Below are 284048 nucleotides of genomic sequence, written 5' to 3'. Positions count from 1 at the left end.
AAACCAATAACAACATCTCAGTGTGCTGGGGATTTTCCATAAACAAGAGTCAAAACAGACTGCAGATTTATCCAATACTTTAATCACCTCTTCTCTGTGCCAAGAGAAAGAAATCTTACAAAAACCTCCACCCAAACCCCAAAAATACAATGCAGACAAGTCCAAACCTTGCAGTTCCCCAAGGAGAAGGCAGGCTATTAAGACAAAAAACTTTTTTGTACACAGCAACACAGAACTGAAACCCTGAGACCTGATTAGGTAATTTTAGTCTCTGCTTCCATAGCCCATGGCATCATGAGTCACATATTGGTTTCACCTTGCCCAAGGAGGTGAATAGATCTGGCAGGAACTGCATCTTTGCGGTGCTCAGAACACTGTGCTCGGGCAGTGGGTCCTGCCCCCTCCTCTGCTGGTGCTGAGGTCCCTGAGCCAGCAGGATGGCTCCAGCAGGCAGGAGAAAGGGAGTGTGGTTGATGGTCCCAGAAACCCTGGCAACCCTGATCCCCTCTCTGGGGCAGGACTCTAGGACCAGCACATCTCCAGCTTGGCATCTTCTAGCATCTCACAAGCGATCAGAGCAGAGCTTGTCTTTCTGCTAGGCTGGGGGTGCCTTGGCTGGCTTTGCCTTAGCTTAGATGAGAGGCTTTCCTTCCCTTCCAGGGAAGGATGAAATGAGTTTCATAGGCTGGAGCAGCCGGAGTCTGTCACCCACACCCCTACAAGCTCTGGTTCCCCTTCCAGGCAAGCCTGACCCCAGACACCCCTCACCCCAGTCACGGCAGTGTCAGTGCACACTTGAGGTACCACCTTACCCTCTTCACACCATTAACAGCATCTCTTGCCAAGGCTTCTTGAAGAGGCATCTTTAGGGGCTCCTAGTTTTGGGAGGAGAGGTGAGGAACTTGTGTTATTTAGACATCTTGTAGCCATCCAGGGAACAACCTGATCTCCTTAAGCTGTCCAGAGCCTCTCCAGTAGACTCATCTGTAAAAGGACACTGAATTATTTGGGCTGGAAAGTCAAAAAGTGCTGCTGTGGTGGTCACAGCTCTCTGAGTGTGCTGCTGGCTATGAATAGCACTAGACATGGCTCGGACAGGAATTCAATCTCTGGAGCGGTCAGGGAAATACCTTCTTGTCATGCCTCCTCATCTGGGAAAAGGCCAGAGACAGTGTCACTTCTGTGTCGCCCCCGCCCTGTCCTTCAGCAGCTTGGCTGGGTCTAATCCAGGCTGGTGTTAGACACAGCTTTGTCCCACCACCCTGCTCGTGACAAAGACATCTGGCAGGTCTCTAGGGATAACTCCCTTACCCTGATACGCCCACAGATAGAGATCCCTGGGCTCCTGGTTTCTCCCTCCACTAGCTTCTCTGCAGTCCCTGTGGTAGACAGCCTGATGTGGTCTCTTTTCAAGAGCTTGCTCAGCTGGTCAGAAGGTCACAGTGCTGCATCTGAGGGCCAATGCCATCTGTGCAGCTCTATGGAGGAAGAAGGGTTCAGCGCCTCCCAGCAGTCTGGGACTTGAGTATGGCTTACGCCTGCCTAAAGGCTTTGCATTGCAGGGGATCTGATGTCTTTGCTCTGCTTGTGAATGGCACATGAGAAGAGGCAAAAATCTATCCTCAGGTTTCGATTGCTGGTCTCTGACTTTCTAAAACAAGGCGTTTCACTATGTGGGGGCATGGATGGGGCCACAGAACCAAGCAGTTCCGGCAAATGATGCTGCAGAGCAGCATCCACACATGCTGCGGCTTCATGTTTGGGGTGCTGGGGCTGAGCAGGGGCAGACAGGACATCAGGACGAGTCAGGAGCACAGGTCTTCAGCTTGGCCTTCAAGTAGGGCTGTAAGGGACATGCTGAGTGTGATGTACTGGCTGACAGATGGACACTGCCCTGCCCAGCCTGCTGAATGAAAGGAAGAAAATGCATTGAAACAAATCAGAAAGTGCCTGGTTGGACCAATGTATCTCGTTGTCTTTCTGTCCCGTGCTGAAGGTTCCTCAGAAGACTTCAGCTCAGGCATCCACATAAGAGACAAGTCTCTGAACTGGCCAGCACTCAATGACCAAAGGACTTCAGGAAACCTGGCCCGTGAGTCTGTCCTCTCCATAAGCCCAGCCCGGAGACAGCCGTGCCCTCAGACCATCACTCGCAGAGTGGCAGGCTTGCCACGCTGCTGGGCAGAGCTGCTCCGCTCCCATTAGCTCCCATTAGCTCCTGTCAGCTGCCACCAGTGAGATGCATCAAAGTGGGTGAGGGGGTGGCTGTGGGTGGGAGGAGAAGGGACAGCTGAGTCACCTCTCAGGATGGGTGTGAATGCTCCTGGTCCCTTCAGATATGTCACTGCCGAGATGAGATGCAAGGGCACAAATGCGCAACATCATCTCTGCTGGGATGAGTCATGAGTTGACTTTTTCAGTGCAGGCAGCAGCTCTTGGTATCACCAGTGCCTCTACAAGACATTTACCAACGCCTGGGACCCCTGAGGGCCTCAACAAGGTTCCCTCTCTCCTGCTTGCTTTTTTCTCTCTCTCCTGCCGCTGTGTATTTGGTCTCACAGAAAAGCAAGGAAGGCCAGCATCCAAGGATGCTGCTGGCTGTGGGTCGAAGGCTCTCAGATCCAGCCCTGGCACATAACAGCTGCTGTATCTGAGGAGGTGACGTGCTCCTCATGAGGCCCAGTCCTGGGGCCGAGCACTGGATCACTCCATGCAAACAAAAAGAAATATATTTGCTTCCCATTGAGAAATCGATTTTCATTGGCCTGAAGCGCTCTGCACCCCCTGCCTCTCAAGGCCACCTCTGTGGTCCCAGCCATGGTGGAAAGCGCAACCAGGCTGAAAGTGTCTGCTTGCTGGGGTGTCTTCTTGTCCAGGCATGGCAGCAGGAAAAGTATGCCTTTTGGGATTGGTGGGAAGTTCTTCCCATGCAAGGAATCACTGCAGACCCAGAGCCCTCATGTAGGGTCTTTACCAAAGGTCCCATCTCTTCTTCATCCCTCTTAACCCCCTGAGCATCCCCCCACAACCCTCAGCTCCTGTCCCTAAGCCATGGTCCACTCTGTTGATGTGGCAACTAAATACCCCTCCTTCTGGATGGCCAATGGGTAAGAAGCCAACCTCTCCCCAACTCTGTCATTCACCCCCTGGGTGACCTGGGCTCCTTTACACTTTTTCTGCTTCCAGACTGGGCACCTCTTCCTTCCTTGCACCCTGCGGTCCTTGGAGCAAAGACTGTGTTCGTACACACTAAGCAGAGCAGAGCCCAGACCACAGTAGTGGTTTCATCGTGACTTCAGTAGGACACGAATCTGGGCTCCTGCCACAAGAAGTAATAGGGCTCTTGGCAGATGTCAGCACTGTGGGGCTTCCAGCCCACTGCAAGGAGGGCTTTCAGTGCACCCACGGGCTCTGCGACCCCTTCCCCACCTGCCAGGGGTCTGTTTGCCTATGCTCAAGGCCAGCCTTGATGTGGGACAACCTTGTAACCTGGGATCAGACTGCTGGACAAACAGATAAGGCATGTGTGGAGCCTTCATGGAGCTTCCCCTGCTTTGCTCGGGACCTGCATTTATGCTTAGAACCTTGCCCTTGATCCTTGCCCTGCAGGTAAGCCTGTGCCCAGCCTTGTACCTGGCTGATTCTCACCTTGCCTTGCTGACTTGACTTTCTGGCTCCACCTTGGACCTGCCTCAGCACTGCAGACTAGTGTGGGAATCACTGGGCGCAGCCATGAATCTCTGCTCTTGCTCACAAAGCACAGGGCTGTGTCCTGTCGCTGAGGATATCCTCCTGCCTCTGCTGTCACCTTAGCTCCTTCCCTTGAGAGGCAGCCCACTCTTACCCCTCCCTGACAGTTATTATCCCTGCTTTACAGAATGAACATAATATAATCATTAAAGTATAGGCACATGGTGGCTGCATAAAGTTGCAACAGCTTTTACTTTTCCGTGCCAGCTGAAATGCAACTGCCACTCACCTCCCACCGCTCCGGGGAACTATTCAGAAGAACACAGGGCACGTCGTGGCCCACACTGCATTTACATGTCAAGGTTTCAGAAAGAAATTAGCTCTTCTTCCACATACAGCAGCTGAGAAGCAATTACTGCCTTTTCTTCTGCAATGGAGGCTTCCACTGTTGTGTTTCTTTCTGCACTAGCATCACACTGAGGGCACTGCACAGGGTCGTTTTCTGATGCCGGATGGTAACTCGCTAAGCTTCAATGGCCCTACACGGGTCTGAGCTCAGAGGCTTGAGGAGAATTGGGTTTCCTGGATGAGTTCTTGCTGAGACCTGACCTAAGGTACTGTGCTTCTGATTAGGTTTATTCCTATGAATTCAAGCTTGCAGAGATAGCAACAGCAAAGACACAGAGGGAACAACTTCTGTTCAGACTCCGCACCAAGTGCTCCCACCCTGAACTCACTCTTTCCCCTGCCTTCCAAACAAAAAACCAGCACCAGCTCTAGGATGCACGTTTTCCTTGTTAATCATGAAAGCACAGATTTGCCTTCCTCACTCTTGAACGAAGGGGTTGGGTGCCTGAGCAACCCCCAGGCATTATAAACATGGACCAATTGGACTCAGACTTGTCTGGAGGATGCATTAGCTGGATCCACTGACTCAGACAGGAGTAACTACTGGAGAAAAGGGAGCAAGTGCATGTGATCAGTGATCCCTCAAAATCTGTAAGCTTATGTCATTGGGTCCTTGGTCCATTAAAATGTCCTTCCCAAAAGACTCTGAGCCTGGCCTGAACTCCACAGTGTGTCTCCAGCGCCATTTTTAGTTCTCTTGTGTATTCATCATGTTAGCACTCACGATGAACAGCTTAATGCTTGGTGCAATAGCTTTGGCTGGTTCATCCTTCACCGACATCTGTTCTCCACACTCTCCCTAACAGCTTGAGGGGGACGGTGAGTTTTAGTGGTAGCACATGGCTGTGCAGAGAAATCCACATCCAGGGATGTGCTGGGTGTGATGGTGGAAAATCTCTGAAGCTCTCCTGAAGCACAGTGCCCCCATCCCATTGTGACATCCCTCTCAAATATCTCAGAGCTTAGGCTGAGCAGGATATCCAAACGTGAACACTAGGAGTAACCTTTATTTGAGACTATATTCCTGTCCCAGCCTGCTCTCCCCATCTTGCACGCTTTGCTGGGACACTGTCTCCTGCAACCAGAATCCCATCTGCCAGAGGAGGCACCCCAGTGGCACCTGGGGTGAAGCTGCGGGATGGAGCTGCTCTCATGTTTCCAATCCTCTCAGGAAATGAAGACACGTCTTAAAATATTTGGTTATTTTTAATAGTATAAAAGGTGTCAGCAGCTGTGCAGGATGTAAGAGCCAGAAAGGTGTGAAACTTCACTAGTGAACCCTACGGTGGGGCCTACAATATCTGCAGGGCCCTCTGTCCTCCTCCTTCTCTTCCCACCCTGCTGAACCTTTGCTGGCAGAGCAGGTCATGTTGGCATCTCCCTTATAGCTCTGCAGGTATAGCTGCTCACTGGTGGTTCTGCCTGTCCTTCCGTTTCACCTCCACAGAGATGTCTGTGAGGTCTTGGATAAAATGCTGAATCTAGGGTGGGGAAGAGAGATGGTGGAGCTCAGAGCAGGGATGGGAACAGGAGGCAGAGGGGACCTTGTTGGCCTTTTTGGAGGGCAAATTTCACCAACCAAACTGAGCAGGAGGATAAAGCATTTGCCTTGCTGGATCCACACCACCAGAATGGGCTTTCGTGGGTGAGTCTGAGTTCACGACAAGAGTGAATGAAACCAAACCTTAGCCAGGGGTTGATCTGCATCCCCTGCATCCCCAGCCCCAGGCTGCCTGGCTCCCACTCCTTCTGCCCCCACAGGGGCGCACACCCTGCTCCCCCTCCTCGGACAAGACAGGTTTGCCTGGTGTCCCTTGCCCATTCCCTGTGCCCAAGAGAGAGCCCAGGTGAAAAGGAAGGTCTCTGTTGGGCACATTGATTCCTCTGGTCTCTCCCCTCCCTGTGGGCAGCTGAGGGTCATTCCTGCTCCTCTTTTTGGGCAGGGAGAAGGGGTCTGGCTTGGCTCTACCATGCGCAGCTGTCTGTGGCTGTCATCCACTGGCACGTTCAGGTTTGCCTTCAGCTGCATGCTCGCACGCTCGAAGAGGTTGAGGATGGCCATCTTGATGGTTCCCAGCTTCAGGGTTTTCCTGGCGGTCGTGTTCTGGATGTTGGCCCAGTGAGTCTCCTGAGAGGAGAGGAAACATGCAGCATGGGGACATGCCCCAGCAAAGATGCTGCTTCAGCACTGGAGACCCTGGCTTGGAGAGCCTAACTTCCACACTCATCTGTTCTGCTAGGAAGAACCTGTCCTTGCCCAGGGCTGTGCTGGAGGTGGTTCAGCTTGGTGTGGTGGAAGCAGATCCAGGAACCACCACAGCGGCTCCTCACGCCTGGAACCTCCCCATCTCTCTGCCAGCTCCTGCAGTCCTCACTCTGGCGGGTCCTCCCCATTTGCACTCCCCACAGCAGGGCTGTCTGATACCCTGGGAGCAGCACATCCCACTGCCACCCTCCCAGGCCAGGTCCTTTCTGTCTTCGCCTGATGGGACCCAACTCCTGGAGCCTGGAGTATCCAACAGGGGAATTTGGCAAGGCCCCCTCAGGGTGATGCAAAGGGAGCAGAGGCCAGCAGAGCTGAGGGCATTTCTGTGCACTGAGCACTGGCTACACACTCTCGTGCCTCATTACAGCCCAGTTTACCACCAGTCTGGCCACTTTTGCACTGGTAAGGAGGGAGAGGAAGGTGTGAGCCCTGGTGGGCAGATGCTGTGCAAAGGATGAGAACAAATAATAAAAATCAGCAAAACCAACTTCACTCTGAGGCCTGAGCCAGGAACAGTGGAGAACATGGACATGCCACACTGAAGCCCCATTACAGGGATGATGCTGCAAGGAATGGTGAATGAAAATGAGGATGACGGGGCTAGACAAGCCCAACAGGCACGTGGTGGAGTTTGCTTGGGTTTTATGCCAGGGCAAACCTCCCCAAAGCCTGGTTAGCTGATCGCTTTTGACTATGAGTTCAAGCAAGAAGTGAAGGATCACAATGGCTTTGTGAGGGCCTTGTTTTAACCCCGATGCAACCTGCTCCAGGCATGGTCCGTCATTCTTCATTCTACAACCCCTTGGAGGAATGAAATTAGGCATCTCCTCCAATCAAAAAGGCTGCTACTGGCCCTTGCCATGACCCCATGGCTTAGGGATGCGCCATCAGCTGGTCTTGACACAGGCCAGGCCTTGGAGATCTTCCCCTGCCCGCCCCACGTTTCCTCACCCAGAGGAGGATGTCACTTTGAGCCTGGTCAAAGCGTAGTTGGAGCTGCACCAGCTCATTTTGGTACTGCAGGATCTCAGCTTCTTTCTCTACCATGTACTGGTCCAGGAGAACCTTGGCTTGCTCAGACATTTCCTTGTGGTCCCATTGTGACTGCAGCAGGTCCTTGTGCATCCTCACCAGCGTCTTGTAGCGCCAAATGACTTCCTGGATCTCCTCAAACTGCAGTACAGGGTTCCTGGTGTTAGTAATTCCCCTCCCCTCCCCCTCATCATGATCTCAAGGCTTGTGCTGTTTGGCCCCTGCCCTGACCAGGGGCAATACCTCCCCCAGCTGAAAGAACTTCCCTTCTTGACGAGACTATTGCCCCAGCTGGTTTGTGAGCATCACCACATTCCCTGTATGATGACGTCCCGCTGTGCCAGTCCCAGAGCTGTCACTGCCGTAAGCAAGGGGAGATATTGCAGCCAGGTAAGCAGTGCTCTGATGAAACACAAAGCTCAACTGCAACTGCCAGCACCGAGTCACCTGGACATGGGAGGGGAGCAGCTGGGACTGCAGGAGTATGAGCAATGCATGGAGTGATGGCTGTGCATCCTTGAGAGAGGGCACAGCTTTTTTTGACAACTGCCTGTGTTCCCATTCCTGGGAATATTTTCAGTTCTCCCAAACCATCAGCGTGACATGAAACAGTGACACAAAGGGGTACACATTCCCCTCAGCCTTGTGCTTTCCCCCCTTCTAACAGGTCTCTCTTGGTTTTCTCAAGCCTTCACCTCTTGCCCTGGTTCTCCTCCCCTAACTCTTGTCCTTGTGGCTCGCCTTGGTTACAGGGAATTTCTTCCCATCCCATCTGAGGTCTCTGAGTTTGACCAAGTTTTCCGATTTCCCTGGACTTGCCTTATCTCCTCTAGGTTTAACACCCATGTAAAGCCCTCCTCAAGGCTCTATGATCTGTCTCTCTCATGTCCAAACTCACCTGTGAGATCTTCACCACATCCTCCAGGTATTTGTTGAAGATGGAATACTTCTGCACTTTGTTGCAGAGTTTCTGGTGCTTATTTCTCAGGGCTTCCAGTTCCCTTTTAGCTCTCAAAAGCTCACTTTCCTTTTGCATCTTCCTCTCTCTCTCTTTGCTGGCTTTCTTCAGAGCTTGGATTCGCATATTATCATTTTCCTGGTGGTGTTTCCCCCACCAACACACACACACACACATGCACACACACACACAGAGGGAAAAGAAGGCAAGGGAAGATGGAGCTGGGTCACTCAATGGCACTGGGAGGAGATACCTTCACAGAGAAGAGACCAGTACTAGAGCACCCTTGGGAGCATTTTCACTCCCTGTTTAACAGGGCCCTTGCTCTTGCATTGACCCTTTGATCTCAGAGACAGGCACCTGGGATGGCACTCTGATTTTCAGACCTACTTGTACCTGGTCCTGGAAGACACCAGGGTGTCAACAGTGGGGACAGGCCGAGACCTTTTCTGTGGGATGTCTGGGGCCCTCAGGAGATCACACTGGTACATGACAGGCCCTACCAGGGCTTTTCACATCTGCGGTACAAAACCCTGTGCCCTGCCCGTCCTGGTCCTCACACCTCCAAGCTCAAGGGAGGCTTGGACAGAAGTGGCCCAAGACCATCTCCCCAGGGGAGGGGAGGAGGTGGTGGTGTGGCTCAGGGTCATGTCAGCCGAGCTGATCAGGGGCAGGTGTACCTTTAAAGTACTCCCAGATTTCTCCATGTAGGTTTTCAGCTGAGCCTCCTTGGCATGGAGGTCCCTCCAGCGGCAGGTTACGACTTTCATCCTCTCCCTGAAGGCCTGGCAGCACCAGGGAGAGTGTGACATGGCTGCCCACACCCAGAGCCAGTCACCTGCCCACAGCTGCCCTCCAAACCACCACGAGCCCTCCCAACCATGCCCCAGCACCCTCCCGTCTTTCTCACCTCTTCCTTCTCCTCCAGAGCTTTTTGCATCAGTTGAGCTTGTTTCTTCTTCTCCTGGAGGCGAATAAATGGAGACAGGGAGTCCTCCTCTGTCAGTTTGAGTTTTCTGCCACAGAAGTTTTCCTCGAGGTTACATACTGGGTCCCGTGCCTTGGCAGGGTGTTGGATTGCTCTGCCCCGCCACCCCACAGCGACTGTGTTCCCAGCCCTGGGTGGCGTGACGGGGCACAGCAACCCAACACTGTCTCAGATCCCATCTGACATCATGGCATCCCAACCCTCCCCAGTGGGGATCCCACTGACAGAGCAAGGGGGTTTTACAGGGAGGAACAGGGCTGCGGAAGGGAGGTACAAGAAGAGACTGAAGTGGTGGATGCAAGGGATGGGAGTTTGCCACGGTGGGGGAAGGAGGAGACAGGAGAAGAGGGTGAAGGGATGGAGGCAGGTGGAGAAGTCCCCTCACCTGAGCAAGGACAGGAGGTTCTGCCTGTACTGCATGCAGAAATAGGCTAACAGGTCTTCATCACCCATGGTGGCCATTGCTTCAGCCACCAGCAGGACCCGGACAGCCCAGGTCCTCCTGGCACTGCTCCTCTTCTAGGTCAGCCCAGGGGCTGCCCTGCAAGCCTGAGGCCTTGGTGGTGCGTGGGAGAGGCAGCTGGGCGGGGGTGAGCCCTGGGTGCCTCTGGCCTCCGCTTTCCCAGGACCTTCCTTGCCCGAGTCGTGCCTGTGGCCACCAGCTGTTGGTGGCCAGTTGGCGTGGAACAGTTGCCGGGGGCCGTTGAAAGATGCTCCGGCAGTTACTTGACAACTGAAGCAGGGCGATGGTCCCACGCTGGTGATGGGGACTGACCACTGTGTCCAGGACCAGGACTCTTCAGCACTAAAGGAAAGCTGAACAAACGCAGATTTCTCTCCCTTCACCTCATTTTCTCCAGTTCTTCATCTGTTAAAAATCAGCCCCTGTGTCCTGTGACGTCTGCTGTCTTGGGCAGGTATTTCAGCTCCCCGACATCCACATCCCAGTCTCAGAGCTCAGGGCAGGAGCTTGCTCCTTCTCTCTCAAAACACCAGATAGGAAGGCAGTTAAACTGAGGCACATCCCCAGGGATGCTTGATCCCATGGTTCCCTCTCTGTCTGGGACTGAGCTCTACCATTTGCTAAAAATGAAGTGATTTTTTAAAAGTTTGTTGTATTTTTTCTCCAGAACGAGGCATTTGAAAAAGGTCCGTTGCCCAAAATAAAGGGGTGGTATTCAGGGGCCAGGTGGGGAAAAACCTACAGATGATGGTGACCTTGGGATCTGCTCCTTCCACAGGAGGTTTCACCCTCTGATGTTTGCTTCTGTCAGTCTCTGGCTTCCTCGCTGGCTTAACATACAGGAGAATTTCTGTGAGCTACTGAAGCTGAAACACCCCTGGCTTGGAGGAAAAGGGTATGAGTCTCTGGGGGGAAAATCTTCATGTCTGTTACAACCCTGCCTTGCATCAGGGAAATTGTTTCCAGCAAATGTCACCCCTTGCTCATTATAAACCAGCAGGAGCTGGGAAAAGTCTGCCAGATCTGTCTGGCACTTTAAACCACAAGAAGATGTACGGCCCAGGAAGGGACCGTTTGTTATAAGAGAGGTGCTCCATTTAGAGATGAATGACCCAAGGAAAAGCACTGAATACACCTGGATTTTTTTACTGAGGTTCAAATCAGTCCCATCAGTGGCAGGTGACTTCCCCTCTGTCCATCCCGAGGTCATCATGGGGCTGTTCCCATCCCAACAGGTCAGGCAGATTAAACCTGGTTTTCCGGAGCAGTTTCTGGACCTTGGCAGGGGCAAGTCTTGCCTGGGAGTGGGACAAGTCTTACCTGTGAGCGGGGCTTATGCCTGCCTGCGAGGTGAGGGGGCTCAGCCCTTCAGCAGGCAGGGATCCTCTCTGGAACAGCCCTGCCCACCCTTGCATCCCCTGGGCTGGAGGGGCTGCTGGTCCCCAGCAGAGCACAGGAATCCACCAGTCGAGCAATGAGGAAGGTCTCGGCAAGTCTGAATTTCAAGTACTTGCTGCAGAGCCAGGAGTTGGGGCAGAGTCTGCGTGGGAAGCGATAGTGGCCTGCTCTTTCACACACGCAGAGCTGCGGAGCCGTGTGTGTCCTTGTCCTCCAGTGGCTGAACTGTGCTGTCTGCAACTAAAACCAACCCTACGGTTTTGGGGAGATAAGTCTGAGGCAGGTGCTGGGCACCAGGTTCAGCACTTCAAGCAGTTAAAGTTCATTATTGTTATGAATAATTGGAGACATACATTTCCAAGGGGAAGCACTGGCTGACTTTCCAGTCTGACTGAGAATTCCCCATTATATGACATTTTGTCACACAAATGACAGACGGGCTCCAGGGAGCAAGTGATGTCATCAGTCACCTTTCTGCTTGTTAGGCACGTATAACACCAAAGGGCTGCCCCTGCCCCTTTGGCTTCACGGTATTTCATTGTTCCTGAGGAGGTGCTGCCCTTCCGCAGCAAGGATAGAAAGCGCAGCCCGTAATGAAATCCCTGGGGTTTTACCTTCCCCCCTAGACAGCTGTAGGATTCTCGCTTTCCATGCTGAACGCTCTGAGCAAAGCTACTGCTGCCTGCAGGTTTATGAATGAAGGAGAAGTCACCACCAGGTTTTATTCTTACTGATCAGTAGAAGTTGTGGCAGAGTCCAAGGAAGGTCAATCAAAGCTTGTGTTGGGTTGATGGTTGGACTTGATGATCCTAGTGGTCTTTTCCAACCTTCATGATTCTATGATTCTAAGTGGAGGAGGGCTCCGGGGAGTTTTGGGGATCTCCAAGTACTCTTGTGCCCAGGGAAAGCCCCTTCCTCTGCATCCTTTTTGCCACGTGTTGGCAGCGGGGAGCTGCAGTGCCCACTGCCTTAGCACAGCAGAGCCAAGCTCAAATCGCTTGTGTTACTCTCAGCCTTTCTTGTGTAACATCCCACAGACCAGCCACTACCAGCGTTATCTCATGGATTCCCTCTGCTCCTGCCTCCTCCTCCCCTGTTTTGGCAGACAGCAGAGCTGCTCGGATTGGAGATCTTTGTGTCCCCCATCTGTACAGCACCTTGTGACATTCACTCCTTGTCATCACGACAATGCCATAACGACCAGCAAAAAATACTTGCAATGCAGAAAACATGTCTCATGCCATTGTCTGAGGCCAGGAGTCCCCAAAACTTTATTCAGGGGGGGTTACCTTCTGTGTGAGACAGCTGGCTGAGGACAGGACTGTAAGTCCAGAAGACGTTGTGTGAAATGCCCTGTCATTACCAGGGTACCAGTGACATCTACCAGGGTGCTGGGAAGGTGCTCTGGAGAGCAGCTCCCACGGACTGACCTTGAAGGGTTTCCCATGTAGCACAGGGGGCTGAACCTCTCCTGGGACATCCCCAGGAGAAGCCTGGACAGGGTGGCTGGGTCTGTCTGGGTACGTTACTGGGGATCCCTGGCCTGCCATTGTTTTCTGAGCTCAACCGCATTTGCACTGATGAAGCTTGTATCTGCGCATGGATTTCTGTGGTGGTCCCCAGCATGGCTGAGCTAGGGTATCAGTCATGGGTCCCCCCTGACAATGTATCTCTGGGCTTTTCCATGTTTTCAAGGACAATCCCTTCCACGTATTTCCCAACAGTCATCTCCAGCACACCCAGGCTCTGATGGAGCCCTTCGTGCTTGCATTGCCCAGCCACAGCTCTGCCCAGAACTGCTGTCTGCTCTGGAGAGGACACTCACCTCCAATGTCTGTATCAGAAAGATTAGTAAGGAATCAAAAGGGGAACAAATGCCAAACAGCCACTGTCCTGGGGACTTAGGGAGAACCTAAGCTAGGAAAGGTCATCTCAGCCCTTGTGGTTGGAGGGGAGGAGGAGAAGAAAGCAATGCTTGGAAGAGGAAGGTCTGGGAAGGAGGGAGAGGAAATGCTGTGATGGATGGAGAGGGAAAGACTTAGGTGACCAAGTGGGTCTGAAAACACACCTTGTGTGTGTTTTCCCCTGAAGGTGAAAACACTGCTGGCTTGCCTAGCAGGTACCCACCGTGCAGCACCAAGGCGCTCTGGGCATCCGCACCGACTCCCTTCTCTATCTTGTGGCACCCTCATCTCTGCAGGATGGGCAAACCCGGCCCATGAATCACCCAAACCCCTGTGCTCTCCTGGCTCTTGCCTACTCCGAAACCAAAATTCCCCGTCAGCAGACCTGCTTCCCAGAGGCCTGGACCCTCCTGGGCTGGCATCTGGTGGATGGGAAACGCTGAGCTGGGATCGATCCTCTGCCCAGCTGGAGGGAAGCCGAGCAGGGTGAGATCAGACCCTGCGTTTCACAGCGATGATGAAAGTGCTTGCAGACACCCTTTTTTTTTTTTTTTAATGTTCCTTATCACCATTTGCTGTTTTTATCCTCACATTGAGGTTTTATCTTTGACAAACATTTTCCTCCTCAATACACTATGCATTAAAAAAGAGTTTCTTCCTATTATGCTCTCCATAGCAACTGCATCAGCTTGCCATGAATAAATTACCTCTGACTTGACATCACTTATTAGAATATAGAAAATGCCATTTCTGAGTCATAGCTACCCAGGAGAAACCTTTTCTATTCATCCCTTAGGTACATCCCCCACCTTTTTACTCTTTGAAGGAAACTGCTTTTTTTTTCCTCTTTTAAATCGCCTCTGCTCTTGAAGCCCCTGGAGTTGAAGGCTGATGGAAAGCTCACAGACTCTCCCTCCTGGCTTTCAGAAGCTCCCAGCGCAGTACAAAACACCTTTGGTGATAACCAGTTCCTCTAAATCACATTGGGCTTTGTATTGGGATGATTTTGAATAGCCAAATCTCTTCCCAGCATCTTTCCCCAGCTCTTAAGTCCCCAGGGGACAGGCTTAAGGGAGAAGATGAGCTCCTATCCAGGGAGAACACGGTGCTGCGTCTTAGTTGGCACAGACAGCGTGGGGATGTTCATACACAGGATCTTCATTGAGTGCCCAGGGCTTTTTGGAGTTGAGGAGCAGTTCCCATGTGGAACCAGGACTGTCTGGAGCTGAGGAAAGGTCCCTGCCCCACTGCAGGGGTCTGTCCAGCCTGAGATACATCCCGGTTTGCCAAAGCACTCAAATTTTCTCTGGGACAGTGTGGCCATGGCCCAGGAGAGGGAGCACTTATTAAACAAGTGTGCAGTCCTGCCCTGTTTCCTTGCCCTGGGATAACTCCAGGCAGCCTTTCTGGTGGTGGGTCTGGCCCTTCTGCACAGCATATCCTTCCTCTGCCCTGTTCCTAGCCCCGCCTGCCCCGTCGATGTGAATGCAGTTGATGCTGATGGCAATGCAGGATGAATGTGCTGATGTGTAAGGGGGAAGGGGTGAGGGACCCTGAGTCACTGCTCGGTGCCCTCCACCCCACTCTGCTCCCCTGTTACCTTCCCTCTGAATCATCTGGCACAGCTGGATTTTGGCTTAATCCCCAGAAAGCCAAGGCTGTCGGAGATGCCCATCTCCTCTGAGAACCTCAGTGCCTCTTGGCCAGGTGGGTTCTGCTCTGTGGAGCAGATGTTTTCCCTCTCCTGGGGTTCCCTGACATGGATTTCGCCCAACATCTGTACCTGCACCCCAATCCAAAGGGCACCTCAGGGTGCACCTCCCACATTGTGGCTTGGGGCAGGAGGAGGCTCAGTCTTTGAGGCTGATGCAAGAAGCAGAAGGAGCTAAGAAGTGGTTTCCAAACACCAGACTCCCCACCTATTTGCAAACTAGCACACCCTTAAATGCACTTAGTCATTTCCAGGCACCTGAGAGACCGCATGGGCTAATGGGAAAGCACAGGGCAGCTCGGATCTGCTGCCAGAGAGCTGTGTGGCCACAGGAAAACCCTGCCTGCCTCTGCCTCTGCCTCTGCCATTCGGGTCAAAGCGAACTTTCTTGCCATGCAGCCTCTGCTTTCAATGTTAGCCCTGGCCCAGACCTGCCCTTGGGGCTCCTGCAGGGCAGCCACTGCCTATTGCTTTCTCCAAGTCCAGGTGACACGCTGAAGATGAGAATGAGTTGGGGGCACCCAACTTAACAGCATGGTGGTGTCATTTCAGGAAATTTCCCTGATACGTGAAGGTTTCACTGTTAGTCACTGTGTGTTTATATAGGGACTTCTAAAGCCTGACCTCCTGGAGTCATGGGATCTTGTAAGGCTCTTTAATCCCCATTAAACAGAGGTTTCCAGTTAAAGAACAACCCCCTGAAAACTCATAACCCCAAAGGCAAGCGCATAGGTAGTCAGGATGCAGTACTCTGTGTTCGAATTTTTGCCTAGTTTTTCTATTCTGTAAGACCTGAGTCCCACAAGCTCAGGGGTTAGCCACCCCCAACAGTGGTGGTTACACCATCAGTTTTGCGGTGCCTCCTGAAATCCCACTTCACTGTAGGCTTTGAGCAGAGCTGCCTGCTCTTCCTGCCTATGTCCGTGGGAGAGCTTGGTTTTGGCTTCCCTGGCTGCCACGGTGGGTTGCTGTGTGCATCAGGCTCCACTCTCAGGGCAGTAACTTGTCCAGTTTCTTCCTTGCAATAAGTTATCTCTGTTCTCACTTAGCTGGGTTGCAAAAAGGGAATAGACTGGTGAGCCCTCTAATGAAATAGGTGTGTAGGCTTAATTGGAAAGAGTTATTCCACACCTCCCTGCCATCCCTGGTGCTTCAGCTGCTCGTTCCCATGCTGGTGTGGTTCAGCCTGTTTAGAAGAAGGGTGCCTGTGCATGGCAGTGAAGCAAGGAGATAGTGAGTATGTGCTGCCAGCTCTCAGTGAAGAGAACAGCAGCTGGGATATTTGGGTGAATAAGAGAAAAAGGGAACACTCCTTCTGACTGGAGAAGATCAATTCAACACAGGTATCCAGGGATGTTTCCATTTAAGACCTCATTTGTTCAGCAAATATTTATAGCAAGTAAAAGAGATCAAAAAGGACAGTTTGCTCTTTCATGCACAGAGTGGTCCATGAATCAAAAAAGGGTGATGCAGCAGGAATAAGAAGCAAACTATGACTCAGTGTCCAGACATCCCCATGGCAGCAGCAATCACTGGACCGTGTTAAAATGGGCTGTGCAAAGCGGGGGATGAAATAGCTGGAGGAGGAGGGGTGGGTCTGCTTCCTGCCTTCAGATGCTGCCTATTCTCCAGCTTTGAGAGCTGGTCCCCAGGCCCACACATCTGGACACAAAAGCAAAGCAGCAGCAGACATTTATTTGTCTCAGGAATCATTTGCTGCTCCTATTTTACAGCCTAAACTGCTCAAAAAATGCATTCCCACCAGACGATAGTGAAGGCTCACAGGTCTGCCCCAAAGCAGGTGTAACTACCCCTTCCTAAGGGTTTCAGTTCGTGTTGGGATCTGGATTGTGTCTGCAAAGAGCGCATTTAGGGCTCATTATCCTAATTCATGGTAGACGTCTTGAATGGAGACGTCTCCATGGGTTAGGCATCCCAAACTGCCATTGTAGCTGGTGAGAGGGATAAGCACACCCAGGGCACAACATATCTGATCCCTTAAGGCTGAATGAACTTCTGGAAGCTCCTGCTTCTCTCCATGGACTATCCAGGGCACCTGCCATGGCCAGCTCACATAGACATCATCCAGTTTGGCCACCTTGAGCATCCTTGGCAGGCTCGGCAGCCCGTCACTTGGCCTGGGACCTGCTTAATCCCTGGATTGAGCCGGGTCCTGCAATCTCCCTGGGACTGACCTGTAAACAAGAGGTTTGAGGATGAGGAGAGGAATTCTGCCTGGCTGGAGCTGTGGGCTGTAGCGGGGAAGGATACCCTGATGGTGCGGGTGGACTTCATCACTAGCCTTGCTGGAGGCAGGCCACTACACGTGCCCAGGCATCAGTCCTTGCCTGACTTGTATTTTGGCTATAAGTTCTGCTAAGGATGTGAGAGTAGCCTTTCATGCTCCAGTTGGATATCCTCAGCCTTAAGAAAATGACCCCTCCCAAGAAGCCATCTGAAACCTTGTGTGCATGGAGCGGGTTGCTGGAGGCGACCGGCCCCTCAGTTCAGGCACTGCGGTTTAACGCAGGCCACTATCTCTGAACAGCCCTCAGTGAACTCCTGCAAGCTGCCCTAAGGCTGGCCTGCCTCCAGCTTAGTGTCATCTCCAGGAGCTGATGGAGACTTGGTCCTTGGTGGGAGCACTCAAGCTATGGGGCTGCAGACGTGGCACTAGCCCAGACAGTCAGAGTTCATACAATAATTACAGCAATGCAGTGTTTGCTGTACAAAAACCTCTAGGACCTCTCTCCTGGCTGGCTTTTAGCAATAGCTCTGTCACGACTCTGGATTTTCATCTGACAGGGACACCCATAAGCCCCAAACCATCTGAGTTCATCTTTTGTGGTGCAAATGATCTCAAACCATCCCAAAGCACCAAATGAACAGTTGTTCGCCAGGAAAGCTCTGACAAGCACAGCCAGCCTTGTGGCAACATCAGGAGGGCACTGGAGGCACCAAGGTGAAAGGGAAATGTGTCCTTTTTCGTGTCAGATGATTCATTTTTTCTTCTGGGATGAGGCAAGTCCTGGGATGTGGCACCAGTCCGAAGCTGTTCTCATACTGCCCAGCTGGGGACAGAGATGGTGACCTGATCCCCAAGGTGTGCCTGGGCAGAGCTGCAGCTCCAGAGAGCCCTGGCGTACATAAATCCCCCCAGCTCCAGCACTCAGCTGGTTTCCAGCACACCAGAGTTTTTTGGAGATAATGAGCTTCCTGCGCTCACATAAGTTGAAGCTGCCTCATCTGCCACGGCTTCTGGAAAGGTCTTGCACTCCCTTTCTTCCCCATCAAAGGAATGATTTCAGCTCCACAGGAGCTCAAATGCTCAGCAGGATAATTGCAAAGCTGGAGGTCTTCACTTCTCTTGGGATGGATTCAGCCTTTTGGTAACCAAGAGGAGTTCAAAGCCCTTTTCCAAGCACTCAGTCCTGGGTTAGTTCTTGCTCTTGGGCTTTGAAAATCCTCTTGCCAGGTCTGGTGGCACCAGACCCCACACATGACTCCACTGAGCCTGTCAGAGAAGACCTGGGCAGAGATGGCACAATGGTGGACACCAGGAAGATGGGAGAGGAGGAGAAACAGGATCCTGGTGTGGTCAGAGCCCACGGATCACAACAGAGGGATTTCTGTATGTCTTAGCTGTGACTGTGGCTCCTGAGGAGGACCAGACCTGAGAAATGTGAAGTCCCTGTGGGGAAGCTCAAATCAGCGAGGCCGAAGGGCATGGATCCAAGGCTGCTCACTGTGGCCATTCCAGCCCGCAGCTGGGGCAGAGCCTCCCAACCCTCAGTGCTGCAGCAAGGACCAGGCTCAGAAGTGAGGTCAGCTCTGGCCTTTGGCTTGAATCACATCGCCTAATCACAGAGGTGCCGGGCAGCATATTTCCACAAGCTGAGAGTCTCTGTTGCCGCTCCCAATCGCTGAGCAGAGAACATTTTTGTGCGCAACCGGGGCTTTTCTGGGTGCTGACACAGCAGGCATCATGATCAGCCGGCAATGCCATTTCCATGCTATTGCCTCATCCTTAGTTGCAGCCCAGCATAGGTCTGACTCCATCTCATCATGCAGGATATGAGCTCAGGGGAAGGCTGACGCAATGAGATGGGAGCTGCTTGCAGGCTGGGATCACCTCTGTGAGGGGGATGCTCATGTGTTTGTTACCCTCTGGGAGACCAGGCTTTTCACCATGAAGCCCTGCAACAGGGAAGAAGCCTCCTCAAGTCCTTTTCTACTGCTCTGTAGTGGTGCACCAGGTCCTTCCTTACTCCCACACATGAACAAACCCTGCTGAAATCATTGCCAAGTGAACAACAGGAAGATTTCAGGATTAGACCTGCCAAGGTCTAGATTTTCCCAGTTTTGTTTTGGGCACTTCAGACTCCTCTTTACCCTGTGACTCCCAGAGCACCCCCACACACCCTGGACCCGCTGCGGCTGTGCCGCTGTCCCCACGCTCTATTCATGCAGTTGATGCTTTCTCCAGACCTGCATTTCACAACTTGAGTGCTTGCAACCCCATAAAGCTCAAATCCGCTGATGTTACTTGTGCATTAGAGCCACACCATCTTAATCAGGAGGGAAAATACAGTCCAGAAATCCAGGGGAGAGCCCCAACAACCTCCTTGAACCACTCCTGCAGCCTGACAGTCACCCGGGGGGCTGGATTTTGATGAATGTGTTAAGCTGCCATAATCCATCCGTGCCTCCTGGAGACGCAGCCTGGTCCCTTGTCCCCAGCTGCTCATTCCCAGCCCTTCACACTCCCCCGTGCTGGCACAAGTGTTTGGGAAGCCCTGCCCTGGCTCAGTTCAGGGAACCACCTGCCTGGAAAACATGGCCAATGTCAAAGATCCATTCAAGAGCCCAGGGAGCACTTTTGTGGATGAAAACTTAAGCCCAGGAAAGGGAGGGTGTTTGAAAAGTGGGGCAGTGCGTGGAGAAGGGGAGGACATGGCTTGTCTCCAGGTGGCAGCACTTCACACTGATCGCACTAGCCTGAACAAGATCTCCCCCGAGGAGGGCTGATGCTGGGACTGCCGTCCCCTTTGGAGACACGGGGCGGCCCAAAGCCTTGATACACTTCATAGCATCACTTCCTCCTTTCCATCAGGCCATCGGTCCTGTGAAACGGGGGCATGAGGCTTATTTGGTGTGAACTGATTGTATTAGTGTCTATAAATCATTTAACAATCCACCACTATTCGGTCCGATATCACTCTGATGAGTCGTTGATAACCCCTCCCCTTTTTCTGGCTGGGTTTGTTCCTCCCTGCCCCGTCTTTCTGTTCTCTCCAGCACCCTCACGAGCTCTCCCAGACCCCCCAGCCTGAACACATCCCATGCATCTACATGCTCCTGTATCCCACCTCTCCTGTTCTGGCCTGTTTTCTCACCTCCCCTTTCATTAGCTATCTGGTCACATCTGGATTTTTATGAAGATTAAAGCTAAAAAAAGAAACCACCAAACTCCTCTACATTCCCTGCATCCTCCTCTGTTTGTTTTTCTCTCCTGCTGAGCAGTGAGCTGAAGCTCTTCTTCATCTACCTCCCTGCAGATGCTCTTCATCCTGCCTTAGTGCCCCTGCATGCAGCAGCCTTTGCTTTCCCATCAGCATCCCGTTCACTCGTGTTATCCCTCCAGGTTCAGCCTTGCTGATGTGCTCTTCTCTTCTATGCTCCAGTGTTCGAGGGCTTGTGCAGCCCTCCCGCTCCTCTCCTGGCAGGCCCTGTGTGTCTCTGTGCCGCAAACACTTCCCGTGGAGCTGAGATAGAGTCCTGCTCAGGAGCTACCAGCTTTCCTGCCATCCTTGCCCTCAGATCTCCTGCCAGGAAGGTCCCTGTGGGCTGATGCCTGCTTTTTTCATTGAAGTCCATCTCCCCCGGCTTTTGTCCTTGTGTTTTGAATCCTCATGTTCCAGCTGCACCACCCCTGAAATCTGCATTTGTGCCTTTTCCCTGGTTAACCCTTACTTGAAGCTGAAAATGAGTGAAGAGCTCTGATTTAAATGTGGCATCTCTTTGTTTTCCACCAAACCAAGCCTCAGCCACACACTCTCGGTCTCTGCAGGGCGCAGCACGTCTGGTACGAGGATGCAGGGCAGCCATGTGCCTCCAGCTCCTCGCCACACATCCAGAAAAATGAGGAGGTGATGCCATCCCCAGGCTCTGGGAAATATAGCAGAGGGTTTGAACAGCGAGAAAGAGATACGCAGCCAGGATGGTGGGCACCTGGAGGTGAGGAACCAGCACTGGTTTCCATGGCTGTTTCTCCATTGTACAGCCCTGGGCCTCAGCAACCCCCAGTAACTTGCACGCTCTCTGCAGAGCTGCCAGGTCTTCAGGAAGAGTGGCTGGTCTGCAGGGACACGCAGCTCCTCTTGCACCGGCTGCTCCAGGCTTGTGCCCTCCCAGCAGACACCGGTGTGTCACTGCAAGTCCCCAGAACCCTCCATAGGTGTGTGAGACTGTGCAGAGCCTCTGAGGACAGGTCTGGAGTTCAAGCTGCTAGGCTGCAGGCTGAGGCGTGACCTGGAGGACGTTGTCCTGCCCTGAGGATGTAGAGCGAAGGTGGGCTGATGCACTGTGGTCTATGGAGACCGGGGGAAACACGGCTGCCTAGGCTGAGCCAGAGGATGGGTTTTGCACACAGATCCGGGGTCTCAGAGCCCATCAGGGAAGGATGTGCCCCGGATTAGACAATTTGGATGTTTTTAATTGGTGTGGACAAGGCTCTGAGCCTGATGGATGAAGTTCAGCTGAGGGTGTCACTGGGCACAGGTGTCTCCACCTTCCTTTGATGGAGCTGAGGAAACTGTGGGCAGAGCAGGACGCTAGTTTGACATAGGGCTGCAGCCCCCCTGACACTTTCCTGTCCCCTTCCTTTCCTTCCTCCACTTCTGAAGTCCCCAGACCTTGCAGTCCCCACCCAGGGCCCTTGGCAGTGAGTTGGCCAGCCTGTCCCCCCTGGGATTTTGGGTGTCTGGGGCCAACCCTCTGAACAGGGCTGTTCTCCACAGGTACTGGGGGTCTCTTCCCTCTCCTCAGGCTTAGGCATCCTTTATCTCGGTCCCCTTTATCTTGAGGTCCTGAACCCATATTGGTAGGTGATTTCTCCAGTTGGCAGGTACGGCCAAAACTCCCACTACAATATCCCTTCGTAGGCTGTTAAAGACCCCACTGCAGTATTTAAAGGGGGAAGAACCTCCAGGGCAAGGGTGGTGTGGGTTTTTCCTCCTGTTTAAAGACATGTGGACCAGTCTTTTTCACAGAGCAAGTGTACAGCTGGAAGTCTATTAAGGCAGTTTTATGGGAGCTCACACTGAGCACTCAGATTAATTAGCTGGCAGTATTGCTAATGGTCTCTGCTGCAATGAGTTGCGCTGGGTAATGCACAGCTCCGAGAGCTTCAGGGAAGTGGGTCTGATGGCATGGTCCCTCCCCAGACGGGCTGTCTCCTCTTGCACAGATATAGCTGCTGCCTCCACCTGGAGAGCTGCAGACATATCTGTCCCTCCCAGGCTCTGCCAGGACCCTCCTGTTTGTCTCTCCTCCATCCCAACCATCTCTTGAGATGCCGCAGCAAGTGGCTCCAGCCCCCAAACAGTCTGGATGGACCTTCTCCGCTCGCTGGCCCTGCGGTGCCACCAGCAAGACTTCCAGGATGGTCCAAACTTGACTAGGACTTGGCTGGGGCAGAGGAGAAGTGGGGAGTGACCATTGTCTTTTGGTTTTCCCGTGCCTGTGCTGGACTGTGGGCTCGTGGCACTGGGATGTCACCATGGAGAGCCTGCGGGCAACAAAGAGCAGTGACTCTCCAAAAAGGGGACAGTGTCACCAAACAGCTAGCAGCCACCAAGCACTTCATACATCTTATTTGCTTCCCGTTCCCAGCCCAGGTTTCCATGGCTGCGACCAAGGACACAATCAGCTCCTGGAGTAAAAACTCGGCTGACTTAGTTTTAAGAGCATCGCTGGTCTGAGGTTCGCAGGCTGCTCCTTTCTTGCCTCCAGATTTACACTTGCCCTCCAGTTAGCAGAGCACCACTTCTCCCCAGGGACCACCTTCTCATCATAGAGGTATTTGGAAATAAGACAAGTTTCATTTGGGCCAACTGTTTCATGCTGCTGCCTTGGAAGGAAAGATGACAGAAAAGCTGAGAAAGCCCCAGAAGCAATGTTGCATGTCTGATGTTGGCTGGTGCACAGTCCCCCTTACGCTCCCTCCCCCTTGGGCCCCAAGCCCTGGGGCTCTGAAATGAGCAGTCCCCAGGCTCGCAGGGAGCAGGTGAAGGTGCCTGAGCCTGAAGCCTTAGGACAGGAGGGCAGGGAAGAAGGGATGCTCAGGAAGGGTGCCCGTCCCTGCTGAGCATCCCCCAGGTAGAGAGAAAAACTGCAGCGAGTCTTTGATGACCACCCTGGCAACTGGCAGACCCCCTGCCCATTGCCCTGGGATGCTGGATGAGTTTGTAGAGCTTTTCTGGGCTCTGTAGTGTGTTTCACACACTTAGCTCCAGCAGGGTTCAGAGTCCCATGAAGCTAGACTGCAAGGATGCAGGGCCTTTGCTGGCAACTGCCTCTGTGTTTGTGATTGCTACACACATAAATAAGCCAGGGGCCATGCTCAAAGCCCCTGGTCAGGGGCTCCTCACATCTCCTCGGCTCCTTCCCTCCTCAGCAACTCTCCACTGGGAGGATGGACGTGTCTGTGAGATGGAGCGCTTGAAATACTGCCCAAAACCAAAATGTTTCCCATGTTAGGGAGCCAAAAGGGGTGAAATAGACAGTGCTGTCCTGAGACCAGCCAGTTCTCAGTGCTAGTCCTGAGATGAATAAAAAAGGCCAAGGTGGGGGAGGAACCCAGCCTGGTTGGAGTGCTGGGGCCATGTGGATGAAGGTGGGCTGGGGGAGGCTAGAAGTGAGAACCAGAGCCCAGTCCACATCCAGTGTCCTGTCTCCCCCAGGCACATCCTCTCCATCACAGCCACTTGGTGCAGGAGCTGCTCCGGTCTGAGCTGGCCTGGGGACAGCGGGGACTGTGGTTCCCATCTCATGAATATAGCAAAGGGTGAGGCAGTAACCTGGCCACTGCCTGTGCTGGGGAAGGGCAAATAGGTCAGGTTGCACCAGGGGTACGTGAGGGTAGCAACAGGGGATGGATGTGCTTTAGCCCCTCCAGGGCTGCTGCCACCGCCCTGGAGGAGGGAGTGCCGTCCCCCTGCCACTGGGAGGACAGCAGGTGGGGATGTGCCTGCAACACCCCAAAGTCTTGCTCTGGGGTGGCATCTGAAGGCTGCAACAAGGAGCGTGGTGCTATATATACCCCTGGGTCACTTTATGCAGGTGCTTTTCTCCCACTGTGCTATCCTCCCACTGAGAGGGTCCCTGGGGAAGCCCTCCAGGCACCCGTGGAGGTGTCTGTGCTGCACAGGGAAGGAAGGAGTGCAAGGAGGTGCCATCACCCAGCTTCCAGAGAGTTCAGCATGTCCCCTGAATCACTGCAAGGAAATTCAAACTATGCACAGGGCACAAGAGTTCAGAACAAGCCCAAGTCCCCAGCCGGCCATAAAAGTCTATCTGAGATGAGGCAATGCAACAACTAAGCTTTCAGGCAAGCAATGGATCCCAAGGAGCACAGCAGCTCTTGGAGACTGCGTCAGCTTGCGCCAGTCTGGGGGCATCCCATGACGGATCTCTATAAGGTCCTTCATGGGAACTTCAGCTCCTGGGGTGGTGCAGGCAGCTTGAGATCCCTCTGCACCCCACAGTATCAGCTGGTCAAGGCTAGGCTAAAGCCAAGGGATGGGTGGGAGCCTGACCCTGAGCTGCAGAGCTCTGGAAGAGCCAGATGCTGAGATGCAGCCAGCATTTTCCCCTCCAGCCTTTACCAAGACCAGGGGGTACGGAGAGCCTTGGTCTGACACTGCCTGTATGTCCCTTTGCCTTTCAATCCACAGCATTGCCGGACGACCTATATATTCCCAGGGCACAGGGAGAGGGGTTGCCCAGGGAAAGTGTCCAGGGCAACACAAGCAGGGGAGCTGGCTGGAGTTGGCTTCGGGGCAGAGAACAGGCAGCACGAGGTGGCCCTGTGCTCCTCACCGTCCTGCTGCCTGCTGAGCAGTTTGCTCCCTGTCCTGCCTCTCCCTGCTGCCTCTCACCCCACCTTTCTTGCTGTTGAGAACCATTCTAGCTGCTCAGGATTGCTCCGGGCTTGGAGAATCTCCCTTCCCCTAAAACTGCGCAGTTGTGCGCAACCTGCAGCAGCAGGTGCAATGGGTGGAGCTGCACTGGCAGAGCCCCGATGCCGGGTCGGAGTCTTCCCCAGGGCCTGCCATCCTGATCCTCGTGGGAACTCCCTGCCACCCACCGATTCCCCTTCTTATTTACATACAGCTGCTCTAACAAATGGGCTTCCAGGGATGGAAGCCTCTGGCAACTTTTTGGAGTGAAAAAACATGTGAAAACCTGCCACGATGGGCTGCCTGCGAGGCAAACGCTTCTTCCTCCAAGGCTCATTCGCTCCCTGGCTCGCCACCCAGATCACCTGCAGCAGGAGAGAAGGCTCTGTCTCGGCCGCAGGAGCCCTGGGCTGGATGGTTGCTGATTGCCCCCCGCTCCTGGTGTAGCAAAGCTGTTCCCAGGGCTCCTGCCTGGCCACGGGCGCCAGAGTCTGGTGCACATTTGAAGCCAGAGCACAGCCTGAACATCACCATGGCCCACGGTGGACGAAGAGGCTCAGTTCTGCTCATTCATGGCTCAGCTGTTCCCATTGGGTCCCCTCTACCCTCCCATTTGTGCCTGTGTCCCCTCTGTGGGGTGAAGGCTCTCACAAGGAGCAAGAGGCAGTGCAAAGGGCTTGGCAGACCCCTGTTCCCAAGCTGAGGAGCAGGGATAGGCACTGGACCCCCGCAACCCAGCACGAGATCCCCCAAGCCTGCTGAATCCTTGAAGCAAGCCTGCAAAGCTGGCCAAGAAAGGACTTGCCCAGGAACGAAGGGCAGGTGAGTGCATTTCATGCCTCACCCTGCCTTTAAATGGAGAAGCGAGACCTGCCCAGTGCTGCTGCCTGTGGTTTCCTGGCAGCCGGCTCACACGCCGGGCTGCCTGCCTGCGGGCAGCACGGCTGGGCTCGCAGCTCACCCGGCGTGCGGCTCTGCAGGGCAGCCTTCAGCCGCCCGGAGGGCTGTGCACATACCAGGGTGGGACCTCGCACGCACAGAGGCTGCAGGAAAGCAAGCCAACCCCTTTCTGAGCACATGGGCTGCTGGGGTCCACCCGGGAGGTCAGAAGCAGGAATTCAGGAGAAGAATGTGTTTGTTGTTTGATTTGTCAGTAATACGTTCTGGGTTGCGGCTAAATTCTGTTTGCAACGTGCTGAGCCTGTTGCGAGAGTTGGGAGCAACCTGTGGATGGAGGCAGGCAGGCGAAAACCCACAGCGTGTTCCTGTCTCTCCTGGGCAAGGCAGCTGTGTGCCCCTTCTGCTTGGCAGTGCTGGTTCCCCCAGCTCGGAAGGGAATTGCTGCAGGGCCATGAAGTGGGACTGGGGCTGGACGCAGGAGCCCCAGGGCATGCAGTCCCAGCAGGTCCCCTTGCATGCTGGGGAACAGACCCACAGCAGGAGCAGAGCCCATTCCTACCCGAGACATCCCCACCCTGGGATGGGGGTGAAGCACACTGGAGCCTGAGCTCCTGAGATCACACTTCCAGCAAACACCCACTGGTTTTGGGAGCCCATCTGGAGGCACGGGAGCTCCCTTCGCAATTTTCAGAGGGTGCTGAGCCATAATATCTGCAAAACCAACCTGCTGGGGCTGGGATGCTGCACAGAGAGCCCCACCAATCCCAGGGGAGCGGGAGCAGGAGGAGCCAAAAGGCTAATATGTTTTTAAGTGGGGATGTCTTTTATAAGCCTGAATCAATGCTCTCATTCCCCCAGGGACCCCAATAGTGACATTTTCACGGCATGTTTTTTGGAAGGAGCCCAAGCAGCCAGGGGGTGGGATGCAGCACAAGGCGGGAAGGTGGCCGGGCTGCTGGGCTGGACCTGGTCATGTGCTGAGGAGGAGGACAGCCCTGCCCAGCCTTGTCCCCCAGCCAGGGGCACGTGGCACCACCCTCCCATTGCTGGTGCCCTGGTGGGACAGCCAGAGAGAACCACCCTCCCTTTGCTGCTAAGAGGCACCCCTGTGGGGCACGGAGCAGTCCTGTGCGGCCACGGCTTCATCACAGCACATCTCAGCCTCTCCGGGGCTGTGTGACATGATTGAGCGGGGTGGAGATGACCCAGGTTCACGGTGGGGCTGCTGCGTTCCTCCCTGCACAGCAGCCATGAGTCCAAGGAGGTTTGCAAGTAGCTCTGGGAGTTGGAGAGGGCAAGGGCTTCCCCCGGAACGAGAACTGTGCGTTTCTCCGAAGGAGTCGCCAGGGTGTCTTTTGCACAAGATCTGTTTTAGCCAAGCCACCCTGAATACAGACACCCACCAGGCCAGGAGACCTACCTCTGCTGGGACACTCAGCTGCCTACAGTCCCTGGTCTATTTTAGAGAGGGCTGGATATCCACACCCACTGGGCTCCCCAAGTTTGGATAGCCAGGCACAGCCAGGGCGTGCTGGCTGCACAGCCGCAGCAAGCTGAGGAGCAGCGTGGCTGCTGTCCCAGCTGCCCCCCCAACATTCCCCACCACAAATGGTGGGTTTGCTTTTGCAGCTGGCTTTTCTCAAGGGACACCCACTGTGGGGTGCTGGATCCCCACTCAGGGCAGCCCCAAGGCTCCTGCACCAGGTGTCTCCACACACCCTCTGCCCCATCATGCACAAAGTCTCCAGGGGAAAAGATTCAGGGAGCAGCCGCTTCTTAGAAGCTCTGTTCAGGGCCCCGTTACCCTCTTTCCTCGAGCTGCCAGACCTCTCGCAATAAATCAGAGGATTTTCCCAGCACAGCACTCCCACTGCCAGACCACAGCGCTCCGCTTGCGCTTTTGCTCTCATTCCCGATTACTTCCCTCCTGTTTGCTTCACTGTGGCCTTTGCTCTGGAGTTAACCCCCCTTTTTCTCGAGGATGCGTCAGCAGTGCTCTCTCAGAGCCCTGGCCCCCACATCTCCCATCACTGCGTGTGGGTTTGCATGGCTGAGGGTGGGAAATACAGGTGGGGGTCAAAGCCATGCCCACCGGCAAGGAGGCCTGGCTCTGAGTAAGCATTTTGAGGAACAGTAGCTAAATTGTCCCGTTTTGGCTTCAATCCCCATGAGTTTTTCAACTCCTCTGGTTTTGAGGCATTTGGGGCATCCTCCACCTCCAGCCCGGAGTGCCTGACAGTACCCGGACAGGGTGCTGGGGCTCTGCTCCCACCCCCATGCAGTGCTCCTCCAGGCAGGATGGCTGGCAGGCAGGGAGGGCTGGAGGTCGTTGAGGCTGTCCCACAGCTTGGTAGGCAAATGAACTATTTGGGGTACAATCCCTGCCCCCCTCCATCTTCACCCGTCCAGCATCAAAGCAGAGTTTGTAGCTCCACAGCTCCAGATGCACAGCACAGGTCCACAGCTGTCCTGGAGGCAGTGGGCTACCCCCTGATGGGAAGGAGCTGGGGGGGGGTGTCGGGGTCACCCCAGGACACGAAGGGACAGAGCAGTCTGTGCTGCAGCACCCCTGTCCTGCATCCCCGGCCAGGGTCCTGGATGCCCTGCAGAGACAGAGGACCACAAGGACAGGCTTCCTGGGGCTCATCCACAGCTTGAAACTGTCCACCAGGTACGCAACGTCCCTCCTCTGGCACTGCTGGAGGGGATTCACCCTCCGAGCCCTGTGTCCTCCTGGGGTCTAGAGGAACAAGGCACTGAGACACCTGGGTTCGCTGGTGACAAGCCAGCCTTCCCTGTGCCCCCCAGAGCAGCCTGGCCTGCTGGTTAGCTGCTCCTGGCTGGGGCTGGACAGGGCTGGCAGAGCATTTCTGCTCCATGCAGACTTTTTCACTTGTTCAGTCTGCAGGGAGGGAATTTACCGCCGCGTTTCAAGGATGGTAGGAAAAGAGTTCATTTGAAACAGTGCAGGTAGAAATCCTCACCGAGGGTGGCATCCTTACCCAGAAACTGCTCCGGCACTGCAGTGCATGAGACATCAGAGGAAATATTTGCTCCTGGCACATTGCATTAGGGAAAGTGTACAGGTCAGCCCAGGTGAGGATTTGGTCATGCCCAGACACTCCCTGCTCCAGAGGTTTGTCACTGGAGAGAGAAACCAAAGAGACTGGAATGGGGTCACTGTAGCTCAGGGAGCACAAGAAGAAATCTTGGAACCAAAAGCCCTCCATCAGCTCAGAGCCTACCGTGCCCCTCCAAAAGCCAAGCTTTGTTAGCAGCACAGCAGTGCAGATGAGAAAAGATGGTTGGCTCCAGCAGCTTCTCTGGAGCACAGCAGCTTTACAAAGCAAAGGCTGGCTGTGACGGCTCCACCAGCTGCGCTCTGCACTGACCAGGAGCCGTCCCCAGCATCTGCCGGAGTTTGTGATGAGAGGAGACAAAGAATCCACGACAGAAGGAAAACAATCTGCTGTCCAGGGTTCCTCCCACATCGGGGATGGGCTAGAGGCATCTCTTGGAACAGCATTTTGTTTTCATCCCCTGGGAAGAGCTCTGACACAGGGTGATAGAAACCAAAGCAGTCCTGAGTCCTGCACGGGTGGGTGGGAGCAGGCTCGTTGCTTGCTCTGCCCCAGCTCCATGCCAGCAAATAGGCATCATGCTCAGTAGAGGGGAGGGTTTGGCTCTCCCATCCCACGGACCATTAATAGCCCGTCTGGGGAGGTGGCTCGCATGTGCCCTGGGCTTGCACACCCTCTCCTCTTGCAGTGGGTCAGCTCAACCTGGACAGTCTGACCCCGATCCCACTGCACCAGCTGAAGTGTCCATGAGTGGATCTGGTAGCCCTTTCCCTTCCCCTGGGGCTGCAGGGTGCCTGCTCGTCAGCATTTCTGAGGTAGCTGACAAAAAAGGACCCCCCTCACCCTGCCTCATGCCTCTCCCTTGCTGCAGCTCTGCAATGTGAATAACGCCCAGGTGGCAACAGCCCAAGAAACTCAAGACACCTTGAGGGAGACAACGCGAGGGGCCCGTGTTGGTGGACACGGTGTTCAGCCCCTTCAGCAGAGAGGGGGAAATCCACCACAGGCTCCAAAGCAGCTTCAGCTTCTTGGAAAGATGGCATGATAGGAAAGGAAAAGGGGAGGTGAATAGGGAGTACTGGATTTTTTGCTATTAAATAGCAAAGCAAAGCAAAGCAGTCAGTGTTTCCATTCCACTCGGTGTCCTGCTCGGTTGGCCTGCTCGCTTTTCATCGTGAACTGGAATGAAGTTAGGACTTCTTTGCTGCAGGACTTCTCACACTTTTCCATTTAAAGTGTTGGGACTAATTGATGCTGAACTGGTTAAAAGCAAGCCATCCCTGATGCCCTTCCTCAGAGAAGGTGGTTTCTGAGTGGTATGTGCCATGGTCCCATCACGGTGCTCTGCATTCTTGTGGTTCCAAAGAGACTCCGCACATGTAACTGAGGAAGACTGGAGAGCATCAAGAGAGGGAATTAATTGTTTCCCTCTATATGGCACTTTTGCAGTAATTTCTGAATTAACTGTCCAGTTTTAGGGCCCCTGGTACAAGAACAACACTGACAAGCTGGAGAGAGCCCAGAGGCTCTGAGATAGTTAGGGACCTGGAGCACAGGACAGGAGGAGAGGCTGAGAAAGCTGGGTTTCTCCAGCCTGGAGAAGGTGAAGATGGGGGTCTGGTAGTCAGCTGTCTTCAAATCCCTAATGGGAGGGTATAAAGGCAACAGCAATGGTCACTTTTCAGAGGTGCACAGCGAAAGGACAAGTGGCAACAAACACAAATCACAAACAGGGCAAGTCTGATGACATCTAACAAATAATCCCCTTCTGCATGAGGGTGGCCAGACCCTGGAATAGGGACCCAGCGAAGCTGAGGGATCCCACAGTCTCAGCTAACCAATGTACATTGGCCCCACTCGGAGAAGGGGTTGGACCACAGACCTCCAGAGGTGCCTCTGAACCTCAGATCTTGTGTTTTGAGAGCTCCAGCCTTGCCTAGGGGAGCACTAAAAGGACTTGCCTCTCCTACTGACTTCCTTGGTCCGTGAACCTCCCAGAGGCCAGGACTTGCAGGTGGCACAGCAGGGAGTCCTCTCTGGGAGCTTCCCACCAACAGCCTTTGGGTGCAAGAGTCCAGACTGATGCCACCTCACCTGGAGATTTGGGCTGTGACTCGCTGGTTGTGTACCTGGCTGGTCACACCCACCGCTCCAGACCAGATCCTGGTCTTGAGACTAGAAAAACAGCTGAATTTGTTCACATGACTCATCCTAGAGAAAAGGGACCAGCAGCCCAGAGTCACATTTAGCAAAGTGTCCTTGATGCTGGGCTACAGCCAAGCCCTTCCTCAGTTTCCCAACAGCGTTGCCTTGTGCATTTACAGCTGCTCGTTGGTGTCTTTGCTGCACACTGGCTTCTTCTGGCAAAGAAAGGGAGAGGGTTTCCTCCCAGCCTTGCCAGGAGGTTATCCTCAAGACAGCAAAGGGGATAAACCTGGCTTTTATCTGCTTCCTAATCTCAGTCTTTAGTCAAAAGAGATGGCAACACTTGCCTCCAGGGGTCCAGGTCGTGGCGCACAGAGGGCTGTCAGACAGACAAGAAAAGGACAGAGACTCAACAACAGCGGGTGGTAAATATGGTCACATCCTCCCAATCTGCTCACATGTGGGATCTTCCTGCCTACCTGCAGAGCACCGCATCCTCCACAGGGCTGGCCGCCCTCCGCATGGCCCTGTCCCTCCCCGGGAGGGCTTGCGTCATGCTACAGGGCAGCCAAGCCTGCACCGGCCTTTGAGCTCGGCTTTACTCCCTGGAGGTGCAGCACCAGACTGGCTGCAGACAGGCACTAACCCCTGGAGAGGGTGAGGTGGTCACTGCCTGGACCTGTTCCCGCTCGCTGGAGGTGAGCTGCTGGCTGCGATTGCAGAAGCAAAGCCCGAATGCACAGATTCATGGTAGGAACAGCTTTCAGCCAGCAAATGGCTGTTTGCAGATGTAGAGAGACAGGAAACATCTGCATTGTCATAGCTGGCGGATCCTCCATAAACACAGGATACATTCATTAAACAGCCCATTTCCCTTCCCCGCCTGCCGCTAGGTACCAAGTCAGCCTTTGCTCAGGTGGGACGAGCAAAGCTCTGCAGGATCCCCTCCAACATTGCACCTTGGGGCCACGCGCACCTCGGCCAAGGGGGTCTGGCAGGGGGGCAGCTCCGTGGGACCAGCAACCTGCCATGCAGAGTGCGGGGATGCTGGGGCTCAGGGTGCTCCCCGCACCCCAACTCTTGGCCCTGGCACACCCAAAATTGGGCAAAGTTGGGCTCTGCAGCAGATGCATTGGATATTGATGCTGATGCACATTTTACTGAACACGTTGCGTTTCAGACTCTGCCTTTCCCCAGTATTCCTGTAAGCTCAGGTAATGGGTTAAAAGGACTTTTGAAGATACTGCTCATTTCAAGACAAAGCAAAGCTGATGCCTGCATCGAGCACAAGCCGAGCTGGCCTGTTGGTCACCCTGCCAGAGTGGTACCATCGCTTTGCATCCTCTGGGCTGGGTGTCCCCACCACAGCGCAGTCCCTGAGGATGCTCCAGATTTGAACTCCTGATCCTGACAGTCTGTCCACAGAGGAGCGATGCAGCAGGGGAGTGGCTGTGCTGCATGTGCTGTTCACCCTCTTCAGAGAAAAATGGAGGACTCTCAGTGCTAAACTAAACTAACCTTGAAAAATTCATGTCACAGCTGACTGCAGCAATTAGCTGCTTTTAATGAGCTGCTTCACCCAGGCTGATGTGTGAAGGTCCTGGAGGAAATCAGTATCTACAGCACATGCCCCTGACAACTGATGGCTGATGGGAACTGGCAGCCACCTCCCAGCTGCTTCCCAGTAAGGAGTTTCCACATTTGCGGCTCCAGTTTTCTGCACACAGGTTTATAAGGCCAAGTCCTCAGATGAAGGCTCCAGAGTCCAATGCTTTGCTGGTGTGACACTGATTTTCAAGAAAACAGGAAAGAGTAATTTTTTTAACAGATATTGGGGAAGGACAAAGCATGACAGCATTTTTTGTGCCAAATCCCCAGGAAAATAGCAAAGAAATAGTGCTGGAGCTGCAGCCTGATGCAGGGATGTTCAACAGCTCCCAGGCTCTGCTGTGGTGCTGAGAACATCTGAGGAGGGTCAGGCACCCAGCCAGGACCCAGCCCTGCAGGACCTGGGGCTGTGACCCTCCAGGGGACTTTGCCGGGGAAGGGGGGGTGTAGCCCTGCTGGGCCCCAGTGTGGGCTGGCTCGGAGCAGGCTCCCTGTGCTGCCACACACTCCGGCTGCTCCTGGCCCTTGGCTCCTGCTGAGGTGGATCAGCTTCCCTGGGACATCCCACACCACACTCTCCTGGGGCCTGTGCCCAGCTAGGAGAACCCCCTCTGCCATCAAGTCAAGCCTGTGTTGCTGAAACAAAGCTGCAGCCTTGATCCTGGCGGTATGGAGAGATACCAGCCACTGCTGGCTCTGTATGGAGAGGTCTGCAGAAGACATGCGCCCAGCTCTTTGCCCTTCTTCCCATCCCCGTGCCTCTGCTGTGCCCCAGCAAGAGGAGTGCAAAGCACATGCGTACGTTAGGGACTTGCAATGGTCTGGGATTGCTGGGGGATGTCAGGCTGCCCTGCCACCCCACCCCTGATGGGACATCACATCAGCAGGCTGCAAGCACCTCTGATGTTCCTCCTTCCTGCGAGGAGCTGGTGCCACAACATCGCCCTGTTTCAGGGAATTCGCAAGCCCGTGCAGCACCTGGCATCGCTCTGTGGTTAGTCTAAATCCACTTGCGGGCTGCAGAGCAGCTGAAACGGATGCTGGACCAGATGTCTGGCTCATCTTCCCCTGCTTGGGTCTGCAGTTCATTGCTCCCACACTGCATTTCCTTGCCTGCTCTATCTCTGCATCCCATCAGAGGCCCCCTGCTGCCCCCCTGAAGGCAGTCGCTATTTCCCGCTGCATCCCTTGGAAGCAGAGCTCCTCTGAATCAAATCCTACATGTCTCAGCTCTGGAGGGCTGCTGTCCCTGAGCCTAGTCCTAGTGTTCTGCTTTGGGGTCAAATGCGCAGCAGCGATGTTACTCAGGTGCCAGCGTGGCTCCAGGTGTGTCTCCGAGCTGCAAGATTTGCTTTCACAAAAACACTGTGTAATCCCAAACCTTGCATTTTGCTGTTTGCAGGTCCAGCTTAGAACCAAGTGATTTCTAGAGATGCCTCTGATTCTTGCCCTGGGTCTCCCTTCTCACTGTGGTTTAAAGTAAATATTAATAAATCTAATATGGATTTCTTTCAAGTGTAACCTCCTCTTGTGTATGCCCTTGATTTAGCACAAAGGCTCCCGATTTTCTGTTTTAAAAGTTATAACCCCGTAAAACGTCTCCTGTACCAACAGTTCAAAATAGATTAATATTTACTCATTAACCACTGGAAGAACACCAATGTTTTATTTTCTTTTCCCCAGTGCAGTTTGCTTAGCTCTGAGAAGTCCCTGCTCTGTGCTTGCACCCAAGATGGTGCATATGGAGTGTTTGAAACCCATCTATTTCTACCAGGCGCTCCATAAACGGTGGGTACGGCATGTGGCTAAGGTATTTAGACAAAGATTTCATGGTGAAAATGGCTTCATCCTGCAGCCTCCCTGGAGATGTCCATCCATGGGTATCAGGAGGTCTTTCCAGCGAAGCAGAGGACACAGCCCCAGGGCAAAAGAACACGTGTCAGGGAGAGCTTGTTCTAAAATCACCATGTAGCTGCCATCTATAAACTTGGCAGTAGTGCCATCAAAACCAGATTCCTCTGGCGTGGGGCAAGCGTGGCTGTAACTGAGCCTTGGAATCTGCTGCAGTGTCCAATTTTCATGCCAGAAGTGTCAGAGAAACAAGGAAAGCTGTGGCAGGATGTTGTATGTTTTTGCTGCGATTGAGCAAGCTGCATGAAAAAAATATCTGTGCAACGATTTGAACTGGACCAAGCCAGAATCCAGCCAGTTTGTTTTTCAAAAGCTTTGCCATTTCCTGGACAGTATCATTAAAGAGGGATTGAAGTGTTCAAAACCTACTCCAAATGTGGTAGATTTTGCAATGCTCCCTGAAGCTCTTTCTAAGTATGCACGTGCTTTGCAAGCCAAGTGCTCTGAAAGAGGACAAATCCTTCTAGGTTTGGCATTATTTGCTCAGATCTACTTTTCAAGAGTCGCTTACCCATCACACCACTTCCAGCACACGCCTGTTTGGTTCGAGCTACCTCAGGTGCTCGCAGTGGCTGAACCCACAGAGGATTTGTCTATGCAATGGGGAAGCCACGAAGGCTGGAGCACCCAGGTCTGAAAATTACTGTTATCTCTTGCAGAGCCCTGGAGACATCTCAGCTCCTGTGCGTTGGTAACCCCAGACCTACAGGTCTCCTTCTTCTGCCCTGAAATGCTCCCGGACTGGAAATGAGCGAGTCAAGTCTTGATCAAGACTTGGTCCAGCACATCTTCCCTGCAGTTTTGACTTGCCTTTAATCTAGGGAGGATCGTAGGCTGGTGGAGACCTGCTGGTGACACAGCCGAGTAGCCTATGCATGCACGCACATGAGGAAGGGCTCCTGAAAAACAATCCTTTCCCCACGTCCCCGTGGTGTTAGAGCCTGACCTAGGGGCTGGGGCCCCTCTCCGTGCCAGGCACCAGTGCTCTGGGCGGCGAAGCCGCCCTCCTCCCTCCTGGGGTTGCAGCACATCCCACCCCCGTGTGCAGAGCACTTTGACTCCTGCAGTCCCACCAGCCACGTTGCTCACAGCCCTACTGATCTCAAGGGCTTCCTGCCTGCGAAGAGTTCTCCTACGCTGCATTTCAGCTCATACCTGAAATAACCTGCACTATGTGATTTTTTTCCTTTTTTTAATGGCTTTTCAATGTCTGGCAACAGGGCTGAGCTCACACTGAAGACTTTCTCTTGATGGCAGCTCAAGTGTGGGCCTCTCCTTTCCCAAATTTTCTTGCAAGAATAAAACATTTTTGACATTGTCTCTGTTGAGGCTCGTAGGAAGTGGTCAGCATATCCTAGCTGACTAGAGGCAGCAAACAGGCAGAGAGAGAGCAGAATAGTTTAAGCCTCTGCGATAAAAGTGTCTTTTGCAAACATTTACAAAGCCATTCTCCCTTACTTAAGTTTTTTTTCTGGATCTTGTACCTTTATGCCATTAAAAAATAATAATTTGGGCCCTTTATCACAATAAATACGGATTTATTAATGATTTAAACTCTGAGGTCCTTGGGGCAGATCATATTTCCTACTCAGGGAGTTTAGGACCAGGAAAAGCCAATAAAGCCGTTTGTTTGACCTCCCATGTATGATCATTTTGGTCCTGTATTGATCTTGAAGCTTCTCTAATAGCTAAATCACACCCTCAGCAAGGTATTCAGAGGTGGGGACACCATGAGATGGAACATCTGTCCTTCCTCCAGCCAGTTGTGCTTTGCTTTAACCACCCAACTCTGTCCCCCCTTTCTACTGGGGCTTCAGCTTGCTCTGTTTCTCCCACGGGTGCCCTTCTCCAAGGCTCCTGCTGCCCCGTGACCCTGGGACAAGACCTGCCGCAACAGTTAGTGACATGGAGCTTGTTGTCATCAATGGTGCTGCCTTTGGGCACTGCCCCCAGCCCTTCGCCCTCCTCAGCCCAGCTGGAGGTATGAGGAGCACCCGGCCGGATGGGTGAGGCCCAGGGAGGTGGGTGCCTGCCTGGCGGCACCCCTGACCCAGCAGCTTGTGCCACCTCGACTGGTACAACAGGGAGACCTAGAGGTGAATCTTGGGTGAATTCCTCCCGCAGTAGATTTGCATCGTGCCAGAGACCCGCCAGCTCTGTCCCTCCACTGTGAATCGCTCCTGGACAGACTCTTTTTGCCCCAGGCTCTCCCACCTGCGTTGCTGTTGGGGTGGCCCCTCACTCAGGCACCTGAGACACCCTGCTCTAGTCTAGACAGCTCCAGCTATAAGCGCAAGTCAGTTTGCCCTGGGATTATCCAACAACATCAACCTCTTGACAGCCTGGATGTCCATGAGACCTCTTGTCCAGGCAGCTCCACGATGTGCTTCTCCCTCTTCACCGCAGGTCTGCCTTTCTGAAGGTCACCCCTGCCTGATCCAGCAGGATCTCACCTGCTTTGTGCATCTGTCTGGTCCAGGTCCCTGCTTTGTGGTGTGGGCTCCTGCTCTGACCATACCAGCGGAGGGACCAGGGCTGTGAAGGTCCTTGGCTCCTTGCAGAGGAGGACACCTTAGACCCAGCCAGGAGGAGAGCAGAGGGGACGGAAACAGGATCAGCAACCAGGCAAAGGTTTTGCTCCTGGGGCAGCAGAAGGATTCTGTGCTGTTTAATTCCCCTTGGGCTTGGGAGGCTGTGACCATTGCCGGGCTCTGCTGAAGCAGGTCTATCTCCAGAGATGGAGGAAAGCCTGGGGGAGGGTAACCCCTACCACCCCACAGACAGCTCCAGGGTCAGTGTCCCTGTCTGCCTCCACTGCCGCCGGTACGGGATGCAGCCTGCCGTCCTGGCCACCGCGGGTGCGGGCCCTGGCGCTGCGACAGCCCCAACAGCCGCAGCCAAGCCGCACGGCGAAAGTCACTCTGGAAAAGCAGCGCCAGGCTGCAGGTCCGCAGCAACCCATTAATCCATCCCTTAGGGAGATTCAAGTGGCATATCTGGAAGAAGGGAAGGCTCACAATGAGCTGCTGTAATGTCTGACACTGCAGAGACCGAAGGCAAAGAGGATGGGATGGGATGGGACGGGACGGGATGGGACGGGACGGGACGGGACAGGATGGGATGGGCTCTGCCCAGACACAGGAACAAGCCAAGGGCCTCTGGCTGTGCCTGCGTTACACAGCCTGGAGATAAGCCCCCTCTGGTATGCTGGCTCTGCTGAACCCTCCCCCCATGCATGTCCCATCAGCCGTCTCAGCCTTGATGCCTGCGGAGTCCCAAGCACATTCTTCAGAATTTAATCATACTAATGGGGGGCAGGTTCCCAGGGCAGCGAGGGAGTCTGGCAGGGAGAGGAGAGGAGAGGAGAGGAGAGGAGAGGCGAGGAGAGGAGAGGAGAGGAGAGGTGAGGAGAGGCGAGGAGAGGCGAGGAGAGGAGAGGCGAGGAGAGGAGAGGAGAGGCGAGGAGAGGAGAGGAGAGGAGAGGCGAGGAGAGGCGAGGAGAGGAGAGGAGAGGAGAGGAGAGGAAAAAGAGAAGATGACTGCTCTGGGAGCCAAAGAGCCAAACTGTTTTAGGCACTCTGCATGGCCTCGGTTGGGTTATTTATAAGGTCTGAGGTCAGGATCTCTGGATCGAACACACTCATTTCTGCTGCATGCGTTAACGGATCCAGGGCTCCAGGACCCTGAGATCAACTTCCAAATACAGCCTGCTCCCCAGAGGCACCAAGCTGCCCTGCCAGCCCGGGCTCACAACCTCCTGCTCGACAGGACTCATACACAAAGGAGCCTTGGAGGCAGCGCGGGATTAGACCAGCTCACAGGGCAGCAGGACAGGAGCCAGGACCTCGGCCCCAGCTGCCTTGTTCTCAGCACTGGCATGATCCTGCCCACAGGGGTGGAAATCCCATTCCCCAAATTATTTTCTCGATGGTTCCCTTCCCGGAGGAGCAGAAAGGAGATCCGCCATGCCTTCGACCCAGTTGGGACTTGGCCATTCGGCAAGGAGCAGCTATCCATCACCTCCCCTGCATGAAGGACTCTCGCTGCCCTCCGCTAAGCTAGGCTGCTGCAATCCGAGCCTGAAGGCGTCAGAGCTGGGGTCTGAACCAGCCTTCCCCAGCACCACCACCTCCAGGAGGATCCCCTTTGGCAAGCCCCGAACACACCAGGCAGCGAGATGCCCTGCTCCCACTCCCCTGGCCGTTTGCTCTGCCCAGGAAGGGGCAGGTGTGGGGTGAGATGAAGCAGAACACAAACACGGCTGGTGCTAATCAAAAGCTGATGTTGCACAGCCTGGCCAACAAACATTGCTGGGGATCTGTGGGAAAAATGGGATCACATGGCAATTCGCACTCCAGCTGCTGCCTTATCTCCTGGAAACGTTATCTCATGCAAACTAGAGCTGAAGCTATTTTATTTTCAGCTGAGTAAAAATGTGTCAGTTTTATATTTATATATTAGGCCACAATCCCATGGGAAATTAATTTGCCCAACAGCAGAAATTCTGTCATCGCACGCATCAGTCAGTCTGGGAATGGGGATCTCCAGACCAGGGCCCTGGAATCAGGGGGACAGCTTAAAACAATAACCTTGGGAGGGAGGATGCAGGAGACTGAGCAAACTACGAGAGCTCCTTCCCAACTGCATATGTATTTAGGGGGCATTTTATGGTTGAAATATAAATATAGAGCCAGAGGCTCGGCGTGACTCCCATCTCAGTGGGTTCCCCCATGGGGAGGAAGGGGCTCAGCCCACGCATGCTGTGGGATGGGGAGGGACTGCTCTGGCTGAGGCAGCCCCCACACTGCCCCCATCCCTGCAGCAGAAACCGGGCACGGGACTGTGGTCTGGATCCTGGACGGCGTCACACCCCCACCACTTGTGGCACGGCACCTCTGGGTGCCAGGGAGTGCCCTGGGGAGACCTCCAGCTGGGCACCCCCGGGTGCCTGGTGGTCCCAGGGGTGCAAGGCAGAAGAAGAGCCAAGCCCTCGCCTCTGCGAGGTGCTCTGGTGGGAACCCTGCCTGGCAGCCATTCACTGGGGCTGGGATGAGCCTGGCCCTAAAGCTTCCCTCCCCTGCAGTTGTCAGGCAGCACTGGGTGCAGAGCATCCCCCAGCCCACCAGCACCACCTCGGACTTCCAGCACCACGCTCGCACCAGGCTAGGGGATGGAAAGTGGTCCAGGGGCTGCTGAGACCATGCCCCTCCGAACCAGGGAGGCTGCGCTGGCTCGGCAGGCACGCGTCTGCCGCTCTCCAGCCCCGCTCCCTGCGCCCCGCAGGTCCCCAGGGGGTGACGCACATGTCCAGGGAGCCTGTCCAAGCCAGGGGGTGTGGAGCCCTGACCATGGAGCCGTCTCGTTGGACTTTGGCAGCCTGGACAGACGGTGCGATGGCTGCCAAGTCATGTGGAGGCGTTTGCTGCTCAGATGGGTATGTTTGTATAGAGGGAGCAGTGAGGCACGGAGGCCCCGGGGTGGCTGAGGAAATAGCCCAGGGGATGCACAGGGCATTTTAAATGGATTGTCCCTGGTTTTCCTTTTGAGGTGGGAAAGGAGGGAAGGGAAGGGAAGGGAAGGGAAGGGGAGGGAAGGGAAGGGAAGGGAAGGGAAGGGGAGGGAAGGGGAGGGAAGGGGAGGGAAGGGAAGGGAAGGGAAGGGAAGGGAAGGGAAGGGAAGGGAAGGGAAGGGAAGGGAAGGGAAGGGAAGGGAAGGGAAGGGAAGGGAAGGGAAGGGAAGGGAAGGGGAGGGAAGGGAAGGGGAGGGGAGGGAAGGGGACGGGAGGGGAGGGAAGGGGACGGGAGGGGAGGGAAGGGGAGGGAAGGGAAGGGGAGGGAAGGGGAGGGAAGGGGAGGGAAGGGGGGGGAGGGGGGGGGAAGGGAAGGGCAATGCTTGTGTCCCAGCAGTGGGTTCCCGAGCAGGGCTGGGAAGGGAACCCCACCACAGGGTTGCCATTTGCTGTGGTGCTGAGCAAGCAGTGAAGGACAACACAGAGCATCCCAGGCACAAGGAACTGCCTCATCCAGGAGCGGATAAGGCTCAGGCTGCAACTCAGAAGGTGTCTGTGCGGTGGTGGGCCAGGTCCTGGCAGTGCTGTGCCCCTGTGCCGGGGGCATCACACCCGCTTTGCTGTGATGGGCTGGGAACTTGGCAGAAGAAGGGAGCTCAGCAGGAGGAGGCAGTGGTCCAGAGGGGTGATGGGCAGGGCTGGATGGTGATGGGACACAGCAGCATTGCAGCTACGTGAGGTGCCCAGGAACACCCAGGGAAGGGACTGAGGCCCCAGATAGGTGGGGAGCTGCAAAACCAAAGGTGTGCTGCCACATCCCCAGACTGGAAAAGACAGGGGTGCCACTAGGTGCTGACAGGTCAGTTTTCTTTTTTTGGGAGACAGCCTCCAAAGTCCGCTGGGCAGCGGAGCTCCCTGGGACAGTCCGGAGAGCATTGGTCCCCCAGGCAGCACCCACGGCAGAGGGTCAGAGTTAAGGTTATTTGTGTCCCCAGTGGCCCAGGTAGCGATCCAGTGGATGGACCCTGCCTGTCCCTCAACTCATAGAGCCAGCACCAGCGCTGTGACAAAAATGAGAACGCACAGTATCCCACATCTCCCCAGATCCATGTCCCTGTGCCATAGCTTCCTCCGCAAGGTCTCTGCCTCCAAGCCGGGCCTGTTTTCCCCAAATTAAGCCCCATTTTTTCATTCAACAAGCCACCTCCAAGCTCAAGACATCCCTTCCTCAGCAGCCATGCAATCCCAGGTGCCTCAGTCACGCTCTCCATTCTGCTCTTCCCTTTTTAGCCATCCTGAAGCCCAAAATGCCCTCCAAAGAGAGGGTGACTTGTCCCACTCTTCACTGGGGGCTCCCACCCATACTCCAGCTGGGTCTTGGAGCTGGAGGTATGATACAGTCCCACTGGGATCAGCCAGTGGAGTGGGACGAAGACCCCATTGCCTTTGGGGGCACCTCTCACACAGCACTGTCACTGCCTTTCTGTGCTTCCCAGCTCTGCAAATAAGTTGCGCTTCTTTCTCCAAATCCACAGGCTTCCTTTAAGCCTCAAAATATTCCTGGGAGCTTTTATCCTTCCCTCTCTGCTCTGGCCATGCGGAGCATGTGGGCTGGGCTCGGGTGCTATTATCTAGCTGGTTGATAATGCAGGCGAGTCCCCCCAGGTTTAATGAATAAATCCAGCCTGCTTTCTCATGGAGACACTCCCACCATTGAAAGCACCCGGGCTGAGTTGGCAGCAGCCTGATTTATAGCTGAAAACACCAAGGCCACGCCAGCCTCTTTTCTCCCCTTACTTTTATTTTTAATAAGAGGAAAACTGGGGGCTAAAGGGGGATTGACACAGAGGGCGGCTGAGACAGGCAGATGCTCCTGCAAATAACAGGGCTTTGTGGGACCCAGAAGTTCCCGTTTCACATGGTAAATAGAGGCTGGCAGAAGCACGAGGCCAGAGGAGAGCTGGGAAGTGCGCTCCCGAGCACTCCAACGCTGACGTAAGAGCAGCCCCGGAGCTGGCTAGCTCACCACATACCTAATTTTCCCATATAAGGCCAAGGAGAGCAATAACTCTCCTGGCAAGCAGATCAATAAAAACAGATGGTGGGCTTACAATTAGAGATTAAGCACATACCGATCCAGAACAAACAGGCCATAAATCATACGTGAAGGAGGATATTTATAGTTTAGATCACATTTCTTAATTAATTCAAAATGGCCCAGAAAAGAAAATAATACAAAACTGCTCTTTTCTGCTTTGTTCCCGCCTTGCTTTTGCAAAGCTGCATTCTTTTCTCGGGGGGTGCAGGGGATGGGGCAGCCACAGGAAAGACGCCTGCGGGATGATCGAGCTCGGGCTGTTGGGGGAGGAAAGCGAGGGCTGAGGGTCTGGGAAAGAGCTGCGGAACAGGCAGTGAAGTAGGGCGAGTGCCTGGGGCTTGGCGGCATGCAGGGAGAGGGCCGGAGCACGGCCGAGCACCGGACTCCTCTGCACACCCCTGGGTTCATGGTACGCCTCCCCTCCCCAAGAACATCACCAGTGCCCTGTGCCCGGCGTGGGCTGGTGGGACTGGACAATGGACCTGCGGGGTGAAGATGCAGGGGCTGCCCGCATGCGGCAGCTCTGGGAGCATTTCCTCGGTGGGGAATGTTCCCAGGCCACGAGTCAGGATCTCCTGAAGGACAACACAATAGACTGTCCATTAGCACAAGCCCTGCTAACAGGGCATTTGACCTGTACAGCAACGGCCAAGCACGTTTTTCATGCAGAAATTACTGCACTAAATTAACTTGCTCTATAAAACGATAACAAGCTCCTCGCTCTTGAGGGGCTGCCAGGCTGGAGGCAAATACAATGTGACAGAGAGAAAATACCAGCCGAAACTGATTAGCTCTGAAAATATACTGGGCCTGAACTGTGGACGAAAGGCCCCAGGCTTTCCAAAGCACCTCTGTGGCTCCAGTCCAGACCTCTAGGATAGTCAGGAATTATTAATTTTAATGGGAACAACGTACCTAAGGCCCCATGGCACTCGAGACTTCAGGAAGCCCCATCCAACTGCAAGTCTTGCTCTGAACTCCTGAAATTATGTCAGGAGGATGGAGAAGTTTCCTCTTCGTTAACACAAAGGACCTCACCTGACTGTGGGAAGAGCTGCGCTGAGCAGAAGCTGGTACAGGGACAGCAGGCTGAGTGCTGCATAGCTCCTCTGTGTCCCGAGAGGGACGTCTCCCCTCCCTGCCTCTTCCTCCACCCTCTCTCCCAGCACACCCCCATCGTTCCAGCTCTTCTGCTCACCATATCCCACCAGCTGACCCCACAGCAAACTCTCCACATCGGTTGACAGGGTTAGTCTTCTGCTGCGTTCCTGATTTGAATCAGCCTGCAGAGGGATCTGGTGGGACCCCGTGCTGACCCACGCTGCCTTCAGCCACATCCCGAAGCCCCACTGAGTGGCAGAAGTCCCCAGGGCTCCTGGCAGCAGGATCCCAGCCTCATCCCCACCGCCTGCCCCCGGCCAGGTGGAGCAGGGCTGTGGGCACCCTGAGGACACGGTGCAGAGGGAGCAACTCTCACTCTGTCCCCGGCAATAGAGTAGAGACCCAGGACAGCCGTAAATATCATCCAAGCCCTCTGAAGCTTGTCCTTCCCACCCTGCTCTCTGGAGCAATGTCAAACAAGTGGGACACGAAAGGGATATTGCTTATCTGATGGAGCTGGAGATCGTCCAGGACAAGGAGCAAAGGAGGGACTCAAAGTGCAGCAGAGCAGAGAGCGCCCAACCATCTGCCAGCTGCCCCGGCATCACCAGCACCTCCCTCTCTCCCTTGGGAAACCGGGATAAGGGGGCTGTACTGGCCGCAGCAGAAAACAGTCACTCATTGACCAAAGGTGATTCGAGAAGACACCCTGACCCTGGAGGTCTGGTTCAGGGTGGGAATCCACATCTGTTCACATGAAGCAACCCCACTAGCACTGTCCAACCCGGGGACATCACAAGGGGTCGACCTCAGGGGACAAGCGGGCCCCTCTCCAGCAGAGCAGGTTGTGCAGAACAGATCCGAACATCTCAGCCCCATTTTAAGTCCCCTGCTGGCCAGGGCTATTTTTAAATCTCATTTGTAGCCTCTTCCCATGTTTTCCCACGTGCAAGGGCTGCTGGAGGAGCACCGTGCCTGTCCCCTGATGTGAACAATGGCTTTGCAGATTGCCCAGCACCACGCTATTTGTTGTCCTGCCACAGCTCTGCATTTTGTGGGTTTGTGTACGGGTTTGTAGACTCAAAAGTCATGAGAAGCAATCCCAGCCATGACGCACTTCTCGTGATAGCGATCGTGCAGACATTCACTGACAAGCAAGTCTAATCAGCATGCGAAATAGCTTGTTACATGCCCTCTATCATAACCAATCTGTTGACAACCTAGGCTCGCGTAATAAATCAGGGCTTCAGCTCATGAGGCTATAATAGCTCTCTGCAAACTGCTGCTGTGATGTTTATGGCAGCCCAGCTACTGTGTGGTGACATTCCAGACCTGCAGGAGTGGCAGGGTCAAGGCAGGCTGTGCATGAGCCATCGGGTGCCATCGAAGTGACTTCCTCACGGAGACACGTTTCAGCTCTGCACTGCACCTCAGAGGGCTGCACGGTGAAGAGACTCCAGAGCAGAGGTGGTAGAGGATCCCCAAAGCAGTGCTGGGGGCAGCCAAGATGCAAGAGCCAGGATCTTTCCTAGGACCCATTTAACTCACCAGCAAGGCTGTAACCCATGCACCACCTACTCCATGTGCTGGTATCACTTTCTGGGGCTTTCTTCCAGCAGAGATAAGGCCCATAATTGCCACCGTTGTGCTGATACAGACACCATTTACTGCTTGTAGGACAGTTGACCCCGACTGCCTTCAGCTCCCCCATCAGCTAGCCACCGTTGCACTCACCTCTCTCTCTCTCTCGCGCGCACACACACACACACACCTGCTCCAATGATTACCTTTGTGTATGAAATGCACCAAAAGATGCCCCTGTGTTTTTGCTGGATCGAGTTGGAACCAAATTTCCCCTTAAGACAACTCTTTGGGGGAAATGATTTAACTCTTTTTTTTGCTCCTACCAAACCTTTTATGTTTTTGCCCCCAACACCTTTTCATGCCCTGAACCATATTTTCATCATATCCATTCTTCTTTTCAAAGCAAAAGGTACATTGGGATCTTTTATGCAAAGCATTCACAAATGCTTAAACTGTCAGAGGAGATTCAAAGAAAGTTTTTGTAGCCTTGAAGCAAAAGCTGTCCCTAGTTGTGCTTGGTGCTGTGCTCTGCCCCAAAGAGCCTCTGCCAGAGGAAACAAGGAATACCATGGTGCATTTTATTACAGGATAGCAATGCCACAGAGGGTGCCCACAGTTTTGCTGGGTGTCACACTCTGCTGTGACCAGGCAGAAGCACCCTGGATGCAGCTGGATGGCAGGAGGGATGGACTGACGGATGGGCAGTGCCTGCCCAGGTCTTTGCAAGCCCACTGCCATCCCAGCCCCATCTTTACTGTCTGTGGAGGTGGCTAACTGCAGAGTGAGGAGCTGCCAGCAATCCCCTACAAGCAATATTTAGCAACGCCCAGCACTGGGGATGCAGACAAGGTGTGAAGCATCGTGGTTGTGTCTCCTACACCCCCAGAGCGACCCAGGCCCTGGTGATGCCTCAGCTCTGGACCTGCTCCCTGCAAGGAGGTGAACACCTCTCCTCCACAGAAGTCCCCTGCGCTGGCTTTCTCCCAAGCAAACTTTGCTCATGGACATGCCACCCATCCCATCTTCATTAGTCACAGCCTGTCTCCTCTGTTTTGGGCACCTGCTGTTCACAGGCTCAGCTGAACTTCCCCTGGGGACTTCTGGCAAGGAGAGGATGTCCTCTGGTCGGACAGCAGCTGTGGAGGGCTCGCGCTGGGACGGGTCCAGACCGCAGCGGAGGAACCACCGGCCCGCTGGGCAGTTGCATTGGTGTGAATGATGCTGCAAAGCCCACCTCCCTCCTGGCGCAGGCTGGCGCAGAGTTATTTACAGGCTGCGTTAATACGACGGACACCATGCCGTCCAACGCACAGGGATTAAACCAAAGACCTTCAAATGAACTGTGTGAAGCGCTGCGGAGGAAGGAGGGAGCCGGCCCTCCCTGCCAGGCTGCCAGGGCCCCGAGCTGCCCGTGGAGCTGGACACGCTCTGCGGCACCTTGTGCTGCCCCGTGCTCGTGTGTCAGCTCCAAGCAGACAGACAGGTATAACAAATATGTCCCAATCAACAGGAATCACAAGCTTGTCCATGTCCAACACGCTTGCAGTTGGTGGCTGTCCACTTGCTTCCGGGGAGCAGCAGCTCCTATCTGGCTGCTTTCATCTGGTATTAAATCACTCCAGGAATCCTCCTCTAGCAGTTAGTCAGCCTCCTCCTCCCTTCTGGAAAAAAAAGCTGTTTTGTCAGTAAATACGATAAAAATCTCCCCTTCATCTAGATTCAAGGGGAAGCTAATCAAAATATTTACACAATTCCTGTGATACTGCACTCACCAGGGTTTTTGTCGTGTCCTGATTGCAGCAGGTCCCCCTCGAGCATCGCCCCAGCCCAGAGGAGGAAATCCCAGGCTGGCCGCTGCAGCCCTGGTGCCCACAGGCATCTCTCATTGCCCCTGTGGCCACTTCCCCGGGCTCGCTGTCCCCATCCCGCCCACCCTACCAGCTGCAAGGAGCAATGCCTGTCCAGCAGCCGAAAGCCTTGCACATCCGCGGGAGCGGACCCGGGGAGTGCGTTCACTCACTCGTCTGGCTGGGCTGGAGCAATTAAAAGAAAAGCACGTTAAAACCTGCAGTTCTGCACAGAACTGGACAGGAGACAGCATCTCAGGTGAGCCCTGGCTACAGACTGTCCAGCCGAGCATGGGCAGCACGGGGCTGAGCTGCCCATGCATCTGCAGATCTGCTTTTGCACAGCCTAAAGCGTGAGGCTCCCTTGCCCTGCGGAGCCCCTGCCCATCCCGCTCAGGGTGTGTGGATACCCAGCAGCTGGCACCCGTCCTGGCAGATGTCGAAATTTTGCATTGCAGCGTCCCTTGGGCAGGCACATGGGCGTTTCTTCCATCTTTGTTCACACTGCAAGATGAGAGTGATGAAAAGAGCCACATCTAGGCCAGAGATGCTGACAGGCAGCGCTCCCCACGTCCCCGCTCATGAACACCACTCATTTAACAGCGAACCTCAGCCATATCGACCCTGGACTATCAGGTAGTGCCCAAGGGCACCCGCTTGTCCCCTCGAGGCCACCAGCCCTCCTGTGGTCCAGCAACTCTCTGTCCATCCTGCCTCATCCCACCATACCCAATGCCTGTCTGTCCATCCCACTTTGTCCCACCCAAACATCCAGCTGCTCCCACTAGTTGTGTTTGTTGCCAAAGACCTTCCTGGATGAAATGCCTGATCTGGTGGCCCCCTCCCCTCCTTGGTCATATTCTGGGTCACCATCTAGAGACGTGAACATGGGCTGCCTACAGCAACACCCTCCAGATGGACGTCATTGTCCCAGGTAGATATGACCAGAGATGTTTTCACGAAGCAAATCCTGACTGAGATCAGATCGAGAACTTGGTTTGCTTTCGTTGACAGTTCACACGCCCCCATGCCCTCCGCAGCATCAGGTCCAGACAATGCTCGTCAGCAGACGGGAGCTGCCTTCGTTGGTACCGGTGTGTGATTTCACCATGTGGGCTGCAGCCTGGCTCCTCATTTTGCATCCGTTCATGAAGCTGCGGTAATGAAGATTAGATGTTATGTTTCTATTTCCACCTTTCACTGCAATTTGCTTAAATGTATTAGCGCTGACGTGTGGCCCAGCCCCTGTTTGACCAGGTGAGCCACATCCGCTAGCAATGCATTTCATTTGCATCCTTAGTAGCTGTGGTGGATCTGGGAAGGCTGTTTTAGACATCTGAGAATAAGGACCTAGAAAAAGGTCATCTTTTTGTTTTGTTGGGTTTGGGTTTTTTCTTTTTTTTTAGGCAGTATAAAGAAACCTGTGCTACTTCGCTCTTGCAGATAAGCTTTTCCGGTGCCATTGTTAAAGGGTGTTTTGCTTGATGTACTCTATATTTGGCATATTCAATAAGCCCTAACATCCTTCCCTACCTCTATGTTCACTGGAGTCCAGTTTAAAATACTTCTGGCCTTTATCTTAGATTTTCCAGCGCTGAAGCAATACTATATGTCCTTTAGACCTTATTTTTGTCTTATGAATCACCAACCTTTAAACAAGATCCTACTGGGTATAAAGAGCCCCTGCTAAACAAAAAACAGTGCCGGGGTAATAACGTAGCAGCTCCCTGCAGTCTCGTCTCCAGCAGTAGCTCTGGCACTCGGTTTGCATCCTGCTGGAGTCTAGACGAGCGTTTTTGATCCAGCAGAGAAGTATTAGTTCAAGCTCTGGACTTTGCTCCTATGCACTTTTATCAATTGTTCTTGAAATGCATTTGAAACCACTAAATCTTCTCCTATTAACAGCCCACATGCAGATGGAAAAGGTATTTCTGCAGTCTTGTGAGGGCAGTTTGTCAAGCAGGTTTCACTAACATTGGCTTCCTGCAAATAAAGACATGAAATATTCGTGCTGTTTTCCCCTCTGGGGATTTCGGTGCTCCAGCACCAAGTTGGTCCCTGGGTCCGACCATGCAGTTGCAAGGATGGCTATCGGTGTCCTCCTGGGGTCTCACTGAATGACGGCTCCTGGAGGTGTTTGGCCCCACTTGCAGAAGAACAAAAGCATATCAAACGGCCGCGAGAAATTCCCACTGGGAAGTTAGAGGGGGTCCCAGATATCGGGGCCCAGAGGGTCTGTCGCGCACAGTAGGTCTTCGTGGCCCAGGAGGTGCCCCCCAGTCTTGTGTCCCTTTGCAGATTTAAGATAGTCTTATATCTCCTGGGAGTGAGATATGCTTAATGCACTTTGCAGGCAGGCTGAACCCCCCGCCGGTTGCACGTCTGTGATTCAAGCTGCTAGACGGGGGACGGGGCTCCCAGCACCACTCACACTCAAAGGTTTGTTGTATTCTTCTGTCATCAGAGGGGGCTGCTGCCATACCCTCAGCCTTATCTTTCACACCTTGTTGCAATAACTTCTCACTCAGGCACGTTACTTCCATTACAGATGATTTATTCTGTTGTCTTTGGTTTTTTGACTGAGCCTTAGTCCAGCAGGTCTGGTTGCTAAGAGTGGCCCAGACCCATGAATCATGTTCCTCTACTCTTTCCAACTCAAAACATCACCTGTATAAAATGAAATGCCCCAAACACCATTATAAATGGGTATATTTTTCTGTGCTACCCCCCAGTGCTGCCTACCACCCAAATGGCAGTGAGGTCAGTGTATCCTAAAGGAGAGCTCGCTGCATATAAGATCGCTCCTGTTTTTCCAAGCCTACCTGCCAGAGCCCGGCTAATGCACACAACGTAAAAATATTTGGCATGAGTCACCTCCCCCACAATTTTTCCCCTTGAAAGCAGTGGAAATATTCCTCCTACATATGTAGTGCGTTGGGTCTGGGTGTGAGTGGAGAGTTGTGTCAGCTGCTTTCCCGCGGTGATCACTGCACACCTCCACCCTCGCGTGGGTGTCTGGAGCAATGTGCTGCCTGGCCCTTCTCTTAGCCCTTCCTATGGGGACGGACTGGGGCACCGCTGGGCTCTTCTACCTGTTTGCACGGAGCTGGGTGTTTCTCTGGTCGGGGGAAGTTGTCTTCAAAATCCTCTACAGCTCTAGCCCTCCAGCTAGCAAATGTGCTGCTATGAAATCTTTGCTCCTAGCATTTTCTGCTTGCTTACACGTACTGTCCACCCTTACAATACTCTCAACTGTATATTTTCCAGTTTGTACCTTTGTGCTCAGACTGCTTGCCTCCTTGGTGAAGATGAGTATGGGATGCCAAGTCTAACGTCTCCCTCAAGCCTACGTGTGCGCTTTTCAGTTCACTGCTAATATCTGCTCCTGAAGCCACCCCGGCTGCTGCTTTGGGATCTAACTTAGAAAAAACGTATGTCCTGATTGCTTAGAGCCTTGTCCTCTTCACCACGGACAATGTTCCTATGAAGGATTTCCTGAGCTAGAGGAGCTGCTGCCTGTGCTGACACAGCCCTGAAAAGCAAGAGAGTCCAGAGTGACTCCCAGCCCCAGTCTGGTCTTCACCTCCTTGCATCTTCCACTTTAAAAGCATCTCCCCTGGTCTCAATTGCCTGCTGAGTGCAGGACACCAGAGGCTTCTCCAGTGGCTTTGTTGTTGGCTTTCAGTGAGTTACACAAAAGCCATTAAGAGCATCAAGTGCTAAAATCAGGCTGCTTCCACCTCTCCCCTCCCCTTGGTCTCTGTAACCTGCATATGCAAAGGGAAGCAGTGTTTAAACCCTCTGTCCACACTCACTGAGTTTCTCCTCCAGAGCTTTAACTGCTCTGCGCTTCCACTCCATAGATTTTCATAGCTCATTTTCTTCTGATCCCATGGGAGGCTCAGCAGCTTCCGAGCCCAGGGCTGCCACGGACGCCTCCTTTGGCCTGATGGCTCTTATCTGATGCATCAGCACAATGTAGGGAGCCTCTCCAGCAGCCCTGGGCACCCCCCACCGTGCAGTCCCACGTGCGTGGGCACCTCTCCACCACAACCACAGCAGGAGCAGCCTGGTAGTGCCCCAAGGCTCAGGTGTGCTGGCCTGGGGCTGGGTGAGACCCCAGACCTGTTGGGAGCTGCACCCCACCAGCTCTTGCCTGGAGACAGTGGTCACCAATGCAAACGTCCCTACAGCCTAACATCAGGGCCAGGCTGGCTCATCCAAAAACTCCTGGATACCCCACAACACTGTGGTCTGTCCCATCCACTCACCCAGCTCGGACCCAGCACCTCTGTGTCCCGTGGGCAGCGCCGCAGAGCAGAGGGTATCAGTGGCACAGCCGGACCTCACTCTGCACCTCTCAGGAGCACGGCGGATTGACTGGACCTCCCCCATCAGTACCTCTGCCCCTTGGCAGCAGCACAGCCACCAGCGGGGCTGCCCCCGCGAGCAGCCTCTGCTCCCAGAAATGCCCCACGCCGGGATCTGGCTGGGGCTCAGCACAGATTCCCAGACTAAAGCCTTCCCGCCTGGCGATGAAATTACCCATCAAAAAGCATGCAGCAGTGCTCCCACTGTCAGCCAGACGTCTGCCGTGGGCTGCAAAGGAAGGAGCTGGGAAAATAAACACATCTTCCTGCGCATGACCCCCACTGCTGGGAGGCTGCAGTCACTGAAACCAAACCTGTCCTCAAGGCTACAAGCAGAGCCAGCTCGACTCCTGGGCCATCAAATAAGCACGTGTCCCTGGTCAGCAGGTACCAGATTCACCTCCCGGGCAGGACTTTGAGGGCCACCGGCAGAACCTGCTTTGCCTAGTTTTGAACATACCTGAACAGGAGGTTGGGAAAGGATGGGGAGGGGCAGGACAGGGAGGGAGAAAGGAACTCCTGGGAAATCATGAGTTAGGATGGCTGGAAAATCACAGACCACGGGAAGACGACTGGGAGAAAGAGAAGAGAATGAAGGCAAAGGAGGTATAAGGTTTGGTCCACCGCTATGTGGACACCCCCTCCTGGGAAGGTCCAGGGCAAGGTAATGCCTGCCTTGGAACTGCTCCCAGCAGCACGGGGACCGCTCACACAGCCCCCCAGGGCCTTGGGGTCACTGTGCCCTGGAGCACCGTCACAGCAGCATCAGAGGGACGCTAGGTTTCATCAGAAAGGCTCAGACCCTGGTTCCATCTCCAGAGATGACCTGACCAGGATGTTCTTCGCCAGGATGCTGGAGAGGTGAGAGGGGGCTGAAAGCAGAGGGACAAAGACAGCACTGGGCAAACCCCAGAAATAGAGAGAAAAAAACACTTCCAAAAACCCACGTTCCCCACCAAAATAGGGTTGTTGATCTCATCCTGACATAGCCTTTAGACCCCAGCTCTGCCCAAAGGACACAGAGCCCCTAGAACCCAAGAAGGCCCATCACATCCCATGATGTCCTTTTGTTCAAGGAAGAGTTTCAGCTCCTGCAAGACACTAGTCGGCTCCTTCTTAATGTGTTACAACTTAACAAGCTTGGACAAAGCAGCTTCGAGTTTCCCCCTGGGGGGATTCAGCAAAAGCTGAGATTTATCACGTTCTGTGTGTAGCACTTCCCGGGGCCTGACTCCGGTCCTGTGTCGAGTGCTGGCTTGGAACGATGCAAAAAATGCCTCTCTCCCCCATGGTCGCTGGCCCGAGGGTGACTCACTGAGCAGGGGGAGGACCACAGCATTTCACAGGGGTTTTACCCCTTCATCCAAAACCACCAAAGCTCTGTGAAAATATTCATCACCCCTCCAAGGCAAGGAAATACCACTGCCATTTTAGAGAAGGAGAAAATGAGTCATGGGAGGGTGAGGTGACTTGTCCATGCTCATACTGGCACGGGTCCAGCCAGCCCTGCGATATGGGGAATACGGGGGACCCTCACTTCCAAGGTAGGAGATGAAATTTGAGGGTTTTGCCACAATTCCTAAAAGATTTCTGGTAACAGAGTAGTTCTAACGAGGCAGACAGCAATAATCCAATTGGGTTTTCAAGCCAGAGAGTTATCTGAAATCCCTGCCATCGCTTCCAGATATTTTTCTTGCTGATCCTGTACTTGTTTCAGAGCTCCCAGGATGCACCTGCGATGCACAGTGAAATGCACTAATTACTAACCTGGGACTGGTTATATTTGGGATCATGAATTTATGCTGCAGGGTCCTTTCAAGTTAACTGTAACAGCCTCGATTAATCCTTTATTTATGGAGAGCCAACCTGGGTGGAAACAAAGAGAGGGGAGGAGGAATCGGGATGCCTGGGTTCGGTTCTTTGCTCCTTAGCTCTGTCACTGACCCTAGGCATGACTTGGCAGAGGAGAGCAGGCCTGGTGGTGAAGATGTCAAATGAGATTCAGGAGATCTGCATCCAACTCCTGGCTTTGTTGCAGATTTCCTGGGTGGCTTCAGGTAAGATGCCTGCTTAAACCTAAACCTGCACAGCAGCATTTCCAGGATCGGGGTGATCTCTCTTATCAGGGGTGAGGCCAACGCTCTGCCTTCCTGGCACGAGGGCAAGCACATTTTGGCCATGCGAGGACAGAGAGCCTGTGGCTGTCTCAGAAGCCCTGCTGCCAAGCCCTCATGCCCAGCACAGATGCTCTTTGGTTGAGCATCCTGTGTCCAGCCATGGGAAGCAGAGCAGTGCTGAGCTGCTGGAGGTCTTCCAGGGCTACCACATATAGGGGACAATGCGGATATATGGTCACCTGGACTGGGCCATTCCCAGTGCCAAAGCAGTGGTTGTTACTGGTGAGAAGGTCTTGGTCCTCTCTGGCTGCACAACCACAGATCCGTGTGTGCACGGGAATTCCCCCAGTCCCAGGCTGTGTCAGAGCTACAATGTATGAGCAGATCAGCTAGCAGGCTCATCCCACATTAAAGCTCCTGCAAGTAAAACCAGAAAATACAGTTGTCTCGCCAGCAACCAGCAAGGAAACAGCCAAACCAGTCAAACTGGATAGAAACCAGTCAAGTAGCACTGCTCACCCCGGTTAGGCTGGGCTGAGAGCGAGGCAACGGGCAGGTTTAGGAAACACTCGTCAAGCTCCTTCTAGATGCCTCCATTTGCATGCCCAAAAGTCACTTTTGAAGGTATTGGCTACAGGCAAGGAGGGCGGTGTGTGACCCCTCGGTCCCGGCCGCAGCAGAACTGGCTGCAGCTCCTGGAGACATGGAAAGTTGAGGTTTCTCCAAGAGCTGCCACTGCTTGAGGTGGTGGTTGCTCCAGGATCTCAAAGGTGATGGAAGAGTGAGTTTGGCTTGTAGGACTGCAGGATAAGGAACAGCAGGAATCTCCTACCTGCTGGCCATGGACCGAGGGGCACATACAGACCCTTCTTACAGGAATGTTGGTGTCGATGTCATTACCCACAGGGCCTGTGAGCACCACTTGGCTAGTGGACCTCTTCCTTTTTTGGCAGAAGATGACTTGGCTTTAGTTATTTGCTTCTTCAGCTCCTCTGAGCTAAATTCTGCAATGCCAGCAATGCCACTGGAGCCAATCAGCCTAGATTGGAGGTGGCTCAGGGGTATGGGGAACTCAGAGATCCCCCTAAAAATGGATAGGATCTGCTGTTCACCACCTTATCTATTGCAAAAGCTGAGGGTCATCTGATAGAGCTAGGAGAAGCCAAACATAGGCCAAATGAAGGTGTGGTTCATCCCGTGAAGGCTGGTGGATCAGAGGAACTACTTGCCAAAGGCTGTGATGGCAAAAAGTTTTCACGGATTCAAGAAGACACCGAACAAGTGCCTGAAAAAGAGATCTGCTGAGATTTCCTAAACCAACAAACCACACCAGGCTCAGGAAATCTTGCACTTGAAAAGAAGTTGGAGGCTAAAGAGGTTGGAGGCTGGAGCTGGAGGTCTGCTTACCCTAATCTTACTCTTCCCTGGTCATTTATGCCCACTGTTTCCATTGGATTTCTGCTGAGGGCTGGGCGTCAGCTCCTCCAGAAACCATTAAATCCTCCTCTCCTCCCTAAAAGGGGTCTTCAGAAAGAAAATTATGGGATTATGGGGGATGACAAAGGGAGAAGTCACAAGATCAAACTGCTTAAACTGGGTTCCAGGGGTGGAGGGACCCCAAGCTAAGCAACCGCCAGAGTACCTACCGCCCTCAAAGGCGCTGCCTGGAGATGTGAGCGGGGAAGGATGGAGACAGACTGCTCAGCCAGTGGGATTGCCCTGCTGAGCTCCCTTCTCCTGCCTCTGGGGATGGCCAGCTTGGCCATGGCCAGGGAGGCAGAGAAGATGGTCCCACCATATTGTGGGAAGGTCTAGATAAAAAAAAAGAAAAATTATGGTCCCTCCAATGGGGAAGGTGTAAAGAGATCCACATCAGCCTGCACCCTCCACCATCACAATTAGAAACAGATATGAAGCCTTAATGACCGAGGATACCCATGAGCAAAGTCTGCAAAGTCCCCTGCAAGGGGAGACTGTACCAGCAACACGCAGTGGACATTGTAAAAAGAAATGACGAGCGCTCGTGGTGGGTGACTCTTGGTTGAAGGGCACTGAGGCACCCATCTGCCGACCTGACAGGGAGTCACGAGAGGTGTGCTGCCTCCCAGGAGCCAAGGGCCATGTTGGACACGTTCAAGAGTCATCTGGACAGGGTGCTGGGCCATCTTGTTTAGACTCTGCTCTTCCTAGAAAGATTGGACTAGATGATCCCCGAGGTCCCTTCCAACCTGCGATTCTGTGATTCTGTGATTCTGTGATCTCTGAGGTCCCTTCCAACCTGTGATTCTGTGTGATTCTGTGAAATAAAAAGATGAGAAGAGCTACCAAAACCTCAGCAAGAGGCTCTGGAGGAGCTGGGCCACTGCTGGGAACAAGAGATGGGCAAACCAGACATTTGGTCTGATTCAGTGTAGCCTTCAGGAGATAAAAATTACCTCACACCTTCTATCAGCAAAAACCAGATCTTGGAACTGACTTCTCTCAACTAAACACATGGCAAGATCATGTAAAAAAAATCCACCCAACCTTCGTGTGTCCTGCTGGGGAGGTGGGTGAGCAAGGAGCCCAGGTCAGGTGCCACCAGCAGTGTTCGCTGCCGGGCCGAGACGTGGGTGCCACCGAACGAACGAGCCCACTTCTCTGCTGCAGAGAGCCATGAAGAGCTGGGCAGAAAGCAGGCTCACCAGTAGTTGAGCAAACCACTGTGTCCTGCCCTGAGAGCCTCCTGCACGATGGCAGGGACCGCCGGCATGGTGTTTGCTGCAGTGCAGGTCTACAGATGTGGGTCTCCAAGCATCAGCCAAAATGGTGGGTGGGTGTTGGATGTGGACTCTTTCATCCCTAATTTATTTGTTTGGCTTGCTAGCGTGTGGCCGTGGCTAATGGGAACCACCCATGAAAACGGCTCCTTCCCCCTTTAATCTTTAGAGGGGCTACTCAAGAAACAGTGCTGTGGCCTGTAATATATTACAGAAAAAAAATGCACAGCTGGACACAATCAGCCCTGTGCAGCTGTCACGGCTGGGAAGCGGGACCCGCTCATCTCCGCTCCCTGTGCGGGAGCAGTGGGAAGGGATTTGGGACAGCAAAGATGCAGAAGAGGCAACTCTCAACCCTTGAGTTTGCAGAGCTTCCCCCGTACTGTCTGCCAGCCACGGGACAAGCAAATGCAGCCACAAAACCAAGTTTTAATCTTTTATTTCCCATTCAGCAGAAAATGAGGGCAAATGCCCCCAGTTTTAGCAAAAGAAACCCCCCTCCATTGTCTTTCCCATGAGACCTTTTCTCTCGCATCCGATACCCCACTGAGATGCAGGAGCTCAGCCTCCTTATCCAGCTCTAACCTGTCCCTCTTATGCTGGTGGCACTAGATGCTCTTCCAGCTCTTTGCAGGGTCCCACCACCGAGCTACCTGGTGTCCTTGGGGTTAGCAGGAAGGTGCAGGAGGCCAGTAGCATGCCGAGCATCTCATGATGCTAAGCCAGGAGGCTCTCAAAGGTCCACTGCAGGACATACACAGAGGTACATGGGACCCGAGCCAGGGGCTGGGTGGCTCAGGAGGCTTTCTGTTTCAAACTGAGGGATTATTTAACTTCTTGTTGAGCTTTTTACAAAAATCTGAAACCCAGAACATTTTCCGTAAAAAGAACCAAAGGAAAAACATTTGGGGACAAAACTATTTCCTGTGGAAAAGCTTTTGCTCTGCTCTGGAAATTGGAGACATGGCACAACTGGAGGGAACACGCCTGATGGGAATTAACTGGGCAAAGAGTGTAAGATGAAAATATCCACATCCAGGTGAAAATATTCACATCCAGGGATCCTCGCTTCACCTCTGTGGCAACGTCCACAAAGCAGACATCTTCCAGGCCAGTAAACGTGGGCAGCTGCAGGGGTCAGACCGGAGGGATGCTGGAGCGCACCATGCTCCCTCCGCGCACCTGGTGACTCGGACTCCGGGCTGCCAGAGCTGGGAAGGCTCAAGAGCCGGTTTCAAGGCCTGCATGTGAAATCAGCCCTGTTCAGTCACCTGTGGCTGGCCTGACAAGTCATTTACATTTCAGACTTAGCTGTAAAATGTGGAGAAGACCCATCGCAGCTGTAAACCAAGGCAGGGAACGCTGAGCCTCCAAGGTGGAGAAGGAGGAATGGCACGGGAGGGAAAGAGAATCATTGACAGCGACAGTGGGACTGTCAGACTGCTGAGAAATGTCTGCTCTGTGAAATCCTGCTGAAGCCTGGCCAGGAGAAGACCAATGGTCTCACCAGAGCACGAGAGGCTCCTGGCTGGAGACCCTGACCACCAGCTGAGAGCCTGGGCCGAGCTGAAGCCAGCTTGGCCAGGCAATGCCCCACGGTGCGTCCCATCCCAGGAGCCGAGCACAGCCTGGAGATCTCAGCTGGGGAGATGGGGTGTATGGTTCATGAACGACCAAGCAGGAGAAGGCTGGAGGTAGCTCCTGGCTGGTGGCCACTGTGATGCCAGGAGAGCTCAGAGGAGGCTCAGGCGTGGGGTATCCAGGACCCCCTCTTGCCATGGTGGCCTCACTAACCACAAGCATTCAAATAATCACCAGTTCAGAGTAAAAATAAACATGGGGTCTTTACTATCTGAGCCTTTCAGCTTCACCTGCTTCTCATTTTCTAGCTAGTTGGTTTCTGCAAAGGGCATTTTGTTGGAAGAAGGGAGAGACCAACCTCTTTCTCTGCGGTGCCCCTGCGGGGACTCGGGACTGTCGGTGTCACGGTCTCTCCTGCATGACCCTGGTGCTGTTGGTCAGCAGGGCCTGGGACTTTCACAGCCCAGGGTCTGCGTGAGGCCAAGGGTCATCTCAAGGTGGGGGCTGCCCACCTGGGAGCCCAGTCCCCAGGGCCAGGTGTGCACTGGGGCCGCATCTCAAGGAAGGCTTTTGGGGGCAGGAGAAGGGGGTGTGGACAGTAAAAGGCACCACAAACACCTGGTCCTGGGCAAGGGCATCAGCTGGGATGCTTCTGAGGCTGGGCAGAGCTCAGCCTGCCCGCAGGCAGCACTTCGAGCAAACCCTGTCCCCCCCCGGTCCGAGCTGTCTCCCAGCCTGTTCAGGGCCGTTGGCCATCTGCAGAGAGCCCGCACAGGGCTTTACGGGGCTGCCAGCAGGCGGTGGTGGCAACGGTGAGGTGCGAAGCTGCACCTGCTCCTCCTTCTCACACGCTCCTCCGCTCCCGTGCAGCGGCTGCGCGTCTCCTGGGTGGGTCTTGTACAGAACCGCTGGGTCTGCGCATCGACACCCCCTCCTCCTCGCCTGCGACCCTCCAGCACATCCTCAGCAAGGATCGTCCCCCAGCAGGTCAGGGGAAGCGGAGCTGCAGGCAGGGCTGCCTGCGTTGCCAGCGCAGGGGCGGCTGCTCAGGCTTGCCAAGCGCCGTTTATCTCCAGCAGCTCCCTCAAAGGCGAAGCGATGCCGGGCTGATAGGAAACCGCTGAGCAAGCAGGGGCAGGGCGCGGGGCAGGTAACGCCGCGCCGTGACTCAGCCCTGGGCTCAGTCCCATTGATTTCCCACCCAGGCAGCCCAGCTGAGCGCAGGACAGCTACTCCTGAATTGGGATAAGGGTAGGACTCGGCCGTGCGGTCCCGTCCCGGGGATGAAATGCAGTTTGGCTCCCATGCCAACGGGGTGGCCTTCCCCACTGCCACCGCTTGTACCACTCCGCATCCTCCACGGCCCACGGGCGCTGAGCCAGCAAGGAGCCGCCGGCCCCTCTCCTGCCCGCGCCAGGACTGGAGCTGAACCACACTGTAAAACACACACATGGGTATCCGCCTTTAAGGGCCTTTCAGGTTTCTACCCTCTACCCACTTGCCCTGCAGTTATTATCAGGAACCACAACTTCAAGCAACAGAGGCCAGATTTTCAGCTGGTGTAAAGCGACATCCCTCAGAGCCACCTCCAGAGCTGCGCTGCTTTATACCCGCTCACCACGTGGCCCCTCGACTGGTACTTCTGGCGGGCAGAAGAGCTCTGCACCACAGCTCAGCAGCTTGGAAATATTTAAGGGACTTCTTCAGCGCTGGGAAGGAAAGAGCTGAAGGCTGGGAGTCGGTCTGGCAGGCGGCTGGGGAAAGGCACAGGCGATGCAGGATTGTCCTCCTGCCAAGCAGTTCCCAGAAGGCGCAGGCTGCCGACGTGGGAGAGCCCACAGCCATGGGACGAGAGGTCGCAGCGCTGGGTGGGGAGCTGAAGGACGCTTGGATGCATTTCAGGTCTGCATCCCACCAAGCTGCAGAGCACACACGTGTGAGAGGGAGAGATTTCTGACTAAAGCCAGCCTTTTCAATGCTACCTCAGCCTGGGATATCAGATGAGTTCGAACAGAAATAGAGAGCCGACACTCTTGAGGCTGCTTTGGCAGGCGTAACAAATATATACGTTACATGCAAAAATGGTATTAAGCTGGAGTTATGGGGAGCTCAGATATCAGTAGTTCGGAGTGAATAATATTACAAGGTCATTGCTATTAACCTAAACCCAAATGTTATAAATCCAGGAAATTCAGAACTGAGGTTAACCATCAGGGAATTTTAGGCACGTCAGGAATGCAGAGATCAGGCACAAAACACCTGTAGCGAAACCAGGGAGGGGAGAAATGAAACACATCTTTAAAAGCGGGTTGCATCTAATCCAGCCACAACGGGTGTATCGTTCCTCTGTGTCACTGTGGAGCAGAGAAAGCATCTCCAGCAAAGCAGAGAGGGGGGGGGGGATATGATGGTGAATTAACAAATACATTTGCACACAGCTCCTGCGCATGGTTTTGTGTGGTCCAGCCTGCCCGCACATGTTCCTCCCACTACACATGCAGGTTTTGGTTATTCTTAAGCAGGAGTGAGGATGTTGTAGAGAACCAGAGACCCAGGGGACTGAAAAAGAGATGAAATATTACACTTTGCGCCTATGAAGGAAAAGGCTGAAAATGTAAACAACTTGTCTGAGCTGGCAGAGAGCGGAGGTGGATGCTCTGGGTCACAGAGTGGCCAGAGCGGCAGCGGGAGGACCACCCTGCTAGGATCAAACCATGTGGCTTCAGACCAGCCAGATCCGTGCCCTTTTCCACACACTTTTCAGCCAGGGATGCTGCCCGGCACGGGGACAAGTGTTTCTGCCACAGGGACGCATTTGGTCGCAGCAGCGTTGACAAAGTGGGGACCGGCCCGGTAGAAGCCAGCAGGAACTGGGGCCAGGCAGCCTGTGTTGGAGAGACTGGAGAAGTAGGATGGGGCTGGCTGGACGCAGGAGCTGCCGCCAGGACGCAGCCACGGGCCCTGCACTCACGGGGCAGAGGGAGCATGTGGGCTTGCAGCCAGGCTTACGTCCAGCCTCCAGGAGCATGGGGCAAGCAATCAGGTTGGGGTGGGAAAGCGAGGCTCTGCTGCTGGACTTCTGCTGAGCTGCTTATTGGGGGGGATTAGGAACTCGCATCAGTACCCCCAGCAGTGATGCCAGGAGCAAAGGGCTCTGTCCAGACCGAAGATGCGACATCAGCCCTCTCAGAAGGGCAGCTCCCCAACGGCAGTGGGGAAGCGCCAGCCAGCAGCACGCTTGCAAAGGGGCTTTGCTCAAGGACACCAGCCCGCTTCCAGCTGTCACCTGCTGTTTGCATCCAGTCGTTGCATCCCAGAAAGCCTTCGGACTTGCAATTAATCCCTGGTGACAGTTCGCTCCCTGGATGTACAAGTGTTAACCCCTCCGGTGCTGGTGGCACTGTGCTGGCTCAGCAGGTGGGTGGGTGCAGAAGGGTTAAGTCGGCAGAGCCACAGTTAATCAGATTGGAATCCAGTTTAATAGCAGGTTGCCTGTGATCCTTGATGCCTGCTCTTACAAAGTGATGGAAAATGACAAATATTTATCCCTGCTCTGGCAGCAGCCCTTTATCTTCCCACACCGTCATCAGGCTTTTCCAGCCCGCTTTTGGGAGGGAAGAGTGTAAGCAGATACTATATAAGGGTAAAAGCTGGTTTGGGCAGCTGTCAGCTTTTGCATTTGCAGCATTCCTGGGAGGAGAGGCTGGGGGAGGAGGTGTGAGACACCAAGGTATCTCATGGACACCCAGGTGCTGCCAAACAGGCTTCCTGGGGTCCCCACTGCCTGGGAGGAGGAGGTGCCTGGTCCAGGGAGAACAGCAGCATGGGCACCTTCGCTGGGGCACAAAAACAAGGGAATTACGTGCTCGCCTGCTTAGGGAGATATGCATGGATGCTGTGTTAGGTGTGGGATAACCTGCAGCTACCCTTGAGCTAAGGAAAGTTTTTCTCGCTGTTGCGCAGAGATGTGGAGCAGCGAATTGTGTGGCTGCATTGCCCTCACACCCCCCGCACCGGCTGCGCTGGCAGCACGCGGGCAGGCAGGGAAAAATGCCTTCGGGAAGGCACAGGCAGGGAAAAGCAAGGCAGGCAAGAGCTGCAGCAGCCACACAAGTGTGTGCTGCTTCAGATACAGTGACATTGTGACCGTCTTTACGCCCCATCTCCCGGAGCCCCGTGATTGCCAGTGCATCCCACCCCTGTGGTGCTGAGCCGGGGAGCCCTGATTTCGAGGCGGGGGCCAAGTGGGAACTGAGAGTGCTGCCATTCCCCAGGTCTCCCAGAAATCAGCCTGCTTTCTCCCCAGCTGCCCAAAACTCAGGTGGTTGAGGGGCCATGCTCTGACGCCTCTGCAAAGCAGCTGCCCTCCACCCTGCTCCTGGCGCTGCTTGCTGGGGACACGGATGGGTGCAGTGAGCTGCCGTGCTGCTGACGGAGGCTCTCCGGGGCAGCCAGTCAGGCTGGGTTATACCAATCCCACACGTGCAGCCCAGGCAGGGGGTGTCCAAGCAGACCTAGCTTGGGGGGCTGCTGGAAACCCCTCTTCTGCAGCACTTTTAGCTGCCTCCTTTGAAAAACCTGGGCTGGGAGCATGGAGCTGTGAAACCATCTTCTGCAGAATAGGACCTGCCCAGCCACAGCCAGTTTGTGGCTACGCCAGGCTTTCCAGAAAAGGGTTGTTTCCCCCCTCAAAAACCCAAAAGAAATACACAAGAGGATTTGAAATCTCTTCCTCCACCAGATGCCTTCAAGTAAGCACATTTTTAAATATCGGAAATAAATATATTGCATTCTGCCTCCCAGGCTTCGAGGGGTCCTTTGGCTACGAGAGAGCTCATCAGCCTTCCGCCGTGTATGGATTACCTTGCTACTGTGGGTTGCAGTATTACCCTGAAAGGTTTCGTCTCCCAGACATCCTGCAATATCTTAACTCCCGACAAGCACTGCCTTTCTTTCCTCCTCAGCGCTTGGGGTTTGGGCAGCTGCCAGCGTCCTCTTTAAACGTTACCAGAAGGGCTGGCAGGAGTTCAGCCCTAACTCATTACAGGTCCCGCGTACGTTCGGCCAGGGGTGAGGGCTGGCCTCTTTTGGGACCCTGACAGAAAATTAAAATTGAGATGGGAGGAGGGAGAGGAAAGAGCCCTATGGAAAAATAAAATTCCTGACAAGGATGTGTATATTAAAACCCCACATTGGCTGCATCTCCTGTTGCAAATCGATAGCCCCGTCCCCTGCAGCATGGATTGCCGCCGTTGAAAACAGCTCCGGTAATTGCACAGACGTGCTCATGACATGGTTATACCATGTGTGCTCAAGCTCGAGATGGTGGGGGCTTCATGCACCCTGAAATAGTGGCTTTGCTCCCCCCCAGGGCAACCCCATCCCCCCCCAGCTAATGCACCAGAGCTAAGAGTGTCCCCTGGGTGTGGTGGCCCCGGTATTTGTCACTGGCGGCTCCTCATTTCCCTGCTGCATGGCTGAAATTAGGGGATTTCCTTCAACTTGAAGATCTGCTCACCTCTTCTGTTTCATCTCCTTTGGAGTTCTTTGGCCATGCAAAGCCATCACTGCTAAGTACTGTTTAAACACAGCCCCCGTATGAGCACTCCCCCTCTACGCTTATATCCACGTGATTTTACATTGAAATATCCCTTGAAAATTACAACTAAGAAATAATAAATAAATAAACTGATGACAAAAATTTGAGCTACTAAAAGAGACAGGGGTTCATTTCAGCCTTTTTAAATCCCAGGGTGTAAATACACATGGAGGAAGGAAGTCTCTGTTAAATATTCAGCACCAAGATCCTTCAGCCAAGGTGGGGGAGGCTGCAGTGGCTGCGTCTTCAGATCACCTTATGTTCATTTGCTAAATAAGTTCATTAAACTGATGCAACTGGGCTATGTGGACTCTCTTCAGTCAGGTTGCGGATGGTGAAGGTGGTTGCAACCGCTCCTGCGCTGATATGTGAACACCTGCACCAGGAGCTGCACCTGATTAACTGAACCCAACAGGGTTCATACTTCAGCAAGGGGAGACCTTCCTACGGTGCCTTCCAGCAAAGTCAAAGACGACCAAGGTTGACATCCAGGATAATTAATAGCCTGGTTGTTTGTTTATAAACAACCTTTTCAGATGCTCAGACCAATCTCATCCATCTTAAACACATGAGAAAAGGCACAAGTCCAATTGCAAACAAAATCATTGACTCATTTGCAAATCACCTTTATCTTCATCCTAAAGCTTTACTGAGCATCGTCACTCTGGTGCTCAGCCCTCCTCTGTGTCTGCGAGCTGGGAGCAATTACTGAGGAGTAATTAGTTATTCCTAAGTTTGTCCCTGGTTTTTCCATGCCCCTGACATGGGCTGCGCTCACACCAAGGTGGGAAACGGGAACGCTGCCTGCATGGGAGCAATTGATCACGGGAAGGGGGCAATGATCAGAGGAACAGTGAGGTGACCATGGGAACAGGGTAATGCTCATGAGAGTGGAGAGATCACAGAATCCCAGACTGGCAGGGTTGGAAGGGCCCTCTGGAGCACATCCCATCCCACCCCTGCTGGAGCAGGCACCCCCAGAGCAGGGGCACAGGACCGCGTCCAGGCGGGGTGTGAATGTCTCCAGGGAAGGGACCCCACAGCCTCTCTGGGCAGCCTGTGCCCCTGCTCTGGCACCCGCACGGGAAAGGAGTTTTTCCTCATATTCAGGTGGAACTTGCTGTGCTCCAACTTGTGCCCATCGCCCCTTGGCCTGTTGGAAGTATCCTGCTTATCCTGATGCTCTGCCCTTTCAGCCCCTGATGTCACACAGTAGGAGCAGTATTCTTGTACTTCTGGGAGCCATTTTTGTGGTACCCAAGAGCTTCAACTTCTGCGTGGTGGTTGTCTCCCACCCTTCCCGTGCAGCACCCACATTTTCCACCCACAGAGCTCAGAACATCACCATTCACGGGTTGTGAACAAGCAATGGATGTATTTTTAAAAGTCATCCCATGGCTGAGTTGTCCCTGTTGGGATCGGTGAGTCCCTTCTGCGCTCTGCTCCAGCCCTTTGCAGATGCTGAGATTGCCTGCGGGGAGTAGGGGAGGCTGAAACCTTCCCCACCCGGCCTGGGCACGCTGCTTCAGGTCCCTGCCTGCCAGCTGGGGACACCTTCACCACGTAGTCCCTCTGCCCCATCGTTCCTTGGGGGCCGCGGCTGGGGGACAAGCTACACCAGCACAGCACGGTGCCTGGAGGGCACTAGATGCTGCTGGTAGGATCCCAGTACTCAGGCCAGCACCAGTGCCACAAATGCGTGAGCACCCTGACCTGAACGGGGATTTGCAAGCTTGTTTTCTCTTTGGCATCGAGGAAAGCATTGACGACCATAGGACAACGGAGCTGGGCTCCACAGCGCTAATGTGCCATGTGGGCTGTGCCAGGGGTTAACTGCTCCTCACCCTGCTCATCCTTACCCACCCGAGGGAGTTTGTTTACTGGGACAGAGCAGAGATTGATCCCCCATCCCCCCTCCCCAGCCCAGGGAAGGGGTTGGCATATGAGTTACAAACTCAACGACCAGCTGATAGCTGCGTATTGGCTTGCTAATTAAACTAGCAGGGTTCAGTCAATCATTAAATTGGACTGTATTAAATAGAATTAGATGGTGGCTGTGGGCTAACACCCCAGGGCGAGCCCGGCTGCCAGGGCCCTGGTGGGCACTCCCTGCGCAGTGTGCCCCGGCATGCTGCGATGTGGGTGTGATAGGAGGATCACTGGCTGCTTCCCCTCACAGAAACATCCCCCAGGAATAATTTACCTCCCATCCCATATGCACTGACTCTGCTGCTGGGTTTTCAGGGGAAAGGGTTTCTCCAGCTGGCTCTTAACCAGTGTCAGGAAGCTGGTGTCCATGAGGCCTGACCTTCCTGCTTTGGGTCAAAGATAAATAGCCACGGAGGAGGCTTCTGAAGACCAACCGACTCCTTAGAATGTAATACAATAAAACAAGCTATGTGTGATAGCTAATAAGGGGAGGAGACCACCCTCCTCCCTTCTGGGCATACTTTCATGCCCCTTGCACAGAGGCGAACTGGACTAGGGCAAAGATCCTTCATGCCTGTGAGACCAAGAAGTGATGTAAAGGGTGAGCCGCAGCAGAAGAGACATATCCTACACTCACTGAGTCTGTCACAGTCTCTGCTGGACACAGGAGGGTGACAGCGGCTGGGACACGTTCCTCTGCCCCTGCCTCTCTGCTGGCCTGAGCTGGGAAGCGACTGGGACATGCCCGAGGCAGGCAGCAGGTCCAGCCTGGACTGTACCTCCCGTTCCACAGCAGAAGCTGTGTTTTGTACCCTGGGAGAAACACTTGTACAACCGTGGTGAAAACCTCCAGGCAAAAACCTCGAGGCCAACCTTATGGGACAGAAAAGCCACCAATGAGCCCCAGAGCAGTGGCTGAAACGTGGCCGTGCTGGAGCTGCTGAGCGGGATGAGCGGCTCCCCAGCCTGCCAGGCTCAGACACGTTTATGCCCTGGCGTTTGGGCCCACTGATGGACAACTGGACGGGCTCCCGCCAGCCCGACTGGCAAGAGTTATTTATTCAAAGACCAGAGAGGGGCTGTGGTGCCAGGCTCTCATGAGCAGGCAGCAGCTATAAAAAGCCCCACAATTGCCTTCCAAGCTGGTGATTCAATAACAAAATGCAAAAGTAATATTAAAGCTGCCTGCTGTGCCAACTGCTGGCTGTCTGCAGCAATAAAAATGCCGTAAATCAGCTCCAATTAAAGACTGCACAGAGTCTAACAGGAGGTTACAGCTGAAGACAGGAAAATCCCCGGTACGCTGAAATCGCCGGGGCAAACCCTGCACACCATTGGTTGCCACTTGCAGGGGACTGGAAATGTTTGGAGGGTGCAGTGCTGCAGCCTGGCCTTGCAGATGCTCACTTTTGAAGTATGGGAGGCTTTTACAGGATTAGGAGAGCTGGCAGTACCTGTGCCCCGTGTTCAAACACGAGGCAGGGCTCGGGAATGCTTTTCTGTGGTTTTCTAAGCAGACACAAGCTCTCGGGGTCAGGTCTGAAGAAACAGAAGTTGCTGCTAGCCCTGAGACTGCTGGCAGTCTGGTGGGACCTGCTGGTGCGCTTGGGCATGTCCATGCCTTCCTCAGGTGGACCCTGAAGAGCTTACACCTTCTCACAAGGCAGGGAGACATCCCAATTGCATTGTTTGTCTTTAAAAAGGGGCACCAGGCTCCCAAGGCACTCAAGCAACCACCAACTCTCGGCTCTTGGTGGAAGGTTTCTCCCCTGTGGTCTGTTGGATGCCATCCTCAGCTCAGTTTTTGGCCATTTGCTCCTCGGAGCGGGCCCTGAAGGGTTTTTCTCCTCCATGGCACATTAGGGCATCCAAAGAGCCCCCAAGGGCAGGTGGGAGGCAAGCATGCTGAGCTGGGATGCGCAAGGACAGGTTTGGTTTCCAGCGCGGGTCCCATCCCGTTCCAGCAGCACGGCCCGTGGGCTGCGGGATGTCTGGGGCAACCCTGGCCCAAGTGTCCCCTCAGTGCTCAGCGTCCCCCCGACCCTGGCAGGGCCCCGGCACATCCCCCAGCCCTGCAGGGAATGGCCAGCTCTGCTGTGCCTTTGCTCCTTGGCCAAGGGGCACAGCCAGAGCTTCCACTGAGGGCGCTGGATATGCACTGGTGGAAACTTTTCAGCACTGTTTCTTCTTTGCTGATCCTTTAATTGGGTGAAAACCAGATGGTTTTAATTAAATCTCTGCCAGAAAGGAGCTATTGGTCTCGGATGGAGGTTCTAGCCCAAGAGGAACCTTGGGTGGAGCATCACCCACATGAAGAAAGGCTGAGCGACTTGGTTTGGGGTCCAATATGTTGATCATACAGAAAATTTTTTTTAAAACATAGCTTGCTATCTTAGAGAAGACATTTTGAAAATACAAAATGATCTCTGGAGAAAATGGTTTTAAACTAAAGTAATGGTTTTAATGGTAATGGTTTTAAACTAAAGGATGGTAGATTTAGACTCAATATAAGGAAAAATGTTTTTACAATGAGGGTGGTGAGATACTGGCCCAGTTGCCCAGAGAGGTGGTCGATGCCCCGTCCCTGGAAACATCCAAGGCCAGGCTGGACGGGGCTCTGAGCAACCTGACCTGGTAAGCATGTCCCTGCTCACTGCAGGAGGTTGGACCTGATGGCCTCTAAAGGTCCCTCCCAACCTTCTATGATTCTAGGAAGGATTTGGCCCTTCAGCCTGGCCAAGGGCCACTGTGGGGCAGCAAGAAATGGGCTGCCCCCTGCCCACTCCCCAGCCACCACGAGAGCTCAGCGCTCCCACTCTGGGGTGTTGGTGCAGTGAGCTTTTTCAGAGGCAGCCCCTCCAGCACACGGCCAGCCCAAACCCTGGACCGTGGAGGGGACCAGTGTTCCTTGGCATCGCTTTTGTATACAACAAATCTGAAAAAACACCCTGCTGGGTTTGCCCAGCTATAAACGGGGTATTTATTTCAAATCAGAAAACATTCTGTGATCCCTGGAAGTGTGGGCAGAGGGGAAGGAAAACGATGGGATAAATAGGGTTTCCAGCCAGGGTGGGTGCTGTACTGATGGACGAGCCCTGCCTACAGGCCATGGAGATGGGGCATGAAAGAGCAGGCTACAAATAAATGCCACATCTGAAATGTGAGGAGGGGAACCTTTCTCATCGGGAGAGGCATGCGTGACGTGCTCATCCTGCTGGCATCCAAGCACCTAATCTTGCAGTTGTGCTGAGTAAAGGCCGGTTCTGGACGAGGCAGAGATCCCCTGGGAAATGTGCCCTTTGCAAGTGGCTCCACCGGAAACCTCCACTGTTACCTTTCATTTTTGTTTTAAGTCTGCAAAATCCTACCTAGGTTGAACTAGATGATCTTCTGAGGTCCAGTCCAGCCTGAATTACCCTCTGATCCTACGGTGCCTAAGAAATCTTTTTTTCTGGCCTTTCTACTATATAATGGATAAATCCTTTTCCCTCCAAAACAGTACTGGCAAGCGAGAAGTGCTTCTGCAATGTGAACTGGTGTAACTGGGGTGAGAATTCGGCCCGGTGACTTGCAAGCTCCCAGCCAGCCAGAAGTAAAAGGGCAGTTCCCCAAACCTGCCGCACGCGGTTTTCCCGAGGATGATTTCCGATTTCAGGGTGTGGTGAGCGAGGCGGGGGAGGATAGATCTCGCAGACAAGTTCCTGCTTCGAGGGGGAAAGGGAGTTTCAGATTTCTGGCTGAATGAGGCCTCCTTTTCCTTGAGGGAAGAAAAATGCATGCCAAAGCCTTGCGTGGAGGGAGGAAGGCATGGTTGCGAAAATCCTGCTCTACCTTCCCAGCCTCTGCTCCTTCCCAGTGTGATGGATGGAGGAAGGGGGAAGGAGGAGAAAAAGCAAGGAGCGGGTGAGCACGGGTCCCTGTGCGAGTCTGGATCTCGCTCCCAGCGTGATTGCAGCAGCATGATCTGAGATGGATCTCATGCCAGGTCCTCCGCTTCAGCCCGTCATGTTCGAAGAGGCTTGAGATTTTCTACGGAGTTTGTTGGCTTCCAGCACAACCTGTTAGCAAACGGCTGTGTGGTTGTTGGAGGCTTGCTTGGAGCGAACGCAAGTCTTTCTCTCTGCTGCTCAGATCTTGACTCATTTGCTGCAGAGGTGGCTATTTTTGCTGATCTGACATCAGGTTCACAGCAGCCTGTCCGACCAACTATTGTGTAACCCCTTTTGTGAGTAAGAAGCAGACTTTCCATTCCTGATTTAGCTAACTTTTTAAACTATCCAGGACTAAAATATATGATGGGTGAGACAATGAAGCTCATATTTGGTGCTGATCCTGCACGGCGCCCTGAAGAACACCTCCTGTTTCAGAACGTTTCCTATTGACATATGAGATAAAATAAACGGCGCGGTCCTGGAGGACAGCATGCTTCAAGAAATAAGTGTAACCTCATCTTACTGTAATTTATTACATCTCGGAAAGCTTTGAAACTCAAGCATTAAGCATGAGGCTTGAATTTCCAATTCCTTTCAAGCTTCTCCCATAGAAATGTTTATTATAAAGTAATTTTATTGTGGAATAATTTTTCTTTTATTCCTACACTTCTCTGTGTTTTGATCCCATGCAACAAAGCAGCCAGGTTTTACATGAGCAATACTGCCTTTTCCTCACACCTTCCTTCTGAAGGTGTCAAAGCACATTATACATCAAACGTGATCTCACCTGTGAAACGGCAAACGGGCATAACCAAGTCTCTTCCCTTTGCAGGGTGAGTGAGGGCAGGGAAGGAAGGTGGCTGCCCAAAGCCACAGCGAGTCAGGATCTGAACTGGAAAACAATCCCCATGGATTTTATTCGTGTCCCCTTGTCACCGCTAAGCACAGACCATGTCTGTGCATATGGAACTCCTGCATTTCAATATTTAATTCTAAACCCTGGCTCAGTATCGTTCAGTACTTGAGAAAAAAATTGACCCAGAAAGATGTTAGACGCCCTGCTTTGCAGAGACGTGGGCCTCCTGGGGGAGGCCAGACCTGGGTCTGTAAGTCCTGGAGATGTGCCCAAAACCTGCTGCAGTCAGAAAGCAGGGAGGGAGGACGCCAGTCTCTGCAGGAAGCAAAGGTGTCAAATAATCAAGGAATGAGGGTTGTTTGGCTTATTTGTGGATGCTGGTAGGGACATGGAACGGAACACACAGCTGTTGGATGTCAGTTATGTGTTTTTCCCTTGCAGAAGCTCATTCTGCCCAGCAATGTCCACAGCAGACCAAGGATGGAGGCGCACATCGCCCAGTATGGACATTAGCTTTCCCATACGTGCCACCACTAGTAAGACCTCTAAATTAGAAATGATTGGAGCATTTTTTGCCTAAATCCTTCACATTGTTTTAAAAATCTCAAGCACTGCTTTAAGCCTAAGTGGTTCTTATTTACCTGCTTGGGTTCCAGCTCTGGCAACACCCACAGGATACACTTTGCCTTAAGCACAAGCATGCCCTAGTAGCAACGGTATCATTAGCCTTCTGTTTAAATGTAGGGAACCAATTTTAGGATTAGGGACCAGCTGAGTTTCTATTTCAAATAAAAATCCCTTACAAAAGATGTTTCTTTCTGTCCTTTCCAGTCTCCTGGGGAAGATAAAAAGATCATCTTTCCCTCCATGGGTTAAAGACATTCAGTGGATTTGGGGAATTCCTTCCTAACACTGGCCTGGATAAAAATAATTGCGTGATAAAAATACTAACTCAGTGCTATAACCCTGACACGCTCCACGTGGCATCTACGGGATCCTCAAAGATTTTCCAGGGAAATCATTTTCTAAATGAAACTAAAGTCTTCAGCCAGCTTGTCTCTAGAATGACGTTTTCTGTGTGATATTTCTGTTTTTCTTTTAAAAGACACTGAATGCCTAAAAATGGCAGTTTTGTGACTGAAGCCCGAAGCAGCATGACTTGGAGGTGCTGACCTGGGGCATGAGGGTGTCGGGGTTTGGGTGCTGCACCATCCCGAGGCCAGAGCCGCGCCGAGGGGTGACCGTAACTGCAGCAGGATGCTGCTCCCTGGGCATGTGGTTTTTCCAAAAGAAGGAAAATGCTCAGCAGGCTGCTCTGTCGCAAAGACCTGGCGCTGCCGAGGGGCTGGCATCATTCCGTTGACGCCGGCCGAGCATCTCGTGGAGACCTGTTGGCTGAGTGAGGAAAAACTGTAAATCCTGGGAGATGCAGCACGCTGGATACCTGTATTTAAGGAACCCAAAGTCCACGTGGTGTTGGCCTCACTCTGCTGCCTACGGCAGCTTGCCACGCAGCTCAGCCGTCCCAGCCCCGGGAGTGGCAGTCCTTGCAAAGCGAAAAACAGCTGGGGAGTAACCAGTTCAGCCTTTTGGCTTTCATCTACCTGCGTTTGCGAGTCAACACCCTTATTTTTCAGTGAAACAGGATGTACGAGACCTCCCACTGAAATGGTAATTAAGAGGAAGACTTTCATATAAATCCAAGTGCCAGGAATTACGCGTGAACTGATTTGTGTGCAGAGATGAGCAGAGACGACTGAATGATTTCCAGCTCCGTGCCAAGAGCCTGGCTCCCCATGGTTTGCCTTATTGCCTCCCTTTCTGAGCCGAGCAACCGGTCCAGAAACGCTAAGTTGTATTGAAATGGCAAATGCTGCTTTGAAACACTTCCATTTGTACAGGTAGTCCATAGAAAGTCCTGCTTCCTAAGCATGGGGGAAATGGGAGGCACCCTCACTCGTATCCCCAGGTGCTGCCTGACACCCCCTGCCCTTCCTGGGACCCCCGCTACAGCTTTGCCCCCCGCCAGGCTCCATGCTCCTTCCTGCCATTTCTCTCTGCTTCTCACTACGCTCATCGACTTGGGTCAGAAGGATCTGACACAAATTCCTTCCACCAAAACCGCTCTAATTCCTGAGCCACTCGCATTTGCATTCAGTCTGGGCAGAGAAACAAAACCCGTAGCTCCGGCAATGGGAACCCTGGACGCTTTTAGCTACCTGATCACACGCAGGGCTGGAGCGAGCCATGGTTGCGGCGAGAGGTTGAACATACCACGAGTGATCCCTGACAAGCTTTCTGAGCCAGGGAGAGAAACACGGGAGAGATTTTGCAAAAAAAGAGAGAAGACCATTGCCATGGTGAAGGTCCCCATCTCGAATCCCCAAGCAGCGGCGCACCAGTGCACGAAGGCTGGCAGCCCCCCGAGGTGTAATGCCTGAAACCCACTCGGCACCGACTTTCAAAGCCCACGTGAGCCCACGAGACTCTCACAGACGCTGCGAACGGCTTTTTTTCCCATGCTGCAGCCTCCTGCCTATCTGCCTCATCCAGAAAAGGTGCTGGCAAACAGGGGAGGGCTCCAAAAAGCCTCAGGATTATGTTTAAGGAAGGGGAAAATCGCAGATCTGAGCATGCGCTTGGCCAACCTGAGGCAGAGGAGGCCGGGGCTGCTCGGTGGGCCGAAGGGCCGCCATGCAGGAGCAGGCTTTGCTGAGGGGGGATGCTGACCCCGCACGGGGATGCCGGACTGGATCACGGGGGCTGGGAGAGCACACCAGGCTTGCAGCGAGGGCTGGGTTTTTATTTTTAATCGTCAGGGCAATCGTCCCCGGGAGCAACGACCGAGGGCTGCGGTAGTTTCTAGAAGTTCAGAAATGGGGTCTGGGTGGCTCTGCCGTCCCGCCCGCGGCTGTGGTGACCGCCACCACCGCCGGGCAGCGCTGAGGGAGCTGAGGCGGCCCCGCGCCCCTCGGGCGGGCAGGGCCCGCGCCCAGCGCCCGCGGACGGGCTCCCCGTTATCTCTCCCGCCGGTGGGAGCCTGCCCCGGGGCCTGAAAATGCCTTTTATCGACCCAAAATACAGGGGCGGCGCGGGGGGGGGGGGGGGGAGGGGAGTGTGGGTGGCTGAGGGGAAAGCGCGCGCCCGCCCCGCGCTGCAGCACCGCGCGCACCGCCCGCTGCAGCGCCGGGCACGCGCCGCGCCCCGCGCCGGGCGTGCTGCAGCGCGGCGGAGCCCGTCCCGACAGGCGTGGCGGGCGCCCAGTGAGAGGAGAGCTGCGTGCCGACAGGCGGGCGGGGCCTGCCAATGAGCGCTGAGGAGGCGGGGCGAAACGGAGAGGCGGGGTTTGGAGGGTAGCGTGTGGAGGTTGCTATGGCCGTGGCTGGAGAGCGGCCGCACCGCGGACCAATGGGCGAGCGCGCGGCGGCGGAGGGACGTGGCCGTCGCCCAATGGAAGTGCGGCGGTCGGCGGCAGCGGGGCGGGGCTGGCGGCGGCGGCGAGCGGGGGGCGGAGGGCTCGGTGTGGCGCTAAAGGAGCGCGGCGGGAGGGGGGCGGAGCGGCGCGGGTGCTGAGGAGCCGGGCGAGCGGGGCGAGCTCCGGGGCACGGCGGCGGCCGGGCGCTATACAGGTGAGGCAGCGGGGCCCGGCGGCGGCCCCCGGCTCCGCGGGGCGGAGGGGGGGAGTGGGCTCGGCGGGGGCGCGCGGCCGGGCCCGCCCGCGGTGGGGGTGGGGCGGGGGCGGCGGGCCCGGCACACAAAGACCCCCTTGTGCGGACCGCGCCGCCCGCCCGCGCCGCCGCGTCCCCCCCGCCGCATCGCTGAGGGGAAGGTGGCCATTTTATCCCTCTCTTGCAGCCTCCGGGAGGGGCGGCGGCTGGGCGGGGGGCGCCGGGAGGGGAGGGGAGGGGGCCCCGCCGGGCCGAGCGGCCCCGGCCGCCTCCTTTGTCCGCCGGGGCGGCGGCGGGGCCCGCGGCCCGGCGAGGGGGGCTCGGCGGCGCGAGGGCGGGCGGGCAGCATCAGCCCTGGGCGCTCGGGGGCGGCGCGGCTCCTGCGGCTCCTCGGGCTGCCCCTGTCCTTGAAAATGCCCGGGCTGCGCCGAGGGATGCCACTCCCCGCCGCCGCCGGGGCTCCCCGCGCCCCCCTTTTGTGTAGCGGAGCGGAACGGGGAGCGTGCGGAAGGGTTTTTCTGGTTTGGTTTTTTTCTTTTTTTTCCTTTTTCCCACTAGTCGCTTTTTGGGAGTGCTGGATTCCTGCATGATAAATGTGCTCATTTGTGTATTTCATTTGAATGCTATTGTTAACAGAGGAGCTTGGGTAGAGTAAGCTGCAACTTGCTTTGCTTCTGCAGAGGGTCTTTTATGATGGGCCCTGTGGAATCAAAAGCCGAAGCGGAAAAATGACCCTGACACTGGCTGTGATCCCCTGATGATAGGTGTGTTCCTCAGGAACTGGTATAAACTCAGTCCATGCATTCATGTGAGTCTTCAGCCTTTAATCCCCCTGGGGAACAATACCGATGAGTTTTGTCATACGAGTTTTATCTGACCTTTAGGTTTTACTACATCTTGATGCACACAGCTGAGAGAGCTTATCATAAATGCGTTTGGCTGTCTGTCACACTTGGCCAGGGAGCTTGCAGGGGCCTGACACCGAGGTGCACTTGCACACGGGGGCAGCGATGGTGTTCCAGGTCTCTTTTGGCACTTCAGCTGGGTTGTGGCACAGCGGAGACAAACAGCTATCTGAATGGGGATTGAAGGCTCGGATATTAAATCTGTGGGCTTCTTGAGCTAACTGTAGCATACGTTGACTAATTTATTTGTTCTCCTGGCTGAGGAGTCCAGCTATCACTTAAGGTGTCCCCTCAGTGATTCCCTCTCACTTCACTGAATTTTTCTCTCAGAGGCTCTTCTAAAATACTTTAAATGTTGAGTCATTGCCTCTTGATTTGAATTAAGCAGTCAGTAGAAAACGGTCTGCTCCTCAAACCTCTGAAGGGTTCAATGACTTCATGCTTACTCTACATTAAAGTTGGGCAACGTAACAGATGTCCGTGCCGTAGATGGAGATGCAACTATTGTATTTAATTACAAGTTCTTCTGAGGCTGGGTGTGTTGCAGGACCTCTTCCATCAGGGTGCATACAGTAGGACGAAAGATGACAAATGCAGTTTGCGAAACCTTCTTTGCTTTTGAAGCTAGCCTTTAGGTTACCTGCTGGAAGAGGCTACCATTAGCTAATGCAGCATTCTTCAGCAGAAAAGATCTAGTGTGTGAAAAGACAAGATATTGAATGACCTGAGTACTGGGTGTCAGGCTTGACCTCGTTGCTCCTCAGGCAGTTACAGATGAAACTGCTAGCTCCAGGAATCCTGGATGAGACAGTATTATTAACTAGGGATGTGGTGGCCCCTCTTTGATAGAAGCAAATAGGTAAAATAAGCATGCAGGTGCTCTTGTCAGCAGTTTTTCTTTCCCTTTCAAATCACCTATGACTCCGTAGGAAAGTCTGACAGCAGTCCTTGCTACGTCTTGAGCCTCAAGGTAAACTTGAGATCTGGAGACATTTTTCTAGACTATGGTAATGTCAGCGCTCATGACTGAGGAAGCTGGCTGTAGAAATGCAGTGTCTTACGTTTTTCATGAAGAATATGAGCAAGGTTTAGCTAGCTTAATGGCTTGCAGAAGCCCCAAGTGTCTCAAGTTCATGTCTGTAGTTGAAAATCCACATTTTGAAACATATTCTCGCTGCCTTCTGGTTACTGTAGTTAGCTATCCACTGAACATCTTTTATATTTTTGTATCTTTTTTTACTGGTCAATTGAAATTGAGTTTCCTGGCAAGCTTTTGTGAAATTTGCTGCTCTTCCTTATTTAAGGACAGAAGATGGATGCATATGTCTTTCTGCTTGTAGTTCTCACATTGATTGTGATATCTCTTCATAGTTGGTGCACAATTAAAAACAGTTTATATAGAGTTTGCTGTACTGGGTCTGCGATTATACTTGACAGGTCACTTTAGCTTTTATACAACAGTTGGTTTATTCAGAGGGCTGCTGTGTGAACAGGGGTGCTCAGTTGTATAGCAACTTCTTTAGACCATGGAAGAAATTAACATTGTTTCATCATCAAGAGAAGACACACGTATTAGTGATAGATCATTTAATTGATGTGCCGTAGCTCCATCTATTTGTTAACCAAGAATATGGTATGTTAAATACTTTTTGCCTTTTTTTCCTCTCCAATTTACAGGGTAACTGATAGTGGACACCTTCACTTCCTACAATGGCACAGAGATCTGGACAGGAAGATCCGGAGAGATACCTCTTTGTAGACAGGGCTGTAATCTACAACCCTGCCACCCAGGCTGATTGGACTGCTAAAAAGTTGGTCTGGATTCCTTCAGAGCGCCATGGTTTTGAGGCAGCCAGCATCAAGGAGGAAAAAGGGGATGAAGTGTTGGTCGAACTGGCAGAGAATGGAAAGAAGGCACTAGTCAATAAAGATGATATTCAGAAGATGAATCCTCCCAAGTTCTCGAAAGTGGAAGACATGGCAGAATTAACCTGTTTAAATGAAGCCTCTGTATTGCATAACTTAAAGGATCGGTATTACTCTGGGCTCATCTATGTAAGTACTAATTATTAGATTCATTGTGGGTGCTAATTCAGCCAAACTTATCTGATTCCCTTTCCTTTACTTACCTGAAATGTAGGAAGCAGGTCTTGACTTTGATCTCGATAGTCTAAATACTTTGTGTCCCTAGCATTTAGATTAGGCCAGGGTCATTTTTCCGCACTGTGTATAGGTCAAGAACTCTGTTGTCATAAAACAAATAATAAAAATTCTCCTGTGGAAATAATTCTGCAAGCATCTTTCAAAAATAGAATGCTAAATGGCAACTCTGGGTGCTTAGCTCATGCCGCTTGTTAGAGCGCTTGCCTCAGACATGCTTAACTGATACAGTGAATAGTATCAAATGGCTTGTTTGAGCTGACGAGAGATTACAAAACCTAACTTTGCTGAATTACTGTTGTTTAATTGCTCATATGAATAAGCCTATATCTTGCTTTAACTTGCTGCACGTTAAAAATGATAATGAGAGCCTATGCTATTATTTAAAAGCTGAAGTTGGAGAGTGCTAGGAATGCAAAATGTCTTTTTGGAATCTAATATCAACTTAGTGGGCCAGGAAAGAATGTGTTCAAGTGCTTAAAATAAACCAATAAGATAAAGCTTTCTTTTTTTCCAGTGGTCTTGAGGCACTAATTGGGAACATCTGGCTTATCACCCTCTTTCTATAGAGTTAGAAATCACAACGCCATTGATGCTGCTTTTGACCCCGTTCCCTCCTTGAACAATATTAAATGAGTGTCTGTGGCGTACAGTTAAGAGGAGCTCCTTGTCTCTTGGCAAACTGATTGCATAGTGACTTGTTGAGTCACAGTGTCGTTGAGAGCTGCAAGTAGACTTTCTATCTTAAAAGAAACTGGAACATCTGCTTAAATGCTTGGCTCATTTTAATAAACACTTGTTCTAAAGCTTAAATCTATTTTGTTTAGTTCCGCTACTTAGTTGGCTCACTTTCCCTTCTGTCTAGGCATTCACGGGCTACCTTTTTTGCTTGGCCCTTGTTAATATTTAGACTTATTAAAAATTGTATGCAACTTCAAAATGTTTGTGTTTGTGCTTCCTTGTCAGTTTCCTGTGTGGGTTTTTGGCTTTTACTTTTCCAAGGCCTTGCACTGAGACCCTTATGGCAGAGCTCAGCAAAAAGTACTTCTGGAATGATTCCTGCAAGCTTATAAGTAAACTAATTGCATAATTAGGAAGGACCGGATTGAAAATTAGAAGTAAACAAGTTGATAGGTCAAAAGTTTTCAGTGTATGTATCAATCATAATGCTAGTTGTTAAGAAATTCATTGCAATTATTATAACCATGTTTCATTATGAAGGTTAAAAGCTGAAGGCATTAAAGGTCAAAGCAAGCTCTAGTCCAAGGACTCTGTAGAGTAAACATAGCCACAAGTGCTTCTGGAGGATGGTATTGAGAACCTGTCACTCTTCTATATACACAGATGATACAGGACTGTTACTTTGGGTGGCTGACAAATTAAAAAAACTCTGCTTTGTGAAAGGCTGGCATATTGTATAGATGGAGTTAAGTGACATCCTACAGGTGACTTGCCTCTTTTTTTTTTTCCCCCTCTTGCTCCGCCTTCCCCAAAAGGTGTTTTCTGCTTTCATTCTTTAACTGTTGCAGCAGACTCTAAAACTTGGCTCCTGGCGCTGCGATGCTGCTGTTGCACTGGAGGATTACTGCATCGGTATATTACTAATGACCTCCCCTGCCCTCGAGCTGGAAGAATTTGGTTGGGATCAAGAAGCTAATGGGTCTGTTGGCCTTCACTGGAGGCCTGAGTTACAGGAACATTGCTGGAGGATGCTACCGTTACCAAGAATAATGTTGCTATGCAGCTGTAATAATGGCTTCTTGTTTGAAATTAAAACTTAGCTTATGTTTTGAAGGGAGGGGAAAAAGCAGTTGTGAGTGCTGTTAGGGCAGAGGCTGAGCATTGGCAAAGATCGACAGGCCACAGAGAGAAACTTCATCAAGAGCATGAGCTGGTGGGGTTTTTGGTGCGGTTCTGGTAGGGATCTCTGCTGGGGATCCCTAAAGTTCTTGAATGTGGCACTAGCCTTGCTCCTGCTGACAGCACAGCCTGGAGCCATCGCACTACTGGCCTAACCTGCTGACATTTGCTTGGCGTGAAGGAAAGAACCATGGTTAACTGAGCTGGTGAAGGGAATTATGGTGGTTTGGCCATGACAAGGGTCAGTTAAAGGTCTGTTTTGATTTCTAGATAGTGCTCTTGTAATAACCAAACAGAAATCGTGCATTTTGGTGTTGGTCTCAAGTAGTTAAGATGGAGGTGGTGAGTCTGTTTTGGTGTCCTGTAATTCACAAGAGGCAGCATACAGTGTTGCCTTTCTAGGAAGTCGAAGATGAAAGACTGTCAACTGAAGTAGATACATGTTTGCTTTCCATCCCTAGAAGGGAAGCAAACAAGCTGAGGGACTTGGTCAGGGGGTCTAGTCATCGGTCTATAATCTACCCCTTCAAGATGACACTGCTGGAGGAACAGTGAGGGCTGACTAAAGCGATGCCCCTCGGCATGACCTGGGCAGTGATGCTCATCTCATCAAGAAGAATTTCAAGTAACATCTAAGTAGGGATGGTGAGGAATTTCTGGAACCTCTAGCATTTCTGATGTCTGCCAAGTGGCATGATCTTGGCCTCTCGGTTGCATTACTACTGTGCTCTGGGAGATGAACACAAATGGAGAATTTGGAAGACCCATGGCTTGTAAAAGCATGATGTCAGTCCTTGGAGCTGTCTTTATTTCTGGTCTGTTCATGACTGCACAGAAGATGAAAGGTAGCAGTTCTTGTACAGGTCCTGCTGGGAAGAGTGGTGGGAGTGTAAACTACGATCCCAGTTTTGCTTTGGGAATGAAATAACTTCACTTCTTGCTCCACTTTTAACATCACCTGTTCCATTTCTTGACACAAAATTTATTTTGAGTATAACTGAAGAATATATTAAAAAAAATTCTTTCTCAGAGAAGCTGTACTATCTTTGCAGAGCCTTTTGAAGGACACTATGCATATATATATTTTCACCCCTGAGCATGGGGTAAATCTACCATCATGACTTCTTGCACTTTTCTCCTTAACCCGTCAATGACTAAGCATGATCCTGAAGAATCTGAGTCCCTGAGACAATCTCTGCTCACGTTTGAGGCTTGATTTTCATCAAGTGCAAGTGTTGGTTCTGTGAAGGTGTAGCCATCTGCAGCAGGGTTTTTCTCATTACTTCTACCTTTGGTAGGAGTTACCACTCTTCCATGTGTTTCATACCTGAATCTTTTCAAATTTTGTGCTTTTCTAGGGATATCAACATTTCTTATGGTGGGGATGTATCACTTGAGTCACTAATACTCTAAATTGACCTCTCATGTCCTGCTGCAGCGGCAGGTTCTCGTGGGTTTTGGTTACCTTACATGCTTGTTAACTGTCAATTCTTCAGCTTCATATAAAACTTTCCTGTTCTGCCTGCTCTGCTTTAGAGTGGCCAGCTTTAAAACTAGCTTCAGTCTGTATTTAGTAATATTCTTCATAGCTGTAGATCAGAAACTGGAGGTAGCTCATTTTAAGGGTATCCAGGAGGAATACCCAGAGGTGTAGAAAGTCCTTTTAATGTTTGGAATAGACATGAGTTTGCTCAGACTGGTTTTGTGGTGGTTCCTGAATATCCTTATAGCACGATGAACTGAGTTTCAGATATCATTCTGGGGGCATTGCTTTAAGAAAGGAGTCTAGTTGTCAGAGGTTTTGGGTCACCAAGGTCTGCAGACTGCGTGAAGAAATATCTTTATTTTTATAAGACCTGCATGTAAAATGCCACTGTGAAGGCTTCTGTATATCTGCCACTACTATTTTGGTTTCTGCTTACGTCATGTCAGCAAAATATGGTTTCATGGGGAGGGAATCTTTGAAATGGCCAATGAAATGGAGACATCCACCAAAAAGAGTAGATATTAGGGGTCCATCAGCCTTGTATGCCGCGAAGTTCCCAAGACCACGGTTGCTTTAGTACTTTGTGATAAGCTGTGATGGGCAAGATTTCTGCTCTAGTAATTCTCTTTGTCACTGCTTCATGAAGTCTGGGGTTTCTCATGAACCCTCTTCCATACTCTTTGTGGTCCAATATGGTATCTGAACATAGGAAATCATTGACTTCAATTTTTAAACTGCTCTGCTGATAGCTGTAAGGTTCAGGTGCAGTTTTGTTTGTGACATCAGTTTGCCTTTGGGAGTGTGTGTGAAGCCCAGCTGGAGAAGTAACTTCGGCTGTTGAGCTATAGGTGTCTCCTTCAGCTGGAGTCCTGGGAAAGGGAGACACTTGAAATAGGTCTCTGGTTTTGGTGGGACAGGATGGGTGTGGTGGGGGTGATACACAAGGCAGAGGATTTAGTCTGAAAATAAAGTGCTGGGGGAACAGATGCCATACTTGACAGTATGGAGGGGAGAGATACTTGGGTGCTTTGATGGAGAGCTACGGCTCAGGTTTGAAAGCTGTAAAGGAGTTTCTGGTGTAGGAAGAAGTGTGTGTATTCTCCAACTTGATCTCTTTGCCCTTCAACAGCGTATTAGCTCAGCTTATATATAGGCATGTCAGTTATGTTCAAAATTAGGCTTCTACTCAAAGTTTACTACCCAAATTGACTCATAGGGCTGATCTGAAGGAAAGAACTGTGTCAGTATTTTTTTGAAGTGTTTAAGTTGTTTTTTACCATTTTGTTTTCTCTGTACCTGGAAGAGAGTGGCTAGTTAGTGTGCAGTTTGAGTCCTTTTCTTTCACTTCAGAGCAAGATGATTTGTGTTTTTTGAAGTCTGAATGTAAATTTTGAGATACGCTATACTATTCTAGAACTGCAAAAAGCAAAGTAGTCAGGAAGGTTCCTGATCACTCTAAGGAATGTTTCAGTGCTTTGTGAGGCAGCATTCTGGATATTATTTTCTTATTACTTTGAATTTCTTTTAGTATATTAAAAGCATTTTAGTTAATCAAAATACATCTAGCTGCATAGATTGGAAATGTAAATACCTCATTTCTACTTAAATGGAAAGCAACTTGTTCTTGATATTGCAGGCACTGGCTGGAATTGGAATGAATAAGCTAATGACTGTTAAGACTTTCAAGTCAGGGCTAGGTGACACTTTTTCCAGCCATTTAAAGCTCTGCTTTTGTGTCAGTACTTAGTTTGACAAAGACCCTTCCATTTCCCTTTTAAGGCATATTTAAAATGTTTATATGTTCCTACATACTGCATTGATGAATAACAAAACACAACTGTATGCTCATCTTGTTAACAGAAATATTATAACCACAATGGGTTTCTCCCTAAGTGCACTAGCAAACGCTAACAGAATGGATCCTGTAGAGGTTTGACACACCTTACTGATGTTCCAGAAAAGTGTTACATCTGAGTTGCAGATGGCTGTGCTTTATTGGCCTGACTGGTAAGGGCAGACTAATATCAGAGATGTTCCTGGATAAATAGTATGTTGTCTGCTCAATGGGTCTTTGAATGTTGAAATTTATCTTTTATAGCTGAAAAAAGGTATTGTCAGAAGTTCCCATTCCCATACCCAGTGCAGTAAGATGGAATGAAAGAATTGCTCACTCAAACATAGGGTGTAACTAAGCTACAGTAAAAACTAGGATATTAAAAATCCATTGGGCTTTATAAATATCTAATTAAAAAAATGTTGGCGTTGCCACATCTGTTCTAGTCCCAGTTCTCCTGGAGGAAGTCCGTTGCCCACAGCTGATTATGTGTAGGTTACTTGTACCCCCATAAATCATTGCAATTACTACTTAACTGCTTCCTGACCTCATTCAGTCAAAAGGATTAAAATTAATAGAATTTCTCAAACGCTTGACTTCTGTTAACCCATGTCAGTATCCAGATGGCCTCTTGCTTTGGTGTGACTGTCCATGGGATGTTCCCTGGTCCTGTCGGTTGCTGGTGAGCCCCTGACCTACGCTTGGGTGCTCACCTAGAACATTCCAGGTGGGGACACATGGCATAAGACGTCTGCATGCTGTGGATAAGGTCAAATTAGAGGTGACTGGTTTTGCTGTTCCTTGAGGAAGGACAAAAAGATGGTGAAGCACCCTTGAGGAGGGTGAGATTCAACTTCAAAGTCCTCCAAACTCTAATGAACTGTGCGTTATCTTCCCCACCCACTCCTCCACTTCTTTAGCAAAGACTTTTTCAAAAGGGTCGGGAACTGTTTATGTAAGGCTGAGAGCTCCTGGAACCTTGCTGCAAATTATTGCTCTCTGTATATAGGCCTACTGGGTTTTCTTTCTACCGGTAAAGAAGAAAACATACTTACTATTGTGCAATTAAAAATACTTCAGCAGATATTTTCTGATAATTACAAGTATTACCTCTGTAATTGGTCTGCAGCCCTGTGCTGCTTTCCTTTTTTTAATGTATTTTCCATTTCATTGGGGCAGAAGAGGGGAAAGAATGAGAAATATGCTGTAGTCCTCAGTTCCAGAGCCTGCTGTGGGTGGAAGCTCTTACAAAACTGCACTTGAGCTGTCTATAAGCTGTTTCTTCTCTTAAGCTGCTGCCTCCTGTGAGGCCAGCGTGTAACCTAGAACAATCTGTGTTGTTATATAAGCTTCTGTGTTCTAATTGCTTTAACTTTCTTGCTGGTCCAGTTGGGAATGTTTCACATCAATACCAGTCTTCGATACTCAGTAAAAGAACCTCCTAAAAAAACTCCATTGAGTTTTTACTTAATTTCATCTTTTCTTTAACACAGTCCAGTCACTGGATCTAGTACCTAATATATGGCAGAAGAAATGCTGGGGTTCAAATTATAAGGGCTGCTTTGACACAAGAACTTGTTTTTAAATTATCTCTGATTTTTGGAAGATTCATAAATGTGACCAAGATGAGAGAGTTCTGTGTAGGGTTTTAATTTATTAGAAATGTCTGAGGGATTTAAGGGAGGTGAATCAATGCCCTCCCTGCCCTCGTGCAAGCAGAGGTATGAAAAACTGCATGTTCTTGTCAACTATTGTGTTTTTAGAAAAAAGGTAGCTTAGCAGCCTGAAAAGGTGCAATAATTTGGATTATGGACTCATGTTGAAGCGCTCAGCAGAATGCAGTGTGCTGCACAGCACCCCTTCAAGCTGTATGCCTGCATCAGAGCTCACGGGAAGCCCGTTGGAAGCTGCCTGTAGAGCAGTCAAGCTCCAACATGCTGCTATACAGGAACCTTGAGAAAGGATATTAATACTTTTCTGGCCCTGGCACAACCTGCGATCATGTTTTACCTCTTAGCAGTTGCTGTGGCTGAAGCAGTCGTGCTGTCTGAGTGGCTGTGGCACAGAGCCTGTCTGTCTCCGTGGTGGTGAGCTGACTGAGCCGGAGCGTAACCTGCACTGCTGATCTCATGTTGGGCTTTCTGTCTTTAAACATGTAACCTGAAGGCTATAAATGTGAAAATACAGTACTAGTGCACCTCCTCTCTTCAGTGCTAGCTGTAGAGAACATCCATAGATAAGTCTGCTGAAGTTGGGCTGTGCTTTTTCTTTAATAGCTTGTGTATGTGATGTGCTCCTTCCCTTCCTCATTCGCTTCATGCACAGCTTTTACTCTTCAGTTGCCCTGAATAAGTTAGTGGCTGTCGTCCCCCAGCCTCTGTCTGGCTGAGGGACGAGCTCAAACCTTGAGCTGAGGTTCCCATTACCCTGCAGGGGGTTCCTCACCCTGTTGGCACCCTTGACTCCAACTTCTTGGGTGCTTACAGGACTTACTGTTTTTTTTATCTAGCAGTTTGAGCTTGTACGGCGATGTCTGGGAGAAGTTCTGGGTTCCAGTCTTGACTGTGCCCTGGCCAAGGAGCATGGCCTTGGGGTGGTGGTGCGGGCACTGCTGTGGTGCTGGGGCAGCTGCGTGGGCCCTCTGCCGCTGCCCCGAGGGGAGGTGGGGCTGTGGGCGGGGGGTGGGTACCTTCTGTGCAGAGCAGAGAGTGTGTTCCACCGCAGGCCACAGCCTTGCTTTCCTCCCCTTTGAGACTGAAGAGCTGCCTGCCCTTCTTCTAAGGCTTGAATTTAAGATTGGATAACTGCCTCATATAGGGGGGAAAAGGGGAGTGCATGAGAAAACTGTGTCAAACTCAGAGGGCTTGATAGGTCTTGGAGTGTGAATGGTGGGTCCGTAACCTCAGGAAGTGAAACCAAACAAGAAAATGCTTTGATGATGCAATTGATAAATCTAGAGAATGTGCTCTACCCAACTGGTATATGGGATACTGCCTAAAACTAGCTTTCTAGGCTAGAAACTGCTGGTTTATATTTCAGGTAACAATAGGAGATGTCTAATGCTAAACTTCAGCTTAATTATTTATGTAGTAATAGAGTAAATCTGTCACTTCCTATATTTGAAGAAATAGAGAAATGTTGAGCCTGGGTACTAAGGTGAGGCAAACTGATCGCTACAAACTCTGCAAATTTACCCCCATCTTGCTAGCGTGCTCTGAAGTGATGCTTTAAAGAGGCCTTTTGATGTTGCAGCAGGAGAAACCAACTTAAGTCATAACAGCATATTCCTGATGCAAGAACTGTAAAGCTGAGCTATTAATCTAAGGAATCGTACAAGCCTTTTGACACTAATACCGGCGTTTGTGTCTACGCAGTGAAGGTTTGATGTGGTTTTAAGGGAAGACAGGCCATGAAAACCTTTCTTGCTCTGGAGCCCATGCTCCAAATTTAAAGCCTAAATTCCCACGTGCTTTCACCTGGAAACAATGTGCGCTCTGTTTGCCAGTAGTTCGCTTACATATACCTTTTTCTCGGGTTGCTTACTGCGAGGAATATAATGTAGTTTTCAGATAGGCCAGTGCCAAGAACCTGAACTCTGCAGTCTGGGATAGCTTACCAAAATCCAAATTACTAAATGATATGCTACTGGATAAAGGCTTGTAAGCATCTGGAAACATTCAAACTCTACAATTAGTGTGCTGAAGGAGAGTTTGTATAACAAGCCTCTGTCAGAGCACTGCTTTACTATTTGTCTCTGGAGCCTTGCCTAGAGACTGTGCATTCCAACATGCCTTATTGCTGTTGTTTGATATTGTCTATATCCTGTTCCTCGGTAAAGCAGAGAGGTGTGTGTTTCAGGCAATTAGCTTGTTTGCAGCTGATCACGTGCTCTCAAGGTAAATAAGCATCCTTGCTTGCCTTTATATTCTTAATGTATGTACCTACTTCTGTCAGCTGAGAAACTAATGAAACTTGGATCTTCATCCAGACTGGCTAGTTACTGCAGGTCTTCAGCCCTTAATCCGAACTGTAATTCAGATCTGACGGTCTCGGCAAAGTCTGTGTGCTGCAGAACAGAGAGGAGATGCAGGGCATCGCTCTGCCCCTTCAGCGTGCCTGAAAGCTCTGGGCATCTTTAACGGTTACATGGTGGCATTCATTAAGGAGGGTGTCCATCTGTAAGGCAGGTGTGCAAGTATTCCTGCTAGTTCTGTCTATGGCTGATCACCAAGAAGCTTTTCAAGGTGTGTAAAACAATCTCAGCCTACTTTTGATGTCTTCAATTTCCATGCAGAAAGCCTATACTTCCAACCTGCTGTCTTAGAGTAATATACTGGTATTGTTTTATACAGCTGTTTTATAACTGCAAGTCTGACTTTTGTACCATTTACCTCTCTCCCAATTAAATTTGACTCAATAAAAGCATCCGTTCTGTGTTTGTGCCTACCGAGCCACTAAAACAACCCACCAATATGTTCATACTTTGCTTTCTGCGACAGATGGGGGTCAGGAGACTTGGGAGCCTTGTGGGAGAACTAGGTTCCATCTTCCTTTGAATAAATTAAGGCTGTACAGTGTGGTGATGCTTTGAAGAAAGTGAGATGAATTTTTTTAACTCTGCAGGGAAGCTGCAGGAGTGTTAACTGAGTGACAAACGAGTAGGAAATCAAGGTGTTGGAGGTTGAGATGCTGCATGTGAAGAGCTATGTCATGACACAGGGATAAAAGCCTCTTCTTTAGGTTTAGTTTCCCATAAATGAACCCCAGCACTAGTGAAAAAGAATTTTGTGCTTCATAACTTCTAAATTGGCCCTGTTCAATATAGAGCCTCTTAAATTAATGCTTTTTGTTTACCCAGGACACTTGCTGGCCTTTCTCTAGATTGGCTAGGTTATGTTGGCATCTAGCTGGACTTTGTGTATTCTGATCGTTCCAGGTTCACTGATGCATCCAGTTACTGCATCGGGAGATAGTCTAGAAAGACTTCCAGGTTGGGTATCCTCAACAGAGGGCTGAAGGATTAAGTTTGTTTTTTATAAATTATTAATTCTTTAGGTAGCTAAATAGTAATAACACTTACTCTGTGATTGTGGGGGGGGAATTAAAATATGCCAAAGCAACTGGGGAGAGGTGGGAAGGATAATCTTCAAATAGCTGTTATTATCCTAGCACTTAAGATATATGATTTTTTCTTTATACTTACCAGATCAGGTTATTTGTCTGGGGAAGGGCAGTGATACTGGGGTGGGGAAAACAATTTTCCTTTGAAGATAAAAGGAGCAAAACAACTGATAAGTTTTAGATGAATTTGCGGAGAAACAGGTGTTGCTCTTGAAAGAGGGTGGCTGTAATACAGGTATTATATGCAGCAATACCCTTACAGCTTAGCCATTAGTCGCCATGTTGAGAGTTCCTGTCCACAGTAAGATACAGAACAGCAGCCCACAGAGACAAATTGCAAGTCTCTGAAACTGGGTGGGTGAAAAACAAACCATGGCTCAGAAGTGCTGCTGGATGAGAGTCCAGGATCACCCTGGAGGGAAGCGGTCTGCTGGCTCCAGCAACTGTTCACGCCGTTACACTGGTCAGAGGGTGTGCTGGGACAGATCTGGAAATGGACTTTGGCTGTGTGAATTCTTTTGCTCATTACTAGCTCTCATCTGCAGTCAGCCAGAAACAGTTTTTTTTTTTTTTATTAGATGTGGCTGTAGCAGAGAAACACAGCATAGGTGCTGCTCAGTGATTTCTGAGCTGCTTGTCATACAGTGGGCTTGGTGAACACGTGCCTTTCTTCTAGCTATCCTTGTCTGAAGACTAGAATGGAAATCAGGCTTGTGGTAATTCTTGATGCCTTCATGTCACCCGTAGTAATTGTAGATGAGATGGGTGACCTCAGCTGAGCATGATGGGGAGGACGGCTGGCTAGGAACATAGATCCAGTATTTATCAGTTAATTGGCTCCTTGCTCAGTTGTACCACGCTATTAAAACAACTGTCCTGCCTTCCCTCCCCCCACAGTGTCACTAGTGGCCATGAATGGGTTTGGTCAGGGAAATGATTCTACTACCAACCAATTCTTTTTGAGATTTTTCTTCAGTAGTATCCAGCCAAGTAAGTTACTGCAAGGGCACTGATGCTGGCAGGAGGGACAGCAGTAGGAACAGGAGGCTGGGGAGGACCTGCCTGCTTGCCAACAGCCCCATGCTTACATTGAGTTAATGACTGATAAGTTGTTCTTTATGCTTGGGTCAGTTGACCTGATAACATCTGTTTCCTTTCTCTTGAGAAATAAATTACCTTATTACCAAAGATGTTTGGCTGGGTAAGGCACTGCAGGTGCCTATCGTCCAGCAGATCTGACCAAAGCGGAGATATTATTTTCCTATAAGAACATACAGCGTCCTTATGTCAGGACATCTGGCATACAACCAAGTTCTTTCTTTACTGATGGTGCTCCTGATTCAATTCAGAGATCATCTTCTGTCTGTCTCTTCAGAATCCCTTGTAGGTGTAGAAAGAACAAGGTACCTCTTCCTCTGAAGAAAATCTTTTATATATTAAAAAAGCAGATCAGTAGTTTCAGCTACTCTGTTCATAAAAATGTACCAGCAATATTTTTTAAATGGACAAATGTTGTAAGAATCATGAGCTACCTGCTCAGTACTGTGGGCTCTCAGCAGCTGTTAACGCTGTCTGCTTACTGTCTCCATTCCTTCCCTCCTCTCAGCCTGCAAAGGTAAGAAACACAGGTTTCCTGACATTCAGAAAGATACTGCCCATTTCTGTCAAAATGGGGTCTCTTCCTGTGCTATTAAAGGTGTGAGTAATATTAAAGACCAAAAAGAATACACTTTCAAAGCCTGCGATGAAAAAAAGTTGAATAGAGAGATTTTGCTTTCTTAAAAACCATCAGTTTAGGTTGATTCTGAAAAGGCAAGAGCCACCCGGCTGCCTTGGTTCAGGGAAACACCATGGATTAGCTCTTTTTTGCATGATGCAAAGCTGTCTGTCTGTGAGCTTAACCTTTGATCCCTAGTAAGGCCCATACAGCCAGGCCGGGCTCATCTGTCCCTCCCAGATAACAGAGTGTGAGCGGCTGACTGTATGAATTGTCCTTCCCTATATATTTATATAACTTCCTTATATGTAACTTCTATGGAGCAGAGATTGAACTGTTCTGAAGTAGTCTTTGATACTTCAGTCACAGGGAAATGTGGACCTGTACGTATCGTTTGCAATGCGTACTCAATTTTGTAAAATTTCAGACGTGTTTTGACTAAACGGAAATGCCTCAGTAAGGGTCATTGAAATAAGGAAGGTAAAATTTGTGCTTGAGTTTCTTGATGTTATAGTAGTCCTGGTAACTTCTGTTCAGTATCAGCTCTAAAAGCAGGCTATGAAATGCCTGCAGTGCCAGCTGCCTGCCTATCCATCAGCTAGGGTGGGACAGTGGAGGGAATGACTTCTCTAGGAAGAGACTGCTTTGGGATTGGGAAAGGCTGACGAGCAGGAAAAGCATACAGATATGAGAAAATAGTAGGATAGTAGAAATAGTGGTGGTTGGAAATAGGCTTTTTTCTTATCAAAATCTCAAATACTCTAGTAAATAATTATCAGTTCCTTCAAAAATGAAAAAAATAACTTTGCACATTTTACTGAAGGAGTTGAACGTAAAAAGATGTCCATAAATCCTGTAACTTGGCAAATGGAAGAGAGCTTTATTTGTGGGAAAGAGGTGCTCTGCTTCATATTTATTCACATTTATTATCTTTAAATTGCTTTTTATGCAGGTAATTAAGGAGTCTTTTAAGGGAACTAGAAACTAATAATTTGAATGTAAAATGTACTTTGAGTTGCTTAATAAAAAGGACCTCAATTTTGTTCATAGGTAAATATAGAACCTGTAAAAAAGGTTTTCTCTATGGCTCTATTTCAATACTGCTTACTAACAGAAATGTTTCTCTTTTTTTGTTTAAGACCTATTCAGGGCTGTTCTGCGTAGTTATAAATCCTTACAAGAACCTCCCGATTTATTCAGAAAACATTATCGAGATGTACAGAGGAAAGAAGCGCCATGAGATGCCACCGCACATTTATGCAATATCTGAATCTGCATATAGATGCATGCTACAAGGTAAGAATTAGTTACATGTTACTTAACGGTTAGTTAACAACTCTTTGTAGTGTTCCTAAAACTCTGGAGCTTCGTTGTGCAGCTTTATAGTAATTTATAACATGACCAGAACTTTCTCCAGTACTTAGAAGGGGGAGCAAGGTTTCTTATCTAGAACCTTAGACTTTCAGAATAAAAATAACCTGGAGACTGACCCCTGTTGGCATACTTGTCTGACCTTCTGAGGCACAGAAGCAAACTAAGATGACTAGGAAGTGTACTGCGCCAGCTGGTGGCACTGGAAGTTGTAGTAGAAATACTCTCTTCTTAAAAAAAGAGATAAGATTCATGTTAAAAGACGTTCGTGCACTGGCTTTGAATGAAGGAAGAATGAAAGTGTGATTGAAAAGTGAAAGCTAAAGTATGTTACTGATTTGTCTCTCTGATTCTATAAAAATGTTGGTGTTTTGGCAGCTGACAAATAATCTGAAGTGACAATGAAACAGTAGGATGTTTGAGTTCAAAAAGAGGTCAGGGGAATGATTAACCTTGAAGGTTTTGGTTTTTTAAAATTTTTTTTCCTCCAAACCAGTATAGGGCATGTATAGTATAGGGACTAGAGAAGAAGTTTATGGTGGGCACGTGCTTTGAATTTTGGCTTTAAGGCTGTGCTGGACAAATATGAAAACTGTGAAGCTGGCATTCTATAAATATGTTGAAATAAACAGATGCTGTTGAACTGGATGCTGTTGTGGTTGGAAAGCTGCCTGGTGGAGAAGGCCCTGGCGGTGCTGGCTGACAGCCGGCTGGGCATGAGCCAGCAGTGCCCAGGTGGCCAAGGAGGCCACCAGCCCCCGGGCTTGTGTCAGCACTGGTGTGGCCAGCAGGAGCCGGGCAGGGATGGGGCCCCTGTGCTCGGCCCTGGGGAGGCCCCACCTCGAATGCTGGGCTCAGGTTTGGGCCCCTCGGGACAAGAAGGGCCTTGAGGGGCTGGAGCGTGTCCAGAGAAGGGCAGCGGGGCTGGGGCAGGGTCTGGAGCACAAGTGTGCTGGGGGGCGGCTGAGGGGGCTGGGGGGGTTTAGCCTGGAGAAGAGGGGGCTGAGGGGAGCCCTTCTCGCTCTCTGCAGCTGCCTGAGAGGGGCTGGAGTGAGGGGGGGGTCGGTCTCTGCTCCCAAGTCACCAGTAACAGGACGAGAGGGAACGGCCTCAGGCTGCGTCAGGGGAGGTTTAGGTTGGATATTAGGGAAAATGTCTTCCCTGCGAGAGTGGTCGGGCCCTGGCACAGGCTGCCCAGAGAGGTGGGGGAGTCACCATCCCTGGGGGTGATCAAAAACCCTGTAGACGTGTCAATTCAGGGCATGGTTTAGGAGGCCTGGGGGTGTTGGATTGATGATTGGACTTGATGATCTTAGAGGTCTTTTCCAACCTTAATGATTCCATGATTCTAGTAAAATTGTGCTTTTGACGTAGCATGTTGGAAAGACATACTATCCAATATTGGTTCATATTTAGGTGGCTGTTCTACTGATCTGGAAAGAGGACCATGTTGTATCTGGAAAAGTGTGTGTAGTGAAGGGGCAGGTCTGAAGAACTTACCGTGTTTTCTGCTGTAGACCTGGTATAGATGTGCTGGAAGTTGATTATAAGCTATTTGACCTAGTTCACATAAACTAAGAAAACACTGTTTCTACTACCAGGTTAACCAACTGTTTAAATGTAAATCTTTAAAAAAAAAGACATTTCCTGTCTTTAAATAAACTGCTGTAAGTCTTTCTTCAGTTGCGCTTTTGTCTTTAGGGCTGCTTAATAATAAACTACAGGTTGCTGGATTGCTGAGTGCTCTTTCACCCCAGAAGAAACTATGCTATTGCCACTGAGTGGGGTGATGCAGGGGCAAGCAATGGAAGAAAAGCAAATTGGGGCCACCAAGAGTTGTCACACCTTCCAATGGGTAGTAGGGGCTCTGTTTTTGTGTGTTGTTATGAAAGAAAAACTGTGGCCTCTTTACCAGAACAGCAGCCTCTAACAGCTTGGATCGGAGGGTCCCTAATAAGAAGTATATGTGAAAGAATGGAGTAAACCTCCTTTTAAGGAGTTTATTCCTAGCAGTCTCAAGAGGTCTGTGGGTAAGGGCTTCCCACTCTAAAAGCACAATATCTTTTAAAATTATCTCAAACTTTTGAAAAGTTCTTGAGACAAGTGTCCTCTAATAAAGTAAGTCAATGTCAGGAGTTATCAGACTTCAGGTGCTCTATATACTTGTTCACGTACCATGCCAGTACTGATTTAGATCTCTGGAGATCTTGCTACATGTACAAATTTTACTATTTTTGGAAGATGAAATTAAAATTTTCACATGATGGTTTATGTTTGGTTACAGTCTTGTTTTCTTTCTGTACTGATATATGGAGGCTTATATTTTGAATCAAATCTCTGTTTGTGTCTTTCTGTGCTTGCTTTCTTTTTTTATATTGATTTTTTTGAATTCCTTTCATTTGGAAGAATGAAGTCATAGATTGGAGTAAGAATAGATTAAACTATACAAGAGGGTCAGTTTATTAAGGAATAACTTAAAATCTTAACTAAATCTGTGTTTCCAGTGCCCTTCCCCTGTACGGAGCGACTCCCTGTTTATTTCAGCAAGTGACTGCAATCAGCCAGTCAACTTTATGTGGATGGTTAGCCTTCACAACTGCATTGACAAGGAGAAATAAAAACTCCAGAACAGGCGTTAGCAGTTTTGTGCTTGGCAAATATTTTACTAAGCAAACTGTTCTTGCCTGATTGGGTTGGATCACAGGAGGAGACCTCCAGAAGAAAACAGTGCTGCTCCTGAATTTATAATGGACTCATGGAGCTGTTTACAGACACTACTTTCCGTAGGGGGAAGGTGGTGTACAGACTTCTTTTGGAGGTATGCTTGCCTGAAGTATGAGACTCGCGGCTATTTGTATTGATTTTATACAATCACCCTGGCTTTACATAGCCTTGTGACACAGGGATTGGTCATGATGAGAATGGCTAGTGAGTATTTGTCTAAAGCGGGCAAGTGGAGAAGTCTGGTCCTTGCTCTGCTCAGTGCTGGTCCCTCTCTGCTTCCAGAGCCTCTAGATGGGACCTGAGGCAGAGAGATGAAGAGTCACGTCAGGGAACTGAATTCAAGTCTCCATATAGATAAAACTTGCAGTTACAACAGCTGAGGTTTTCTAGTCATTCGGTCATCAAATAATACTTAACAGTAGGAGATTATTACAACATTGAACTTATTTTCTGGTTATCAGTGATTATCTGGTTATCACAAGGTCAGCTACTGAGTGTGCATCGAATTCGGTAGGGAAAGCTAGGTTTTCCCCCCTAGACAGGGATTTAACGTAATGCCCAAAATGGCCTTAATCTTGTAACTGTGGCTTATGTTTTGCTAGGCTTTGTCTTACACGCTTTGTTTCATCAGTTTATCAGAAACTTTTGGCTAGTAGAAATAGGTCTCTAACCAAGCACTACTTTATTAATCAGTGCTTCAGATTAAGTCATCAGAGGCCTCTGCTACCATTTATTTGCAGCATGATCCTTGACCAAAATGCTTTTGCTGATAAGTTACTGACAGACAGTTATAACTATAAAACCGTTCTTCTACAGTTCGTGTCGTGTTTGTGCACGTAGTTGCTTTGGGAGGCAGAGATAGGATGGTAGGGAGTGGGGTAGGGAAGATTAGTTTTTCCAGGATTATTGCATATTCATAGATTTCAGTTGATATGAATGACTTTTGTTTCCAGTATTTGACACCTAGTGTTTGGTTTCAATTTCACGTTTGAATCCTAGTAATCACAGGAATGCAATTCCTTTGGATAATATGGCCATACCCTTACAGAAATACTTCAGCCACTGATTTACATCAATGAAAGTGGTTGGCTGTATTTTTCTGGCCTGTTCAGTGGTAATTTGTTCAGTATAATCATGTTTACTTTCCTTGTAGCTAATCACAAACTACTGATTTCTAGGTGTTAGATGTATTTATGCTGATTAACAGGATACCTGGACCTGAGCCGTGACTCTGAACAACCTGGTTCCTTAAAATGCAGTTTTTCTGTGCTGGCAACTGGGTACAGGGAGTAAACTGTTGTTCAGTATTGTAATGCTTTCATGCCTTTAATGCAGAACATGGATGCTTAGAGATCAAGTTTTTGTTGATCTGAAGTTGTGTGCTTAAAATAATATTTACGTTTAAACAACAAATCCTAGATTTCTGTTCTAGATTATGAAATCCAAAGCTTTTTTGGTCAGCATAAACAACTGATGCATATGCACCTTGATAGTTATTCCTTGTCTTAAACGTAGCTGGAAACACTCCATTTTGTTAACTGACGATAGAATCGGAGCACTGCACTTCGCAGTGCTCTCTGTTAGGAAGAGGTTGGATGGAAGCATTGCTGACTGCCAGTCATCAAACTGCTTCTCTATTCTTGTCCCCTGGAAGAATTTCCTGTTTAGGAGGACCTTCAGCCCTGCAGCCGTCACAGGTCAGCTCTCATTGTGCCCTTTAGCAGGGAGGACATGGGGCTGAAAATCTATTTCAGTGCTTGGAAAACATGGAGCACAAAGGGGTGGAGGGGAAGGGCTGTAAAACAGAACGTGTTCAAAGAAGGCCAGTTTGCTGTCTTGGAGAGGGAATAGTGTTCTCCAGAGAGATGTACTGAATTGGTGTAAGCTGTCAGAAGAAAGAGGGAGTTGAACAAGAGAATGATTTTTCAATGGCTGAGTGTTGCAGCTGAACAGTTCGGTGGTGGTGCAGTGTGGTGCGCTAGGGATTCGAGAGACAAGTTTTGCAAGGGAAAGCAAATGTCTTTGATTGCTTGATCTAAGTGTTGCCTTTTCTGCAAGACTTGTAGTAAAGATTGAGCGTGAACACAGTCTTATTGAAACCAAGCAAGACCTGGGGTGTGTTCTGGTTATGATAGTCAGGATTTCTCTTCAGGAAAAGGCTCATTACCTAGTGCCTTGACCTCAGAAGATAATAGCATGCAATTCAGCTTTACATACTGGATTTCCCCTGTCTCTCCCCTAGTAATTATTTTTCAAAGTAGTGTGGTAGTAGGGTAAGTGTTACTTCACAGGTGGTTTAGTGGATTTCTCCTGTGCTTTCTCTTCATTTTCCTAATGTTATGTTGAAGCAGTATATGCACATAACCCAGGGGCTTCTAGGCGCATTGAAACTGTGTAGCCCTGAACAGAAATGGAATGCATGAATGCATAGGGTTGGAGTGTTTCACAATAGAACGCTATGCTGAGCTTTTCACGGCTGCTGGGCGGTTGACATGGTCATAAGGAATTGGGATCCTAATCCCTGTGACAACATTGACCTTAATTCTGTTTGGTAATACAATTTGCAAGACTTGCTAGTGTTCTTCTGTACTCCTAAAAGTTATAGGCAGTAAGAAGAAAACATTTTGACAGGGACTAACATTTTCTTTAAGAAAACGAGTTCTGTAAGTCTAATAGCTCATCTGTGACTTTATTTTACTAGCAAGGGAGACTTGACTGTGTGAAAGCAGCACTAATGTAAATTTTTCTCTGGTGCCTTTACCATACTTGGCTTTCTCTTCTCCCTGCTCCCTTCCTATTCTCCCACTGTATTTCTAGAGGAAGTATGGCATTGTTTTATTGTGCCTCGTTATTCATTGACACTTAAAAGATCTTTGGAACAAATATTTAGGAAAACTTGTTTGCTTTTTGTTGCCAAAGACCAGCTTGCCTACTAATATTACTCTTGTATAATTATGCTTAGTCTCTCCTTTTTATCCTGTTTCCCTGAGGACATCTTGATGAGCACTAAATTAGCACTGATATTTTAGGACTGCCTTTAATCCTGTTGCAGAGAAGGTTTATCGGAAAGAGTGTAATGCGTGAAGCGAACAGTTGGTGTTGGAGAAGCCAGTACGGCCTACAGATGCAATACTTCTCTTAAAATCATCATATTGATCTAGATTTTCTTAGTTAATCTTGATGTAAGGCCTACTTTTGGGCACTTCCTCCCCACCCCCCACCAAAGATACAGAAGAAAGAACCGAAACTCAAATATGACAACTTTTTTCTTTAAAGGTCTATTAAATCTTCAAATGGAAGAGGAAAAAATTTCTCTGAGACTAAAAAGCCTGGGAGTGATGACTGGCATTCTCTGTTATGTGAGGCGTGCATAGAACCCCTTATATGTGCAATTAATATTGCACTTAATTCATTGCATCTTGACTTACTGAAAAATTGCCCAAAGCTTTTCAACTAGTTACAAAGTGCAGGATGGCAATCAAAGCACAACTAGCAGCCTGGTATGTGCAGTGTGAAGGGTTTATAGGTCTCTCTATTGTTACACTGATTTCTGTGTTTTTACTTTGTCCGATCAGGTTGGTGAGGAATATCAATACTTAGGTGACAATAACATTAACATCAGGATTGGTTTCTATCACATTCCCACTGGTATATACAGTGGTCTTAATGGTCAAGTGGAGAGAGATTCTTGAAGCAAGAAATTAAATAGAAAAAAAACCTGAAATCCATCATGCTGAAACTGGCTTCCGCCTCATTATTTTTGATTTTGAGGTAAAATGAGAAATGCTCCTGTCAGCTAAACCTATTGTGCAATATCACATCTCCTTCCCCTCGCTCTTCCGTTCTGTCTTTTGGTATTAAATCTGTGTGCTTCGGTGACTGCGAAGTTATTTTCATGATTTAAATTATCGGGCCTTGCTGGACCATCTCTGAATGACATCAGTTACTTACTGAATAAACTCAACTGAACTTGGTTCCTGGAACTAGATTACAGTATACCATCATGTCTTTTCCAACAGTAACAAAAAAGTTAAGAAAAAGTTTTAGTGCTTTAGGAACTGTTGTCACAAGCACTCATCTTTGTCTTTGTATCCATGGTCTTCACTGGTGTTCAACCTCAAGGTTACAAGCTTAATTAGGCATGATGATATTTACAGTAAACGACTCTTTTTCTTAAGGCTTAGTTGCTTAGAAGTGTTACTTGAAGTGGTTGACTTAAATTTTTTTGCGTAACTTCAAGAAGTAACTTTCTTACATTCAAAAATGAGCCCAGAATGACAATTGTTAACCAAAGAATTTGTAGTTTCTTTGGTTCCTTGGCTGTTTTCTCCCCACTTCTGAACTGTTGCGGCATATTTGCCAGTTCCATGGGGCTCTTTGGTTGATATTCTGACCAACTGATGATGATTTCAATTTTAAAACTTGCTATGCAAGCTGGCCTCATAATTGAATTGTGACTGTGCTAGCCTACAGACAGGAATTCAAGGCTAAGTGCATCCAACTTATGAAATCATTCATGAGATGAATCATTTTGTGCGTATTACTCAGCCAGCACCTGCTTCTACTCTGAAGCTTTAGTTTAATTTAAACTCCATTTATTTCTAGGTAGTTGTGAAATGGATAATTCACTTCTGCATGGCTTCAGCCTTCAGATGACACGCATCAAGACATTATTGCTTGTGTGACAAAAATTTAAATGTATTCTAATCCCGACAGCACGTTGCACTGTAACAGCACTGCTAGGTGTTGCGTGCTTTGCACAATAACTGCTTTTTGTCAGTTGTGCCTGCATTCCTCTGGGGCATTGAACCAAGAGTTTAGCTATGCTATAACTACTATGATAGCAATTGCAGTAGCTTCTTTTTCCTCCCCTTCCTCTCTACTGACATTTCTTTGTTATAGTCTGGCAAGGAAGCAACAAGAAGTAGGAGCAATTTTTATTGCTTAGCAAGTGGAGAGAAGCAGTGAGGGGCTGGTGGTGTTTTGCTCCTCCCCTTCAATAACCCAAGGCTCATCACTGGCACAATTGCTAATTTATATCTTGGGGTATATCTAGCTTCCTTTCACTTATCCATACTTGGATGCATTCAGGTATTTGGCTGCTTAGGGACTACTGACAGACTTTGTGTACCTTCCTCAGTGATTCAGAGTTGCAAGGTGCTGTGCACCTCTAGGATGCTGTTTCATAAAGCAAGGCGAATAAAAAAGCTTGTGGCTTTCTGAATACTCCAGGGCATTAAAACTCTTTATTCTGGGCTTCTTCAGAGTGATGGTAAAGCTGGTGAAACATGCAGTTATGTCTTTCGATGTGGGCCTGCTATGAAGTCGCTCAGGGAAGTTCTCAGGCTGGGAACATTCCTTTGAGGAGGACATCAAGGAATCTCAAACTGAAGGATTAGTAAATAGAAAAATGATGGTAGCAAATTGCACGAACCAGATTCCTAAGCTCGGAGACGGAATGGCTGACTGACGGTGCTGCACGTGACCATTTTGGCACGAGACGTTTGGTACCAAAGCACCCAGATGTTAGCTACTGGGTGCTGTCTCTTTGAGATTCCTTTTCAGATCTGGGAATTTGAAGAGCAGTATGCTCATGATCAGTGCCAAACATGTTGGTAGAAACTGTTCCAAAGTATAAAACTAGCCTTTTCAGGAACGTACATATGCATATAATCATATATAAGGCTCCATATGGCTTTTTAAGAGCCTCGCAAATGCATTGATCTGTGGGTGAATCTGTACGAATAAGGGATGGCTCTCTGAGATGACCTATGTGGCTTTCCAAAAGTAGTTTGATAATGATCATAACCAGAGGCTCTTAAGTGACTGCGGTATGAGGAAAGAGCTTCATATACGTAAAGAACTGGTTAAAGATGGGCTGATCTTGTTTGGTTTCTGCTTTTACTGTTTGGCAGGGTTACTGCTATGGAACTTGCACTTGTGTTCATGCTTCTTGTTTATAAACTTCTTGTCTGGAAAAGGGAAGAGGTGGTGAGGGGATGCTTGGCTTATACTGTGATTCAGGGTAGCAAAAATGAGAGCCCGGTGTGAAAAGCTGCACCTCAGAGTGTATAGGAGGCTAAAATAGTGTGGGAGAGTGCTGCTGTCAAGTGGCACATGTGGGGCGTACTGGGGGAATGAACCTGAGTGGGGCTGGAGCTGCTACTGCTCGAGTAGGAGCTGTAGGGGATGAAGCCGATCCGTGGAAATCTAAATTCAGTGTTCAGCAACGGTTATAAATCAGGGAATGCAGGGAGTAACTGGGAAAGGAACCAGGAAACACTTTTGCCATAGACTTGTAATACATTTTATCTTCAATGCTTTGTGCAGCTCTGGCCTTTCCCTGCTTTGGGTAAAGAGGAAGTATGACAGGAAAACATTCAAAGAACAATTGAAATTATCAACACTGCATTCTTCATAGAAATAATTCAGGTCAGATAACAGAAGTCTAAATCTGCAGTGGCACAGGGAGAGGGAATAGTGATCCTCCTCCCCCCCTTCCTACTCAAGAACAAAGGGTCATTACCTGAAATTCACAAGTGACATGTTCAAAACAACAAAAAGTAATTTTTTTTTTAACAGCATGGCTAAGCTGTGGTAGGCCGTGCCTCAGGATATAGTGGGTGCTGAAAGCCCATGCTCGTCCAAATAGCAGTTTGAGGAATTAATGAAGTTTGAGGATGATGGATCAGGAAATTGCAGAATTTGCTGGCTACTGGTAAAGTGTTCTGGAGAATCATCCTCGCCTCCTAATTTTGGGTCCTTGCCTTTCTGCTCTTGGGGCGTGTGCTACTGATTCTGACTGTATGTGGTTTATCGTGCTATATCAGTAGGTTTACTTTGTAACCTGATATATAAGTGCTTGTGGATTAAATGGTAATAGTCCATGTCTTTGTAAGGCTGGAGGGTGGTAGAACGTGGTTGGGATAGCGTGTGCCTCACTGGGCAGCACGTGGGAGCGGGAGGAGGGCAGGAGTCTGCCGCAACTGGCTTTTGAGAGGCTGATGGGGCTGTGGGAAACTGCAGCTAGTTTATTATGACTGCACGGAGCTCAATGAGTCTCTTTTGGGGTGTTTTCTGTAAGTGTTGTTTCTTATTACACTGAAGAGTTAAACTGGCCTAGAAGAGGCAACTGGTAAAATGTCACTGTCTCTCTTTTTAAAGTGGTAGTTGTTCATGGCTACATTCAGCATCTGAAATGAATCAGATTTAGAAGACGAGGTTAAGTGTGTGTTCTCCCCACAAAACTGCAGGAGAATGTCGCCTTTAGTACAGGAATGAACTCACAGTGCTTACTGGGTCAAAAATTCCTACAATAGTAGTCATCGTCTTTCTCATATCCTTGTTTTTCACATCCCTTTCATATTGAAGACTAAGGCTGGAAGAAGGGTGATGTTAGGTGCTGAAAGTGGGTGGAGGGAAGTTGTAGTTGGTGGGAGATGCTCCTTCTGTTCCCTCCTGCCCTCCATAGGGGGATATTACACCCCTGCCCCTTAGGGTAATATACACTCAATTTTTAGATGGAAACAGTGTTAAGCTACGTAGGAGAAAACCCCACCAATCAGAGCCATTTTGTAAACAATGATTTTAATTATGATTTCTGATAGGGAAGGATTACTTTAATAGCCTCACTGTATCTGCTGACAATCAGGTGAATGCTAGTGCTTTGTACTTCATCAACAAATGTTTGCATCAGGTCTGTGTGTTCAAGGGAGGGAGAGAAGAGGATTTTAAGCCTTTCCCCCCCCAGGAAATAGCATGAGAAATATACGATGCTCGTGTTTAGAAGAATGGCAAAGGGGAGAAGAAAATGTTTGTGTGCGTGTGAGTAAAAGCTCTTTTGACCTTCATTTCCTTAAGGTCAATGCCTTTCTTCCAAAGGAATGGAGATTTGAATATACCCATGAATTTTCCTTTGAAAGCTGAGGGACGGATTTTATTGTGCAATTTCAAATTGTTGTGCTGAAATAGAGTTTCTTGGGAACTCAGTGGCGATTCAGACACAAGAGGGTATGGAAAGTGTAGTGTTTGTCCTCTGAATAATTGAACTTCTTTAGAAACTATTCAGAATCAAACCTAAAGGAAACCTGTGTTTAAAATATAAGAAAGTAGCATTAACTTGGGTCCTTTGAGGACAGGATGTTAATGTTTGAATGGTCTCGCTTAACCTGAGGTATCCATTCCCCCTCACCTCCCCAGTCTTAACTGTAGACAAGTGTTTATCTCGAATATTGCACAGCACATAGAGTTGGCTGTGCTGTGCCTCTCCACGCTTGCAGGGTAGCCTCAGCACTTTGGCATGTAAAGTGGTGGAAGCTCCTGAGCTTTTGTCTGATGAGAAACATCTCATGAGAACCGTAACAGTGTTCTCCCAGGGAAGTGTTTTAGAACTTCCTGTGGTATTCAGTGACTGGAGAAAGTAATAACTCGACTGCACTGCTGAAGAAGAGTATAAGAAGTCTATAGAGCAAATCTGGGACTTAAAGTATTTTCAGCTAAACATACTCATCAAAAGGCTTGTTATGGGTTGTAGAAAATATCCATCAGGAAAATGCTTGACTGTTTAGCCCAGCTATTGCTAGGCCATGTGTTAAAATCATTGGGGTGTGCATGGCGTGGCTGACCTTCCTGGGCGTGGGGTGATGTGCTCGGTGAGCTGTGTCCTGTCCTATGTGTCACTGAGAACAAAAAGCCAAACCGCTGACCGTGTTGTGTTGAAGTTAGAAAGCCTAGCTATGAACTGTTATCATACTTGCTATCTTTCCAAACTTGTGGAGTGCAGGCATAATGAAACAACCTAGGAGAGCCCACTAGAGTAAAAGTTGTTTCACAGCCAGTGTTGTGAAGTGGTTTGTGCTTGCTTGTTTGTTTGGGAAGGAGAAGAGCAAAAGTTAAAAGAGTGAGCTTGAATGGCAGATATTACAGTTAAAGGACCTCCTTGAATCATTGTTTGTCGACAGTGTAACCATTGTCTGGGCAAAATTGTACTACATAGGAAACAGAACAACTTAAGCAGGGTTGATGGAGAATAGAAACCACTGCTATGCTGAATACTCTACAGTCTAAATAAACCTCCACCGGGCTGTGGCTTGCTGCCTACTAATCTTAGCAGCGTGCAAATAAAAACTGAAAAGTAAGCATAGGGATGGCCTGCCTAGAAGGTTTTAAGAGCAGCTTGTTTTTACTGGGAAAGCTCTTTGGGAGCCACAAACCAGGAAGGCTGAGAACTGCTCATCTCTGTCATTTGAAGAACAATAAGCATAAGTGAGTGAGTCCTCGCAGCTCTAGCTGGAGCAGTTTAAGAAAGTTGCTGCCTTCTGGATTGTTGCTGCCCGTCAGCTAAGTTGCATTAAACGCTTGTGTGAGAACCAGTCATTGGCTTTGGCGGTAAATAAGTCACATAAGTCATCGTAGCTGGCCCCACTGGCTCGATGGTGTGGTGCATCAGGAGCACTCTCACGGTCAAAGTTGTCTCCCTCTTCATGCATCAGCTGTTTGTACATCTCGGCCGCTGCTTACAGCATGGATCAGCCCTTGGGACATGGCGGTTTTCTCTGGTCTTTCTCCAGACTGAAGGCTGGCTTGTATTCTCCTCTCACGTCCTGAACTACAGCAGTCACCTGTTTCAACAGGCTAAGTAAATTTGGTATTACGGGATAGATTGGGGGTGTTTGCATGTCTTGTTATAAATCCATACCTATTTGAATGAATTTGTTAGGGGAAGGAGTATGTTCCCTATTAACTTCTGCTCAAAAATGTAGCAACGCTTTTAATTTCTAAGTTAGACTTAGTAAAGCTTCTCTTAATGATAGTTAATAAAGGTAGTGAAAGACTGCCAGCAAAAACATAAACTGTGTTTGAGCTTCTTCAAATTTAATGAGGACTAAAAAAAATTCAAATTCTATCTGGTATGTAATGGAGAAGCTACCCACAGTTTCATTAAGTGGGCAGGACGTAGACTAACAGCTATTTGTTTTCTCCTTTTATGCTGATCCAGCCCTGGCTAGCAACTCCAAAAACAAATGTCACAATTTTCTTCAGGAATTTGGGTAATTTCAAGCTAATGTTGCAAATACCTAACTCGTGACTTCTAAAGTAGCCTCAGTTTGTAGCTTGCCTTATTCTTCCAGGGTTTGATGATGCTGTGTTACGTTAGCCACTCACGCTATGTCTGCGCTCGAGCGCTTGTGCAGTAGCTTGAGCTCTCTGGGGTGAGTGGGCGAATAACGAGTGTGGTCACGAAGTCTGCTGTAGACATGCAAGAAATACTTGTATTCACTGTCAACAAGTTGCAGGGTAAACCATGACTGAGGTTTGATTGACCTCTGCTGTGCTTCATTTGATAATAATTAACGTACTTACCCGTCAGTCAGCAAGCAAAACTGAAGTAGGGCTGTTGGAATCTATCTCAGATCTTTTAGGGTAAGGGATAGAACCATGCTTTTTTTTTTGTTAAAGCTTTTGTATTTTAACTTCACAAATAGTGGGAACACCTATAGAGCGTCTACATCAATGCTCCCACCCTACAATGAAGGGGTGCTATCTCAGCCCTTCACTAAAAACTTGGAGGTACCTTGGAGCAATTAGGTGAGGTACACAAAAGAGGCAGGAGTGAAATACTCATCTGTCAAACGTGGTTTGTGGCAGTTCAGCTGGACAGCTTTCTCATATAGGCTGGTTTCTAGGTGGGGGACATAGAGTAGACACTGTCTGTGTCTTGTATTGTGCTATATGGGAAATACTAGGTAAACAAAGTGGGGAATTGGTAATTGATTTAAAACAGCACTGTTGTATTTGCCTTTGAAGTGGACGTTAGCAGGCTGGAGGGAGAGTTGTGCTGTAATTCTTCATGGGTTGGTGTCTGAGCCAGCATTGGGGCTTTCAGTGTTACATGGAAAAAGTGTCTGAGCACTGATGAAGCAAAACTGATAAGATTTAGAATAATAATATTTAAAAGCACTGGATACCCATGAGGAATGGAGTGCCCCTGAATTTGATCCTTTTAGTATAAATTAGTGTTTCATGTTCTAGGACAAAGAATGAGAATTTTCTGTAAGTTCATTGCTTGACTATTTCAAAGAAATAAGACTTGGATGTAAAAACTGACCAACAGATGAAGCAGCTGATGATGACAAGGCAAGAAGGAAAAGATAAATGTGGTTTCGAGGTACCTCCAGAGACATGGCTTCCCATTAAAGAGTGCCAGTGTCCTTGATCACTTCTGACCTCCAGAGTTTCCTTCCAGCTTTAAGGAGGACTGTGCAATGACCCTACTCACCTTTCTTGAAGATACGTGTGATGCCTCCATCCTTTTAGTCACTTGAAACCTCCCAAAGAGGGTAACCTGACAAAGATCTTGTCCAGCTCCTTTAGCATTGGTGGATGTATCACATCAGATGCTTTGGGCATGTGTAGGTTCAGCTTCCTTAAATAGTCAGTACTGGCTTGATTAAACTTAAGTATAATAACTTGAAATGTCAGCTTTATAGTGTTAGCAAATTATATGCTTTCTGAAAAGTTCACCTCAATGTTTAATGAGCTACTGTTGGCAAAATACCGACTGTATTCCTGTAAACTGCCCTTGTCTTTTTGTGAAGTTGCAGAATGTACATTGAAGAGTGAATGACTAAGCTGTATGTAGCAAAGATTATTGCACAACTAAAGGTAGAGGTGAAATATAGGATAAACAGTGCTCTTGCATAAATTTCATTGTGTGTCGGGAGTACTTGGTCTGCAGTAAGGTAGGTGCTCAGCAAATAAACTTGTGCCTGTCAGTCTTCCTGTTACGCTTGTTAGAGATGTTTGTTGCAAGTCACTTCATAGTGTGAAGTGTTTGATAGTTTATGGAGTAACTAGGCAACATTTTAAAGGCAAACACAAAATATAAAGGCATGCTTCATCCTTGTAACCAGATCTCTTTCCCTGCTTATCAGTCCAGCAGGACATAGTTTAAAGAAAAGAAATTAAAAAAAAAAAGTTATTCAGAGCTTAGAATCGAAGGATGGCAGATCGTCAGGCCACCTGCGTACTTTCTAATGCCATGTAGCATTTATGACCCAATCGTGTGAGCGCTCCAGCAAAATCTGTGCTGATGGGAAGGTCTCCTTCCTCCAGGCAGTGACCCATTTTCACAAAACTTGTCAGGAATTCAATTTTTAAATGTCCTTGAATAGACTTGATATTTGAGCCTGTTCACCTACAGCAGAGGGCAAATACAAACAGAGCTTCCAAGCCTGACATCCACAACAAACAAGGCTATTGACCAGGGAACCAAGCGTTTCTTGGTTTATGGGCTGTGGCACCTGAGTATTAAATATTGTCTAAAAATAAACAAGAACCCTCCGTTCCCCCTACACCACTGCCTTTTCTTGGAAAGACAATTACTCCCATTTGAGAAGTATCAGAGCAGTTGCCCTCTTCCACCCAGCAGAAACATTAACTGTTTTGGTTATGCTGGCTATGGAAATGAGGCTGGCGTTTTATGACCGCTGAATAGGTATGTCATGCTCTGGAGAAATAAAAGAAAGGCTATGTCAAAATGAATGATCCGCACAAGTCTTGTGCTTGGTTTTTAGGAAGGACAACCCTTGATATACCTGCAAATAAGAACTGTTTCCCCCTCCGTGATCTCCTGCTGGTTGATGGCTGGATGTGCAGTAGCCCATAGCTTTTTTTCAGTCTAACTCAGGGTGGCGGGTTAATACTCACATACCTCCATTTCCACTGTTGTTCTAGAATTAACCTTTTTACCATGGCACACTTATTTCATGTTCTTACCTAAAGGCTGAATGCAAAAGTGAAAGTACGTATAGGAAGGGTGGGGGGATTGCAAGGCAGTTAATGGTTGTATGAAAGTTACTGTTCGACAAGAATTGTAGTTGTTGTCGAAGTAATCAGAAATATCTTAAATCTGAAAGCAAGTAATACATCTGTGGAATTGTTTTCATTGTGTATTTGTGTTTAGCTTAAAAAAGGCTTTCTAGCTGAGCAGTTCACTGTGCGGGATAGCTCCGAATAGCTTCTTCCATTCAGAGTCAAACCATGAGGTATAACAGCAGATCTGGGCTTTTGCAATACTTAAAATCTCAATATAGTAAAGGGCAATGGGAGCAAAGACAGTTGGAGAGGGTGGGCGTCCGTTCACTTGTAACCTCTGTTCTGTGATAAAACTTCTGTCCTTCCAATGCTCCTGCCTTTCACTTTCAGTAGGAAACTTGAAGACAGATTTTTCCTTTTCTGTTTGACTATCTTGTATCAATTTATGAATGACTATAGTGTGACCAAAGCAGAACTACATCATGCTTTTAAGAAAAGCTGCTTTGTTAAAATACAGTAATTCTTTTGTAGACAGACTCTCTAGCTTTGAGCTACAACTTCTCAGAGCATCCTGCCTGAACCAATTACCCAACAAATGTGTTTAATGTACATCTGGAACCTTCCCGAGTTAACAGGGGGTTTGTTAGGTCTAGTTTGTTAGTTAGGAGGGGAAAAAATCCTTCCATAGTTTGGAGAGAGAAGGGCTGTGGAGTAAAACGTTTTGTATTCTGACAGTCAAAACTCCATGCACTTCATTATATATACATAGTAAGGTAAACCTCAGGATCTATTCTTACTGGATTTTCAAACATTAAAACGTGGCAACACTTTTGCAGCTGAGCAGCAGGTTCGTTTGAGGAGCTGCCAGCTGCTGTCCCCAGAGCACGTTCCTCTGGGGGAGACGAGCAAAATAGGTTTAAGAGAGTGTAGGGAAAAAAAGGCTTTCAGAGCTGTAATTCTTCTGGTCCTTCTTGTATACTGGTAATTCTCCTTGGCCTCTCTTCAAAGTGTCTGTGCCGTTCAGTGCTGTATGACTGGGTTTCCCTAACGTGGCTGCTGCTTCTTGCATCAGTAAGACATCTTTCAGTTCTGCGGTAGTAGGTGTTAAATGCAGCAGCTGACTCTTGCCTTGAGGTGTGAGGGTCAGGCTTCCTTTGCATGGAAGCAAAAGGAGGAGGAGAGCAAGGGTGAAAGAAATGCTTCGATGCCTGATACTTCCAGATGCTAAATATAAAGCTTGATACAGCGTAAGCCGATCTAACGATTAGCCACTGCCAAAAGAGTAAGACCCACTCTTGTTGTTCGTTGATCCATCTCCCTTTTGCTGGCTACTTTTTTTCTTTCCCCTTTTATATATTTTGATAGAATTAGTTTTCTGCTAGTGACTCCCTGATCGGCTCCTGGTAGGTGGAGGTGGCTCAAGGGAGGCAGGGTGAATGTATGCTGGGTGTGGAGGAGGTGGCACCTGCTGGCAGCAGCAACCTGGCTGGGAACGGTCTGCATCTCACCTGAGCTGGGGAGGGGGCGTCTGAGGTAGCTTTAGGGTGGCCAGAGCGTGGGTGGCTGGTACAGGAGGTGGTCCTCTCGCGTTCGTACACTAATTCCAGCATTCGCCTGGCTGTGTTACAAACTGGATCAGGGAGCTGATCTGGTTGAAAACGAAATTTTGTTAGTTCTATCAGCTACTCGAACTAGCATCACGTGCATCTGCATAGTCGGCTGCTGGTTCAAAGGCAGGAGTGGGATGGTGAAACTGGGCAGCTCAAGTTGAATTACAGCAGTGGGGAACTTCAGCCTAAGGCTAGTGTCAGGTTGTGTTGCCTTTGTGCTTCCAAATTCTTCCATTCAAAAGGATGTACTAGTCTACAGAAAGCTTATTTTATAAGCAGAAAACAAAAATTTGTTTTTGTTCATAGACTATGCATCATTTGGAAACTTTGTTTTTAAATTAGGAATATCATAGTAACCCTTCTCTGTGCTACTTGAATGTCACAGTCCTCAGTGTAGTTTGAAGGCCTTGAGATACATTTAAATCCAAGCTGTGTATCTCTAAAGTGAAGTGATAGATTCCAGTGGGACTTTTGGATTGGTTTAAAACCAAAGGGTTGGTCTTATGATGTAGCTTGAACTGAGAGCTTGGTCCTCTTATTTTGCCTCCTCCTACCACATACTTGTCCTCATGTTCATCTGACTGAGTTAAATTGACTTACTGAGTGCCTTTGATTAGTGAGCTTCTTTAACCTATGATCAGACAAGCATGAGAGTCTGCTCGGAGGACAGAAACTGCTGCTGGTACAGCAGAAATGTGCTAGACCTTTCCCTAAGAGACTGGAAGTTGTTAGTTTGGCTCAGCCTTACAATGAAACTGTGTGGGGTTATATGGGAGTAACTTGAAAGATATTTATGCTGATAGCAAAAGTTGTGATCTAAGTTGTCTTATAGGTGCTTTCCCCCCTAAATTGTCTACTTTTGTGCTCAAAATGTAATGAACCTGTTGTGACTCTGTCCAGAGCATCGACCATTCCAGACTAATACACCCTCTCACCCTTTGTGTGGCGTAGCAGAGGCAACTAATGTCAAATTTTCTAATGCTATTCATCAGAGTAATCTATCTGTATTTCCTATTTCAGTTGCTCTATAAGTTGGAGATGAGGATTGTCCACTATCTTGTTCTGCTTTTCACTGCTGCAATTTGCTTATAAATCCCAAGGGATTTTGCTGAATTGGTCTAATCTTTATATATTCCTACAAATCTGTTTCCTAGTGACGTTATCTCATGAAGGCTTTGCTAGAGAGATGTTTTTGGTCTGTTTTTAAGAATCACAAGACCCATGTAGAAATTTCAGTGTTTTCCAAATACTCTTAGGTTTCCATGAGCAACCACCACAAAGCACTGGCTTTAATAAAAAATTACAACTAAAACTTTTGCAAAGGATGGCAGATTATTTTTAAGGCTTAGGCATGTTCTCTGTCATAAAGAAAAAAAAAGTCTGTCTTGTGGGCTGCCTGCTGCCCTTCAGGTTGGAGCTGGGTCACAGAGAATCACACAGGGATTTTTGGGAGTATTATTGAGGTGCATGTCCAAGGATGAGAAGTTTAGTGTTTCTTTCCTGCCCCAGATAACCGGTCTGGCAAAAGTGCTGGATAAGGGCTCAGTTCTTTCAGAAGGCAGGCTCACAGGCTCAAGACTGCAGATAAATTGTGTTATGTGGGGGAAGAGAAAAATCAAAATAATTAAGCCATAAATACCTTTTCTGTATCAGTACTTTTGTCAGAACCTGTTTCAGAATGAGTCTGGAGAGGTCAGCTCTTTTTCTTGGGCCAAAAGACATCTGGCATTTGACAATGCATGAAGCAGTGTCCTCAGCCTTCAAGCTGTAATTCTGTTAGTTGAGTGCGAGGTGCCAGAACAGGCAATTAGCACAAGTAAGTGATCAGAAGGCAGAACTCAAGGCTTGTGTTGTCTTACTGCCACTTTCCTGGTTTGTGAGGTTCAGAGCCCAGATGGGCATAGAACGATGGACTTGGAGTAACATACTTGGGTACCTGATGACTTCTTCATAAGGTCTGTGTCAGTTTGGGCTCCTGGCCATAGAAGATAAAGAAAGCTCTGCTGCACTTGCTGGAGCTTCCGGCAGTGACAAATACGGCTGTCTGGACTTGTAAACTTTTTCTAGGACTAATTGGGTAAGAAAATTCATTTATACAGTGTCTTGCATGCTGTGGAACACTAGCTTAGCGTGGTAAATCGACAGGTAAAACATGTCATGATACAAAGCGTTGACAAGTGCACATTGCTTTCAGATAAACTGATTTTTGATTTCAAGGCAAATGTTACCTGTGTTCTTCAGTTTATCACTTCTTAAAAACTTAAGAGCTATAGTTTAGAGGGGACTGTATTTTTTTGACGAAGTGGCCTAGTTACTGTGACAAAATTAGAGAGGAGTTATTCTTGGGAAGTGAGAAAGGGGGAAATCCAGTTGTCACTTCAGAAAATGTCTCAATAAATATTAGATCTAGGCACTCATGCTACCAACTTGGCATTCATTCAGCAATTTATTCTAAAAGAACAGATGATTTGTACTGTCCTACGTTCGCTGGTGTGCGGAGCTGCCCGTGAGGCGCACAGTCACTGTTAGCTACCCCGGGAACAGGTCAGGGTCAGAAGGCTGTGCTTTTTTCCAGTTTATGCTGACAACGGGGCATACAGTCCGTGCGCCTGCTGCAGTTCTGGGGTTTGTCTCCTGCTGGTACCAAGAAAGTTATTTCTGATAGGACTTGCAAGACCAGCTGCTGTATATTAAAACCAGAAGAACAAAAACTTTTTTAGAGTGTTCTCTTAATGTTTCTGTTGTCATCCTCCCACTGCTTTTGCGTGCTCTTGGCTTTTATTTCTTGGAGTCACAGGCTGCCCCCTTCCTTTTCTTGATGTGTCCATGCAGGCGTTGCTCCGCATCATACAGATGTAGGAAATGATCTGGTACTGTCCCTGCAGCCTTGGCAGGAGTGGCACCAACTTTTTGAATCATATTTTCTTTTCCCACTTTTAATACTCTAATATTCTGCTCTCCTGCTACAATTGTTCTGTTCTGCTTGTTACCCTAGAGGCAGGATTTCTGGCTCTAACGTCTGCAGGACACAGATGGTCCCAGGGGTGCAGCATTTGGTTTGGGCTCCTGGTGAAGTGCAGCCCAATGCAGTTTGTCTGCCTGATGGGCAAGAGGATCGCTGGTATTTCTTACCAGTTTTGAACAAGATAGTACAAGGACTTCAAAGTACAACCTTTTGCATGTATTTAACATTTTTCAGTCAGAAAGCATGTAATTTTCTGTCACGCTTGGTGTTAAATTGTAGTCTAGGACTTGCCAGTGGTGCAGTCCACAAGCCTCTGGTTCAGCCAGCTGTGGCAATGCTCAGTAGCATCTGTCTCCTTTGAAAGACTTCGTGGCTTCAAACTTTCTATTCATAAACTAATTGAAATAGCAATATTTTGTGGAGACCTGGCCTTTTTTAGCTGGTTTGCTTGCTTAGATGCGTTGTGTCTGCGTGAACACCCCTTTTGATCTGGGATAAATTGGAGCTGCTATGTAGAAAGGGGACCTCGGGTCTCCCTTTCGCCAGCGCAGGTGTTTGTACAGTCGTGCAGTGTAGAAGGGCCCTGATCCAGCTCAACACAAATCAGACCAAGAAGCAGTTTGTCAGGCAGCTTTTCTGCTCCCCCCTTGGCTGTGCTACATGGATGACATGAGCGCTGGCACAGCTGGAGGAAGGCGACAGGACACGATTGTCCCTTCAGCTGCAGCCTCTCTCTGTTTTGGCTGCGTACCCCAGTCGCCAGGTTCCCTGGCAGCCTGCGCTGATCTAAATCCAGGCGCCCGTCTCTGCCTGAGCGGCCGTCCTGCCTAGCTGTGCTGAAGCTTGTATTTCTGCCGCTGTGCGGCAAGCCTGCTCAGGGAGCTGGTGCGGCTCAACACGACCTGGCTTTGTGTCCGGGTTGTCCATCGGGCAGCGTGATGGGGGGAAACACAGCTCGCTGCTGGATTTTTAATTTTTTTTTCACATGTTACTTAGCTAAAGTTGAAATTCTGCTTCAATACTAACTGTTATTCAACAGCACTATGAACTCTGCTCGTTACGTAGGTAGGATGACTGGTTTCACACTGTCAGCAAAACTCAGCAGTGACTTGCAACTCCGTTTAACAATAGCTTTTCTGGACCCATTTAGCAACAATGTGAAATATTGCTCCCATTATTCTGCTTATCAGAAATGCTAATAAGTATATTGAGGTTGTATATACGGACATAGATCTGTTTCAGATCTGTTAAGCATGTGGGGAAGTTGCCTTGTAGCAACTGAAGCTGTCTGTTCATCCTGCTGGTGTTGAACTCTGTGTCCCAGAAGGAATAATGATCATCACAAGGCAATTGCTCCCTCTTCTGTGGTCCCTCAGAGCCTTGTGTTCAAGGAGAAGATGCAGAGAGTGGCAGGGAGTCTAAAGTCTAACATGGAGTCCTGAGCTTTATGCTTGCACAAAATAAGGCTTGGTTTCATTTATTAAAATGTAATCCATTACAAATTACCGATCAGAAGAGAGAACCTGTCTGAGGTTCCGAGCTTGCAGGAGGTGATTGTGTTCTCTTGGAGCTAGTGACAAAGAGTTGAGGTGTAAAGCAAGGCCTTTGTGATGCAGATTTATGAAAAAGATGTTGAACTCATTGAAAACCCTGGCTCAAACAGAGGGTGGAGAACACCTTTAACTGAAATGTTTTACTCTTTTGCAGGGATATTCGAATGTTTTGATAATATGATTTTTAATATAGAGTGTATGATGTTGAAATATATTCTGTAAAGATCCTGTAATTATGAACTACCTCTCGCAGGCTATAACTGACCTTCAGGCGTTCTTTTCAAAGGTCATGAGTGCGGCAGTGGGTGTCACAAGTGCTGAGCCACACCATATTGTGGAGTTCGGCTCTGTTCACTGTTTCCCTGGATGTCTTTTTGACAAGTCTTTAATGAATAAGCTAAATTATGGAGGCAGTTTAGGGTCATGTGTTCATTTAAAAAAGGGAGCTGGGGGGAAGCTGTAGAGTAAAGCACTTCTTTGCTGGAGATGTTAGTGCTGTTTCCAAGTGTCTGGTCATCAGTATTGTGTACTTGAAACTTTTTTCCTCCTTGCTTAATACTTAAGATTTTAAATAATTTGATTAATCTGTGAAATGGTACATACAGAGTAAAAGTTATTGGGGCAGCTTTGTCTGAAAGTATGGTTTAAAAGATTACTGTGGATTGCTATTAAATTTAACGAATTTTGGCTTTATTATATAAAATAGCAGAACTTTTAGGATTGTCTAAGCTGTTGTTTGAGAGGGGTGTGTGTGAACTAGGATGTTTAAAGGATATTATTAAAATTCCTTGAGAGTGTCCTTAGAATTCTTCAGCTGAAAAGCTGAATTTTTAAAAATATTAATTTAAAAGAAACTCTATTGCAAATTACCGGACAGTGTAAACAAACTATAACCCTGTTTGTTCTTGTTTTGCAGACCGTGAGGACCAATCAATTCTCTGCACGTAAGTGAACGCTTTTCTCTTGGGCATTTTTGGAAATCTGTGTTGTGAAAGGGGTCTTTTGACTACTACAGCTGTACCAAACTTTGTCTTTAATCTTGACAGGCAGTGACTAATGCTTAAAGGTGTAGCATGAAGTGATATTTAATGTGGGGATATATTATTTTAATACTGTAATTCACCTTACTGAAAGTTTTACGGGCGTGTGCCATTTAAGAAATATAGTCTAAAAATGTCAGTCAAGAGATCTGAATCAGAAACAAAAAGCTTTAAAAAGTGTACATCTGTCTGAAATGCTGTGCTGTAACTACTCGGTGTGTAGCGCCCGAGGGGGACGTGAATCAAAAGTTGGTCTAGAAACCCTGCTGAGCAACAGCTTAGCTTTGGATCTGCTTTAGACGGGAGAACTCTGAACAAGTTGACACTAAGGTTTCCTTTTGCTTCCTCTGTGTGTACCTGAGTTTGCCCCACCCAGGAGCAAACTTCTGGCTTCAGCTTAAATTTCTCTGGGGTCTGGAAATGCAACGGTGGGGTAGTTGGAAGGGTACAAATGTGCTTCCAGGCTTATGACGCTACTGAGGTGATCTATCTTTGGGCTGCGGTTAAAAGGGGTGATCCAGTTTCCTTTCCTCTCCCACACAGGCGGTGTGTTTCTGCAGCCTCTCATGCTAGCACTGGGGCTTGGCAGCCACCATAAACTAGTTCAGGGAGCGAAGCTGGCAGAAAACCGACCTTGCCACAAATGATGCTTTTCAGCAGTTTAGTTCTCTGGGCTTGCACTCTGTGGGCTCAGAGGAGAACTAGCCTCAAGCAGGAGGTACGAACAAGCAGGAGGGGAACTGTCCCTGTTGGTGGGAGCGTGGGGGTTAGGATGGCTCATCTGTGTTGTGGAACCACACCTTGGATCCATTCTGAAACTGCTTGCAGTTGGCAGTCTTGGGTATAACTTAACATACTCAATTATCTGAGGGAGAGAGGGGAGATAGGGTAGCTTGCATGCCTCTGACTGGTTATGTGATCAGTTGACCATACTGTGTGCCAGTGCATATCAGCTGCATTGAGGCCATAGTTTGTGAGGATGCCTGCTTCCTGAAATAGCTCGATGGTTAGATTAATTGCTGGAAAGAGACCTGGGTTCAGTTTCCTTCCTTGCATGAAAGGATTCAAATCTTCATCTCTTGCTTCCTATGGAAGTGCCTTAACTATCAGATTCTCTCCAAGACCGAAGGTGGACCCTTTCAAGCCGTGCTCTTTTGAACTATGGATACTATGAATATAAGATTCATGGGGCCCAAGGACACAGAAGCAAATACAGTTCTATAGCTGAGATAAAAGTTGATACGGTTAACACAGGCTTGTCTAGCTCTGGTTCCTACTCTTAGGTAGGACTCTTGTTTTCATGTGATGACTACCTCATGTGCAATGTACAAAACAGCCCTCAAAGCAGGGATGGGATCCCAGAGCTAAAAGAAATGCTTTGTTCTGGTGTGTTTGTGGATCCTTCGACAGTATGTGCTTGCCCCAGGTGAATTTTTTTGAAGTAGCTTCATGTTTTATGCCTATGCATGAACCTTACACTCCTTTACCTGGTCAGCCGAGACCACAAAGGATGGAATGGCAGTGCTACAGGATTTAGTGAATGTCTGATCTGTTCTTTTGCAAATTGGAAAGCCTTTAAGCTCTCTTGCCTTCGATTTTGTTATTACCTCACCTGTAAGGTTACTGTAAGCTTTTGATCCTTCTGTACTGAATAGGCAATTGAACCGTGGTGTATATCCGGTACAGCACACTTCAGCAGGAAATGCCTGGACCTTGTGACAGCTCCACATCCTGGTTAGGCAGTTGACAAACTGCTTTCCATAAATCCATTTCCAGACAGAATCTTTCTTCCAGGTGGTGAGGGGTGCGGAATGGACACACGTCCTTACAATCAGACCTCAGGTGAATGCGACCATCCACTACTGAAGTCTGGGGCTGCTCTGAGTGCAGTCCTAATGTTAAGACCCTCAGAGATGGCCCTCTGTTGGACATGTAGAATGTTTGGTGACAAATCTACTACTCCATGTAAAATTTCAAAGCTGGTGCTAAGAAGCAGTGAATAGCACACCTCTGAAGGATTTTAACACTGTCCTGAAATCATATCACAAAACTAAGTGTCGAAGTACCCTGACACTGGACAAGTTTTGCTACCTTTAATTCAGTGTCTTGGTTGTACCAGTGTTAAAGGCTACACTTAACAGAAGTGTGGTGGAGTCTTAATAAAGCTGAGTTTGAGCAACAGATTCCAGGCTCTATTGGCTGTCTTGCCTCTTTAACTTGCGTTTCTTCCTGAAGTACTTACATAGCAACATAAAGGAAAACCAGGTTAAACAGATCAATGTCCCTGAATGTGGTTTACAAGGAAATACAGATTTCCTTAGTAATGTGGACAGATCTGTGGCCTCGGAATTATGAAAGGTAAGGAGTCATGTCTCCAAACTGGGCTTACAGGACTGAAGACCATCCAGTCTAGGTCTTAAATTTTGAGAATATGAAGATACGTGAGGTGATAGATGCTAGGATCCAAGGCGTTTCTGTTGCCTTGAAGTTGAACACCAAGGTTCCACTATAGCCCGGGAGACCTTATTAACGCTGTCTAATCATCAGCACCATTTAGATCCTGACCATAAAAAAGGAGAGTAGGGCTTACCAGACTGCTGTTCAGGTTAATAAACACTTCTCTTAAACTAGGTTTGTCTTGGGCTGTTTTTCAGCTCTGTGTCCAGTTCAGAGAGAAGTGCCATCAAACCCATTTGCACTCCCCAGTGTGTATCTTTTGAACAAATAAACTACAAGGGCAGCTGTCTGCTGTGGTACTGTCCCTAATGTGGTTTCCCCCATGGGCTTCATGGGACAGCTGTATTCTTTTGTCAGGTTTGTATTATTGACTCTACTTGACATCTGGCTGGATGGGATATTAAATCCTCTTCATGAATAGGACAAGGCCATGGCAAACTCCCTTGTGTAGCAGGCTGAAAGGAAGTCTCATGTTTTGGTCAAGAGCGGCCTAGTGTCCAGGACTTCTGTTGCATTGCTGATCCTGTGGTGAAAAGGTGACCTGTGTGTGTTTCCCTTCCACGCCACTGGTTTTACAGGTCTTAATCTAAGGCAGGACTAAATAAGGTGGAAGGAGTGTCTTAACCGCACTGGAGGCAGTTTCAGAAAGTCCTTTGGCAGTTCATAAAAGGCTTGAGACATCTCCTCATCCCAAACTTGTTGTCTCAGGACCTGGATCATCTGATTGACCCTGATCTTTAGTAGAGCTGAAAGTCCTCAGAATACTTTTTCTTCTCTCCAGTAGGAGTGTTTCAAGCTAGCTACCGAGAAAGAAAACATCCCTTGACTTGTGTGCTTAGATGAGTGGACAGTTGTGGTGTCCCTGTCATTTTCCTGTCTCCAACTCTCTTGACCGTAATTGTCCTTGTGTCCATCTGGAGATGAGTCTCTCCCATTGCTTGATGGTCTGTCTCGTTAACATCTTCACCTGTCTCTCCCTCCCTCTAGTTGATCAAGTTTCCTTGTTTTTTTTGCCTTCCATAGCCTTTAGAGCAGGAGACCAGGTCAGCTCTTCAGTAATATTATCTGAATTTCCTCCATGGCTCAACCATGACCTCCTGGGTCTACTCAAATCCAAAAGGGAAGCATACCAGAGATGGAGAAGTGGAGGATTATCTGCCAAGAGCTACAAGGGCATTGCCAGAGCGTGCAGAGATGCAGTTAGAAAAGCAAAAGCCCAGCTCGAATTGAAACTAGCTGTAGATGTGAAAAATAAAAGGTTTCTTCAGACATGTCAACCATAAGCAGAAAAAGAAGGAAAACATAGGCCCACTGTTAAACGGAAAAGGAGAGTCAATCACCAATGATGCTGAAAAGGCAGAGGTCCTCAACACCTTCTTCACCTCTGTCTTTACCAACACTGTTGGGTCCCAGGCTTTGGGAACAAAATTGCTGGTTGATCCAAACACCGACCCACCATCAGTGAAGGAAGAGTTAGTATATGAATTGCTTGACCCCTACAAATCAATGGGCCCTGGCTATATCTACCCAAGGGTGTTGAGAGAGCTGGCTGACTTCACTGCAAGGCCACTCTCCATGATCTTCGAGAAATCATGGAGAATGGGGGATGTCCCAGAGGACTGGAGGAAGGCAAACGTTACCCCTATCTACCAGAAAGGCTTAAGGGAGGATCTGGGTAACTATAGGCCCATCAGCCTTACTTCAATCCCTGGGAAAGTTATGGAACGAATCCTCCTGAGGGCTATCACAAGTCAAATGAAGCATGTGATTTTGGGAAAAGCCAACACGGCTTCACTAAATGCAGGTCATGCTTGACAAACCTGGTGGCCTTCTATGACAAAGTGACTTGCCTGGTTGACATGGGGCAGGCAGTGGACATTGTCCACCTGGACTTCTCCAAGTCCTTTGGTATGCTCCCCTTCAGCCTCCTCCTGGAGAAATTAATGCGTTATGGCCTAGACAAGTGGTCTGTGCAGTGGGTGGGGAACTGGCTGACAGGCTGCACCCAAAGGGTGGTGGTAAATAGCTAATTTTCCAAGTGATGACCTGTCACACGTGGAGGCCCCCAGGGATCCATATTGGGCCCAATGTTATTCAACATCTTTATAAGTGATCTGGATAACGGGATGAAATGTAGCCTGATGAAGTTTGCAGATGACACCAAGTTGAGTGGGGAAGTAGCCATTCCAGAAGGGAGAGCTGCTCTGCAGGGAGATCTGGATAGGCTGGAAGAGTGGGCCAACAAGAAACTTAGGAAGTTCAAGGAGAAGTGTAAGGTCTTGCACCTGGGAAAACATAATCCAGGAGTGCAGCCCAGACTGGGATCCACCTGGCTGGAGAGCAGCTCTGTGGAAAGGGACCTGGGGGTCCTGGTGGGCAGGAAGCTCAACAGGAGCGAACAGTGGCTGCTGTGGCCAAGAAGGCCAACAGGATGCTGGGCTGCATCAAAAAGGGCATCGCCAGCAGAGAGAAAGAAGTCATCATCCCGCTCTACTCAGCGCTTGTCGTGCCACACCTGGAGTCCTGTGTCCAGTTCTGGTCCCCGCTGTACAAAAAGGATGTGGCCAGGCTGGAAGGGGCCCAGAGAAGGGCCACCAGGATGATCAGAGGACTGGGAAGCTGCTGTACAAGGCTAGGCTGGGAGAGCTGGGTTTGTTCAGCCTTGAGAAAAGGAGGCTCAGAGGGGATCTCATCACCGTGTACCAGTACTTACGGGGCAGCTACAAAGAAGATGGAGACTCCCTTTTTACACGGAGTCCCATGGAGAGGACAAGGGTGATGGACACAAGTTGCTCTTGGGGAGATTCCGGTTGGACACGAGAGGGAAATTTTTCACAGTGAGGACAGTCACCATTGGAATAATCTCCCCAGGGAAGGGGTTGGCTCGGCCACGTTGGGCACCTTCAAGAGTCGTCTGGACAGGGTGCTGGGCCATCTTGTCTAGGCTGTGCTCTGCCTAGAAAGGTTGGGCTAGATGGTCCCTGAGGTCCCTTCCAACCTGGGATTCTGTGACACCTCACAGCTCTCTGGATCCAGCCCCTTTTTGTTTTCCTCACAGTCAGGAGTGCTGCTCTCAAGGGCGTACTTAAATGTAAGATCGGTGCTATCTCAAGCCTTTGGGTTTGGTTTCGGTTCTTCCTCTTCAAAAAATCCCTGCATTTTTTCCAGACGCCTTCCTTTGTTTAGTTCTAACTTAGCGAATGTCCAATCCATTCATACTTCCCTTGAAAAACCTTTAAACTCTCTTGTTCTCAATTTTGTCATTACCTTATCTGCAAGAGGACCTTAACCTTTTGATCCTTCTGGACTCAATAGACAACTGAATCTTGGTTTAGATCTGGTACACATGGTATTTTTCACCCTAGGCATGAAAGTGTGAGACTTAAATCTGGCATTGAGAGTGTTTCATTGTCTTCACTTGTCCAGATCTTTGGGAAATACCCATCTGTTTCCCCTGAAAGGACTGCAGTTACCTTCATGCAGTCACTACTCTGATAAACAGCTAGCTGTGTCCAGACACGTCATGAAACTGCTAAGGTGTTTAGTGTATTTTCAAACATAGTTAAACCACTTTTGTAGCTACAGTAAAGAATTTCTTATCTCAGATATCATGTAGACACTTGGAGATTTATTCATGCTTTGCCTCAGGAGTAACAGTGCCTAATGATCCAGGGTGGCTCAGAGTTAGGCAGAGAGCAGTCATTGTTTGCATGACAGGACAGTATGCAGGCAGTATACGTGTTGAGAGGGGGCATATGCAGGTGGAACTTCTTGAGGAATACAGTTTGAAAATTATCTTAATTTTTTTCCCTCAAAGAGAACTGCTGAAGAATAACCTGTGTTGCATTGAAATGCTGCAGGTACAGGCATTCATCTAAACGCACTGCGTGGAGTGGGCTGCCCTGACGGGTGGCTCTCCAAGCATGCCTCCCATCACAGCTCATTATTCTGAAGGTAGGGGGATTACTTGGGTTTCCTGTCTCAGCTTTGTCACCTGCTGATGTCCCATGAGGAGTCTGGGGTCTGACATGCCCTAAAGATGAAGAGTTTTGCATTAACTGGTGATCTTACAGTTAATAATGTTTTCTCAAAGTCAAACTTAACACCAGGAGAGGGAAAAAAAAACCCAAACCCCTGCTGCGTTCTCTGGATGCTTGTGTCAGCAGAACATCTTGTCCTTCACCTAACATGGAAGCTGCTTCTCCAGGAGGGTATTACTCAGATTGCTAGCTGATGTGGCTGTCACTCAGTTCTCCAGTCCGGGCTTGATGGCACAGGTGACTTCCTACTCTTGCTGTAGGACAAGAGAGTTGTCTCCGAACATGAAGTGGTGTGCCGCCTTCCTCTCTCCTCATTGTTACCTTCTGTTCTCTTCCCTTTCTGCTCTCCATCTCTTAAGGAGCCAAATATAGACATTGCTGCAGAGACTCGTCTACAGGGCTTTATTCTTGAGTTAGTGGCATAGAATCTTACGTATATTTATGAACTGATTTCCTTTCTTGTCTTTATTTGTTTTACTGTGCTCCCTCCCGTTTCCCCCAATCACGTCTGTCCTTGTAAATTGGTTAGTACTTGAGCCCCAGGGACAGAGTTTGTAGGAGAAACTTTTTGATGAAGTTACTTGTATTAGAGAGACTTTTCTCAGAGCGAACCAAAAGTCATTTTCCCGTGTCCAGAAGGATCCTACCTGCTCCATGGTATAACCCTGACCTCCTCAGCTAGTAGTGATGTGATTTCTTATGTGCCCTTGGGCTTTTCACCAACAACCTGAGTATATGCACAGGCACCTGTAGTTCCTGAATCCAATGGACAATTTATCAGACAGACATTGGTGAAGGCCAGATTATTACCTGGTTAATGACGAGATGGGGGAGCTGAACAATAATGATGATAAATTCTTTTTAGCTTTGAAGTTGGATGGTTAGTCTTGGGATGCTAACTACGAACAAATTGTTGGTAAGCCTGCTGGAGCTCTCCATTGCTTTGTATTTTAGTGCAGGTTTCAAATAAAAAGCAAAGTAGCAACCCCCAAAGCCAGCACTTCTCTGGGAAGCTAGACTTAACTAACTTCCATCTAACCACTCCCCTTGGTTGGAGTGCAAATGATAATTTGTTTAGGATCTTCTGTCTGTAAATGTAGCTTGCTGCAAAGAAAGGAAATTACATGTAGTTCTAGCAACTTCATGTTCCTGCTAGCTTCTGAGCACATTATCAGCCTGTATTAACCCAGCATCTGTAAGAAATCAGTTACAGAAGAGTGGTACTAACTTTGCAATTTGCTCATACCTCACTGTATGTTTTTTCACTTCTGTAAGATGTGAAGTTGTAATAAACAGCTTTGCAGGCTTTTTTTTTTCCTTGGAGAAGCTGCAGCTGCTGACATTCTGCAAAGTTTTGTTGTTTCTCTTTGATTATTGCTGTGTCTCAATGTTAAATAGGCATGCCACGCTGTTGGAGGCTGATGACCAAGATGAAGAATTTCTGTTGTGGTAAACTGGGAATCAGAAATATGCAAACCTCTCCTGGCTTTGCCTTTAGCTGCGAGGCGACTTTTGGAAAGTCAACTATGAAAATGTGCTGCACTGCACTTTTTTTTTAAGCTAGTATGTTCTAAATTGGAGAATCTTACCACAAGCTTATGGTATTCTTAAAACTGAGGCTGGGCTTGATAAACAGTCGTTTAGCAGATGTTTGCACCCGTAGAAGGATATCTAATCTGAACTGGCTTCGGTAGGAGTGGCGGGGAGTGGAGGGAATAGAGGCTGCTTATTAAAGGACAACAGGAGCAAATACCAAGCATTTTTGTATACAACCTCTGGCTACAGTCCAGCTTGTAACATTCCCTAGACAACTGGTGTTGAGATGATGTGAGGCATCTAGAGAGAAACGAAAGAGCTATAAAGCAGCCTTGTAAATAGTAAAGCCAATTAGTGACTCTTCTGCGCTAGTTCAAACTATCAGTTATACTTCTTTGTTTCAGAAAATTAGCCAAGTGATTAAGATGTCCTTTTAATTACAGGTCTTGACTTAAATATCTGTTAATTTGTAACTGGCAGAAGATCTGCTCAGTTGTGTCTGAGAATAAGCGTCTCTTCTGTTCTTTGCAACTGCTGTTGTGAGAAGGACAAAAGACCATTGTTGGGGCTCTTACTTACGCAGTTACTTTCTCCTACAAACAATTGAAGCACATACTTTCATATTTTGGCGCCTTAAGTAAGTGGCTGCTTTGTATGAAATGAGGAGTTGCTGGCCACGGGACCTGTGAGCAGCAGGTCGGGACTGCTGTGTTCTGGTGAAATCGGGCACTGAGGAGAACTTGCCCAGGTGCCAAGGTGGTGGTGCTACTTCTCCTTTGCAGAAGGATGTTCTGCTCCCAGATGATCTTCTCATCCCAGGCCTTGTTGCTGATCAGGAATGATAGAAATAGACTGAAACTCCCGGGGCAGGGGAAAGATTCGAGTGATCCAGGCTACTAGCGTGGAAAATACAGGCTTGTTTGGTTAGTTTTTCAGTAATCCAAACCACAGATGATCTGTAATGGGATAGATGACACTAATTGCATCTGACTGTCCTAATATAGTCCAGATACTTATCTTTACAAATATTGTTAGTTTGCACTAGGGGCTTTGTGCACAGGTAGTAAGATAAAAAAAGGCTGTCTTTGAATTTCAGAACTTTCTTTGAACATGTTTTTGTGTCCTTCTGTCTTACGTGACTCATAGCACTGTTCTCTGCATGTCCTGCGTAGCCCCTGATCTGCTACTGAAATTAATGGCTAGCTGGGTGGTGGTGGAAGGGTGCCAGTCCCTGCAGCAGGACGTCAGTAAGCAGCTTCTAAACTAATTTGACTTCCCTAAAATCCAGAAACTCCTTTGCCGGTTCAGGAGGAGGTGGTGTTGCCTTGTCCTGCCATACTGAGTGCTCTAAGTATTGCAAGATGACGCGTAGATGCTTCAAACCTGCTTGATAATAAGAAAAACAACTGCTTCACTACTGTTTTCCCTTAGAACAGTGTTTCCCTTTAGAACAGGTCTTTCCCAGACAGGTATTTGTCCTGTTCATAGAATAACTGCCATTATAAGTGGGCTCTATGGGAAGAGCACACCGCTCTCCTGGAGGTCAGGTGACTGTCTTCTGTCTTCCATTTCTGGTTGTTGCCTCTTTGCTTTGTGACCTGTGAGTCGTCTCCCGCTATGTTTGTTTTACCTGTTTTCTAGATGGCAATCCATTCAGCAAGATTTGGGCCCAAGTTGCTCAGGGTAAAAATGCAGCTGGTTGAGAAGTCAGTCGCTAAGTTTTGCTAACCAAATTGTAGCTGAGATGAATTTGCCTGAAGAGTACTTTCCTTTATTGAAAATGACGCTGTAGCATTACATGCAATGTATTTTAAACCATGTAAAAACCTTAATGTGCTCATGCTAGCTAAGCTTTTCCTATTTTAAATGTGCTTGAAGCTGCTTCAAAGCAGCAGCTTTGCTGCTCTAGGGAGGAGTGCTTTAACTCCAGATACTGCATAAACTTACCAGTGACAGATTTTCTTTGATCTCTCTCTGTAACACAGTTTCTACAGGAGAGATCCTTCAGTTAATTGATGGAATAACCTTATACCTCCCACCTTGAGGCCATTGCTAACAATGGTTTGCTTACTTGGATGGACTTTTCGACATAGCCCCTGGCTTGAGCTGATAAAGGATTTCAATTCAGCCTCATAAGGTTTTGTTTCTACTAGAAGTGGAACTGAGACTGAAATAACAGAGGTAAAATTATGACCCCACTGAAGTCATTAGCAAAGCTGCCGTTGACTGAAGTACGGCTGGTGTCTCAGCCAAGGGTTTAAGTTGTTTAATTTATGGTAACATATTAATTGAGTTGTATTAAAACAAGGTTTTGAAAAAGTTAATCTTTAGCTTCGTGATACCATCTCCGCTCCATAAATATTGTACATAGTGTTACTGAAAGCTTACCTTTTTTGGGCAGGTTGATAGAGGTAGAGGATTCTATTTTATTTTTATAATCTGTGTGCTTGCACTCCTGGGAAAGAACTAAAGTATGCAGATGTCACTCTTTCTATAAATGAAAAGGACTTTGTCCTAAATCTTCTAATTCTTTTATAGTATATGGCAGCAGAGCTATCTAACAGTGTATCCTGCAGGAAATATTTGGCATACTTGTAAGCTCCAGGGAGAGGAGAGCTAGGATGATAACATCCATTGGTGTTGCTTTTGAATGAGAACTTGCATAGAGACTTTCTGTAAGAAAACCCACTATTAGATCTAAAGGCTTTTGAGCGAAAGGAATGTATTGCGAGCTTTTGACCTTCCTGTGCTGTACAAAGCTTTACTGGTGTGTACGCCAGAAAAAGCTTGTTGATTAGCAGACTCTTCTAAAACTGTGTGCTGCCCCTTTAGAAAGTCGACATCTGGACTGTATTTATTGTACCACTTTCTCTTCACCGGGTGTGTCAGAGTAGATTTTCCTCCTTTAAAATTTAACAAACTTTGTTTCTGTAATTTGACAAAAAAGATTATTTATCTAGTTTTAAAGGCACGGCTAATAATGCGTTCCCAAGCTCTGATGACAATAAGAACAAATAGTATTGTTTTAGAATGTAAATATATATTTTTGCCATACTTATTTTCTTACTTCTCTTACCTGCTGGAATAGTTTTAGCATTAAGCATATTTTAATACACATCTAGAAACAGGCAAGACTGCTTTTATTATTGCTTATAGTAATGAATTATGTTAATGTAAACACTGCAGTAAGAGGGAAACTGGAAATAAAGACTTGGGAAGCAAGAATTGGCATCTGAGGCCTTTTTTTTTTTTCCCCCTGCTTATCAGTCTTCACGTTTGTCTTGTGTGTGGTGGCTCTGGGATTTTTCATTAAGAGTCGAAGTGTGTTGTTCCACTTGTAGCAGTCCCAAAGTACACCCAGTTTCTGTGTTGCATATTGATGGTATCTTGGCAAAAAGGAAACCCAGTTATCCATTAGCTAATTCTCAGAGTGATTTTCCTTGTAACCAGCCCCTTAGGTAATGCTTCCCAAGTTTTTTCATGCAATGAGCAAAGCTAGCCTAGTCAACAAGTTTTAAGGGAACTACCCTCTCTGTCTCTGGAAAGTTTTGAGTGATTGAGTACAGTGATTTCTAATCTTTCATCTTCTGTATTATTTTCCAATGATGTTTGTCTTGTTGGGAGGAAGATGGAACAAAAATCATTTCAGGCAGGTTGATGTAGTTGCTTTGAGGAAGCAGATGCCACCACTAAAATCGGGTGCCTTGGTAACCCTCTAGTAGTGCAGACCACAGTGTGGCACGGGATAAACATCCCGCAGGCTGTCTGCAGAACCATTTTGCTCAGTGTTTTCAGTTAAAAGCTTTCTCCTGCAAAACCTAGGGGTGATACTGTTCTGTCGGGTCAACCAGATGAGCTGTCTCCCCTGGAGCTCATACCTGGCTCTTGTAGGCTCCTCCGCTGTCATGAGTTAGCGAAACAGCCGTGAGTGAGCTGCTTCAGTCCCCATTACTTCTTGCTCATGGATGGAGAAATGCACATACTCCCATCTCTTAGCAAGAGGCCACCTCTCTATTGCAGTTGCCCTGTGGGCTTTCCATGATGTAAGAGGATTGGAAGGTAAGAAGAAATGAGATTGTTTGAGTCCATTGTCTTTGAAAATCTGGAGTAATATCCTTTCTGTATATGCAAAGTTGAAATTTCAAGTGCTATATTGTCTCATTTTTGCAGATGTTAAGTGTACTGTGAGGATAGGGATGCTTCTAAGCTGCCTGTCTGTTCAAGAAGTGCAGGTCTGAAGGTACTAAATACCTAAGTGAATGCAGCCTAGTGGAGGAAGGTATTTATGAAGACTGCAGAAGAATGTGCTTAGATTTCCCCTGTGTAAATTAACATTTCCATTATAAGTATCTTAGCTGAGAAGCATTCAGGAACACAAGATGTGCACTTGTCATTCCTACAAAGTAATTGGCTTCCAAGTGTTAATTTCTGAACAACTGTTGAATAACAGAAGTACTTTCACTCTTTCCATGCAAAACCCCATAATAAAATCCTTTCTAGCTTCGTGAACTTCAGAGTTGCTAGAGGCAGACGCTGTCTCACTTGAAATGGGCTCTTTCTCCAGTACTTTGCTGCCATTGAATGATGGCTGAGTTAGGCCTGGTAATGCCTTTGTGTGCATTTATCTGAAGACCAGACCTAGGGTTAAAAAAAAAAACAACACACAAAAACACGGGGGAGGGGGGAGGCGGGGGTGGGACACAAGCTGTAGTAACATCACTTGTCATTGCTGTGATGTGAACTTGGTCACATTTCCTGCCTAGAATATCCCATATGTAAACCTTGCAATAAATTCTGTCTAAACATGTTCTGCTTTAAATCTGCCTCTGTCTTAAAAATGAAATGTGCATTTGCTGTCTTTATTCATCCGCATACTGTAGCGCTCTGCACTAATAAATTCATTTCTTAATGAATTCACGTAGCCCTGTAGCCATAAATATATCTTCAAACTAGCAAAAAGTCTGTGGTGAGCACTGCAAAGAATCTGTTCAAGATGTGTTTTGCTGTACTTTGAAACTGGCTTCTAAAGATATGGAATGTTTCTGTCAACTTGGTAATTTGCATAACCAGCTCCTGGAATATAAAATATATTAAAACGATGCTAAATATAAAAGCGCGTGTATATATATAATGATTTTAAAAAAATAATATATATGTATCTGCACTCTGAAAAATTCTGTCTCTGGCCTTGCGATGAAGGCAGAGGGCAAGTCTGTTTCTTGTTACTTAAAGTAACAAAGGAATCCAGGCATATAGTCAAAAGCTTTTAATCAAACTAATGTTACTCATTGTATCAACATCTTAATGCTCAGGAGATCTTTAGGATGAAGAAAGTATTTCAAACAAATACCTTATAGCTCCCTTCGACATCAGTGCTTTTGGTTTTAGATGGTTAATGAAGGTCTGTCGCGTAGTCAAAGCCGTAAATGGAATTAAATGAGGTTGCTATAAACAAAGGATTGATAAGTTGTTGAAACTGAATTTTGAGGAAAATGTCTGAAATGTTTTGCAGAGGTGAATCTGGTGCTGGGAAGACTGAAAACACTAAGAAGGTTATTCAATACCTTGCTCATGTTGCTTCCTCCCATAAAGGAAGAAAGGACCATAATATTCCTGTAAGTCGGGATATTTTCTCATTTGCTTATTGCTCTTTTTTTTTTTTAATGCAAACATGGTAGTTTTAAAAAACCACAACTTCTTTTATTAAAGATAAGCTGTAATGTGATCCACGTAACTTTGTCTGAACCATTATTTTCTCTTTAGTGCCTGAAATGAGCAGTTACAACAAAAATTCAGGTTAATGTTAGCTGTTTAACTTCTGTTGTGAAATTAAAGGCTTTATGCAACAAAGAAACTTTATTGCATATCGAAGCTTTTTGATGCAGTAAACCCCAGTTTTCAAAAAAATTTAAGTAACTTGGGCAGTTCTTAGTGAATTTAGTTCCCACTAGATGCAGTTTTCAGCACTATACTTGTGAACAAGCTTTTTGCTCTTTCAAAAATTAACTTGTAGATGGGAAAAATCATCAAGCTTCAACTGCGCTAGACGTGCTATATCTAGAAGGCAGCAGCTGATAAAAATCTCGGTCTTTATTACACTACAAACAACAGAGTATACACTTTGCCAGAGAATCTTGGGGTTTTTTGTAACTTGTCACTAACTCTGATTTTATGTAGAACTTTCTTCAGATTTACTGCCAGACTTCAAAACTTACACTGAATTTTTAGTAATTCTTTGCTTTAAAAAATATGAATGGGTTTCAATATCTGTTGCTACGAGCACTTGGATCTCTTTGCAGTGAAGTTAACTCATGTTTGCTACGAGCAAGTAGCTTGCTGTAATCGGTACTGGTGTACGCCTGCTTTTCTGCAGTAGTACCGCAGGGGTGTCTGGTGGCTGGAAGCTTTCAACCTATATCATCTGACTTAGCAGCAACAATTCCTGTACCTTCCAGCACATGGTGCTTAACGTTAAGACATTCTTGAATGTGCCAAGACTCAAAGTCCTGGAAAAAGAGTTTTGACCAATCTGTGAAGAAAAAAAGCAAGGATTTGAAGAGGGAAAGAAGGAAAGATTGCTCTGCAGGCAGATCTGGAGAAATCTAGTTACGCGTATGGGGAAACGCAAATCTTTGCTTTAATCGAGAGCAAATAACGTGACCCTGTGTGTTGATACTTATTCAAACTGTTGCTGGTTTATCACCTGGAAAAGAACAAAATTAATCTAAGTATTTATCACGCGGTCTGTGTGTGGCGCAGGTGGTGCCCACATTAGTTACAGGCCTTAGAATGAAGTTTCTTCATGTGTATGTTCATGGCATTGTCTTGTGTGTTGGGAGAAGACGTGGCTCTGGGGAATGCTGCTTAGAGCGTCAGCCCTCAGACGTGGTGTTCTGTCTGGGTTTTGGTTTATCAGTGTTCTTGCCTTTACCCCTGTGCAGCCTTGAACAAAACCAGCATTTTTTTTCCCAATTTCCAATTACAGGAGTAAAATTGCCTACATCTTTTTGGGGGAGAAGGGAATTTTGCAGAGAAAGAAATTGGGCAGGGTTTGTACCCCGTACCTCTAAATACGCTATTGACAACTCGGAAGACCTCGGGTTGAAAGACTTCTGAAAGCCTCTTGTCCAGCCTCCTTTCAAAATGTACATTCCTTCAAAGTTAGATTACATTGCCCCAGACCTTGTAAACTCAGTTTTTAAAATCTCAAGGCATAGAGATTATGCAGCCTCTCTGCAAACCTGTTGCAGTGCTTAACCACTGGAAGCCCTAGTTTTGATTGTTTAAGAAGTATTCCATGTTCGTTTGGCCTTTCCCATGCTGTTTCCCTGAGCACTTTGTGCCATACCTCTGCTGAAACAAGTATCCTTTTCTGAGCTTCGTCATCGTAACGATTCCTGTGGCTGCTCACTGGGCTTGGAGACTGATGCAGGCTCGAACTAGTGTTCTTGAAGTCCGTCTGGCTTTAAATGAAACTAGTTTCCTCCATTGTTTGTGTGGCTGCATGACTGGTATGAAATGAAGGCACAGAAAGGAAAGGAGAAAGTTGAGGTGGAAACTGTCAGCGAAGGGAAGGATGAGCTGGCCTTTTTAGTGCAGTCTTGGCTAATTCCACTTAAATAGTTGGTTGAACTGCAATTTAATTGTCTGCTTAGAGGTGTGATCAAACAGGATGGTGGTGGTCATCTCGACAGTTTTAAAGGTGGTTGTTGTAATCAGCTGCTTTGTGAACCATCGATGACTGTCATGGTGAAGACTAAAAAAGTTTTTACTCTTTGCAAAACATAGTTTAGGCACAGTAAAAAGAATAGGGTAGTGTCCTGAATAAAAGCCTGATATTTTGATCGTGCACTTCATTCAGTGCAGTACCACAGTAAGCACCAAATTAAGTGTATGTCTGTGAAAAATGCAAAATGTTTGCGCAACCAAAATGGCTTTGAAAATACAAACGAGTCTCCCTTGTTCTGTAACAATTAATTTTTTATATATTGCAAAGAATGCCTAACCTACACACCTAACGCTCAAAAGTTAGGAAGTGTTAGAATTTGGTTTACATATGCAGCCCTAATTTGTTCCTGTTTACATATTCATTAGAAAACTGTAGAGGGCTGCTGGTGATCCACAGTACCCATCTGTACAACTCTTGCGTTATCTTGTGCACAGACAAGATGCTAAACATGCTTATTAAATAGACTAGTCATGGATTTATTTTTATGCATCCTGTTAAAAATTATCAGTGACATTCATGTTACTGAGACTGTTTCAAATGCTGCATGGATTTTTTTCTTTTATGAAGCAATTTGTACGCTGATGAAGGAATAATTATCTTCCCAACGCTGTTCAGAAGTCTAGGGTTCACTTAGTCTGTTTTGCCTGGCTGTAATGCTGTAAGAGCATTACAGACAACCGTAGCCCCCAGTTTGACACCTCAGGCTGTGGCCAGCGCAGCACTGACGTTCTGCCATGCCACAGATGCTCCCCAAGCACATTCTTCAGCAGCACTGGTTGTGAAATGCTTGGCTTATGAGAGGAGCATCATGTAGGAGCTCTGCCCATCCCCTGGGCATCCTCATCATGTTTGGCATTCAGCTGCTTGTCCATGAGACTCTTCTTGCCCAACAGCCCTCTTGCCTAACAGCTAGTGGCTGTGTGCCTACAGATGAGTCCGGCACAGCCCTTGGCCTGTCATCCTCAGACAGGGGTCCTGTGGGAACTGGAGTCAGCAATATATTGTAACCACAGAGGGTGGAATTACAGCGCCGAACAACCTTAGTACTAGCATTTCCTAACTTCTGAGTGTTTGACTCTGCAGCCGCGCTGTCTCATTTCCCATTTAATCCCAAGGAATATTAAAGGTTTTGTCTTGGGCACTGGGCTAGGAAGTGTGGGTAGGTGGAGATGGTAAAAATGTAGAAGCTTTAGTAATTGTGAGACTTGTCAGAGTGAGGTGAGGCTAAGGTAGTCCCTTAAGTTAGGAATAGAGCCTGGGCTTTCTAGAGCAAAGTAATGGAGGGGAGGGAGAAGTACTTGGCAGCGAGCTATGAGCATAGGGTTATCTAAAGACTGAAGGTGGGATGGAAGTGAGGCTGAATCCCTGTCTGTGGTGTGCTTGGTTGAGAGTCAGAACTGACACATGTACAGCCTAGTGAGCGTGTAACAGGGGAGAGAAGATGAAAGATATGTTGTAAAGAACTGAAAACTTTAGCTTCACATCCAACAGATTTGAGCTCTACAGAATTTGGCGGGGGGTGGGCTGGTAGTGTTAAAAACTTTGCCAGTAAATCTGAATATTTTGTCTGCACCAAGCCCATTGTGGTTTATTCTGTTTGAGCGTGCCACACATGGACCAGCTTTATAAAGGCAACCATTGTGCTTTGCTGAGGCATCCCAGACCAAAGGTGCCCCACATGGGTATCTGTTGGACTGGTCGGCTGCCCCATGCTCCTCTTCCCTTTCCCCCTCAATTATTCTTCTGTAGGCTCAGGAGGTGTGGAGAAAAGGGTATTTAGAATACAAGGAGAGGTAACTGATGAGTGTGGGGAGGAGGCTGATGTGCCTAGAGAGGGTTTTGGACAGGCTAAGCAAGGAGGGTAGGGAGGAAAATGAGACTTTTTTTTTTTTTTTTGTGCCTCTTTACTCCCATATGTGCTAAGTGAGATGAGAAGGAGAAAAGAATGAAATTGTGTTGTTAATCCATGTGCTAGAGCTGCTGTAATATGGTTAAGTAGTGAGCCTTAATTCTGACTCCTAAGTTCTGCTTTAGTTTACAGACTTTGTGGTTTTGGATGGGGAGAGAAGTCAGTGCAAGATATAGAAATAGTGAAGGAAAAAAAAATTTACATACATGACTTTCCAAAAGAAGGAAAAGTGCTGGTTTCACTTACGGCCCAGGGGCGGCCATGAACTTGCTCGTTATCCAGGCTGCGGGAGGTTGGGGAATGCTCACAGCTGCACTTGTAGACTATGGACATACCTGGACCCTATTCGTGATCAAATAGATGAAATCAGCAGATGTTTTCAATCATGGTAGTATGTGAAGTAGTTAAGTTCTGTAAACAACTGCATCCATCCACCGCTGCTGTCCCCGCTTCCAGTCATCCTGGTACTATGTACCTCTGGTTCAAATGAATGGAATTAGACTGTTGTTCATTTTTCCTCTCCCCAAAGCCTTCCTACCCCAAACCCTCTCTATTTTCACTGAAATCCAGCTTTCACGGTGGTGCCATTTTAAGCTTCAGAAAGAATTACTGGTACTTTCAGGTTAACGATTGCTTTCAGTGACTGCATTTGCCTTTGTAGCTGAAATGCTATATTGCTTAATTTACTTTATTAATTTCAAAAGAAACATAATTGGTTTTGAAGTACATGATCTCGGGTAGGCTCTCTCAGACTGAAGCTCCCCTTAGCAAGGACTTCCCAGATGAGCTTTAACTGCCCTAATTTAAACACAGAGAAGTTAAATATGTGTCTGATTATGCTCAGTTCTGTTTCTGGTGAGGACAGAAACGGACGCCCCGAGAGGGTAGTTCGTCTTGTCTGCAGATAAGCAAGCGACATGCCTCCTAGGTCCCTACGGAATGAGAGAGTTTCATACTGAAGCATCTAACCTTTTTTTAGATGCCCGAGTCGTTTTCTGAGCAGCTATGATGCAGCTTTGCAAAATTCACATCACGTAGCTGAATAAGCCAAACCTTTGCCAGCTGCTTTACAGACCTCTGTCAAAAATCTTATTCTGCGCTAAACCAGTGCTAGTTGTTTAAAATAATAGACATAAATGGAGGAAGAGAGCGTCTGGCTTGGTATGAAAATTTCTTGGTCTGTGAGTTTCACCACAGTATTTTCCCCCAGGCTCTCTGGTGTGAAGCTCAAGATCATGAAACCTGCAGACTGAGCCAAGGAAGTAATCATGGAGTCAAACGTCTTCATTTCTGCAGAATCTGCGCAAATTTGAATTTAGAGGGCTGTTATTTTACTTTATTATATTGGTGTTTCATTTACCCTTCTTCCTCACAAAATTTGAAAGTCTCCAGTTTAAGATTTTGCTGCTTCTCATGTGGACAGTCATTCTCGAAAGAAAGAAACAAGCTTTTGTCTCGATTGTAGGTTTGCATTTCTTAAATACTCGGAATAGAGTGCAAAAACAAAAGCCCAGACTCCTTAAGGATTGCTTTCCTCTCGGTTCTTTCATAACCTTTTTGATTTTTGAAGAATAATTATAATCTTATCTATAGAAAACCACCTTGCAGTGACCGAGGATGTAGAGAAAGTTACTTTGTGTTGTGGGTTTCTTTTTTTGATGTTGTCTGGCAAACCTGTGGAAAGCAGCGCACAATTAATTAAACGATTGCCCTTTTTCCTTGCTGCTCAAGGTCCGTCTGTCATCTCATGTTTTATTTGGAATTAGCCCGTTGCAAAACCACGGGTTTTAGTATTTTGCGCATGCAATGACAAGCAAATCACTGCTTTTCTAGAATTAATTTAAATTCTATGAGTTTATGAGTTTCTATGAGTGAGTATATAGTTAAACTAAACCTACTGACATTAATAATTTGGGATGTAACTTGCAGCTGGAATGCTTGCTTGCTAACATATGCATTTGTTTGTTTGCAATGAACAGCCCGAATCACCTAAACCCGTGAAACATCAGGCAAGTGTTTTTCTTTATGCTTTTAAAGTTATGTAGGCAAACTGATATATATTCTTCTATTTTCTGTCGATTTGTATTTCGAACATGGGAAATCCTGTAGAGGTACACAGCCAATAGCAAACCCTGTAAATATTTAACTGGCATTGAGAGAGAGGACTAGTGAATGAATGGCTTACAAGTTCCTCAGCATTGCAAAGCACTTCTCCCCACTTCCAAGTGGTGTCGCTCTGTCCTGAAGCGAGAGGTTCACCCTCTCCCTAGCTGACCTCCAGTATGCGGTGTGTATGCGTGGTTAATGTGCTGCCGAGGGAGTGCAGAGCGCTGCTTTAATATTAAACAAAGTACTAAATAAGAGATTAATGGAAGCTACAAAACTCTTTTGATTAGTGCTTTGGCTGAATATTTGTCTAGCTTCTCAGATAACCTGATAAAGACTTTGATCTCAAGTGTAAAAGGCTTGGCACAACCAATTGTCTTCTGAAATCAAGCGTTTCCCCTGACTTCCTAGGATAAGTGGTCTGAGCGACGTGGTGTCTGTTCAGTGTTGCTGCCTGAACTAATGTCAGAGCTTCAGCTGCTCTTATTCCTCAGGTTGGCTGGAGCCGCCATGCAGGCAATGCTGCCCGTTTCCCGCTCCCCTAATCCCGCCCTCCCCGCGGGCAGCAGTAGCCGGTCTGTTCTAGACCACCTCTTGTGCGAGAGTGGGAGCTGCAGTTCTGGCAGCGCTGCGGAGCGTGCTTGTGAAGGAGCGTAAAGAGGAGGGTTAGGTGGGAGTTGAGGGTAAGGCTGTGGAAAGAGAGAAACAATTCCTGCCACCTGTTATGCAAGATAAACGCTCCACACACTAACCTGAGATGGTAAGTGATGCCTTTTGGTCGTGGCCATGAGCTTTTAAATAAAGGAAAAGCTTGGCAACAGCTCGTGTGGTGTAACCAAGGCTTGGTAACTGAAGAAGCCGCCATGAGTGAGTTTAGCTGATGGTATTCTTCCCCTTACACTTTCCTGAAAGCTGACTGCAGTGCAACTTAAACTGTAGTGGAAAGGAAAATAATCAAAGAAACATCAAGTTAGGTCTGGTATATTGGAAGCAAAAAGAAATCCCATGGACAGCTGCGATGCCTTTGCTGGTGCGGTAACTTTGTTCAACCCCTGTAACCCAATCATGCGCCGGAGCCCGTGGTCTCATTTTCAGAAGTTACAGACATTCTTAGTACTTAACCTAATCCTCCCTCCTTGCAAACCTGTCAGTTCTAAGCGTTTTTACTAAAATATTTCTCTGTTCCAAAAATAGATGGAGCAGTGTTTAGTTTGAACACTCCTTTTGCTTAGAGTTATCATGTCAGGGTTGAAATAAACCGTTTGTTGGCAAACATTTTGAATGTATCAGTGGAAACATGCTAATCCAGAAGTGCTGATATTGCATAAACCATAACCATTAACATTTCTGTTTCAATGTCATTTTGAACTACAGAGTGGACCCCTGTTGTATGTGAGTAGCATGTAGTTTTCCCTGCCTCACCCAGGCTTCACGTCGAACTGAGTCACTGAGATGCTGGTTTTTCTGAAACTGAGACAATAACCTGTCCTTACCTCAGTGTTGCCCTGCATGAAATACTGCATGACTTCACTTCTTCCATACTACTGCCATACTGCTTTTTCCACGTTCTGTTCAGGTGCCTATGCAGGAGGCACGCCTATGGGCCAAACCTACCCTCTTTCCAAAAACACTGAACACCTCTAAAAAAAAGAATTGTTTTTTGGCTGTAAAAGCAGTTCATCTAAAAATGAAAACTGCTGAATCAGAAGCCGCTTAACATCGTGTGAGAGGTTTGCTCTTTCTTAGTGATGGCTACGACGAGCCTACTTGCGCGTGCAAACCGCAGAGGCTGGCTCGCCGAGTTCGCTCACGGCTTTCACCCACACCTGAGGACCCAGCTGGCTGCTTTCTTCAAATCCTCAGAGATGAGGATGGTAAAAATGAGCTTCTAAGAACTCTTTTGCATTCAGTTGGACAATTTGAGTAAAATTATCTTATGAGGCATTGCAGAAGTTCCTCTGTTCAAAACCAAATGAAGGTTGTGTTTACACGGAAGCACTTTAAAGCCTGGACGAAGCGTGCCCACAGCGCGGTGCTTTCAAGTGGCACGGCGACGTTCTGTGGAGGAGTCCAATTTTGAAGTTGGTGTGCTTTCTTTTCCAGAATAGCTAGAATTTGAAATGTAAGCTGTGGCATGCTTGCTGTGTTTAATATACGTAATGTGGTTTACTTCAAGCTGTGTAGAGGATGGTAAGCAAGCTTCTCATTTTTATATTTGGTGTCTTAGCAGGAGCTGACAGTGTGGTTGGGAGAGGGGAACAGGAGGAATGGTGTGAGCAAATGCTTTCCCACTGATGCGTTTACATAGGAAACTTCTAGAATATAAACCGCAGATGTGCCTGTAGTGGTTATAACGGGGTGTAGTTTTTCTCCAATTGTGGATTTTTTTTTTGTCGATTTAAAATTGCTCCTGAGAACTGCAACGTTGGCAGACCTAACATATCGTGCATAGGCACTGTGGCCTGAGTCGTGTTCAGTGTGCTCTGGGCTAAGGCTCACGCATTTGTTTCTTCTTCAGTTATTTCAGAATTCAGAGAATATGTAGCCCCAAAGGGAATATATTTGGAAGTAAATGAGTTTTGAGCAGATAACTTGAGGTCACATTAAAAAAACAAGCAGCCGTTAGTTTCCAAGAGGACTTGAAATATATTGCAATGCACAAACAAAAGCCTCTTTTAGGTGTTAACTAGTGAATTTTAAGAACTCCTGTGTAAGAACTGACCTCACGTGGAAGCCTTCAGAGACTTACGTTTCCCATTCTTTGATGCTCAGTCTGGGACCTTTATTCATCTCTGCTATAAATAACTGGAAAAAGCAGGTTTTTGAACACACATATTAGTTTTTGAGACTGCATTCCAGACAGCTTCATTTTTCTTTTAACCCATCATTTAGAGCAGGAAGACAATACCGTATTTTCCTGTGTACGTACATGCCTCTTGGGCTCATGGAAGCAGCACAGACATTTTTTGTTACCAGACCTCCTCATGGACAGCAATTGTAAAAGCTGTTGTGCAATTTCCTTAAGATAAGTACTTTGATTTCTACATCATTTGGCTTGAACTTAAAGAAACATTTTTAAAAAAATCCATTAAACATACTGAGCAATGTTGGCTGAATTGAGCAACTGGAAAACGAGCTCTGCGTTTGGTGTTGCTCGGTTCCCTTTACGCCGTTCTGCCGCGCTTCTCAGGTGCGCTCAGGTCAGATGTTGCAATGACGCGAAGGTCTGGCTGACTGGGAGGGAGTATTGCACTGATTTGAAAGTAGGTTTGAAAAATAGGTACTCCAAGTAGCTATGCTGTCACATCACTAAACGGGTAGCTTGAGAATAACCTGGCGGTAAAATCTTAAAACAGTTAAATTAGTTTTTCCTCTTAAGCACTCGAAGTCTGTGCCTAATTTCATTAGCCCTAAATGTGAATTTTCTTTTCCATGTTCAATGATTTTCAACATCCACTGAGTCCTATTCCATCACAGCTCTGTGTGTGTCTGTGTGCTTGTTTAAAAAACAACAACCAAAAAAACCCCAAAACAACAAAAAAACCCAAACCCACAAAACCAACCCATCCCCCAAAATCCCCAACAAAAACAGAACAACAAAAAACCAAAACGCATTCTTCACTGGATGGAGGAGACTATCAGCGGATTGAGAAGTGAGAGGGGGAAAAATAACTCCCTTCTGAAGGTGGTATCACTGCCACAACCTGGGTAAAGTGACTGTCAGGAAGAAGCAGAATATGGGACCCCGTAATCGCCTGGGCACTCTACTTATGTCTGTTCATTTTTCTGTTTGTGTGGTTTTCAGGGGGAGCTGGAGCGTCAGCTTCTGCAGGCGAATCCCATTCTGGAATCCTTCGGGAATGCAAAGACAGTGAAAAACGACAACTCCTCCCGCTTTGTGAGTTAGTCCTTTTCTCTTTAGCATCTGTAAACCTGGACTGCTGTTTGTGAAGAAGTTCCCTTTTTAGGAATTTATCTAATTAGTATCAGAAGCTGTCTTTGTTCTCTTTCCTCCACAAATTCAGGTTCTCTTGCGGTGCTTTCTGCATCATGTCGGGGTCATGGGCAATAATAATTAATATATTAATTTTATTCAGTTTCTAACTTCAACCACCCTCGAACTGACAGCAGTGTTCATAGTGTAACAAATGTATCTATGCCGTAGAGCTCAACTGTGGCTTGTGTGCACAAATTACTGCTGTGAACTACTATGAAGTATGAAGGAGTGTGGCATTAACATGGGATTTGGCTAAATACGTAGCCGCCTTTTCAACAGCTGTGACTTCATCAGTTGATTGGTTTGGAGAGTACCTCCTCAAGTTTTTTTAAAAAAAGCACAAAAGTTCAACATAAAAACCTCTCTAAATTTCCGTGCCCTTCTGTCCAACTGATTTACTGAAGGAAAGTCAAAAAGACAGTATGACTTATCCAAGGCGTTGGGCACTCCTGTAGCTGGCTGATGTTTTTGTTGGGTCGGTGCCTTCTGTCGATGTGCTGGTTTGGTGGCAGATAACCGCTTTTGATGTGTTCCATTGTTTTAAAGAGTGGTGGAACTCGGCGTGAATAGCCATTTACCACTTCTTAAAACTTCCTTTCCTTTGAAGGAAAAAAAAAGCCATCTCCTGTTTCAGGGGAAAGATGTTTTTAGTACAACTTTAAAACTGTATAGGAGGTATTAAATCTTTTTTTTTCTTGCGAGGACAAACTAAAATTTACAGAAGAAATGAAAGATTTCTTGGCTGCCTTGACATTTTAACAGTTGCTTGGATTTATAATGTATGAACTCGGCTCCAGTAATAAGGACTCTGGAAAACTTTGTGACTAAATCCCTTAGCCTTTTTGATCAAGACGGGAGAGTGGAGTGCTACAGGAATTCAACTTTGATAACTTTATGGCCATATTATTTACAGTATTGCTTGATGCTTATGTATGTTGGGTATAGGATTTATAATACCAACAGGCTTCACTGCGCAATAATTTCTTTGTTACGTCTTGAATCCATCAAAGATTGTACTAATTTAACAAGGATGCTTTTTTCCTGAAAGATGCTAGCATCTGGTTTGTATTACATTGAAGTCTGCATCGCCATCATGAACATAATCACTCAGATGGCTCCAGCTCTATTTTTGTAAAGGAGCAAGTATAATGCACTCCAGATGGTGTCTTCTCATGCAGAAGAAATAATCTTTAACAACCATTTTAAAACCAACTTAAAAAATATATACCCTCCCACAAAGTGAGAAGTGCTGTTGTTCAGCCCATGCAGGCTTGACAGACTTCACCAGGCAGCGCGAGGATGGCAGCCTGTTCCCTACTTGCTGGTAATACCAGACAGAGCTGGAATAAGGCTGGTGTCAAATCGCAATAATTTTTTATTTTATTCTACCAAAAGCAGTGCTTTCTTGGTTTCAGAAAGCCTCTAGTTTGCAGTGGACAGGAGAGTGGGCTTGCTGGGTTCATACTGCACAAGTAAATGCTTCCTTCTGATGTGGGTTTTACAAAGCCATGTACTTTGTGCTATAATGATAGTGGAAACAGAATTCAGTGGTGAGGTGAGCACTGCTACAGCTCTGACTGATAATTAAAGATTTCACAGCAAGGTTTGCCAGTGCTAGCTAAAAGGATGTATTAATGCTTTGCTTTTAAGAAGATGAACTAAATAAGTGACCTCTCTAGTACAGACTTCAGCGATGACTGAACTTTGAAGCAGGGAGCTTGTGGGTCCCCTCTTCTGATGTGTCAGCTTGTGTAATCACTGCATTTCCTCTCAATTACTTTTGTTCGTGGAACTGGTAACTTGACAACAGAAATTAGGTAACTTTTAAGGGTGAAACAGAGTAAAGTGGTTCTGAATTATATCAGAAAATGTCACTGACTAGACCTTACGTAATGTGTCATATTTGTTTTGATATGCAACATGGCAAATTCAAGCCACGTCATTCTAAGAAGGCTCTGTGGTACCTGTTCGGGGTAAAAAGTTGTCAGCTGCCGTTCTTGACATGCTAGTGGTGACACATGCGTGTTATATCTAGCCTATTGGCTGAATTTCAGGAAAACGTCAGTTCATTCTTTGTGACAGTTACAAATATAGCTTTCTGGAATTGTTACTGAGCAAAAACTATAAATGCTTCTGTTACAAGCTGAGCTTAGAGTGCTTTGTTTCTTTGTACTCAGAAACATGAGTTCAAGTGCCGGTCCCTGACAGGGCATGCTTGGAAATAAGCCTCGTTCCTTGGCACGGTCATTTTAGTGCCTCTGCCTTTCCAACCAAGCTGCAGATCAAGCAGTAGGGACTAACCATTGAAGCTAATTTAAAGTATTCCATCAGTTTTCTTGAAACTTTGGAGAAATAACTTTGAGCTGAAGTTGTACAACCACAGTCCCGGAGCAGTTGCTTTGCTCTGAGGCTAAGTCAGGATAAGGCTGGTAGGGAGGCTGTACCTTTCTCTGGATTCACTGGTGTGGTTAGGGGGAGAAACTTGGTCACGCTTGTGCACACAAGTGTGTTTGACATGAACGGGCTTTATCAGGGAAGTCGCGGAGGGTCGGGCGTTCTGGTGAGAAGTCGCAATAGCCCAAATGACTGCAGCAGCTTGTGCAGGTGTCAGCCTGCAGCATGGCAATATACCCCCAATGCACACCTACTAGGGCGGGCCATTGGCAGAATACATATATTCTATAAGCTGGTAGGGTAGAATACCTAATATGAAAATCAGAACTACAGTCCCTGAGCTGAATGGATCTGCCAAACAGGAATTCACTTCAACATACCAATAGCACTGATCAGTCAGAAATGAAAATTTGGGTACTGATTGTAAGAGCGCTTTCAGAGGCGTCTGCGAAAGATATCGGCAGGTGGCTTCGTGCAGGTACCATCGAGAGCGTTTCGGCAGTTGTTAGCAAACTGCTGTGATGTTCCCTGTCTCCAAATCCTGTTAGTATGTGGATAGAGGACTGAAGAAATTGGATGCAATGAAAACGGAGAGCCCAGAGTAGTCTTTGGGTATTCCCACTGGTTTCCTCTGGTCTGCAACCAGGGCTGTGCCAAAGTGTTTCAGGAGCACAAACTTGAAATATAGTAATGGTGCTCTTAAAAGTGGTCCAACTCCCAGCCAGAGCCTGTTGTCCTGTTGGGAATGTTTGCAGCAAAGTGACAGATCGGGGAACTGATGTGGCTTAAAATTGGTATAATATATCCACTTGCAACACCTTTTTTTTCCAAGAACTGCTCTACGTGTGGGAAATGTGCTCTTTATTTGGTCCTTCGTGAAGAAAAGGAAGTGTATGTGGAAGACGTGGGTATATTGTGTCTCTCTGTTGTGGTTTAACCCCTGCCAGTGGCTCAGCCCCACAGAGCCGCTCGCTTACTCGCCCTGGTGGGATGGGGGAGAGAATCAGGAGAGTAAAAGTGAGAAAACTCGTGGGTTGAGATAAAGACGGTTTAACAGGAAAAGCCGCACATGCGAGCAAAGCAAAACAAAGGAATTAATTCTCTCCTTCCCATGGGCAGGCAGGTGTTCAGCCATCTCCAGGAAAGCAGGGCTCCATCACACCTGACAGTTACTTGGGAAGACAAGACCAGTACCATTCTGTGATTCTGTAAACACCATCACTCTGAATGTCCCCCGCTTCCTCCTCTTCCCCCAGCTCTATACGCTGAGCATGGTGCCGTGTGGTGTGGGACATCCCTGGGGTCAGTGGGGTCACTGTCCCGGCCGCGTCCCCTCCCAGCCCCTTGTGCCCCCCCAGCCCCTCGCTGGTGGGGTGTGAGGCAGAAACGGCCTTGGCTCCGTGCAAGCTCTGCTCAGCAGGAATGAAAACATCAGTGTTCTGTCAGCATTATTCTCATCCTAAATCCAAACCACAGCACTGTACCAGCTACTAGAAAGAAAATTAACTTTCTCCCAGCCAAAACCAGGACACTCTCAGTCCTTTCCTTACCAAGTGTTATAAAAGAAAGGCCATGCAGATAGGAGCCAGCCTGATTTTGGAAATGCAAGTAGAGTGTGCTGGGCTGGGCAGCACACCGAGGCTCAGGGCTGCGGCAGATAAAGCACCTTTAGGCACCGATGAGTTCGCTACAGAAATCTGTGCACTTAAAATCTCAGTGTCGCTTTCAGCCTCAGACATTGTGTTTTGTCAATGTGAGAAATTGAGCTTCACTTTCAGAAAAGTTTTTCGTGAGTCTGGATGACAAACATATCAAGAACACCAGTTTTTTAATCTTTAGGAGACGTTTATGTGCAGTGTATCGTATTAGATTGAAATGATGACTGAGGATGTTGAAGGGAAAAGATTTCATTTGAAGTTGTGTGAAATGCTTCTTATATGAATGCAAGTAGGATTATGTTTTTATATAGACAGCTTCTTGTCCTAATAAAAAATTTAATAGTTAAAAATCTCTTTTCTTTGCAGGGCAAGTTCATTAGGATTAACTTTGATGTTACTGGTTATATTGTTGGGGCCAACATTGAGACATGTATCCTACTTCACGCCACATCACTGTAAAATGCAGGTTTCCTGATTGTTTTGCTTTTAACCCTAGAACTCATTGGAATGCAGTGAAGGGTTACCACATTTCTGCATTCCCAGCAACATCCATCTCTTCCTTTGTTTCAGAATAGCCGATCGAATATCATAGAGTCAGCGTGCCTACTCGTGCTTAGGAATGGGATACTTCAGAATTTAGCACTCTGAAATCTGCTGGACTTTCAGACTAGCCTTAAAAGCAGGGTGTATTAAGTAGATAAGCCACTTAAAGTGCTTGCTTTATGAACGTTTCTAGAAAAAAAGGCCTTCCTAATCAGAAGCTGAGCTACTGTATTGTGCCACAAGCTTGGTTTTGCTCTCGTCAGTGCTGCAGAAGCAGCTCTCTGCCTGGAAGGAGGTGACGCTCGTTATAAAGTGGTAGAGCTGGAAGTGCTGGGACACCTTCTCTTTTCTTAGGCCTTCTAGATACCAGCGAGGGCTCAACAGCACGAGACCTACTAGCATTAATACTGAAGCCTAATTCAGTTTTAGCTTTAAGGTTCATTTTTATTTATGATTGTGTAAGAAGTAAAAATACTTGTAGTGAAAGCCCTTCTCTAACGTTGTTTTCTTTATACTAAAAATGTGTGTTTACATTTTTTTTAGTTTGTTTAGTTTCCTGGTGCATAGCAATAGGGTGGCCATAAATTTATGAAATCGGAAGTCTTAGTAAACAATATCATGTGAGTATTAATCAGAAACAGTGCTGCAGTTAAGCTTTCGTTCTGTTGCTCGGAGTTAAACTGCTTAATTTTAGGTGCACTGAATGTTTGGAACTGTCACAAAATACAATTTCCCAATAAGGCTGGGAAAGATCCATAGTTTATTCAAAATAAGCTTTAATGATAAATGATTTTTTCACTCGGTGCAGGAATGAAGGCAGTTTTTACTTTTATGAAAGCTCAGATGAATTGTTTTGCCGCGAGCTCTGTGAAAACAGGACTTAACTCTTAGGGGAATTTTTTCTTCATCACAAGAACTCATCATGGCTTGTAACCTGTGTCACTTCACATCCCTGCCCCACGTTTGTTTTCCAATGTGGAATATCAAGAAATGAAAGTTAAATAACACTACAGCTTATGGCAGTTTTCTAGACACTGTCTGCGGCACAAATTGAATTTGGGAGCTGTTTAAAGGCAGTGCAGGTTGTATATAAAAATGCAATGCTTGAAAGAAATGACAAAGGCACTTCAGATAAAGTACTTCTGAGTTCAGCAGCTGCTGGGGTTTTGGTATTAAGAGTTTCAGCAATTACCTTAATAGAAGCGGTGATTGAAAAAGAACGGGCAGCTCCCCCTTTGACTTCGGCTTCAGCTGATCTATCACAGACCGTTGTCAGCCGCATGTAGCAGGGAAATGCAGTCAACATCCAAGAAATGAGTTTGCTGAAATGAAACGTGGGCGTCTACCAGCCTGAATTTGAAATCTCATATTTAAAGTTACGGAAAGTTGATATTGGACGTAGTCCTGTCATTACTGTTAAAGTTCTGTTTGGTCTTAAAGTAATTACATAGCCTGCTTTGAAAGTTTGGTTTGCCTTGGACATTTTTAAACAAAAATTGTAGAATATCCTTGACTAGCTATAACCAGACTTGTTGGAAAAGTCTCGCGCTGTCCGTCAGGCTAAGGATGAGCGGACGTTTCATATCTTCTATCAACTGCTAGCTGGAGCAGGAGAACACCTGAAGTGTAAGTTGAGAATTTCATTTTGTAAGCCTGTTGCTTCTGCCTGGCGCGTTTGTTATTTCAGTGGTAACGTAGTCGTGTTTGAACTAATTCTTTGGTCCTGAAATGGTGAATTTTAAAACAAGCATGAAAAGCCAGGTGGCTTTGTTTTGAAATAACTTCTGTCTCTTATCAAGTATGCTGTCCGGACTGTTGCATTTCAAGCAAACGGCTCCTACGTGACAAAGCCCGTTTTGGGCAGCCTCTGGCTGGGAATCGCTGTATTGATACTGCAGTGTTCTAGCTGATAAATAACAAACCTGGTCAGCAGTGACAGCCGTATCTCTTCTGGGCCATGCCTTCAAACTGGGCAGAAAAGCAGCCATTTTACCAAAACGTAATGAAACCCTGCGGCTTTCTTCAGCCATTGCAGTATAAGCTGGTTATCTTCTGCTCTTTCCTTTTTCCTTTTTCCTTCTCCCCCCCATAACTGACTTTCTGTTAGGTTATGATAAGTGAAATTATATGAAGGTACAGACTTCAGAGAGTCAATCCACTCTTTCCTTTGCTGTATTAGATAAATGGGTGTTTAGCATCCTCAATGTGGTAATCATCAATACCTAACTCTGTTTCTGCCTGTGTCTGTTACCTTTCAACAGAGATGCTCCTTTTAGGATATTCCATATAGGGATTTGAGATTGCGCTGGGTCTGAGTCAGGCAGTGCTCTGTTTACAGGCTTAATGCATTAAAGAGCTCATGTAGGTTGCTACAGATAGAGATTCTGGGAATCTGGCTTCAGCTTCGAAGGTACGCTCATAATTTTAGAGTTTCAGAAGCTGGTATAATGGCTTGTAGCCAGATTTGAGGAACTGATTTCATAAAGCAGAGTTTGCACATTTAGTGAGAACAGAGTACAGGTGGGTGTGAACAACATTTCTTTAGCTTATTTTTCTGTCTCTTCCCCTTCCCCCCGATACAGCTGACTTGCTGCTTGAAGGATTTAACAACTACAGATTTTTATCTAATGGCTACATCCCCATTCCTGGGCAACAAGACAAGGATAACTTTCAGGAGACTATGGAAGCCATGCATATCATGGGATTTTCGCATGATGAGATCTTGTGTAAGTGATCGAGCCTTTTGGATTTTTAAAGTGTACTTTTTTCTCCTGCACACACAAACACTTGCTACTTTATTGTCACCAAATTTGATGTTGCTTCAGTGTCTTGACAGCCTGCAGCAAATGTTTGCTTAACATGAGCTAGAGTTGAATTAGAGCCATTTGCCCAGAAAGTACAGTATGAACTTCATTTCCTTTCTGAACTTACACTTTGAATTTGGAGGGAAAGTGACACAAGTAACAGAAGAAAAATTTGTTAAGCTAAGCCCTCGTCAACTAAACTGTCGCATGTGTCTCTTGGTAACACAGCAATGCTGAAAGTGGTGTCTTCAGTGCTACAATTTGGAAATATTTCCTTTAAGAAGGAGAGAAATACCGATCAAGCTTCTATGCCAGAGAACACTGGTAAGTTGATCCCATTTGTATGGCGTCCTTTAACTTGCGCTGAAGTTTTCTTCCTGCCTGTTGTATAATGCGTGTCGCTAAAAGCACAGAGCAGTCTTCCGAGCTTCCCTGATAGCATTCTGTGCCAAGAAGGGGCCATGACGGGTGTGGTAGGAGCCAATGGGCAATTACTAAAACTCGCCTCTTCCATTCTCGTAATGCAGACAGATTTAAGTATCCATCAACAGAATTTATGCTGTTTGCATTGCTTCTAAACTTTGAACAAGTATTTCAGTTGTAGTGTTGTTTATTGCTATCTACAAAGACTTAAGCACTAGGAAAAAGCGCATGCTTAAATCGGTTTGTTTTCTTTGGTTCTCGACCACGGTTTTCTTGCCAATGATAAGAGCCCTGGAGCCAAGCACAACTTCCGTAGTGAAATGGCTGAACATAAAAATGCTGTATTTAGAAAAAAATCTGATTTCTGAAGTGGCACGGCAGTGTGACTAAGATTTAATGTATCAGTTAGTACCTGCGATGCGATCAGCATTTTGAGGAGTATATTTCATGACAAAAAAAGGTAGCTGCTGAAGCAAATCTCAAGTTTTTCATTTAGGACTTCAGTACCAGCCTTATAAAAGCTCCATGGAAAACCAGCTTTGTGAAGTGATATCGGTGGGAAGAGCAGTAAGAACTGTCATCCACAGGACCTGCTGCACGTGCACAACTCAAATTCTTGCCTGTGTCTCATTTTGCAATTGTCCTAAATTGTGAGCAACCTAAGTGCACTGCAACGCCCCAGATTTTTGGCACTTCTCAGGGCGGTGGCCTGCGCCCCAACGTGCTCCAGCAAGCAGCCATGGATTAAAGGTCAATAGTCGTTGACTCGGTATTTGGCTGGCAGTTGGCACTAAGAGTTTTGCAGTGGGGGAGAAAGGTTGGGTGAGGGAGTAGTTTTTTGGGGCTTTTAGTGCCAGCTTAGACAACTCAACCATCTCATCCCTTTAGAAGGTGTGATGTAGAAAGGTACCAATGCTTCTTACTTCCTGACTGTCTTGGCTTTCATTGTATTACCATTGGGTTTTGGACATAAACTCTGAATTAGAGTATTGGATGTGAATATATTTATACTATTGGATATTTGTAATACCAGATATAAAATTCTGAATTATAAAGCAGAGATGCTGAAAAGCTCGGACCACAGTTAAAGCATGTTTCTGTTCTCTTGTATTTAAAAGCTACTTTGTTTGGTTATGTGTTCTTTGTTATTGTATCTTTCTGAAGTCACTGAGCGAAACTGATCTCTCCCTTCTTGTTGCCTGTACTGTCACATCTCACTGGGACAGGTTTCTCCTCCGGAGAAATAAGTGTGTCTCGATAGTGATTCATTGTGTTGAGGGATGTGTCTGAAATAGCTTAGGCTAGTCTCTCCATAGAAGGAATCTGTGTGGGCAGTGGAGATGAGAACCTATTCAAAGAATATGGAAAGCAAATTCTACCCTATATGTAATAACTATAGATGAACAAATACCGGTTTCAAGTATAGGTAGAAGAGATGACAAGAAAGCTGTAGAGCCTTCCTGGATGAATAGGAGGGACAAGCTGTATTTGGAGGACTGTGTCATGCTTACCAGCTTCGGAAGAAGCCTTTCTGCTGAAAGGGCAGAGCTTCATAAGCAACCTTATGAAGTTCATGCTTCAACTATGATACGAGCTTTTCAGTATCCTTGCTCTATAGTAATTCAGCATTTTATGTCCAAAACCCAACAGTAATACAACGCAAGTCAGGATAGTCAGGGCTTTCTGCGATTGCACCTTTAAGTGGACCTTCCTCAGTTATAAACAAACAAGATGAATTACGCTTTTTTAAAGTGTAAAACTAATCAAGCTGAAATAGCGTGAACCAGTCCTACCCTTAAAAGTGAGAGAGCTTTGACTTGAAACTAGTTTTGTTTCCTTCAGTCAGAGCTCTGAAATGCTGCCTACAGCCTCCTTCAGTGTCTGAACCGGATGCGATTTTTGGTATTACCTCTGCTGCTGTGGTGGTTGTTGTTGTTCCCTAAGCTATGGCTTATACAAACTGGAAAGGTAGAGACAACAAATTCCACGTTACAGGCTCATGAAAGAGGAGCTGAATGTAGTGCTTGGAGTACTGCGTGGGGGGGAGCCCCTCCTTCCCTAAAATCTGTAATATCCTTTATCTAGTATCCGTTATGCCAAGTACCAAGCTGATGCTCTTGGCTACTTAGTATTTTCAAGTTGTTCTTTTTTTTTTTCTAAGATTCTGACAGCACTTGCTACTTGACACCTAAGGTTCTAAGTTTTATCTGATGTGCTGATGTGTGTTTTTATACTCAAAGCACAGAAATGCTCCTGTGGAGCTAAAGTGAAAGGAGTGCTTGATTTGTGTCGCTACCCTAATTTCACTGATTAAGTTGTGTGTTGATTTAAGAGCACTTCAAAGGAATATATGGCCAGACAGAGGATCTCAATATTAAGAGCATGTACTAGTGTTTTTAATACCAACAAACAAACAAAAATATATATAGAGAGAGGAAGTCTTATAGTGATATTAAAATCTATTTTCCAATGCTGATTTGTAAAAATAGAGCGTTTTCATTTTGACAGTAAACCAACAAGCTGTCAGGTCACAAAGATAAGGGGTTAAGGTACTCGGTGTATAGTGTGGAGGGCTTCCTGCTGAAGGGCAACGCTTACCCGGACCTAAAAATACCTTTAGTGTCACTCTCATTTTTAGCAGTATGGAACACTAACCTACTGGAAATTTTATTTAGAAAAAGGGACTGATGCAGCAAGAATATGTAACAATGGTGTGGGTAATGTGTTATTTCAAATAACAGACAGCATGAACTCTCCTGGCGTCGTGTTTAAAGAAAGTGCACAGCTGTTTGCATCGTTGTTCTATATAAAATATTAAAGCCATTGTTTAAATAGTTTTAAACAATGTATTTTGATGTAGTCTGTAATAGAAGCGTCACACCAGCACCTAGCTAAATTGAAGCAGTTTTCAAGCAACCTGTAGTGTGATGGAGCTGATGTGTGACGTCCTCATACTGTGCTCTTTTTCTGGAGATGAGAAAATGAACGTTCCCTATGAAGTAACAGAATGAACACTTCTACGTGGGCTGTGGACTGTTACTTCCCTGCAGTTTCACAAAATGTTGTGTTTTCCATGTTCCCCTAAGAAAATTCAGTGGTATGCTTCTGTAGAGGCTTCCATCGGCTTTTGAGATGGATGGAAGCCTGCGGACGCGGGCTGTGTGGTGGGGCAGGTCTCTGCACAGGCCAGAGGTGCATCCCCCGACTGCTGTTGCAAATGGCAGTTCAATTTTTAAGCTGGCATATGGGAGTCTTTGTCAGTAGCTTGTTCCACCGATGTCGCTGGCTGCGGTGGAGGTTGGAGGATTTAAGTGTTTCCATTTATTACTTTGATCTCCAGTTGCACAGAAACTCTGCCACCTACTGGGAATGAATGTCATGGAGTTCACCCGGGCCATACTGACACCGCGCATCAAAGTCGGCAGAGATTATGTTCAGAAAGCCCAGACCAAAGAACAAGTAAGTTTTGATGCTTTAAAGACGAGGTGAAGCTGTGTCTTGTCCTGATTAGCTCTTAATAAAGAGACTTGGAATTAAGTGTGTATTGCCACTGGCTTTGTTTAAGCTTACGGTCTTCATTAAATGTTCTTATATGGTAAAAATCAGTGGCAGAATAGAACAAACCTTTCCCTTTCCTTGACCTTCCACTGGTTTCATTCTTTAATGTCATTGTTGTACATATCAAATGCACAGAGAGCTTTTGGGGATTTTTTTATGGAACAGTTTAAGGACAAATTTTTCATAAAATTAATCAAACTGCATACTGTTTCTACTGCTTGTTTTCATTCCTCAGTGGTATTAACTCTGTTAAACTTCATCTGCTACTTAGTTATTTGTGATAACATCCACGTCTCTGTTCTTTTGATGACTTCTCCAGGGTAAATAAATTTTCGTGTTTGGATTTTCAGGCAGACTTTGCAGTGGAAGCTTTGGCAAAGGCCACGTACGAACGCCTCTTCCGCTGGCTTGTTCACCGCATTAATAAAGCTTTGGACAGGACCAAACGACAGGGAGCGTCTTTTATTGGAATTCTGGATATTGCTGGATTTGAAATCTTTGAGGTACTTCAAAACGCTGCTAATCAGCTTTTTCTTTTCCCCGTTCATGTGCGTTCAGGACTAAGTGTGGCGCCGCTTCCTGCGTGCACGTTCCAAGGCTGCGGGAGGCTTTTTTCCTAGCGTGCAAATGCTTTGACGACCCTAACTTATACTGCCAAAAAGTCTTGCTTTAGTCTAAATCGTTCTTTTGTAAGTGATGGGTTTTTCTACTATACGTTATTTAATTGTATGTAACAGGGAACATCAGAGATTCGGGTAATACGTTTTCCCTTTTTCTTTACAATGTATTTCAATGTTGCAGAGTTTTGGGGAATTTCCTTGTAAGGTCAAATTTTTTGACTTCTAGATATTTGATAAATCCCATCACTGAATTATTCTTGCTTACTAATGTTATTTTTGTAGTTGAACTCCTTTGAGCAGCTCTGCATTAACTACACCAATGAGAAGCTTCAACAGTTATTTAACCACACAATGTTTATCCTGGAGCAAGAGGAGTACCAGCGAGAGGGTATAGAGTGGAATTTCATTGACTTCGGACTGGATCTGCAGCCTTGCATTGACTTAATCGAAAGACCCGTAAGTTTGTGCATTAATAATGCTCTAAGGAGAAGAGGTTCCCTTTATGGGTTTGTCTTTTACTGCCTGCAAATTGTAGGGCTGTGCAGAGATTCCTTGCGGAGCTGTCACAAAAAGCGAATTAACGTGAAGGCTGAAATCCAAAGTCTAAAACGCCATGTATTGGGAAAAGCTTTTATCCATATGGCATTTTGCCCTGATGTTCGGGTAGAACACTGAGCTAAAGATATTAAGCTACTATTTTTATACCTCCCCCCCCCCCCCGTACTAATGTAGTCTTTAGTCCTGTCACTTTGATATTAAACAGCAGCACTGCGTTATAGGAGCTTTGGAGTGGTGGCTCAGTTGGGATGCTTTTCAGGACTTAATGGTAAACTTTTTCATTTGAGATCAACAGCAAAATTTCTGAAACTTCAAGGGTGGGGTTGCGAGTAGGAAAGCAGTATCTTAAAGGTGATTTTAATCACTGTGCTTTTTAACATATTCTTCTGGCTGGTCAATGTATGGAAGCTGAAGAGGGCTTCCAGGAGCAAGAGGAGCAGTTGGGTTGGGGCAGGGGGGAAGGCGAAGAACAAAGATCATCATTCCTGAAAGTTACCATTCTTCACACCTCAGAACTATGCTGCCAAAATTATTTTATGACCTTTTAAATTAAATGTAGAGCTTTGCAGTTACTACTCTCTACCTTTCTGTGGGTATTCTAGAATGCACACAAGCTGCTGGTGATGCTATGCATCCTGAAGAGCAGAAAAGCCCATGAGCCACATTTCTGGGTATTTTTAGAGAAGGAAAAGGGAAATCTTGTTTCAGTTATCAAAGGTTTGCACTTTGTGCGTGAAACTTCAGAAAGTTCTGCCTCTTTGGAACGTAAAGCCTCTGCCAAAAGCCAGAGGGGGTAAGAGTGGATGCTTTCAGTATGCAGATGTTTAGGTGAATATCCTAAAATGCACCAAGTTACTTTTGTTTTTTTTAAAGCAAATGTCAGTACCTTCATAATTGTTCTGTAAATGTGATGCCATGTAGTAGGCACATAGAACATCTCTCTTCAAATGTGTAAACTTTATCTTCATTAGAAACATTAAGTATAAATTATTATAAACCCTTTTCCATTGCTCTCCTGTGTACATTGGTCTGTCTTCCTGAGGAAAATGATCCCATCCAATAATTCTACAGCTGCAAAATACAGACACTGCTTGTTCCCTGCTTCGCTTTAAGAATAAACAAACCTTCAAATGGAGTGCTTAAATTGTATGGAAAGAGAGGGATTACATAAAACTATGCTGGCTGCTCAAGTTAAGCCTGCTGAACCTCTTTGGATGCTGCTACTGGATATCAACCCAGGGCTTGGCAAGGGGAGGCTCAGCGGCTGCCGCAGTAGTATTGGGTGGCTGGGAGGGATAATTGTCTTGAGTTTAGCCCACATTAGAGCATGACATTAACTACTGTGGAGATGGGGATGAGCTGGTGTGTACATACATGTCGCAGAAATGTTTGGAAGGTAACTCTGGAGGTCATCTATTCCAGTCTCTGCTCAAAGCAAGGCTCCTGTCAGCACTAGATCAGGTCATTCATGTCTGGCTCCAACATTCATTGGAATGAATTTGTTTGAACCACTCAATGTCGTTCATTGAACTGGACTCCCCCACAGCTTGTTTTAATTTAAATCAAATTTGAGTCAGTTTAGACAGCTTCTTATTGTGACATTCAGTGCTGTGTTTTGAATATTAAAATAAATAAAAACTAACACGGAGTAAATCCAACTGGACTGCAGGCAAATCCTCCTGGTGTGTTAGCGTTACTGGATGAAGAATGCTGGTTCCCTAAAGCCACTGACAAGACATTTGTGGAAAAATTGGTCCAAGAGCAAGGAACCCACTCGAAGTTCCAAAAGCCAAGACAGCTCAAGGACAAAGCGGATTTCTGCATTATTCACTATGCAGGGAAGGTAAGGGTTAAATGTTAAATACTTGGTTAGAAGCGTTGGTTTTGGGAAAGTACTATGTGCTATGGCTACCAAATTTAGAAATACTTGTGCAGGAGGGAGGCCTTGCTTCATTTTCTTGAACATACTCGGAGAGCTCTGATGGAACTCCTGTTACCAAATAGACATAATTCAAAAATATAAATTAAGCACACATTTCAGCTTCCTTTAATTTTGTTGTCAGGACTTACAGGTGAGTTTTTTCAGGATTTGTGTTGAAAGGAATCTCTTCTGAATATCTGTTTCCAAGTTGACAGTAGTACTTGAAGTAGGGCTGTGTCAGTACCCTCTGCACTTTTATCTCCTCAGTTCATGTAAGATTTTCTGTATATCCCCGTTTATAGGTAAGCTGGTATCTTAATTTTTACTGTTAGTTCAGTCTTTGCTTTCCCGTTGGGGGACGGAGCTCAGCTGCTGTGTGAACAGACCCATGAAATAACCATGCGGTTCTTGTCAGCATTTCATGGAACCTTCACAATCACCGGGTCTATTCCATAGGGCCATGCTATGTAATTACTTCCATAAATAGTTAAAACTTAATCCTAGTACCAGTTTTTCCCTGATATTTAGAAGAAACTGTGCGAATGATTAAAAGCCATCCTTTAATTTTCATTTAAATTAATAATGGCTTGTTGTTACCTATTCTTAGATGTCCGTGGTGCCAAGTAGATAATCGTAGCAAAAATGGAAATAAAAAAATCATGCACTTTATTGTATCAATATTTAAAACAGTAACTTAGAAATAATGAAATCGTCACTATTACTGCAGGTAATAGTAGATCAGTTGTGAAACAAGACGTTACCTTTAGGTAATCAAAGCGAAGTAAAGCAGCTTGGTGCCTGGCTGCAGGAAGGTAATTGTTCTGCAGAATGCTTTGCTTCTGCCAGCGGAGTGGGCATTTCGGGGGTACTGGCACTGCTTTACGTGTCTTCCTCTCACAGAAGGCGTTTTTCAATTTTCTGTCAGAACGTGTATTTCCTGCAAACCTAGAATTGTTTGTAAAATAGCTCTTACTGCAAAAAGCACTGGGATGAGGATCTGATTTGGGTTTGGGCGCTGGAAGCATTTAGATGTGGCGTTCCTTCCAAAGCCCTTGTTTAGAAACTGAAATTTCAGTTTGAAGCAAAAACACGCTAGTCTACATAGAGGTCGTGTTGGACTTAGGGAGTCCTAGGGCTCTCTGGGCTTGGGATGAAACCATGCTGGTAGCCTTGAGCGTTCACTGCTGAGCTATAGTTTAATTGCAAACCACAGATTCGGCTCTTTCAAGATAAACACTTCGTTCTATAAAGAAAACAAAGCTCTTAGGTATAACTGCTATAGTGAAATTTAAAAAAAAAAAAAAAAGTCATGTTGCAGCACATCCTTAATTTACTCTCTAGTGATTTAGATAAAGTAATTAAGATCTATATTGGAGTTGTTTTCACATCTTCACAGTGAACAGTGAAGCCTGATTTTGGCAAAAACGCTAGACCGAAGATGTATAGCAACCATTAGTAAGCAAAAAGTCAGATTACTAAATTTTTAAGAAACCTCCCATTTACTCTTTCAAAAGAATAATAACTTTTTGTGGTACTTTGAACTGTTCTAAGGAGGCGCAACAAACTCGTAGCAAGCAAACATCAAGAAGAGAATAGGAGGAAAACATCAGTATGGTATTTTGAAAGCCTTTTGATGCTTGTAAATTTGAAACTAAAGCTGGTGTCTGCCTGATCATGTGCAACTCGGCTGCTCTACAGGTAGACTACAAGGCAGATGAGTGGTTGATGAAGAATATGGACCCTCTGAACGACAATGTGGCTACACTCCTGCACCAGTCTTCGGACAAATTTGTTGCAGAGCTTTGGAAGGATGGTAAGAGATCATGCTCCAAGTTGTTAGCGACTTGTACCTTGCTGGACGAGTTACTTTCTTTGTGCCTGTTCCCTCCTCACCCTCCACCTCTACGTTGTAAATATCCGCAGTGTTTTCTCTACTGTTTAGTGCCAGAAGTACAACGAGGAAGCTGGGTTGCATCTACGGTCCCTTGCACATGCACCATTTCTTGAGTAGCTGCTTCTCATGTTCATTACTTGAACTGATATTCACTGACTACTTGCTACCCTGTGTCAAATTTCATCTGTAGAATCTTGTCCAAAGCTCGTAGTTTGAGTTGCTGCGGTCAAGTCCTGAGTGTAAACGGCTGTAGTGGGACCTGCCATTAATAAAATGTTGTCTTACGTGAGCACCAGCACAGTGGTTTCAAATGCAGTGGTGGGTCATATCCTGGAAAACTGCATCCCCTAAAATAACATTCATCAATGGCCATACTAGTGCTTAGATATTGCATATTAAAATCAAATGCAATATTTGCCTATTTTAACTGTATGCTGCTGTTTAGCTAGTCTACCTGCACATCAGCTTAGTGTTTATCAAATTTTTACCAAAATAGCCCAAGAAGCAGAAATAGCCAAATAAGTACTGGCAAGGATTTTTCTATTCTAATTTTTAACATCACAGTATATTAATTAGAGTATATTTACCTGCCACAGTATATAAATCCTGTAGTTTCTTATTCCAGGAGGAAATTAATCTTGTGATACAGATGATGCTGTAAGTTAATGCTGAGTTTCCCTCTTATTCTCGGGAATACTTAACTTGGTTCAGCTACAGAGAGCAGTTTTAATGAACATATAAAGAACTTTTTGGTTGGGTATCTGCTCCTTTCCTTATGAGTACACGCGCAGAAGCAAAAGTGTTTTGGTCCAAACATGCAAAACCTGCTTCCCCAGATAATAGAATTGTGCATGGAATTATGTTGTGGCCTAATTGCTTTTGTAGCAGTTAAGTCTGTTTGCAATTGATAAACCTGTTCTGTATACTAACTGAAGTGTCTTGTGTATCTGCTCTTCTGTCTTTCTGTTTTTGCTGTTTCTCTGCCTTAGAGATTCAGAATATTCAGAGAGCCTGTTTCTATGACAATATTACTGGTCTTCATGATCCACCAGGTGAATGGATATAAAAACAGTAGGACTACTAAAGGCAGGGCCGTTGTATCTACAGGAAAACCATTTTTGCTCGTAGGCTTGCATGAACTTCTCATTTCATGCTAACCTTAGGTATACCTCCACAAGGCAAATGGTCTCCGAGTGCATACCTATTCAGTTGCTGCTGCATACATCTATATTTTATGCATTGCATTTAAGCATTGCAGATAAAAAGGTTTGTTGCTTCCTAGTTCCATGTTGAGATGCAGAATTGCTTCTTAAGTGATAATTCTCGTAGCTCCAAGCACTTGTGAGAATGCGTAAGCTTTGTAGCACTGTCAAGCTTCTTTCTGCAGTCCAACATTGACAAAACTCGGATGTTTTAGAACGTGGATGTATTTTTGGGGAGGAGAGCTGAAGAATGTATTGAAGTACCAGAGTGAGTGCTGCAGCTGTAGTGGGGGTAGTAAGTAAAATAAACTTTCAGACTTGTTGGAATTGTTCTTTTATTTAAAAACCTCAATATTTCCCTTTGTTGGAAGCTGGACACGGTTTTAAAGTATCGAGAAATCAACAAAATCACTGTCTTTTTGAAGACGCTTTAGATAGTTTACCCAACCTCTTCCTCATCCTTCTTGTGTCCTTCTCCCCAGGCTTAGAGGTATGTGTATGTGAAGGCTGTGCCTTCAGAGTTCCACTACTCATGATACATCCCGTACTTGAGGAAGCTAGTGGTGTTTCCTCAAGTAATTACTAGAGGGCTTGAGTTCAGAGGCTTTAGCCAATGGATGATTGTCCAGTCCTGCTGTTCAGTGACTGCGAGGGGAGGCTTACATTTAACTTCAGTAATCCTCCTTGAAAAATATAGCTGTGTTATAGTTGGAAGACAGAGGGGAGCAAAACAAAAGATGCACAATCAACAGATATATTTACAAAACTTCTAAAAGTACGTGGCCAAACAAAAGCTGAATGGTGTCCAGTCGCTAGCGGTGCCTGGTGGGTGCATGTTTCTAATATCTACAAGCTGTTATGTTCATCCTCTGTAAGGCTGATTCCCAGTAATCTCTATCCCATTTCTGGTTTAGAACTGAATTCTGCTTCAAAGGAAATATTTGGGATATGATCTTATGAACAACTTACCACCTACTTATTCTTCTAACTTTAATAAGCTGCTTAGATTCTTGTGTTCAAAAGTGTGTGGAGGATCTGGGCTCTGCTCTGTACTGCATGCGAGACTTAGAAGTGATTATTCCAACTTGTTGCTCTGTATTTTTCTGCTTTTAATTTTCCTTTTTTTATAGACCTTTAAAAACCAGTTGAGTACAAGTATGAAATAAAATCTTGTCACTTATTTCTCATATACAAAACTAATTCTGGTAGCAAAGCATAATTCCCTCTGCTTTGGTTTGAATGAATTTGAAGATAACTTCACAAAATTTAAGTTGTAGCCTACATAGAGTTGCCCATTTCTGGCTGGCAGCTTGGGTTTCATGGAGAACCAAAATATGTAGTATATTTGCTGAGTACTAAGAAGTGCCAGCTATAATTATTAAGGTGTTCAGGCAGATGTGTATTTCTTAGCAAGCCGTTTAAATAATTGTTGACATGCATATGGAATCATGTTCATGTTTTTGGCCTAAAGGTTTAATGATGGCCGTCAGATTTCTAATTTGTGCTTCTGAAGAAGAAACCATAGAGATCCTTACCTAAAATGTTGAAAAAAAGGAAAGAAAAATCTCTATTCTGATGCTTTATGGCAGCTTTGAAGTCCTTTGGTGTGCAATTTTCCTGTTTTGAAACTTGTCTTTTGGCTAGGGAGGTCTTTGCCATTGTGTATAAAACTTGAAAGAATTCTTCAAAATAGCAGACTAGCACAAGTCTGGCAGATACTTTTTTCCTCTTGTAGCTGAAATAACACTCTTTACAATTCTCCTGTAAATAGTTATGCTTTCAAAACACTTCTGAATATTCACTGAAACTCAGATTTAATCTGTATAATTACCATAAGTGACTCTTCATTTTAAGCAAATACGCACAGATGTCTAATCCCAAATATTCAACCCAGATATATTTTTCATCATAAGAATTCAAATAATTGCCAGTTTCCAGGCAACTTTGTCTCTTACAAGTTGACTTAAAATAAAGAAAATGGCTTTCCTGGTCATGTAGAACTGCAAGTAAAGAGCTGGATATTTTGGTCTGTACCTACTAAAGCTCCACGATTCTGCTGTATAAGTTTGTGGCTTTTGGTCCCACTGCTTCTGCACAGCACCCCGGTACATGCTGACTGCCTGCCTACCGATGGCATTCTCTGTCATCTGTTCCACAAAGCTTCTGCTGCTGCACTATTGCTCCCCTTTTCTGCCTATCTTTATACCTGACAAATATTAAAGTCCACTTAATTATTTTCTCTTGTCCTTCCCAGTGGATCGTATTGTGGGTCTGGATCAGGTCACTGGAATAACAGAGACAGCTTTTGGCTCTGCGTACAAGACCAAGAAGGGCATGTTCCGTACTGTTGGCCAACTGTACAAGGAATCTCTCACCAAGCTGATGGCAACGCTCCGAAACACTAATCCCAATTTTGTTCGCTGCATCATTCCAAATCATGAGAAGAGGGTATGTGCTACGGCCCACTCCTCTAATGCTTTCTCTTAATTAAAGTCTTCGCATGTATTTTAAGTTACGCATGCTGTCTGTGTCTTCCTCTTGAAATCAGAAGCCAGGTTTCACGAAGTTTTCACACTGATCAAATATCTTCTCGGTATTCCCCACACGTCCCCTTATCTAGACAGTTGACTTTGCAGAGGTAGCCTGAAAAACTTAAACTACAGTTTTTCATTAATACAAAACAAAAGACTAAAGTCATGCTTGTTTTGTTTGTCCAGGCTGGAAAATTGGATCCACATCTGGTTCTAGATCAGCTTCGTTGCAACGGTGTTCTAGAAGGAATAAGGATTTGTCGACAAGGATTTCCAAACAGGATAGTGTTCCAGGAATTTAGACAGAGGTAACAGCAGGAACAGTCTTCTGAGTTTTTGAGATAAAGTTCCTTGTTAAATAACTGAAGGCACCCCCACTCCCTTCCCCAGCCCAACTGGAAGAAAATCCAAAACCATGGGTGAGGTCTCGAAGTGGCTTGAACTCGAGGCAGCTAATTATTGCAAGTTTATTTTAAAGACACTGGGGAAGGGGAAACCAATCTAAAATGGACTGCTGGAGAAATTCCTCAGCCGTGCACTTGATGACAGCAGCTTTATGGGTTTATAATAAAGTAGCTTACTGTTGAATGTAAAGGTGGGTTTTTTTTCCATTTGCCTTGAAGGTATGAGATCCTTACTCCCAATGCAATTCCAAAAGGTTTTATGGATGGTAAGCAAGCCTGTGAGCGTATGGTAAGTGTTTATATCTATATAGTGTTAAAACATTGAAAAGTTGAAATGAAAATGGTCTTTTTCTTGATGTAAAAACAATGTACTTGTCTGTGCATTTAGATTAGAGCATTAGAGCTGGACCCCAACTTATATAGAATTGGACAGAGCAAGATCTTTTTCCGAGCTGGTGTCTTGGCACACTTAGAAGAAGAACGAGATCTGAAGATCACAGACATTATCATCTTCTTCCAGGCAGTCTGTAGAGGATACCTGGCTAGGAAGTACGTGTGCTCTTATGGTTTGATTTTTCTTGCGGTCAAGTCTCTTTGATCGGGAGCTATACACTAAAACTTCCATTTCAGGAGACATTTTTTTCAAGTGTGTTGCCTGATAAACTGTAGTTGTATCAAGGGTAAATAGGTACGTTTTTACCTAATAATAAGAATTTGTACCTTCATTCCATAGCAACTTCTCCTTCCCTTAATCTTCCCTTTATGACACATGCAGCTGTTTACAGTACAGCCGGTGGCTGCAAAAAACCCCCAAACCCTCTTTCTTGCTGCACTGGAAGTTCTTAGAGATACTCTGGAAAGCTGCTTTTTTGAAATTCAAGGACAGTTCAGTGTCTAATCCACCCTAATTTTATCTTTTTAAGACAAATGTCTGTTAAAAGTAAGAACAAACAGCACTTGTAATTGTTCTTCGGGAAATGGTGAATCCATTTCTTGCTCTGCCTCTTTATATAAGGAGTGAGTGTAGTATAAGTCACTGTAGTCACTGAAACTTAAAAATAAGCCTATTTATGGTCTGCAAGTGTTCTGGGGCTGGGTAACCTAAAATCTAAAAACCCGGACAGATGCTTAGCTGTATTTAACCTGAAATACTTTGCTTTTTCTGTCTTCAGGGCCTTTGCGAAGAAACAGCAGCAACTGAGCGCACTGAAAATCCTGCAGAGGAATTGTGCTGCATATTTAAAGCTTAGGCACTGGCAGTGGTGGAGGGTCTTCACGAAGGTTCGTTATAGTCTGTCGCTTTCTGTGACTTCTGTAATCCCGGTAGATGCAGGTTTTTATTCGTTCATTTCAAATCTTCGTAGGTGAAGCCTCTTCTTCAGGTCACTCGTCAAGAAGAAGAACTTCAAGCCAAGGACGAGGAGCTAATGAAGGTGAAAGAAAAACAGACAAAAGTGGAGGCAGAACTTGAGGAAATGGAAAGGAAACATCAACAGGTTTGTGCCTGAGATCAGCTTTTGATATGTAGAAAATATACTGCTGTCAGTCCTGTGAGGGAGCCACACTGGGGAGGTGCTCCTGAGCAAAGGCACTGTGAATCAGGAGAGCTATCTCCTTTCACACTCTGCTGAAATCTGGCATAGGAAGATATAGTATGAGCTGCTGTTCCAGAAACGTCATGCTAATGAAACTAAACTAATTTTTGGCCTTTGCTAGTTTACAGGAGAATTCCAGAAGCAGTGTCATTTTCCTTTTCAGATGTGTTTTCAGGGTAGGGTACTTCTGTGGGGTACGTAGCTGTTTAAGACTTGAGGAGCAATTACGACAATTATTGGACAAAGCTGAAAATGAATTTATGCTGATAAGTATCATCGATATCAATTTAAAGAACAGCTGGAAGTGTCAGTAAAGACAGAGACGTATTTATCGCTGTGGTAATTTTGAGACACGATAGAGCTGGGATGGCAAAGCGTCAGTTCCTGTTGATGAAAGGGCTGGAAGGCATGGCCTGTGAGGAGCGGCTACGGACACTGGCTTCGTCTTAGTTTGGAGGAAAGGGGACTGAGGGGAGACCTCATTGTTCTCTACAGCCTCCTGTGGAGGGGAGGTGGAGCGGGGGGTGCTGATCTCCCCTCCCTGGGATCCCAGGACAAGACATGTGGGAATGGTTCAAAGCTGCATCGGGGAGGTTCAGAGTAGATATTGGAAACATTTCCTTATCAAGCGGATGGCCAAACACTGGAACAGGCTTCTCTGAGAGGTGGTCGATGCCCTGTGCCTGTCAGTGTTTAAAAGGCAATTGGACAACGCCTTTAATGATATGCTTTAACTTTTGGTCAGGCAGTTGGACTAGATTATTGTTGTTCGTCCCTCCCAGTTGGGACGATTCTACTGTCAACTTCACACAGCAAGAAGTAACGTGTTTCAGTTCTGCTCCAGTGACTCCAAGTGCCAGCTTCAGCCCAGCTACCCATGGCGCTGCTCTGCCACTGTGCAGGGATGAGTGCCAGGAACAGCCCAGGGAACAGGCACTTCCCTCATCCTTTTGCTGCTGGTAGAACGGGGCACATGGGGGAGGTGCAGTGGGATCTGCTCCTTAAACTGGGGAGGCAAGTGAGTGAATGCCACTGTAGCCCTGTTATGAAAGCTGGTGTCTCCTGGGCTGCTGTAAAGCCCTCTGCTAAGAGTCTCTGATTTTGGGTATTGACCAGGCAGTCAAGAGTTGGAGCAGAACTTGGCCTTTAACTTTGTAGTTGTCATATGTATATTCTCTCATGAGGGGGAATTTTACTGCTTTACTACCTTTTGTGTATATTTGCAGCTTTTAGAAGAGAAGAACATTCTTGCAGAGCAGCTGCAGGCTGAGACGGAGCTCTTTGCAGAAGCTGAGGAGATGAGGGCTCGCTTGGCTGCCAAAAAACAAGAGTTAGAAGAAATTCTCCATGATCTGGAGTCCAGGGTTGAGGAGGAAGAGGAAAGAAACCAAATATTGCAGAATGAGAAAAAGAAAATGCAGGGCCATATTCAGGTATGCCCTTTGGTAACTGGAAACGGAAAAGCATGCAAACAGGACAGCTGAGGTGGGAATGGGAAAGCTCCCTCAGCGTCTCTATGGCACGGAGGAATTTAGCTCCTTGGCACCATGTGTGGAATAAAATCAATTCAAATTTTTTTCTCTTCTGTGTTTGGTGTGTTTAGATTCTTGTGGTCTCAGGCGTATGAAGGTGAGGAAAGAAAAAGAAACACCAAAATGCCCTGTTGGTAGCTATAGCATGTACAGATCGAGTATTAAATGTAGCAAGCACTTCTGAGGGGGGGAATGGGGAATGACTGCCTGGGGCGTACCTGCTTTCTTGTAGAAAAAAGGACTGATGGGATGGTGAGAGAAATGGTCCTTTTTGACTGACATCCCGTGACTATCATGGAGAATATTCCTCCTTTGACTCTTACAAAACTAAGACAACTTCATCTCCTCCGAGTTACTTGGCAGTTTTTTTTGTGAAAATCAGGTGATTTAGATGCTCCCTTTTGAACACACAGAGACCTTGGAAAAGGTAATACCTGAGAACTTGTCTCTCTCAAAATGTTCAAGGTGCTTGAATGGGAAATAAACCCCACATCTCAGAGCTCTTGATGCCTTTTAAAGTGTCCATTAATGTGTGGCTGAGAATCTTATTTAAAACCGTGAATGAATAGAAAGCACAACACACTGTTACTCTTCTAGTTGCATCTAGCTATTTGTGCCAGTATCTGAACCACTTCAGCTGTAATATTGAGATCTAGATTCATACTAGAATCGAGAGATCTGTGTGCTGTGGCATCTCTTCCCGGACACTTCCACTTTCACACAAGATACCCTATTCAGATGCAGTATGCTAGGAAGTACTTGACATAAAGCCTGACCTGATGTGGTTGTCATTAAGTAGAATTTTTTTTTTAATTTTCAGAATTAAGAAGGTGAAAAACTCTGTAGTGAGTGTATGTTTCCTAGGCAGCATATTTCAGCCAAAACTGAAGTTGAGTATAAAAAATTTCCATGTGTATCACATGACCCTTAATTCCGTTATCATTGGTATAAATTGATCTAACAAAGTGAATGTATTTTTAGTGTCAGTTAGGGCAGGTGGCTTTTCAGAAGAATGCATTTTTTTCACCAATTCAAAAAAAAACCCAAAAAACATGTATGGGTAACCTAGAAAATGCACAGATGCAATTGCCTTTCTTCCCAGGACCTGGAGGAACAGCTTGATGAGGAGGAAGGAGCTCGACAGAAGTTGCAGCTTGAAAAAGTGACGGCTGAAGCTAAGATCAAGAAGATGGAGGAAGAGATCCTACTGTTGGAGGACCAAAATTCCAAATTTTTGAAGGTGAGACCAGTATGTGCCGTGGAGATTCTGCACATAAGTAGTAGTAGTACCAAGTGATAACTCTCAAAACATTTGAGGCTGCTGTGATGTATCTATAGAGTTTGTGTCTGAAGACTCCTGTGGGGTTTGAACAGGTTGAAGCTGAGCTTCTTTTAAACTGACCTTTAAAAGGGAGGTATTTGCCGTGTATTCTTTCCAATTTCACAAGTCTTCCAAATCTAAGAGCTGGAAACAGTGTTCATCATAGTTGCTGCTGCTCTTCGCAAAGGGATTTCCAGAAGTGTACAGCAAATGCTGTCCTAAAACCAGGCCTTCTGTGTGTTTAAGTTCCAAGTTGTGCTTTCTTGGAAAACAAATGTGGATGTTTCTATACTATTCCAGTTGATCCTTAATATTGACAGGTCAGTCACTTGCAATAGAATCTCTATTATGAATGCTGTATGAGACCTTTATATGGAATTTGTATATTCAGTTATTTGTGCTGCTTGGAGACTCTTCAAATTGTATTTTAGAAGTTATTCTTTCTCCCCTTTCTCCTAACTAGGAAAAGAAGCTGATGGAGGATCGAATTGCTGAATGTACTTCTCAGCTGGCTGAAGAAGAAGAAAAGGCCAAAAACTTGGCCAAGCTGAAGAACAAGCAGGAAATGATGATCACTGATTTGGAAGGTCTGTTCTTACTGTATTTACCCATTAACAGCTCGGACATCATGCTAGAAAGGAATGGATCACTTACTGCAATGTATGCAGCGTCTGCTCCAGGCTGCAAAGTGTAACCTTATATGTAGATACCTTAATAGCTGTTATTTTGGCTGCTCGGTCTCCCTCACGTGTAACTTGTTAGTTTTCCATTTTTGAGGACCCATTTCATTTATAGGCACACTCAGAAATGCATGGTGTTGCATGCATCCCTTAGTAACAAGGTAAAGCATCTGTCTCTTGGGAAGTCACTACACTTTTCTGTAATAAAACATTAGAACAATGTATTTCTGGAGGAATGTTGGTAGGCGTTCATCAGGCTTCTAGTATGTTTTTTTTAATAAGCAAATCTGAGTTGTTTTGCTTAATGGTTTGTTTATCTAAAATGGTTCCATTTCTTTGGCCATTTATTTCTGATTGTTTTGCCTCTGTTGTCACCTTTATGTAACCTTTCTTGATTTTAGGTTTGGGGTTTTTTAATTACTTATTGTTGTAAATAGCTATTGTGCAATATTAATAACCTGCCAAGTTAAAGTTGCAAAATACACGGCAAAGTTGCTCCCTGGCCTGTCTTGCTACATAGTTTACACCTGATGTGCTTATGGAAGAAAACCAAAGTTTAATCTTACGTTATGGGAAGGTATTGAACTAATAGGGACAGTAGGTGATTGATGTACCTTTTCTTTAACATTTGAATTCAGAGCCCTTAAGATGGGCATAAATAAGCTTTACTCACTGGAAGATAATGCTTGAGTAGTTTGTGCTTGAATCGGGACTGGTGTTTCTGAAGATACTTCACAGATGTGTTTGGTTATGGTACTGTTCCAAGACTGGTGACCTTAGAAATGGAAATGAAAGCTTAAGTATAAGACATGCAATTTCTTGGCTAGTAAAGCACAGTAAAATGATATTTACTCTTTTGAGATGATTCAAGAAGCCATTAAGGTGTCTCTGCTAGGGTTTGACACTGCTAGGTACTGAAATTGGGGGGGAGACAACAACCCAAACTAATTCAGTTTACCATGAGCTTTTTCAATTACAAAATTTGGCCTTATGACACTGCCCTAACTGTTACTCACCAGAAATATAATGTAAAAACAGAGATAAAAGTGCTGGGTTTTTTCCTTTTTTTTCTCTTTTTTTTTTTAATGAGGAACTGTTTAGAAAAAAAAATGTTTCTTTAGATTGGCTGGGAAATCCCAAATAGCCCTGGGTGGCTCTGAGAGATGACTCTTGGACATGGTTCCCTTTCCATACAGCAGACAATGTCCTGATTCCGCAGCAGGCTTAGGAAGGGTGTGAGAGAAATCTCTGCCCTGAGGACCCACAAAGTATTGAACAAGTCTAATAGCTTACATTTATGCTAATGCATGCATAATTGTGCTAATGCTATGCTAAGCAAAACCATCCTGTGACTTAAATGACATACCTGGTCATTAGCTAACTGTAAACAATGCAGCCGGTAACTATCCCAATCAGACAACAGGCAGATCAGCTAGCTCTTATTTTATTGCTCTGCCACTGATAACTGGATGTTTTCACAAAGAAATACCTTAGGGCAGGAGTGTCTTAGCTACACAAATGAATTACTGGAAGCTATCAGGGTTGCAAAGTCTTGCTAAATATCAATGGGGTGTGAGTTAGTGGCACAGATACTTGCAAAAATGGTTTATCCACATTTTCTTTAAGCTGTACTGTTTTCCAGTAGATCTCTTGGAGTCTAGCCTAGCCCTTCCAAAATTGTGCAAGTATCATTTTTTTCCAGTCTGTGGTTGTTCTTCATTTTTGAATCCTGATGTCTGTGATCACCTGCCCTAGTAGCTCAAACTGCTCTTCTGTTAGATCCCATTCCTTATTTTCTATCAAGGTGAGGTTATCTTTCTGTTCCCTACTTCTAACTTTTTTTTCTCCAGTCACTGATTTTGTTGACCTTCTATCTTAAATCATACAGTTCTACTTTGCTATTTCGTCTTTCCCAGCCACCCTTCCAGCTGCAGATTGGAGAAAGAATTAACACAGCATATATTAAACTTCCCGCCCTTCTTGCCACCCCATTGCCCTGCCCCTGAACCTTCTGAGGATGACAAGAGAAAAATTGCTTACAAATATAATTCTTTGCTTCTTCAGAGCGCTTAAAAAAGGAGGAGAAGACCCGTCAAGAATTAGAAAAAGCTAAAAGAAAACTTGATGGTGAAACAACAGACCTACAGGACCAAATAGCTGAGCTGCAAGCCCAGATTGAAGAGCTGAAGATCCAGCTGGCCAAGAAAGAGGAAGAACTGCAGGCTGCTCTTGCTAGGTCAGAGCATGATGGGGCTTATGACTTCAGAACTGTGGTAGAAACTTACTTTCCCAGACAGACTTTCAGCTGACTGTACACTTAGTTAAAACTGGGAATGTCAAAGCAGAAGCCAGTTCACGTTTGTACTAGAGCATCTCTAGACACCTGTGTGCTGGGTGTAGACATGGCAAAAAAGGAATTCAGTGTGTTATCAGCATTCTTGCTCTACAAAGCTCCAGAAACAATGTTTCAGCAAGGTCTGGAAGGTTTTATAGTCTTCCAAAGTTCAGCCTCAGGAGGCAAAAACCATGTAATTCTGAGAGTCTTCTTAATGGTCAAATTACTTGATGTATGTCTTACTGCATCACTGAAAGACTTGTGTGGTAGTCCCACAGACACATATTACAATATAAACAAAACACCTTTTGTATTTCTTGAGCAGTGATCCATAATTTTGTGGGAAGAGAAAATTCTACCGGTTTGGGGGCAGTGTTGAGATGTATGAAACTGAAACACTTGGATGTAAACTTGAAAGCTTGACCATTCTAATAGTGCATCTGTAGTACCTGGGGCACTGTGCCTGTTAGGATCTTGAGAATAACAGTGCAGTAGTGGTTCTCTTTCTGTGAAGTTTTAGGAGGTCTATTTTATTGTAGTTGGATTTCAAAGTTGAGTTACTATTTGTGCATGTAATCTAAATGACACTAGGCTGTTGTGATACTTAGATCGGAAGCTACCGAAATATCATTAACTGTTGTGCCTCTGTTTAACAGAGGTGATGAAGAAGCAGTTCAGAAGAACAACGCACTGAAAGTGATAAGAGAACTGCAGGCTCAAATTGCAGAGCTCCAGGAGGATCTTGAATCTGAGAAGGCATCACGCAACAAGGCGGAAAAGCAGAAAAGAGATTTAAGTGAAGAGTTGGAGGCTTTAAAAACCGAACTGGAGGATACCTTGGATACCACTGCAGCACAGCAAGAGCTGAGGTAGGTTCCTATGTCTGTGTAAGAAGGCACCATTAAAATTCGTCTTTACTTTTTAAAAGACTAAAATGTTGATTTTCAATAACGATTGATGCTTCCTCTAGGACAAAGCGAGAGCAGGAGGTGGCTGAACTGAAGAAAGCAATTGAAGAGGAAACCAAAAACCATGAAGCACAGATCCAGGAGATCAGGCAGAGGCACGCTACTGCCCTGGAAGAGCTCTCTGAACAACTTGAACAGGCCAAAAGGGTGAGAAGAAAATGAATTACAGAAATACATTTTTCTGCTTCAGGACTTTCCATAAGTAACATAGGTGTTGTGGTCCCTTCCACGGATACCTGCAGATCTAAGTTGTCCTCTATACATGCAGAACAACTGCAATTGAATCAAATATATCCTGCCGGCCTGAATACATTGCAACTATTAGACAGTCTTGGCACCTATCTGAAAAGTATTCATTAGACTTGGAAACGGTGCACTTAGAGATAAATTCATGTAGCACTTCCATGGGAATCCTGCAGCAGCCGACGTGCTTGCTTGGCGAAACGCAGCTCTCTGCATGAGCAAACTGCAGAATGTTCCCAACTAAGGCAGTTGTAATGTCGGCACTCACAAATAACAAACTGTGAGTACTGGTAGTGTAAAAGTTCTTCCAGCTGCTCTTAACTTTGTGCTTGTACTGCGACCTGCAGTGCTGGATACCTGTGGGGTATCTTGCCAATTCGCACGGCTGTATTGCGTTCTCTGGTAACCACACCAGCCCGGGCATGAGGAGGTGTACCGGGAGAGCACGGCTCCTACTGGCGTAGCTTGAGTGACTTGTTCAAAAGTAGAATTATTCCAACACCACCAAAAAAAAAAAAAAAAAAAAGTATCTTTATTTTGTGAAATTATAATTCTGGTCATTCACAACTGTGTGGACAGTTCATGTGCTGCAGTAATATTTTTACGTAGGGAATACTTCACAAGCTTCCTTAGTTCAAAATACTAAGTGAGAAACATAGTAGTTAAAGCTGCTGGAAATTATAGTTTACTCACCTGAAGATCTTACACGTCTTCTGCTCCTTACTCACTAAATATTCTCAATAAGAGCATGAAAAGGTGGAAAAATACCCTGCAATCTTAAAGGTCCTGTGTTAAGGTGATGTCAGTTCTGGTGATATAGTAAGAATGGCACTTAAACATCCCTTTTGCCGATTATTACTTTTTTAAAAAGGTTTTTGACAAGTGTCGGTTCAGTGGTGAAAAACGCTTTGTTATGCGCTTCCAGGCTGCTACGCCTACTAAAATCAGGGCAGCTTTAGTTGATATCTTTCCTTTTATTTCTGTGAGATGAGCCATGCTGATCTGTTAATGGGCACATTCCTTCCTACTTGCAGTGCTACTCAAACAGTCATTTTACAGCACTGACGTCCCAGATCTGGCTGAATTCATAGAAGTATCTTCTGCTCCTCAGTTACCTGTGACATCTGAGAACGGAATAACTTGCATTCACTTAGCCTTTGGCTAACGTACACAGAATGTTACTTGGCAGCATTTTGAACACTGCCTACTTATAATTTGCTGAGCACTTGTTTCATCTTTGAACGTGTAAAACTGATCTGCTGGACTGAATATTTTTAGCAGAAAACTCTATTGATATGTAACAAAGCGTTCAATTTATTTCCTTTTGTTTTTTCCTAGTTCAAAGCAAATCTTGAAAAAAACAAGCAAGGCCTAGAGTCCGACAACAAGGAGTTAGCCTGTGAAGTGAAGGTACTGCAGCAGGTCAAGGCAGAGTCTGAACATAAGAGGAAGAAGCTTGATGCTCAGGTACAGGAGCTGACCGCTAAGGTCACAGAAGGAGAAAGACTGAGGGTGGAACTGGCGGAGAAAGCAAACAAGCTGCAGGTAAGGCTCCATGGAAGTCCTAAACTGATGGAAAATATATAAGAAAAGGAAGGCCATAACCGTACGCAGAAATGGCTAGGAGAATGACTTCCACAGATGCAGCTAGGGGTGCAGGACCTGGGTCTGTAGTTGAGGTGGGAGGTTGATCTCAGTCATACGCTTACGTACTTGAAGGGCCTTAAAGTGGTGGTGTGCTTCAGGTGGAGATAGCTGGGCAGCCACGACGCTAATCCTGAACTTCTTGGGCTGTGTGAGAATTATAGTGGCCTCTAAGTACATGGCTTCCTGTCCTGGAGACCAAAGCCTGCAGGAGGCTCTGCTGACAGCTGGCCTACAGGTTTTTGGCTTGGGTATGGAATTGAGTAGATTGAGCTTGAGCTTATTTGTAGGTGTGAGCAAAAGTGTACTGATTGATGATGGCCACAGGCTTGCTTTCGTGCTCCAGAGATGGGAGCTTGGCAGATAGGGACTGCAAGTAAAGGCCGGTTCTTCTGGCAAATGGAGAAAATGAACAAAATGCAGTCAGGGGTGACTTCTGAACCACCGCAACGAGTACTTTAGGTAAATCAAGCTGAAGTGCTTCAAGAAGGGAACGGCCCAGTCCTTTTCAGGGGAAGCTTTTGGGCACTCTCACCGTATATACAAGCAGCATAGTCTAAAATAGCAAGAGTTGGCACCTGGCAGTAACGTTTTCTCTTGCAGTGATCCTTTAAACCCAGCTGCCACCCTGACAATCCCTGAACTAATGGTCCTGTAAAACATAGGGTCCTCTAATTAAAAGTAGCATTTAAGTATGAATGCAGATATTGGAATGACGTGCTCTGCTAAATAGCACGCCTGACTCTCGTTATGTTATACCCTGAAGTTCAAGATGGATGTTCAACTTCAAGTTCCTAACTAAACTTCAGTATTTTCAGCTTGTTGTATCTCTGTGCTGGGATCTGTTGTTGTCTTACCACACCTGGAATTTGTTGAGGTTTTGTGTTCTGCAGCTCCAGCTCCCAGCGGGACGTCGGCTTTGCTGTGAGTCAGCTGCATGCTGTTACCTTTAGACTGCTTGCTTTGCAGAACGAGTTGGATAATGTCTCAAGTCTCCTGGAGGAAGCAGAGAAGAAAGGCATTAAGTTTGCCAAGGATGCGGCAAGTTTGGAATCTCAGCTTCAGGATACACAGGTGTGTGTGCAGTGAAGCTTGAACTTTGCACTGAAGCCTTGTTCCTCATTGACATGCTATCTGCATAACAAAATACATTGTAATTCATGGTTTGGAAAGTCCCTTGGGTAGAAGCTGTATTTCCTATTGCACTCTGGTGAAATGTGATGTATAATGACTGCTCAGCTATATGCGAGGCCAATTTTTTTCATTATCTAAGATTCACTACTTCATAGGTTGTAGCCTTTTGGTTTCTCTCTTATTTCATAGTCTCCATGGGAGATAAGTATTGAGTCAAAACAACCCCTTTCCAAGTGTAATGTTAATATAAATAAGATCCTTGGGGTATACGAAAGGCATGAGGGACAATACCCTGTCTTTTACTGACAGCTTAAGTTCTTAGAAGTACCAGTGTTTGAGTTAAATAATGCAGCAGTATGCGCTTATTCATCACTTAAATATACTCTTTTTTTTTTTTTTACCCTGTATAACAATGCTAATGGTGACTACTTGAATAATGTTAACCACAATTGGAGAGGTCTGTGAGGGGCAGGATGGGGAGGGCGATGGTGGCTACACCTTTTATTAGTTTCCATTATGACAGAAGTTTGTACTGCCAAATTACAGCTACCTTTAAACTGACCTTTATATTTAAGCAATGCAGCAAAACTTGGGAGCGTGCTGCCATTGCAGGATTTGCTGCTGTATATTCAGTTTAAAATAGGGACTCTATATGCTTGTCTGAAAGAAGAAAAATTTTGCTTCTGTGCTTGTCCCTTTAAAGATGGGAAGGTATCATTCATTAACTCCTAGAACAGAGGGTGGCAGGGATGCCCTGATCAGAAGTATGCTTTATAAAGGTTTGAGTGTGCCCAAAATGAATGAGCAGTGCCTTTCTGAGAATCCAAATTACAGATGTCTTCATAAGCATGTCCTTGTACAAAAATTCTGTGAGAAAAATAATCAAACCTGAAACTCCAGTCGGTAATGGAGGGTGGTGGCCCAAGGCCACAGTTAACGCACTACGAACCAAACTGAACTCTGGCTATGCCCGTTTGTGTAACAGGAGCTGCTTCAGGAAGAAACCCGCCAGAAACTCAACCTGAGCAGTAGGATTAGGCAGCTGGAAGAGGAGAAGAACAACCTGCAAGAGCAGCAGGAAGAGGAAGAGGAGGCCAGAAAGAACTTGGAGAAACAGATGCTCGCCTTGCAGTCACAGGTAAGCTGTTGTAAATGGCAGGACTTCTGTAAGGCCTCCGCATTCCGGGTGAGATGAATTGGTGTCCCAAACCTCTTGGAAAAATGTCGTGTAGCTTGCACGCGGGCTAGACTCCATTTTTGGAATAAAATTTCCGGTGGTCTTTCTCCACAGCAGTAATGACTAGCAAACTAACTGCAATGAGCAGGGCTTTCCCCTGCTTGGTATCCTGCTAGCTCACAATTTTTGTGTTACTTTAGCTAGCCACAACATCTATTTCTCGTTTTGTATTTTGGACCTGTTGCCTGCCTTTCCTTCTCGTGATTTCTTAAGAAACATTATTTTCTTTTATTAAATTTCAGTTGGCTGATGCTAAGAAAAAAGTAGATGATGACTTGGGAACCATTGAAGGCTTGGAGGAAAATAAGAAGAAATTACTGAAGGACATGGAGTCCTTAAGCCAACGCCTAGAGGAGAAGGCAATGGCTTATGACAAACTGGAAAAGACAAAGAATCGCCTGCAGCAAGAGCTGGATGACTTGATGGTAGATCTAGATCATCAGCGCCAGATTGTTTCAAACTTGGAGAAAAAGCAGAAGAAGTTTGATCAGGTAGTCTAGCTGTTGTGATCTTGCTGCTTCCTATGGTTTTTAAATGGCCTGTTGTTCATATTGTTACTGCATAAATGAGCCTTGTATAAAGAAGGGTCTGACTAGAGGAGTGTGGTTATGGATAAATCTTTTGTGAGCAGCTTGGCCTTTGAGTAACTTGTCACTTATAATTTTGGTGAGCTAAATGCCAGCTTTGAGTCTTGTTAGATCAAGTGATAAGCTCTCTCTATATAATAAGGAAATTCTATTGGAAAAAAAGCTTAAGAGTATTATTGTAATCCCTCAAGGTAGACTAAAGGATGTGAAGACTGAAAGATGAAAATAATGTAAAACTTCTTAAGCCTGATTAGTAGCTTGCTTTCCTCATCTCATCCCAGAGTAGCTGTAGCTGGTTTTTTACTAGCACTTTGATCAAGACTGAGACTAGACAGCTTCTGAAGGCCAATTAAACTTAGAGCATTAACCGCTTCATTGACTAAAACACCTGAGGCAGGAAGGACCTGATTCTAGAACTTATGAGATGGATTAATTATTTCTTATGTTCAGATGCTGGCAGAAGAGAAGAACATTTCTGCCAGATATGCAGAGGAAAGAGATCGTGCTGAAGCAGAAGCAAGGGAGAAGGAAACCAAAGCACTGTCTCTGGCTCGGGCTTTGGAAGAAGCCCTGGAAGCTAAGGAAGAATTTGAGAGACAAAACAAACAGTTGCGTGCAGATATGGAAGACTTAATGAGCTCTAAAGATGATGTGGGCAAAAATGTAAGTACATTTCTACACCCTGTCATGTTATATACTGCATGGGGAATAACACAGGGAAACTCCCTGGCTGGAGAAGTGTATTTGACACAAGAACTTTCTGAAGCTGACTTATAACCTGAAACTATGGAGGAGTTAATGCTCAGAAAAGGGAGGTGGTCTTTGTTAGCATCAGGCCTCTTCACAAAAGATGTGAAGACGTGCAGAAGTTGCTGGCCGGCCAGATGACTCATTGCACCTGTGCTAGATTTAAGAGCCTGTCTCACTACTAATTTTGCACGGCTCATCTGTCCAATCATCTGCACAGGTGTTCGCCGGGTTCTCTAACACAAACTCAGAGATGATGCTCTGCCTGTTCTGATTCATCGTGCAATTCAGAGCAGCACAGCATGTACCGAGTTCATATAATGTCTCTATTTTGCCATTAATAACGGCTGATGTTGAGGTACCTGAAGGAGAAGGTCTGATCAATGTTTGTGGCTTAGGTCCATGAACTGGAGAAGTCAAAGAGAACTTTAGAGCAACAGGTTGAAGAAATGAGGACTCAGCTTGAGGAACTGGAAGATGAACTGCAGGCCACAGAAGATGCTAAGCTTCGTTTGGAGGTGAACATGCAAGCTATGAAAGCCCAGTTTGAGAGAGATCTGCAAGCCAGAGATGAACAGAATGAAGAGAAAAAGAGGATGCTGGTTAAACAAGTATGTCTATTTTACTATACTTCATAGGGGGAAGGGTGTGAGGATGTTTTGCCAAAGCTCTGTGGCTTTGGTGATAACTTGCTACCAGAAAAATAAAACTCTGCCTAAAGATCCCATCCTATCCAAATCCCAAATGCTGATTTTTACAAACAATAGAATAGGTCTTGTTGAGGGCAGGTCACTGTCAACTGTTAGTGTTAGCCTGCTACTGACAGTCATAGAATTGTTAAGGTTGGAAAAGACCTCTAGGATCATCAAGTCCCACCTCCAACCCAACACCCCCAGGCCTCCTAAACTGTGCCATGTCTACATGTTGTTTGATCACCCCCAGGGATGGTGACTCCCCCACCTCTCTGGGCAGCCTGTGCCAGGGCCTGACCGCTCTGGCAGGGAAGACATTTTCCCTAATACCCAACCTAAACCTCCCCTGACGCAGCTTGAGGCCGTTCCCTCTCGCCCTGTCACTGGTGACTTGGGAGCAGAGACCGACCCCCCCCTCACTCCAGCCCCTCTCAGGCAGCTGCAGAGAGCGAGAAGGGCTCCCCTCAGCCCCCCCTTCTCCAGGCTAAACCCCCCCAGCCCCCTCAGCCGCCCCCCAGCACACTTGTGCTCCAGACCCTGCCCCAGCCCCGCTGCCCTTCTCCGGACACGCTCCAGCCCCTCAAGGCCCTTCTTGTCCCGAGGGGCCCAAACCTGAGCCCAGCATTCAAGGTGGGGCCTCCCCAGGGCCGAGCACAGGGGCCCCATCCCTGCCCGGCTCCTGCTGGCCACACCAGCGCTGACACAAGCCCGGGGGCTGGTGGCCTCCTTGGCCACCTGGGCACTGCTGGCTCATGCCCAGCCGGCTGTCAGCCAGCACCCCCAGGGCCTTCTCCGCCGGGCACTTCCCAGCCCCTCTGCCCCAGGCCTGGGGTGCTGCCTGGGGTTGGTGTGACCCAAGGGCAGGACCCAGCAAGTCCTCCAAAAACACTCAGTGTGCGAGCAGAGGTTTGGCTATTGCTGCATGGGTGTATTTCAAGGACAGGGGTATGTTATTTGGACTTGCAAGCCCATCCAATTTGATGTACAGGAATAAATCCATGGATGCAGAGATAGGAAACTGTTCACTTTGTTACAGTCTTCCAGTGTAAGTGAAAATCATGGCAGATTCCAGATTTGCCAGACTCAAGAATTCTAGTAACACAAAGCAGATCAGAAGAGACTCAAGAAATGCCTTTAAAATCTCATGCTTGTAAGAGAAGATGGTTCTAAATTGACATTAAGCTTTAAGGAAAAAACACCCCAAATTTTAAGATTTATTGTAAGAAAACAAATGTAAAATCACTGAGAATCACCGATATAGAGATCTCTTACAAACAAACATGGCCTGGAGGCTTTTGAAGTTCGCTGCAGTGCAGAATTGCTGTTGCCTTGCACTGGACAAGAGCTCTTGACCTAGCATGAGGAGGGAGGAGGGCTCCGAAACAAAACATAGTCACTCCTGTTGGTAACGTGTGGCATTTCTGGCTCGGTTTTATTTTTGTGTAAGTTTGGCTTAGTTCGCGTTGGCTTGCCCCTCAGATACCTTTCTGTTTTGAAAAAAAGCTGTGGTGTATAAATGCCATTAGCACAGCTGCTCCAAAGGGAATGATTTCACTTTTTCCTTGAGAAAATGAGGTGATTCGACGACTTATTTTCCTCTTAGTGGTTCAATCAGAATTAGTGACATCTGCCCTAGAGTGATACCTCAGTGTGGATAGATGTGCCGGGCAAGCAGCTGTTCACCAAGTAGCTGAACAGATGAAATGGAAATGCTTCAGATGCTGAGTTATTGTCTTTGCTTTCCTTTTCGTCAGTTCAGAGATCTCTGCTTCCAATTTGTGCATTTGTTTTTGCCATCTGCAGCGTCTTCCCACGTGGCTTGAGTTCTGTAGTCTCTTCCAACTGAGTAACGGTAATTCTGCTCTGCAAAGGCCTTTTGGAGTCACCGACCCTTTTGTTAGCATTTCGTGTTTGCGCCGTTCCTGGAACGGAGCCTGTTGAACGCCTTGGTTTCACAGGTGCGAGAGCTGGAGGCAGAACTGGAAGATGAGCGCAAACAGAGGGCTCTTGCTGTGGCAGCCAAGAAGAAAATGGAGATGGATCTGAAAGATCTGGAAGGTCAGATAGAAGCTGCAAACAAGGCTCGGGACGAAGCAATCAAACAGCTCCGTAAGCTCCAGGTAGGCACAGCTAATCAACCCAGCTGCTCTCTCTGCCGGTGACAGTCGGCCAGGGGTGTTCCTTTTCATTAAATGCGTTTGTAGCTTGAAGGCAAGAGGAGTGTCAGACTGGACTATGCTGAAACATGTCGCAGAGGCTTGAACTTATCACCTGCTCAAAACCCCTCTCATCCTTTTGTTGGTAAGGAGTTAAGATTGTCCCCCACGCAATTCTATTCAGTGGACACCTTTTTCTTTATTTCAACACTTTGCATAAGGATTTACTGAGTATTGCTCTCCAGGCTGCATTTTTTAAATTTACGGTTGTTTGTATCTTTGAATTCAGATTTCTCAGCTCTTGCTGACTGTTGCTTCCTCAAGTTGTTGAACTTTTTAAGGCGTTTTCAGCCAAAATCGCTCCAGAGAAAAAGGAGGAGTGAATTTCAGTTGCTTTTAAAAAGCTCCAAGATTCCCATTCTTTTTAGTTTGGCAAGAAAAAAATCCAGTCCTTGTGTCAAGGATTTTTTCCCCATTCCCAGAAAAATATTCAACATTTGGTACAGTTCAGTTTTGCCAAAAATTTTCAGTGCTGCGGCCCAAAGCTGCAGGAGTACGAGGCCGTGGCAAGACCACGTAAAGCATATGGCAAATTAAATTGCTTTTCTGCCCTGTCCGCTTTATTCTTTGACAATCCTGCTTCAAATCCTCCTTCAGCTGAGCGAGGGCAGTTCTGGAACTGAGCCCTGGATGAAGAGGGGGCGTAGGTTAACACAAAGAGCGCTGGTACGTAGCAGTACCCCGCCTCTCTAGCCCAAGAGGAGACAGCGAGAGAGTTCGTACCTGATCTCTGTGCGCTTCCATACAAGCACCTGAAATAAGTGGTCTCACGACTGGTGGCATTTGAAGGGTGCAGGTACGATTTAAGTGCAGTTTCTCCAACTTCCTTACTCTTGCAGCGTCTCGAGTCAAGCTTGTGCAGGTTAAGATCTTGGTGTGTGTTACCAGTGTTTAAGGGAAGCACAAGTACGTGCTTCTGGGTGTGCAGGACGGTGCGTTGTGTTACTTCTGTGCTGAGAATAGTTCCTTACCTTGCATACTTGGAATACGTTTGGGGGTTTTTCATCTATTTAGGTAAACTTTTTACCAGTCATTCCAAGACCTTTACCTCTCCATAAGTTTCACGACAAATGTAATTGAGCGGCTCTTTATTAGAGTTTTTTCGTGCAAGGAATGTACCAGATAAACGAGGTGAAGTCTTACAATATTTCTGACAAGGAACTGAGTCATGGAAAGATGAGAAAATGAAGTTTAACTATGAAAACAAGAACTGAAAATGCATTTAAGTGGAATGAACCCACTTTGGGAGGAAGGCCTTACCTCTTAAGGGCCAAAATGCTTCATACTATATAAATACTAATAAATCCTGTGACTGTCCTAACGCAGCATGGCTTTTTCTCTCCCCTGCTTCCCAACTGCAGGCTCAGATGAAAGACTACCAGCGGGAACTGGAAGAAGCCCGTGCATCCAGAGATGAGATCTTTGCGCAGTCCAAGGAGAGTGAAAAGAAGCTCAAAGGTCTCGAAGCAGAAATACTCCAGCTCCAAGAGGTGAGGTTGAAATCCAAGAGATTTTTTTCTCGCTAGAGTAAGGTGAAGATCAGAGAGTTTAAAAAAAAAAACAACAAAAAGTAAGTAAAAAGCAACCAAGTGAGTTGAACAGAGGAATGGGAGCCCTGAGGTCTTTCTCTTCCCCCCTGCCCCAGGTCACCAGTGACTTCTTACGGCTTTGTAGGAATCGTTCTAGTAGTCTGGACTTCACTTCCCTGCCTGGGTAGCAGGAAAGCTTTACTGCTGCTTAAACAGATTCAAGGCCTCACTCTAAAATTGGCAAGGTGGTTCGAGAGTCTCTGAGAGACGCCGTGCAGTGTCCGTACTAAAATTGATTATTGGAAATGTATAAAAACCTGACCGTCTCTCCAGGACCTCGGTGGACCAGTTAAGTCTGTGGAGGTTTATCACTCGGCCCTCTGAGGTCCTCATCCCTTGCTCTTACAGGCGTGTGTTCCCTCCTTGTTGGGAATTGATGTAAGAGCTCTAAGTCTTGCTACGTCTCACTCATCTCCCGTTATCTCCTTGGTCTGCCGCAAGTTCAGACATCAGCAGAATTGCCTTGTGTGAGAGACTGCCTCTTTCTTGTCCTGAGTTAGCTGCGGACCGAAGTTGGAAGCAATCGCTCAGGTTTCACTACGCTTGGTTATCTGTAAAGGCTCAAACCGACGACTTACTAGAGCTTCTCCATGTCATTCTTCTGTGGACTTCACACTTGTCAGCCTTGCACTTGCAGTGCATTTAATTGTCCTTCTTAGCCAAAGCCTGGGTGCTTCTACCACTTAATACAGCTCTGTAACATGAGATTCAGAGCTGTCTGTACTATTGTGCTAAAGATTGTTTTCTATACTTTGCTTGTGTCCGTGCTATATACTCTGTAAGAACCTAAACAATTTGCAAACTTAGTGCCTGCTTTACCTGAGTGTGTTCATTACAGCATGTGACCGAATGGGTTTCTCCTGCTCTTGAGGGCTTGAATGTTACTGATCTTCACAGATGATTCTTTTTTTCCGTGACTTTGAGCAAGGAGCACTTCAGGGACAGGGAGAAGTAAATCCGTCGTAGTCATATAGCAGTTAAGGGGGCAGATACCAAGATGATACGTACCGCTAGCTCCTACAGCTCTTGCTTCTGCTCGTCTGTCCAGAGGCCTCAGGGATGTCACACTTCACCGCATCTCCTGGAAGTTATTAGAAGGCTAAATTGTTTGCAGAAGTTCTGGGATTCCTAATGCCCTACTGAATCTTCCCCTAAACCTTTGCAGGAGTTTGCTGCGTCTGAAAGAGCCCGTCGACACGCTGAGCAAGAAAGGGATGAGTTGGCTGATGAGATTGCAAACAGCGCTTCAGGAAAGTGAGTCATCAGATGTATTAATTGTGCATCTGAAGAACTTCAGGCACCAGCAGCTCTAGTTCTCCGTAGTCTGCTCGCGAATTCTGTATAGACCTGTCTTCATGACAAAAATTCCTTGTGTTATGAAGAGAACTGCTGGTACAGTAGCTTCTCGTGACAATTTGCTATGCCTAAAGTAACAGAAGCAAACTAGCCGGTTGCTTTGTATCGGATCTGAACATGTCTTGACCCAAATACTTCCTTTCTAGGTCAGCGCTGCTGGATGAGAAGCGCCGGCTGGAAGCTCGTATTGCACAGTTGGAGGAAGAGCTTGAGGAAGAACAGAGCAACATGGAGCTTCTCAACGAGCGGTTCCGAAAGACCACGCTGCAGGTGAATCTGGTGTTGGCAGCGCTGTTGGGGCAACTTGTGTTTCGGTGTGCTCAGTAGAGGCTCTGAATAGCACCGAATGATCTTCTATTCTTCTCCTCTGAAAGGTTGACACACTTAACTCTGAGCTAGCTGGGGAGCGGAGTGCTGCCCAGAAGAGTGAAAATGCACGGCAGCAGCTGGAAAGGCAGAACAAAGAGCTGAAAGCCAAGCTGCAGGAACTGGAGGGATCTGTGAAGTCTAAGTTCAAGGCAACAATTTCTACTCTAGAAGCCAAGATTGTGCAGCTAGAAGAACAGCTTGAGCAGGAAGCCAAGTAAGGGAAAAATCTGTTTGCCTGTGTTAGCCATGTCAGGCGAATGTCTGAGATCTCCGTTTCTCGGTAGGGCTGAGGTGTGAGCTGGCAGCGCAGGCATTAGGGTTGATTGTCTGGAAACCTACTGTGGGAGGGACGCACTTGAACAGGACAGCTGTAAAGTGACTGGGGTGGAAAGTTTCAGAATCTATTTGCTCCGCAGCTGAAACTGCTGAATTAACTGTTGAAGTTAACCAGGTGAATATGTTGACTCTTGGTCCCAGGAATCCACAAGGGGCTGCAAGAAGTTTCTTGAGACAAGGCGAAACATCCCCTTGAGTCACCTGGTCTCTTTTGTTAGAGGAAGCACGCTGAACTGCTTAGGCGCGACAGCTTTAGTTAGTTGCGATGAATTCTGTGTTCTGCAGAAGTCTGCTTTGTCCAGTGAGCACTTCCCATCTCAGTCCTCCATATATATATATATATATTATTCTTTTTAAGCTAGTTTCTCCCAGAAAGAGGAGCTGTCTTATGGCCGTCTCCAATCCTTTGGTGCTCTTGGCTCTGTGGGAGGACTGTGTTACTGGTTAGCAATAACTCTAAAGCTGCTCTGTTGAATCTCATGGCGAAGCAGCACAGCCCCACCCCCTCTCTGTAGCACCCGTGCCATATTCGTGTTGCCCCAGTGCTAAAGCTGCATCCCAGCCAGCCTCCAGCATATTAAAACCAAGTCCTGTTGATGGTGGCAGGCACGTTAAGAGGGCTCAAGTATTGCACAATGAGATAAGAGCCTTTTGGCAAGGACAGACCACGCGTTCCCAGCCTTCAAGTACTGGGACAAATTATGGCTTTCAATTATTCCAGGGAAAGAGCCGCTGCTAACAAACTGGTGCGTCGTACCGAGAAGAAATTGAAAGAAGTCTTCATGCAGGTGGAGGACGAGCGTCGACACGCAGACCAGTACAAGGAGCAGGTAGGTGGAGGGGCTTAGGTTTTGAGGCCTGTTTCTCAGAAAAGGCAAATAAAACCCTACTTTGAGTAAAAAGGGCTTCTTAAGAAGCATTTGAGTGAAAACATTTGAGGGAACCCCTGTCTTGATCATAAAACCACTAGCGCAGCTCCCAGCGGCTGAAGCCTCCCTGTGGTAGCTCCGGTGGGACGGCCCGTTACATACCCTGGCGTCCCAGAGCCAGGCGCTCTGCAGCGTTTCCCCGCCGGAGCCTGCCGGGCGGCTGACGGCCCCCCTCGGGCTGGGGTGGTCAGGGAGGGCAGGGCGTCAGCTAACCTCTCCGAGCTCCCCAACGGTGGGGTTGGTGCTGCCAAGTTTGATTCTAATGACCCGGTTTTGTACTTTAGATGGAAAAGGCAAATGCCAGAATGAAGCAGCTCAAACGCCAGCTGGAGGAGGCTGAAGAGGAAGCCACGCGTGCAAATGCTTCCCGGCGTAAACTTCAGCGTGAGCTGGACGATGCCACGGAGGCGAACGAGGGCCTGAGCCGGGAGGTCAGCACCCTGAAAAACAGGCTAAGGTGAGTGAGTGGTGCCGGTCGCAGCGGGCAGGGGTTGGGTGCCCGCAGCCCGTCTCCGTAACGCGTCCTTGTGGAGCGTCCGGCTGTGGCGCTGCAGAAGCAGAGCTGCTGACGCAAGGGGATGGGTCAAACTGGAGCCCGCTGGGAGCTGCCGACCCAGCCTGCTGGTGGTAACAGCAGCTGCCAGGGCACAGTTGGGTTCCCGACAGCTCTCGAGCCTGAGCAACTCACAGCTTTCCTCGGCTGCTTCCCTGGGGTTGCCAGTTCAATCCAGCGCAGGTAAATGCGACAGAGGAGGCAGCTCAGTCGTGCTTTTCTGCTGGCTGGTGCTGATCCCTTCCTGATCCGCTCTGGTGGGAGTTTCAGTGCTGGGAGCAGGTCTTTGAGATCAAGGTCTGTGTCGAGCACAGATGGGAGTCGGCAACGGTGAGGCTGGTGCAGAGCAAGAACCACCTCGACGGGGAGAGCAGCTGAGCTGGGGGGCTTGTCGGGATGAATAGTGGGGGCGCGCAGCACGTAACAACCGAGCAGTCAGTATTTTAAGAGAACCCCCCTGGTTAGCGCTTGGTGCTTGTACGGAGACAATTTTTCCGGTTACTCGGGTCTTGCCAGACTAAGGCGATGGTGTGAACCAAGCAGGGGTGCCAGAGCACCAGAAGGTGTTTGGGCACAGCGTGGGGCCCCCTGGTCAGAGAGGGTTTCAGAATGCCGTGTGGGCAGCCGGAGCCGCGCTGCCCCGGCGCAGCAGGGAGGCCTTTCGGGGGGCAGCTGCCGGCGCCGGGGCTCGGCCGTGAGCGAGACGTGCCCTGTCGGCCATCGCTGCCTGCTTGTTGCCCGCAGGAGGGGTGGCCCCATCACCTTCTCCTCGAGCCGGTCCGGGAGGCGCCAGCTGCACATCGAAGGGGCTTCTCTGGAGCTCTCGGACGACGACGCGGAGAGCAAAGGCAGCGACGTGAACGAGGCGCAGCCGGCGCCGGCCGAGTAGAGCCCTGCCACACCATTTGCATGCAGAGACCTTTTACACGACAGTGGGCAGAAGGAGGAGGACTTTCCTGACCACCGAACTGCCTTGTGGCCGTAAATCTGCCTTACGAAGCGTCGGCATGCTACAAGGTTACTTATCGTAGGTCAACTATGTCTTAAGGCTCTCCAGCCTCACCATACTGTACCCTGCTTCAGATATAGGTACAACTGCTTTTTTTTATATATAGTAAACAAAATGGGATCGTCTCTGTTCAGTGCATCTATTTTCCAGATACTCATTGTAAAGCCATTTTATAAAAGCATCATGTGAAGGATGAAACTTTTTTTATCGCTACAGAAACTTCATTCCCAGAGGGTGGGTGGTTGGGACAGACCCGTTGTCACGACTATGCATGCTTTGTTGTACAGACAACATCCTTCCCTTTCTTCTGTGCTCGGGCGGCCCCCGGCTGCGCTGAGGCTGTTGGATCATTGAAGACCAAACCGCACCCGTATCTATCTTTCTTTTTCTCCTAATCGTGATCGGCACGCAAGCGGCGAGCGAACTGTGAAAAGGCCTCGGGAGGTGTTAGGGGGAGATGTAGGGATGAGCGAGTAGTGTCCATTTTTAACCTGCGCTATCATTTTTGAAGTGTTCTCAGCACCTGCTTCAGCAGTTAGTGTCCCTGCAGTACAGGCAAACTGAAATAGCGTCACCGTTCTCATCTGTACAGTACTTCTGTGTTTGTAGAGACCTGCTATTACCGCGCCTGACAGATCTGTATATATATTAAGGCTAGACTAGTGTGAACACCAGTGGAAAATAAACATGCAACACAGGCAAAATTAATTTATTAATTTATGGCTGAGTTAGTTGGTCTTCAGGACGCGGAGCCGAGCGGCGGCGCCGTGAGAGGAGGCTCCCGTGGCCCCGGAGGGCGCCCGCGCCGCGCGGGGGCTCGCCTGGAGCCGGGGCGCAGGGGTTGGGCGATGGATGTTGCCTGCCTACGAGTTGACATGCCAGTGGATGTGAATCCTGTTTCTTTTTTGTTGTTGTTGTTGGTTTTTTTTTTTTTATTTTGAACAGTATTACAGTGAGTAGTTAGCGTTCTTTTTGTTTAAATAGCTGAAAAACTGACATTACAGAAAGTGCCTTAGACACTACAGTACTAAGACAATGTTACATATATAATTTGCCTATATAACAATGATTTTAATGTATTAATTTTGACTGTGCTTCATATCACGTACCTCTCTAGTCCAAGTGGTATTATTGATATTAGTGACAATGAATCAGTGTTAACTAGGAAACTTCCTCTGCCACATGCTCAAACCATGGATTTCCTTTTTTTGGTTAAAAGCTTTAACATCTGTCGCGAAGGTTTTGTTGTGTGTGTTTGGATATTTTTAATCAAACTGGCTGTTGACCACCAGGCATCTGACTGCAAATATCTTGTTTTCTTGTATACCCATATTTCTAGACAATGATTTTTGTAAGACAATAAATTTATTCATTATAGATGCGGCCGCCTGCTCTGTTTACTTACAGGAAGAGCCATCGCCTGAGGCTGGCGTAGACCTTAATAAACGAGACTATGACTGGAAGCTGCCTTTTCCCTTCTTACTCTTTTGTTTGCTTGGGTTTTTTTTCCTCTTATTTTGACCTAAATACACTGTAAAGGGCTGAGCCTTTGCCCTGTAGCGGCACCGCATCAGCGAGCGCAGAGGGAGCTCTGAACCTTCACGCTGACCCTCGGAACCGGCCCCGGCACAGCCCCCTGCTGCCTTTGACAGGGTCGGGTCAGCTTTCCTGAGCTGTGGCAGCAGGTGTGGGGGCAGAGCTCGGCCCAGGCTCAGGGAGAGCTGCAGGTACCGGTGCCCTGGGGCTGGTCCCTGCTTGGCGCTGCATCTGCACAGAGGCCAGGGCTGGCGTCCATCCAGCCTGGGAGCAAGGGAGAGGGATGAGGGTGAAGTGGGATGGGGGCAGAGAGCATGGGGGCTGCTGGGGGAGTGGGAAGGGCCCCCTGCTTCCAGCTGCCAGAGCTCAGGGAGCCTCAGCACTGAGGTGCTGCTGGGGTCCCCCACCGCTCCCAGCTCCTGCAGCCCCGCTCAGTCGCAGGCTCCTTTTGCTGGAGCAGCACCTCCTGCAGCGCTGCGGCTGCTCCTGGTGCTGGGGTCATCCCCGCCCCTGGCCTGGCTCACACGCCTCAGGGCAGGTGCCGACAGCCCAGGCTCTGAGGAGGAACAGTTTACTGTTCCCTGGGGGCTTTTAACAGGCAGAAGGAGGGTTGGCTGCGAGGGGGGTGACCCTGCGCCCTGCTGCACCCCCAGGGGGAGCTGGTCGGGGTGGGATGGGGTGCGCAGCCTCCCCTGTGCGGGCAGGGATGGGGCGTGGGTAGGGGCCGGAGCAGGGCTGGGGTGCTGCTGGCTCTGCCCAGGGATGGGATGGGATGGGGCCTAGAGCACAGCCCTGCTGGGAGCTGGAGCTTTGCCCCCCCCCCCGCCCAGGGTCAGCCTTGGCGGTGCCCCAGCTGGAGCTGAGCCCCACGGCCGCACCAACCCAAACACCGCGGTGCCGGTGGGGGGCTGAGCTGGGGCAGGGACAGGCCCTGGGGACCCCCAGCCCCGCTGGTCTGCAGAGGGACCAACTTTCAGCTACTGCAAGGAGGCGAAAAGCACCCGAGGCTGCAGCCAGAGAGAGGCCTTTGACACTTCCCCAGATCGAATCTTGACACCCAGGCTTCAGCCCCCGCCGGGGCTGTCAGGGCCAGGCCCAGGCGCTACAGCCCAGGAAAGGTGTTCGCTCAGCCCGTTCCAGCAGCAGCCGCTGCCCCTGTGCACAAACTGAGGGGAGCAGGAGCTGCTCGGCTGCAGCCTCAGCTAAAAACACTGCACAACACACGAGAGCCTCTGCCACCATTTCTGCAAAATCCACTGATTCCACATTAAAAGAACTTTATTTTTGGAAGATTAGTCTCAGTTTGGTTTGTTTTTTTTTAAACCACATCATGAGCTGTGGCACCACGGTGGTATGGTACACTCTCCTATTGAAACATGCCATATAGATTTTTGAATAAATAAAGCTACAAAGCCCAAGTTATGTACAAAGATCTTAGCCAAAAGATAGTATGTTTACAAACCTATGTACAATAAAACAAATGTAAACAGTCAAATGCAGCAGAGGATGCACGGGACAGGAGGACCACGCAAACCCTAACGGCAGGGGAGGGGAAGGGGGGGTCCCACCTCCCTCCTGCTGGGGCCAAGGGTTTTTCTCAGCACTTGCAAATAAACCAACCTGGAGCTGCATGAGCCAACGGACCGCGCTGGGGCCGACCGGGAGGGAAGAGTTCTAACAGCACAGCTCAAACCCCGGCTGGGTTCGCAGGTTCATTTTTTAAAAAAAATCCACCGACTCCGAGGCACATAGACAGAGAAACCGCACAAAGACGTTGCTTGAAAGACCCACAAGGTACACGGTCGCCCAAAACTCTCACAGAAGCCCGTAGGTGACGCTGTAAAATCCAGTCATATATTACACCGATGGGAACATGGGTGTGATGGTGACAGGGTCCCGGGGGGGCGTTTCATGGACAATGGGCCCCGCTGGATTAGTGGCTTCCTAACACTCTCGCAGAGTCCCTGCTGTGGAGGTGCACAAGGTGTGGCTGACGCAGGCGGGGCACGAGGGCGCGGAAGCCGCCGCGCACGGGGACCCGCAGCGGCAGTGCCGAGGGAGCGCGCCGCGGCCCCGCTCAGCCCCGCCAGCTCACACTGAGGCACGCGATGGCGCGACCGACGCGTGCCGGGGCCGTGATGGTCACCCCCCACGCTGCCACGCAGCCTCTCCGTCCCTCCGCCGGCCCTGACACACGCGGCTGCCTCCACGCTCCTCCGCCCCGCCCGCTCCAGCACGGGGCAGGAGGCGGACGCGCTCCTGCCCGGCCGTAACCTGTTCGGCTGCAGAAACTCAGTCACGTACCTGGACCTGATTCCCAGGCGCGAATGTCCGAAGGGCCATCGCAGCCTCACCCCGGGCCCCTTTCGGGAGCCCAGAGCCGTACTGGGAGGATGGGAGCTGCGGCTCCCCAGCGGTGGGATGCTGAAGCAGGCAGCAAGAGGGGGAGCTTTTAAGAGGAGCAGCCAAGGTTTGTGTCACGCCAAACCTAAGCTAGAGAAAGCGAGGGGCCAGGGGCGGCCTGGCCAAGGTTTGGTGAGCAAGACTCCTGCATCCCCTGAACCAGTGCACTGCGTGTCTCAGCTTGTGGGGCCCAGTCAGAGAACATCCGCTATAGCAACAGGAGAAAATAAACTGTATTAACATGACATGAAGGGCCGTGAGCACAGGGTCTCCTCTGGCAGCACGGTGTGGGTCGTGTTCCAGCGGGGCGCGAATGGGGAGGAATTGGGAGCAGTTCTTCTCTTGGTGGACTGAGAAAAGCATCTGCAAGTCCGAACACGACCTCCCGCGGGCTCATACGCTCAGGGGGAGCATGCCGGGCGCTGAGGATGGTCGGGACGCTCCCAGTCCGGGGGGACCTTGATCAAAGCCGTTTACTGCCCTGAGAAGCAACAAGAGACAGGCTGTTATGCGATGAGCAGCCCCAGGAGAAGGCACCACTCACCTCTCCCAACCACCAGCAGCTGGACCATGGCCTCCCTCTCCTCCCTCCTCGCTGCATCCCCACCCTGACTATACAGTAGCTGCTCGGTGGGTGCCAGGGACACGTGGAGGTGGGTGCTCAACCCACTGCCCAGAGCAGGCTCGTGCTGGCCGAGGTGGCCAGCCTGGGAGGACTGGGGGCTCCTGGGCCCGCGTGAGCGGGTGGGCGCAGCCGGAGGCGCCGGGCGCAGCAGCGCTGCGGGCTCCGTCCCCGCAATCAGCTCTCCTCCACTCGTAACCGCTGCCCGTTTGCCGACACGGGCGAGCAGCGCGCAGCCCCCAGGGCAGCGTCACACTGGCTACGCCACCTCTGCCCAGTAACGGGGCCGGACACATGTGCAATGGCACAGCACACAGTAAAGCGCAGCAGAGCGGCCTCTGCACTCTCCCCGTGCATAGCAGGGACGCTGGGTGCCTCCACACCGCCAGGGTCCACGGGTTCCCCCCTTCCCCAGGATGCTGGGAGAGGTGAAGGCGTGGAAAACTCAGCTTCCTGGTGGGCTGGGAGAGGAGCACGTGGGTCTGACAGCTTTTCCAGCTCTACTCTGTTACAGTTATGACAGAGCCGCTGTAATTAGGCTCAAGACCCAGCGTCTGCCCAGGCTCACCATCTGCTGCTCACCACCACCGCAGCCCTGACAGCCAGAAGCGATTACATCCCTGTATGAGGACAGCACCTCCACCCCCGCGTTGCCCCAGACCAGCAGCCTGCCCCCATGGCCGGGTCTGTAATGCTGAAGGTGGGGGGAGAAGCCCCGCACCCCTGCGAGGCAGGACGGGTCCCCGCCTCGATGTCGGCCTGCTCCCAAGCGGTGCCTCTGCAGCACCTCGCCAGCTCTGCCCGAACCACCCGCACCCCCGGAGGAGCCACTCGGATCTGTCCGGGCAGAGCTACGCTTGCGAGAAGGGGCACTTCAGGAGACGGCCGGCCTTTGCTGCTTATATCAGTGAGCTGCAGTGAGTAAATGCAAGAAGAAAACGAAGTGTGAGGGCTCTACCGATGAGGAAAAAGCCAACGCGGGAGCTGGTGCCTCTCAGGTGCTGGGCTGCACCCGGTGCAGTGCTTGGAGGAGCATGTCCCGCGCTCTGCCGTCACTGCCCACGGGAGCATCGTGCCAGCACCTCGCACAGGGGGCTCCCAGCAGCATCCCCAGGACGGAGCGGTGCGGTTTCCACACTCCCTTTGTGCAGTGCGCTGCTGACCTTGCGCCTCCTGCATCAGGGATGCAAAAACCCTGCCAGCAAACCCAGGAGGCTGCTGCCGTTGCACTGGGCAGTTACAAAATCCTTCCAGAAGAGCCGATGAAGAGCTAAAATCTCAACAGTTGCCCGCAAGGAGAGGCTCCCACGGTGACGCAGCTCACTGCCGCAGGGAGCCGGGCTGCTTCCTTCCCCCATCCTGCTGTTAAACATCCACACTGGCACAGCCGGGGTCAGAGCAGGGGGGAACCACCTCTCCCACCTCCCCCCCGTTATCTGGAAACTTCAGCTCCCATCTGAGTGTTGCTTCGATACATTTCGAAAGGCAAGTGCCTCCCTGGCTGCACACAATAAAAAGCTGCTGGAAGAGGCTTAGGGGCAGATGTATTTCACTATTTGCATTTGGATGAAGGGGCACGAAGCCAACCTGATCCTGAGTGACTCTGCGAATCAGTTATCAGCCAGAAAGCACCTCTGCCAAGTAGGGCAGGGGGAAAAAAACCAAAGCAACAACAACCAGAACAAAAAAAAGACCAAACAGGATTAAAATGTGGCCATTTGCTCCCTTCTGAAAGGGTTAGAGAAAAGTGACATTTGCCATCAGCAGCCTGGAAGTGCCCCGCGTTTGATGAGTCACGTTAAAGCCAAGCTCTACGGGTTTGCCCCGTTTCCTGCACCCAGTTCAGCGCCGCTCCTTGTGACGGACAGACACCGTGGGACGGTGCCAGCTCCTGCCACAAGCAGGACGCGGCCCAGCCGCCGCTGCGGCTCGGCTGAACAAGCCCCGCGCTCCGCCAGCGCCGCACGGTGGGACAGGCCGCCCGGGGAGGACGACTGATCCCTTTCAAGCCCACAGCAAGCGCCGTCGCTCCCCGCACGGCCTGTCCTTGCAAGCCAGCGATCCCCGCAGCACTGCACGGGGCTGGGCGGGGGGGCCACGTCCCCGCAGCGCCCAAACCTTGGCACGCTCTGCGCCGAGCCAGCTGCGCTCCCGCCACCAGGCACCCCCACGCCGCCGGCCTCCCTGACAGGACTTGCCCGAGCCAAAACCCAACGCGTGGCGTGAGCGCACGACGCCACACCAGAGACAGGCCAAGCAGTAGGAACTTCTCAAATATTGCTACTGCTGGGGCGCCGGCTGCTCCCAGACAGGGTTTCCAGCACCCGAGCTCTGCCGGTGGGGAGAACGCCTCCCTGCAGGCAGCTCCATCCGACACAGCTTCTCCTTCTAAATAAGAGACACATCTCTAACCCTCCTCAGCTCCTGCTCAGAGGCATGTTTCGCAGCCTGGGTGCCCTCTTCCCTCTCCCCAGAGGCATACGAACAAGGCCAGAACCACGAAGCCATCAAATGCTCAGCACAGATGCCACACGGACAGAACTCTGCCTAAATCACCTGCATCACAAATCATCCAGTGATGCCTGAAACAAGAAGGGAGACCAAGCCCCGCCACAGAGCCAGGGCGGCAAGAGGATGAGTGCTGTAAGCGTCGTCACAAGCGTTAACCAGCACGAGATGTGGAGTGTTCACAGCGCTACAACGCACAGGGGAGATGTGAGAAGTCTTTCTGCTGAAGACAGACAAGACAGAAACCCCGTTTATAAGCCTTCTGAGGTCTCCCCGTTGTTTGCAAATTAAAGAAAGAGAGCAGGAAGGCAGCGCAGAGTGCTTGCTTGTGGCAGCTTCTCCCAGGATCAGCTCCTGGAGTCAGTTACCTGCATCGTTCATCGCATCCTGCCGGCCCAGACTTGTCCTTGGTGCAGAAATAAAGATAAAGCAGCGGCTGGGATTTGCTGAAAGCCAGTTCAGTAAGTGGGGCACAGGAAAAGGCTTCAAATAGTAGCAGCAGCTAGGGGGGTACTAAAATCTGGCATTATAGCTGAGCTTATGGAGGTCTTACCCAGCCATGGATTTCTGTTGGTAACATGAAAATGCACAAAAAAGGGAAAGAAATCAGCATTACTGCAGTTAGAGAGAGAGTTAAAGGAAAATAAACTACTTTAAACAGAGCAACCGTAAAAAAATAACAAATAAATGTGCTGGATGACTCCTGCATAACCTCCCAGAAGCGAGCTGGGAAGAGAAGTCCTTGTGCTCGGTCTCCAAGGTCTCAGGCAGTGCCGGGAGGAGCTCACACATCGCTACGGCCACTCTGCCCAGGCCTGGCACCCGTGCAGGGCTGCTGCACGGGTCCGACGCTGCCCAAGGGCCTGCAAACCTGCTTGCAGTGATTAATCCCAGCCAGATCACTTGCCTCCTCCTTCTGCCTCATTTCCCCAGCCCTCAGACCCGACCTGCTCTGCAGGGCCTGCGCCATGCCCCTGCTCTGGGCTTCCTGAGAAGCTGAGCCGCGGGGTGCTTCACAGGGAGCCAAAAGCACCGGTCCCTGCTGGAAACGACCCCTGCCATGGTTTCTGATGGATGTTTCGGTCCGCCTGTCCCTACAGTGGCGTGGACTTTGTGCCTGTCTCCAACCGCTCTTTCTGCCCTGCGATTGCTAGATTTTTTTTTTCTTCATTAATCTATCTCAAGCTGTAGTTTGTACTTGGCACCGTATCTCCAAGACTCCCTCAACTCTAAGTATCCAACAAAACCTCAGCAGAAGATTCTCCTGTAGCTGAACAGCCGAGCCCGAGGAGCAAATGGATGTGTTCAAAGCATATTTTGAGACCAGCCCCACAAAAAAAACATGAGGAAAAGCGAGTTCTCAGGCAGGTCAGCGCTTTGAAACGGGCCGCGCTCCCTCCCAAGCAGCAGTAAGCACAAGGAGGAACACCCAGTGCGGAGATGTGAGGAGGATGGGGACAAGGCTCCGGCAGATTAGGCTAGTAGGGACCTGCACCTTTTGATGCCGCAGCAACTCTCCACGCTCCCCCGCGAGGCAGCTAAGTGAGACCCCAAGTCGCTGGAGGCCGTGCCTGCGCCGGGCCCCCTCCCGCAGAGCCACGGCCCCGGTACCCGCGCAGCCTTGCTGGCACAACCGTGCCACCCCGGCTGCTTCCAGCTGGCGCGGCTGTGCCAGGCAGGGACGCAACGCCGAGCAGCGGCACCGCTGCCTCTGGCCACGTGCTTCAGACCACGCTGTCCTCTCCCCCTGCTCTGTAAGCCCGGCTGGCTCCCGGCACATCGTGCCTTTGCTTTCCCGTTAGCGACCGAGCACCGGTAAGTCAACAGCCAACAAAATGTTGAAGGAAAAACATGACCAAAGGGCAAACTAACTTTCAAAGTTAACTAAATTAACAGCAGCGACACTTCATCCTCTCTGATGTGACCGATTCGATCGGAAACATGCATGTATTTGAAGAAATGTTAATTAGATCAAGAAAGCAAGCGGCACTCAATCTTGTGGTTGCAACAGGTCACAGCACCAGAGAAGTTTAGTTAAAGAAAGGAGAAAGAAAGATTATAGCCTTAGGTTTTGATCACGGACTATTAGTTTGTAATGCTACGAGAACTACCTCATGCAGTTAGCATAACCACCAGCTCTGCACCTCCAAGCACCAAGTTAAAATGCATGCAGCTTATCATTGCAAATGAATTCATTTACCCATGACCAAGGTGGGGAATATGACCTTTTCACGCCTAGTGGAGAAAAATTGAAAAAGGTTATGCACGCAATCGAGACATCCTTGGGCATAACCCTGGGCGCAAGGAAAGGGGCAAAGCGTGGAACTAAACCTCGCCAGACCTCTCCTCCCTGACCTCTGCATAAGGAGGCTCTGCTCTGCACGGGCAGGCGAGGGGGCCTATTTCAGCGACAACCAGCGCTCCCACCACACCGCGCTGCTGCAAGTGCGTGACCCAGACGGAAGCCTAGAGCCTCGCAGAGCATATTACAGGGCACAGGATTACTCACCTGCATCTGAGTTTCCCTGGAGAAGAGGGAACTGCGGGTAACTTAATAAGGTAGACTAGGGAACAGAAGGAAGACCCTGATTTCACAGCCTGATATATTGCAGTCAGGGCTGTGGAGAAGAGTGTCCACTACGTAAATACACCCACACGCTTCACGGGACTGCTAGAAGCAGTCACGTTCAAACTTCAGCTTGTTTTATGAAAACAAAGTCCAACAGATTCACAAAAATAACCTAAGAATAAACATCAACTACAAGGACTCTGATGTTCCAAGGCAGCAGGAAGGGGAGCGGGGGAGCAGTGAAGAGGGAGTTAATGCCCCAAGGAACAAACACCTGGTGTTGGCTCATATGCTGCCTCAGCTCTGCTGTTCAAGCGCCAGGTCTCCGTGGGGCCCATCAAGGTCAGAGCCATTTTATTCCCCAACTGGATCGAAGTTAATAACCAAGAAAGAACAATTACAACAGCAAAAAATGATTACCCATCTGAGAACATCCTCAGGTGTTGTTCTGCCATGCCCTGGCATCTAGACAGAAACATCATGTTCCTGAAGGAACAAGTCTGCAAGAAACTAGTCTTACACCAGACTTTGTTGAGCTTTTTAGAAATAAAACAAAACAACAAGGAGCTAAGTCCTGACTCTTCCAATTCTCCAGCAAAGCTTCAGTGCAAGCCCAACTCTCCTCCAGGCTTCCCCTAAAGCGATGCTCAGGTAATTCCTCCCACCCCTGCGCCAGCTCCTGTCCTTCACTGTCTTCAGCCGCCTGCTCAGCTCCCCTCAGCAAGCAAAGAGCAGGCGTTTGATGGGAGATGGAGACTCCTCAAACATTTTAACCAACAAAATGGCCAAGGAAGGAAAGTAGATGGAACTGTAATGACGTGCCTGAGTTACATCTGTCCCAATCCCACCGCCCAACAGCCGGCTGTCCTTTAAGCAGCACTGCAGATTGGATCGAATCTATGATCAGTCATGGCTATTTCAGGCTCCAGCAACAATTCGGGGCAGGGAGGAGAGTACGGGGGCTGCAGAGGAGGAGAAGAAAGGCATGCCTTGACTCAGCCCCTCGGGCCCAGCCACCACAGCCCGCACTGGATCCGATGCCTGCGAGTGACGTGCGCCAGCTCGGCTTTGCTGCAGCGAGCTGGCATGAGGGGGCCGACCTCATTTAGGTAACAGCTTGGTTTAGCTGACATGCACAGACAAAATTATGCAGGTTTTACATAGCAGCCGTGGAGATGCGTGCACAGCACGGACACCGCATTCACCCCCGCGTACGCAGGCCTGGACAGGGGCAGGAAGAGAGCGGGAGCCGAGAGGGGAGAGGAGAGCAGCATGCAGGGTGCGGAGGAGAGGGACTGGACAGCAGGGCCACGCGGGGATCTCTGACAACTGGCACATAAGGACATCAGTCATTTCCACCCCCACTAACATCCTCCAGCTCTGCTGTGGAAGTTATCTAGCAGGAGGCTGAGTTTCTAAGCCTTTTTCAGCTACAACCTGCTCCTAACTCCAGGCAGCCAGCCCAGATAACAAGTGTGATGACAATCTGGATAATTAAAAGTGACCCCACCCCACACAGCAATCAGCTTACTCATCACACCACAACTCAATATAGCCATGCTGCCTCCTAAGAACAGCTATCATCTCCCCCTAGCAGCTCCCCTGACATGCAGCCTGCGCACTGCAAGGGTGGGCACTGCCGGGGCCATGCAGGCAACAGACCCCCTCTCAGCCTTGCAGTATGCAGACAACCCACGAGTCTGCCCGATTTGCATGACACTGACTTTTAAGTCTCTGAACTCTTCCCTTCCAAAAGCAGCAAACAACAGTGGCTCTAAAAACTCTGAATGCCGGTTTCTAAGATGCCAACTTGCGCTGCTACCCACGTAGCAACACGATTCAGCTCAGATGAGGATGACTGTAGGCAGCTCAGCCTGTCTGCTCTGTATATGGCACTCCTTGGGTTGGGAACAGATCTTTTAATTCTCTAAAATAAATTCTGGATTGAGGATGTGCTGAATATTAATATTAAATTGCACTGGCTTGAGGTTTAGCATGGAAGACTACTACCATGCAGGGAGCACGGAGGGTGTTTTGCCCAGTGACGCCAACCAAAGCTCACAATACCACCATGCTAACACTAGAGGAGCGCTGCACTTTTCATCCCGCTCCTCGGGGCTCCTCACACAACCACCGGGCCCTGCGCGATGAGGGATGGGGGATGAACCACTGCCCAGTATCCGCGAGGAAGCTCTGACCACAGGCATGTCACAGGAGGCACATGGGGTAGTTTTCCCACTGAACGCAGTTTCTGGCTTCAGGGCTGACACACAGCACGGCCAGCACGGAGGCAGCTGCCCCCTCAATCAGCCAGAATTATGCTGTTAATGAGGCTTTCTTTTCCCTAATAGAGGGGGGAGGTAGAGCAAACAGGGCACCACCCTCCAAGTAAGCATTTGCTGCCTGCACTCAGCTGTTCCTACCAAGAGAATCTCCAGATTTGCAGTTAATGTACTTCCCCACGCACGAGCGCACCAGTAGCTATGGCAACTCCACCACTGCTTGCTCAGGATCCTTTCAAAAGGGCACGTTCACTTCACTAGCGGGTTTGCTGCCTGGCGTTTTGTATCACCTGAGATGCAGCTGCCAAGAGCTCAGGCAGCAGAGGGACAGAACAGGCACTGACATCCTACCAGCTAAGAGGCAATCACGCTTGCTTTTCTCTTTGCTTTACAGGAATCAGCACTGTCACCTCCCCCGTCCCCTTGAGACTTTGGCTCCACAAATTATTTGTCCTATAGGATGAAAGCTGTGGTAGGCTAAAAACAAGCCAACAAAAACTTCTGCTCCAAACAGCATCCTGAAATGCACTCCCCTTTAGGGTAAAAGAAATATATCCCAACTTACCCTTTGTCAAAGAAAGAAGTATGCCCCGGATGAGGGTACTTTGTGCCGTTGCTGTTCATCACACCGCTGCTAACGTTCCCTGAAATGTAGGATTTCCGTGACGCCTGGTCCTTTGCAAAATTTCTGCAAGCAGCTAATTTGGATTCTAAGGCCTGTGAAAGGGGAAGAAAAACAATGTCAGAAAAAGTAGTATCATTAAGAGCAAGTATTTTGCTGCTCGAGTTCAGGCTTTGTCATGACCCCAAGATCACCATGATCGGGACTCCAGAGCGATCGCTTTTGGCAAAAACTGAACTAAATGGGAGCACAGCTGTCATTTTCTCTGGCACCCTGCCGCAAAGGAAACCCACACAACGAGATGCGGACTGCCAGGCACGACTCGGTGCCATTAGGGCTCAGATTTAAGAACATGTCAACTATTAATTACTTAAAGAAAGGAAGACAATCCTTAGCAGAAGTTACCAAAACCTCTTGCTTCAGCAGCTGGAATGGGGCTGGCATAAGCTAATCAGAGGACTAAGAGAGAGCCTAAAGTAGAATCCTCAAGTTTTGGGAGGGACTGTGTATTTGGGAAGTTGGATTTTTCCCCAGGATGATGCCTTCTAGCATTTCTTTCTTAATCTCTGCCTGCAGAACACTGCCAGTTCCTTAAGGCCCACCGACATGCTTCAGAACGAGAGGTGCTACAGCCACAGCATCAGAAGGAAGAATCAAAGGCCGCAGCTAAGCCCATCTCTGTGGTCCGTACCTCATCTCTACTACTTCCAAGCAAGCCTGGTGAGATCTTTTTCCCCTATACAAGGTGACAGTCTCTGCCTCCTCCACTGACTCCTGGCAGGAGGGAGACCAAAATCCTGACTCTCTCCTTTGCTTCCGAACATCGCCTGCCCTTTCTGTCGTCTGTCACAAACTGAGGCTTAACTTGATGAACATCCATCTAGTCCAGCAGAAAATCTATTTGTTACATCCGCCCCATGCGTGGGGGCATTCACACACTGGCAGATGCATGCACTGGAGACAAAAACTCATCTCCCCAAACATGGGGTTTAGTCCTGTTCCACATAGAAAAATATTCCATTAAGAAGGTGCTGACATGCCATCAGAAGTAACTGAACACTATGCAGTCGTCTTCTGGAAACCCACGAAGCTTCCTTAGTGACTACATGGGAAGATACAGATAACGCCCTACCTCTTGGTCTCAAAGCCCCTGTCAGCTGGACGTCGCCAGGGTGATCTGCACCAAGTGAATCCCTGTCTCAGATGCAAGCAAGAAAGCTGAGGGAAACCTTCTTGCAAAGAAAGGGAGTCTAAGGCTGGGGATGAGGCATCCTGTGAGTAGCCAAACCCAAAGAAATCCTGAACATCCTATAATTGTTACCAAACAAATGTGTGAGCTGGAATTTTGTCTCAGTGGCAGAGCGTGTGTCTAAGAGCAGGCTGGGGAAGAAGCATGCTTATGTGGCATTTCCTGTCCTTGCAGAGTAATCACACAGGATTGTGATTAAGCCTCCTAAATCCCCTGCAGACTCTTACTCACAATGATCCCATTTTAAACATGTCACTCTGGAACCCCGAGTCCTCCTGCTGCCCTTTCACACCGACTACGAGCTCACTGGCTCCAAATGCAAGCAGCAAGGTAGTTTTTAATTTCAAACTTTGCTAAAACAACTGTCTCTGCTGCAGCTATTGCTGTTCTCAGTGTTAACCACAAGAGACAGAGGAAAGCCAGCACTGGAGGCTAGACACCGAGGCAATCCATGCTTCCACTCAAAACACTAACCACCGAGGCACGTCAACAAGCTTCTCGTAACTCAAAAGTCATGTCTTCATTCAACTGGAAAGCCTGGCATCCTAAACAACACTGTAACAGATGTTTAAACCACTTCTTCCCCGCTTACAGTGGTAATCCCTTTAAAGGCTCATGCATTTCACTTCCCCATCAACTACAGATGGGAACATTTGGCTTTCTCCTGATTTATTTTCTCACTTTCTTATCAGAGGTTTCTAGACTTTTTTCCATTTTCAGCACCTGTTGCAGATCTCCCCAGGCACAGGAGGAGATGCCAGCAGCGTGTCTCGGCTCCCCTCCCATGACACGCAGTAACTGCGCAGCAGGCACCCGCAGGCTGAGGCTCAGCTCTGCACCTTGGTCTCATTACAGAAGAAGCTGCAGGCCCCATTTAAAGCAAGAAGAAGTAGGTGACAGTGTCTAAACCCATAAACCGAAGTGCCTGAGAAACTTTCTACTCCAAATATGAATTTTGTCACCAAAATTGGCATCAGAACCTTAGTAACATGCCTTACAAATCAAGATAATTAAAAAAAAAAATACATTAGCACATACTAAACACTGAATGTGGATGATTTGGAAACTACAGCATGTATTCAGCATGGGCCAAGGCCTTGTTGTCCTTGCGCAGAAGGACGAAAGCTCAGCAACAGCAGCACAGAGCTGGGAATACTTCAGTTCAGAGCACTCACCCCCACTTTCCGTAACAGATCTCCCACAATGTTGAGTGCAGATATTCTAGCTGAAGGAGTAAGGGGGCTGGTACCAAATCCATTTGGTATAGCTGCAAACACAGGCACATTTTATTATATGCTCCACTCCTCCACAGTTCATTTTTTAAAAATGTAAATAAATCAACTTCTACATAAAAAAGGTAAATCTAAAATCCTACTGCAGACCCTTCATACAATTACCCCACCATAACACACAGACTACTTCATCACCAGCCAGGGGAAAACAAAGAAAGCTTAATTCCTGTCCGCTGCCCTCTTTCCCATCAGACCTACATGCAGAGTTCATGCCCTCTCCATCTGCAAGGCCACTGCCCGCAATCCACCTAATCCAGCCAGAGCTTCCCCTGGAATCTCCGCTTTCTAATTTGAAAAATAATGTATTAATCCTTGTGATTGTCCAGAGCCTTCCAGGTGGGGGAGGGGAGCAGACTAACATCCTGCTGCCTCGCAGAGGAAACAGGACCCCTGAAAAGTACGTGTGGTCACAGAGACTCCAGACTGTCAGAATTACTGACGACTGTTTACCCACCACCGCTGCTCCACGTTTCAGCAGAACTATCAGCCACTGCACTGCCCTGCAATCCCAAATGTCTTCAGCGGTCTACTGCAGGCATCTACCGCAGAGTGCAAACCCCCGCCCCCCAGAAGCGGTGTCTGAGCTTCACTGTCCTCCTTTTCCATGCTATTTACTCATCATTCTCCTTAAACGCACCTGATGCTGCCCCGGGATTTAAACACACCTTACACAATGCGTGTGGGATCCACACGTACCTACATTTACTTCAAGTTCACTAAAAAGCACCGGGTCTGAAATTGTTTGTTAACAGGCTGAACATACCGGCCAAATGACTAGACACAGCTGCTATGAATTTTACCTTTTGGGGAAGGAAAACTATTTTCTGATCCTTTTCCAACGGGCGTAGCTGGCAAGGAGAGAGATGCCTGGACAGCCGAATCCATCTTTTCACAGTCTAGAGTCGGAGAACTGGGTGCTGACTTTCGGGTAACCTCTTGTTGCCTTTCCCGCACTGCTAGCTCTTGCCGTAAGTCTAAGGGTGAGAGAAGGGGAAAAAAAAACCCAAAACCAAAAATACGTATTAGCGACCGATTTCTCTAACAAACACTCTCTCTATTCATTTGGGAGGGAGGAGGAAGAGACACTTTGCATCAAGCCTATACTAATTGCCTGGTGCTGGCTTTCTCTAGCAGCGAGAACCCCCACCGCAGGGCAGTCACAGCCCAATTCCATCACTTCCCGGTACAGCTGGGAGCAGAGAGGCAGCAAACAGAGCCCCCAGACCAGAGAGCTGCGTGGTCCCAGCGAGCACGGCAGGTGACTTAGCCTCAGCATTCTTCCCCATCTCTCATGCGGGTCCCATGGAAAGCGTGTTAAAAAAACTGTAGCTGGTCACAAATGTGACCACGTTCAGCTGCTGCTCAAGTAGGGGTTGGAGAAAGGGAGGAATGACCTATTCTCTTGCTTCCAATTCCCCACATTATTTTTCTGGTTAATAATCCACAGGGCTCGGCACTACCCAAAGACAGTCAAAGGGTTGTGTCCACTTTCTTGATGCCTCGACAAACAAGAGAGCGGACTGGAGATGCTGGGTAGTCCAAACAACAGGGAAGAGACTGGAGATGAGGAAACCCATGTTTTATTCCCACCTCCTCTCCAGACTGCTGCTTACCCTACCTTGTCCCCTCCCATTTTTACACATATTTCCTACAAAGAGCATCCACCACAGCTCAGCAATGAATCAATAAAATCCGTAGAAGGGACTAGGTGTAAATAAACAATGCATGACAAGGGAGTTGTTCCTTTTTGGGCAGAGCTACTTGATCTTTCACAGACTTCTTATTCCTTGCCTCAATCTGGTACAACGTGCAAGAGCAAAATTAGTTGTACATTACAGCTTTTAAGTTATCATAAATACTTAGACCGGATTTTAAGTAGAACAGCACAGCTGAAACTAAAATCTATTTGGGCTCATAGAAGAGGATTTGTGGCTGTTCAATCAGAAATGTTATATTTGAGTTTGACACCATAACAGTTCTTTTAGTGGCGAGCGTTCTTGCTTGCTGTCAGGGGCAATAACATGTAGCTTTGCTACACTAACAAATGCTAACAATTTCCATGTGACTCATCCAAGAAACATGATGTCTTTTTTTCCAATTATTTCAGTGCTCTAAAAAACAGTCCCCTCGGTTTTGCTGGTTTTTACAGTATTATTGCCCTAACCCCAAACTACAACACATATATTTCCTCAGAAAATAGTTACTCTCCCTTTTCATGTTTATTATAAAAACCCTGTGCTTCCAATAGAGGCTTTGATCTGTGGGGCACAAACTTGGTTCAGAGGTTCACAAAGGAGAACAACAACAAAAAAATCGGAGCCTCCTGTCAAGTGTGTTGCCTTCCGCTCAGATATAGGCCTTAACTGAGGAATTATTTTAGAAGGCTTCACTTGGGAAACAAAAAGTTGACCACCACTAATCTCTGAACTATATTAATGGCAGGCACAGGCCTATGTGCAGATCACCCCCACTATTAGAGAAGTCGGTTTCCACCAACTGTTAAAAATATGCTTCCCCAGCATCCCCAGTGTGGAATCCACTGGGGAATTCCCAACTCCTGATCATATCCCAGAACACTGTCCCAAACACCTCTGATCCCACGGGTCTAACCACAGTCTTTATTGGAATTTCTTAAATAAACCAGGCTATTTCCAAGAGGTTTAGAAGGAACGCAGGAGACAGGAATTTTGAAGAAAGTTATTTAACCATGTATCATGCACTTCCCTCTCACTTCCTGTGCTTTCCCTTCCTATACAAGGCATAAAACCACAGCGAGTGGGAACTTTTGAAGCACGCTTCCTTGATTCTATCACACCTGTGGAACATCGCATTTTTGTACTCACCTGTGTTAAAAATCCTGAATTAATCTGATGGTAATTTTGCCCTACATAAGGAAATTTTTCCTCTTCACTACACTGGACACACAGAGAGTAGAGAACATACTGTTAGCAATACCCAACGCTTTGAGTACGCATCCAGTTCAAGTTTCGTTACATGAGGCTTTCTATAAACATGAGCTTTGGTCTCTCTTACTAAGCTGACAATGTACCAAGACACAGAACTAATCAAGCAAGCCATACCTCTCGCTTCATCCTTTAATCTCTGTACAGAAACCAGCAACGATTCCTTGTCATCCAGTTCACTTTCTAAAAACGCATTTCGCTCAATGGCTTGGTTCAGTCTTTGTTCAAAGTCTTCCAATGAAACTATTGTTGCCCTAGAAACAAAATCCAGAATATTAGGTTCTTCAGCTCAGCCAACATAAAAGCGTATTCAGAAACATAATAGAAGAAAAATGTTAGCAGGGTCTACATTCAAGTTAGTCATTTGAAAGCTACGGAAATGCTTCTTAGAAAGGACTAATAAACTCCAAAGCAGCAAGGGAGTAAGATGAAAAGAACATGATAGCATCTGGCTCTCAGGGATGTAACAAAGAGCTGGGAAAGAGCCAGTCCAGTGCACCCATCTCCATTTTTCCCAAGCCGTGCTTGTGCTGGTTTTGACTGGGGTTGAGTTAATTTTCTTCACAGTAGCCAGAACGGGGCTGTGTTTGAATTTGTGCTGGAACAGTGTTGGTAACAGAGGGATGTTTTCATTATAGCTGAGCAGGGCTTACATGGAGTCAAGGTCGTTTCTGCTCCTCACTCCACCAGCGAGGGGCTGGGGGGCACAAGGGGCTGGGAGGGGGCACGGCCGGGACAGTGACCCCCACTGACCCCAGGGATGTCCCACACCACATGGTGTCAGGCTCAGCTTATAGAGCTGGGGGAGGAGGAGGAAGGGGGGACGTTTGGAGTAATGTTGTTTGTCTTCTCAAGTAACCATCACGTGTGATGGAGCCCTGCTGCCCTGGGGATGGCTGAGCACCTGCCCTTGGGAAGGAGTGAATTAATTCCTTAATTCGCATTGCTTGTATGTGCAGCTTTTGCTTTAACTATTAAACCCCCTTTAGCTCAACCCATGCGTCTTCTCACTTTTACTCTCCTGATTCGCTCCTCCATCCCACTGGGGAGGAGTGACTGAGTAGCCATGCAGGGCTTAGCTGCTGGCTGGGGTTAAACCACAACAACATTCCAAAGCCATACATTTAATCAGAGCATTAGCTCAGGTGGTGCTGTACTCTCCAGAGCTCTGGACAGGCAACAACCCAGCGAATGCCAAAAGCAGGGCGCTGGGATATTACCTAAGACCCAATTCGTTCCATGATTTCAGTGGCATAACTCATGTGTGTCAAAAGTTAGTCATGAGGTTAAGAACCTTGTGGAAACAGGGCCTCAATGCTCAGATCTTTTTGCCAGATAGCCAGAGGCTCATTCCTGGTCCTGCTGAATCAATGGCAAAATTCCCATTCAGCAAAATGGAAGCATGACCTACTCCAAAACTGGGCGTTTCTGACAGCAGCCTGTTCATTTTATGCATTTATAAAGGACATATTTGTTCCCTACAGTCATTAAGCTGTTATGCAAGGGAAGAGAAGACTCCTTTGGCCTGTTTTATTTAAATGAGACTATGTAAAGCATTAGCTTCCTACTTCAAAGGGCCTTTGAGCTACAGGGATCACAAATATGAGAGTCACCTAGCTGGTAGTATCAAAAGCAGTGCACTGGCCTGGCTTGCTCTCAGCCTGCTTGCACTGCTTGTTTCTCACAGGAGCACAAAGCACTTTGGTCCCCCTGCCTTTTGTTTCGTGCTGTAACACAACGCTCCCAGCTGATGAAGGTGAACTCCAAGGATAAACTGCACTGCTCAAAGAATCAAATGTCTTAGGCTTTGTTGGGTTTTTTTTGAGTGTATGTAATTTTCCCCTTTTAAGGAATAATAAAATGATCAATCTGAGTAGCAAAGACCTAGTGAAAACTTTAAGGAAAGAAGAGGTTTGTAGCCTTCACCTCTTTGCACGTTCCAAGTCATCGTTGGCCTGCTCCAGCTCCCTCACATACTTATGCAGCTGATCTTTAATGGCCCGTGTCTGGCTCAGGTCATCCTCTAACAACGACACTTGCTTGTAACTTTGTGCATACTGGTGCTCCAGTTTCTCCTGAAAGAAAAAAGCAGCGAGATAAATATCAGTCGCATACACTCTCCAAACCATCGGTGGTAAAATGGGACAAAAGAAGTAACATCCTTGCTGCAGTCTGCTGATTGGGATTGCTGGTAACAGAGAGCAAAAATCGGAGAGGTAGAAGGAACAGCTCTGAACAGAGCTGGACACAGTATAAAACCACAATCGCTGCATTGTGCACAGACATCTCGCCACGACACAGCTGGCTGCTCAGAAATGCATCCCTGCATCTGTTCCCAGCAGCCTGCACTGACAGCTGCTCTGAAGCCTCAAACATCTAGGAAGCCAGAGACAAATCTAACTGCACAACCTCCCCTTCAGTGCCTCTCCCTTGACAATAGCCACACTGTTACCAGAAATTGTCTGGCATCTCCATTAGCAAAAATGGGAGGCACTGAAATCTCTTAGAAAATCTCCAGGCTCATCTTCGAATGACTGGAAGAACTGACTCCCAAACATGCTCGCACCAGCATTGAGGGGACAGATAGGGACTTACGGAAAAACTGCTGACTTTCTAAAACACGTACTGACCTTACAGATACAGCTGGGACTGGCTATGCTAACAAGTAATCCCATAAACTTTACCTCCACTGGGTAAGTTTCCAACCTTTGCTTTCCCTAAAATAACGCAAGAACTACCAAAAATGATGCTTTTTCAAGACTCCAGAAGAAGAACGAACTTGTTAAGATAGAGGCACCAGTTAAAAGTTACCTTCTGCACATGCAGACCACTCTGCAATTCCTGTCTCCGCAGATACGGCTGTTAAGAATGAATTAGGAGATTCTCTCTGAAAGATGTGCACAAATCACCCGTCTTCAGCTTTCTTTAAGGTCTCGTAAAAGGAGACCTTCTGGGCAAAAAAACATACTTTGCAAAGAAAGATGACAACGCGGTGGTCTGAGAAAGCATACTTGTGTCATCCACCCTGTTGCTATGCTGATGTTGCCCGTGTAACTAATAAAGCTACTACTTGGCAAAGCCTAGCAAATTCAAACAAACGAGTGCTAACTCCGTGACAAGAGTTTCATGATGTGAACAAGAAAAATTCCACCAGAAATTTCCCTGGCAAGTTGCTGGCCTTATTTGGACTACATGCCATACTTAAGTGTGGATCTTAAACAGTCAGCTGCTTTACTTCACTTGGATATTCAGTGACCGAGAACAGACCAGACAATCTAAAATGAGATCCAAAACGTACCTGTAAGAAGAGGCAATGCTATTACAGAACAGACCTACCTTTAATGTCTCCACTTCATACTTCAGTCTTTGGTTATCTGCTTGCAAATCTCTATTCCTCTGCTCAGCTTGCACTAGCTGTGCCTCCAACTCAGCTTCTAATTCTCGGCTTCCCTCCTGAAATTCAGCCAGCTCTTCACGAGCTTCCTGGAAGCTATAAGGAGAGGATTTCATCAGTTGAAAATCCAGCATCTCCCAAAAGTTAAAACAAAATCCACAGCTCTTCTAAAATAGTAAGCTGAAAAAACCAAGAGTTTTAAAGTACTTAGTGTCATCCATAGACCTCTAAGGGGAAAAAGGAAAACGGGGAAACAGAGAAATTACATTAAGTTTAGCTATAAAAGGAAATTAATTCTCTTACATCAAAACAAACAGCCACATTAAATGCATGTGTGAATACAAACTTGTATCAAGGCTATTTACAGGATTCATGGGAGTCTAAAAACCACTTTATATTCCATTAGCTTTCACTGCTAGAAGACCTGATAGAGTCAATGAATTAAGCAAACATTTAACCTGATTTTGGTCAAAAATTGTAAGAGAGAACAACAGTTTCTTGACCTCTGCAATACATGGAAATTTAAGGTTCTTGAAAAGCGTGAAGGTTTGAATATTAGGGCTACTGAGCACTTCGGCAGGAAGCCAGCACATGCCTGCCTTATACCACTGCAAGTTATTAAATCTAGAAGTAGCCACTCCACATACCTTGCTTATTATATTTGCCTCTTTACCATACATAATAGTTTGGGCTCTTAGCAAGCAGCAGAGAAAACTAGTAAGGCTTTAAGAAACAACATATCCTCAAACTGGTCTCAAACTGGTGTCTAACACAGAATTTTCTGACACTCACAAACAGCTTAAGGTTCTCCACATGGACGAGCCCCTCCACATGCCCAACACTCCCCCCACCCAAAAAAAAACCCCAACAAAACCAAACAAAAAAGCAACTTGCACCTTGGGCTTTTGGGCTTGAGGGAGCTTTAACTGGCTTCACCTCAATTGCAGATGATTTACACTGAATGCAAAGAAAAGCTTTCCAAAGAAAATAAACTGGGAGCCTCCAATGCCCCCCACTCAAAAAAAGAAAAACCAACAAAAAACCCACCCCAAACAAACAACACTCCCCGACCCCCAAGAAGCCCAGCATTACTCAAGACAGCAACCTCTCTTTGTCATTTTTGATAACCAAAAAGCCTTGCGCTCCCCAAAAGATGCAAACCACTGGTACAGGCTGGACTATGAGGCACAGCACACTTCAATAAATTGCAGCAGACACCAAAACAGCCACTTTTCATACCAGTAATTCAACTACAAGAAGCTTGAGGGAACAGTAATGATACAAGGCAAGCCCAAAGGCGCCTTCTTATGATAAAATATCAAGATACTACTTAAGGCAGCACTTTAATTATACAAAGATGCACATGATCGCAAAAGGGCTCTGCTCATGCTCAAACATGCTCGAAACATAGCCTGGAGTTCATGGCATGGGAGCGCCGTGCAAGAAACACTCACCTCCCCACAAGGCTGGAAATCTTAAAGCTGGATTTAAAGCTGGAAGTGCAGAGATTCTTTCTAAAATATCTAATACCCATCATGTTGTAGCCTCACGGAGAAATAGACTAAACAATGTTCTGGTCATTAAGAACCAAATCCAGCCTCCAAATCTGTAACAGTACCTTTGTTTGTACTTCAAGGAAAGCTCTTTCCAATACGCAGTTTCCTCCTTTGGACTCGAAAAAGTCGGGATTTCTTCACTGTCCATGATCAATATGATCTGCAGGATACAAACATAAGAATGAATCCACTCGGGATAAATAGACAGGCAGACCACCCCCAGAACTGCTGCTAAATACTGGGCTTCATCGCCGCAGCCTTTCCTACAGCGGCATCCGGACTTGGCACCCACAAGCAGGATGTTAACGATCCCTAACAAGCGTCGTTCAGCACAGAGACCTGCTGCAACAAGCAACGTAATTTTACCCAGCTTCTGGAAATGCTCGTGCAGCAGCCTGAAATAAGACCAGAAATTTTGGTGTATTTTGTACCTGCTGCTTGAAACAGCAGTTAACGCCACAAGCTCACTTAGGAGCACACTTGATAAGGACATTAAAATTTACAGTTGTCACAGCTTCCACTTTTGTTCATAAAATGTTCCTAAAGAGATTTTCCCTCCTGTCGCCAACACAGCGATGTACAACTATTACAGCTGCAAAGGCATGTAATGAGCAAGGACAAACACCGTGAGGTCGACCACTAACACACTGTGCTGCGGAGATTGAAATTCCATTTACTCTTCCTACATTGAGTCTTAGCTAATTCCTGCTTTCGTATAAGACATGCAGGTAACAGAAGTTATCCTCACAGTTTTGCTCCCTCTGTCCTCTCAAACAGACGCAAGAAAGATCAGTCTCTCTCATAAAATTACATGGTCACGCTCTCCAACAGCGCTTCCAGCCTGGAGGTGTTCAGACCTTCCCGTGCCAAGGCAGGGGGACCACGCTCTCTGGATAAGGACCGCCTTCCTTCAGCGGCTTGGACCACTGGATGCCATTTGCGTCGCTGCTTGGTTATTAGCCAGCGTAAGAAACACAACCCAACATGTACTCAGTAACAGAGCAATACACAGTCCAGGGACACAAGATATTTGAGACCTCGACACACACCAGGTCTCAGCAGCTGATGAAGATGACGAAGTGGTGATTGTGGTCCTGCCATGCACAGCATGACCCAGAGAAGCGTTCAGATAGGCCCAGTTCCCAACCCCAGCCAGATGCACCACACCGTGTACCATTTCTGAGCTCTCCCCAAGCAACCCCACAACTCTTTTACCAGTAGGCATCTTTCTTTCTCCCCAAAAGCCAAGACTCAAATTTGGTTATTAACACCCTGAGGAATAATCTGAAAGCAACCTCCTCTCTGTTTAAAGCAGAGGCTTTAAACAACACTTGCATCAAGCTCATCAGTCAGTAAAAGCTGACCTAGAAGTCCTGACTTTCACACTCTAACAGGCATCAATAGCCAACGCTGTCCCTTCAGGCCTAAAATTGTCACGCCAATATGTCCCGCATCTCAGTGACCCACATTCTAGACACCTAAAAGTGGGACAAAACAATCCCATGCTTTCATCAGAGGGCAGACAGGCTCATTTCAGAGACTGGCACTTATCTCACATACAAAGCGAGGCAGAATTGGCACATTTGTTCTTCAGCTGAGACTGCAGCTGCTACAATCCAAGGGCACAAGATCGAGTTTATCCAGAAGGTGCTAAACACCCCAGAAACACCCCAACTCTCGCACTGTGTTTATTTAACTCTACAGCTTTATTGTGGAAGCAAGTTTGTCATGAATCAGGTCTCCGTGCTGCCCAAGAGAACTGATGGGGTCTCCTTTTCTGCATTGCCCTGCACTAGGAAAATAAAGCGCACATGTGGAGCCATTATAATTCCCCCAGGAAATACATTTTCAGTCCTGCTGTACCTCTTCAGATAAAAATTTCTTTGGATGTACTTGCTTCAGTCATTGCACCTGTTACCAGGGCAGCTCAATCACAACACAGGGACAACTCATAAATCCTATACAAAAGAGTGTTTACAGTGGGGGTAGAGCCCATGAATCACCTCCTAAACTGTTGCGGTTTTGCAGGTGGGTGCGTTAAGGCGAGCAGACATCTGCTGTGGCTCAGGCGCGTGTCAGGCAGCTCCTCAGCTGCGATGCAGATTGCCGGGAAAAGGCAGAGGTGAACAGCTCGGCTTGGCTGCCGCTGCCTGCTGCCCGTAACATCACTCCTACACTGATCTCACTGAAACCGCTTCAGTAGAAGCCTTCTGGCCTTTCCCTCCAAAGCACTCCCCTCTAAACTGGCACACTCTGAGAGGCTCAGATCAGCAAGAAGCACATTCTCCCCAAAATAAATGAGGTGTAGCACAGAGGGTCAGCTCCCACAGCTCCGGATGAGCTGATCTCAAAAGGTAAACATCCAGGAAGCCACCCATCAGCCAAATTCAGGATGCGTTTAGAAAAAAGTTTCTACAAGGAAGCATCTTACATCATTTCCTAGAAGTAGCTGAGATAAGGTACGCCCGGGCCCAAGGCTCCTTCCTGTGTCTGCTCGTGGGGCACACCCTCGGAAATAACCACCCGAGGAACCCCTGCGAACACAGCAGCCTGCGCGAGAAGCGGGAAGGGCTGCCTGGGACCCACAAGCACAGAGTCACCAACTGCTGCGGCAGGAGATTTGCCCCCCCACCACTCCCTTGTCAAAAGGCCCTTTCTTTTTAGGCACCAGAGGGAGCAGATGCAGCCCTGTAGTACCTCAGGCCCCTCGGCACCAACTCTTCCCCCCAGACCCACCCAGCTGGAGCAAGCTGACCTTTTCCAAGTCTACCATCCCTTGCCCGCCTTGGTTAAGCGGGTGATCTTGGTTAGGCGAGTTCATGACTACTCACGCCCCATGTTTTCCATCATGCCTAACACTATCAGCATGGATTTTTCATCTGCTAACTGCACTGCATAAACACCTCCACCAGATGCTAAGGCCAGCGTGCAATACCAAGCTCCAACATCTCTATCCCAGTCTTTGTACGCCAGTTACATCGCTTGTCTTCCCTCACATGCATGAGGGACAAGAGAAAGAGGTAAGAGCACACAAACACTCTGCAAACAAGGTGGTTCGTGGCCAAAATACTAGTCTGAGGGTTGGGAGATGCGGACAGCTTCCAAGCCTGCCACCAGCACACATGTGGCCATAAGTAAATCATTTCACTTCTGCCAGCCTTTGCCCGTTCCCTCTATTTATGGCGTAGAAACACAGGCCTATCTAAGCACATGCATCTGCCTGGCAGAAAGCAACTCTAGGCATCATCAGAGCATAACCAGACGATTTTAAACATCTCACGTGTGGGAGAGCGGATGCCCACAGAATACCAAGAGTTTAACAAAACTGCTTTGCTTTACCCTGTTGCTGGTTGTCCCAGCTCTGGGCATTATGTGAGGAGCTGAGAACCAGCACGGCAAGCCCTTCCTATTCACGGGCTTCTTTGCATACGTGGCACTTGCAGAATCAAGCCTTTGATAAACAACACTGAGGCTTTCAGGATACAGACAAGACAATGCAGCAGCGTCTTCCAGGGAAAATGAGAGCAGGCTTATGCTGCTGCCCACTCGAAATTCATTACAAGACAGCTAGGCATTCACACAGCACCCTGGGAAAATTCAGCTACGCGGGCATAACTCCAGGATCCGAAGCAGCTCTCAAACAAGAACTATGTTCAAAATGCGGTGGCTCCTTTCAAGCCTCCCCTTACATAGTCGGCGGGACAGAGTAACTCTCCACTGTTAAAATGGAACAGCTTTTCCACGCTGTGATCACGCTAAAAAAATGCAGCTTGTAGGTTAAAAGCTTCTCTAAATCTAGGGGGTTTTGTACAGGATGAATCTGGTTTGTCACCTCCAAAAGCCTCCTTACAAGTGAGATGCTCAGTATCCTCTGGATATTACAAGAGCCAAAGGCTGAATCGAACATGTAGCAGAAGCAACCAAACTAACATGCAGACAGTATTTTTCAAGTAGCTTAAGGAATATTGCATTCAAGGGCAAACCAAAATCTTGATGGAGCCATGTCTCAGCTAAGCCATGAAAACATAAGCACAGCTTGACGTGTAACACGGTACCTTAAAAAAGCTTCCCGGGCTCTCCATGTGACTGGAGGCGGCTGTTGGGTTTGGATCAAATATCAGATCAAAACACTAAGGTTGAACTATGACACGATGCTTCGACTTTTACCCACCCCTTCCCACAGTCAGGAATCCACTCCTCCCCACTCTCAGAGTCAACTCAGTTCACTGACGCATCGCAGTAAGGATGAGCGATAGAAGCACATCCAAAATGATTTTGAGTACCACTCGGGGGCAGCTGCAATTCGCCCAGGATGCACCTGCAGCATCTCAAGTGGCTGGATAAACCATTCTTCCTGTTTTTAATCATCCCACATTCTCCCATTTAAAACTAACTTATAAATATTTGCCATATAAAGCAAATTAATATTAATGTCCATGAACACGTTGTTTTTCTGCACAAGGGCCACCAGCTTTCTTCCTCACAATATTGCCCAATATTTTCAGACAGCAAACATGAAGAATTAAGCAAACCAAGACCACTTGAGTGCGACAAGCCACAGTGCTACGACTCTCCCATCCACACTTTGCTGTCGCACCACTGAAGGCAACGCAGATGTCCGCCGACCTTTGGAATTAAACAAGTAAATACCTAAAATAGGACTCGATAAAGAAATTGTGCCAAGTTCACTTGTGGCCTTCAGTTCTCAAGATAACAACCCATTCTGGCTATCAGAGTCCCCAGAACTGCCAAGCGCCACGCGATTGCCACAGTCATCCCCTTCTCGCCAGGAGTGGCTCTGCCACGGAGTGCTGGCACCGGCCAGAGCTGCCATGAAGAGCAGGAAGGACTGTCAGCAACCTGGTCTTCTTCCTCTTCCCATTTTATGCTGATTCACAAACAGAAAAGCAGAAGAAATCCCGTTTCCACCGTTCTTCACCTTCTCAAACCAGGAGAACGAACAGGGGACCCCCCAAGCCCCTGAAGCTCTGGACTTTCTTTCCAAAACCCAGTCAGGATTCAAAACAAAGGAACCTGAGCACTCTAGCCAAAACCCAAAGCGAATCTGCATTGTCTTTCAGTTATTAGAATATGGAAAACAAACAAACAAAAGCCATGGATTAAATTTCACCGATCAATTTGTGCTTGTTTTTCTCATCCTGAAATAGGAGCCAGAGGCATTTTCATATGCCTTTTGGAGTGCTGCCTGCTTCCATCACTGCTTCGGAAAGCAAACCTCTGTCTTTTCCTGCAATACTATTTTTGAACTGAATGTTCTCTGGTGAACCACAACAAATGCCTCCTTGCCTCTTACAACTGCAGCAGATGAGCTTTCAGGAAAAAAGAAAGTCACAGAGGACAACGTCAGCACAACACTCCTTCCTCTGGCGTAATAATAAATCCTGTATTTCCAATTGGACAGCAGAGGACGCAGAAGATAACCAAATCCTACCTGCAGGAATTCTGCGCCAGGTTCAGACTAAAAGCCTTTAAGATAACCAAACACCATACAATAAAGCCTTCTTATCTCAACAGCTTCTTGTGGAATCAGCCTTATTAATCAAATAAAACAGGTATGCTTTATGCCACATGGCCAAGACTCACACACCTTGTGACTTCCAGTGGGGAAAAAAACCCTTGATGAGTTAGCCAGCACGAGGATACAAGCCTTGAAACCAGAAGAAAGGTACTGACGCAAGAAGCCTCTTTTCAGAAATCAAGCTGCAACTACCAAAGGCATCAGAATTTAGTATTAAAAAACATTTATCCCTTTCACAAACGTGGGAAGTTTAAGACATTCGACCTCTATTTGTTCCCAGGTAACACCACTGAAGAGCCTTAAAAAGAAAAATCTGAAGAGGTTGGGACTCCTGATGCAAGTTCAGTATCTGCAGAGATGAAGAAAAGGCCCCTGGAGACATGCATGTCCCAGAACATCCTCACCACGAGAACAATTTTCTCCCAGCTCCGTATCTGGGAAACCCAGAGGGACAAATCCACGCAGAGCAGAAGGGTGTGGAGCAAACAGCAAACTGAGAAGGAAATTAAGGCTGTGAAAAGGATATGCTGCTTCTCCCTGCCTCAGTCTTTGCTCTCTGGAAAACCACGCTCTTAGGAAAGTCAGTGAGATATGATGAGCACCAGGAGCACCGATCCTGACCCTACAACAGAGGCTGCCAGCCGGCAGAAGCTGCCACGTGCCTGCACACCCCCTCCCACCACCACCTCTGGAGATTATCCACCCAGCTCGCATCTTCTCAAAGTCACGGTTGCCTGGTTTCTTTTCAAACCTTGAAAAATTACAGAGCATCCTACCCAGAAGCAATAAATTTATCTGACAGCTGATGACACGCACAGCAAAGAGCTTGCGACAAATGACAGCACACAGGTCCCTTGGGCTTTCCTATTATCTCAGCAATTAATACCATCCCGATGACGACATTCAACGGGAAGGTGGTGGCCAGAGGGCTAAGATGCTTCTGGACACTGCAGAATGACAAGTGACCAAGAAAACTTAAAGGGAAAAGCACTTACACAGGTTTCTTCCAAGAGGAGTAAATTCTGTTGCTTTTACACCTCTGAAGTTCTATCAGTGCCAAGGAGGGGAAAAAGGTTTTGAAAAACACTGCCCAAAGGCTAGTCACAGGCCAGCCATCAACAGAGAGGGCCTGAGGGCTCTTCAGTAAGCACTTAACAAGATGAGAATTAAAAATAAATCCCCAAACTCTACATTGATCAGGAGAGGGAAGCAGCACAATCTGCTACTGAGCTGTGTCGACAGAAGAGCCCTCGAGGGACACAATCATATGCAGAAAAATATGCCTTGATGGGTATGTCTTATTTTTCCCATGGATGAATGCGGTTCAGCAGCAAAAAGACAGTTTGCTTGAACATACTTCATTTCATACTTTACCTTGATAACGCTTGTGGTGTCAGAAACACCAAGAATGACTGAAAAAAGACCATATCCTTTCTGTAGTCTGACTTTCCCTGTTTCTCAAAAATAACTCCAATAGACTGAGGGAATAAATAGTACTTTGTTGCTATACTTTTTGGCAGTCTGCTCCCAGACACATCTCCAGAGACAAGACTCCTTGTGGCACCAAGGTCACAGACATCATCAGCCTTGTGGTTTCTCTCCACTTTCTTCTCTTCCTTTCTCTTATCTTTCCTTCACCACCAAATGAGGAATTATCTCACATCTGTGACCTCTACAGAGTCAGGAAAAAAAAGAAAACACCCAAACCAAAACCAAAAACCAGGGCTTTGCCCTGAAGAAGGGGGGAAGGAAATTATATCACTATGCCTCTGAACACATACTTTCACCCCCATAACTCCCAATGACATGCAGGATCAAATCCTCACATACGCGAACCAGAAAGAGAATGCTCGGGCTCTGCCTCCATGTACACAACACAAATACAGAGCCCAGCCAGGTCTGGGTCTGAAAGCAAGACAGAGGATCTCTTCCAGGGCATACCTAACACTATTAATCCAAAAAACACACTACATATCCCTACCTGTCAAATCCTGTACAGCCGCAGTTAACTGGCACTATCAGCCGGCGTGCCTGTGCAGCCACATTGCTGACACATCAAATTTAAATATACATAAATAAATACAAAAGCCTTCTTAGTCATTTTTCTGTCCCAGGACAGCTCCTTCCTCTTACAGTTACTAATACCTCTAATAAAACACTGATGTTGACAAGGCCACCCTACCCTCTGCGGTGCCCAGGAAAAAGAAAAAAAAAAAAAAAAAACAGAAAAGAAGAAGAAAAATTGCTTAAGTATCCAAAGAACACTTCTACTGTGGCTTCACATACCTAACCCCCTCTCAGTGCAATAACCACCACTGGCCCCCAGAAGTGCCCTCCGCCTCTCCGCCCTCGTGACCAAGTCAGAGGGAAGCGAGAAGCCCTGAGTCACCGAATATTCCCAGCGCAAACTGGTCAAGGGTGGTGAAGCTGGACTGCGGGTGGGCAAGGACAGCTCTCCTCCTCCTGAGGAACGAGGGAGAGATGCAATAATGAGAAGTCACTTAACTGGAAGTCTCTCTAGCAACGTATTTCCTCTTGCGTCGGATGTGTTCATCCTTTACGGCATGCCTGCTGCAATTTGGGTCAAACTCATCAAACGGGGAGTACGAGGCTGGGACTGTTTGAGTTTGGTCATGTTTATACAAAATACAACAGGACTCGCTAAGCTGACAGGGAGGCGATAAAAACCTCGGAGAAAAACCCGCAGAGAATTACTGAAAAATACTCGATTGAGATGTGCCCCAGGCACATCCACCAAGTATTTTACGGAAGAGAGGCAAATCATAGGTCCAGTTCTGTATCTGTGACTGGGGACAGATGATAACTAATCCCCTTTTGGGACAAAGCCACCTACAAAGGAGGCACAGTGACTGCAAAGGGAGCAGCCGTGCTCCCCCACAACAGCCAGGAAAGGCAACGAACTTACTCTGCCGCATGTTTCTGAGCACGCACGTGGTTAAGACCCTTTGCATTCAGAAATCGCTCTGAGCAAAGTCAAGAGCAATTCGCCACCAACGAGGCCGCCCTGGCTGCCCTCCTCCCTGGGACTTGGCGGGGACGGACAGGGAGCGTAGCTACCACATTGAAACAGAGAGCAGGAAAAAAAAAGTGCCCTGCCCCATCACACGAGGAGGGATCGCACAGCCCCGGGGACGGCAACCCGCGGGTGAGTCACCTCGCCCGCCGTCCCCTTCCAGACCAGAGGGCGGCCAGGAACGGCTCCGGAGCCGGGCGGGCTCCGCGGGTTGGGCGGCTTTGGCTCAACCCACCCGAATTCTGCAATTCCAGCCGGACCCTTCCCAGAGCAGCGCGCCGCCGGGCCGCCGCCCCCGCCCCAGCCACCCTCCCTCCCCGCCGGACACCCCGGCCCGGCCCGGCCCCGGCCCGACCGGCCCCGCGATAGCGCGGGACGGGGGGGACCGAGGCGCCGCGGTGCGATAGGCCCGGTGCGGGCACCTGGGGGGCCAGACCCGGGAGCTCCAGGGCAAACCCGCGCCGGCCGCCGCGGGGAGGCGGCCCCGCGCCAGGCCCGGCCCCCTCCCTCCCGCTCAGCCGAAAATACCTTTACAAAGGGGGTGTTTCCCCCCTCCGCAAGAGCCGCTCGCGGGCGGGCACGGCCGGCCCCGCCGGGAAGGGGTGCCCGGCCCCGCGTACCCGCCCCGCTGCCCCGGCCCGTCCCGCCGGCCCCGGCCCCTCGGCAGGCAGCGGACGCGGGGGAACCCGGCTCGCGCAGGGCGGTGGCCGGGCGGGCAGGGCCGAGCCGGACCGGCCACTGACAGGCACTCGTTTCCGCCAATGGGAGGCGGCGGGGCTGCGGCGCCAGCCAACTGCGAGCAGAGGATGGGCGGGACCTGCCCCGTTGTCAGTTTGCAGCCAATCAGCGGAAGGGTGCGGGGCCCGCAGCCCCCGGCACGGCGAGGGGCACCCCCCCCTTCACCCCCGCCGCGGCCGCGTCCCCCTCCCGTCCGCCCCGTGTGTCCCGGCCTTCCCCGCGCCGGTTGGCGGCCGCCGCAGGGATCCCCGGCCTCCGCCGCCCGCCACTCACCGGGGCGCATCCCCTGTCACAGCCGCAGCACCGCCCGCCGGCGCCGGTTCTGCCTCATCCGGGTACTCCGGGGGGCGGGCCCGCGCCCGTGATGCAACGGAGGGGCGGGGAGAGCGCTGCACGCAAAGGGGTGGGGGGCGGGGCTTCCCTGGCCGCCGGTGCCGCCTCCGCCCGGGGTAGGGGACTGCGTCCCGGCTCTGCCCGGCGGCTGCGGCCCGGACGTGCCCGGCGTGCCCTTCCCGCCCCTCCCGGGAGCCGCCGGCGCTCCCCCGCACCCTGCCCCAGCGCGGCGGGGGGGGCTGCCTCAGCCGCTCGTCCCCGTCCCGCCCCGCCGGCCGCCCCCGGGGTCAGCCCGGTGGGAGCTGCCGCCTCCCTGCCGCCCGCGGCTCCGTCCCCCGGTGCCCCCGGGAAGGGCAGGCCCAGGCACCGGCACCGCAGACCTGGGCCTTAGAGGGGACACCCCTAGAAGGGAGCGGGAGCGGCCCCGGCCCCGGCCGCTGGGACCCCCTCCCTCCGCACCCCCATCCTGGCAGCCGCTCCCTCGTTCCCTGCACACCTTTCCAGTCCCCAGGCAGCCCCGAGAGCAGCGCAGCTCCCTGCGGGGAGGCGCTTTTTCAACCCCCTTCGGGGACCCCACTGACCCCGCGCCAGGCTTAGGGCAGCTGATGGCCTCCAAGACCATCCCGATCCATCCCGGCTTTCTGTCTCCCTGCTTTCCGAATCCCTGCTTTCCCGGTGCAGCATCTCCCCGCTAGCGGGGGGCTCGCCTGCTGCCCCACATCGCCGCCCTCGCGCCTGCCGCGCGTGTCCCTGCAGCCCCCCGGGGCGGCGGGCAGGGGAGGACAGGGTGCCTCCATGGAGCCTCCAGGACCGGACCTGCCCAGCGGTTGACCTCCCGGCTCTCTTGCAATGACCTAATACTTAAGCTTCGTTTGCATGCTTAATTTCCTGCCCTCTCTAATTAGCTGGTCAGCCTGTCATTAGCAGCAGGCAGCGCTGTTGGGATGCCCTCGTGCTCCCCTTGCCGTGGGCGCATGCTGCTGGCAGCGTGGCGCGGCAGTGGCCGAAACTGCGGCCGTGCCGGCTGCCCTCGTCGGGACGGCCTGTCCCCTCTGTGGGCAGGGCGCCACCAAAGCCGTCTCTGTCCCTGCGTCTGTCCCCACAGCCTCTCCTCTGCCATGTCCCACCCACCCATATGCGGGGTTATCCAGGGCTCATGCTCTGGTGCTTTCCCACCTTTTCCCACAGCAGATGGGATGGGTGGTTGTGGGCAACCTGAGCACGCACCGCTCCCTCCCCAGCCAGGCGTCCAGCCAGCATCACGGACATCCCCCGATGCCTGCGCAGGACTCTTTGGGTCACCCTCCATGACCTGGGTATTACACAAGGCCACAAATGCTGCTCAGCAGCGTCAGGCCAAGCCTGGGACGTGCGGCAGAGCGCGGCTCCGAGCCACGCACTGCACCTGCATTAGAGGCTGCGAGAGGTGGGGAAGCCACAGCGTCCTATGAGAAGTCATCCTGGTGGCAAGTTGCCCTTGGAGCTGTCTCATCCCTCTTGGAAATGGAGCCTTTTCCCAGTGTGTATTTGTGCACCTTCCACTGTATCTTCTGTGCCCAGGTGGCCCTGTTCACAGCCCTGGCCCACCCCCTTCACCTCCCACCTTCTCACTTCAACTAACCCCCTCCTTGGCTCTCTGAAACCGTCTCTGGAAAGCAGAGTGGGAGATCAAGGCAGCTGTGCAGAGCCTGGAGGCCTGGCTGGGAGAACACCTCCTTTCCCAGCATCCAGCCCTGGGCAGCTCTGAGCTGGGAGCAGCCAGAGCTGGTGCTGCTGAGTGTGAGCACAGCCCAGCTCTGGTCGGGTGCCCACCACCGTGCTCTGGAGCAGGCTGGGTGCCTGGTTTTCTCACTGCACTTCAGAAACTGTGAGGAAATGCCATGCACTGTTGCATCGTGCATCCCACGTGGTCCTGGTGCATTTTTTCCCTCACTCTTCAATTATGGAGTGGCCCTGCCATGGGGATGAACGTGCAGTACAGTCATCTGCAAGGATACGAGCTGAGCTCTCGCTGGGGACCCGCGGCGGTGCAAGGGTTCTCTGCACGTCTGTCCACACCTCTGGACGTCTGTCTGTGGGAGGCAGGGGTCAGTGTCACTCCTGGCTCCGGGCTGCACACCAACATGCAGGCTGCGTGGGGGTACCTCGCTGTGCCGCATAACCCAAACCTGGATCTGCGTCCTCGCTAAATCATCACAGAGATCACGACCTGCAAGACCACTGCAAATGAGCTGTGTGCGCTGGGGCAGGGGTGTCCCCTTTATAAAAGTGCCAAGGGCATATCTACACAACCCTAAATGAATTTCCCCAGGGGCACCTGCAGAGTGGCACATCCCGGATCTTTTTTCTCTCTGGTGGGATCCTTTAAACCCCAGCCTGAGCTCCTTGGCCCCTCTTTCCTGGGCCAGGAGCTTAGATTAATGAAATAGCCTTTGCGTCTCCCTGTGGCCAGTAGCACCGCTGTCCCAGCCAGCTGCTGACATCAGCGCAGCATCTCTAGGACCAGGGATGGATGCCACAGCTCCATCAAAGCTGCCTTTACCAACCACCTCTGTCCCAGCCTGGCGGGGCTTTGCCTCCAGCAACAAAGGCGTAGCACTGGCAGGGGCCGTATTTCCCAAGAGGTCTGGTGTGCCTGCCTGGTTAACACTGATTTTTAAGTCAATGTTTGCTTTGAGGTCGCTCCCGGCTGCACCCCATTGTAAGCCAGAGTGGTTCCCATGCATTCACCAAGGGGCTCGGCGCTTCCAGCCGCACAAAGGAGCAGTCACTTAGCATTAGCGACTGCACAATGCAGCCGTGTCTCCCGCCGGCTGAGCTGGGTCTGTGTTTCGCCAGCAAAAGCCCCTCCGCTGAAAGGCCAGGGGGAGACAAGGCAGCCGTAATGGATTCGAGCAAAGGGGGGGGTCTCTTACGGGGGCAGGGGGGCACGGAACGGGCAGGAGCCTGGTCTGTCCCACAGTCAGGTGTGGGGCTGCTGGGGATTGTTTTGGCGTGGGGTGAGTAGGGGGACAGGGGGCAGGACAGGTTATATATTTGCAAGGGCTGTGCCATGGTGCAGGGAGACCCGTGGCAGGGACAGCCCCAAAGGGTGGGGTGCAGGGTGGGTGTGGATCAGTTATGGCTGGAAATTATTAGCCCAGACATGAGGCCCCAGAAAGTTCAGGTACTCCTGGGCATCCTCTGGGGAGACACTGGCGAAGGTGCAAGAGGGAGAAATAGCCACTGGGGCTGTGTTTTTGAGAGGGGCAGGGATTTTCTCACTAACCCCTGCCTTGGAGGGGTGTCTTGCTGACTCCAGGAGCATCTAGGCTGGGGCGACGGAGCTGGGAGCAGCCCAGCCAGAGAGAGGGCACAGCCCCAGCGGGACACATGGGGCTGTGGGCATCTCCCCTCACATCTCCCTGACTCCAGCAGCACTAATCCCATCTGCCCGTACACCTTAACCAGCTGTAGCAGCTGGGGGAAAGCTGGATGCTGTGCACAGACTCTCAGCTGCCTGGCGAAGGATTTGCTCGTCAGTGAGGCAAAGCAGTGCCTAAGCTGCCCCGGCCATGGCAGGGAGACCTGGCAGGGCTCCAAGGCTGGCTTTGGGTGATGGAGAAGCTGGGATGGGAGACAGCCCGGGGAGCTGGGCACTGATCTGTGCTGGGTGGCAGCATACAGATCTCCTTGTGGCTCTGGAGATGTGAGCATTGCCCATTGGATGTCATCTGAGAACTGTCAACTCGTTGCACCTCAGGAGCTTTGTGGTGCTTGAACTGGCCAAGCCTGGCCACTGCTGGGCTTGGGAGAGGTGACCACAGACCTTCAGACTTCGGCCTCGCACAGCTCCAGCTGAGGACCCCGTGTCACAAGTCTGCCAGGCTCAGTGCTGGCAGGTGCTGGGGTACATCAGAGCCCTGTCCAGACTGATGTTTGCCTCCAAAGAGTCATGATCTCATACCCCCACCCCACTGCCTCCTTTCCTGGCTGGCCAAGGCAGCCTCTGGGGCAGGACCTGCCATCTGCATGCAAGATTTGCTGCCCACAACTCCCCGTGGTCCCCATCCAAGTGCTGCACTGACAACAGTGGCAGCAATATTTCATCCTTGTAACCCAATGGGTTGAATCATGGCTGTGTGGAGCCCTCGAGATGTGTGTCCCATGAGGCTCTGTGTGCCCCCACACACAGCATGGGGAGGGACGGGACGGGGAGGGCGGGATGCAGGGAGGGACAGGGCTGGAGGAGATGTAAGCAGGTGTGAGACTGGGATGGGTAGGTCTGGGGAGGGTGTAGGGCTGGATGTGGGAGGGATACGGGAGGCCATTCAGGGAAGGATGGGGCTGGGAGAGGTATAGGGAGACTGGAGGGGGCCAGGACTGAGGGCGGCACAGGGACTGCAGGTCGGCACAGGGACTGCAGGTCTGTGAAGGACATGGCAGGGCAATGCTGAGGGAAGTGTACGGAGAGACAAAGGACTAGGAGGGCTTTGGGGAGTGTGGGTCCATGGGGAACAGCTCTAGGGAGATGTGGCACAGCAATGGTTCTGGGAGGGGACAACTGGCCTGGGCAAAGACCCTCAGTGCTCCCTGCCCAGCTCCGACAGCGAGATTCTGCAGGTAGGGCCACCCCGCGGCTCTGCCCGGGGGCAGGGGCCCTGATGGCTCTGTGCTGGCGTGTCCCCCAGCTGCTGGCACTGCCGGCAGTGGGGCTGGCTGAGGCTCGGCTTGCCTGGCACACGCCACGGCCCAGCAGCCTGCCGGGATGATGCAAGAGCTGGGAAAGCAAATCCACGCAGTGCCACGCCGCCGCTCTGTGGCATGGCCGGGGGGACTCTGCCCCCCAGATTTAAGTGGGTCTGGATGAAGCCAAGTGCAACGTATGGCCAGGGCTCCTGCCCTTGCAATGCCTGCAGCAGCCTGGGGCTGATTTTCAGGGAGGGGGGATGTTGAGGTCTCACTGCTCGACCTACAGCCATGTGCCACCGATACCCAACACTCCCCTGGGATGTATCCAGATGGCCCAGCAGGATTGCTACCCAGACACCCCAGGCAAAGGCAGGTCAGGTGAAAGTTTCAGGACAAGGTGCTTCATTAGGGCAGCTGCTGCCACCAGCCGGCAGCCACATCCCCCCTCCCGCCGGGGGATGAAGGACTCCATCCTCTGCGAGTCAGCCCAGGGCGAGACCTCGCTGCTTGGCCAGAGGGATGGCCGGGTCCAGGGCCAGGGGAAGGGCTGACACTTAACAGGATATTTCTTCTAGCACGAAGGCAGGAAAAACCTCTGTTGTACTCAACAAAGGGTTCACTTCATTTATCATCCCTTTATCCTGCACCCAAAGTCCTCCTCCGAGCTGGCTGTATCCATCCATATGAAGACTTTTTTTGATAAATGTAGCTATTTTTATTGACTAATCTGAGTGCTGCCTTCAATGCCTGGTAAATATTTGCCAAATTGCTTCCTTCAACAGACTTTGCCAGTGATTCCTTAAAATACTTGTTTGCAGCTCAACTTGCCTGTCAAAAGCAAAGCCACCCTGAAATGCTGATTGACTTGATTATTGCCCGGCTGCTCATGGAGTGCAGTGGTGACCCCTTAGGCACCCAGGATCTGCTTGTGCCCATTTCCCTGGGGTTCCCCCATGATGGAGGTGGAGGGCCCAGGAGATATGAGAAACTGCTGCGACAGTGGCGACGGCCCCGACGCCGCCTCGGGATTCTGTCTCTGTGACCCCCGGGATGCGGAAGGGGAACCCCAGGTACCACATGCCCCTGTGGGACACTGTGGGCTGGGGGGTTGGCAGGACCCTATATGTTTTCCAGCTGACCCCAGCTGGAAGGAAGGGCTGGGTTTTCCTTCCCTTATTTTGACTACGGGGTCTGCAGGCCCCACAGGATGGCAGAATGGGGAGGAGAGTCCTCCTGCTCGTGCCAGCATGTCTGGGGAGATGCACTTTGTGCCGAGCATCCTCCTTTTGATAACATGCTCAGGTTTCTCTGGTTGGTGACCCACAGGGTGGTCCCGGGTGGTGGAACAGCTCTGCCTGCAAATTCTCTGCTCACAGCACCTTGCTAGCTGCGTGATGGTAAGATCCTGGAAAAATCAATAAATGAACCCAAATCAAGCATTCAGTGCTCATTTCATTGAGCCTTTCCTTTCCGTGCTGCTCCAGGATGTGTTGTTGCAGGACTAGAAGTTGACCTGCACTTTTTCCTGTTAAAAGCAGCAACTCCTTTGCTCCAGGAGCTGAGTCTTGGAGGAAAAACCCAAACTGCAACACAGCCTGGCAGGCAAAACCACTGCTAACATTGCAGGGTTTCTGTGCTGTGTCCCCCAGAATAAGGCTTGAGGGAGCTGCCTGGTAAAAATGCAGCCAGAGGGGATGGTGTAAAAGAGCCAGGCAATGCCCTCTGCTGCAGGGCACACTGGTGGCATGGCTCATGGCACAGCAGAGACAGGTCACAGGGACCATAGTGGGTCTACATCGGGTTTGTGTGCTTCCCCAGAGGGGCTGGTGTGGGCACCGGGGAGGGAGGACAAGCAGGGGACAATCTGCCATTGTTTGGCCACATTTAATACTACCATTAAATGTGATGATGGATCCCTCCTGGGTTTTGATACACTGCTCCCCGTCCTGTCTCCAGGAAGGCTGCGCAGCCCCAGCGGCTCAGGGCTCTGCACAGGCAAGTGGGCAGCTGCCCGCTCCGGCTGCCGCTGCTGAATAGATGGCTTCTTCTCTGCCCAGCATCTGCTGCTCGCTTCAAAACTATTGTTTCCCCATCATCCTCATGATGCCATGGGTTACCATTGCAGCAACTGCCCTGTGCTGTCTACCAACATCCCGGAGGGTCTGAGGTGGGATGTGAGGTGGGACTAGGGCTAGGGTGATGGGGAGGCAAGTGGAGGGGCAGCCCTGGGCCAGGGGAGGGGGATGTGGGCCAGATCTTGCCACCACATCAATGTTAGAGTTAGAGTTTTCATGGCATCATCCTGGGGGGGTTTGTGCAGCTCTGGTCTTGCTCTTCATCTCAGGCGATTGCATTTGGGCTGCCCCCAGACTCAACATAGGCAGCTCCTGCAGCGAGCTGATGCCCTGCTTGGTGGAGGGCATCTTTGGGGGTAAAATCATTGAAGGAACCCCTGGAGACTGCAGTTGCCCTCCCAGGCATGGGAAAACCCCAATGGCCATGGGGCCGCGTGGCTCTGCATGGACTGCATGGGACAAATCCCCAACATTTGGTGTCAGAATAAGGCTCCAAGGGCTCACGCCAGGCTCAGGGTTATTCCTGGGAGGGTTTGCTGACAGCAGCAGGGAGGCAGGGGCAGGTCAGAGCTGTGATGCCCAGGTACCACACAGGTCCCTTCGCAAAGCTGGCAGCATCTGGTGGGAAAAACAGTTTGGAGAGGGGTTTGGGGACATACCCAGTTGTTCCTTGGAGTTTGATAAGCAGTCGTCACATCAAATGACCGGACCTAAATTTCTGATCATCAGGAGATTAAGCAGATCCCATCCCAGCTGGTGGGGAAGAGACAGCGTTCCAGCAGGTGGTACCACCAGCTCCAGACTGGCAGCTCTGCAGAGGTAGGCTCAGGGCTTTTTATCAGTGCATCCTAGACTTTTTATTTTAGGGTGGCCAAAGCACATCCGAGAGCACCACCTCCTGGGCACGGCAAAAAGCACTGAGGAGAAAGCCAAAGGAAGAGGTTCTGCTAGGTGTTTTGGGCCACCTTGGCTAAATCAGCACCTTGATGGCAGGTGTCCATCCTGCCAGGTGCCGACAGGCAGGATGGAGACACCCAGAAGGAAAAGACACTGATTCTCCCACTCTGCATTCAAGCAAAGCAAGCGCGGGGAAAGATGGATGTGCTCCTTAAAAAAGGGATGAGGTCCTTAAGGTCTTGGGTGCCCCTAGAGCTCATCCATCTTTTCCAGCTATGAGTTTATTTTGACAGCATAGGACTGGATATAATTCAGGCAGGGGCCAGGACCCTTGGACCCTCCACCAGCACAGTGCAGCCCTGGGAATGTAATTTTCCTTCACTAAGCTTCTTCCCCAGACAGAAATATGGCCCCTGGCTAAGGTAAAACACAGATTTACCTTTTTTCTCCCCCTTCCCTTCACCTCATTCCTACCAATGCCAACCACTCACCCTGTTTAAGTCAGGGCTGGGAAGAGGTGGGAGGAGAATGGGCAAAGCAGAAACTCCTATAAAGCCTCAGATTTTCAGGCTAAGCATTGCTAAGGGAAAACCTGGAGGGGAGGGTGGGTGTTTGGGAGGACTGGCCATGCCCTGGGAGAGATGGACCAGACGTGCTGGCCCACGGGTGATGGGAAAAAGGTTCAAATGGTGCAATGGCCCCAGCATGGAAAGGAGCTGGAGGAAAGGCAGGAGGGGCAGCATCCCCACTGGACTTGGACCGGGCCTGTCCTGCAGCTTCACCAGGGACATGCTGAGACCTCTGGGCAGGGACACTGGCCATCACAGCCACCATTTCATGGACCACCAAGAGAGGAGAATATAGGTATGGTGATCCCTCCTGCAGCTTTTAGCAATCACTCATTTACAGACTTCCCAAGCCAGCGACTTGACCCAGCCCAGCCTTTCCAGGAGTGACTGGCCCCGTGGGTGGCTTGTGGCTGGATGGCAACGCTCCCCGCATACATCTTGCCATCAGGAGTAAAGCTGGGAGTTTTCTCACTGGGATCCTGGCCCCAGCTGAGTGAAGGGATGGGGGACACATCTTTGCTCATTGGAAATGTCCCTGCTTCATCTGTTATGATTTGGAGAAGTGCAGCATAGATTTGATATGGAAATATTGAGACCTATGGTGAATATTTGCCTGGCACCAGGCTTACATAAAGATCTATCTTCTGGCTTTAAATGTGCTTTGAAAATAAACACTTTCACATAACTATATAGAATAACAATTTCCCTCCTCCCCACCTGGTCACTGACAGTAGAAACTTTGGGCAATGCTGTGGCAGACAAGGGCTTTCTCTGCAGCATCCTTTTGCCCTTGCAAAAGGGTGCAAAGCTCTGCCCAAAAGCCCTGCAGAGAGGGCTGTGTCCTCTTCTGGGTCAGAAATGTCCCTTGTTCACTGGAAGCCACCGACCCCAGAGCAGAGAACGTCTCAGCTGTGGTCCCTGGAGAGAAGCTGAGGCTGGTGCCACCTTCTTGCTTGGACAAAAGGATCCTGGAACCTGTGGCCCTGCATTGGGTTTGAGGGGCCTGAAACACTGGCCACGAGCTGCACTTAAAGCCTGAGACAAAAATACAGGCAGCGTTTAGGGACTTGCTTTGCCCCTGAACCTGGATTCTTGTCCTTCAGGCACCAGTAGGTGCAATCCTGTCTCTCGGGAAAGATTCTGCTGCACATGGAAGTGGGGCAAAGGCACTGAGAAAAGCCGTGCCTGGGAAATAACGAAACTGCTGACAGAGCTGGGGCCATGATATGCCAAAATCCCTTTGATTTTGGCGTGGTCAAAGCAGCAAAGGGAGGCAGACTCGTTTTTCCAGTGCCTATGTATAGAGCCATGACCTCATAGTTTCCGACTGTGGAGAGCATTCAAAGTATGGGAAACAGGAATTTCTACCCCGCCTTGGTGCCAGCAGAGAGCAAACTGAAGCTGAGGAGATGCGTGGCTGCCCCACTGGGACTGCTCTCACTGGTCCAGATCACTTGTCCAGCAGTGGAGATTTTGGTGGATGCAAGCAGACCTGGCACCTCCAGCAGCTTCAAGGAGGGGCCAAGGGACGGGGACGCTTACCCCAGCGGTGACTGTGCAACCTCAGCCCTGGCACTCTCTGTCCTGAGAGGTTTCAGCCTCAATTTCTGACTATGCCAAGGAAACCGGGGTAACGAGTGGAGTGGCTTGGTCCCCAATCCTCAGCAGAGGTGTGGGAGGTGTTGACGTGCTCTGGGTATCCTTCCAGTGAGGGACAGGGCTTCATGGCTTGAGATGTCTCCCCTGGGGCACAAGCCACCCACCATGGGTGCTCTCTGCAGAGAGCAGATGCATTTTGGCAGCTGCCCCAGCAGACGGGGCATCCCAGCAGGGCTGCACCCACCCTTCTCCTTCCAGAAACCAGCCCCATGTTGTAACTACTGCAACCGCTGCACCCACAAGTGACTGATACTGCTGCCCACGCCTGCAGACCTGCTCCCTGCCACGGCACCCAGCCATGTGAAACCACCCCTCCTGCCCACGAAGGGACTCCAGGGCCCTTCTCATCATGTTTTGGGTGCCAGGGGTGCATCTCCTTTTCTGCCTGCCCCATAGACCCTACAGAGCCCTGGCACCTTATCAAAGCTGGAGGAGCACAGTGCTGGGGATGCTTCTGCAGAGCGTCTCTCTGCCCCACGGCAAGACTCCTGCTGTATGTCAAGGTTTCTCCTGAAGGCTTTCCATGATGGAGATCCTGAGCCCTCCAGGGCATTCAGGCCCCTTGGCAGTGCAAATCCAGGCCCCGCAGGTGCACTGCCACAGCCAGAGCCAGGGAAGGTGTGCAGTTAGGGTGCCTCAGGGTCACTATGTCAGCTCTGGGGACCTCCTCTGGATCCCCGCATAGATCCCTGTGAAGCCACTCAGCAAGCCTGAGTGTGGGCTGGCAGCCCCATGGCCACCGGCTGGGCTGAGGGGTGGCTGGAAAGAGTCAAGATGGTGGCAGGAATGATCCACCCTGCTGGCAGTTTTTGCAAGGCTTTGCATGGAAGGTGCCTCTCAGCTTCTTGCCTGGGGGTCGGGTGAGGGCCGGGAACCACCGTGGGACATGGGTAAGGCCACAGGGAACCTTCTCTATGTGGGTTTCCAGCCCGCACGTGGCCAGATGGTGACTCACGAGCCACCCACAGCTGCTGAGGTGGCCAAGCATGGCACTGCTGCCTGTTCTGAGCCCAAAGGGCTCCTGCCGCTGCCCAGAGCAGTTCCCAGGGCAGATGAAAGGCAGCAGTGGCCCCTGTGTCTGCACAGCTGTGAGTTTGTTGGGCCATGCACAGCCACACCAGGGTTCTGGTGAAAGTCCAACGATGTAGGACGGGGAGTGCATGGCTGGGGGGATGGGTGTCTGGGGGATAAGGAGGGGAAGGGACATGGGGACAAAGATGTGCCCAGGGTGAGGGATGGGGAGCAGTGATGGGTGGAGGCGAGAAATGTTTGGCAGGAGCCCAGCCCTAGTGCAGGATGCTGTAGCTCACACTGCTTTGTGGCAACAGAGGGGTTTGGGGTCCCTGCATCCCCTTTAGTCCCTGTTTTATTGGGGTTTGACCCCAGGATTGAGCCCAGCTACAGCTTCCTATTACATGAGGGAAAGCAGGCAGGACTGTGCCTCCTGTCCCTGCCCTCCAACGCCTGACGCCGGCTCCTCGCCCACTCCCTGGCCAACCAGGCGAATATCAGGCCTTTAAAACCCGAACGAGTTCCTCTGCATTCACTCCCCGGGAGCTGTCCCTGTCCCTGCTCCAGATTTTGCGCAATGCACCTGCATGAAACGCGCAGCCAACACCTCCGTGTTATATAGGTGTCCCAGTCCTCTCCCCAGCTGGTGCTTGGTGCTGGGGCTGGGACGCGGCCAGCCCCGCTTCTGGGGACAGCAGTGGAGTGCATGGAGGGGCTCCTGCCCTCGTGCCCTGCAGCAGGTAAGGGGGCTTTGGGGCATGGAGGGGATGCACAGGGATGGGGTCTCCTTCTGCAGCAATTTTGGGGGAGCATCAACTCCCTGATCCCTCCTAAACCAGAGCAGGAACCTGGGTCTTTCTTCTCTTGTGTGGGGAGGGGATGGTTCGTTGTGTTCTTGCGGCCATCCTGGTGCAGGGGTAGCTCCTGTGCAAGAGGAGGGCAGCCAAGAAGGGGATGGTAAAACATCCAGAAACAGCTGTGAGGATGCCCATGGGCACAATCGTGTGAGAAAGGGCATGCAGGTTGGGTCAGGTCTGAAAATGCTACAGGGCTGGGGAAAAACTGAAGGTTTTGTGAAGCTCCAGTTCCTGAGCACCCTTTCTCTCCTTTCTCCTCTCCCCTCCCCCTTTTAATCTCTCCTCTCTTCCTTCCCCCCTTCTCCCTCCTCCCCTCTCCTCTCTCCCTTCTACTCTCTTCCCTCTCCCCTCTCTGAAGCTACTGTGTGAATGCTCCCCATCCTGGGAGACGCACAAGAGAGCTTCAGACCCAGCCCAGATGCAGGTCTGGGGATCACAGCGGACCTGTGTTCCCCCTTGCACCCTGGGCCAGGGCGGGGGCCAGGTGAGCAGCCCGGGCTCTGCCCTACCCGCTCTGACTAACAGGAGACGCCAGTCTCTGGGGCTTGCCATCCACACTGGCTCCAGCATGAGTGAGGAGCATGGCCTGGAGATGGGGGTGGCCTGGCCACTAGCCTGGGACATCCTCCAGCAGCCTAGAAGCAGCCTGTTCGGGTGCTTGCTGCCCGTCCTGGGTACAACATGCTTCCTCTCCATCCCCATGGGGTCCTGTGCTCCCACCCACCCCACTGACCTGGCCTCCCCCTGCCCCTCCTGGCCCCTCTGTGACCCCTGGGATGGGAGCATCTCCCTTTCCTCGGCAGGTTTCTCTGTGGGACGGGAGTTCCCACCCCCTGCACACCTGGAGCTGGCAGCAGAGCATTGAGGCACTTGTGACACAAGCTGAACCTGTTTTATCTGTACCGGGTGCCAAGCAGGTAGACACAGCTCCATCCAGGGGCTCATGCCTTTTTCTGTGTGGTTTTGCAGCTGGACATTGTTGCCCTGGTGGCTGTGGAGCTGAGGTACTCTCATCATCTCTCTCTTGCCCCAAGGGCCACACCGAGAGGCTTAATGCTCCTGAAAATGCCCTCCCTTGTTGAGACCATGCCTAGTAGCCACCCACTGAATCTGTTAGAGGCAAGAAGGCAAAGGCAAGAGAGCAGGGAGGAGGAGGAGAGATGAAGAAATGGATTATGCTAATTGTTGCAACAGAGACCCTTATTAACTTACCACCCATCTTCCTTGCAGCTGGGGAGCACCTGTGGCCAATAAAGCAGGGATGTCTGAGACCTCATCCAGCAAGGAGGGTCCCCTGGCCGAGTGCCCCGTGTGCTACGAGAAGTTTCACCCGCTGGAGGCCACGCGCCGCAAGCTCAGCTGCGGGCACACCTTCTGCCACGACTGCCTGGTGAAGTGCTTGCTCTCCGCCAAGCTCGACGGCCAGGTTCAGAGCAGCATCATCTGCCCCGTCTGCCGCTACGTGACTTTCCTCATCAAGAAGAAGACTCTATGGCCGCCCAAGGCAAGCACCAACGCTCGGACACTGGAGATGCCTCTGTCACCTTCCTCCTTGTCCCATCTCACCAAAATGGAGGCCAGCAACACCTTGCTGGTGCCCAGCCATTTTGTGATGCCGGTGCAGAGCTTCGACCGCTCCTGCAATGCTGGGAACAGCCCCATGGACTTGCCGGGCGTCCCAGGAGAGCTGGCACGGGAAGCCCACATCTTTGTCATCAGTGACCACGGGATGCCACTGGTGGATGCAGACTGTGGCTCCCTGGGGAGGAGAAGCAGAGCGGAAACACAGAGCTCGGTGTCATCCAGCTCGGCCCTGGGGGTGAAATGCTGCCAGTCACCCATCGCCCTTGCCGTCCTCCTCATCTTGACTGTGGCCATGCTGGCGGCTGTGCTCCCTTGGCTGCTGCTGGTAAAGAGGGACTCGTAGCACAGATCGGATCAGCTCAGTTACTGCAGAGGTGTCACTGATGCTGGGACAGAGCTAGGGCTGGGACCTCTCTTGAAAGATCCTGTAAGAAAGTCCAGAAGCAGCTCCAGGTGCTCTCTCCTCTGGCCAGAGACTGAATGGACTTTCACACCTTTCTGTAGATCTCCAGGCGCTCACAGTGTCACTGCTGGTATTTGCTGCCTCTTTTGGTTAAAATGTGGCAGGCCAAACACTGCTAGTGGATTCCTTGTGCCTTAGCAGAGAGGGTGGCTGCTCCTCCCGCGCCCTGTGACAGCGTGTGCAGGGAGTGGTGGGGCTGTGCTGGTGCCCCCCCTCCAGCCCAGCTCCTGGGGGGCTGTGACCATGGCACCCAGGAACCCAGAGCCCAGGACAGCCAAGGCCTCTGTGCATTGGAGGGTCATGCTGCCAGGCTTTGGGGCTTTTGGAGGTCCCCAGGCTCCTGGCTGGCTGTCAAGGTCATAGGGGTACATGGTGCAGCCACCCTGGAGCAGAAACTCATTGCTTTCCATCCCAAAGATGTGAGTAGCTGCTGGGCAACAAGGGCAGCGAAACCAGAGGATGGAGAGCCTCCATGAGCTCATCTTCCCTGCCATCAACCAACGCTCCGCTCCATGAAGAGTGATGGGGTGAGAAGGGGCGCCAGCTCATCCCCCAGGCAGTCCCAGCCTTTCCCTCCCTCACCGCTCTCTCTGAGCTCCCCAGGGTTGTGGCCATCATCCCAGTGTCCCAGGCATCCCTCCTGCCCTGGGGATCCAGGGACAGGCAGTGGGACATGGGGCAGGGACCTAAACGAAAGGTCTGGAATGCATAAAGGTGCAGATTTGGGATCCCACCCTGCTCTTGTTGCTAGAGCCCTGTGCCTTGGCAGAGTGATGTTTCCTCATCCCTACATCTAGCTCCTGAGGGTTAACACCCAGCAGCTCATTTTCATCCGTGCCAAAGAGGTTAGGCACTGGTCAGCCCTCCCAGGCTTTGCCCTTTTTGGGATGGGTCCCACCCAGGGGCCATAGTTTGGGAAGGGAGTGGACATCTGAGAGGCACAGTTGAGATTAGGACCCTCTGTGCCTGCTGTCAAGGGGGAGTGGAGGCTGCTGGTCACCCCCATGCCAGAGCTGCCCGCTGATGCTGGGGCCCCCATTGCACTTTCCCCAATGCAGCATCTGCACCCTCGCTGTCACCTTTGTCCTCCTGACCCAGTCCCTGTCCCTGTGGGTGCTGCTCTCAGCCCCGTCATTTGGGAATGTGCCCTGAGGGCCACGGCACTTTCATGTGCACCCCAATGTGTCCGTGAGCAGGAGCAGGACGTACCTCACCAGCGCTGTGGGAGGTGACAGAGGGGTGGAGGGCTGGTGCACTCTTCCCATGCCCCTGCAGTGAGGTTCCCGCTGCACGGCTGAGCATCAGGTAGGACAAACACAGCCAGCAGTGCCATCGAGGCAGCTTTGGGATCAGCCGGCACATTTCTGGTGATCAAATAAGAACAGCTTGGGGCTAGAAAGGGACGATCAGTCTGGGATAGAGGAGCTTGTGCCATCCCACCCTTTCCTCTGGGGTTACATCCAGGGCATGGTGCCCTGGCTGGGTTGCCGACTGCCTGGCTTCTCCTTGTGATGCTGTTACTGCACTCCCCCACCCCGTGCCTCAATGTCCCCACCCACACCCAGGGTGCAATGGCACTGACCCCTGCATGAAGCACTGGGAAATTGCCTGGGGAAAAGTGCTTGAGACACCACACTGGAATGGAAATCCTATTTCATAAGAAATTATTACCTGATGATGACGCGTCCATGCCTCATTATTTAATAATAAACCTTATTATTAGTCTATCTGGGGAATTAATGCAAGGTGCTAGGGAACCAGCCCCTTGGCAGAGGGCTGCTGGAAGGTGGGAGTGGGGCCCCCCTCGCCTGCATCCCAGTGGGGCTCCTCGGGGGTGGGGCTGGAAGAACCCACCTTCGGCTGCTGTTGCTGGAGTCCTGGAGATATTTCGGCAAGGCAATGGGGACAGGAAAGAGCTTCAGTGGCAGCACTGGGATAAGATGGGATATCTTGTATGGTGTCAGGGTCCTGGGCTCCAGCAGGACCAGCAGAGAGGGGACCAAGGGGGGTGTTATCAGCAGGGGCAGCCAGTGCCGTGGACCAGGAGGTCTGGGGTAGGGGTCCATGGGCCTCACCCCCTTCGGAGGCGAGGAGGGCGTTTGCCACAGGGTGGCACTGCTTGGCCAGGGACGGCTGTCAGGGCTGGCACCGTGGCTGGACAAGCGCTGGGGCATGGCACGCTGGGTGCTCAGCCCCTGCCTTTTGTCGGTGAGGGTCGGACAGCAATAGTTGGAGATTCCCTGGGAAATCCTGCACTGAGCATCCACTAGCATTGCTGGCGGTGGCATGTTCCTGTGCCCGTGGGCCTGAGCCAGGGCCGTTTGCACTGGTATCTCCTGCAACAGTCTGCAGTCAGGTCTGGTGCTCAGGGCACCCACCATCCCCATGTCCTCACCAGAGCCACCTCATCTCCAGGCAGCAGGGCCCGTCTTTGGAGCTCTAGCAGGCATGGGTGTCTGTTATTTTAGGTCAGGGCCTGCCTGCATCTGGGAGAGATGCTCCCAGCCCCTTCCTGTGCAGATGGAAAAGCTGCCATCATCCTATTTACTTGTTATTAAAGCTGATGGCCAGAGCCAGACCTTCCTGAGCCCTCCCCTGCTGATGGTCCGTGGGGAAGAGTTTTGGATATCCAGCAAACCAGAGACCCCAGATGCTGTCCTGCTTGTCCTCCCACCAGGCGTGTGTCTATTAGAGGATATTGGAGCCATTTCCAGCTCTGTCCTGAGTAACTCAGTGCTTTGGTTTATCATGGTGATGTAATGCCCCAAGGCTAACTCACGCTTGCAGCTCCAGGACACGTATTGGATGGTTGTGTTCTCTACAAACATCCCTGCAGGGTGGGGACACTTGCATAGTCCTGCTTTGACCCTGCCATATCTGTCAGCAGAGATGCCAGTGTGGGGCTGTGGGCAGTTGGTCACTCCCTCACGGCCAGATTTGCTGGTGAACAGCCCCATGCAGCACCTTGCACACCCACCCGTAGCTGTAGGCTTCTGGCACACGGCTAGTGCTTGTGATTTGAGCTGGGAGCTGCTGGCAATTGCTGGCAAAGCCCTGAGTGCCCTGGCTCCGTTGCACCTGTATAGCACTGGTATTGCATCCCAAATGCCCCCCCCGACATACACACCCCTCCGGCCACCCCATGGCTCGCATCAACATCCTCTCCATGCTACCAACCTGGCCCAGCCCGGCTCCCCCCCTGCCCTTTCCATCACTGGAGAGGGCTGGGGTGTCTCATCCTCTGTCCCATGGGAGGCCCTGGTGATGCTGGAGCCATGTACCCCTGCCTGCGGGTACGAGCCCAGTGGCCAGGCTCTGTTCTCGAGCTGCTGCAGGCTGCCCAAGGCAGTAACCTGCGGAATGCATGGGCCAGGCAGCCGGTAGAGCCTATTAGGGCAATTATTTCCTAATGTGCATGTGGGGAAGAAGCTAATGGCTCTCTCCTGCAGATAAGGAAGGCCAGCGTTCGTGCACACAAAATTAAGGGCCAGCTAATGGCATCAGAACAGCTAACGGGCCAAAGACACATCCTCCAGGCAGCTCTGGAGGAGGGGACCCATCCCTGGTGGAGAGGGACTGTGTAGGACCCAGTGATGAGCACAAAGGGCTCTCGGTGATGCAGCAAGATGCCGGGATCCCTGGCATTGTTTTGGAACAAAACCAGCAAAACCAAGTATTTCTTGGGCAAGAAATAAGGCCCAGCCCGGGCTGGGAGTGGGTTCTTGTGTGTAGGGGTAGGGCGTGGCCCTGAGAGCGTGTGTGTGTGTGTGTGTGTGTGTGTGTGTATTTGCATGTGTGTCCGTGTGTCCTTACATCCAGCAAGAAGCGGGCTGTGTGCATGGGGGGATGTGTATGACTGCTGGTGCCCATGTTTCCATGCATGTTTTCATGCGCTCGTATTTTGTTTCAAGCAGCTGCCAATGAATGCAAGCACCATAGATGTGCTTGAACTGCAGTGAGCGACCAGTCATCCTCCACCCCACAAGCACGGTCTTGGGACTGTGGGTTGTCCCCACAGAAGGAGCTGATCTCCTGCTGCCCAGCACAGCCATGCTGTGGACCCTGTTTGTAGACTTTCTTCTGTTAAATGGACGTTCCATTAAACGTTAAACTTCTGTTTAACAGACATTCTTCCATTAAAGCAAATGAAAGTCCTCTCTCCACTGCCCCACCCTGTGTGGGTCAGTTTGGGGGTGCCCCATCTCTCTGTAGTGCCCATGCCTTCCTCTTCTCCATCATGGCGGGGCTGAAGATCTCCTCCACCCTGGCCGTGCCTAGGGGGGCAGCCCAGTCCTAGGCAGTGACATAAGGGTGGAGGTGCCAGAGGACCCCAAGTCCTGGGGTGTGAGAGGCATTTTTCCTCTTTGCTGTGGAAGGCGAGGTCTCCAGGCCATATCTCTTCACAGGAGCCCTGCAGTTTGGCCACATCTAGATGAGCTCAGACATGTGCCCCCTAACTTGACCACCAGGATGTGCAGGTCACTGCTCTCGGGGTAACTGCCTGTCTTCGCTGACACGGATTGTGCTACTGACTCCAGCCCTCAACCCCCTTGCAGCAGGCACCATCTCCCACCGGGGACATCTCCTCTCCCTCCATGCTGGAGATATCAAGGTGTGGGCCTGAAAGCAGCCTTTCCCAGTCACCCCCTGGCAGGTCCCAGGGCTCCTGGGCAATGGGATCCACTGTGCTACATGATGCCAAACCAGTGTCCAGCCTCCCTGCTCTTGGGCGTTGCGTGCTGCAGGCAGAGCGCTTCGGTGTGTGTTGCTGGGCATCGGCACCATTTGGGCAGGCAGGCTGGCTTGGGGACTTCCCCTGGGTACTAGTTGGCTGGAAAATGGGTCGGGATGCCTCTGCCAGTTCTGTGATTTTATAAACATGGCTAACATCTGGAGCAAGCTCGTATCACCTGCTATGGGTTTTGGGGGCCTGTTGAGGGAAAACTCGGGCACGGCAGCTGTCTGCCCGTACAGAGTCTTCTGAGGATGGTTCTTCACAAGAACCTTCACAAGAAGGAGTGGGTACAGATCCTTCCCATCAACATGTCCTCTGCCCTCCTGAGAGAGGTCTCCTGCACCTCTGTAGCCCCTACAGGAACACTGGTCCACACTATGAGCACAAGGGTGTAATGCTTTCTTTTTAGGAGAGCACCAGAACCGCCCCAGGTTTGAGCCATTTCTCCTGCGTACTCAGAGATGAGTATTCACTGGGCGGAGCATTGGTCTGAGCTGGAAGAATAGTCAGGTGATGAGTGCATGGGGATGAATAGATGGATGGACAGATGGAGTGTCAGGTCAGTATGAAAATGGGTATTAGATGGAGGTATGCATGTGCGAGGATAAAAGGCTGTGGGGATGAATGGATAGATGGATGGACTTCCACAGCTCTCCATGTGGGGTGGACAGTAGATAAAGTGGGCATGGGGATGATACACAGGACTATGCAAGGTGACCTAAGCCTTCCATGATACTGCGGCCCTCATGAACCCCCTCTTTGATTATGTGGCACCTTGCGCTGTGCATACACCAGGATTGTGTTTCCAGCCCTGCCCAGCACGTGTGGGATAGAAACATGGTCAGGAACTGAGAGTCCCAGGAAACCCTCGCCAGCGTTGCAAAGGGACAGAGCCAGAACAGCCAAGAGGCTGGCAGGCGTTCCTGATGCAGTATTTAACATGTTCTCCTGCACAACGTCCAACCATTAACTTTGCCATTCCTGAGTCATCTTCCACCACTGCCTCCACCCATCATCCATGGCATTTTTTGACTCTGCAGGTGGAGGTGTCCTGCAGGCAGTCAGCACATCATGCTAACTAGTCTGCAGCACCTGGGGTGCCAGCTGATGCGGCCCCGAGTGTCCTCTGTCATCTCCTTCCCCTTCCTCTGTCTAAAAGACCTGGGGTGAGATGACTGTAGGTCATGCTATGCTCTAGCTATGCCTGTTGTGTCACTCGTACCTCTCCCCCTCCCTGTGCAAGCTGTTCTCACATGGCCTGTCATCCTTCCCCGTCAGCCTCCAGCACAGGCAGGACCCTTGGCAGATCCCAGCATGTGTGATTTCCCTGGCCTGAGAGCAGGGAAACTTCCCACACTAACAGCTCAGGACTTTTGCATGATGGCAGTAGGGCTATGAGCCTTGGGTAATGGCTGCATAATGCATCATTAGCAGGAGAAGGTGGCAGTTTTATGGCACAGAGATGGGAGAAGTGGGAATTGCACAGGGCCCAGGAGTGCTTACTGGCCAGACACGTCAGCAGGCTCCATTAGGAACATGCCTCTGAAAGCCCCAGCTCCATCAGCTGAGATCTTACCATCAATAATTGAGAAGGAAGCTCCTTTGAGCTCCCTCTCCTCCCCTGCACCCAGCCAGGACTCCTGGAGAGCGATGGTCAGTCGGAGACTGGAGTGGGGCTGGCTCAGTTTGTGCAATGTGGCTAGTGTGGCACATGGTCAAGAGGTGACACGGACCCAACTGGCTGTCCCTATGCCTGGGTCTCTCCAGCAAGATCCTTTTGGCTCCATCTCCAGCACATGGAAGACACCTTTCTACATTGTTCACCTGTGCCAGCATATGGGGCATGGCCCTGGGCTGGACTCTTATTGGGCTTTGCAGAAGAGTGGGGTGTTCCGAGCCTGCAATGGGGCTGGAGGTTTGGCAGTGCATGGCGGGCTTAGCTAGTGTCCTCACTGGGAGATGAACGCCCTCGGCGGGGGCAGCTCACCGGGACGAGATCCCCAGGCCCTCAGCAGAGGGACCGTGGGACAGGCGCCGGGCTGGAGCCAGTCCCTTGGTGCGGGTCTGATTTATTGTCCTGTGACGGCTGTTGGCAGCGTGGCGCAGCAGAGCCACGGCGCAGAGGAGCGTGTGGCCGGCCCCGCACTCCTCTGCATTGCCTGGCAGCAGCACCCTGCGACACATCCCACTCAGCTGGCTGGGGAGGTTTCAGACTTCTCTGCGTCATTCTTACAGAGCCTTTTTGCCCAAAACTCAGCAACCTACCATGAAAAAAAAAAACAACCTGAAATATCATCAGCACTATTTCCAGCAACTGCTGGCAAAGACCTACAAACATATTTTCTAGGAAGAGCTTCTTTTCAATGAGTTTAGCTTTAAATTATGTCCCGTTTTGCAACAGCAAATTGAGCTGCAAAATCCACTTTCCTTGTCTTAAGTGTGACTTCTTTGCTGGTAGATAGCCAGTGCTCCCTGTGGTTGCTGGTGGCAGACCTGTGCCTGATGCTCCTGGCCCTGGGTGCAGGCGGGGATCAGTGATGCCGAGGTGGGGTGTGCCCAGGGGTGCTGCCGGGCCCATGCTGGGCACCCAAATCACTGTGCACGGACAGATCCTGGCACACGCGTACAGGAGCCCTTACGTGTCCTCTACGCAGCAGAGCTCAAGATGAGCAGTGTTTGTAATCCACCGCAGGCTGCCCGAATGCGGGAAACTCAGGGGTTTAATGAGAAGCTGCATGCTGAGAAACATTGGTGTGTGACAGGAAAGCCTGAGGTTACTTTACTTAATTGTAAGGTGTGGAGCCTCCTAGAAAACCCATCCTGCCCGGTCAGATGCCTCGAGGGTCGGAGCTGCTGGGCACTGATACAATCCAGGATTGCAGGTAGCTGCTGTGATATCAGGGATCTCCAGGGACCCATGTGGGAGCACATCCTTGGGGGGAGCTGATGATTGCATCTGCTGGAGTGAGCTCTCAGCCCCGGCCAGCCCTGGCCCCCGCCCTGGTGGAAGGGTTTGGTCCCAAGGTTTTCCCTCCCTGGGAACTGGCTGTATCGAGAGCGGGTGGAGAGGAGCCATGAAGCACCGCTGAGCATTGGTAATGGCAGTCACGAATTAGCTTGGTGGCCACTCAGGGAAAGCACTAGCTGTGAGGCCCAGCTGGATGGCAGAGCCATGCAGCCGCTGCTGGTGCTTTGGCAGTTGGTTTCCTCCCAGCCAGGCTGTGGAGCAGCAGCCAGCCCTGGGGATGCACAGGGATGCCGGTGCTGCACGAGGTGCGTGTGTGTCACCAGGAGATGCTCTTCAGCTTCCCACCCAGTGGCCAAAGCAAAGCCCCTGGGCAAGCACCTCTGGCTGCTGGTGACACCAGCACTTCCATTTACCCCTCTCGTTAATGACTGCGGGCTCTCAGTTACCTTTCAAATAAGCAGCAATTAGCTTCTGGCTAACACTCCTGGCTGATCCATTTGGAGCCCTGCCAGGGCTAAGGCAGGCATTAACGGAGCCCGGTTCGTTAATGGAGGCTGGGCAGAGCAGCGGAGCTGGGTGCAGAGGCAGGGCCGGCCTCTGGGATGGAAGGGGTGGCAAGACCCCGGGGAACTGCCCATCCCTCCCTTTCCCCAGCGGCCCGGAGGCTGCAGGGTTGTGCCTCTGCTTCAGCTGGCAGGCTGGAGGCAGGTGTCCTTGCTCTTACTCATGAAAAACAAGCACGATCATGCTTTTCCTCCTGTATGTACCACCACAAACAGCTCCGTGGCATGAACGGCAGCTGCTGGGTGTGTTGTTACAACAGGCGGCTCAGGGACAAGGTCTGCCTTGGCCCAAGGCTTTTTTTGCCCTGATTCTGACCAAAGGTCCATATGGGCTCAGCTGAAGCCATGACTCTGATCTGGAAGCTCTCCACTAGATCAGTCCTTGTCAGAGACCCTGCATGGGACATGGTGGGGTCTCTCCCACCCCAACAGTCCTTGAGGTCTGTGGAGTTCCAGTCGCTTGGAGAAAGGCTGTGAGAAGACATGGATGGGTTCTCCATCCATGCTGTGGGGAGGAGAGATAGCAGGCAGGTGAGTTTCTAGGAGTGAGTAGGAAAGGGAGGTGGATCACCTTCCTGGTCTGGTTGCAGCATAACAAAGCCAGTCCTGGATACTCTGCACCATCCCCCATGTCCTGGGCCTCTTCCAAGCCATTCTTTGTGCTGAGGACACCTTACACCAACAGGACACTGGACTGGGCCTGCTACTCAGGACACTGGAGGACTTGTGGAGTAGGGAGAGAGCTCTCCAGTGTGGCTGGTGTGCTGCAGAAAATTCTGCATTTATGTGACTTTTGAAAGTGTTAAGCTGAAATCATCTAGACCTTTGGGGGATGGGCGTGCCTCCGAGGACCCCTACAGACACTACATGGCAGGGAAGGGCTCATGCTCAGAGTATAGCCTATCACAGGTCAGAAGGGATCTGTGAAGGTCTCTGGTCCAACCTCTGCTAAAAGCAGGATCGACCTTATAATTAGATGAGTTTGCCCAGGACCTTGTCCAGTCAAGTTTGGAAATGCTCCAAGGGTGAAGATCGCCCCCAGCTTTCTACAATCATGTCCCAGGCTGTGATCAGCCTCATTGTGTTTTTATTAAAAACTTACATCCCACTGGAATTTCCTTCGGTGCAGCTCACGCTCATTGCCTCGTCTTCTTGCTGCACACTTCCAGAAAGAGTTTGTCTCCATCTTTTCTCTACCCCATTAGTGAGTCCTGCTGCATCACTGGGATTGGGATATTTTCAGTTGCCCCCACTTCCCAGAGCACCGGGAGAGCAAGGAGTGGCACAAAAGTTCTGAACTGCCCTTAGGGGTTTTTTGTCATTTCCAAGGGTCTGTAGCTCAGATGAAGCGGTGGCTTCATTTCAGCCCAGCCTAAGTATTGGGACCCCCGTGACTGAGCTCCCTGGCAAAGGCAGACCTTGGTTTGTCTCAACACAGGCAGAAGTTGTATTGAGAGACCGGCCTCCAGCCACTGGTGCCAGTGCCTTTGTCTGTAGCAGGCAGGCGTGCATGCTCCTGGGTGCCTATGAAAACATCCCTGACATTGCAGAGCAGTGTGCCACAGTCCTTCCCCCTGGGGACCTGTTGGACAAGCCCCTCCTGCCTCCCAGCGACAGCAAGCAAGGGAGCTCCTGCTGAAGCAGACCCCGGAGCCTGTCTCTCCAGGATCCTCTACGTGGGATTGCATTTCACTCTGGGCTGACTCCCCCGGCTGGCGCAGGACTGGTCATGTCCCCGCTGTTTGAATGGGCATTGCTTTGATGGAAGAGCGGGAGGATGGGGCAGGCGTTGGGATCCTTAAACTGCGCTGTGTCTGCAGGTGCCGCGTGCCCTGAATGTGACTGATGCCAGCAACTGAACTGCAGTGCCACTGGGTGGGGAAAGAAAAATGATCCTGCAAGTAGCAAGGCAGTGCCTGGCCCTGGACAGTGTAAGGAAATGGTCTGAGGGTGATGTCAGTGCTGGCCTGGTGTGCAGAGGGTGGAGGAGCTGCTCAGCTTGCTGCAGCCCACGCCATCCATCAGCCCCAGGCACCTCCGTGGCTGGGCAGCTGCAGCCGTTAGGGCTGGTGAGGGTTAAATCCCAGTTTAGAGCCCACTCCCTCCAGCTCACCAGCTGTGCTGGCACCAGTTGGACACAGGACTGCCATGGCTATGGCAGGGACTGCCTGCAGGACCAGACTGCTCCCTCCAGACCATGAGCTCTGGAGGGTGGATGCAGCTGTGCAGGGAGAGGCAGGGGCTGCTGCAGAAGGGTTTGTGCAGTCTGGGAGAAACAGTTGCTGCAGGATGTACAAACCCTGCTTGTTATCCCCCCCCAGCACCTGGGTACAAGGTGCTGTGCAGGTCTGAATGTGGAGTCTGTGGTCTCAGGCCTGGGTGCCCTGTCAGGGCAAAGAGTGCTGGTCCCTTTTCAAACCCGACCTCTTGCCTCCGAGCAAAGCTGGCTCTGCCTATGACTGAAGTGTGAAGGTGGCCCTGTGAGCAGTGGGGTCAGTTCAGAATTTCCCCAGACCCTTTATTTGATAAAATTCCTGGCTGCAGGCTGTCTCCTTCCTTGATCAGCCATGGATGGATATCTGGCTTCATGCTGGCAGGCTGCCCTGGAGAAGGTCAGCTCCTGCCTGGGGAAGAGGGCAGTCATTTGCAGAGATGGTGCAGTTGCTTACCTCAGGGTTATGGCCAGTGATCTCCTGATAACCGCTGTTTCCTAAAAGTCCCTGCTTCTAGAGTCATGGGAATTTGCAAAAAACTCTGAGATCCTCTTAACATGATTTTATCTTTGAAGGAAAAATTTTGTTAATGACTCCTGAGGGTCCACTCCTGCACTGACTGCAAAAGCAGAAGAACCAATAGTGCCTGTGTTTTTTAAAGATCTTTTCTTAACAAAAGCTTACTTGCACAGGAAGGGGGTCTCTTCATATTGCCAGAGAAGGGTTAATGATGATGTTTGCCACTGATGTTCTAACTCTATGATTTATCCCGAACTTGCTATCATGTTTTCCAGCTCTGATTCTCCCTTGTGTAAGAGCTATTCTTCAACAGAGTTGCTGCAACCAGAGGTTCCTGCTTTACCCCACCACCTACTGTCAGTAAAGAAACAGCTTTGAAAAGGAGGGGGCAACTTTAATAAAAAAGTCCCAAAAAGGTGACACTAAAACAGTTCCCCCAGAACAAAACAGAACACTGCAGAACACCCCAGCACGGGCTCTGGTCCACTTCCCATCCCCAGAAGACAGCTTCCTACCCTGCTTGACATGCTTGATGGCATCCCTTAGCATGACGGCTCTCTGACTGATGTTCTGGGGAACTGGGAGGTGGTTCCCTGTACTACCTGAGTCAATATTAAGCCCCAAATAGGCCTAAGTTTCAAATCTAAGCTGTTTCAATGCTTTGAGGCTGTGGGACCTGCACCGCACATCCATGGAGTTGAGCAGGGATCCTTCCTTCCCAGGTGAGAAGACAGGATGGTTGGATGGCTACAGGGGCACCAGTTGCCTCCTCTTGGCAGACGCTGAGATCACAGAATCCCAGAATCCCAGAATCACAGGTTGAAAGGGACCTCAGGGATCGTCTAGCCCAACCTTTCTAGGCAGAACGCAGTCTAGACAAGATGGCCCAGCACTCTGTCCAGACGACTCTTGAAGGTGTCCAACGTGGCCGAGCCAACCCCTTCCCTGGGGAGATTATTCCAGTGGTGACTGTCCTCACTGTGAAAAATTTCCCTCTCGTGTCCAACCGGAATCTCCCCAAGAGCAACTTGTTTCCATCACCCTTGTCCTCTCCATGGGATTCCGTGTAAAAAGGGAGTCTCCATCTTCTTTGTAGCTGCGCCGTAAGTGCTGGTACGTGGTGATGAGATCCCCGCTGAACCTCCTTTTCTCAAGGCTGAACAAACCCAGCTCTCCCAGCCTATCCTCGTATGGCAGCTTCCCAGTCCTCTGATCATCTTGGTGGCCCTTCTCTGGGCCCCTTCCAGCCTGGCCACATCCTTTTTGTACAGCAGGGACCAGAACTGGACACAGCACTCCAGGTGTGGCATGACAAGCGCTGAGTAGAGCGGGATGATGACTTGTTTCTCTCTGCTGGCGATGCCCCTTTTGATGCAGCCCAGCATCCTGTTGGCCTTCTTGGCCGCAGCAGCCACTGTTCGCTCCTGTTGAGCTTTCTGTCCACCAGGACCCCCAGGTCCCTTCCCACAGAGCTGCTCTCTAGCCAGGTGGATCCCAGTCTGGGCTGCACTCCTGGATTATGTTTTCCCAGGTTCAGGACCTTACACTTCTCCTTGTTGAACTTCCTAAGTTTCTTGTTGGCCCACTCTTCCAGCCTATCCAGATCTCCCTGCAGAGCAGCTCTCCCAATGCCAGCCTTGCCACAGGTCTCATGCCCTGGGAACTAGAGACAGAGAAGAGCTGCTAGGTTCCCCACCAGTCAGTAGCTCCCACAATGAACAACTTGCCCATAAACCCCACTGCCATTGCTATTGTCCAAAGTGCTAAAATTAACACCAGCAAGGGAGCAAAGGCGTAAATATCACCCATAAAGTGTAATTGGGTCCATGCTGTTGTCTAGGCAGCAGTGAAGGTTGGCACCCCCAGCTCAGCCCTCCCTTTGGAGACCCAAGTGTTTTGTTCTCTGTGTCCTCGTCCTGGGGCCTCTTTCACTCTGCATGAAATGGCTGATGGATACAAGCAGCATGTGCACATCAGGCCCAAATCAAACCTCCATCACCACAGGAAAGTCTGTGAAGGTATTTCTGAAATCGCGGGGGAGATCTCTCCTACATCAGGTCAATGCACCTCCATATTGAGCCCACTTATCGGAGTGTGTCTTGACTAACAGAGAAGTGACTGAGTGCCAGCCCTGTCCTGTCAGCTGGTTTCCAGAGAGGAGGACCAAGGGAAACACCAAACCCCATCTCAGAGGCAGATTGTCCAGGATGGGAAATCACAAAGTAATAAATTTTGTAAACAACAGAAAAGAGGCATCTGCAGTGGAAAGTGCTGAATGACCTATGCGATAGGTGTTATATGTGCTTCCATCCTACGTTGGGTCTTTCTGGTCAGCTGAATGCAGCATCAGGAACACAAGAGGATGGCGATATGGGTCTTTGGGTCTCCTCTCCTCCCACCCGAGATTTGTAGTTTGAGTCAGCCGTGAAGTATGTTTCCATGTGGAGCCACCGCGGGTTTGACAGCTGAAGCACTAAATCCTTTCCAGGCCTTTGCAACTGTCCACAGATCCATTAATTCTTTGAACCAAGATCTTCTGAGTATTTCATTAAGTGCCACTTAGAAAGTACTTTGGACCTTAGTGAGATCAGGTAAAATATACCTAAGACCTCTATCCAGCTGGATTTTGCTGAGGAAATCCTCTGTCCTGCCTGATTTTGTCGTCTCCCTCTTCCTCTCCTGTTGGGTGCATCAATGTACAGGGGAGGTCCCCAGCTGGGGAGTCAGCTGCACCTCAGGCATTCTCTCCAGCTGTGAGCCCTGTTGAACCAGTTCTTCATATCTGTGTGGTGAGATTTGCGGAACTGGTCCAGCCTGTCAGCCAGATCCTGCCGATCTGCACCAGGCCTATGGTCAGCACAGCTTGCAGTGGCTCCACTGCTACCAGATTGCTCGTGTTAGGCCCTCTGAGGCAACATCAGTGGGTAGAGTGAGTGTGATGTGCTTAGAGAGGACGCGAAAAGGATATCCACTGTCCAAGGAGTGCCTTGAGTACTTGTGCCCAGAGTGGCAACAATGCGCCCAGCAGATCACTATAGCCATCTCTATCTGTATTTTTCAGTGACAGGTTTGCAAGAGTAGCACAACAGAGTCCTTGTCTGGTGGTACTCCTCTTCATCTGCTTGCTCCCCTACATTCACACTCCAGTCCTTTTCTGTTTCCCTATAAATAGACAGTGCAAAGAGATGCAAATACTTTAACAGACCTTGATAATACCTAAGAAATTCAAGATGTCTCTGATAAAAACATCTACAATCGAAATACTGGGACTCAGCGGACCATTGACCACCATCCAGATCTGATACAGAAGCACGAGCAGACTGCTGCCTGGGGAGCAAACAAGATGTCCGTCATGTCTGGGGTGCCCATGCATGCAGTCATGTCAGCTTCTGGGCTGGGCACCGTGGGCTGCCCAGTGATATTCAGGATCAGCCCAGGTCAGGGTATGAGTAAGGCTGCTGATATTTGGTCACAAAAGGAGGATTTTTTTCCCCTTGAAAATCTAGACACATGAGCAAACACTTGACATCCCTGAAGTTGATATTCCCCCTGGTGCCTCCCCAGTGCAGAACAAGGGATACTGCGGCTGTGGTGCCACACAGGGAGGAGGTGTAAGGTCCTGAGACGTTGCGTGAATTGTGAAAGAGGATTCCTGGCACGCGCTTCCACAGCATTTTGGAGTTAAAGTATCAGGGCAGGAAAATCTGGAGGGTGCTGTTTTTCAGTGACTGGCTGTTCAGGTCAGGGGAGTGACTTGGGCAGCACAGAGTGGTCAGGGAGTGGAGGAGGGCTGCTGGCTCCCAGTGCCCTGCACATACGGGTACTGTGCCATAGCCATTGGGCTACACAGTGCCCATGGCTGTAAAACACTGCCAGCAGCCAGGAGCAAACGGATTGAGTACAAAACCACAAAAAAAAAACCAATGGTGAAGGATAAGCTTTTGGGTCAATAATGTGCTGGGCTTGGGCCAGCTCTCCCAGTGCTGCACAGAACTGAGCCTCCAAAGGACAGGGACTCACAGATGCTTCACTTGGGGCTTATCTAGCTGTTGGTGAGGCTGGCTCTGGTAGGGGTGGACTCTGCTCCAGCCGGTGTGGTTTGGGAACAGCAGAAGAAGGAATGACCTTTGTCCCTGGGATGGAAAGGGAATTGAAGACCATCAGAGCTGGTGCTGGTGGTGCTGGCCTGTGCAGGCTCACGGGTGCCCACCATGGGAGAAGGTGGGACAGAGAGGCGAGAGAAATCCTGCAGAGCCCTGCCATGGGCACACACATGTGGAATGCTTTCCCTCCAGTCGCAGGGCCTGGCTAATTGCTTCTGTCCATGCACCAGGGGCATTGAAGCCACCACGGCCTGCCTGTGACTGTGACCCTCCGGCACGTGGCTGTGGCCCTCCATGTCAGCTGCCTGGAGGTGGTGGAGGGCACTGAAGGCACCTTGCATACACATGCAAATACAGAGATGTGTCTGGGTTTGATTCGTACACCACTGTGCATCCCACCCGGGAATGGTGCCTGCCCTGCCTGGAGCTGTGTGAGTTGGGTTGCTATCAGAGAGCACAGATGAACTGGAGAGGGGAAAATATGCAAGCAGGAATACCCCATGGGGAACTCAGGATCCTGGGGTCTGCAACACCCTGGAAATGCAGTGCTGGTTCTAACCCAGAGCTGGCATGCAGTGGGATGCATTGGAGGCCTCTGCTCCTCCATGGAGCTGGATACGGCCTCATCGGTGCATGTCAGGAGGTGCAGGCACAGGGCTGACAGCACTTTCCTGTCCATGAGCATCACCCTCCGCCCCTCATCACCTCAAAGCTTTCCCCCAGCCATGTGCTGGTGATGTGCACTGGTTCTTCCAATGTCAGGTACTGGCAGAGACATTGCCTCCCCAACAAGGATCATTCAGGAGCGGTCTGGCCCACCAGCCCAGGAGGCAGGAGCGACAAGTGGTGACGGGGACTTTGCACCCATTTCCCCCTGGGTTCCCTAGGTGATGCCACCAGCTCCCTGGGTGTGACGCACCCAGGCGTGCACCCAACAAGGGACAGACATTGAATGGTGACAATGCCCTCAGCCAAGCTTTACAGGCTGGACTGAACAGGCTTAGAATTAGCAATTAAAAATCCCAGAGCAAATAAAGGAGGGTGTTGGTTACCGCTGCCCTTCCTTTTATATAGCTTCAGTATCCAGATAGTGCTTGTTATAGCCTCCTATCTGGAGGCACATCAAGGAAATTTTTGAAGGAGGTAGTCCCAAGGGCACAAGGGTGGAAAAAACACCCTGAGACCTGGTAGTGGAGGCTAAAGCTGAACTCCTGGTCCAGGCATCCTGGTAAGTGTAAGGCTGTAAAAGATCATGACTCACACTGCAGCTTCCATGCTCCGGAAGAGTTGAGAAAAATTCCTTGCTGCCTCTTGCAGTCACTGACAACAAGATAAAAAATAAAGAAAATTAGTGAACAATAATAATTAAAAATATTTCTCGCCAGTTGTGAGAGGCTTTATAAAAAAACTGTGAAAGGAAATTTCTCTCCAGTGACCCGTGGATGGGGATCATGTCATTTGGCAATCTTCCCACGTTATGCACTGAGAGGTATATGCCTGGGGGTACTGGCCTGGATGAGATGCCAAAACTGAAGAAAGGTGAGCCTGTTCTCAGCTCTGATGCTCACCTGCGTGTCAGTGGGGGACATCTCCCCCATCTCTGCCTTCACTTTGTCCCATGTACTGTTATAAAACCATTAGCTTTTGGGGTGAGGGTTGGCTCGTGGTACGTGGGTGCACACTTGGCTGCTGGCTGGGCTATCCTTGTACTGTCATCATCCTTTTGTCGTGTACCGTACAGCTCCAAGCACTGTGGGGCTGCTCAATGATTAACTCAGGCTAATTGACTCCACCAGCCTTGCCAGCATCCTGGTGGGAAGGAATATCCCCTTGGGATGCTGGGAAGGAGGCAGGACGCCATCCGTGCAGCGGTGCTCTCCAGACACACGGGCATTTCCACCTCCCACCTCCGTTAGGCTTTGCAGTGGTGTTGCTGCTCATACGTGAGGCCAAAACCAAGCCCTCTGTAGCAGCTCTTGGCTGACCTGGATGTTTCCATGTCACCACCAGCCCCTCCATGCAATGCAGGCTGATGTTCGGTGTACGGGTCCACACTGCCTGACCTTTCTGCCCGTTGGGTGACTGCCAAACAAACCGGGCATATTATAGACCAGCCTGGCATTCAGAAAGCATAATCTCAAAGCCAGTGTTCAAACATGGCCCTTTGTACCGAGTTTCTGTGTATTCAGCATTTGTCACCAGGCTGTGTACAGGGCATTGTACTGGTGCCTTGGTGGCACAACCTTCACTTGGTTTTTCACTGTTCCCCATTACCTTGCTGGAAATACATTCCCCTCCAGCAAAACCTTCCCAACCTGGGCAGCCCCTCAGTGCACATTGGTGTGATGGGGGGTATGCCAACGAGCAGGTTTGCTCAATCACATGCCATTTACACAGAGGTTTTGGTGCTAAGAGACAGCCTAAATCTGGATTATTCTTATTGGATTATTGGAAATTATTATTGGAAATCTGGATTATTTCTCTATTTGCCCAGGCAGTATTTCTGGGAGACCACTTGTGCTCCCTGTCCCTCCACAACCAAAGTTTCCAGGAGAGAGCGGCGGCTCTCCAGGACCCGCAACTCACAGCATCACCTGATAGGAAGAATTGAGGAAATAAACCCCAGACACTAGCCACTTCCAATTTCCACCAAAATCCCCCTCCCCAGATTGGTTCAGACAGGCTCATCTCATCAAAACCATCATTATTCCATTCCAGAGCATTTTAACAACTAATATTATTCCTGAAGAGTGGCTATCACCAGCAGGAAGGTCTGGCTGTCCTGCCAATGTCTCTGCGCTCCCCAATGCTAGCAAAGCATCCCTGTGCATGCTGAGCTGTAGCTACCTTTCCCCTGAGGTCCATCTGGCTGGGTGATGCTGCGGGGACCAGCAGGTCCTTCCTTTTGGTCGTTTTGGATGCTCTTCACCAACTGGATGATGCTTTGGAACTTCCCAGCATGCGACGTTGCTCTTCCAAGTGCAAATTTCCATTTCAGCTTTGCTGGAGCCACGGGTTAGTTAAAACCTAGCTCCCTAAAGGGGATCTCGATGTTGAATGTGTACCAGAAGATCCAGAAGACGAGGCTGGAGGCGAGCAGCAGAGCTCCCAAGTAAACGAAGAAGTCCCAGGAGCTTAGCGGAGCAAAAATTCCTATGAAGAGGATGATCAACCCGATCACATCGCACAGCACGGCGAGGAAGAGTATCACAGCACAGCGGCCGGTGAGCTTGAAAAAGGCCATGGTGGGGCCCCCCAGCAGAGACCCTGAGGATGGGGGAGAGGGACTGGCAGTATCCCAGCAGTCTCTCCCTTGTTGCCTCTGCTCACTGGCTGCCAGGAGGAAGTACAAATGTCACAACACACCTTGCAGAACAATCGGGAGGGAGATACTGCTTTAACTGTTTCATGGCCCTGCCATCGCCTCGCCTCTGCCTGTCCTGGAGCAGATCCCAGGGGTGTGTTTCTCTGCACGGCATGTGTGAGCCCTCCAGGGAAGGGACCTGCTGCCGGGATACCCTGTGATTGACCTGGGTGTAGGTGCATCACACCCAGCCTGCCTAAAAGGTGCAAGACTCGTCCTGACCCATCCCACAGATGGGACAAGCTCCCTCAGTTTGAGAGCCTGGGGGGTCTTGTGTCAGTTTTGAACAGCATCTGCCATGTGAAGGTCCCAGCAAAGTCTGCACAACACCGGCTATGACATCCCGGTGACAGCCTGGAAACATTGCAGTGTTCCTCTCTCTTTATAGGTAAACTGAGGCACAGGAATTTGTCCAGAATGTCAAAAATAAGTCACCCTTGCAACACCTCCAAAAAGCAGGTCTTGCTGGAAAGCCACAAGTCAGACAACATATGTCATTGCCCATCCCAAAAAGGGGAAACAAGCAAGTTAGTGATGAATCACCGAATAAGGCAGAATTTCCTAGAGCTCCTGACTTGTCTCTAAGCAGCCAGTGTCACTCTGTGGGATCCAGGACTGCTGCTTTCTGCTCCCAGGTGGCTGTGTGACTCTGGGCACATCCTTCCTCTCCTGCTGCTCTGGTCTGCGCACGCTTGGCAAACAGGGCAAGTCTGGGGGAGGTGGAGCACCCAGGGAGTCCTTGGCTCTGCGAAAGCCATCTCAAGACACAAGCACTGCATGGCCTGTGGGCTGGCAGCTGCCTGCCCCACCTCTTTTTCATGCAGAAGGTGCCAAACCTTGAGACAGGACCACTGGGCAGCATCAGGGACTGGAGCAGTGCCCAGCTGCAAGCACCTCCTGGAGATAGCCTTAACTCCAGGGGATGCCAGGGGTTGCACCAGGAGTGTCCTCCCCCATCTCCTTGCCAAACCCAGGGCACCCAGGGACTGTCTGCCACCTGGGCAGTCCCACTGCCGCTCTGCCATGGGCAGGCTGATGGATGGAGGGATCGGGGGACTTTACCTACTTTGTCTGAGTGTTTCCTCTGCTGCCCAGGGAATCCCAGGTGCTAAAAGTCACCATGCTCCTTCCTACCCCCTCACAGTGTTCATCTCATAAACAGCAAGCATGTGGCAGAGTAGGATGCCCAGCATGGCCCCTGGTCCTCTCTCCTAACCTTATCCAGGCTGGCGCTTGCAAACACATGGCAGACAGCGCTGTGCAAACCATCTGTTCCAGGGTGTGCTCTTTCCTTCCAATCACAAGGGTCTGCCGTTTCCAGGATGTATTTTTTTTTACCCTGCATCTGAACAATTAAGGCTTTTAAATACACAAATAAATAACTAATCTCTAGGGCCTGGGGGAGAATCTGCTCTTTGCCGGTCCAGGATCAGCCCTGGCTTAATTACCAGCAGGCTGGAGGGAAGTGCTTGGGCACAGCTTCTTTCAAGATCCAGTCACTCTGTTTGCATGAAACATGATCTGAAATCTGCCTTCATGAGTGCTTAGCCGAAAAAAATCACTTGCTTCCAAATCCATCCTCCAGTTCCTAGTTGTCTTCCATGTGCTTTCACCCTCGTGGGGACCCAAGCTGGGGAGTCACATAGAGCAGCTCAGCAGCCAAAGCTTCCCCAGCCCCTGAACCCTGGGTTCAGGCTGGGTTTGCCTGTACACCGGTGGTCTTCCCTTGTCCCTGCCCTGCCACAGGTGACACAAGGCTCAGAGCCATGCCCAGCGCCTGGCTTGCTGTTGACTAACAGTTGACTCAGTTGACTGAAACCCCTTCACTGAACTCTTCTTTCAATGGACTGCAGTGATTGTGGAGGTGGACAGAGGATGTAAAAAGAAGTTTGCAGCTCTTTGCTCCCCAGTTCAGCCACATTTTGACAAACCCGTCTGAGGTTCAGTGTTGATGATGATGGAGCTGCTCCAGCCAGTTTTCTGATGAGCCTGAGCCTCATCACCCTCTGAAAGGAAGGACCTTTTCTGTGTCCCATCTTGCTCCCACAGCTGTATCCAGTTCCCATTTCCTTTGCTTTTTCTGAGTCTTTATCTTCTGTTCACTGAATTTCAGGGAGCTCTTCCAGGTGATTAGACAGAGTTCTTATTGTAGTGAGAGAGCTCCAGAAGGTGCCTTGAGACTTTTCTGTCCTTTCTAGCCTGGTGTCTCATCCTGACAGACATTAGCCACATGGGGCAGAGCAGATAACACCCCAGGAATCTCCCTCAGACCAGTGACACCCTCCAAAAGCAAACAGCATGATGGAAGATGGGTCTGATGCAAGGAGCTCAGCTCAATCCAGGCCTGTCCAGCCCCACACTGCAAAAGGCTGGTGCCACCTTGATCTCACCAGACCAGATGAAGAGGTCTTCTCCTGGATGGCATCCCATGCCTGGGCAGCCCAGGAATGAAAAAGAGAGCAAGAAAACTTGTGGAGGTAGTTGCCACACAGAAACTGGGAATCGCTGACCATGCTCCGGAGGGTGGAACAGCTGTGGCAACTCCTGTCCCTCTGGAAGAGACACCGTGTGGGGGGATGGCCTTTCCTGTACAACTGGTATCCCTCCAGGGGACCTCTGTGGCCTGGGCAGTGTTTACCACTGCGGACAAGGCTTCCTTCAGGCTTCCTTCCACTGCAGCCTCTGGTTTTTGTGAGCCAGATGCTGCAAGGTGAGTGCCTCGTGTTGCTCTCGGGAGGGTATCAGCAGCCCAGCTTGGATCTGCTCTGTAGGAGGCAGGGTTTCCCTCTGGGTGCATTTCAGTGATGTTGAGCCCTGCCAAGCAGTGGGTGAGAGCAGCCATTTGCCCATCATAGCACGAAAGGAAATGTGACACACTGAAAAAAGTCTCTCTGTGGGTTGGAAAGGAACCCAAAGGTTTCCAGAAGTTCATTCACCTCCAATTAATGGCTCAGAAAAATGCAAACAGTTGCATTTTGCTCCAAAGAAACCTGAAAAAGAGCAGAAAATGCTGCCTACCTCGTCTGCTTTTTTTCTAGCCCAGTTCTGCCATAGCTAGAAAGATGATGTTAGCGGAAAACACTTGTTCCTGGAGTTGGCCCAGAACAGGTTTGCAAAAGTATGTGGCAAGTGTGAACCAGTTCTTTACAGGTAACAATGAACGCTGCTTCCCCAAGTTACATATTGGTCTGGAACAGCAAGAATTTGAGCAGGCAGATGGAAGTGGTCTGACAAAATCTTTGCTAGCAGGAGTCAGTCAGTGTTTACTTCACTGCATCATGTGGAGTCAAACCCAAGAAGGATCTTTCAAAAAGTTTGTCCTGTAGCGAAACCCAGGTAACTCCCTGTAGCATGGGCTGAGCTTTTACAGAATATCTTCTTGGGGATGAGGAGAGAAGAGGTGGGCAACACAGTGCTGCTTGACCCAGCATCCCAGATTCATGCGCAGTGATCTCCAGCCACAGCTCCACGGGTCAATGCTGGCTGTGCCTGTGGTGGTGAATGGCTCAAGCTGCTGTAAATGCAGGGGCTGCAGATGAGCTCAGCTTAGGCAGGGCAAAATCCCTCCTGCAGCACAAGAGGACTGGTTTCCTTCAAGGGACTGCAGCTCCATACAGGGTTGGAGCATTTTGGGACTGGGTCTCAGATATGGGACTCATGACTGCAGGAGTGAAGCTGCTCTCCAAGTGCTCTGGTCCCAGGTCTGAGTGTAGGAAGAGCTTCCCTGACTGAATGAAAGCTCAGAGCAATTTATATTGAACTCTCAGGACATGTCCCTGGGGAGGAATGGTAAAAAGAAGCACACCCTTCCCTCCTCCCTCCTGAAAGACACTGATTGATAGACACTGGGTGATTGTACCGCTTCGTATATCTGGGAAAGGAGCTCAGACATCATGGCTGGACAGGATTAACACTGATTTAGGAAAGGCTCCTTCCCCCAGCACTCCTGCCTTGCTGAGCCCTGACTGGTAATGCTGATCCTCTGGAAAGCATCCCACAGAGTTCAACACTTCAAAGCATCATGGTATGTGGTAGGTTAACACATGCCCTCTGCTGAAAGACACTTTGCAGGGCCCTTCATATCCCCGACCAGGGGCAGCTCAGCCCAGCCAGTCCACAGTGCAGAGGGGATCCAGCACCCCCTGCCCAACTGTGTGCTGTGAGCATCATCGAGCTCTGGCTGGCACATGGCTTTGGTGGGTGCACGGCTGTTGAAAGCTTTGCTGCAATGCCTGCAGATGCTCCCCAGGAGCGGCCAGCAGCTGGAGAAGCTCCTGTGCAGTCCCGTCTGTGAGACCTGTGCCACAGGAGTTGGGGAGAGGCAGTGCCCGGGTCTGACCCGCATGGCAGCGTCCGCCGGTGCAGGCAGGCACTGCTGTAAAACCATTGCAACGGATTTAGCCGGCGACAGCTGGCTTAGACTCGCACCTGCACCGTGAGCAGCCAAAGGGCTGCTGATCACTCACAGCAGCAGTGCCCTGGGGACAGCTTATCTGCCTGCTCCTCTGCTGACATGATGCAATCAGCTCTGCACAGCGCTGCTTGCCTTGGGCAGCGGCTCCTTCCCCGGCACAAGCGACCGGCACACAGACATGTTGAGCTGAGGGTGGTCCAGCTGAGGAATAAGCTGTCAGTACTGGTTATACTGGCCTTTGGTTTCCAGCCACCCCTTCCCTATACTGGAGTTCCAAGACCCAGGTTAAGGCTGCATTCAGGGGTGGGAGACAAGCAGAGCCGGAAGGCGGGTTGTTGGCTTATCCCAACCCCAGGCACTGTCCAAAATCTGTGCAGTGTAATCCATGGGCACACCAGCCTCGTGTGGGACCCTAAGGGCTGGTCCAGGCATGGGGGCAGGCGGGGTGCAGGCCAGACCCTATGCTTGACACCCCACATCCCAAGCCCTGTAGGTCTAGCCAGGGCTGGGGGAGCACTCACAGCAGCCAGAAAAACCAGACAGACCTTTGACCTCCCCTCCCTGCCAAGCAGAGGGGAACCCGTGCACTAAATGATGGCTGTAACCACTAGGGAAAGTCAGAGTCAATTATTGGCACTGGGCAGAGGGAGGGGCTGCAGGTTTTCCCAGCAAGGATTTCAACTAGGATCCACCAGGGCCGTCACTGGTCCAGTGCCTCAGTCCCTCAGGCTGAGGTGCCACTGGCCACTGAGTCTTGCTGTAGCAGAGGCAGTGCCATGCACACCCAGTGCCTTTCATAGGGCAAGCCTGGTGACCTGCTTCCCATTTACCTGCAGGGCCCAGCTCAGCAATAATTGCTGATCTTCTCAGAAGAGTAGAGAGAGCTGCTTTCAGCAGAAGAGACTGTCAATTATGTGCCTCTTGGGGTTTCTGGCTCCTACAGCCATTGGAGACAGCAGAAGCATGCCGGGAGCCCAGCCTACTGCCATAAGCAATCCCTGGGATATGCCAGCCTCAGCTCTGGGGCTGTTGATCTCTCCTGATCTCAGCCACACATCAAGAGCCCACAACCCTGAGGAGCTTCCCCTCAAGTGCTTTCCCTGGAGACCCTTTCCCAAAATACCTACTATCCCATGGGGGCACATATACACAGACATGTGGGATGCCCTGAGTTCTTTGGCCCTTCCCAAAGCAGGCACAACATACTCCAGAGCTGCACCTTCCCTTAAATCCCCCAGCTTAATGCTTCCAGCATGTAACCAAGTGTGGAAGACCCAAGCTCCCACCTCCCTCCCTTCCTCCTTGTTTGGTACCTTGTCCAGGGATAGGCTTGGGGGCTTGAACCACCCTTTTTGTTGCCTGCACCCACCAGGGACTTTCTGAGCTACTTTCAGCTCTGCAAACAGTTTGTCCTTCCTATACCTGTGCTCAGCTTTATCTTTTGCCAGGGTACAGGACATGAAAGAACTTTCCAATGAAATAATTTCTTCCATGAAAAGAAGACACAGGCAGCAGGTTGGGCAGGAGTGAAGCCTGGCTGAGACATCCTCCAAGAGCTTTGCCCAGAATCAGACATGCAGGCAGGTTCTCTGCAGGAGACAAGAAGGAAAGAGCAGAGGAAAGTCCGTCTCCTTCCTCTGGCATGAACCAACCTGATCTCCATTGGCAGGCAGAGGAAAAACCATGTCCTGATGGTGGGTGATGCTGCAGGCAACTGCAGTACCTGCCTCTAGGGCTGGGCTGGGCTGAAAGCACACAGCACCCATTAACATCAGGCTGCCGTAACTGTTCAGGGATTAAAATCCACTTTTACCAGTGTGGGCAGGGTGGATGGAAGGATGAGTGGAAGGATAGTAGGACAGTTTCCCCTGACAGCTCTTTTCTTGACAGACTATGCTGCTGCCCCCACCCACCCACCGCCACCCACACTGCCTGGGGGTCTCTCCAAGCAGTAAATCAGGTTTTCTTCAAAAAAAAGCACCCACACCCCAGCAATTCCAGCCCTTCATCACATGGACATCCTTGGAGGATGACACCTGAATCTGCCAGCCTGAGGAATGGTCCCAAGGATTTTGCTTTTAAACTGAGCAAGTCTTTCCAGGCCCCGAGTCGGGGGAGAATCCTGCAAACAGGACACCACAAGGACCAGTTAAGTATAAAAAGTTATAAATCCCAAATAAATAACTATCTATGAGAGCTGCCCAGGAGATTCTGTTTGATGGTTCAGAACCGTGGGGCAGTCAGGAGCAGTGGTCCCTTCTGGGGGCACCGCAGGAGCTACAGACACCTGCAGTCCATGCTTCACCTGGAGAGGGGCGTGAGGTACCAAGGCCTGGCAGGGCAGACCTGCAGAAGGCACCCCCTCCCCTGGACCCTCTCCAGGGCTCCTTCCCTCCAGAGATCAACCATCACCAGCAGCGCTGCACCGGGGCATCACTGCCCATCGGTCTAGGAGAGATTGAGCCTTACTGGCTTGTGTGCATTCAGTGCAGAGTTACAGGGTGCTGTTTTATGCGTGGACTCAGCTTGAGGGTTAAAAAATTCAGTTGGAAGGGGCTTTCCTTGCACAGACACAGACATACCGAGTATTTGGGTCCCCCCTCCCCAGGTGAGTCAGGCTCCAACCAGGGCTGCTGAGCTCATGAGGGCAAGAGGGAGGTGGGGGAGCTAAATTTCTCCACTTGCCTTCAGAGGGCCCTGCAGCTGCAGACTGGCACGTGCTGGAAAGGTCGATGCTGGATCAGAGAAGGGTTGAGCACCCCAGATGTGGAATTTAGACTAGATAAACTTTGAGGCTCAGAAGTTTCAAAGGAAGCTCCTGGTTAAATGAATACGCAGGGAAGCACTTTCTGGGCAGGCTGGGGGTCCCTGCCCCAGTCCTTCCATAGGGGTTAACCAACACAAGTTGCCCGGCTGCCCTTCCAGCGTTCCAGGCTACGGCCCACCCCAACCCATGGCTGGGACCTGAGCCCCCACACTGCCCAGCCCCAATCCCAGGGTTCTCCAGCATGGAAAGGGCTGGAAAGTTTTATAACCCCTAATGGGGTCCAAGCAAGTCTTTAAACCAAGAAAACCAAGGCAAGGGGGACATTTTCAACTGCTTCTTGCTGGTGTCCTGGCAGACCCCCCACCCCAGCAGTCTGGCGGTTCGTGGCAGGACTGGGGATTCAGGATGGATTAAAACCAGGCTGTAGCAGCCAGCTTGGGAGCAAGGTGGGATTCATCGTATTTCCTTCCTAGGGATGCTTACAGAAGAGGCTGGGAAAGAGATTGACATCTCTGAAGACCTTGAACCTTTGGTGTTCATGGTGGGCTGGATGCTGCAAACCCCACAATGTGGGGAACGGGAAGTTTTCCCATCCCCGACGTTGCGTGCAGCGGAGCCGAGCTTTAAATATCCTGGGTCAAAGCACTGGAAATAAACAGTTTCCTTTTTGATGCTGACTTATTGCAACCTGATATTCCGGTTGAGTGGAAGAAAAGAAAAGAAAAACCACAACTACTACTGTCGCTGCAACACCCAGCTCCAGCTGGGGGAACTCCCAGCCCTCCCTGGGGCTGCACACACATGCCCAGCAGCTCTGAGCGCCTGCACGGCTGAGGCGTTTCCACCCCTGGTCACAGCAGCACCACATCTGAGTGAGAAATAAGCAGATTTACAGTCTCTGACATGGTTTTGGTGAAAGTCCTGCTTCAGCACTCCCTCATCCCTTAGCAAGGATAAGGGGCAAAGCTGGGGCGTGTTTGCTCACATCTGCCTCTGCAGCTTTCCTGCACCCTTCTCAGGGGTGCCACAGTGCAAGTCTGAGCTGGTTCGATAGTTTCCGTGTGCCTAACACCGAGTGTGAAAATAGGAAGGACTGGAGTTTTTTGTAGGGTTTCAAACTCACTGCTAGCGCTGAGAGTCCTCTGAAAGTTATTACTCTCATTAAGGACAAGGAAGGACTGCTGCTGGCTTTGCGTAAGGGGTAGGCGATAGCAGTTCATCCTGGTAGGATGTCACCAGCTCCTCAGGGTGCAAGGAAGCACCAGCAGCATGTCAGGATGCACGCTGAACTGGCAGCCCGGCTAATATCCAGAGGCATGTAGTTGACAGCCCGGCGGAGACTCGGGATATCAGCCTCCACAGCCCCCTGAGCCCTCGGCCGTGTTTCCAGCAAGGAGTGGTGGGAGGGTTCAGGGGAATATATGTGTGCTTACGGACAGCGGTGGTCACCTGCTCCCTTCCACAGTTAAATCATTTATGCTCCAGAGGAGAGGGGTTTGTGTTAGTGCAACTCCCAGCAGCAGCTTCCGAAATGGGCAGATTATACCGGGGGTGAATCCAATTAATGCGAAGTGGGATAAGACACAATTTAACACCCTCAGAGAGGTATGCAACGCGGGTGTGCGAACCCGTGGGCAGGTTTAGTTTTTGTTAAAGCGCAGGAGTGAGGGAGCTGTTGCAGGTGCCCTGTAGCAGGGTGTCATCGGCAGCAGAGCCTGCTCGGGCTGGTTTGCTGGGGGCTGACCTTTGAGATGCAGGAGAAACATCTCCTCTTTGAACTGCTCTGCAGAGATAATGAATTTTGTAATGGATTTCCTGTTCTTTTTATAGAACAGGGAAAGCTGGCAGATTGCATCTGATTGCTGTAGTGAGAGCTGGACATAATTATATTTGCTGGATAACCTGGTATTTTTTAAAAACATGGTTTTCTTTAGTTCGATGCAAAGCATCACACCAGGATTCAAACAGGCTTCAGTGGGAGTAGAGAGGAATATCGGGGAGCCGTCAAACAGTGCTTTGCGGGTGCATTGGAATGACCCAAAAGCATGAACTGCCCTGTGATCAGATCAAAGGTCCCTCTAGCCCAGTGCTGTCTCCAGCAGCGGCAGGAGGAGGCAACACATGAGCTCAGCTCTTCCTGCTGCCTGATCCCCAAGGACTTCTCCAGCATCCACCACTCTCATGTTACAGAAGTTAGAGGGCACACCCCTTTCTGTTGCTTCTGCTGTCTCTTTTTTGACCCGTAGCCAGTCACCCTGATAGCCACGGATAACCCCTGCCTCTGCTGGCTCCCCTGTCAGTGGGAGGTAGAAGTTCAGTGGTCCCACAGCAGAGGCAGGATTTCACTTTCCAGCAGCCCTCTGGGGTTTTGCTGCGCCGCAGTAGGGCATACATTTTACATCAGCTCCTAATGACACCTTGTGAACAGCCTCCGGGATAGCCTGCATCTCTGTTTCCCTAAATTGCTCCCGCTGAGCCTCTCTCACTTCAGGAGAACAATGCATTTCCCAGTGCTGGGAGCTTTTTGCATTGCATGCAGAAATGCAAAATCCACCCAGCTTCCCAGCAGGAGTCAGGCATTTAAATCCCATGCAACGAAGTGGAGAGTTCCCACTCTGTTGCTGGGATTTAAATGCATGTTGATCTTCTAGCTGATAATCTAGCTTTCCCGTCAGTTAACATTTCTCTCCCTTTACCTCACTATCCCCCTACAGATCTGAGCAGCAAATGGTAAGATCTACCTGATAAATCACCCCTCCTCCTCTCAGCAAGCTTTGCTGGTCTGTCGGCTGCCTTTACTCTCACCTGGGCAGGGCCCATCCTTTCGCCAGGCACTTTCCTGTGCGACCCCTGTGCTCCTCACACCTCAACAGAGGTGACCACTGATCACCTCTGCAGCCCTGAGACCTTCACCCAGGGAACAAACCTGCAGCACCTGCCCCATTCTTCCTCTGCCTGGTGTCCTGAGTGTGCCCCGCTGCACGGCGGCCCCTGGATGATACATCATCCATCTCACTATATAACGCAGCCTCCCCTTTCTACCAGCAGGAACAAAATGAGAGACATGAGACCAGAGCAGAAACATGAAATTCCCTTGGGTAATTTTTGCTTTAATTAAACCTAATATTCTTAATAAAGAAATAAATAAATGACCAGTCTGGAATCCCATTAGATTCTTGGTCTCAGTGACTTCTTATCATATTAACGTTTCATTGACTGTCTCCTTATCCTTGCTCATTAGACATGAAGAGCAGGACTCCTGCTCCCTCTCTCCAGGACATTTGGTACTTCTAGTCCTCCTGTCGCATCCCTTTGGCCAGCGAGCCTGGGCCGAGCAGCCTCTTGCAACAGCATTGCTGTTTGCAGCAGGGACCATTTCAGGTGCCTTCTCCAGACTGCGCAGCTTTAGGACACCTGTCTGTGACCAGATCTGCAGGCTGGAGCCAGCCGGACCCGGTGGTGCTCCCCGCATTGCTCCATGATTTCCCCCTCACGGGTCCTGATGTTTGTCTGCTCTTCTCACTGTAGCTGCCCCTTGAGCAGGAGTTTTAGGTGAGCGGCCTCTGCCCGTGGCAGCTAAATCAATAGAGGCCAAGCCAGGGTTGCAAAAACAAGCAAAGCCTTGCACAGCATAATGAATGCCTGAGAAACAAATGGAGGTTTACTGGTTCCAGTACCGGATCATACACCTTGTACACCCCATTCATGAACCTGGCACTGGCTGGCCAGGGACACACAAGTCTGCACCACCCAGGACACAAAACACAGGGCCAAGTTGAGCCTGGGGCAAAGGGACATGAGCTGCTCGAATACTCGTAATCCAGCTGTGTCAGCTGCCAGGCTGGGAGCTGCCTCCTCAAGTTCTCCCAGCACTGGTGGGGCATGTCCAGGTGCATGGGACTGGTCCGCCTTGCTCACCTACTGGTGGGAGCCTGGCAGCAGTACCACAGTGAGCCCAAGCTCCCTGGTTAATCGTGTTAGCCAAACCGTGGTAGCACAAATGCTTCCACTTGAAGGCTTTGGGCCACGAGCACCTTGGAGCATACTTGCAGGCAAAGATGCTGATGTGGCACCAATTTCAGATATAAGGGAGTTCAGCCAGAGGTGACCAGGATGAGGTTAAATATTTCCCCACAGGGAATCAGCTCTTGGCCCTGAGCAGAGTTCCCACAGCTACAGCTTCATGATCCTTGATTACAGTGAACACTCCCTTTTAACTGACCTGCTGGGCATCTGCTGGCCTGGAGCAGCAGGACCCTCTGCTTTAGTCATGTCTCCTGATGCTATGCAGAGCTTCCAGCGTGCCTGGCAAATTAGAGGACTTGAAGGGATTGTGGTTCCAGGATGTTGCAGAGCCTGAAAGTGCAAACTGATTTGAAAAATTGGGCAAATCAGGAGGAGTTGGGCATGTTGGCGGTATCAGTGACCATGAAACAGTGGTCTGGAGCAACCTCTAACTTGGCTCTGAGCTACTGTGAGCTGGGAGGTGGACATAAACCAGAAGGACTATTTTCTACATGCCCCATTCATTCTGCTTTTCAGTAGTCCTTGTTGGTAGACATGGGATACTGGGTTAGAGAAACCTGAGGGCTTACACGAGCTTCCTCTCCTCAGCAGCTGATGGAGGTTATTATACCCTGTCTGTTTGAAACCAAAGGGCGAACACATTCCAAATTCTCTCAGTGCACCCCCTGCCAGCCTCTCTTCCTCCCACAGCATTTGGAAAAGCGATGGGGCTGCCTCGGTTCCCCGTGGAGGTGGAGACTACAAAGGGGAGCTTGGGGGGGTCTCCTCTTCTGTGTTCCTGTTCTGTTTCTGATCGGCACCGAGCACATCCTCATCCTGTAGCAGGTGTCAGGGCCTTTGAGCTGGGGCTTGCTCTGCTGGAGAGTCTCACTGGGCTGATAAAAATCAGCCGTGGGATCCAGTCTGCATCAGCACTTCTGAAGAATCAGACTCTCGTCAGTGCCTGAACCCAAAATTAGGAGCTGGACATTACAGGCCTATTTATACGCACCCGGATCTTGCTGTCCAGTCTGAGACCAGTTCTTCAGGCTGAGAATTTACATTTAAAATTTGTCTTTCAACGTAAATCAGGCCTGCTGAAATTATAAAATTAAAGCAAAAACCATGCAGAAAGGATCTGTGCCTTCCTTGGTGAATTGCCACAGGGCACACATTTATTAAAGGCAGAAATACATAGTGGTGGAGGTAACGAACCTGTCTCGCTTGTCTATGGTCCAGTTCTGGTCACACGAGTAGGCTGATGGTTCAGGTTTATGGGTTTCTCTGGCAGACACCAGTGCAAGTGCAGAGTTGCTGCAAAAAAACTTTGCAGGCCTGGAGGAACAGCCTTTCGTAAACACCCTCTGCCAGGAAGAGCAAAAAAGTGCTGCTTGTGATGCTGCTCCTCGCCTTGACCCTTTGGAGCAATAAATAAAGCTTGCGAATGCTCCACCCTGAGCAAGGAGTGAGGTCCCGTTTGCAGCCGTCTCTCAGCCAGCTGTCATAATAGCTCGGTGACAGGAAAGTCCTGACCATGGGCATCACATCTGGCCCTCCTACGCTTTGGTGATGTGTGCTGCCTGTTCTGGCTGTCCCCTCTGATCCAGAGTGGCCTGCAACTACCTTGTCCTGCTTCTCTCCACTGACGCTGGATGAACCACCTCTGGCCTCCCAGTTTCTACATCTGAGCTGCCGTTTGCAGTCAGCAATGTCCACACCTGGCTTTGGTCACACTCTGCAGTCGGCTGGCTGCTCGCTGCTGATGCATCTTGCAGAAGCTACTGAGTGGAGCCAGGCTACTTAGGAGTTTCGCTTTTCCCGGTATGTGACGTTGGGTTGCTCACTGGACAGGAGGGCGATGAAGAGAGCTCTGACCTGCCTTGCTGGCCTGGGCTGTAAAATCCTGCTCTTTTTTTTTTTTTTCTGGGATTACTTGGACAAAATACAAAGTTCATTTTCACGTGGGAGATTAGTACAGTGCATTTCACCTGTAGGGAAGAGACTTGCTGGGTTGAAATCCTCTAAGCGAATACAAGAACATGTTTCTTTTTATGGCTAACCAACACAGGTGGACAGAGGGGAGGTGAGCCTTGCTGGGAAGGTCCTGGGATGCCCTCAGCGGTTAAAGAAGAAGGACTTGAGGCTCTGCAGAAACTGTGATTTCTGTCTCTGCTTCTGCTTCTTCCGGATGATGGGGATCCAGACGAGGCCACAAACAAGGAGCATCAGTCCCAAGGATAGGAAAGCCGGGCCACACATTTTATAAACATTTTTATTCTTGATTTGGATGCAAGACAGGCTGGTGATGACTATCCCGAAGAGGAAGACAGCAGCTCCAACAGACACGACAATGACGGGTTTGTGGTATATGTCCCACTTGCTTCTGGATGTGCTGGTCCAGACAGACTCGCTCCGGGAGCTAATGCAAAGGGTGCTGGCCGTGTTACTGGTCAGCAGCTCCTTGGACTGAGGAGACTTTTCACTCCCGTCGGGGCTCTTGGGGGGAATTTCCATGGTGACGGGATCTGAGGAGGAGATCTGAGATGGACAAAAGAGAAAGAGCAGAGCAGGGCTAGTGATGGAGGATGGATTGGGTGGTTTCCATTTGGTCATTAATCAGTGTCAAGTCAAATGAAGGTGCAGAAGGCTTTGTGGGTCACTGCAGGGAGAGAAGAGCATCACAGCTATGAGAGCAATGAAATGTAGGAATAGGCAACAGGGTCCTGCAGACAGGCTGGACTGAGGATGCCTGCAGAGTCCCAGTGCCCACCCATGGGCAGTGGGAGTCCCACAGTCCCTGTCCTGACACCTTCCAGCTCACCAGCTCCCAGCGGGATTTAGTGGTGGGATGACTAGATGTCCATTGGGACCCACTACCCTGAGCGTCCTGGGGCTCTTGGCTGCTTTCAGGGCAGTGTCAGGGGACTGCAAGCAGGGCTTGGTGATGCTGCCTGTGGGGAAGAGCTCTGTATCCCTGGACCTGCTTTCCCTCCAAGACCCCAAATTACACCTCAGCACCTTGTGGCATGATCATGTCTCTCTCTTGCAGGTGGGGAAACTGAGGCACAGGAGTGCCACACCAGGAGTGCTCAGCAGGAGAGCAGAAAGCACCCTCCCACAGCTGCGTTCTTCCTTCAGCCCCCTGGGGCTGGATGTTCCTCATTGCCACATCCAGCCTAGACATGTCAGCCTTGTAGTAGCTGCAACACAGGAGCTTCTCATTTCCTATCTAAATGCACAGGTGGGAGGTGGGGAAATGCTTGTCACACAAGAAATATTTCTCCAGCTTAAGCTGGGGCAGGCTGCTGCGGGAGGGCTCTTGGGCTCAGTAGCAGAAGCACTGAAACCTTGCGATGGCTGGGTCAGCAGTGTGGCTTTTTGAGGCATTATTTTTTCACCAACTCAAGGAGGAAACACATTTTCCCAGAAACAAAGTGCCTTTAGCACGGAGAAACCATTATGGTAAATGGGAAGGGCTGAGCATTATGTTAACCACTATTTCCTCAGGGCTCTGCTGAGGAGACAAGGGCAGGAGGCTGGATCAAGGAATGCTCCTGATGCATCGTCTAACCTGCTGCTGGGAAGCACAGCAGGGATGAACCCACGCAGGTACCAGGGCTGAGGATGGCAAGAGAGAACTTTGCACCCAGGAATCAGATTTTTTTTGCAAAGAAAACTACCTGAGCTGCCAGGTGTTCTCCCAGGGGCTCAGTGGTGCCAGAAGGGCTGGGACTGACCTGTCCTCTGCCTGGCGTTTGGGCTGTCCCTACCCTTGGGGCATGGGGATGCTCTGCAGCAAGAGTGTGACAGTGGTGCCAGCCTGGAGCAGCCCAGGACCCTACATCACCCTTCTGCCAGCACCACAAGGCAGAGCCACTGGTTATTGCTGCCAGCCCCAGAGCTGTCCCTGTGGGGCTCCCCTGTTCAGGCCAGCAGTCAAGATCAAGCCACAACCATACTGGCCTGGGCACAAGCCCCCAGTGAGTCTCGGATGGATGGGCAATGCTAATAGAGCTTGGTGCATGCTCCACTGCCAAGCACAGCTCTTCCTAAGCACTGCACAAGATTTGAGCCTATGTGGGGCTTTGATCTGAACCTGCTTCGGCCCTCGTTTGGCACACGCAGCCCACGGTGCTCAGTTCAGCCCTGGCTGCACCCAGACCCACTGCTGGCCTCTGGGATGGCTCACCAGGAGGTGCACATTGTGGGTGATACCGGGCTGGCTTTGCATACTGCATATGCCATGGGAAGACCTGTGGCTCCAGCAGGCAGCAGCGAGGTGTAGATGAGATGAGAATGAAGCCTGGCGACCCCAGCTCGTTTCCCGTTGCTGCTAATCAATGTGAGAGCATGTACCATGTCAGTGCAGCTGCACAGAGGCTGCAAAACTGGCACAGTTCCAGAGGCATGGTCTTAAGGAAACCTGCCTGTATTTGGGCCGTACTGGGCCCAGTGCCCATCTAGGGATGCTGATGGCTTGGGGCCAGCCAGCACCTCCCTTATTCTTTCACCTGTGTCCCCTGCCAAGTTTTGTGGTTTATTTTGAAATGAGACAGATGCAATTTTTCAATTTAGTCTCCCCAATACAGACACTGCTGCAGGAATGCAGGTCTAGTGGTATTGACGTATTTTGTGATGGTTCAGGTTTGCCAAACTTGGACCAACAAGCAAAAAAATAAAAAAAGCCAAGAGCAATGGACATGATTTACATGCCTCTCATCTGCAGCTTTCACCCCTCTCTGGGGGTGACACGGGGGCATTTCTGCCATCCAGATATATCTTCTACAGCACTTGGTCTAGGATGATCAAGTGTTTGACAAGGCAGGTAAGTTTGGTCATGGTAGCAAGCTCTAGTTTTGCTGCTTGTCTTACTTTTGAGTTGTTAACCCAATCTCTGCAAGCTGGACGGATTGCAGTGGAGCACGCTGACCCCTTGGCTTCGCAGAAGCACAAGCTGCCATGAGATGTTATTTTGATGGCCAGAGCTGTGTTAGATCTGCAGGTGATCAGGTACAACTTCCTCTGCTGTCAGCTTCTGTGATGCAGCTCACCTCGCTGCTCCTGTAAGCTGTAGCTCCAGGCAGCCACAGGCTCCTCAGACAAAAAAACCAAACAGTGACGACAATGTCCAGTGTTTGGGGGAGGCAGCGAGGCTGGCTCTGCATGGGCCAAACCCCGTGCTCTGCTTCCACCTACACAACGTGCCCCGGAGTCAGCCCAGTCTTCCAAAAAAGAACCCCAAAACCAAACCCACCAGCTACAGCTTTTCAGAGATGTGTCCAGGTCCTGGATAACTTCTTGCTTGGCTGGTGTGTGCAGCCTGTCCAGCAGCTCCCTTGTTCATAGCATTGCTCGTTGTGATCCCCCTCTTCTAGCTCAAATCTTTTGCAAAGCCTTTCCTGAAATTTCATCCTAGGTAGTCTTGGCATTTCTTGTCTTTCTCATTGTGGAGAGGTTTTATCATCAAGCCACTTTATAATTTTAATTTGGCTTTGTAGTTGGAAGTTTGCTTTCTTCTCTGGAATACTGCCCAGATCTCATATCTCAGCAGTCTAATGCAGCCTGCCCTGCCCCATCTTTCAGGCACCCCACTCCCTGCTTGCCCATGTGCTGCCACCCTCCGTCCGCATCCAGGGGTACTCTGAGTGCTGCAGAGCACCTTCCTCTTCATTTTGCAAGATATTAATGTCAGGCTAATGCAGAAACCATCGCTTTCCAGTCATATTTGCATCTACGCTAAAGTGGACATTTTTTCCCCGTTTTGTTTTCTGGCATAACCACCCCTTTCACCACAATTTCCAGACAGTGATCAATTTTCTGGCACTTCCTGGCAGAGAATGCTTTTTTGGTCACACTTTTCTCTAATTTTTTTCTCTAATTTATATACTCTGCTTTGTATTTCTGTATGTGCTTTCGCATGAGGCTCTGTGTATTTTCCCCACTGTTAGCCCGGGGAGGATTTCACTCCCTGCAAGTGGCTGGGAGTTCATTTGCGAGCACTGCACATATCTGCAGCTCTTGGGAGAGTTACTGCTCTGCCCATGCTCCATCCCTAATTCATCGCAGATGTGCTCATACTTGAAAATGTGACGGTTGTACTGAGCAGCCTGGAAGGATAATGCTATCAGATTTCTCCCAATTTTTTAAATTGTTATTGTTGTAAGGAGAGCATCAGCATATGACCATTTGCTGGCTTGAAAATGCCTCCAGAGCTCATCTCAGATTTCATGTCTGGTGGTGTGCTGCTACTGCCACTGAAATCTTGGGCAGCTGTTGGCAGTGGCGGCAACACTGGGGGTTTTTTCCCCCTTCATAAGGAAGAGCCTCATGTGATGCTATTTCTACTCCCTTTCCTCTTCCAGTGCTTTCTGGGGTGATGTTCGGTTTCTGAGCTGAGATCCACCGAGGCCCACCTGCTGGGGATCCCAGTGGCAAAGCAGCACAGCACATGCTTGGGTACCTCCAGGACCTTGGGGACATTACATGGGGGTGCTGAGGAGAGAGCTCTGGACTAAGCAGAGCACCCAAGGGCTCTGCTCTGGGTCCCTCAGCCCATGCCGGCTGCAGATGGGATTTCTCACCCACCACCCCCAGCAGCAGCAGCAGCTCTCAGGACTGGCATTGCAGCCGAGGACCTGGGATGCTGCAAATAGCCTGCAGATGTGGCTGGAGTTGTGCTAAAAGTGGGGCAACAGCCTGATATAAAGTCCTTGCTCTTAAGCGCGGGCCTGTGCCCTCTGGGCAATGCAAGGGCTGCATTTACTGTCCCAGTCCAGCCCTCAGCCTGGCCATCTCTTTTTTATTTGGGGAGGCAGCCATGATTCTTCAGGAGCTTCTTTCATGCTCCTCTTAAGTCCTCACTGCAAGCATTTTCTGCCACTTCTTCCTCCTACCCTGTACAGCCGGGGACACCAGTGCTTCCCCAGCTCAGACAGTATCACCCCAGGGACTGGTGTCCTTCTCCATCTGGCTCTTCCTTGTGAAGACCCCTCTCAGCATCCCAAAGTGGAGCTGGGACTAAGCGGGTGCCACCCCACGGGAGCATGGGTGGTGCAGGCGAGCGTGGAGCTGCCCAGGGGCAGAGCCGTGGGTGTTGCTGGTGGTGCTGCTGTGCGCAGGATACTGCAGAGGGGCTGCAGCCCTTGGGGTCTCTGCCCTGCATTTTACCACACAAGTCATAGGGGGAAAGGCTAAGGATATTGCAAACCATCTGCCAGATGGTGCTGGAAATCCAGGCCAAGTTTATAGATATATTTTACCTTCCTGCCTGCTGTCAAGCCACTTTCCTGAAGAAAGCTCCCCACCCCACTAGGGGTGGGACAGGCAGCAGAAGGAAGCTTAGGAGAAGGTTCTGATCTCCTAAGCCAGGCCCACCTCCAGCCCCACATCCCTCTGGGAATCAACCATCATGGATAAGAAAGTTTTGAGGAAAAGACAGAGTGAGCCTTGCACTCCATGGATGTGGTTTGTTCTGGTTTACACCAGGGGGAAGCAAAAAGACCAGCCTGGCTCAGGGGCTTTTCCTGAGGGCTCAGACTCTGGCAGCCGTCCCCATGTAGGCAAAGCAAGCGGGCTCTGGTCTGCCTGGCACCAGTACGACCGCTGGGTTTGGGTGAATGGCAGCTCTGGTGCAATGGAACGGTTGGGTAGGTCACCTGAACATGTGCACATGCTTCTCCCACCCATCCCCGACCTGGCCACCTCGGATCTAGATACTGGCCCACCAAAGCCCCAGGCTGTCCCGCAGAGGGGGGCCCCCAGTCCCTCCCCACTGCCCCATGGTTCTCTGGGCTTTCCAGTGGCCTCCAGATGGCTTCGGGTGGACCCCTGGCAAACAGCAGCATCAGGTGCTCTGCAAAGTCTTGGGGTAAGACCCAAAGGGTTCATTTATCCTTCAGCCAGAAGATGTGTCCTGCCTGCCACCCCAGCGGGTGGGCAGCAAAGCCCTCCCTGTTGGGTCCCAGCTGTGAGGAAATGGTAATGCTGGGGAATGGAGGGAAACTGAGAAGTGCTTTTTAGGGCACGGCTTTTCCAGGCATGGCTTATTCTGCTGCTCTGGGGTGTCTCAGTCTGACTCTTTAATCAATCCTGATGTGTAACCTCAGCACAGGACCCACCCCAGATGACCATTGTGGGTACATGTTTGCTGGGAGAAGGGGTTAGCTGCTCTAGAGGACTCGTGTGTGACCATGGGATGGGTGGGAAATGAGGCTGCTGCACTGATGGACATGTGCATGCATGCACTTTGCAGAAACTTTTTATTAGAGGCTTAGCACTGGCCAAATTTCTTCGGGAGTGGCTACCAATCAGGCACAAAGTGAATAAGAGTGAGATGTATACTCAGTGAGCCAGCGTGCCTGAGGTCCCCACAAAACTGAGTAAGCTGGGGACTGGGGGGCTGCTTCCCGGTGGGGGTGGGGGACCTGCCCTGCCCACGGCCATCCCGCCAACAGCTCAAGCCCCACAGCTGCACGCCTGCCTCGGGGGACCTGCACGTGGGGAGGTGCTGATGGGGGGCAGCACCTGTTCCTTGTGTGGGTGTCAAGGCAGGGAATGCCCTGGGAAAGGACCGAGTGCCGAGAGCTCACTCACCATGCTGTGCCTCTGTCGTCCCAGTTGTCACTGGTGGCTAGCGGCTCGCTGCGGGAGGTGAGGCGGCGTCTTGCACTAAACATCCCCTGAGCACGCCACGGAGGAACCCAGCCGCTGGCTCCTGCGGGCACAGGAGGAGCGGCTCGGAGTATCCAGCTTTCTGTCGCTGTGTGTCAGCCCAAAGAGTGCCGAATCCTGCTGGCTGAGGGAGCTCTGCTCTGGAAGATGACCGTGAGACTTGTGTCTGTGCCAGGCATGAGGGCTAAAGCCCCATCCTCTCTGCTCGCGTCCCCATGGCCCTGCTCACCCCAGAGCGAGGAGGAGGCTGGCGGTGGCTACGTGAGCAGCCGTGCCTGCAGACTGGCTAGCTCTGCTCTGAGACCAGGGGTGGAGAAATAAGGCAATGTGTCGGGGGAGTTCACATCACCTACAAGCCCCACCAGATCTTGGATGTAAATTGAGACGGAGCCAGCGTCCATTTGGTGGTGTAGTGGAGCTGGGTTGGGCCCAGCCACCTGGATCCCTTGGAACAGCTTTGCAGCATCGCCCAGACGGTCCCAGCAACACGCTCAGGGTCTTGCTGAGCAAAGAACATCCGCAAGTCCCTTTTTGGGGCTCAGCAAGAGGATGATCCCTAGCCTTGCCATGCTGTAGCCCCTCTCCCTTTCCACCACCCCCAGAGCTAAACCCATGGAAATCCACCCTACTTACGTAGCGAGTGGTGAGGGATGGCTGCCCACCCCACCGCAGTGGGACAGGCTGCAGCAGAAGGTACTGCTCTCCTAAGCCAGGCTCACCCCGAGCTCCGCATCCCTCTGGATGTTGTCTACTGGGCTCTGTTAAGAGTCTAATAAACAATGGAGCATATCCCAGCTCCGATGAGCTCACCAGCCTATCAGTATATCATTTAACTCTTTGTTTCCCTGCCTCGGGCCCCTGCAAGGCTGACTTCTAGGCAGCTTGCCTGGGAGGGTTTTATAAAAGGCCACAGTCTGGGAGGCAGTTCGGTGGTGTAGCAGGAAAGTTGGTGTGGGTGGTGCTTGGAGCAGGGATCCAAGACTGTTGCTGATCTAGACTTGGATCATCAGCAAGTTCCTGAAACATCTCTGGGCTGCAATTTCTGCACTCTCAAAGCAGGGTATCATAGCCAGTGTCTGCAAAGCACTTTGAGGTTCCTTGTTGAGACATTAGAGGGATGCAAGATATTAGGAATTAGCTATTAATTAATGTACAGAGTCCATTACAAGGAGGGGGATGGAATAGGGGGGTGGCTCTGGCGTACTGCGTCCTTTCACAATCCCACAGCCAAACTTTAATACCCTCTTATACCAATGTGAATCCACTCACTGCAGGGAAGGGATCCAGCCTGACACAAACGTTACTGGCAGCCAGAGCTGGGTTACAGCATCGGTGGGGCTGCCTCCATCCCTGAGGGCTCTTTGTTGTTTTGGTGCAGTAAGTAACTGTACCTAAGCTGTGCCACAGACCTGGCCAGGGAGTGGGATGGGGTGGGATGGGCAAGCAGTTGCGGAGCTCTCATGGGGATGGGCATGCCAGACGAGGGTGGTGGGCTGGGTTCAGAGCATCCCAGGCCAGCACATGGGGCTGGAAGGGGATGAGGAGGGTCCAGAGGGGCTGCGTGCCAGGGTGGGAGGAAGCCAGCTCATCCAGGTGTGGAGGGCTCAGGCAGGAAGACTAGAGGCTGTCAGGATGAAGTCTTTCAATCCAGCTCTATGCAGACCTCTGGCCAGCACTAGGTGGACATGGGCCAGGTTATGGAGCTCTTCAGTAAGGGGCAGTTGGGGCAGCAGGCTCGCAGGCTGCAGCAGGGCAGAGAGGCAGAGGTGGGATGAGCTCAGCACCCTAGTCTGTGGTCTGTCATCACCTCTTGATGGGAGGTGGATTTGTTAGCTGAGCACAGTGGGCGAGCCTTGGGGTAGTGGGTTGAGCTCCACTGCCCATTGATCTGTGAACCAGCAGCCAAAGGAGCCAGCTGTTTTGGGATTGTTCAGGGAGTATTTATTTGAACAGATTAAAAGATTCTCTAGAATTAGGAGAGTTGAGTGGATTTGGGTTCCCTAGTACAGGTGCAGGTGGGTAGATTTTTTAGCCTAAAGGAATAGCTGGGGTAAAAAAGGAAAAATAGAGGTGGGAAGGCTTCATTTCAGCACCTGCGGCAGGATTTATTTTACATCCTGCTTCTGTACTGTCTCCAAGATGAACTGATCTTGTTCTGCCTTTCTGGGGAACAGCCAGCTCTGTGCTTCAGCCAGCTACCCCATCACACGACCCTATTAATTTCAGCCCTCCCATCTCCCACTTGCCTAGTGCCCCTTGCAGGGTCCCTGGTGCCCCCTTCCTGCCCCAAGGGACCAAGCTGTGGTGGCAGAGAGCAGGCAGGGACAGGGTCACAGGCTCTGAGCATGGTCACAGGCTGGAGTGCCTTTTGAACATGGAGCCCCCTTTGTGCCATGGTAGCCTGAACAAGGCACCAGGGGCCAAACATTTACTAGACATGGCTCCTGCCCACCCAGGGCTGAGGTACATCCCTCCAGGGCTGGGGTACATCCCCCCAGCGCTGAAATACATCCCTTCAGGACTGAGGTATATCCCCTGAAGGGCTGATGTACGTCCCCCCAGGGCTGGGGTATGTCCCATGTGCTGGAGTCTGCCCCAAGGGGTCATCTGTGGGCTGGATGTGCCGAGTGAAGGGGGAATCCCTCCAAAGCTGTCCCTCATGCAGATGCTGTGGGTGCATTCCCCACCCCAGCCGGGTCTCACCGCCCCCCGCCCAGGCCCGCCTGAGCTTGCAGCCTCCCGGCCCTTCTGCTTCCTCCGTGGACACTTGCTGCCACCTCGCGGGACCGTGGGGTGGCGACTGCGATGCTGCGCAAGCAGGGACAGGCTGTCCCTGAGCCCACCAGGGACAGGTCATGCCCCACCAGAGCCCCTCACCGGCAGAAGCATGCACAGGGGGTGGTGCTTGCAGAGATGCATCCCTGCAGCTGGAATTGGAGGGCTTACACCACTGTCCCCCAGCCCGGGGCAAAGGGAGCCCCAAGCACCTCAGCAGCACTGGTGGTGGAAAATCCACAGTGATTTGCTTGCAGCGATGTCTGCACAGTGGTGGGACGATGTGGCTGCCAGCGTATAACCCAGTGGGGCCGTGTCAGCTGGGGCACATCCCTCTCTGGGGAACCATGTGCCCCGCTTTGCTCATCGCCGGCTCCCTGGCAGGCACAAAAGGTGAAAAAGGAATTCCTTGAACTGCCGGTCCCTTTGGACAGTGAGATATGGTGACCACCCTACACAGTGACAGCAAATGAAACTTGCTTCCTAGGGCAGATGCACTGATCAGGGCTGACCAAGCCCACTACAGACCGTTAATCTTTTTGTAGATGGAGTAGAGGTAATAAAACTCGCTCCAGTCAGGAGTGCCATGTCCAGAGAGCCATGAGGAGCTCAGGTAATTTCAGAGATGCCTAGTGTCACCTGTATTGCTCTGGGCTGGCCAACTCAGCAGCGCAATGCTATAAGCTAGGACAGGTAGGGTAGGGGAGGATGGGATGGGATGGGATGGGGTGGGATGGGATGTAAGGTAGGGCAGGCAGGAGGTGCCCAGAGAAGGGAACCCAGCACTGGGGCAGCTGAGGTGCCACAGAGCAGTGTTACAAGAAGAGCAGAGAGCCAGCAGAGTCTCCTGGGTCCTGAAGGTAGCCACAGGCATGATGTCATGAAGCTCCTGACATAACCTGACTGGGCAGACCAGCTTTGCTAAATGGGGACACTAATCCAGCCCTTTATAGCTTGTGGTTTAACTTTTATCTTCCAGCTGGTGCGTGCTGGTGGCCAGTTCATCGTCCTTCCACTGCTGCTAGCACTGCTGCTCGCCAGAGCTCTGCACCCTGCCTGTGTTTGCTCCTCATGTACTCACAGAGGCCATGCCCACCACCATGGCAGTGCTCCTTGCGGATGGAGGGTCTCCCTGCCCTGCCAGCACCCACTGCTCTCCTCTGTCCCTTCCCATGTTGACGTGGTCTCTCTTGAAGATGGGTGGGTGCTGGGCTCCTGTGGCCTCTGTGGCTCTAATTGCCTAAAAAGTGAGACAGCTGTGTTCGTTCAAATAACAAACAAGATGGGTCCCAGGTCTGCTCCTTGGGGCACTGCTCCTGCCAGGCATGTCCCTCCTGGGTGGTCTCTGCCTTTTCCATCTCTCCTCAAGTTGTTTCCATGCTGGTCTCATGGTTGGTGAGGCTCCACTTTCTCCAGTTGAACTGGTGGTTTCCGAGGTGGCCCAAATGCTTGTGTGGGAGCAGGAGAGCCCACCTCCATCAGCTGTTAAAGATGAGGCACTGATCCATGGTCACGCTGCATGGTCCTGCTGTGTTCATCCTGTGCACGCCTCCGTGCTGAGGGGATCCTCTTTGTGACTCCTCCTGTATCCAGCCTCATGTCCCTGCTTCTTCCTCACCCAGTGCCTATCCATGCGCTGGACTGAAAGGGGGGTGGCATTGGAGGTAGATGGTGAAGGTCTTTTCTGAGCAGCATCATTTCACTACAGCAAAAAGGAAAAAAGCACGTTGCTTTTGGCTGTGGTTGTGTCACAGAGCTTTCAGCGAGCTCAGGCTTCCATGGGCTCTCAGTTGGGATCTCAGGACTTGGACAGACATCCTTGGGTGGTTGCAAGGATACAGGACAGCCAGCTGCAGGCATTCAAAGGAGGCAGTGAAAGCAAATTATAAATAAAGCTGATCCCTTCATCTTCTACAGGGGCAGAGCGAGGTGTGGGTGACATGAGACCAAACCTTCTGCCCCAGGCTCAGGGATGTGTGTGGGCATGAGAGGCCTGTCCACAGACATCCTTGACTCAAAGCAGCTTTCAACAATGCTCATGGGCTCCATGGACCCCAACAAAACCATCCTGGGGTTTGTAAAACTGACAGAGATGGACAGGAGGGATTTGTGGGCAGGGCAAGGCATGTTTCCGTTCAAATCCTAGCTCTGCCCTAAATGACATAAGAAAGTCCCTTAATCTGGGTTAAATAAATAAAAACAAGGCTTTTCCCTCCTGTTGCTCTACGGAAGAGAGCAGAGACCTGCTTGGAAGCTGCCTGGGCAGGGGGGAAAGGAAAGCTGCTCTCCTCCTGGCTGTCTATTGTGCATCCTATCTGGGGTGGCAGATGGGGTACCCCCGTCACCTTCCCATAGCTCTGTCCTCAACAGGAGCATATTTATGGTGCTACAGAAGCATCTGCCCTGCCACAGCTCTTTCTGGTGGGAGGGGATGCCAGTTCCCCATGGATGTGGAACTGTTACAGGGTATGACCAGGACAAGGAACAAGTCACATGCCATGAAGGGACATGTCACAAGACGTCTCCAATTCACACTGGAGATGTACTCAGTAAAACAGTGCTGCTGGGGACGAGCGGGGAGATCTGCACAGCATTTCTGGTTCTTGCAGCAGTAGGTGGTGCTATTGCCCTTGCCAGGACGGTGCTGGCGTGCCCAGCTGTGCAGAGGCAGGTGAAATCCAAATTGAATTGGCATGTGAGGAGTACCTGCCTCTGGCTGGGAAACCTGCACCCCAAAAAGCCTTTTCCAGACTCTCTTCCCCTGTCCCCGAGTAGTGCCACTCTCAAAACCTGCGATGCAGCTGGCAGGCACTGCTTTCACAGGGTTTAGCAGTACACAGTGCTCTGATGTGTGGGCTGAGCCCTGTGCTGCACTAGCATCCCATCCTCACTGTCCCAGGACACAGCATCCTCTCCCTGGTGTCTGTCTCACAGCAAATGGAGCTTGCATGGTCCAAAGAGTCACGAGGGAGCCCTGACCAAGCCTGGTGGCAGCCAGTTCCCCAGCTGCAATTCCCCTTCCTCCCCCGGGATGCAACTGAAACTTAACATCCAGCTGTGGCATGTGCAGCAGCTGTAAAGCACGTGCTCAGCATGGCTGGGGCATTGATTTCCTAAGCAAAGTCAGGGCAGGTCATCAGTTCCTGCTGGAGCAGCTCTGCATTGGCACCTGTAGCACACCCAGGCTAAAAAGCTCTGTGGCTTCAGCACCTCTGAGTGGGGCTCCTGGTGCTGCAGAGCATGTGAGGCTGGGAGGGAGCAGCCCCTGTGCAGGTCTCCCATCATGGCACAGCTTGGCCCAGAGGTGGATGGAGGGGTTTCACCTGTTCTTTTTTTCTTTTTTCTTGGCTTTAGAGACAACATTGCAGAAATCACATTTTCCCATTGGAAAACCCCAAGCCTGAGAAGGAAGATAAAGAAAACTAATAATTTAAGTCAAACTATGGTGAAAAACCTAAAAGGTTAATTAAAAATTTGATTTCAAGATTGTAGAGGGCCATTTTTCCATAATCCTATTATATGGAAAAGAGACTAGTGGTCAAATGCAGTGTGTCAAGGATGTTCAGTTGTTATTATAGTAGAAGCCATGTGAGAAGGGGCTCAGATGGGTCAATGGTCTGCGTGGTGTTTTTGTTTCTCCAGGGTTGAACTTTCCCTGTGGTAAGGATTGGCAAAACCCAGGAGAATTCCCTGGTGTTGGTGGTTTAATGGTCCAGGGAAGGGCTGTGCCCATCACTTTGAAGCTGTCTCTGCCCTGGATAAACAGGATGAACAGTGTGTGCAACCATGGCTGGACCCAAACCACAGCCCATCTACAGGCTGCCCATGTCTGCTCTGCTGGCCCCGCGACTGCCGAGGCCAAATCCAGCATTGCCAGGCTGCAGCTGGCATAAACCTGCATGCCTTGGTTTCATGTGATTGCAGTGGCACTGCACTGTTTGACATCATTTGGCCCCAAGCAAGCAAGCAGAGACATCAGACCCTGCCCATGCTCCCCAGCAAGGCCAGGAGAGCCGGCACTGCAGCCCTCTGGGCAATGTTCCTGCTCATCACCGATGGCTTGAGCAGAGGATGGTGTGGGAAAGCTCATAGTCACCTTAATGTGCAGTTTTAATCTGTGTTTTAACAAATAGTTGGTGCTGGGAGGTCCCTAAAAGTAATTTGCCGTTAAGAATTTGAAAAGATAATACGAAAAATTGGGCTTTTCTACTATAATTCCTCCCATACTGTGGTTTTATGTGTGCTGTGCTCTGAAAACCAATAAAATGAGGGAAAGAAGATAAAAGCGAAAACAGTTAGGAAGCATGCTGGCTTGCAGTGCCCCTGGAGCCCCTGACCACTGAAAAGGGATGTCCAAGGGCATCTGCTTAATCTCCTGGAAGAGAGCAAACTGAGCCTGAGCCCATTTTTCTGCTCGATTCCCTGGTCCCAATGTCCTGCCACGGCTTCAGTCTTTGCATCGATAAAGATCAATTCTCCTGAAAATCCAGGTTGGGAAGCACTGGGGTTGAAGGGATCTGGGTACAAATGGTGGCCATGAACCACCTTTAGGGAGGGTTTCCTGGAGTCACTGTCCTCTGTGGCAACGTGGTGGAGCACTCAGATGCTCAGGTTTTCACTTCTGAACCAGCTGCAGGGTCTTGATCAGAGGGGAGAGGTAGCATTCGTACTTCAGTCCCCATGGAGGCAGGGAAAGTCTCAGCACCTCTCAAACCATGCTGGCTGCTGGCTTTCTGCCCCAGCTCTCAGGCCAGCATGGGCTATGCTGTCCTGGCTCTGGCTGCTCTGTGCTGGCACCAGCTGGAGCTCAGCAGCGAGCGGAGCTGGCAGTGTCTGGCTGCAGAGGTGGGGCAGGAGCAGGAAGGTGAGAGCTTTCAGCCCCCAAGTCCCAGGATAAAAAACTGGTAGCAAAACTTGGATGAGTGGGTGTTTGCAAGGCAATGAGGGGACCTGAAGCACCCTCCAGCATTGCCCACAGCCCATGGGAGCTTTCCTAGGCCTTCAGGACAGAGTCATCTCCGGCTGACCATGTGGAAGCTGTGCAGAAGGATGGTGAGACCTGTGACAAACTAGGCTGTGCATGGCATGGAGGAATACAGCCAGAGACCTGGCAGGGGAGATGGCAGGAGAAAACCTGGCAGGAAGAGCCCAGAATTGCTGCAGAAAGGTCTCGGCGGTCCATGGGATGACTCTACCACCAGTGTCAGGTTGTGCCCGCCCTCATGGCACCAAATGCAGTAGAGGCGTTGCAAGGAGAGACAAGATGAAGGCATCATTAGCCTGCAAGTGATGGAAGGAGACAACATGCCAGGAAGGGGATATGAGCCCCAGCCCTTTGCTCATGGGAAAATCAGGGCAGGCAAAGGCTGTGCCCTTAGTTTTAGTTAAACTGAGTAGATTGTGTGTGTGAGGTTGAACCAACGCTGAGCCGTGGCAGGATGCTGTATTTTCCAGGTTCAGCATTTCAGATGTGCACTGTGGTCCCTTACTAGCCCATGGGGAAGGATTCTTTATGTTTGAATTACTACGGGGGGATAGATAACAAGTCCGTAATTAGGTTTACACCTTTGAAATCTTTCATTTCTTTTCAACTTGGATATTTATGCAATCACAGAACTTAGTGTGTCCCAGTTCTCCACGTTATTTATTTATTTATGTTCAGCAGTGCCTGTAGTTGTTAAATCACAGTGTTTTGAGTAAAAAAAAAAAAAAGGAAGAAGACAAAACCCACCTCAAGCCTTGAAATGTTTTTCCTCCCCTCCCCCAAGGTTTGAGCCCTTACATTGGATCCTTTCTAGTTAGAAGCCCTGGGGATCTGTTAGCTCCAAAATCATCATGTGTTGTACAAATTAATATCATTTGTTTCTCTAAAGGAGAAAAAGGCTTGGCCAAAATGGGAACTGGGTATTTCTTGCTGAAGAGTTTCAAACCTGGCTTACTGTAGTGACAGATTTCAGCCTTGGACGGACAGAGTGTCCCCCTCAGTACAGCCAGGGACAGGGTTGGGATCCTTGATGCATTGCTGGGAAAGCTCTGTCACACTGGGCCAGCGGGAGGTCAAGTCTCACCTCCCACAGAGACACCAGTAACCTCACTCAGTATGATAGCAAATTCCAGCAACACCAGTTACCATCATGGAGCTGGATATCAGATCATAGGCTCTGGGGGAGTGAAGATGATTGCCTTGATCCACATCTACAGGGCGATAGCATAACTACGGCAGGATGACAGGCCGGTGAGGGCTGAGACGGTACTCACACACCGGGGAGGACACGAGGTTTCCCTGACTCCTCCTCAGTGCTATGCGACGCGGCTCCCACGAGAACAGGAGTGGCACCAGGCTGCAGGGATCCCTTGTAGGCTACGGTGGATGCTCAGTGCAGGGAGGCTGTAGTCAAGAAAAAGCAAAGCTGGAGGAGGATCAGCCATGTCGAGACCCAGACAGATATAGTCAGGGATGAGGAATGGGCTTGCTTGCTCCTTTGACTCCAGCAGATGCAGCTCCAGCCAGGGCTGAATAAGGCTACTCCATGTACACGGCTGCCTTTTTTGCAATACGGAAACTTCATCCACAGTGCTGTGATGTTTCTGCAGCTTCCCAGGTAGACTTGCCCCTCAGATTTCCTTGGTCTCCTACCTATCACCTGCCCCTATCAAGGCAGGAGGCTCACATGATCTCACTTGTTGGCCATGTCCTCTCTTACCCGGCTCACCCATTTCTAGCTTTAGTGTAGGGCACGGAGCAAGGAGCCAATGAAAACAGAGCGCATTACTGTTTGGGATGATTTCTGTTTGGAAATGCTTTGTACATGGATTAGGGATTAAAATAAATTTATGAGAAAATTACCCACTTCTATTAGATGAGGACATTAAAACATATTTACCTGTTGGTTGCTCTAAGCTGCTAAGTGGGCTGCAGAAGGACATGGCTTCTTTAAAGTGTCTCATGTATTTATCTTTTTAATCGCGTTTTTAAGCATACATGGTTTATTGCTCTATTGATTGAACAGAGCTTTGAATAATCAATACGGCTTTAAGAATTCACTGGGAATGACAGAATTGCAATTAAGCAGAGTATGTGGAGAGAGTGTTAACCCATCTCATTAATTAATGAGGTCACTTTTTCAAGTGTTTCATAGGAGCCTTTGGGAAGAAGGTGGCAATTTATTGTAATCCCTGGAGGTGTTTTTTTCTCTTTCCACCTGCAAAGTTATCTGAGACTCCCTTCCCTGTGCTGGTGACCTTCGTGTGTCCTCCTACAGCTTCTTTGTGCAATGCAGGACAGGACTGGAGTTGAAAGGAGTTGCAGCCTGTCCAGGTTTCAGGGACTTTTCCTTTGTGCCAGCCCTCGGTACACACACCATGGGGCAGCACTGATGCAGTCAGCTCTTCATCCTCTCTCCCCCTCCTGGGGAGATGCCTTTTTAAGCCAGGGAGAGGCAGTAGCTGCTGGCACATCTGCAAGGTGTATGTGAGTTGTGACCTCAAAAGGGCTCAAACATTTTGGGTTATGCAAGTTTAGTCACATCCTTGTTTGAAAAAAGTGGATGCCTGGGCTGCTGGGTAGCTCTGGATCCCATAGACCTAGACAGAAATTATATGGGGCAAGACCTGGTGTGGGAACAGAAGAGGTGCCATATTTCCTAGCTGGGTGGGCTGACGGGTCCTGCTGCACTTGTCAGGGCTTGATACTGCGCTGGGGATTGGGTCAGAAACAAGCTACGGAGGAGCTTTCTCACAGACTGTTAATAACAACACACTGCAGATGCTCACAAATCCTTCACAGACGGTAACTCAGGCAAAAGTACATCTGATGGATTCTTGAGCCAGTTGAGCATTTAGGGAAAAGTGATTCATGCTTATATTTGCAAATAAAAGCATGTTATGTCTTTGCTTGCACTTTGCAATCTGTGCATTGCTCAGGTAGGAAGAAAACTGCTGATAGATCACAGAAAAGTTTCCAGAATGTGAACATTTCCCCAAAGTTCAGTGCTTGCTTGACCAAATATCCTTATCAGGCCCTCATTATTAATTTTTCCTTTATACAAAACTTTGGTCCCCTCCTTCTAATAAGGAGCAAAAAAGTACTATTTTAGGCATTCTCAATGAACTGCTCATGATTAAAGAGACCAGTTGGGAATAGTCTAAGACATTGAGAAGCCTCTGTATGAAATAATGAACAGTACTTAAGAAAGTCAACCATACTGAGGTATTTGTGCCACAGAAATGGGACTGATCTAAGAATGACAATTAAAAGGTGGCAGAGAAAGTAGCGGCATCTGAAGACTCATGAGAAGAAAACTCTTTCAGCTGAGCCAGGCTGAGATGGACAAAGTGTCTGGGTCAAGTTGGGTAGTCGTCTTCACTGCTTTGTGATGGAGTAGTTCTTAAGTGGTGGTGGCTGTAAGCAAGGGCTGAAGAAGTGTCACTAGACATTTGATTACAAGAATCTTAAGATTTTAAAAGGGAAACTGGCTTGTGATGGGAAATAGGTTTTGGAAAAACTATTTTGAAATTGTTACTGCTTGATTTCCGCAAAAAATGGGGAAGTTGTACTGAAATATCAAACTGGCCAAATGGAGCTATTTTTCTTATTGAATTGGATGCAGTAATCCCCACTGCTAGCATCGCTGGGGCAAGAACACTGTGCAATACAAGCTCCAGAGAACAGAACTGGTGGAGACCCACACTTCATCTCCAGTCCTGGAGAGGACCATTTTGCACGTAGGGCAGACTTTGTTCTGTGCCCAGAGACCTACTTTATGCCAACGTCTTGTACTGGAAAAAATCACCTACATGACTGGTGCACCATTCTTAACCTGATGTCTGATCTGGCTTCAGTAAACGTGAGACGTTGTGAGTCCTGGCCCAGCTGCGTGTCTGGGGATGCCATCCAAGTGTCCGGCTGCACCAGGCGTGAGGTGCTTTTCTGGAGAAGCTGGACCCACCATGCGTTGCACAGTGTTGATGGCCTGCTTACTGCCAGGTAGAGAAGACCCAGCCCAGGTCCTGCTTTGAATCTTTCTGAAAGCAGATGGAACCGTGAGCCATCTCATGGGGCAATCGCTTGTAGGACATGGTTACGTCAGAACAATGATAACTGATTTTCCTCTGATGTGTTCCCTTCCACAGACAGTGGGACTGATGTAACCAGCACAATTTCTACTGCTTTGGCAGACTGACATAATTAAAACAAGAGAGCTGCTGTGGGTTGACACACTTTTAAATGGGAAAGGCTGGTGAGAATTGGAGCAACAATTAAAAAAAATATGTAAATAATTTATTTATTAAAATTCTTCCTGAATGACTTCCAGGCCCCTAATATTTATGGATGGCCATCAGAGGATTAACTAGATGCAATGGAGATTTTTGCATATATATTGTGCAGGCACACGCTTCTTCCATTTGAGTGACAAGATGGGTGATAAATAGCATGTATTAAATCCATGGTGGTTGCAGAGAATCAATCCATCTCCTCTGGGAAATTAGTTGTGTCAAGGAAGGCAGCACTGAAGGAAAGGCAAGAAGCAGGCACGACTAGGGAAAGACACGGCCTCCATTCCTATTGATCTGTGAAGGCACCTGTTAATGGCCAGGCGAGGGGCAGCCTGGCCCAAAGCGAGAGCGGGTGCTGCTGGAGGGTGTTGGCTGGGAAGGTGATTCCCAAGGGGGAGAGCAACGAACATCCTCTGCTGGGAAGTGCTGCTTAGAGTCGCAGGGTAATCCAGGTCCGGACGGAGCACCGGTGGCCAGTCGGTAATTCTCTGGCTCCCCCTTTTTGATGCTGGCCCTGTCTTTACCCTTTCTTGCTTTGCTGGAACAACACTTCCAAGTCTCATTTTTCCCATGTATTTACACTGTTTTATAATATCAAATTTCCACTTCTCCCTGTTTATCTCCTATATTTCTAGTATGCATCAATGAGAATCACATGGAAACAAAAATCAGGTCAGTGGGACAAATTAATTCTCTCTGTCCTCTGTGCTAAGACTTTATGACAAGTGGCTAATCATCTTTGATTCCTCTGGTACTCCTGGTAATAACATTAGCCACGATCAACTCATTTAGCTCATCTATGGATTTAATATCTACCTGAACAGCACATGAGACGAGAACAGGCAGTGATGTTCAAGGAGCAGTAACCCCTTTTTCATGTGCTTGCACTTTTTAAAAGCAGTTCACAACTACCTTTTGAAATTAATTTATTAGTTGTGAGAGTCTGTTAGACCTCAGTCTTCAGGGTTTTGCTTCGGTCCCTGCTGATGAGTAATAGCAATTCCTGCTTTCCAGTAGAGGGCAGGGCAAAGCAACCTTTCTTGCTGCCCTAAAATATCTAGCTGGGTTCAGGCAACCTCTTCCCCCTTGTTCATCATGTGTGGAGCAGGATAAGACCTGGTATCTGCCCATCAGTACCTCATCTCCCACAGGCTGTAAAACCTCTAAATTCTTGTGGTGGTCCACCACCGTCATCTTCCCTAAGCAGGCTGTGTCCTGTGGAGGGGTGGTGCTGGGCCCATCTTCCACTTAGTCCGAGGAGGCACATGGTGGGGCTGAGATCTGCAGTCTGCACCAGGCACCCCATGACAGAGGGTAACTCTAAGCCTATTTCAGCTCCAAATGGCTCCATTGTTCCTAGTGTACATAAGGAGCTATAAATGTGCATCCCTGCTCTCTTACTAGCTTGCATGTTGTTTTCCTTTTTTTGCCTTTTTAATTGTTGTGGCAGCTGCAGCATTTTTAAATTGTGGTGAGATCTGTGTGACTGGAACATACTGGGAGGATGTCTGACACAGTCCCTTCAAGCTGGGGAGACAGCTTCCAGCATGGTCAGGTCATGGCTATTGCCCTTGGGCTTTGAGAGGAGAAGGATTTGAAAAGAGAGAAGGGATGGGATCATTCAGCAGCATCCTTTGATGTGCAACTCTCCCTGCCCCCCACTATGGCATCTCTTCTTCTATTTGGGCATAAACACTGGCCTGAGGCACCTTCCCTGGCTTGCTTCAGACCCAGGGGCCTTTTCATGCTGGTCTTTAAAGGGCTTTGCTTTGCCAGGCAGGTTTAGGTCAGCAGCAGGAGCACTCTGCCTCTCCTACTGGGAACTTGACCTTTATGTGGTTTTATTCTGGAGTTGGGAATGCTGCAGAAGACCAAATTCTGCACAGGAGTTGTATTTGTAACTGGTACTGATGAGAGAGAACATCTCCTACACCACATTGCCCAGAGCAATTAATGGATATCAGGGTACAGAGGCAGTGGGCAGAAGTTGGGTTCTGGGTGGATTGGCAGCTGAGATGAGGAGGAGGGAGGTTCTGGCCTTCGGACCCTCTGCCTTTGCAAATACCCACAGGTATGGCCCTGCTCTTCTTTCTCTGCAGCCCTGTGGGTGAATTCAGTACCATCCAAGAGAGTTTAGGTCAGCTGGGGAAAGGATGGCAAGAAAGTTATTCATATGGCAGCAGCTAAAGCTTTTGAGGCCACTCTGAGCTGCATTTTCCCTAAAAGCACCCCTAGAGCCATGCCTAGGCACTGAGCTGCAGCATGCACAGGAGGGAACAACCCCCTGTAGGTGAAGCAATTCCTCCCGAGATGCTGCTGGCCGGACATTGTCCAACCACAGCAAACAGGCTGTCCCTGCAACGTCCCCCTTCCTTCTGCTGCAGAGATACCTGAGCCAGACCGTGGAGCTCTGAGGGGGCCAGGAGGCAGGGTTAGCCAGTCCCCGCTGCCCCGCTCCGCACTGCTGGCGTGGTCTGCTCGGCAGTATCCAGGCAGGTTACACAGGTGCAGTAAAGGCAGAGAATAACCAATTGGAAGATATGCTTAGCCCATAACCTGGGGCTTGTTCTGAGCTTGTGAATCAGGTACGCAGCCTTGGGAAGGGGATGTCTGCTCTTGTGAATCTCAGGCAGAGAGGCTGAGAACTGGAGCTGACAAGACGTTCCTTCCTGTGCAGAAAATTCCTACGAAAACTATCTGCAGTTTAAACAGCTGAAAAAGCTGCAATATTTTCACTGTGAGGAGTTGCCTCAGGAATCCCTGGGAGGTTTTACTGGAAATCAGGTGCTGCTGTTCTCTTTTCTAGACCTACCGTTCTGGGTGTCTCCGATGATGACTGGTGATCTGCCCTCTGGGAGAGCAGCGCGCAGTGGCAGGTGTGTGGTCGTGAGGACTATGGGAAGAGGAGGCTGAAAGAAAGCCCAGTTCACAGAAAAGACAGTGCCTATGCTCCAGCTCCTGAGAGGCACCACTGTGGCCTTGCAAAGTCCAGCTATCCCAGTGTTCAGACTGGGGTTTTTTAATCTATCTTCTTAAGTGAATTCTCCTCATTTTTATGAATTGGGGCCACCTCATTCTCTTCTTCAAAGAACGGGACATGAGGAAGATTCCTTCCAACAAAATCACAATTGCCTGGAAAGAAAAATTAATGAGAAATGGCCGCTCCTCCTGCTCCTCAGAAACATGTGGGCTGGGGCATGGAGCTAGCAGGGGTCCTTATCTCCCCCAGTTTCCCTGGCAGTTGTTCCGGGCCTCTGGCCAGCCTTGCTTTGGGTACCCACACAGGGTGGATGGCATCCAGACAGTTGGGTGCAGAGGAGGGCCCTGAGGCACCTGTTGAGACCCCTTGGTGAAGACTTTGTACTTCTGTGGTCTTTGACGTAAGCCTCCTGCCCAGAGTATTGGGTCAGAGTCTGGGTAGCCTGGGGTCTCCAGCTTGGGGCTATCCCTTCTGGGAGGGGTTGTCTAGTTTTAAGGTCAGTAGAAGAGCCCTGAAGGTTAGACATCTCCTTAGAAAGATTTGTCACAGGCCAGGTAGGAGTCAGCAGAGGAAGTCTGGGAGGTCAGTGCTCCCCAGGAGGAATGAGTTGGTCAAGGCAACAAGGGCCATACAGGTTCCCCATGAGACATGATCTCTAGTAGAAGAGATTAAGAGAGACTTTCTTAAGGTTAACCTATCTATAGCTCCTTTACGCCCAGCCCTCTGATCTGGGCAAAGTTCAAGGGTGAGCTGGGAACCCTGGGTGCCAGCTCTGGGGAACCAGGCAGGGTGGAGGAGTTGGGCTTATGAGAAGTGAAAGGCAAGGCCTGAGCTAATGGCCAAGAGTTAGAGGCCAAGCAAGGAAGGGTTGTTGGACCTCTAAAGCTTGTTGGACTCCTTCAGCTCTTGGGGTTCCAAAGGCCCTGAAGAGGAAAAGGATCTTTAGAGGTGTCTTCTTCAGTGCTGAATCTCCTTTCAATCCCTCAGATGCCTTATTTATCCTTTGGTGTTTGTAATGAAGCAGGTGTCTGCTGGGTACATCATTAATGAATATTCCTCTGTGATCCCTGAATAATTGGTGTGTTTAATTGGGTCTCAGCTGATGCTGAGGTTGGATGTGCAGGAGTGGGGCTCTGCTCTAGACAGAGTTTTCTTGCAGTGTGTCCTCAGCCTCCCCTTCTCTCACAGCCCCATGGCTCAGATTCCCAAGACCTGCCTGTACTCATCAAGACCACCTTTACGTCATCCTTGACCAGGTGGAGCCACATGAGCTATCCTTCCCATGCGTATTATTGACAGCAGCCTTCGTCATAACAAATGCTATCAGGTACCTTTGGGAGGTGGCCTCATATTTACACATGCCTTTGCATTAGCCAACAGTCATGCAAAAAATAATTAAGGCTGGCCTCAGGGGCCCAAAAGTGATGTTTGTGCCTCGTTTCCTCTTCAGCAGTGTAGAGACAGCTTAGCATCATTGGTTTCCAAGTGACCATCTCCAGTCCCCCCTCCCTGGAGGTCTATCATCACAACACTAACCACGCCACCACCATTTCTCTATTATAGCTCTGAGCTGGTCCCTGACAGAAGCAAAGCTGTGAATGGCTTCTACAACTGCACCTACTCTTATGAAAAATTGGGGGGCAGAGGGTTGAGAGCTGGCAGGGACCTTGATTTGTTTATTATTTGATCTGATGTGGGCTTGCACAGGACTACCTGCACTGTGTAAGGGGAAGGCTGGACTCTGTCCCGGGACTAACAAAAGATACCCTGATCCTGGCTTTGCCCTAGTCCTCCACACAGACTTGCACAAGCTGCTCCTGGGCTGTTCTGGCTCAGCAAGCATGGGCAGGAGCTGTCTCCAAGGGGTAGGGGCTGCCATGGGGACCGCAGTGAGAGGCCCATGCGCCTATGTAAAATTACAGCAGTGATAGGAAATTTTTTGAGAATGGTGTTAATAGCGATATCTTTCATAATTAAGACATCAGTTAAACTCTTGAAAATTAGGCGGAAATATCAAATAGCGCATTAACTGGAAAATTTCCAACCAGTGTAATCCTATGGCCTTGTGATGGGTGGATTAATTATGTCTCATTAAATAGAGCTGAAATCAATCTCAGTATCTCTCCATTATTTCAGTTTGGCAAAGGCAGCGAGAGTTTACTGTTTTCCCAAATTTTCTGCCTGCTGTACCCGAGGTGGGGCGGAAAGGCTCCCAGACATGAACCCTGAACTGTGCCCAGTGCCCCCCTCGCTCCTCCCCGAGCCAGACCTGCCCTGCATTCTGAGCCCTGCATCCTCTCCCTGAGGGGCAAAGGAATGGACCTGAGGTCCCATCACACTCGTGGGAAAACCAGGCCTGGAGAAATGGAGCGAGTAGTCCGATTCCCACATGCCTGTGAGTTACTCACAGACAGCGCTGAGGTCTGCATCCACATGTCTCCTGTAGCCCCTGGCTTCTGCCCTTTACAGTAGTCCCTGTAAATCATACCCTCGCTCAGGCATGGTCTGGAAGGGACCCTGTGGCTCACCAGATCAGTCCCTTTATTTGAAGTGATCACCCAAAGCGATCTGCTGTTTGAGTGGCATGCGGGGAAACCGCAGCACCCCTCAGCAGGAGCTGGAGGCTCACTCTCCTGTCTCCAGCCTGACTGTCTCCCTGCCAGCAGAGCAGGGAGTCTCTGCTAATCAGCACTTGGCTTTTAGTAATTACATTATTTATTGCAATATGAAAACAGAATAATAATGATAATCACAAGAAAGGAATTAACCTGGCCAGAATGAGGCTGTTAATTTTGCTGTGTTGGATTTGACAGGATCACTTTCTAGAGCATTTTTCTTGCAATGGTTCTGCCTCTGCTAAACTCATAAAAAGCTGGCTGCACTGCCCCTGCTAAGCCATCGTCTCAAGGTCAACACCAAGCATCACTCTAAGGGGAGTGTAGTAATGCAGGGCCTGAGGTCAACAGATGAATAAACACACCTTTCTCTTATTATAAATCTCTTTTATCCCATGTGCTCTGACTGCAGCTGCTTTCCTTTGGCTCCAATTTGCAATTTATATGCCAGTGTTTTCACTGCTGGAAGAATCAATACACCTGGACAAGACTTAAAATCAGCAGGATCCAGCACTGGCCAAAAGAGAAGGCTGGAATTTGTTTGGAAGGTGAACCTCCAAGCTTCATCTGTATGTGGAAGAGCTCAGGGAGGGGGGTCACACAGCCCCAGGCTGCCCTCTGGGCCATGGAGACCCGCCGTCAGGTCCATTGGACTCCTGGCTCCCATCCCGATCCATCCACCTTTTTCATTTTTCTTGTGGGTCCCCAAAACAAATCTCCCCAGGATTCAAACCCTTCCCGATTAGCCTGAGGTTGCAGCACCTTTGCTTTAAGTCTTTATGAGTTACTGAGTTAGAAAAAAAGAAAAAGCATCTGTGTCTGGAGGGGGGAAAGAATGGGAAGCATAAAGCTTTCCACACCCTTTCGGGCAGCAGCCTGGTGCCCCGTAGCTGTGGCTTCCACCTGAGGCAGTTTTCAAGCTCTAATGAAATCCTCCTCTCCCTCTGAGCGGAAGGCATTAAAAACAAGCAAGCAAATCTTAGAAACCTTGAAGGTGGCTTGATTATTTTTAAGCATTTCCAGTGCTGTCACCTCTGGTGAATTTAATTGCAAGTTCTGAGATGGTGGGAGTTTCTTTCAGCCTGGGATCAGGCTTTGTTTTGTTTTTGAGAAGTGGGGGTGGAAAATGTAATCTATGAATGCTCTGAAACCATAACAGCCACCTGGAGTGGGCTAAAGAGGAGATTCTTCCCCTATGTAGTTTTGGAAACTGTAGAATCCTCAGATTTCTGCAGTTCCCAGACAACCATCTTTTACAATTAAAATTTTAAGCCAATTATTTCAGTTTTGACTTAAAGATATTATTTTCTTTTTAAATTACAGGCTCACAGTATTGAGGTTCCTAACCTGAACTAAATGCTCGGAGAAGAGCAGGGGTTGGAAAGGACCGTAGCGTGTCATGGTCCAGCCCTTCTCCCCGGCACCTGCTTGGCTCTGTTTGTTCTCAGCATTCCCAGCCTGTATTTACTTTTTTTTCAGCTGAAACCCATTGCTTTGTGTCCTGTCCGTGATGGACTTGATGGACCAACTGGTCAGTTCCTCTT

The 284048-nt window shown here is 49.4% G+C and overlaps 5 protein-coding genes and 1 long non-coding RNA gene across 11 annotated transcripts; 2 read left to right on the top strand and 4 right to left on the bottom strand.

The window, feature by feature from the left end:
- Positions 1-5504: 5504 nt before the first annotated feature.
- On the bottom strand, positions 5505-9804 carry CCDC42 (coiled-coil domain containing 42). The gene is made up of 7 exons (XM_075111676.1): positions 9728-9804; positions 9265-9370; positions 9035-9139; positions 8295-8492; positions 7316-7537; positions 6068-6226; positions 5505-5579 (listed from the first exon to the last, which is right to left on the bottom strand). The coding sequence occupies exons 1-7, from the start codon at positions 9802-9804 to the stop codon at positions 5505-5507; spliced, it is 942 nt and encodes a 313-aa protein (XP_074967777.1).
- A 63659-nt stretch (positions 9805-73463) lies between these two features.
- On the top strand, positions 73464-181488 carry MYH10 (myosin heavy chain 10). Of its 2 annotated transcripts, none has more exons than XM_075111409.1 (41): positions 73464-73554; positions 76176-76553; positions 89816-89972; positions 112632-112659; positions 126301-126403; positions 136338-136430; positions 140948-141011; positions 142652-142750; positions 143707-143850; positions 144157-144252; positions 147692-147810; positions 148260-148412; positions 148812-148985; positions 150757-150930; positions 152707-152821; positions 156359-156552; positions 156822-156943; positions 157259-157328; positions 157428-157588; positions 158212-158320; positions 158404-158535; positions 159861-160067; positions 161269-161406; positions 161951-162074; positions 164232-164403; positions 165159-165371; positions 165473-165617; positions 167052-167258; positions 168327-168431; positions 169477-169629; positions 169971-170219; positions 170766-170978; positions 171461-171673; positions 173713-173874; positions 175332-175460; positions 176725-176813; positions 177062-177185; positions 177290-177498; positions 178342-178450; positions 178834-179006; positions 179847-181488. In XM_075111409.1, exons 2-41 carry the CDS (start codon positions 76209-76211, stop codon positions 179989-179991), a joined length of 5931 nt encoding a protein of 1976 aa, XP_074967510.1. In that variant the 5' UTR covers positions 73464-73554; positions 76176-76208; the 3' UTR covers positions 179992-181488. The 2 variants fall into 2 exon arrangements, with proteins under 2 accessions (XP_074967510.1, XP_074967511.1); XM_075111410.1 differs by lacking the exon at positions 73464-73554 and adding an exon at positions 74341-74357.
- A 2777-nt stretch (positions 181489-184265) lies between these two features.
- On the bottom strand, positions 184266-212782 carry NDEL1 (nudE neurodevelopment protein 1 like 1). Of its 5 annotated transcripts, none has more exons than XM_075111406.1 (10): positions 212692-212782; positions 203170-203267; positions 201494-201647; positions 200084-200232; positions 198275-198411; positions 195995-196168; positions 195078-195169; positions 192597-192748; positions 189381-189415; positions 184266-184531 (listed from the first exon to the last, which is right to left on the bottom strand). In XM_075111406.1, the coding sequence occupies exons 2-10, from the start codon at positions 203253-203255 to the stop codon at positions 184524-184526; spliced, it is 987 nt and encodes a 328-aa protein (XP_074967507.1). In that variant the 5' UTR covers positions 203256-203267; positions 212692-212782; the 3' UTR covers positions 184266-184523. The 5 variants fall into 5 exon arrangements, with proteins under 5 accessions (XP_074967507.1, XP_074967508.1, XP_074967509.1 ...); XM_075111407.1 differs by lacking the exon at positions 212692-212782 and adding an exon at positions 212209-212407; XM_075111408.1 differs by lacking the exon at positions 189381-189415 and having other exon boundaries at positions 184266-184553.
- Positions 212783-225751: 12969 nt separating this feature from the next.
- RNF222 (ring finger protein 222) lies at positions 225752-226417 on the top strand. The gene has a single exon (XM_075111455.1). The coding sequence runs from the start codon at positions 225752-225754 to the stop codon at positions 226415-226417; it is 666 nt and encodes a 221-aa protein (XP_074967556.1).
- An 11494-nt stretch (positions 226418-237911) lies between these two features.
- LOC142065260 (uncharacterized) lies at positions 237912-245071 on the bottom strand. The gene is made up of 3 exons (XR_012663323.1): positions 244486-245071; positions 242900-242958; positions 237912-240697 (listed from the first exon to the last, which is right to left on the bottom strand). It is a non-coding gene; the product is annotated as an uncharacterized LOC142065260 (long non-coding RNA).
- A 10196-nt stretch (positions 245072-255267) lies between these two features.
- On the bottom strand, positions 255268-258720 carry PIRT (phosphoinositide interacting regulator of transient receptor potential channels). The gene has a single exon (XM_075111331.1). The coding sequence runs from the start codon at positions 258700-258702 to the stop codon at positions 258304-258306; it is 399 nt and encodes a 132-aa protein (XP_074967432.1). The 5' UTR covers positions 258703-258720; the 3' UTR covers positions 255268-258303.
- Positions 258721-284048: the final 25328 nt, after the last annotated feature.

This window comes from Phalacrocorax aristotelis, chromosome 16 (genome assembly GCF_949628215.1).
Source record: "Phalacrocorax aristotelis chromosome 16, bGulAri2.1, whole genome shotgun sequence".
Taxonomy (NCBI): domain Eukaryota; kingdom Metazoa; phylum Chordata; class Aves; order Suliformes; family Phalacrocoracidae; genus Phalacrocorax; species Phalacrocorax aristotelis.
The sequence above is the reverse complement of the archived record's forward strand: the minus strand, read 5'-3'. Positions and strand labels throughout refer to the sequence as shown.

Coding starts and splice junctions, on each gene's coding strand:
- NDEL1 (XM_075111404.1), bottom strand. CDS start 203,255: ATGGACAGTGAAGAAATCCCGACTTTTTCGAGTCCAAAGGAGGAAACT. Junction 195,170..195,994: donor TAGTTTTCCTTCCCCAAAAG/GTAAAATTCATA, acceptor CTGTGTTTGCAG/CTATACCAAATGGATTTGGT. Junction 184,532..192,596: donor ACTTCTTTCTTTGACAAAGG/GTAAGTTGGGAT, acceptor GTTGCTTCTCAG/GGCAGTAAACGGCTTTGATC.
- RNF222 (XM_075111455.1), top strand. CDS start 225,752: ATGTCTGAGACCTCATCCAGCAAGGAGGGTCCCCTGGCCGAGTGCCCC.
- MYH10 (XM_075111409.1), top strand. CDS start 76,209: ATGGCACAGAGATCTGGACAGGAAGATCCGGAGAGATACCTCTTTGTA. Junction 143,851..144,156: donor TTCGCATGATGAGATCTTGT/GTAAGTGATCGA, acceptor TTGGTAACACAG/CAATGCTGAAAGTGGTGTCT. Junction 156,944..157,258: donor TTCCAGGAATTTAGACAGAG/GTAACAGCAGGA, acceptor TTTGCCTTGAAG/GTATGAGATCCTTACTCCCA.
- PIRT (XM_075111331.1), bottom strand. CDS start 258,702: ATGGAAATTCCCCCCAAGAGCCCCGACGGGAGTGAAAAGTCTCCTCAG.
- CCDC42 (XM_075111676.1), bottom strand. CDS start 9,804: ATGGCCACCATGGGTGATGAAGACCTGTTAGCCTATTTCTGCATGCAG. Junction 6,227..7,315: donor AAAGTGACATCCTCCTCTGG/GTGAGGAAACGT, acceptor CTCTCCTCTCAG/GAGACTCACTGGGCCAACAT. Junction 5,580..6,067: donor GCCACAGACAGCTGCGCATG/GTAGAGCCAAGC, acceptor TCCCCACCCTAG/ATTCAGCATTTTATCCAAGA.